This window comes from Sebastes fasciatus, chromosome 10 (assembly GCF_043250625.1).
Source record: "Sebastes fasciatus isolate fSebFas1 chromosome 10, fSebFas1.pri, whole genome shotgun sequence".
NCBI classification, from domain to species: domain Eukaryota; kingdom Metazoa; phylum Chordata; class Actinopteri; order Perciformes; family Sebastidae; genus Sebastes; species Sebastes fasciatus.
In genome coordinates this window covers 29,698,549-29,986,906 of record NC_133804.1, presented here as the reverse complement: position 1 = coordinate 29,986,906, position 288,358 = coordinate 29,698,549, and the positions used below count along the sequence as shown (strand labels likewise).

General features: G+C 40.5%; 2 protein-coding genes across 6 annotated transcripts; both read right to left on the bottom strand.

The window, feature by feature from the left end:
• Positions 1-1,805: 1,805 nt before the first annotated feature.
• LOC141775707 (ATP-binding cassette sub-family C member 5) lies at positions 1,806-33,232 on the bottom strand. 2 transcript variants are annotated; one of them, XM_074649306.1, is made up of 29 exons: positions 32,999-33,232; positions 28,118-28,300; positions 27,499-27,654; positions 23,665-23,812; positions 22,463-22,696; positions 21,953-22,126; positions 20,548-20,695; positions 19,226-19,374; positions 18,603-18,710; positions 17,608-17,961; positions 17,428-17,499; positions 17,141-17,265; positions 16,972-17,044; positions 16,316-16,519; positions 16,047-16,172; positions 15,639-15,750; positions 15,354-15,538; positions 14,805-14,951; positions 13,801-13,930; positions 13,263-13,416; positions 9,499-9,627; positions 9,180-9,366; positions 7,771-7,860; positions 7,138-7,330; positions 6,887-7,046; positions 5,183-5,261; positions 4,953-5,066; positions 4,399-4,563; positions 1,806-2,974 (listed from the first exon to the last, which is right to left on the bottom strand). In XM_074649306.1, the coding sequence occupies exons 2-29, from the start codon at positions 28,297-28,299 to the stop codon at positions 2,882-2,884; spliced, it is 4,191 nt and encodes a 1,396-aa protein (XP_074505407.1). In that variant the 5' UTR covers position 28,300; positions 32,999-33,232; the 3' UTR covers positions 1,806-2,881. The 2 variants fall into 2 exon arrangements, with proteins under 2 accessions (XP_074505407.1, XP_074505408.1); XM_074649307.1 differs by lacking the exon at positions 32,999-33,232 and adding an exon at positions 28,400-28,526.
• Positions 33,233-50,216: 16,984 nt separating this feature from the next.
• On the bottom strand, positions 50,217-259,951 carry enox2 (ecto-NOX disulfide-thiol exchanger 2). 4 transcript variants are annotated; one of them, XM_074649303.1, is made up of 18 exons: positions 259,769-259,951; positions 240,749-240,844; positions 212,449-212,538; positions 160,622-160,768; positions 118,449-118,580; positions 98,117-98,272; positions 96,370-96,435; positions 87,562-87,768; positions 84,621-84,854; positions 81,668-81,880; positions 77,440-77,546; positions 70,738-70,852; positions 67,422-67,609; positions 64,518-64,658; positions 60,273-60,329; positions 59,378-59,483; positions 55,795-55,880; positions 50,217-51,044 (listed from the first exon to the last, which is right to left on the bottom strand). In XM_074649303.1, exons 3-18 carry the CDS (start codon positions 212,480-212,482, stop codon positions 50,913-50,915), a joined length of 2,121 nt encoding a protein of 706 aa, XP_074505404.1. In that variant the 5' UTR covers positions 212,483-212,538; positions 240,749-240,844; positions 259,769-259,951; the 3' UTR covers positions 50,217-50,912. The 4 variants fall into 4 exon arrangements, with proteins under 4 accessions (XP_074505404.1, XP_074505403.1, XP_074505406.1 ...); XM_074649302.1 differs by lacking the exon at positions 212,449-212,538; XM_074649305.1 differs by lacking the exons at positions 96,370-96,435; positions 212,449-212,538.
• Between the last annotated feature and the right edge of the window lie 28,407 nt (positions 259,952-288,358).

Here is a 288,358-nt window from a genome sequence, read left to right as displayed (position 1 = left end):
ATAAAACTAAAACCTGAACTTGATTACAGAAGTATGCTCCTTTGACATTAGGATGACAAGGGGTAACACGTTGGGTCAATAAAAAGTCTAATAAAATCTTCAGGAATAGTTTCAAAGCCTGTGGTTGAATATCTAACCTACTTTTGTAAACCTGTGCAAAACAAACTGCGCGAGAGTTTCAAGTTTGTGAATGTGTAGAAAAGATTTGATGATGTTTAAACATAATTTACATTTGACACTCTAAGTAGCCTACAAAATCTGGCCCAAAATCCTAATTTATAATGTGTGTGCGTTTTTGTTAATATGCAATTTTTTCTACATATTCACAATCTTGAATTTCCCATGCAGAGTTTTTACACCATTTTCAAGCTCAAAATCTTATTTGAAGCTTATTTGAGTCAATAGACACAGTAAGAGGACACTGTTGTGCAAGTCTTAAACTTTGCTCTGGGTTGATGGGTTTATTTTCAACATGCACAGTAGTAGGGAAGACTGTATTAACAGTCAGTCGCCCCTTGAGCCCCGGGGGCACTGAGAGCTGTCAGCAGGTTTGTGCGAATTTATTTGAAAATTTGCAATGGAAAAAAAGCACAATCCGCTATATTTTCTGTTAAAAAAAATTTGTGTGTCAACATTTAGTTTCACAAGCTTGAATGAATGTGTTGAATCAAAATACCACACAGCAAAAGGTGTTTCAGCAAAGGAAAACTGTACACATTGCACAGAGAGTGGAAGGAACGGAGCCTTAACTGGGGTCCAAATGCATTAATGAAGGACTACAGTTTGTAATATCTGTAATCTTATTTGTTAAAACTCAGACTCTAAGCCAGGAAGACAGGTTGACTAACTTGAGTGATAGACAAATAAGCAGTAAAAAAAAACAAATAACAGTCAAGCCTTTACCAAACATTTTCCTCACAAACAAACATACTGTACATGCACACATCCTTGAACATACAAAGCAGGTATATCCACAAGCTTAGAAGATAAGATTATGTCATGTTGTGTAACATGTACGACCAGGGAGGTGAACCCTGGACAAGAACGGCTCTGAGCTGCTGACTGTAATACTAATAAGGTGAGGGTTGTTGTTTATCTCTCTCACACACACACATCGTGGTGTCCTTCACGTTCTGTTAATAAATCAATAAATAAGTATCCCCCTTTCACTCCTGGGCAGGTTCAAGAATTCCAACTATTTTCTACCTTGTTAAGGAATTTATGTTGTTTGCTCACAGCTGACCAGTTCCCACACAGTGCAGATATCAGCTGATATCAGCACATAGTCAGCTGGGGAACAGGTGTGTGTGTGGGCAGCAGATTAAGTGCCTTGAGCCACGAAAGGCTTTATAGGACTTTTCACATATTATGCAGTAGGGGTGTCGTGATATACAGGTATTGGCGATTAACCATGATATTTTAAAAATGAAATATTGATATCATGCGTAAATACATATTTGATAATATTGTGTAAATAATCCAGCATCTCTTGAATTATTTCCATTTTTTCCCACACACTATCCATTAGTATAATTGTTCTTTTCTACACTTTTGTACAGTTATTGTTAGACTCCACCTCCCTATACTCATATTTTTAGTGTAATTAATTTGCTATAAAAGAGACCGAATGCACAATAAACAAAGTTAAAGACTGATAGCATTATTATATATGTGTTTTTTAAATTTCCTATAGATATCTTGATCTTTTGGCCACGAAAATCGATTGATGATTGTTTAAAATCAGTTTAAAAAAGTTCCCCTTTAACATGTAGAATAGCTTTAAACAATTGGAGACCAGCATATATAAAAAATATTTTTATTGAAAAAACAAGAACCTTAATAACAAAAATCAAACATTTACAAAAAAAAGATTACAATCTTGTATCAATGCAATAGAAAGATATTGCACTCTTCATGATTGTTCAGCACATACTTGATTATAAGGCAGAAGTTTACAATCCCCAAACATCTGAGGACACATCTTATGTTGACCACTTTCAGCTTTGTTATTCATTGCACACTGTACCGGGGTTTACAACCTTAATTGCATAACACACTTTGTTCGACACCAGAATTTTACCTTGCAGGTAAAAAAACAACATTAGCGTAATATGTGCATATTTTAAACTCCAGCATTTGGATTTAGAGGAAACTTCGGCTCATTCCAAAAACACAGTACTTGCACGCAGCCTAAAAAAAAAGCATGCTTACATGGCTAACTCCATTATATGACCTGAAAGTGTTTACAGCTCTAGGCACGTATCGCTTCTGCAATAAATTACAGAAATGACTGAATATAACATTTTACTAGATGCATAAAACATAAAAAGAAAACCATTTTCAGACAGAGCCTAATAGGAATGGTTAATAATATGTGATTAATTTAATATACCTTATTGAATAATCAGTACTAACTAGTACATTCTTGCACTGTGAGGTCTTAGTTCTGTAAATAAAATGACTAAAACTAATCGGGAGTCTCACTGATCAGCTGACCTCCAGAGGAAAAGGAAGCACCACATGTCCTTCCATGTGTCCACATGAATTATAAAGTGCTATATTCAGAGGCGTAGCTCTGTTTCACTTGCAGCTAATTATTTGGCCTCCAGGAAACAACTCGGCAAAGAGCAGGAGGCTGCTATGTCTTTCTTTGCATAGTGAGATTTGATGCGTCCTTCAGAAGTGTGATCCCTGGGTCTTTGGTTTGGAAATAAACAGACATTATTACACAGAGCAGCCACAAGAGCCAGTGTAATTTCTTTTTTTACTTTCACACCACGGCAGGACTGAGTTAATTGTGGGGTTCTTATGTGCATTTTCAGGTATTCCACTGAATATTTTGTGGCGTCGCCGCTCATCCAAAGTTGAGCTCCAGTGTCTTTTATCTGCTTTGGTTTTCTGCTGCTTCTACCATGGCTCTGAATCTTGAGTTTTCATCTGCCAGCAAAGCAGCGGGACTGTCAAACTCCGAGATCTATGAGAATGAAAAGGATAAAAACAGCGATCAGTGCCAGCATATAAAATATGAAATCGGAGGGTTCAACTTGTTAATTCCATGAACTTTTGCAGAGAGAATAAAAAAATCAAGGCATATTATTTTCTCGAAGAATATTGCAACCCGAGTTATTTCCCACTGGCAGCATATGAAAAGAATTTTAATGTCTGGAAAATATGACCTCAGGCAGCTTTGTTACGCTTTGGTTTCTGTAACCAATGCTAATCGATCACTAAAAAGCTACATTACACTCAAATGTTGACGCGGCTCAAACTATAAGACTTTCTTTCTGCTATATATATAGTACAGACAGATGATATACAACAAATTAAAGGCGTGAATTAAAAGCTAAGTTGTCACAGCTACGTGATTAACACCACAGCAAACTAAGCTGCCAACCATCAAAGCTGAATATGTGCTGCTTAATGCAATCTGTCACAAGTATTACACCATTTAGGGCTATCTAATAAAAGCAAAATAATTCAACTTCATCAATGTCTGTGTAGAAACTGCCTTGCCACTGGCACCCCACTGCAGCGAGGCCAGAGAGGACGGTTACATGGCCATAAAATAGGTGTTATTTCACACCGTGAATCTCATCCATCCTGATGCATCTATCACATTTCACTCTTAGTCTACCAACACGTCCTCATCCCAACTTGTCACATACTGCAGCTTTGTCACACCCCTTGGCGTCACTTTATTTTCGGCAACAAAACCACTATAGTTAGGTTTACAGTAGGAAAGAACTACATGGTTGGGCTTAAAATTACTACTTTTCTACAGTGAAAATGACACTGAACATTGTGAACACGGGACACGAACGAACAGCTGATTGTAACATGACGCATGGGACATGAGCAGCGGTCTCCTGTATCTAAGTCTTGTGTTTGTTGGACCCATCCACTTCCCCTCCCGCCCGCCCTGTGTGTGCCTTTTCACTCTTTAAACTATGTCACCACACTCCAGGTGCATTTTCCCTGAGCGTTTACTGTTGCCGCGGATGGGTTTACATTGTAGTTAATGGTTTCATATCGACGTTAAAGGGTGCCTTGTGCGGCGGTACCGAACACTGACGTCCATGACAAAGACTCTGTATTTGACACTCTGGGAATGAGAACAGGCTGACTCGACACCGTCCTTGGATAGAGAGATAGACTCGACTTATTAACAGGGTTAAGGCGTGACACTGAAGCAGGTAATCAATTGTGTGCATTCCATGTTCACTACATGCATCAACTGTCAGCTTGAACACAGCACCGCCTAAGTAAAATGCCTCATCCAATCCATCACCTCAAAGGGAGCAGTTCAACACAGTGAATCAGGGCTGTTTCAACTCGGGAATGAGCTTCAACCAAAGGGGGCCCGTGTGGTGCAATCAGTCGCGTCGCCTCTATACACACCTGGCCGTTGTCCAGGACCATGACCCTGCTGCAGCTCATCACGGTGTTGAGGCGGTGGGCGATGATGAGGGTGGTGCAGCTGCCAAACTCACAGCGGATTGTCTCCTGGATGAGACGATCTGTCTCAGTGTCGATGGCTGCTGTCGCCTCGTCCAATATAAGTACCTAAAAATAGAAAACAAAAACAAAAAAAATCAGCTACGTTACAGAAATAACAACAAAAAAAGATGAGATAAAAAACAACAAAACTGGGGGATTACATTATCCAAACAAAGACATGGTCTTAGTGTAACATTATAGAAAATCATTAACTCAAAATTAGGAAAAACATCACACTATTATATACTGTATATGCTGCTCATGTTTATGAGATGCAGTTCTGATGCACACCACTAGGTGACAGTGTTATCCCATGCAGGAACACATGCACACTGACCATTCTATGATATGGATAATGGTGTTTTCTTATTATGAAGCTTGAGCTGCTATCATCATCCATGTCAAACAATGTTCCACATGTCAAGGTGAACTAGAGGTGTAATATAATCAAGCACCTTGCTGTTGCGCAGCAGAGCTCTGGCCACACAGAGCAGCTGCCGTTCTCCCACCGAGAAGTTCTCTCCGTTCTCCGTCACCTCTGAGTGGAGCGAGTGAGGCAGCTGGCTGATCTGAGGAAGGCCAGAGGGGTGAACAGAGGTATAAGGACGAATGTTACGGGCTTATTCTGTTCAAGTGATGCATCATTTAGCTCAATCTGACAGTGCCGAACCATGTTGTCACTTACCATCTCTTTAATATGCGTCTTCTCAAGAGCTTCCCATATCTGTGCATCAGAGTATTGATCCCACGGGTCTAAATTAGTCCTATTGGGAAAAGAAGACATAATTGACTGGATTAAACATTATGACAATTTTATATTAAAGGATAACGTCTGTATTTTTCAACCTTATTTTCACATGTTTTTGTGTCTAACTGACTAATGGGGGACAACAATTTCTGAAATTGGTTCAGTATTGAGGGAGAGCGCTGTAGATGGCAGCTGCTCACGGGCTGCAATATGGTGCTATTGGGGCAAGCTGGCATCGTAATTTACGTCCACTAAAAGTGCTTGTTTTTGCCATGACAGGCTCTGATTGTTATTATAAGTGTCTGACAATATGGTGAGAGTCTCATTCTGAAATCTGGCGAGTTGATGTGTTGCCAGAAGACAACGGTGGAATAGTGGAATACATCCACGGTGGAAAAGCAGAGTGCCAGCCGGGCAGAGTTTGTTGTGTTGGAGTACAGAAAGTGTAGCTTAGTGTTGTTATCTAAAAGATTTTCAATGTCATGGCTGAATATTTAGATAATTTAGACAACGTGGATGAGGTCTTTGAATTCGATGGCCGCCCGTATTTATTTGAGCCGGAGTATACGGAGATGTTCAGATTTCACAACGAGACTTGAGCGGGATTGGACACAATAACAAAACCGACCGGATTAAGCGAAAGGTAAGAGAACCGTTTTATTTCTCCGTAGGGTCCTTTCCATAATGTTGTCAGACACTTATAATAACAATCTGAGCATGTCTGTGGCAGAAACAAACACTTTAGTGAACTTAACGTTGCATTGACGCTGCTCACTTGCCCTTGCAGCTCGTTTTGCGGCTGTCAGTTACAGCGTTTTTCCCTCAATACTGGACCAGTTTCAAAAATTGTTGTCCCCATTAGTCACTTAGACCCAAACACATGGGAAAATAGTATTGAAAAATACCTAAGTTATCCTTTAAAACCAGAGGTACAGCACAGTAAACTGTCGATACCACACTCCTTACCCTCAGCTGACAAAGGTCAATTTTCACCTGAGACAGAGGAAATCGGCATCCGTACAGCAACTTACTGCTAGTATTTATAAATGCTGATGTTTTCTTTTTGAAACGGTCTTGCCTGTCAAATTTAGCGTATCTGTTCTTTCATTTCTTACTGCCTGGCACCATTTTTGTTTCCGTAATAATTTCCCTCTGGTGTGGCTTTACATCCACACTGATAGACACGCAGAGTCTATATAATAAGAGTCCCAGATCACTGCTGGGCTCACGCACAGCAAATAGTATCTAGTATAAATCAAACATCTTTAGAAAACCATTTCACGGCAAACAGTGGGATATGGATACGTATTCTAATAGGATCACAGATAATATATTCTGCTCTGTTTGGAAGTAAAAGACATATATTTGAGATCTAAACAGGCGGGTTGACTGAAGGCACACCACTGTTTGCAGCAGGGAGTATCCAACTATATGGGAAGGAAGTGCTATACGTATATGTAAGCACTGACTCATGTGATAGATGACCACATTGTTGCATCAGTAGACACTGAGGGATTTTCCATTAGAGCAGTTGCTTAAGAGCACATTAATGCTTGAGGGCTACGTGTTTCTCATTCATTCCCTCCGCTCAATGCATGAAACACAAAGCTTGTTAATACAAGTAATTATCATCGGGATTACCTGACTGTCCCGATGAAGAGCATGGGCTCTTGAGGAATGATGGCTAGCTTGCTTCGCAGGTCATCCAGACCAATCTGTGCAATATTGATTCCGTCAATGACGATCGAGCCTCCGGTCAGCTCCACCAGTCTGAACAGAGCGACACCCAGGGAGGACTTCCCTGCAAACGCGTACAGAAAAAGATACAGCATGAAGAGATGTGTGTACAAAAGAGATGCTGCTGGCTGGGGAATAGAACGGGTCACTCGTACCTGATCCCGTGCGGCCCACAATGCCGATGGTCTCTTCCGGCAGGATGCTGAAGGACAGCTTCTTAAGCACGAGCGGCAGATCCTCACGATAACGCATGTCCACATCCTGGAAGGTGATGTTTCCCTGCTGAGGCCAGGAGGGGGCAGGAGCATCTGCCTCGGGACTCTGTCGGGGTGCTTCACTCTCTAGACACTGAGATAAGGAACGGAGATGGAATCTGGTATTAATCTCTAAATCTCTGTGGAGGTGCAAGCGCCTGAACTGATGTGCAGAGATTTTCTCTCTATGAGCTTTTCTTTGAACTTGAGACTAGCAAAGAAAAAAAAAAAGTTGAGTTGATATTCGTATCTTTTGCCCGTTTGATGGCTGTTGTGTGAAACAAGCCCTGTCATGTGCTCTGGAGTGTGTTAAGACCTCACACTGGCTTTCTATCTGCTTCCTGCTGTGTTTATCACACATACACACACACACACGTCTGGACATGCCAACTGCCCTGAATTCAGCTGCTTTGTCATTCTGGGCTGGTCTGCGTCTGATGGTGTGATTCTAGACGGTGTGCCAGTCTATGTGACCGTGCACAATGTGCCACATAATCCACCTCCCCTCTCCCCTGCACTAATCAATGCTCTTACCTCTACATAATGATTGATCCTCTCTACTGATGTAAACCGAGCTTCGGTCTCTGTGAGCAGCCGCACGGTGAACTGAAACAAGCCGGTCAGCTGGAGGTGAGAGAAAAGCGGAGAGAGGTGGAAGGTTAATGGTTAGCACTGTCGCACCAATTACTATGAAACACTTGGTTATTTACAAGAGCTGCTCCTCGTCAACGAACGAGCAGCGAAACAATCAGAAGATTTACAACCTAATAAACAGATTTGCTGATGTGGCTCCTTCACAATTCTTAATCATGACTGTTGATTATGACATGCAGTAAATCACTAAGCATTTAAAAAATAATAAAACCATGTGGTTCCTCTAAGACAAGCTGTGGAGATACAGTTGCATGTATACAGTAGTTCTTTGATGCATCCCCCACCAAAAAGGAAAATGAGTGAGGCTGAATATGTGTATAACATGTTGGTCATTTAAAGCAAGACTATTACCCTTTTCCCACCAAAATTAGCGTGTTTATGCAGGTTTTGTAAACACGGAAAAACCTGCTGAAAAAAGAGGCGATAGACTCCTTTCCCATTGCAAGTGAAGCACATTGAGTCTACGCCTGTCTTATGTAATGTGCTCTATAAATAAAACTTGATTGATTGAGTATGCCGTGCCGTTGTACCGGCCTTTCTGGGTTTTTTTCCTGGCATGCCACGTTCAACATCACAGACGCACCAGTCGGCACTAGAGGCAGGGTTAGTAAAATGTGAAACTGTCGGCAGTTACTACTTTTTTTTTTTATATCTGCTACTTATTCAGTCTCTCTTTCAAACGGTCAAACCAGAGTTGGTGATTGTTGGAACAGTGGGAAGACTAACAAATGAATGAAGTGTGTTTTACGACGATCAGAGAGGTAAAATTACTGTTTTGTGATTGGAGTCTGGTGGCGTTGAGGAACGCATATTAATTGTATGTTTTGTACGTTAATAAATTATAATACTGGTCCAAATCCCTATTGATTTTATTTATTATATATTCACTTCAACGCACGTCACATAGCATCGCACCGGAAAAGGGGTGAAATTTAGCGTGTTTAGCTGCAGAGTCATTTGTCCCGGGAATGATTGCAGATTGTAACCTTTCATAATGAAGGCAAAGGCCAGATGTTAGGGGTTTTTTGTCCAGTGGGAAAGGAGCAAAATAAGTAACTTCTGCTGAACAGCTACCTTTGAATGCTAAACAACTGTTTTTCCCAACTACAGTTCAGCTAAATGCTATAATACTATAAAATGCCTCTCTATAGTAGCTGTAAGAAACAGAAGAGGCTTCACTTTGCCACATTTCTAATCCTGTCTAAAGCTTCAAACTACCCTCTTTTCAGCCTTTTCTAAGACTACTAGGGCTGCCAGTGTCTCCATACTACATGTGTTTGTTTACAAACCTGCACTGCGTACGATATGGCGAGGCCTGCGTAGGCTGGAGGTATCTGATTGTGCATGAAGACAATGAAAAGTGCTACACCAGTGATAAGAGAGATGCTGATGAGGTCGAGGCGAACAGCCAGCCAGCGCATAGCACAGCTGAAGAGGTAGTTGGAGGCCTGGTTGGTGTCCAGTAATTCCTGATATCTGGAAAAAGAGAGATAAAACCAGCGACCATGAGGTGTGGTATATTTACAAACCGGGGAGTAAACTGAACGAGAGATAAGATTAAATTCAAGTTTAATGATTTCCATCTGTGACAGGCACCATTGTACTCACCTTTGGAGGAAGTCGGGGCCTCTTCCGTAGGCGTGGATGGTGGAGAGTCCCTGAAGACTGCTGGTGATGTGAGAGGTGAATGGTGATTGGCTAACGTTCTCCAGGCGCTTCAACTCACGAATCAGAACCCTGGAAATAGAGAAAGATCATCTTTTACATTTACCTTCCTACTATAGATCATTTCACAGTTGTAACGATTCCAAATGTGTCCCAGTTTATCTCCTGTTGCAGTCAAGTGAATAGTTGCATCATAAGTTAGGTGTCCTAAACATTAGTATGAAACCAATAGTACGCATATTACAGTATGCAAACGCTGAACACTATGGTGGCATAAATATCCCACAATGCAATGCGGTAGTGACGACAATCAATAATGCTTCGACTTAACTGTAAGTATAAGATTTCACTTTGCTAGAAGTAATATATTTTTTAAAATTAGTTCAGATTTTGATTCTCACAAACAGACGTTTCGGTCACATGAGGTTGGCACGGGTTACCATGGTTACATGTCTCCAACTGGCATGGAGGCTCTCAGGAAGCGACGACGTAAATTGCTGCTCAGTTCTTCCGAAGAGATACATACTACTGTTTATTCACAGTATGTTGAACGATAGTACACATATTGAGTATGTAGTGCATAGTATGCGATTCCGGACGCAGCCAATGACATCAGCTGACAGGAAGTAGACATGGACCCAAGAAATATTGTGTAAATATGCAATTAAAAATAATTAAATGCAGATGTTTGCGAGATGTTAATATCATTCAGACCTCAAGCAGTTTTTCTAGTGTCTATAACTTCATAATTTGATGAGTGATTGAAAGTCCCACTGTCTTAAAATATCCATTCTTATTACAGGCAAGATATAAACTAACTCTAGAAATTCATTACAACTAAAGTTTGTTTTGATTTATAACCTTAAATGGTTGTGAAAAAAAAGTCCTTATGAGGTAAAATTGCAGGGCTGCAAAATTGGAAAGCCTCCACTCAGGTTTGCCTTATTTGAATGAAAATGGTGGGGTATTGTGTGCAAATAAGCTCCGGCATGAGGAGTAAATCTTCCAAATAAATTACATTAAATTGGAAAAAACCTCATGAGCAACACTCTACTATAAGCCACAGTAAGTACTGTACAATCCTGAATAAAGTAGTACAAGTACACACCTTTGTGAAGGTAATTGGTTTTAAGATCTAAAGTATCACATTTTTGGTTAAAGTGATATTGCTGCCATAAACCACATATATATTTAGTTAGATACCGACAAGACATTACACCTGAATGCTGAAGCACCTCTAAAGAATGAAGAAATGGAAAATGCATCAGCTCTAATGATGCAGTTGTGTGTCAGACAGGTAATGATGACACGGTGGACAGAGAGGGACACGGTCCACAGCAGCCGTTTTCCAGACAGAGCTCCGGTCGTTTCCTGCTATCTGATGCATGTGCAATATTATGAGCGCCGTCGCACAGACGGCCACACAATCAGCAGCCAGAGAGACTCGCCGTCGACGGGTCGGTGTGAGCGAGAGAGGTTTATTGACAGAGGTGGGGCGTCTTTCTACTTTTAGACACCACGACAGAATGGATGGTGCGTGTGAATTACGAGTCTCCCATGAATCATTTGGTTTTCTCATAAAAAAGCCCAGGAGAGAGAGGGAAACAACATGACACTTCTTCGCTTGGAGGCTGTGATCCAGACAAACATGTTTATGCCCTGGGCAGTTTCATTTCAGAATTCAATAAAGGCCGCTTCAGAAGTGGGTGATTTCAATGGGAGCTGCAGTTTGATGCAACATCTATACATATCCCGGGATGTCGTGACTTTGTAAGATACAGTATTTCATTCTTTTAAAGTGTTGCCGAGGGGTGCTGCTGACTACCGTTTGGTAAAAGCTGGGGGTCATCTCTTCCTCTTGGTTCAGGAGTGATTAATAATCTACAAATCAAGTGGCTCTTAAAAGATAAATGAAGATATTTTATATTATATCATAACTTTACACCAGCACAATAACCCTAACATGCAATGTCATGCTCTTCTCGATCTCTCAGATACAGGAAGCAACAAGACACCGTGGTTATTTCCCAAGATGCCAGCGAGCTGCTGTTCCCCTCAGTGGATTCGCCTTTATTGCAAAATTGCTGCAAAGCCATAAATAATGACTAAAGCAGAGTCATCAGATCATCCAGCGCGCTCTTGCAACATTTACAACCGAGCAGAACAGAAGCTGTGAAAAGTTTAATCAATGACCGGTAGCGCTCTACACACTGGCAGATAAAGATTATCGCTGCACCTCTTTCACAGTTATTTAGCCTCACTATCCTCCAATAAAAGTTACCTGTTAGAATAAGTTTGCATCACCTATTTCATAATCATTATGGACTGTGCTGCCATGTATGCTGTCGTTTGTACAATATAATAAACATAACAATACAAAGCTAATCACATTCACCACTAACAGAAAGCTCCTTTAATTGGCAGCATTTTTATGCATGAGACTGGTTTGATTTAACATTTAATCAAATCTCTCTTTGTAAAGTAAATAATGGACACTTTGCAGCTCTACAGAGATTTTTTATCCTGTTTTAGCTCAGTGTTTTTCAGCCCCACATTTACTGCATGGTTCAGTCTCATCAACCCCTTTTACAGCAGAAGCTGTCAGCAAAAACAAAAAAAACATTGTAGACTACCTGCTAGTGCTGTACCGAATGTCATTTCTTTTTACCTTCAAAGCTTCTATTGAGGTTGTTGGAGGAAGCTTTGAATGTCTGTCGTCATCTCCCGAAACCAAAAAAAATCCTTGAACAAAATCCTATATTTGAATAAAGTGATTCATCGGATTATTAGTTTGTTTTAGTTAATGCACTTTCTTTAATGAATATTACTCGTCGGTGCGTGCCTTTCTTTAATGTGCAGCAAGCGGGAGAGCAAACCGTTTTTGAAAATGTGGTTTTTGAAAGGCTAAACGCCAACAAATATGAATTGAAGCAGAATATTTCGTTAGATAAAAACATGTCGTGAATTTTTGTAAATTATTACATCTATTTTATTTTCAATACATTTTGACTTTTGGACTTCACAACGCTCTGGAGTTAAAATGTTTTGATCACACGAGTCGGAAACAATCCTACGCAGCCACCACTGGAATCAAATTCTGCAAATAGCATAATACTAATAATATTAGTGTAGCCTGATCTTTATCTGCAACTGTGCACAAATAGTCTATAAAACACAAGGAAAAGACTGTTTACAATATGAATAAAGCTTCGAAGCTTCCAACTATTCGGTACAGCCCTACTACCTGCCCTGAACCAAAGAGTAAGCAGACAAACTTAGCGACTAACTGGTGAAGGAAGTTGAACATCTGGCAGCTTAGATATTTGCCTCAGGACTAAACTGAGCTAAATGTTTTCTTTACTGTTAACAGTTGTCTGTTGGGCAGAAACATGACTCCTAACAAATGCAAATGTTGCTCTGTTTCTGCTGCCAATTGTTTGCTAACAATTTAGCCCCATTAACTTCATGAGCCAGTGTCTATCTGTCAGCATATTTAGATGTTTTTCTGCCCCTAGTGGCCAGAAATCAACTAATGTAGTTACTAGTTTCCACTTAACTCGAGCACCTGTTGCTTATTACTTACCTGCTGCTGGTAACGCTGCTCAGATTGTTCTCAGGGAGATGAAATGTAATGTGTAAACAGTCTGTTTGAATCTCAGGCTTGATGCCAATAGCAATGATAACAACAGGAGTGATGAGAGTCTGACCTGGAGACCCGGTTGACGACGCAGAGGAAGGCTCCCAGTGGCAGGATGGAGATCAGGAACCACGGGAAGACAATGCCCACCATTGCCAAGCAAAACAGCACCAGGGTCAGGTTCTGCAGCAGCATCTCAGCTTGCATGGTGAGACGCACGTCAACTGTGGAGAGGACACATATTATATATCAGTCACGCTGCGTGGTTTTGGATCTATCTACCTATCTATCTCTATATGGGAAGAAAACTTTCCCTTCGTGACTCCCTAAGTGTCTTTTAGTGTTCACAACAGAGAGAAAAATGGAGTCTAAAAAAAATATTATACTTATAAACAAAACCAACCATCCAGAAAAAAACAGCAACCCACAACCTCAACATGTCAAGCAAAGACGCCAGTGAAGTGGATAACAGAAAGGCAACACTAAGCAAAATACTCCATGTGAAACCCCCACTGTGTCTTGGCAGTACACCTTGTCAACCAGGGTGACTTCGCTGACTGAGAGCTCTCTTTGGGGAAGGTTCGCAGTCAAGACAAATCAAGTCTCACCCTCATCCATGTCTCTGGAGAAGCGGGTCAAGATACGACCCAGAGGCGTCGTATCAAAAAAGTGCATGGGGCTGAGGAGGAGCCGGCGGAACAGCTTGTCGTGGAGCACGGAGGCAGCCTTCACCGTGCACTGTCAACATAAACAAACAGCCGTGTTTGAACATGAGACCTGACACATGGAAACAAACAACTTAAGGAAACATACGGAAAGAATCGCGGAATGGATAAACAGACGGCTGGAAGGAATAATCGTCTGTCAATGTGCTCAGCCTCAAACAGGAAAACACACAATGGATAAATACAGTGGCACTCATCTGTTGCCTGCAGAGTTATAAATGCTGCTTCACCATATGCTAAGCATGTGCACAGTGGTGGGTAGTTATTTTTTTTGCCTCGTGCAAGGCAAGCTGTCATATCTTCATTTATAATGAGTTTCTGGGAGGCTGACATAAAGGTCATGACCCAGTGAGCAAGAGACATCTCACCAATAGGACAGAAATTACATGTGGCAGCAGAGAACAAATTAATTCTATTAATGGAATATTCAACACTCCCAAAGATCTCATCACAGCTAGGGGTAAAAAAAGATTAGCCATCTTTGAAAAATTAGCAATTTCAAGTGGCACACATTAACGTGGGGACCTAACCTCTGCAATGCAGTGTCAGGTTGGGTTAGCTTGAAAAAGGAGGACGCGCCTGAAGGGGAACCGACATGCATGCACACGCATCCTTCCTTTTCTCTCCGCCTCTTTGTCTCTCTTGCACACACATGCAGTTGTTGTGAAGCTGTGAGACATGGCAGCGGCGGACAGATAAATGGATTTGGCCTACAGGCTTTTTCAATTATAGCACTGGAACCACGGGAGCATGAACAAATGACAATAAAGACAATTAGGGAGGAGCAGTGCTTAACTGTGAACACCGCTACTATATCAACTTTTCATATCCCTTTCAAACGCCGCTATCGTTTTAAAGTTGGAGTGGATGTGACGGGAAGAGCTTACCTTCACAAACACCAGCCCTCTCATTGTCTTCAGCAGCAGAGCAGCTCCCATGGAGGCGACGTAAACAGTCGTATAGTACTGGATGTGAGGGTTGAGTCTCATGCTGTTCCTCGCCATCGTTTCATTCACCAAGATTAATGAGGTGTTCTGAGGGCAGATGGAGCAACAAATTACCAAGAGTGAAGAAAAAAAATCCAATTTCTCCCCCATTTCTCCCTTTTGTCTCTAATGAAACTGAGAAAAGCACACACTTTGGAATACAACGTGAAAAATGAAAATCAGTCAGTTCAATGATGTTTACCATTCCAAGCACATTTCTCAATAGCAGCCACCGCCTATTTTGCTGCACATCTGTTTCTTCACTGCTCGAGCTTGTTTTTAATTAAGTTTACTGTGGCGCCGTTACTTTTTTAATCATGCACATTCAGATTAATGCTCAGTCGGCTGCCACAACTCACCGAAGCATAGTAGTTCTTTTTCTTTTGGGAGACAAACGCACATTAAAAGGAGGCGTCTATTATAGTCGAGCAGGATCGTCTACAAACTCACCCCGCTGCCCTGTCTGATCCAGTGGCTCAGCCACCAGTTACTGAAGGCTATGCTGCCTGTGGTGGAGAGGAAGAGGAAGATGTTGATGATGAAGACTACTGGGCCCCCTGCTGCTTTGATGTAGGCGCCATACACAGACCAGGCGACCGCACCGGAGCCCTTCTCCTCAGCTTTCATCAGTCGCTCTGAATAAAAGATATTACATGTGAAACATTGTCAAGGAAATTAAAAAGCATTTAGCATTCATTCTGCATGTGGAGCACGAAAAGTGGCGGGGTCGCTCACCTCTTTTCTTGCTCTCCACCTTTGGTCCGACCTTGGCAACGTCAACAGCACTGTCACCCTTTTCTGGGCTCGCCCGCTGCTGTTTGTTTTTTAAATTCTCTTTCACCAGATTCTAAGAGACGAAACGGTGAGGAAAGAAAGCGAGCTTTGAAATCACAGCAGCTGTAACAGCAACACACTGCAAGTCATTTAAACAGAGATATCGGTGACAGAGTCTTTAGCAGCTCACCAGTAAATCAATACACGCATAAATAATGAAAGGCCATGTATGCATTAACATTTACAGCTTCTGGGCCCGCCTTTCTGGGCTCATGAATTATTCAGCTTGTAATGTTCAATGTTTTTGTGCAGTGGGGGCCAAAGATGCCTGACTCAAAAGAGCTGGCCCGCTGCCTCACGTGGCCTTACCTCCTGTTGCATGCTGTTGAATAGGCTGGCATAGTCACGCTCTTTACCCATTAGCTGAGCATGGGTGCCGTGCTCGGCAATCTGCCCGTCCTTCATCAGGATAACCTTGTCACACTCCGGCAGGTACTAGAAAATTAAAAGATAAGAAACAGAGGCAAAAATTAATCAGCTAATCATCACTAAATCAGTTATTTTGTAGGCTTTGGGAAAAATTACACATTCTGAAGGAAAATTTGGCTTCATTAGAAATGCACAGACAGGTCTCTTACCTGCAGTTGGTGGGTCACAAAGAGCACCGTCTTGCCTTTGGCGGCGCCCCTGATAGCTTTATGGAAAACGTGGGAACCCACACAAGCATCGACAGCACTGAGAGGGTCATCCAGCAGAAGTATAGGTCGCTCGCTGTAGAGGGCACGGGCCAGGCTCACTCTCTGACGTTGTCCTCCACTCAGGTTGGCTCCTCTCTCTCCGATCTAGGAAGAGGAAATAAAAAAAAACCATAAAGCTCCATAAAACTCTACTCTGGTTGTGCCAGTTACATAAATTAAAACGGCTGTACACAAGAGTAAAGAAGCCTTTTATTAGAGCTGCAACAATTAGTCGACTAATCGATCGACAGAAAAATAATTTTTCATGCAAAAATGTCAGAAAATGCTGTTTTTAGCCTCTCAAATATAGAGATTTCTCTGTTTTATATCATATTTAACTGAATATTTTAGGGGTTTTAGGGATTTAAAGACATCATCTTGGACTTTGAGAAACTGGGATGGACATTTTTCAATATTTTCTGACATTTTATAAACGAAACAATCGATTAATTTGGAAAATAATCGGCAGAATTATCAATTATGAAAATGATCATTAGTTGCAGCCTCATGTTTTATCTAAAAAATCCAATTACTAACAAGCAGATTTCGACAGATACCTCCGTCATGTCTCCATACGGGAGCTCTGCCAGATCTGGGAGAAGGCAGCAGGCTTCCAGGACGGCATCATATCTGAAGAGGAAACGATGAGAAGAAATGTTAAATTAGGGGACTGAATCTCAACCTTTATTGTTTTTCATAACATCAGTATACAGTAGCTGATCTTACTTGTCTTGGTCATACTCGTTTCCAAACAGGATGTTCTCTTTCAGTGATTCATTGAGGATCCAGGCTTGTTGAGCTACGTAAGCGAAGCCCCCGCTGACAGCTACGTTGCCCTCTAACAGGGTCATCTGCAACCAGAGAAGAAAACCAGAGGGTTGGAAGCAGAGAAAACACTTGAAACACTCCTTTTCAAATTGTGGATCGTTGCGTGGCATTGGGTGTGAATAAAAGGTTCAAAAAGAGTATTCTTCTTGTTGTTATTCATGTCTGTGCTGTCTGAACAATCTCACCTGTCCCAGTAGAGCAGACAGAAGGGAGCTCTTTCCGCTACCGACTCCTCCACAGATGCCAACCAGTGAACCCTAGAAAAGGGATAAAAAGAGTGGCATTGTGGGAATTACATGAAGCAAGCAAAGGTTTAACGCCTCGAATAAAAACATCCTTAATCCACTTATGGTAAATGTTTGTACCCTCTTAATGCGTTGGTCAATGCGGTGCAGGGTCTTGTGCAGCGGAGGTCGTATGCTCTGAGTGGAGGAGATGGTGCTTTGTGGACTCTCCTGCTCCATATTTGTGAGAAGACTTTGTGCGTTGGGAACTTCCTTGCTTGCTTTGCCGTCCTCTGTGGAAATGTACAGGCTGAGCTTCTCCCTGCGCAACACGCGCATCATCCCTCCTCGCTTCTTGGGAGGTGGGTTAGATTTCGCAGGTGGAGGAGTGCGCGCCTTTTCCCAAGCCAGCGTGGCGTCCTGAAATTCCACTGCATTGATAGGATCCTCCATTTTGACCAAAACAACCTGTCTTTCCTCCATCATGAAGAGCCTCTGCGGAGACAGACACAAAGGGTTACTTTATGCAACATAATTTGGCCACACATTGTGATGACAAACTTGACAAAAGGACAATTGACTGATGTTTTTTTCTTTTGAGCTTGAATGAAAACAAGCTCAAGGTTTCTGGTTGCTTCTGTGAAAAGCAAAAGATTGTTTAACGTACTTGTGGTTGTGCTATGTATGTTATGAAACACGTATAGCTGTGCCAATACATTACTCAGCCTTGTGCTTAAGGTACAGTCTGTCCTGTCCTTGAGTTCCTCATTACTGAATTATGTGCTGCTTTAGGGTAAAACCACAGAGTGCCTCAAGCCTTTTGGTGCATCCTTGGCGGGAACGCCTGCTTACTTAACCCTTGCTGGCTCTATGAAACCATCTCTCACCAACATGCGACATTTACCATGTGTTTGGAAAACAGTATGTCAAAAAATGTCAGTATGTTGGGTGGGCGGGTGTGTTTTAGCATTAACAGGAGCACATTTTGATTGGTAAAACCTGCTTGCCCGCTGATATAATGTTCCCACAGTCAACACATAAACTGGGCGTATTAAAGAACATACTTTCCATACCAATGTTGTGTTGCGTAAAAGCAATGTAGATGGCTCTGTGACAGACTTGTCGGTATTTCTCACCTGAAATCTTTTGACTGCGACAGCACCCTCCGACAGCGCCCTCACAGCCAATGGTGTGACTTTCAGGGAAAAGGTCATGGAGTTGAAAACTGCAACCACGGTGAAAGCCTGAGGTAGGATGAGTAGAAATGGAGACAGTTATTCGCAGAAACGTTTACCTGGGCTACACCTGACTTTAACATCTATAAATGCTCATCATAGCTAGTAGGGCTGTCCCGAATACCATTTTTTGGGCTTTGAAGCTTCGGTGAGAAATAGTCAAAGGTATTCGAAGCTTATTCCTTATGTCATGGGCTATTGGGGATTTTCTAAATTATTATTACATACTATAAAAAAAAACAACGAAGCATTCGAAAACTAATTTGGAAGTCGATTACCATGGCAACGGTCAAAGCTTTGAAGCATTCGGGTCAGCCTTAAAAGCTAGAGACTCGTCACATCAACTCAAATTGAAAAAAATATCCATTAAATGTAAAGAATCTATTTTTGTTGGTTTTATAACAAGTAAGAAATATAATTTTAACAGAATTTGATGGTTAGCAAAAACATATACCAAGCGTGTTTCCAGTGAAAACAAAAATGGGAACATGTAGTGGTGACTATAGGTTGCCGTATCTAAATACCTGAGCTGCAGTAAGGTCATAGCCCAAGGCGATGTGTAGGGTGAAAGTGCACGCGCATGCCATCACTACGACGATGGGAGCCACACCCACTGTGAGGCTCTGGACGACCCCAGCTTTCTCCAGTATCCCCCTCTCTTCTGATCGCACCTCTGTGGAGGAGATAAGAGAGAGTGAGAGAGATGATAAAGAGGCAAAGACGGGCAGAACGAGAGAGAAAATAGAGTAAAGGTTGAGTGACTCCAAAGGGAGTGAACATTCCATCAACAACGCCATAAGAGTCACTAACCACAACGCAGTGAGTGGACAGAAATAGATACAAGAGGGAGGACGAGGGCCCCGCATCCATACATGGTATGAAAGGGGCTTCAAAACCTGCTGAACCTTGATAACTGTACAAGTCTAATACCCAAATCCTTACCCCCCCCCCCCTTCCTCCATATTTGTATCTCCCAAATGCACGCTGCTAGCTGCTTTGTTCACCCAGTTCACTGGGTGCAAACACTGGAACAAAAAGCTTGTGCATCTTTAATTCAGACCCAGCAGCACTGGGTGTGTGTGTGTGTGTGTGTGTGTGTGTGTGTGAAATATGAGAACTCCCTCTTTATTCTCCACGGGATTCGCTTTGGATGTTATGTGTGTTTTTCTGCGCGGATTACAAAGCAAAAGTCACACGCCTCGGGCAAAAAACACTGTGATCATCAATTTAACAACAATAGTAATTGAAGGGAATGACACTGTAACTCTTAGGGCTCATTGGCCATTACGTTGAATGGCAATTAATTATCATTATAATAGGTAATCAAAGGACAGCAGTGAAAACGAGCCCCACCTGGCTAATTTAAAGCATGATTAAAAGTGGAAAATGATCCTTATCCACAACCTACAGCGAGGGCCTCGTGAGAAAAGGCCATCGCTAATTCATGGATAAGTGGAGCAGCCTTGACAGTCATTCAAGGTATCATAAGGCCCCCAAACACCTTGCAAATTAACCTTGAAGCCAGGGGATTCAAACTGGCCTTGATTATAGGGGATAGCACAGGGAAAGACTTAAACGGCTCAAGCTAATGAAAATGGATTTAGGGTCACGGTTATCTTGCCAGTGCACTAAGAGGATAAGCTAATTTCAGGTGATAAACTGACCGTTTACTTACTAATTTGCCACAGTGACAGGTGTTCAAATGAGGTGACCCTTTATTCTGGGGGAGTTGGGAATAAAAAGCCCAATAAAGAACTTAATTGCATGAAGTTTGCACCTTTAGAAAGCTACAAAACAATATTATGATATTGTTTTGTAGTCATTTGGGAACATGACAGCCACTCACTGTTGATATTCTGAGCAAAGGCATCCTCCCAACAATACATCTTGATGAACTTTATGCAGCCCAGGATCTCGTTCATCAGCCTCACGCGCCGGTCAGTCACCGTCACACACTTCTTGCGGAAATACGCCGTCAGTCTCGATGCGAGCATCTGTCCAGACGGGAACAGAGGAAATGATGACAAGAGGAATAAGTGGCAGGGGAGGAAATGAAAGCAGACACAATCACATTAGCCGTGCTGCAGGCCTGTCCGGGGGACCGGAGTGATAAATGCCTCTCACATCAATAGCAGGGTCTCCGGCTGTCAGCCTCCGACTTAGACGGAGTGTAATTTGAAAATAACAGCTACAAAGTTGACAGGTGATTGATAGCCAAGGAGTTATGATGCTTTTAAAAGATGCTGGTCGTACTCTTCAACGGGATGAATTAACGTAAAGATTTTACTTATGCCTTCCACTAACTAAATTTTGAAAAGTTCTCGCTCAGAAAATAATGAGTCAGCAATAAAGCATAACGTCTCTGCTGGTCATTAACTTTTGGTAAAAACTTTCAGAAATTCCTATAATGAAATTGCTTGTCGCAGCTGTAGAATGTATGATAATAACTTTTGGTAAAAACTTTTAGAAATGATTGTAATTAAACTGCTTGTCCCTGCTATAATGAGTGTGATCATTACTTGGTGTGAATTTTAAAAAGTCTGTAATTAAACTGCTTGTCCCTGCTATAATGAGTGTGATCATTACTTGGTGTGAATTTTAAAAAGTCTGTAATGAAACTATGTTCTGTCGTTGACAGCAATTTACACTATAATAAAAACGCTGACAGTTGTCTTTTGTTGTTATTAATCTAATCTAATTTGTGTGCCTGTAATAGAAATAGATTGCACAACAGCCTCAAATCTTCCTCCGTCTCACAGTTAAGCTGCGCATACGCTGTACGATTTTAGAAATGTGGTTGTGTAACTCCTACTCCTATTGTACGAGTAGATCGTTTGCGATGTAAAGCCAAAGCTCACAATTTATGTGCCCACACTGTACGTGTAAAATAGAAAAGAAAAACACGGCCGTCAGCCCCTGCGGGCTGTTCTGGCTGTTGACAGTTGTCAAATAAAGATTTGTTTGAAAGCTCCGAGGAAGGTAAAGTTTGTTTGCTGGCAGAGGTCTGTTCGGGTCACAATGCCAACAAGGCAGAAACGTGCTGCCTTGATCATCTAGGCCAACCAGTCTGCTGATACGTCTAAAAAAAGAGAAGCGCCAGCATATACGGACTCGCAGGTGGCTAGGAAGACGTGGACAGTATGGCTTGTCCATTTTGCAGAGAGAATTGGTGGCTCAAAATTCGGGTCAGAAACAGTCTACAGCCCTACAGTGTATGCCCAGCTTTACAGCTGTTGTAGCTGAAGTCGTACCATGGTAGGGTAGAAGAGGATGAAAACTGCTGACCCCAGCAGAGCAGTGGGGCCCAGGAAGTAGGCAGTGTAGGCCAGACCCAGTATTCCCACCAGGGGCCCCCCAGCCAGCAGGCAGCCCACTGACACAGCTTCATACAGCCGCTGGCCGTCACTGGAGCAGATGTTGATCAGCTGGGTAGACAGACATTCAAAAATTACATTAAAAATCTACAATGAACTAAATCTTTTCAAACACTGAAACTTCACCGCTCAGACTATAAAATCAATCTTACAAATACAGTTATTATTCCCACGTTTACTAGTTGGACAATGATTCCTCTTAAGCTGTGTAATGACTAATCTTAGACAGCCTCCCCTCCCTCAGGCTATGGGATTTGTCGAGATCGGAACAGAATTGGTGTAAGAGCAGAAATTAAATCCATCTCAATCATCTGCATGTCGTGCCCTGCAGCGAGGGCTGATTTAGTTAATTTGGAGATGAGTCCCCTCCAGGATTATATCACCTACCTCGCCCGGGCTGATGTCTTTAGTGCTGCGTAGGCGGAGGATCTTGTGGAATGCAAAAGTGAGAGCTGCCCCACGGAGGCGTGCTGCAGTGCGGTAGTTGACGGCCCACATGAGCGCCAACGACCAGGAGCGCATCAGTTCCATGAGGAAGATCCCGGCTACCAGAGAGAGGCCGTACGGCACGCAGCTCACTGAGCTCTGGGAATACTCCAGCAGAGCTCGGACCAGGAGAGCCTGGGGACAAAGACGGAGAACGAAGGTTAAGAAATAGTTACAGAACAAAAATGAGCAGAAAACAACACAGAGAAAAAGCAAAAAAACATGGAGAGAGATAAAGTGGGACAGGAGAAAAAGAGCAAGGAGATAAAGAAAGGAGAGGGTATAATTCAGGAAATGCCATAGATGGAGATAAGAAGAGCAGGGAAGAAGAATCAATTACAAATGAGAAGAGGAGAGAGAGAAGATCATAGGAGTAAAATAAGCAACTGGGAAGAATGGTTGTCAATTGAAAGGCCCGATGGGGATGGCATGAGCCAAATATGTGAAATAAGATTGTAAATTGATAAACTGCAGAAAGAATATATACAACACAGCTTTGTCAGCAAGTGTACTAAATAAATCAGACAGGAATGTGAGACACATGAGTCATTGTGTAAGAGCTAAATCCAGTTAATGCTATTAGTTGTGGGTAGAAACAAGCACGTAGTGTAGTGTACACATAACGTGACATTAAAATAAACAGCTCAGAGCAACAAGGAACAATGGGACCGACTCAGAAATATCATAACCTGGGAATTCCAAACGTAAATTACCCTTTAGTTTAAGGTGGTTATTTAACATTTCAGTCCAGTCTAAAAGGTGATTATTTGACATTTTCTGATAAGGAATGTTTATAAATATCTGCACTTTGAATCTCTCTGTGGTCTGATGCTCATCTATGGGCATTTTTTGGAGGGAAATCTAAAGCCAAAAGCGTGACTGGATACAAACCAGCTAATCTATGGCATTAATATGGGTTTCGCTATCTAAAGCTCTGTAATCTCCCAGTATGTTTTCATTTCAATTTCCACACCAGCGTGAAACGGGATCAAGCGATTTTCAGAAAATACACTTGGGACTCCTAGCCAGCGACCATGCTGAAAGGCATATTAGCCGAATCAGTGGAATATAAAAGGGAAAAGGAGGATTTGGACGGCACTCACGGGCCCGACGAAGCCAGCCACCATTGTGAGGAGGAGGGAGACGATGGCCACCAGCATGCGGGTTTGGCAGAACCTCCAGAAGACTCTTGTCAGGGATGCTCCCTCTCGCCCTCGACTCTTCAGCTCGTCGTGCCACAACGCTTCGAGTCTGGAACCGGAAACCACGATGACAAGCTTTATGAACTCACAGCTCAACCAAACATCATTACATCGCTATTGAACTTCATTTACTGAATGATGAGTCTCAACAATGAATCAAAGTAATTTGCACCACTCTCGCAATATGAATGCTATGCAAAGTGCCGTTATAGTACCAATTAACTGGAGTCAAAAGTTGGCATTTTTTAAGGCCAAAATTATCATAAGTGAGAAGAATACTTTCCTTAAATTAAGTTGATTAAAAACTGTAGCGTTGCACTTCCAATTTATCAGACTGCCCAAAAAGCACAATGGGGAATATAAACTGGCAGGCAGTTAGAAATCACAAAAGAAAAATGAAGGCAGCTCGGCTGATAATAATGTAAAGGTGACCTACAATATACAATCACGGATGATGCATCACATAATTAGACTGAGAAAGGTACGACCAAACATGTTACCAAAGATGTGCTAATGTGCTTTTATTGCTGTATAATGCCCCTTGAAGAGGGTAAAATATCTTGTTGGCCAAATGCATCACTGCTTATGAGTCTATAAAGCAGCTGCAGAAAGTAATTTACGTCCTAATGACTTTATTAAAAACGTATCAGAGATAGACAGAACATTAAACCAACTAGACTCTCACACAGCCCGATAATTACTACTTGAAGTCAAATGGCGTTGAATGTGAGAAATTACAATTAATGGCAGGCCAATAGCTGCACAGAGCGCAGCCTGAGTCACCGGTAATGAGACTTCTGTGTGAGTAACACATTTCGTGTGGCTAAATCCCATCAGTGGACAAAGAAAGGAGCAGAGACTAATGTACTGAAAGAGCAGAAAAACAAGATACATTTTTCACTTTAACATACCTGCATAATGGTAAATATTACTACACTATATATCATCATCATAATTAAAAGGTACAGTGTGTAGGATTTGGTGGCATCTAGTCGTGTGGTTGCAGATTGCAACCGACTGAGTATCCCTCCGCTCACTCCTCCCTGTTCAAGACTGCGGTAACGTGAGCCACCGAGTGTAAAACTGTGGTAACGCCGTCCGACTCGCTCAGAGATCATCCTTACTGTAATAACACTACTTTAGGAGGAGGAAGTCAGACGGCGGCTGGTGGTACCACGGTTTTGCACTCTGCGGCTCGGAGAACTACGGTGGCCTTCAGGTAACGTAAAAATGTGTTCGTGTTTGGTTTGTCCGTACTGTACTGTAGAAACATGGCGGAGCAACACGGCGGACTCCGTGAAGAGGACCCGCTCCCTATGTAGATATGAAGAGCTCATTCTAAGCTAACGAAGACACAATGATTCTTAGTTTCAAGTGATTGTACACTACTGAAGGCATTGTTATGAATTACACACTGTTCCTTTAGCACAATTTGAAAGATTTAAAAACTCAATAGCAGATCTTTAAGTGTGTGCAGCATCACGCACATAAATGGAAATGAGAGCACCGGGGCAACAGAGAGGGATCCAAAGGAGGATGGATTCGCTTTTAAACATGAACTGAACTGTTCCTAACAGCCATCGTCTCAGTTTGCCAGATGGCAAGCGAAGCTGATGTTTCGAGGGTGTGCTGGCGAGGACATCGCGTTCAAGGTTCGCACCTCACTGAGCACCAACAAGTGTCAACTCTCCCAGGGTGCTTTTTCCCATTCCTCCCCTCTCTCGCCATCATCTCTGCTTTGCGTCGGGGGTTGCGTAACTGTTCTTGCTATGTAAACACAAAATAAAGACCTTCCGTCTTCTTACGGCACTCATACACACTGTCGCCCACCCGTGCCAGTGTGATAGCTTTGTGCTCCGTTGCTGCTTCCCTTTTATGTGCTCTTTAGCGCACACAAAGCAGCAGCAGCAGCAGCACTAAACCTCCAGGCCGTGAGCCACACAGTTGTCACCAGATACAAGAGTGAACTTCCTCAAATAGTCTATACTGCCAAGTCATGGCGCCATGACTCGACAGCAGTTGAGTAATGGAAAAAGCATTGGTTTTCCTGTCAGTGAGCAGTAAACACTAAATGCCCACTAATACGATTATTGTGAGTCTTTGTTGTTCAAATCATAGAATTAGTACATCACTAGAAGGATGTGGTTTGGCAGGCAAATATCCTGGTCTGCTCCAGCCTGGCTCCAGCCAAGGACAGCTAATGAATGTGACAGCGAGACATGGTTCATCACAGGTAGAGGAGTTAATGACATAACCACCAAAGTCAGGCACTAACTCTCACTGTAATCTCTAATCCCTGCTATTCTTAGCAGCCACCCATCCCAGCACCACGTTCCTGCGTTGGTAAAGAAAGCCTGGATGTCCAGTCATCAGTTAAGTCTCACCGCACAAGGCTGAGCAAACGTACACAATCCTAGACAGTTGTTTACATGGCAGGGAATCACGTGTTTGTGCTGAGAATGCAACTTTGAACTTGTAGGGCAGAGCAAGCAAAGAAGGTTTCTCAATGTTTGTTTAGAAAAGGAAAAAAATAATCCCAGTGACTTTACAGTGTGAGAGCGAAGCAGCGTGATGTAGATCAGTTTACCTGAATACACCCAACAAGCTCAACTGGGCGTTTGGAACAAAAAACAGGACTTTTTGTTTTTACCTTAAATGGATCCTTCTTTGTTTCATAATGTGTGTCTACATTACAAAACATGACCATTTAATTTACAGGATTATAGCACCGTTTTGACTTTGCTTCAACTAGCAGTCACACTGAATATTCCACTACTGTAAATTGCACAGCAATGCATTTCCACCAAATATGAATTACCATCCAAGCAAAACAGGCAACCGCCCAGGGGCCCAAGAAGTCCCCAGTTCACTACATGTTAATTAGTAATTTGATTATTTGCAAATTAGAACGGGGATTTGCAACGCTCATATACAATATCAACTAAAGCAGGTTCTTACAGTATTAGCCTGCCTTGTAGAGGTGTCCTGACTCAAAAGATGAGTTTAATCAAGTTAGCTCAAACTAAATGAAAACACAGAAGCATTCCAGCCCTTGACTGCTAGTTGTCTGAGCTTATAATGAAGATAGATGTGCAGTCTGCTGTTTGCACTGCACGGAAAGGATAAAGCACTATTCTATACTTTTATTATTGTCAACAACAAATCACATGAAAAGATCAAAACTAACTCTACTCTGCATTAGTCTGTCTCTCAGTTTTTTTCACCTTCACCAGCCTGTCTGGGGCTCTTAGCTTCACTCCCAATGGACATAAATCTGTAAAAATGCGTCACAAATATATATGTGATTAATTTGCGATTAATCAAGGACAACCATGGGATTAATGGTGATTAAATATTTTAATTGACAGCCCTATTTGGAAGTCTATGGCACAGAGGAATAAGCTGTATCAGGCTTTGGATACGCACGCAATACTTGTTAGTAGAACCCATTCATTGTGGTAGTTTGGTGTTTACATGGGATTTGTTAAATAAGATTCGGCAGACTTATCTTTTAAAGAGGAAAAAGCAGCCTTTTCTGCTCAAAATGAGCTTGTACGTGTCTGCTTGGATCATAAATTTGACAACTCGCAAATAACAAATAACCACAAATAACCTCACCTGCAGTCAAACCCTTTTCATGGCTCAGCCTAATACTGTGTTTCAGCATCACATTTTCTGAAAACCGCAGGTCACTTTCATCAGGCAAAACCTCAGCCGGTGCCACAGCTACCTCACCTTTGGCAGTTGATCTCAGAGGCTTCGTGGCAAGACAGTCCCCACACGTCATCTATAGACAAGCTGGATGCCTTGTAGGCCTTCAGTGCCAGCGGGGAGAGCCAGTGCAGAGTCATAAATGAGAAGAGGCCGGCGTTATCGACTGGGTGCTGGTGCCTGGAATAGAGGAGAAGACATGGAAACGGTTGAGATGTTTAAAAGAGCAGGCGTACACAGAGGTGCTATGTTGGGGGGGGAGCAGGCCCACATAGGCCAGAAAGAAGAGGCGCCAGCGTCAATGAAAGGTGAATCATGCCTGCAGTGTTTGAACAGTCATTTGCACGCTCTTCACAGAAATCTGAGAGAGCAGCGAAAAAACATTCAGGGGCAGTTTATCAGTCGGCGTATGTTCAAACATGGTGCTGTCTGTCGCTGGGGGATAAGTTCCCATCCCTTATCATGGCCTCCTGCTACTGCCTAACAGTCAACACATCAAGCAGTAAACACAACAAAACGTGAACTCTTGTGTCTCTAAATAGGTATCTGTCTGTCAGTGTGTGCCAGCCTAAAACCGTCCGCCTTTATCTGTCTCACTGTCAGAGAGTCGCCACATGAACTTAAAAAACATTTTTTTGTTTACTTGTGTGTTATCCTGAAGGGCTTTAAAAGCTGCAGGCTTTGCCGGTAGCGGCCTCGTCTCCTTGGCCCCCTCTCCGACGATGCTTCCTCTTCCGATAGCTCTGGTAGCGGTGGCAGGGAGGAGAGCGGCAGGCCCTCCACCCGCCCGGCTGCTATGAGGGCATCAGAGAACATGGCAGACATTCTGGGGAGAGAACAGTAAAACTACATTAATCACAAATACATTTTGGACGTGTGACAACAGCCTGCAAATATACAACTACACATATTCACCCATTGGTACCTGGTAAAGTCACTGCAGATAAAAAAACCTCTAACTCCTACTTGTCTGGTTTTGTTATTAGCTTCTGAGAAAGCTCCGAGATCTGATTACATTTGAATACGTCAGAGATCTGCAGAGACGTAATCACGATTTTCATTATTGATTAATCTGCAGATTATCCTCTTGATTAATAAATTATTAATGTGGGCTTTGAAAGGGGCAATCCTTAAGATTTCAGTCCTGGTTGATTTAGATGATGTATTTGAGTGTAAACAACGGATTGGTGCTCAGCGTTTAGCAGACTAGAGTCTTGTTGTTCATACATGAGCTTCAAGTTTTCAGAATCGTGTGCATAGTTACAGTTTTTGTGTGTATACAATGAAGAAAAACAGCATTTTTTCCCCAGGAATGTCACCACACACACCCAGTTCACAATACTGCAAATATATAAATAGGCTATTGCAATACTTTCATCATCGGGTCATAGGCTTAATCAACATTGTGTTACCTCATTCGGCTATAAATAGACTTAACAGACATTTATGTAAATGAAAATCTTCAAGATTGCCTTTTTAAAATTAGATAAGAATATAGTGAAAAATGCCATCAGCAATGCCAAGGGGCTTGTTTTTAACTTTCTCGTCTTGTCCGACCAATAATCCAATATCCAAATATGTTAACAGCACTACTATGTAAGACAAGCAAACCAATGAGCTCAAGTTTTACTTTAAAAAAATATTTAAATGATTATTCTATAATTAGAATCGAAGCAGATTGATTAATCATTTAAGCGCTATTGGAAACTAGGGATGCACCAATTCAACTTTTTCATAGCGACCCCTGGGCTTTGGGTATCGGCTGATACGGAGTACCGATCCGATACCAGCGCTTAATTAATTAAGCTGTATGCTTCACTGTGTAGAAGTGACTGGGATCGTTATTTTATATGTTTTAAGGCAACATCAGGCTTGATTTAAACATATTTTTCTAACTTTGTAAAACAAAATATAAAAAATAAATACATAGATATAAATTGACTAAATTATTTATTATTAAAAAAATAAATCGTAAATTTTAATTTAAAAACTTGGTAAAATACCAGGAATTAATACAATTGAAGTGTAAACCTTTTAAATGCAGCAACAAATTGGTCAAAACTTAAAGAGGAATTAAAAATCCAGTATATAATGTATATAGTATGTAAACATAGAGTTGGTTTCAATAGATAGCCTCATTGTCATGACACCCGATCCAGCTATTTGAGGTAGTATTGACCCGATATCCGATATCAGTGCATCCCTATGGAAAACAACCATCATTACACAGCTGCACCAATCTGCTGCAATGCTGTGATACACAATATACAGCAGACTATTATTTCCTGATATGCTTCTGCTTTTTTTCTTGAAGAAAAACATTCCCCATCTGTCATTTCAGCCGAATTCTCAGAGGCAAAAGGAAGAATGAAACACTGTAATCTGCCTGTTCTGTCGAGCTACAGTATAAGAGAGGAGCAGCGTTTTTTTGCTGAATCACCCTCTGAGACGCAGATAGACTTGAAAAGCCACCTTGTACAGAGGTCAAGGCCCCTCTTTGGCATACAACTAAAGTGCTTATCTATTTAAAGACGACCTGCCTGCAGCCTGCATGAGCTCGGGGGCAGACATCTGAGCTGCCAGTGTGTCCGTACACACTGTTACTGATCCCTCCTATGGCAAAGCCCCGTGACAAGGTCGGCCAGGCCGCGTGCGGGGTGCAGATTGACTGAGAACGTGGTCAATGATCAGATTCAATACAGATAGAGCACAAACAGAGTTGCATAACAGACATGGATACAGCAAAGTTCTGATGAGAAACACACTGCAACAAATAGTCACTGTATAAGTGTAAAAGTGTGATGAGAACCGAACGCCGGGGCTGAGGAAAAGCATGAAAAGATGTTTTGTGTTTTCCTTCTGCAGCCTCTCCTGTGCCTTTATCATGCGAAGTTTGTCATATGGGTGTGAAACACTTCAGAGCTTTAAGGAAAGATCGCTTGCCATTCATTATAGTCAAGAACTGGGTGGAGAGGTTTGGATAGCAACAACAAACTGTCAGTAAACATGCAGCAGATCAGATGCAAATACTTCATTGTGTGGGTTTCTGTTAAGTAAGTATTACCAGACTTATCCTTTAAATAGTAACAACACACACAATTATCTTTTTCAGCATACACAGGTTTTGTTCCCCACAACAAAATTCACATTGTGCGTAGAGCTGCAGTGATTAATCGATTAGTTGTCAACTATTAAATTAATCGCCAACTATTTTGATAATCAACTTCAGTAATTTTTGGAGAAAAAAAAAATATATATCTGATTCAAGCTTCTTAAATGTGAATATTTTCCTGGTTATCTTTGAGTTTGTGGACAAAACAAGACATTTGACGATGTCATCTTGGGCTTTGGGAAACACTGATCAATATTTTTAACCATTTTCTGACATTTTATAGACCAAAACAACTAATCGATCAATCGAGAAAATAATCAACATATTAATCAACAATGAAAATAATCATTAGTTGCAGCCCTAAATGATCAGGTCAGTTTAAAACCAGTATACAATACAAGAAACTAGCTTTATGAGTACAAATAACCAGATTCTCTGATGATACAAAACCTCCCAAACAGCCTTTTCTGCTCAAAATTAGCTTGTATGTTTCCACTTGGATCATAAATTTGATAACTCAAAAATAACAAATAATAAGACAAACCCTTTTCATGTAATGTCTTTCTCCAAACCAGTGTTTCAGCATCAAATAATAGAGATTTCTGAACACTGCCGATCACTTTCATCTGCCAAACCAGTGACCGAAAATACACAGAAAAAAAAAAGGCTACCAACTGATAAAGGTCAAAACTAGAATTTGGGGCAGAGAAAGTTAATAAGTACAGCGCCCCGTATAAGCAAAGTTAAGTAAACAGAGATATGGATGTTTTGTTTCCCCATCAGTGCTTCCAAAAAAGATCAAGATTAAAATATAATCAATACTGCCTCTGTAAGCAGAGCAGTTTTGAAAACACATCACAGACATTTATTAATTTATTTCCCATAATTTCTGTCTTTAAGATGTTTTTTATAAACCAAGGGACTACTTTGTGATCGCTTTAAGTGATAAATACAACTTTTGCTCAAGTGTTCAAACTATTTTTAGCTAATATTGTCTAATTTCCTGGTTAGTTTACTTCACAATCACTTTAAATCTGCCTCATCATCATGACACAACTTCTACTACAACTACTACTATGACATTTATTAATTTATTTCCCACCATTTCTGTCTTTATAAACCAAGGGACTACTTTGTCATCACTTTAAGTGACAAATACAACTTTTTGCTCAAGTTTTCAAACTATTTTTTAGCTGATATTGTCTAATCTCCTTTCATCAAATCACTTTCAATCTGCCTCATCATCATGACACAACTTCTACTACAACTATATCAGCAGCAGCTGTGTAGTAGTGTGAAGGCTAAATTAAGTTTTAATTCACAACAAACTTACATTCAAGTCGACATTTATTAATTTATTTCCCACCATTTATGTCTCTAAGATGTTTTTTATAAACCAAGGGACTCACTTTAAGAGACAAATACAACTTTTTGCTCTAGTTTTCAAACTATTTTTAGCTAATATTGTCTAATTTCCTGGTTAGTTTACTTTAAAATCACTTTAAATTTGTCTCATTATCATGACACAACTTCTACTACAACTACTACTACAGTAGTGTGACGGTATAATAGCTAAAATTAAGTTTTAATTCATAACAAACTGACATTGAAGTGCAGTTTTGAAAACAGATTAATTTATTTCCCACCATTTCTGTCTTTAAGATGTTTTTTAATAAACCAAGGGACTACTTTGTCATCACTTTAAGTGACAAATACAACTTTTTGCTCAAGTTTTCAAACTATTTTTTAGCTAATATTGTTTAATTTTCTTCATCAAATCACTTTAAATCTGTCTCATCATCATGACACAACTTCTTGTGTAGTAGTGTGAAGGTAATGGCTAATTCACAAAAAAACTTACATTCAAGTCGACATTTATTAATTTATTTCCCACCATTTCTGTCTTTATAAACCAAGGGACTACTTTGTCATCACTTTAAGTTACAAATACAACTTTTTGTTAAAGTTTTCAAACTATTTTTTAGCTGATTTTGTCTAATTTCCTGGTTAATTTACTTCATCAAATCACTTTCAATCCGTCTCATCATCAACTCCTACTACAATTACAGATTGTCAGCAGCAGCTGTGTAGTAGTGTGAAGGTATAATGGCTAAAATAAGTTTTAATTGACAACAAACTCACATTCAAGTCGACATTTATTCATTTATTTCCCACCATTTCTGTCTTTATAAACCAAGGGACTACTTTGTCATCACTTTAATTGACAAATACAACTTTTTGCTCAAGTTTTCAAACTATTTTTAGCTGATATTGTCTAATTTCCTGGTTAATTTACTTTACAATCACTTTAATTTTGTCTCATCATCATGACACAACTTCTACTACAACTACTACTACAGCAGTGTGAAGGTATTTATGGCTAAATTAAGTTTTAATTCACAACAAACTTACATGTCAGGTCGCCCTTAGCAGCAGAACAGATCTGGTGTTTATGAGCAGGAGACGCAGAGGAGGATGTTCACCATGTTAACTTCTCTTCCACAGAGACAGACAGAGACACATGTCCTCCAGCAGCGGACCGGTCTCAGATGAAAACCCGGGGAGGAAACACGCTAGATGAGCCCGGTTGACGGCTCACGTGTCTACAGTAACGTGCTGCCGAGTCAGAGGCTCCGGTCCACCGTCACATACCGTCACACACCGTCACACAGCACGGAGCCCTACGGAGAGAGGAAATCCCGGTATCTGCGGTGACGTCGTAGCGGCTCCGCCAACCGGTGACGGCGCTCAGCGGTCGCCCTGGTAACGCGGACAATGACGCGGAAGTATGATGAGCTAGAGGTAAAGGGGGCGGGGCCACGTCAGAGTCCTGGCTTCTGATTGGCTACCATCTTTGAGACAGTTAAACACACATGCAGTAATAGATGACTGGTGTCTTTAGTGAAACAGTGTCTTTTTATTTATTTATTTTTCTCTCTTTCTTTATTTCTTTATTTCTATTTTTATATATTTCTTTCTTTTTAATTTATTTAATTATTTGTTTATTTATTTGTTTATTTTTCTTTATTTTCTCTATTTGTTTTTTCTTTCTTTAATTTATTTTTCTCTCCATTTTGTTTTATCCATATTTCATTTTATTTTATTTTGTTATGAGGAAAAGGAAGAAAAGGAAAAAAAATAAAAACTCCTCCGGTTGTTACAGCAAACAAACTATAGGGGAGACCGGGGACGGTTGTAACGGCAAACAAACTACAGGGGAGACCGGGGACGGTTGTAACAGCAAACAAACTGTAGGGGAGACCGGGGACGGTTGTAACTGCAGACAAACTATAGGGGAGACCGGGGACGGTTGTAACAGCAAACAAACTATAGGGGAGACCGGGGACGGTTGTAACAGCAAACAAACTATAGGGGAGACCGGGGACGGTTGTAACTGCAGACAAACTACAGGGGAGACCGGGGACGGTTGTAACAGCAAACAAACTATAGGGGAGATCGGGGACGGTTGTAACTGCAGACAAACTATAGGGGAGACCGGGGACGGTTGTAACACCACTTCAAGAAGGGATTACCTGACAGTCATATTATCAGTTTCATGTATGACCGCTTCCTTCCTGACCTTGCAAGTGAAATTTCATAGCTATGAAATGCAACAGTAAAGATATACATAATAAATACACTGAAAGAAGGAAAACTACTTCTAGAGGAACATTTTATACAGGGCATGGCTATGCATAAAATATATAATATAAATATATATACATTCTATATATTACCAATAATATTAAAGAAGCACACATCAAAATTTTACACAATATATATCCAGCAAATCTATGTTCCTCAACATTTTTATTTATTGAAAACCAATATAATTGTTGCAATGATGAACCAGAATCTTCTGTTATTTTTTGGACTCAAATTAAATATGATGTATTGTGTAAAACTAATAATATCAAAATTAAGTTTAAATATCATTATACATTTTGAACATGATAAACATAACTGTAAATTTATCGATTATATATGGTCAATTTTACGTACATAAATACAAAACAACAAAAGTTACCTCCAATTTCAGAAGATTTTTTAAATTAATTTAAAGAATATATAAAGACTCAACAATTTATAAACACTAAAAAAAAGTATAAATAAAACTGTCAAATGGTGAACTCTTTAAAGAAGAATAACGTATGTTCTTTTTCTTGTTTATTTATCCCAATTCTATTTTATAATTTTAAATGTAATTATTTTAATTCATAATTTGTTTCTCTGTACCATTATGTTGAATGCATGTCTGTAATGTTTGTATATTTGAAGGCTTTTTCAATAAAGATTGAAAGAAAAAAAATCATAACTATTACTTATTCTTTATTTATTTCTTGACAAGACAATCTTGGGCATTGATTTTTGCAGAACCAACATTGGCTTGCCCAAAACAAAGTGTCTCTTTCTGCTCAGATGTGTGTGCAGAATTTTATATATAATTCACTACTCAATCTAGGGCTGCAACTAATGATCATTCCCATTACTGACTAATCTATTTCCTTAATTAATCAATTAATTCTTCAGTCTATGAATCATCAGTAAACAGTGAAAAATCAGGATTTCCTAGAGCCCAACGTGATTTCATTAAATGTCTTGTTTTAAAAAAAACTACAGATATTCAATTCACTATAGAGAGAAAGACGAGGAAACACAGCACATTTGGGAACCTGCAATCATGAAATGTGGCATTTTTGCTTAAAAAAAGGACAGATTATCACAGCTGTAATTTTTTTGTTGACTTGGAGGTTTATCACTACCAATTAATCATCATTTACTTAGTGCAAATATATGTGCTGATATAACCAGCACATATACTGTACATGTGTAGAGTTATATGTCTCTCTTTTGCATCTCTATGAATGGAATATATTTAGTTTTTCAGCTGTCACAGTATTGAGAATAAACAGAATAATCTCCACCTGCAGCCCTGGTGTCCTGTCGATTTCACGACATATTAGACTAATTGTTGACTGAGACTGAGGTTAAGTTTTGCTATGACATGCTTTTATGTGTAATTTACTGTATAATTGAACATGACAGGAAATCACATGGAGGTATTTGTGACTGACAGTGTGGGTGTGCTTTTATTATATACACATCACACCAATCCCTGCCCATGCCAGTCTAAAAGTCAATTAACCTGAATGAATACTGTGTATATTCTGTCATATTCTAATAAATGTACCTCTGTGAAGCAATAATTTATCATAAATTCCAAGTGTCAACATGTCATTAAAACCCCAAAGGGCCCAGCTTTACCCTGCAGAGGACAAGGATTAGACGTTTGAAGGCCATAAATAAAAAGAAAAGGAAACACTGACAGAAGCATACAGAGGGACTTCAGATGTTGTGATAGCCTGGAATTATCAAGCTGTGCTGCTGCTGCTAATAAAAAATGCTGTGACTGTCTGGGAGACAACTGTGCTTTGTTTACTCTGTTGACAGGAGTACGGAGGAGTTAGACTGAAAAAATATCTGCCAAATAAATAGTAAAGCCTCTCTACAGTGACTTGAGGTTGTCCTCACGTAAATGATAAAGACCTTAAGCTCAGCTTGCTATACAAATAACAGCTACACTGAGACCTCCTAATGGGCCAAAGCAGTCAAGCAATGGCAATTTATAAGCCTCAGCCGTGCACAACACAACAGCGTTGGACACAAAGCTAATCCAAAACAACAATACAGCTGCAACTTAGCAACAGGCAATAATGCATCCAGCTTAGTTCACTGCACACAGGTGAGATGAGGCTTGTTTACACATTGAGCATTTTTTCATTATTGGAGGAAAGATGGTAGAGATATGGGCTTCTGTCTTCGCTGCAAACTGAGTCACAGTCAGATGGTTTGCAATAAATGATGTGCCCGACACAACTGCAGGAACGCTTTAGCTATTCACTCGTTGTTATGGGAAACTCATAATCTTTTCGAAATGCTTCCATTGTGATTCATGAACAAGACCAATTATTATAAATGTTACGGGTTGGCACCACAACAAGAGTACAGAAATCCTCATGTAAAGTGCAGCAGCAATGAACGAATGAATAAACACGGGGCGCTCGGTTCGTCTTCCACATTGCATCTGGGTGTTTGGGTGAAAGTTTCTCCCTAAGGCTCCCCCGCCAAAAGTTCCCATCTGCTTAGATGTATTATTTCTCTTCACAATTAATCTGAAAAATAAAATAAAATTATTACCACCTCTATCATTTGGATGACATCCCATGGATCTCTTAAAAATATGCAGACACAACGCTTTCATAGTCAGATGCGCAAATGTGATAAAATCGTATGGAATGTCTTTGTTCAGAGTGAAAAACAAGTCTTAAGTTATAACATATGGGCTTTTTGGCTACCTTTCTCCAACTAATGGAGAGGATCCTTATGGTCCCTCTCTGGCCTCACTCCAGCTAGCAACAGGAATCTGCTGGGAGACCTACTTCTAGTGGCAAAGTTACACAAAAAAGTATAGTAAAGATATAATAGAAGTTATTATAAGAATACAACAGCATATTAAATATGATTATCTGATATTATCATAACAAAAATCCACCCATCACTCCCTTTTCAGCATATCTCTGACATTTAGGATTTCATGTTTTACTATATTTAAGCCTGTGGTCAGTCCTGTGCTCTGAATGTTTTAGTTTTTCTGATGAAAATAGTATAAATGGGACTGAAATATGTTCATTTTGTCCACCATGTCATTGTTTTATAGCATCTTTGCAGAGTGGAACATGCAAACTTTCTTTCAAACTTTGATGAAATCACATAAATATCTACTTGATTAGACTTTGAATAAAACATAAGACTGTTTGATGAAACATGAGCGTCAAGAATTACAGGTCAAAATGTGAGTTTGGAGTAATGGTGGTGCAACACAGATTGTGTTTTAAAAGTATAATGGGTCTTCATTCAACACTGGCCTGATGGTGGCACTAGAGGGTTTTGTTGCGAGTGTACTAAAAGGTCCAGTGATGATACAGTTTTGATCATAATTGGGCAAAACAATGCAGAGAAACAGACTCACTTCCTTCTGTCTCCCTCTTTGATGCCAAATTACTTTCAATTGGATAACCCAAAATATGCTTCCTATCTCATCTGGGATGACTGATTCCACTTAGAAGAAAAGCAAAGAAAGTCTTTTAAACACATTAAAATGATGGTCACGTTGATTTGCCAAAATAAACTTGGAAAAGAAAATAGCGCAGGAAAGCAGAAAGTTACAAAGTGTTGACTGATGGTGGGCTAAAAGATGATCCCACAATGAGTACCTGCATTTCTTGAAACAAAGAACTAATGAGGAAACACACACACACACACAGCGGCGTCATGCAAGCCAAAAATTCTGGGGGGGCACAATTAGAGCGGGGGTCATGGGGATCCGTACCCAGGAAAAGAAAGAAAATAATGATGCAATTTTCTGCAATTTTCTATATTCAAAGACTTCAGGGGTGTTATTTTAATACTTCATTAAATCAGTTTTTGTATCTCCGTAATCTCCCACTTTACATCAGGGTAAACACTGTATATTTATTTAGAGATTTTCAAGTCAAGTATTTGTGCTGTTATGGTTATCGAAAATGACACTGAGTTTTACACTGCTGCCATGTTTCTTGAAAAAGATCTAAAGATGTAGATATATGGAATTCAGTGTTTTGTTAACTATAACCTGTGATAGTGGTTATAGTGGCACTGGCATAAGATTCACACAGCTCTCCTATACCAATACTAAATAGGATGCGATGCGATGCTATGACTGGCGAACCAGAAGGAAACACAACCGGATAGAGGGATGGCTACTAACTTTAGCTAGCCAACTATCTTGCAAAGCAAACTGCCTATATTTCTCAATTAAAGCTTCAACCATTCACTGTTTCTAGGCAACAACAAAAGTTGCAGCTGCTATCTCATTGGTTGCGATTTGAAAGGTCAGTGGCAACCAAGGTCAAAGCTGAAATAATCTGAACTTTGAGCGCAACGCTCGGTGGCAATTTCGAGCTCTACCCATAGGAAAATAGATAGCGATTTTACCGCTGATCATGTCTGGGCGGCTTAAGTGTGTATAACTAATTGCATTTAATTTTCACATGTTTGGAAAAAGGGATTGCTGCTCTACAACAAACCACTAACCACTTCAGCAGCTCATCATTAAGCTGTAGCCTACTATACATCTGCCAACCGATTTCATCCTGCAACTTTTGGAGGAAACAGGGAAAGAGGGTGTGTGTGACTTTTTGAGGTATGATCTATGACTTAATTAGAAGAATATGTTTCACTCTTAATATAAAATCATCATAACTACATTATCAAAACTACATATTATGACGAGGACTCCTTGGCAGAAGAGATATTCTATCTAAATGGGACCTTTCTGGTTAAATAAAGGATAAAATAATAAAAATAATAGTAATAAAATCAAATATAAAATACAATAAAAATGACTTTAACGAGCATGACGCCTCTGCACACACACCCACACACTGACTCAATTCCATCTAATCACAGGATGTGAATAGACATGTCTGATAGCTCTTATCAAGAGGAAACCATCACTGAGTGACAGCAGAGCATCTGTCCAGACTGCTGTGTGCATGAAGAATAAATACTGTCCAACCTCTACATTAATGTGTATCCGCAAAATTCACATGATGTTCATAACGCACAGCTGAAACCCTGATTCAAGTCAACAGCTTGTAGTCTAGTTTAGATTCCCTGCTGTTAACATCACTGTCATAGCAAATAACACTTCTTCAGGATGTGCAACATCTTCTGTGGACAACATCATTAGGCTAAATGTCACGTCGGAGTGGGCATGTTTAGGAGGATTAATCATATCTCCTTGAGCATTATATTAAGCTACATGCTGAAAACCTGTTTGCCATGCTTAAAGCTGCCCGAATGAAATAAAACTAAATATAATTTCAAAGAAAAACTCTTATCATACAATAATTCATGCCGCTTGGTACAGGCTTTTGTTTAAACGGGTTTATTCCATCATGAATTAATAGGTTTGATAAGAGAGACACAAGGTTACTTAAGTTACACCCAGCTGTTTCTGCATATAGTTGCTATGCTGTCAGCAAATATAAAGAGGATTTCAACAGTTTTTCAGACTCTGCCTCTACTTTTCCTGCAGTATCTGTATTCCCTATGACTTAATGCAGTGATGCAATCTCGCTGGCAGCCTTCTCTGCACCGCTGACAGACGGGGGAAAAAAAAGCAATATGTGAAATAGTGAAGAAAATCATCGACAGGGTCTCACTTTACTGAGCTGGGAAATTTGCTGGACTTCTGCAATCAATGCTCTGAATCTACACTTCGCTATCAGCCTCCTGGGACATTTAGGATAACTGCCAAGCCAGAGTTGAGTCTGGAGCACAGTACGGTCACACAACTTCTTCTTCTCTACCAGTATTACATGAAATGTGGTGGTGAGTACTGTTCAAAGTGGGCTACTAAATCATGTGATCACCTACCAGTTTTTGCACTGTATGATTGTCCACCCAGGAAAGATAAGCAAGTGCAAAGTTGTTAGTTTAAGAACAGATGAGGCAATAAACAAGTTAAAAAATTACATTTTAGAGGAGGGTTGGTGATGCAGAGGAGGTGAATGGTGCATAAGATACTTTTTTTTTTTTTTAATATACACGATTGTGTGACAAGAAATTTCCTATAATGGTGTGTGCTAGGAAACAAAAGGATAACAAAAGGGGTCGCAAAAAGCCTGTGTGAAAAAATCATTTATATAGAGATTTCACAAAATATAGAACCAAGTCTGCTAAAATGAAATACAAGACATATTAAAATAAGCTGACAGTAACAATGAGACAAGCTAAGACTCTATTTTCACATGTTTTTATGTCTAATTGACTAATATGGACAACATTTCTTTTAAATTGGTGCAGTATCGCTGTAACCGGCAGCCGCGAAACAAGCTGCAAGGACAATTGCGTGGGGTCAATCTAACGCTAAGTCCACTAAAATGAAATGTTTTTGCCACTGACAGACTCAGATTGTTATTATAAGTGTATGACAACACCCGGTTGGATATATACTTTTTTGTCCACCTGGTAGATTTCAAAATCTACCAGCCGCCACTTCCAAATTTGACCAGCATTTGGCTGGAGACCGGTGCTAGTTTCCAACCCTGAACATTGTGGAATTGTTGCCCCCACTAGTCATAAACATGGGAAAAAGGATCCAGATTGAAAAATACCGACTTTCCCCTTTAAGGCTACATGGAAACGTCTTAATAGTGTGATATAGAATAACTCCCTGTCCACTACTTTAGTAAATGTTGGGCCTAATCTTGTGAGGTCTATGGAAGCACATGATGTCTGTATAATGTGGGACTAGAGGGAGTAAAATACTGCAGTCAAATCATCTTGGGACACGTAAGTGAAAATGAGATTCTGGCTATTGTAAAGAAAAGCAGGAACAAAACATCAGCTGACTCACTAAATTACAACCGCTCAGACTCACGACCACCTACTATGGCACACTGCGCCGAGGCAGAGTCAGAGAAACCAACTCCCTCGAGTGTCCTAATTTGATGCAGCGTGAAATAAAATGTCTACTTTTCTCTGAATTTTTGCCCTTATAAAATACTGCCTTGACTTCTCAAATGATTATTTCCAGGAAACGTTAAGTATACATTTAGTAAGAAATTCAACCTGCAAGTTGCTCTTTAAAAGGCCCAGACACACCAAACCGACATCAAAGAACGGCAACGAAGGTTGACCATTGCGTCGCCTCACGTCGCCTTTGTCTTGGCCAAAAAAGCTGTACTCAAACACACCGCAAAGACTACAGCCAACGGCCAACTACCACGTACATTCTGCGACTGCGTCTGATTAAGTAACTCTCAACACCGAGAGGAGGCGATAGTCTGTATTCGTCATTCAAAAGGGAAACCGGAAGACCGAGGACGACGGATATATAAACCATATAAATATAAATTGTTATGGTACGTACATGAAATAATGCAGCGTTTGCTGACCATTTTCACACCACGCTCACTCACTATCTAGCTTCATTCCAGATGGCCATGTCGTTGTGAAAATATCCGTGTATTGGAATGAGCAGATGAGATGAAGATGAAAAATGAGAAGAGCCCTCTGTGTGCCCCCTCTTGACTTTACTCGTTGGCTTGCTTTCCTCACTTCCGTTTCTCTTCTTGTGCACTGATTCATTTAAGCTAAGGAGCCAATCAGAGTGATTTCTCTCACCGACGAGCTCCACCACCGATTCAACATGCTGAATCGGCTGAAAAACCTCCAACATGGGGCGACTAGAGCCGACGGTGTGGGGACACACTGCAAACGGCTTGGTGCGTCAAGGCCTTAAAAGCATTGGCAGACCATATGTGGTAGATCATTTCTGTTACTAGTGTTGAGAAGGGGGCAGGTAATATACATTTTGTTTCTTCTACCTGCTCATTTAAATTCATGGAATGAGTATTATGTTGTTTCAGAAGAAGTTGGAAGTGTACATTGAAGTGATTGAAAACATAAAGAAGGAAATTAAATTTGTAATTAATGGACATATTCTGAGAAAGGGCTACCTGTACACAGTATATTCTTTACAAGTGGATCTAAGGTGGGAATGATTCCTCAGTCTAAAACTCATTTACACCTGAAATCTACACAATATAGACTCGAGCGGTCGACATGGTCCTGTTACGGATACATTTTGAATTTTTCTATGTTCACCTTTGCACAGTCCTCACACAATATCTTCATACGGTCCCTCAGCATGCTGCAAACTCTGCTGTAGGGTAGACATTTCCACTATATATGGCCTATTGAGGCTGCTGTCCGAAATAAATTGCTCTCTCTGCCTCTTCTATGACAGATTGTTGAATATTGGTGTAAAATGGTGAGCCGAGAAAGAGGATCCTGCTCTGATTCTGAGAGACAAAAACAACCCCTCTACATTTACCACTGATGTTATAGCTGACTGGGAACATTTCACTGGAAATATCTCCACATGACACTGAATGCATTTGACTAGTTATCCACAGGAGTGAGAAAAATACATAGCCAAACAGCAAAATATATGCAAGGTACATTGCCAGTAGCTGTTTGTTAACAGTACTTCACACTATTCCTTCTCCCTTGATGACACCTTAAATGTTCCAGCAGATAAATGCAGAGCACAGCTTGCTTGTTTCTTTGTGGAGAGTTGTCAAATGCCATTAATATTCATAAATCAGTCAGTAGCATTGCACATTGTAATTACTTGGCATTTATTAGAATGCAGGTTTCTTGTTGTTTGCATGATGCAACTGAAGAGAGTGGTGCACATGTTGCAGGCTTTTGGGTAAATCACAAAAAAGCAGACTTCTCGCATGGAGACACATGCATTAATCATGCAGGAGGTCATCTGTCTGAATGTGTGTAACTCCACAGTTGTAATCAATGTGATGGGAGGACTGACTGAGTTTGTTCATGCCCATTTCTGGGTTCTTTTCCCCCAAATAAATGTATGGTGTTCGGTGCTACTGTGTGTAGTTTAATTTCATTTCAAGATCTATCTTTCTGTCTTTCTTTATCTCTTTTCTGCATATGTTAAATATAGTTGAGTCACAAGTTTACAGCATCATAAACAACTCAGACGCTATTGAGAATAAATTGTAAATGTTGTCACTTCACTGGAGAATGATCTTTGTTGCCAAGTAAAAAAAGTAAACCGAAGGCTACAATAAAGTGCAGTGACGTTGGCTTATAATTAGAGCTGCAACTAACAATTATGTTTTTAATTAATCAATGGATTGTTTTGTCTATAAAATGACAGACTGACAGTCCAAAACCCAAAGACATTCATCAATTATTCTCATTTGAGAAGCTGGATGCAGTTTTAAACTGTGATTCATTTTCTCTAAATTGACTAATCAATGAAATGCTTTAGCGCTCCTTTGAATGAGTAATTATAAACGTATTGAAGTTTTCATGTTGTCACACCTAATCTGAAAAAAAAAACACCACCTCCTACAATTCAGCTGCCTGCTTCATAAAAGAATATGAGCAAAGTACACATTTGTTGGTGGTTTTATACTTCCAGTTTGAGATGCTGCTGTCTCTAAATCCCTGTCAGTAACTTGGGGGAACAGAGCTCACAGGTTGACAATCAATCAGGTTTAATAAACGGTCAGTCAGGCATTGACTGAAAGCTCAGGTGCTGTCACTGTTGATTTTGCCAGAAGCTATTTTTGGGATCTTGATCAAGCTGCACAGCAACGAATCAAAAAGACATTGACTGAAGACTTAACTCTGTGGTTCATCCCGGGTAACCGCAGTTACAGAGCCTGCTCATATTTTCTTGGAATTATGTATATCGCTCATGAATTAATGATTATTAGTAATTATTATAAATGATGATTAGCATGGGCAGTAATCACTGTTAAATGATGGTAGTAAGGAGGGGATTTATATGCAAAGTGTTATGGAAATGGCCACAAAGCCACAGACGATTTAAACACGAATATTAATTTACATTGTTTTGTAAAGTTGCATTAATCATTTATTTTTTCCCACTTTAGATGTCAGAAAAAAAAAAAACATACCAGAAAGAAAAACACAGCCCTAAAATTAATCCTGAGATGGTTGCAGCCTACCTTCAACATGTGGAAGTTGATTACAAGATATGTAATCAATATTCATTTTGGGTTTCCTGCATTTTCCTGTCCTGTTAGGAACAATGACAGGAAGGATAGACACCATATATAAGGCTGTAGTTTGAGCTCAATGCAGTCTGCTAACATGCTCCTAATGACAATAGGCTCATTTCACAGCAGCTATTTTGACATGTCATTGCAGGGTAGATACAGGTGTAATTGATAAAAATAATAATTATGCTGATTTTTAGCAGCATCATCTTTAAACGTTCCCCATCACAGTGTAGCTTTAACATGCCAACATTTACTAATTGGCTACAACTAGCCTAATAATATACACCTGAGGCTATGTGGGGGAAAATGCCATTAGTTTTTCAGGTATTTGGTCATAAACCAAAGTATTATGAGTGCTAAATTAGAAGTCAGGGAGTTATGATAATTCATCTTGTGGGCAACTAAGCTATTTAATGTCAGTAATGTTACCACATTTCAAGGCAAACCATCCAATAGTTGTTGAGATATTTCACTCTGAACCAAAAGTGAGAGCTAGATGAATGCCATTCGGTAAAAAAAACTAAACAAAAATGAAAAAGGTAACTTCTAAACATCAGTATAAAGTTACAGTATGTTACAACCATTCAGAAAACATCCTCATAACTTACTAAGCTGTGAATAGCCTCTAGTGGGATCATGTCCCTTCAAACGGCTCGTAAAAACTGTAAACTTGACCTCACTTGAAAGCACCAACTTTATCACCTTATAAATCTGTTATTTGGACCGAGGGAGGAAGAATGTGACATCTAGGCTGAATGTTATCAATGGCACTTTTAAGTATATTTTGATGCTAATACTTTTGTATTTCTACTTGTCACTATTATTTGAAACTGTGCTGAATACATCTTCCAACTTTGAGCAAAACACAACAATAACATGCTTAAAATGCAGTTAAGATGTGTGAAATCAGGGCGACTTCTCATGCTCTGCGTTCTACATATTTATGCATATGAATGAACCCCATGCTGTCAACTCAATCAGCTGTTCACTTCGACCAATCTGATACCGCTACGCCCTCCGTCTACCAATCACCTCGTCGCTGTCAACATTTAAAAGTGTTCATCTCTGGGCTGCTTCCAGCTGTCATTTCAGTGCTTCCTCCTTGATACTCCCTCACCTCCCCTCCACCTCCAGCGCAGATCAGATCCAGACCCTCATTGTGATTCAGCGTCCAGGACCGGTGAGCTCATCCCACATTCTGCTCCATGTCTCTTCCATCGATCCTGAGGTGAAGATCGAACTCCAGGAAGAGCTTTCTTCATTGGACGCCAAGTCATCGCCAGGTCTTCTGTTTCTATTGTGGCTTCATGTAAATAATCATTTAGACTCTAGACTCAAAAAATGATAACCTTTCTCTTCACTTTTCTTTCAGTCTGTAATGATACTCACCTTTGGTTTAATAACTAGCAAATGATTGTGAAAATGACATAGGATCCAATGACGTATAACAAGTTTAAATACAAGGGAAGTAACCAAATTCACTGTAACTGTAGTTCAATTTAATCTCAAGGAACTCAGCAACCCTGAAGCACAAATTACTAAAGCACAATGCGAGACCAGAAAGTATTTACCACATTAACTCCAGGGTAATGTATTCTGTGAGATGACAGAAACATCATTATAACTTTGCTCTTCCTTTGTTATCTCTAGCTGTGTTTGGCCATTGGGGACAATACTCACAATTACCACGACTGATTTATAACAACATTAGAGTTTATATGATTTATGCATCAATAAGGAATAAGGAACTTTGATTTGTCAGGTATTTAATGTGTCAAAAATAGACATTCCCAACTGTTTTTCCCATAAACTGTATATACAAAGTGGACGTAGTCACCGTGACGTCACCCATTGGTTTGTGAACCGCCGTTTTGAAGCCTTGAGTTTGGCATTTTGGACGTTGCCATCTTGTTTTTTTGTGACACTAGAGGGTGGAGCTAAGTACAACCGAACACTGAATACGATATTTTTAGGCACCCAAAGTGTTACAAGTAACTTACATGAACTGAAAACACACTGAACGGGTTATTCCTGGTAGGAGTTGCTAAATGGACATCATGCTGTATTGAAGAAGACTTGAAACTAGCGATTGAGACCATAAACTCATGTTTACAATGTTTACTGAGGTAATAAATCAAATGAGAAGTAGGATCAGTTCTCATAGACTTCTATACAATCAGACTTCTTTTTGCAACCAGAGGAGTCAAGTAATGCAAGTTTAAGTTTAAGGCACTTCTGCATCGACTTCACTTCTCTGACCCGGAGGTTGCCACCTGGATTTTCCTCGATATTCCATCGTATTATGATAATATAGAATTACATACACTGAGATAGAGGATTTTATTCATATCGCCCACACACTCCTATCTCCTGTGTTTACTTCATGGTTCCTGGTTTTGTAGGCGTGAACGTCCCTTTGGGCTCAGGCACACACACAGTGCTCATGTACTCTACTAAGGCATCCCTACAGGCCTTCTGCTGTTTGCAGTTCAACAAGAACTTAATGGAAATCCTACAATGCAAACACCACATGAGGATGCTCTGCCAGCGCTTTGCTGGGCCAAACATAATAAATACTTAAAATCGGCGTCTGAGGACAGAACTGACGCTGACCCAACCACTTCTCAAACCTAAAAATAAACTTTTTCTCAAAAAAGTTTCCACTGTGCAGATAATTGCTGTCGGTGCGAAGCGATTCTTCTTTGGTAAAGGTCACTCGATTCATAACAGCGTGAAGAGTGGCCATCGCTCATTAGGAGAGAGTTTCACTATCCCGTCTAACCTGGCATGAGCTGCACTTTGCTGACATTTCAGATCAAACACACTGATCAGGCCCACTGGTTTCACCAACTAATGGGCCTGAAATACCACTGCTGGACCTAACGGCAGGAGGATCTTTGGACAAGACATTTCCTTAGACAGAACAGAATTAAACGCCAACGATTTTTTGGAAGAATCCCATGAATACATTTCCCCAAAGCACAGAGAGAGACTTCCCCCTCTTTACTGTTCCTCTCACCTGTAGGGTTTGAGTATTTGATGTGGCAGAGCCTGCTTAGTTGGTGCAAATTCCTTATGGGCATCCACTGCTGTGCTTTCCTACTTTGTATAAAGATCTACAGTATCGCAGAGAGAAGGAAGGAGAGAGACATTGAATTAAACAGCGAGATGCACTGTGTGTCATACTCCACTGAAATCCGCAGCTTAACATCCTGTGCCCAGACACCCCAGAGAGCAGTGTAAAGCAATTATTCCAACACTTGCTATTCATTCAGGCTAAAAGTGCATGCAATTCTCGGAGCATACCGAAACGCGGTAAACAAAAAACATTGTACAAAAAACATGATTTGGTACCTGCCAAGCTAATAATCCTCAAAGAAATAGAAATCTCTTTAGTTCTAGTTTTAATACTCCATAGTTTTTGGTTCCTAAGATGTCATTCCAAGTGCCTGCGGGCAAATGTTTCTGGAGCTGTGCTGCATCACGGTGCTGCAGCTCTGGCACCCTGGAAATAGGGTACATTTTAGGAGCTTTTATGCATACATAAATTAATGAGGACCGTGGAGCTTTTGTTGAGATGGAAACCCGCATGAACATGTCCCCCGGCGCTGTGGCCATACACCCGCTGTCAATGCAAATCACCCCCCCGGTGCTGGCTGACAAACTGGAGTGTGAGGTGTAGCTGCTGTTGTGCTCAATAGGAGGAGCTGTTGACTCACCACCGTCAGCTTTTTGAGCGAGTTAACATCTAGATGTGTTGTGATTCATCTGGTGACAGCCAAAAAACAGCAGCACGCTGCTCTGTGAGAAGCCAGTTTAGTCAGAGTGTCCAAACTCTTCAGCTGCAGACCTGTTGGTCCATGACCAACGTGGACGAGCACAGAAGCGATGCCCCTCTGTGTTCCTCTAATCCACTTTCCGTTGCGATTGTTTACCTTATTATGGACCACACAGCCGGCATCCTCTCACCTGCTCGCTCAGGGGACGCCCTAATCATAATTAAGTAGATGAGGATGCCTTCAGGACGCAACATGAGAGGAAAAGGTAATTAAGGGTATCTTGAGCATCATGATATCACCCTAAAGAACCTGGTTATCTCCTCAATTATACCTTAAACGTGATGGATTTATGAACTCATTCTAAGAAATCCCCCCCCAAAATGCCCTTAAATTTAAAAATCAAGGCTCAGTGTTTGCTAAAAGCTTAACATCAGCAGATGCCCAAGGGCGTCTTCAAACATCCCTCCCAGTGACTCCACAAGGTGGGAGTCGTCCTACGGCATCGTCACCGCCGGGGAGGTAAATCACACCCTTGGATAGCTTTTCGCTTGCGTACACCTTGAATGGAATTAATGAGGAGGCTCCTCGCTGCGTCGCAGCGTTGAGAAGACAACAGTGAATGGAGAGCGGCATTCACCAGGGGACTGCTGCTGGATTTAATTAGTCTGTGTTTACCTCCTTGTGCAATGCCCAGAGAATCTGATGCACAATCGCAGGCATGTTTGTGCGTGCACTCACTCACCCACAAACAGCTGTAAGAGAGATAAATTGCGAGCGCCTGCAGTCAATCAGTGCAGGAACGGCAACTCAGTTGGGAGGAAACGCAAAGGCAGAAAGCAGCTTCTGAAAGAGAAGAATGCAGCGTATTAGTGTTTTGTTTATGTCAGGAGAGAGAAACCTAATGAGTGAGAGAGGTGTGCTAGTTTGTGTCATCAGGGATGAGATCAAGTCTTGCAGCGTGGAGAGGAAGTGTAGCGATGCGCAACTTCTTCTTCTCTCAGGATCCCAAGTGCACCATCAAGCAGGAAGAAGCTGAAAAGTATGGATTTGCAGCTCCTCATCTATCAGAGACATCATCATCATAACAAATAACTGGAGGATGTGTCATAATAAGAGAGAGACAGCCCTGATCTCTGCTCTCGCACATTGCTACGACTACATATAATAAAAAAAGAATACACCAGAATTCACGCTTTCCTAATCACGCTAAACAGAAGCCTACAGACGGAGGTGGGCTGGAGGTTACATACTGTATTTAACACGCAGACAACTCCACTCCCATGACAGATAGTTTGCTTTTCACCCATGAAACCCTCTTTCCATTCAAACCAACGCCGTTAATAATGGACACACGCACACGGAAGGAAAAGCCTTGTAGGAGCTCGTAGGCAAAACGTACTCATTCCCCATCATTAATTCAGGTACGAGGAGTAGTAACGCTGACAAGTGCACGAGCGCTAATTTTTCAAACGCAATGCCCGTAGGAGACGGAGGAGGCCGACGAGAGCAAATCATGCGTAATAATAAACCTTTGTTTCTCGGAGCGACGAGGGAGGAGAGCACGCCGCCAAATAGCCCAGTGGAGGCGCATTAAGAATGCTTGACTGGGCTTTTGGGAGGAACCTCCAGTCCTGGCGGCGAGAGCTCTCTATCTGGCAAAGACGGAGAAGAAAAACTCCCCTCTGAAGAGCGTTGTATAACCACTTAATATATGGATCCAGGAAAGTAGAACACAAACACACACACACACACACACACATACTGTGGTAGCAACAGCACACAACAACTGCCTCACCAATTAAACATCATTAACATGATCCCCAAAGTGTGTTTCCCAGTAAAGTGCAGTGCTGCTGTGCGTTGCCTTTAGCCAGGCTGAGAGCCAGACTTCATTTGCTTTTGAAAGACACAAATGCCCTTATGTAAGGCACTAAAACCAGCCTTGAGTGCATCTACTCTAAGAACAGAAAAAAAGGTAGACGTCGGAAAAAAACATAATGCCCTTCAAGCAAGAATGGGCACAAACTTTAGATGTAGACCACTTGTCTTTGTGCAGGTGCATGTGTGTGTGTGTCTGTTAGTGAAGGTTGGCAGGCTGAAAGATGTTTGTACAACTGCACTACAACCACACACTTATTTCACAACCAGCCTCTCCGAGCAGATATATAAAATACAACATTTTTATATACTCAAACGTCTTTTTTATAATCAAAAATATCATCCAAGCATTTACAGTGTATTACAACAAATGATTCTATGCAACTGTTAACAGCCTTTACAGAAAATGAAGAAATATATCCATTTTTGATCTATTTTACAAACCAGGAACAGCAAAAAGAGAAGAGAGGGAGGCCGAAGGGTTGGGAGGTTTGTGTGTTCAGTGTTCAGTTAGACCCTGATAAGCCTCCCCAGTTAGCCCTGCGGTCCTGGCTCACACTGACACCGTACAGAGCCAACCGCAGGCTCAGAAAGCACAATACCCGACCCACGTGGGGCCATAACTACGTAATAATCCAGTGACTGTAGGAATCGGTGGTCTTCTTCTGTGACTCCCGGAGAGCTGTTATGTCTAAAAATATTTAGAGTTCAAGCTCATGAAGATTTTGCCACCGCGGTTTGGTGTCAACTTTCCCGTAACCATGGAGATGCTGAGTTTGTACGTCTCTGCCACCTACAGAGTCCCTGAAATGCTCATGTAACATTACCTCTTGATCAGAGATCTGTGCTCAGTCTTCTGTGTCCTTGTACAGTCCACCGTCTTTGATATTCGTGGGCTTTATACTGTGTCTTTCGCATCTCTACAGGCGTCCTCTATGTTGTCTCGTCCGCCTTGTCGTCTATTCCACGTCCCCAGAAGCGTAAGCGGGCAGAGTCCTATGTGCTCTTGATGCCCTGGAAGCCGCAGAAGTTCCAGCGTTTCTCCAGGCTGGCTCCGACGCCGGTCAGCTCCTGTCTGAAGGTGCAGGGCAGCCGAGTAAGAAGAGCCTCCACTTCACTGGTGTTAATCTGTGGAAACACACCAGCGTTAGATGAAGAACAACGTCCACAGAGACTGCACGTATACACATAGTCACTCTGGATCCCTCTCCAAGTTGCCATTTTATCTGAAAGTTTGGAAAAGTTGATTTTGTATCAAATCAAATCAAATCAAATCAAATCAAATCAAATCAATTTATTTTTGTATAGCGTCAAATCACAACAGAAGTTATCTCAAGACGCTTTATATGTAGAGCAGGTCTATGACCGTGCACCATAGTTTTGAGACCCAACAGGATCCACCAAGCGCACTGTGGCCAGGAAAAACTCCCCGATTACTGGGAAGAAACCTGGAGCAGAACCGGGCGCAGGGCGGGCGGCCATCTGCCGAGACCGGCTGGGGGGATAGATAGATAGAGTGAGAGAGAGAGAGAGAGAGATAGAGAGAGAGAGATATAGAAGCAGCCACAATAGCAGTCTAGCAGCTGTAATAACTAATACAAGTAGGGCTGATAACACAAAACCAATAGTGGTGGATGGAAAGAGTGATAATACAACTATCGGAAAGCCAGCACTGTCCAGCATCTCTCCTCAGTACGTCCATGTGTATTGGTGTGGGACGTCCCTGCGATCGATGCCCGTGCATCGATCGCAGGGACGTATGGGATCCCTTGAATTGGGATTGTATGGGATTGTAACAGGGATTGTATGAATGCCAATCAAATCTTTGAGAAACACAGACACTGCTCCGGTCTACAGTCTGTCACCAGTGACTTGCTGCTGCTGGCTGCAATGCTTCATTCAATTTTAATCATCCTTGAAGCTTGTTTTTTTGACAGAATGGACCACGATGTTTTAATGGACTTTTGAGAAATGTTGGTGGCATTAGAGATGTGAATCTTAAACTCAAGCTACTGTACACTTCCTGTGACTGTGAGCAATTAAAAAACAAATAAAACCATTGTGTTGACCGGCTGTCTGTTACAAAGGCTCCACACAAAATAGCAGCATATAACTCGAACATATCAAACTTCTGTTCTCCTGTTTTATGTATAACCTCTGTGATCAAGACGATCCCAATGTTAAGTAGGGATCAATATCAAAATATGAAGTGTTGCAGCTTCAAAAAAATGTCTGTTAAGCTCTCTTCTCGCTAAGTCACAAATGTGATTTCATTTCAAGTGCATGGTATTTTTGCCAACTATTTCGAAAATCGATTAAACAGTTTGAGTATTTTTTTAAGAAAAAAAAAGGACTAGATTCTCTGATTCCAGCATCTTAAATGTGAATATATTATGGTTTCTTTACTCCTCTATGACAGTAAACTGAATATCTTTGAGTTGTGGACAAAACAAGACATTTGAGGACGTCATCTTGGGCTTTTGGAGACACTGATCAACAGTTCTCACAATTTTCTGACATTGTGTAGATCAAACAGACCTAAATGTATGTTTAAATAAATTAGTGTTTGGAATCAGTGTGCAAGCTTTTCCAAAAGCCTTGCACCTATTCTCCTTTTTATTTTTAAAATAACACATTATTTACAAATAGCAGTGAGTAGGTCATGCTGCTATGAAAAATGCTAATTTGTTTTTGCAGTTCCAAAAAAAGGCCCTTTTTAACGAGCCCTTGCCGAGTCAACCGATGAGTTAACTCTGGACGTTGCTCATACATCCACACTTTATTCTTCTACACACTCCACACCCCCTCTCTACTCACACCTCCACTGCAATCAGAGAATCATAGTGCAAGTAAATTTATAGCCAGAGTTTGACGGCATAGCCGCCACCTGACTAAGCGTAATCTGGCTCACACCACTCGGGTGGGCCGCGGATCATCAGTCATCTGAAATCCTGAGGTGACACCGCCAAAAAACCCCACTGTAGGCGACCCACACTGTGTTGCATTAATAACTAGGATGTTGGAGCCCCGTGCTGATGTCAGGATGCATTAAGGTCCATCACGGGGAGATAGGACCGCCGTGACATCACAGACAATGGAGCCGTGTGTGGAGCCGGTAGATAAGCAGAGAGCACTGGGCTTGTTGTTGGAGAGTCTAGTCAGTGATATTGACAAAACTCTGTGGGCTGCTTGATGTGTGTAGCGAGAGAGTCGATGTGAGAACAACAGATGCACGGGCAAACTCATACGCACACAGACAGACAAGCGTGGGTGTACGCTCACATACACACAACACACGAACACACAGACACACCAGACAAAAAGCCCCAAAAGGCATGAGAGAAACACACTCTATTCTTTGCATGTGTGAGAGTGAGTCACGGCGGTGATGAGCATATTCAAAGCCACAGAGAACAGTGATTTCTCGGGGCAACCCTGCGGACGCAGAGACAACGTTTTTTGACAAATTAATTCTTGAGTAAGTTTTAAGTAGCTTGAAATTTGACGGTTACAGCCAAGATGTTTAATGTGTCTTCTGTTTGGCCGGCTGCAAAGGGAGCGGCGACATCTGCCAATTTTCTCCTGAAGGTCTCCTTGTCGGGGCGGAGAGCAGAAATGGCCATTAATCTCAGTGTTACCTGCTGGAGGTGACATTGGAAGTTGGCCTTTTGAAAGCCTTGTGTAAGTGACGGTGAAGAGCGATATTACGTCTGAAAATGCCTCCGCAGAACGATGGGGATGAAATAGCTGTGCTTCGCCAGACAGAGTGGAAAACCGAGGGTGGTGTTTGGCTTCAAATGTCAGAATGAAGGATCTAGTTTTAATATGTTCCGGCGTCGAGGGAAATCTCACAACAAGCCAGATATGGCGAGACATATAGGTATGACATTTCAGTATAGAAGAGCGAGAGAAACTGTCTCCAAAGTTTAAGTTGTCTGAAACAAAGTTTTTGAAGTATTTTGGATTCTACTTCAAAACCAAACATACATTTAGAGATCGTTTCTGATGTTGTTTGGGGTTTTTGTGTGACTGACTGTCTTTTTCTCAATGAATGTTTCCTCAGTTGTACTCAGGTCCAGAAATAGGGGTCAATACCAATACTCAAATCCAGTATGGAATCCATTTATCACATAACAATCCTTCGTCTAGACACCTTTTCTTGGCTGAGGAGGCAGAAACACTACAGTTTTTAATGAACGTTAAATTACTAGCTGCATCCTGCTGAGCTTTACGAGCTACTAACTCCAAACACCGAAGGGTAAATTAATGCTAGATGATCAGCTAGATCATTTCCCTAGAGAAGAGTCGGCACTCTGTTGGTCCCTGTTGAACAATAAAAACGCACAGTGGCGTTATGAAATGATGCGTCTTTCCACTCACAAACAATCTTTGGCTGAATATAGACACCAGCTGCAGAGAGCATATTAACCAGAGGGCAGCCAGAAATGTTCATTTTTTAGCCGTTACAGAATTAACGCCAATTATCTGCAGCTGATCTAATCTGCCACGGGTCATGTCTGTCCTTTAAACCAGCGACAGTCAGATCAAAAAAAGGCTGCAACTTTTATGTTTTCCGTTGCTCTTTGCTAATAAGAAAGGTTTGATATGAGATTCGTTAGCATTGGACCTTAATGAACCCATCCCTTGTCAGGCATCCCTCTTGCAAAAGAGATCTTTAAAGTACACAATCTATATCTATCCTATCCTGATTATTTAAACGGATACTACGACATATTGGCAGATTTAGATGAGAACATCAATACTGCTTTCCAAAATGTCAAATTATTCCTTTTAAGTGTTTCGGCCACACGTTTAAAGGGATAGTTTGGGTGTTTTGAAGTGGGGTTGTTTGAGGTACTTAACCATAGTCAGTGTATTACCTACAGTAGATGACGGTCAACATGACCCCAGTTTGGAGAAGCAGACAAGAGTTACCGCACAGAAGCAAAGCAATTCACTGCCGTGGACGGGGCCGGCAACAAAACGTATTTTAGTCACCTAAAAGAAAGGCTCACCTAAAAAAAAAATCAATATCATTTGAAGTGTACGCTATATTTAGAATATTTTCACTGATTTACCTTGCCGTGAGACAGCCCTTTCCGACAGGGAGCTGAAGCCGTTGTATCCATCTATGCTCTCGCAAAAGCCACTAGACTCCATTGAAAATAACTGTAATTTTACCTCGCAGAACACGGGGGGCTGCTGGTCTACCTCTGCCTCGATCGGTTAGTTTGTTTGTGATATTGTGTGATTCTGGTGAATCTGAACTAACCAACGTCACACTATAACACAAACAAACTACCTGATCGAGGCAGCGGTGGACCAACAACTCCTGTGTTCTGCGAGGTAAAATTACCGCTTTTGTTCAATGGAGTCTGGTTGCTTTGGCGAGAGCATAGATAACGAAACACAGACTATATAGCTGTTTCACGGCGAGGTAAATCAGCGAAAATATTCTATTTTAGCCTTTCTTTTAGGTGGCTAAAGTACGTTTTGCTGCCGGCCCCGTCCACAGCAGTACATTGCTGTGGTTCCGTATGGTAACATCTGTCTTCTTCTCGCCATCTACTGTAGGTAATATGCTGACTATGAATAAGTAGCTCACACAACCCACCTCAAAACACCCAAACTATCCCTTTAAGAACCAAAAGCGTCCATTTCAATGGAAAGGGCTGTAAAAGCATGAAGGAGCACTGCTAATGCATTGAGGGTCTGTGTCTGTACTACACAGCAGGACCCTGGCACACAACAAGCCCATATGTCAGCCCTGTAGGGGGTACTGACACAGCGTCTGTACGGGGTGCATCTAATCCAGAGTGATACCGAGGGCCGGCTCTGCTAATCTACTCCACAGTCTTGATTCATGCGTGCCTGTTACCTTGGTGTCCAAACGCTGCAGGTAGGAACAGATGTACTCGATGCTGGCTCCAAACGGGTGGACGTGCAGGAACGTCGAAATGATCCCTGAGGTAGAACAGACAACATGTTAAAAGCAGAGACACGTCACATACCTCCAGTTTCTGTCACCTGTCAAAAAGAAATGTACAATCTGCCAACGGATGTTCTCCTTCTCTCCTCTGACTGAGTCTAAGGCGAGCTTCGAGTGGCTTCTCCCAGAGTCCCAGCACTGTTAAGAGCCTCTTGTATATTGTGGCTCCAGATTAGAGGGAGTGTTTAATGACAGCTTTGATGCCGTTGTCTCTCATCAAAGCCATGCTCTCCCCCAGCTCATACAAACCATCTGCTATCAGCTCGCAGACAGGGCCAGGAGAGAGATAATCCTCCACCTCTGCTTACTAACCACCTATAGAGCATCGAGGGACCACCAGTTGAAACAAACACAGTGTTAAAGTCACGATGCTTTCCACTGGCTCCAACACTAGAGCAACAATAAAACAATCACTGGAGACTTTTAAGAGGACATTACTACTTCAAGGCTTCATTTTTTTAAGAGGACATTACTACTTCAAGGCTTCATTTTTTTAAGAGGACATTACTACTTCAAGGCTTCATTTTTTTATCACCTGCAGGAGGAAACTTCAACACAAACAACGTTGTAGCCTGGAGCTGCCAATGAACACGAGACTGACTGGGAGTCTAATGGTCCATTCAGATACAACACAAAGTAGAACATTCATGTTGATTTATTTGCATAAAATCGCCCACTGGAGCGGTTTTGATGCCTGTGTTTATTTGCCTTCAAAGAGCCAATGAACATGTTCTCCAACAGACGTTTGATGTAACTACAAGCACCCACTCTGTGTGCAGATTGCCAGAGCTCATATTTAGTCTCACATTAATTATCAATAAATTAGGGCTGTCAATCGATTCAAATATTTAATCGCGATTAATCGCATGATTGTCCATAGTTAATCGCAAATTAATCACACATTTATCTGTTCAAATGTACCTTTAAAAGGAAGATTTGTCAAGTATTTAATCCTCTTATCAACATGGGAGTGGGCAAATATGCTTTTCAATGACAGATATAGTCCAGAAACCCTCACAGGTACTGCATTTAGCATAAAAATATGCTCAACTCATAACATGGCAAACTGCAGCCCAACAGGCAACAACAGCTGTCAGTGTGTCAGTGTGCTGACTTGACTATGACTTGCCCCAAACTGCATGTGATTATCATAAAGTGGGCGTGTCTGTAAAGGGGAGACTCGTGGGTACCCATAGAACCCATTTTCATTCACATATCTTGAGGTCAGAGGTCAAGGGACCCCTTTGAAAATGGCCATGACAGTTTTTCCTCAGCAAAATTATTAGTGGCGTTAAAATAAAATTGCGTTAAGCAATTATTGCGTTAACTTTGACAGCCCTACAATAAATATTTAAAAAGACGAACATTCAAATATATTTAAAAGTCAACAGAAACTCAAACTGTGCCCTTATTTTACACCACATTTCCTCCTTTGAGTCATACAACTCAGGATAAATGCAAACTGTGACTATTAGATTTTTCTGAATCTGATGGGAATCCCAAGCTTCTGCTTTACAGTGTCAGGACAATTTGTAGCTCAACAAGGAGGCAGGTGAGCTTTCACCTTAAATTGCACCCGCTAGAGCAAATCGCTGCTTGAGTATTTCCACTGACTTTGTGCTTTGTGCTGCATCTGAAGACACCACGAGAATGTCCGCTTGAGTTTTTTACAGCACTCACACCTGCTGCTAGTTTCCAACAATGCCACGGCCATGGTAATCTGCTCGAGTGCCCGGGGAAAAACCGAGCCGTAAGCCCCTTCAGACCCCCCTTTCACACCACTCTGTGAATCTTGTATTATCCCAGCCCCTTCAAATACCCATCAAATGTAATACCTGCAGCTCCGGAAACCAACCAATACTCGTGTGCTGGAATACTTCCTGCACCCCAGGTTCACGCTGTGTTAATTACTTAATGGTATTTTTATTTAATACAAATGTATTTGTGAATATGCACCCACCTTGAGGTGTATTTAAAACGAGGGGGCTTGGGGGTCGTGGCTGCAGCAGACCATCACACAATGATGCCCACTTTATGCAGCACTGTGCTTGAAAGTAAGTTGAACCTTACTCTCGAGCTCTCTTTGTTACTCTTCATACAACTACTTCTGTCATTTTTTTTTGTGTTAAAGTGCAACACGGTGAATGCCGAGGGGAGAGCTTTCAGACAGCGAGTGGTTGCCGCCTTTATTGTTTACACAATGGCAGACGTGCCGTTGAGGTCAGCGGCGGCGAGGAGAGGGAGGGCAACCGTTCAAACGTATTTATTTATTACAAGTAGCTGCTGCAGCTAGCTGCGTGACCACGGCAACCACAGCTACAGGGAAAAGATACAGGAGCTGATTTTACTGTATCTGTACCTGAATGATACAGAAGATTATTGGAGCAACATCAGCTTCAGAATCTGATTATTTGGTCTGGAACAATAATCAACTAGTAAGCAATGTGACCCAACTAATACAGCAGCAGCTTGTAGTGCGGCGGTGGCGTTGTGCTGCTCGCAGTTTGAAAGCCCTTTAATACTCTGAGAGAGATGAGGGAGGCGGTGGGGTGCAGCCCTGAGGCAGCTTGAGTAGCAGTGTGGCCATTTGGAGCACGTATAAACACTTTGGCCTTTAGACATGAACCCTGAACGGTAATGGAATTTATTATTATTTTTTTTTATCAATTTGGTTATCGAGAATTGTGGAATTTCACTGGTATTGGTATCGACTACTACATTTCTGGTAGCGTGACATCTCTAGTTCCTACCTCTACTGAGCAGCTCATAGGTAAAAATACAGCAAAAACTAAATTTAAAGGGACTGTTTGTAACTTTTTAAGCGTATAAATGTACCGGGTCGGGACATATGCGCGCTCGTGTGTGGCCGGAACCTCTCCTCATCTGCTTGCCTGTCTGCACTCAGACAGCGCGCGCTCACTACACACTGCAGAAGAGTTAGTTTGGCTCTGAGAATATCTAGTGAATGTACAGTGGACGTTTGTGCAGAAATAAATGCTGCAGCTCCTCCAGACCAACAGAGGTTTCCCGTGTCTTGTGAAGTGACGGAGCTCCGCAGAGAGAAACGTTATCGTCTCCGACCGGGTGCCGGTGTCTTCCTGCTCACTCCGGCTGCGGGTGGAGACGACAAAGTTACTTGCTGCTGAGCACCGCTGCCTCAGCCTGTGCTGAGGCAGAAAAAGCCAACACAGTATCAGCATTGATTCATGGAGAGACCTTCGTCTGGTCAGCTAACATTACTGCCAAGCAGCTGAAATATAGAGTGATATTGTGGTTTTAGCTGACGTGTGTCGCCTCACTGTTTTGAGCGATGCTCGTTTATGTCTATGTAGAGCGAGCAAGCGCAAGCTCGACGATGACTTTCGTTGATTTCACGGCCACAGGTGTCGCTGTTAACAAGCATTTCTGAAAGTTACAAATAGTCCATTTAAGTGATATTATCGATGCAAGAGTGAGATTTGTGTCAGCGTACCAACTAGCAGCGCCTCCCTCTCGGAGTGGACAGGACTCGGTGGATTCTTCTCTGTAGGACCTTCCTTCTCCTGACTGCACGACACCACTGTTGACACTGCGACTTCCTGCACACACACACACAGTCACACAGTAGGTTACTGAAATGAATCTGCTACCAGCCGCAGTTTGACTTTGACTGACGAGAAGTAAACAAGCTTCAACTTAAGCGGATGCACGCCACGGCACACAGCAAAAAGACAAACAGGAATAAGAATGAACACATCAGAAAGTTTCACCACCGACACGTTAATACGGAGAGACAATGAGGATGAGGATAATGAGGCGAGGGAGAAGGTTTTTGCCAGCAGCTATATACTGATAAAGGGATGAAATGCATGTCACACACACACAGACACAAAAAAAGAGACGAGTGTAAGAAGAACAAATAGAGAGAGAGGGAGGGAGAGACTTGGAAGGGAAATGATCAAGCCGTTTGTTTCAGATCTTTGACAGGTGGCAGAAAAATGGCAGAGGAATAACAGAAGAGTTGTTGTCTGTTTGTTGTCCTACATAGTATTGTGTGTACTATTTTCCACTTATGGTGTGGGATGCCTGGTGGCCCTTTTCTGTTTTTAATCTATCCATAACACTCGGCGACTGTGTGGGAGCGTAGACATACGCACATGTGCGAGCCATTTTGATTTTATGACTCCTTTATTTCCTAACCCAGTTGTGTCTGGGTGATTTATTCACCGACAAATGCAGTTGCAGTGAACCGGATTGGCCCGTAATGATCTGTCATGTCAGTGGGAGAGGTTAGAGAGGAAGTCATAGGAGAGAGAGAGAAGGGAGAATGAGGACACAAAACAATATCTGGAGAGGAGCGGAGAGGGCTCAACCTTTTTTCCACTTACACTGGTTTGATTAGCGCTCTCCTCGCCGCCTCTGTCGTCTTGCGTCGACGTCTCCAGCTGCGGCACATTAGAAACATATGAGGATAAAGCCACAGAGAAACAAGCTGAGCGCTAATGTAGACAGACGAGGGGGAGCGAGGTTGCACACAGCGTGGTGTGCGAAAACAGACAAATGGAGGCATTGTTTATTTTTAGAATAATGTCCAGAAACATGCTGATTTTGAACAAACAAGGAAAGCAGAGACGCTGAACTCCGTATGGATATAATTATCTCTTTTTGAGTCAAAATTGGCACAGAACAGGCAGCTATTAAATTTGCAACAATGAAAGACTTTGTGAGTTCTGATTTCCTGGGAATATATTAGTGCAGAGATAATTACTCCATTGTTCAGACTAGTGCTTCTCAACCTTTTTTTTGGTTTCCGAGTAGACCTATACGGAGGGCTTGAGTACCCCTTCACTGTCCCCCTTCAATAGACAGGATGTCTCTTTGTTCTGTTGCCTTTGTGCAACTATCAAGAGAGGCAGAAGCCAACTTTAACCATTTATTATACTTTATTCATTTCACCGTTCTGCTCACTTGCTTTTAATTTATTTTATTTTGTAACACCTGGTGTTAAAGTGTTAAAACTGAGTCACGTCAATATCCATGTGTGGTTAAAGCCTGTGGTAGCTGGAAGGTTATTGTGACAAATACTATATTACAAAATCATAATTTCTATTTGTTCAAATCAGCGTAGCTCCTCCGCAATATTTTCACATCCTCTTGGTTGGGAACAGAGACTGTATATAAAGATGGACGACGTCACAGCTCCCCTAAAGTGAAGCCAAAACATCTGGATCGCCCCCTGGTGGCTGGCTGCAGTATAGGTCATAAAGCCTGCCTCCTCCATGTTAGCGGATGGGACATGAGCTGAACTAAAAGGTCAAAGTACACATCAAATACATTTTTCCCCAAAGTTGGTTTCTGTCATTTTAAGTAGCTCTTATAACGCTGATGTATGTTCAAGTGTTCATTTTTCTGATATGTTTGGTTTTGATTAGATATTTTGGCTTCACTTTTGTACAGTGGGAGGAAGCAGAGACGCGTCGTCCATCCTTATATACAGTCTATGGTTGGGAATCACTGGATTACACAATCAACATTAAATTTATTGACATCAATTTTGAGAGCCAATTCACTTTTTAAGTGATTTATCAATTAAAAAAAGCCAAACAGTCTGATAACAGCTTCTAAAAATATACATATTTGCGGCTTTTCTCAGTTTTATAACATTACAAATTGAGTATCTTTAGGTTCTGTTGCTTGGACAAAACAAGCAGTTTGGGATCTGGGAAACAATGCCACTGTTTTCCGACATTTTATAGACTCCAAACGAACATCAGTTCACTTGTCAGTGTATTGTAGGAGCTGTATTGCGTCCTCTGTGGCTCCGAAGGGAGCTTTCAAAAGTCTGACACAATACTTTTAAACATCGACAGTGAGTGAATAAAAAACGGCGGGTGTGGAGTTTAAAGGACATTTACCAGACGGGAAGGGTCTGATGAAAAGACGCTGTTGCATTGCATAATGGGAAGTGTAGGCATGAGCATTTTTGGAGCTTGACTCATACTAGGGACTAAATATGAGGATGTCTCAGCCTCTGCTGCTTCGAATCTGACCATTTTTTCTTCATCAACTTTACGTACTCCTTTAATCAGAAAGATAATCAACAACGTTAAATAATCCTTAGTGGCAGCACTAAAATCTAATGACAAAAGGCATTTGTTTTGATCATAATAGTTATAATATTAATGTCCCTGGTGTCAATCCAGTAACGTGACGTGTGGCGGTAGCAGGAGCTGTGATTGGACCGGTGAAGGATAACTGACGGCATGAAGAGATCTCTTCAACATGACAAATAACTCACAACAGCCGCTAATCTTCAGAGAAACGTACACCCCAAAAATTGATTTCTCTTTCTGCATTTAATGAGTCTGCCTCTTCATGATTCATGTTTGCCCACATGCAGCAGTTTAATTAGCATATTTCCCAGGGCTCACAGTTGTGGCGACACATTTCTAATCAAACTCATCACCATTAACGCACTATTGACAACTCTGTCACTCCGGCTGATGTGAAGGAAGAGACGTATTAGCGTATTACTAATTCACCTCTGCGTTATATGAAACCTGCAGTACATCTCGAAGCAAAACAGACAACACACGGAGCAGCTCCCCGCGTGGATTGAGCGCCTCTCGTTTGTATTATTACCCAATTTAATAGGCGATTGAACCTGAGGCTCATTTTAATGACAGCCCTTCCTCTCATTATACCAAGCCAGAAGGAACATTAACAAACATTAGCACTTGAATCCTGGGGAATATGGGACAACACCTGAAACATTAGTAAACATGACATGCCTAACGGAGAAAAATGGGCCTTGAAAGTTGAAATTGTTTAATAAGACTGTAGATCACGCTGTTGCACTGTATTTAGCAGCGTACTCTTGTAGTAAAACAGCTCGCCCTCTAATCAATTTAAGATGGGGTTTTGTTGGGAAAAACACGCCTCAATGTAAGCAACTCATTCAATCACATAACAAATGGGATGTTGGGATGGATGAATAATGTAGCGGGAGTCTCTCTAACTGATGATGTGGCCCCGTATAACCGCTCTGAGACGAGCACCAGTGGGGGGGGATGTATTGATAATGTCATATCTTAGTTAACGCCTCTTGGACAGTGCTGATGCGGCCCAAAGGCACAAAAAGTTCAGGAATGAGAGGAAGCGATTGGGTTGCTGGTGGTCGATGTCTCATGAAATCTCAGCTGCAGACAAATAAGGAAACAATTTGACTGCGGTCAGCCGTGCTCAATATGGTTCTAGTTAGGAAATGAATGGATTTTCTTCTGCTTCTTTTTATGTGGTTGCAGTGAGAACAGAGGAGTAGACAAAATGACAAATGGTAAAAGCATCTTGTCTGGTGGAGGAGCACACATGTGAAGGAGAATTAATTTTAATTTGTATGCAATGATGGTGGGTGTTTGTAGACATTTAAAGATGATGTGAGACTAATTTATGTGCAACACTTCTGTTATTTGACATGTTTTGTATTATTTGAACTTCTGTTACAGGACTTTCCACGACAGCAGGCTGTTGCACCGCCAGCTATGTTTTTGTTTAAATGATAGACTGTATATAAAGATGGACGACACGTCTCCACTTCCTCCCACTGTACAAAAGTGAATCCAAAATTCTTGAGATTTTGGCGTCATTTGGAGCCAGAGTCTGCGCAGTAGTGATCACGCGGGTGGAGCTGCGGTATCGAGGTCCCGCCCACACATCCACCCGAGCCATATGACAACAAAAAAAGCACCAAAACGTCACATTTGAGAAGCTTCAACTTGCAAATGTTTGATAGTTTTACTTGAAAAATGACTGAAATGACTAATCGATTATCAAAATTGTTTTCTTCCAACGGACTAATAGATTAATCAACTCATTGTTTCAGCGCCAAAGATATAGTAGCCTATAGCCAACACAGTTATTTATTAGCTTTAAGTGACACTGATGTTGTTGTTTTTAACAGGACAAACTTTGAAGGACGCTATAAACAAAGTTTACTACACACAAAGGGCCGCAAAATAGTCCCTGAAATGATTATTGGTTGAATATGTTTTCTATGAGATGCATTACTGCACAATAACAAGAGCTAAATGAAGGGAAATCATTTTTACTGAACCACTTAACACATGAAAGCTGCATTATTAACATTTTTGCAGGGAAATTAGAAATTAAAGAGTCGATTATGCTGTGCGTTACAAAAAAGAATGAATTAAGCTCCCTGGGAGGAAAATGGGAACACCAGAACACTGATTGAAGTTAGAAATCGTCTGGCTCACTGCGGTAGGTCCTTTCCCGCAGCGTTGATATCATAAAGATGCACCCGAAAATAGCTACTTTGATATAACTTCTAAACTAGTTCAAATGAATGAGTCATTCTCTCGACCCAAAACTATCACATCCAGTCCTTTTTGTTTATTGATGATTTATTTCTTCAGTATCTTTTCATGCGTTGAAACTCATCTTGAACTAATTTCTTTCTTATCAAAGTGTAAATTAGATCACTTTGGAGCAAAGAGAGAAACCCAGAAATGAACTTTCATATAAAACAACAAAGAAGACACGGTAGATTTCTTCCCCCTCTCTTCACTCTCAGGAGACCCAGCTGACACAAAATGTGTGTTTCCTGTCAAACTAACCTGCATCAGGTCTGTGTTTTGCAGGTTTTGGAGTCCTTCCTTCAGGTTCTGGACTTGGTTGCTCAGCTGCTGTTTGTCCTCCGAACTCTTCTCCAGCTCGGCCTCCCGCTGTTTTAATTCTTCCCTCATTTTTAACAGTTGCTGCAAATAAAAACAGGGAGAACAGTGAGCCACTAATGCTACTGTGAGCTAACGAAGCGTGACAATACTAACCTACTCGCCGGGCTCTGAAAGCAGAGGAACAATCAGCCGTTTGTTGGCATGTAATCCCTACATCGGTAATTAGAACTTCAGCTCAATGCAAAAAAGCAATTAAACAACGACGTGAATTATATCTTCAATAAACATTTTCTAAAAGAGAAAACAATTGTGTTAAATTCTGTCTTATTCTACTCTGTTCCAAAGCATCCAAGAGGAGTAATTTGCCAAATCCTTTGCTTGTAAAATCCCAAATTACACATAGAAGAAAAGCATCATGAGAGAATTAACGCTCATTGGGGTTTTATCCTTGCTTTGGGTGACACAGGAACCGGTGTTTGAGAAAGCCTTGATAGCCGAGCTATCTGCTAAACACAGATGGAAAGATTCACCTCCCGCTGCGTTAATTTCAACAAAACAAGAGTCCGCGACACGCGGGGGGTCTTTACAGCCAGGGGTTTTCATCTGCACGGATACACATTAAGTGCCTTTGTGTTTTCGTGCACTATAACTCACAAACGAGGAAACAGGTTGCCGGTGCATGCTGATAATATTTCATTGCAATTTGTGCGTCTGCGTGATCCAACATGTGAACCCTGGCAAGGAGAAGTATCCAATTTCAATGTCTTCCAATTCATTTAATCCGTTCACCTAATCTTTTCCTAAACACACCGTGAGAGAGACCTAAACTGGAGAAAGGTAATTTACTCTCTGAAAGCAGAAATGAACAGAGGGGCCTTAATGGATTCTCTTCTTCTTAACATGAATCGATCATAATTTCCATTACTTGTGACAGCTAGCTACTTGAGGACACTTGACAAGAGCCAGAATGAGTCAATTTAGTCGTTCTTTTAGTACTTAAAAGTTAGATTTAAGCACTTATAGGGTTGTTCTTTTTTGAAAGTGGAAAGGTTGAATCCTAAAGATTTAGTAGTTAAGAAAACAAAAGTCACACGATCTTCTTCAGCAGATGGAGTTTGCAAAAACAGAAGTGAAATCGTAGATGTTCAAATATCTATTCTTTCATTTGTTTATTGAAAGCTCCAGAAGAGCTACTACATGGACCTTCTGCCGAGATTGTTTGAACTGCAGCTAAAGATGAAGTAGATTTAAAGCTTCTTTCATGTGTTTGCACATATACATATTGTCATACACACACACATGCATCGCGGTATTTATGTTTTAAGTTTAATTCATTGATATTTGTATGTGCATCTTTAACTATCTCATAAAACTGTTGTCTTCCATGATGTATTTATTGGGTGTTTATGATGAGTGGAAACTGCTTATAGCGATCACGTCTATCCGGGTCAAACTGATTACTATAAGGGGATGATTATTATAAACGTTTTTCTTTATTTCTCATGCAGATTACCATTTAATGGTAAACAAATTGCTTCACTATTTACAGGCTAGCTGCCAATTCTTCTGCCTTTTCCCTCATCACCAAGGGCCCACTTGGGGTGAGGCTTTGCCGCTTTTTGGCTGGCTCTGCGTGCACTGTAGCGCGTGTGGTGCATGCAGACGAATGGCACCCCTCGCTCACCCGGTGAGGGGCATGAAGGGAGGGGTGGCCGCTGCTCATCTACATGTGTCGTCCGTTTTTGGGGCGGCACGGCGCCAGTTGGTTGAGGATCGGCAGAGTTTCACTTTTGGGGGCGTTATCAATCCACTTGACAAGAGAAAATTACTCTTTTTTACCGTCATGATTTCAATGTACACGCAGCACCAGCCTCAGGTAGCAGCTGGGTTACAGCGAGCCGAGGCAAAGAATCAAGGGAGTGAAGTAAAGTAACGTTTTTTTTTTATTAATGTTAACCTATCATAGTTTTAAAATGTTTTTCCGTATGTTTTCATGTATGATAAGACCCAAAATGAACACTGTAAGAAGATTACTTGATTACTATAAACAGATTATTTAAACAGCATTTGACAGCAAGTTTGTTGATCACTATAAGCCACTGCAATATATCTAACATTGCTTAATGTCAGACATTGAATGCCTGACTCTCTCCTGATAAATGTCGATGGACTGTATAATCACCAGAGAACAATGAAAATAAGGATTGCTACTGTTCTATCCCCGACAAAGTCTGATACAGTGTATGTCGTATCTTATGAATATATCAACGTGTTGTCAATAATCCAATCCAGAAACAGTTATAGCAACCACTAAAATGGGTTTTAATTTGGGAAATGAAGACTGAAGACCCACATTCAGAGGCAAACATACTGTACGATATCCAAAGCACACTTTCAAAGAAAGAAAAAAAAATCCAATACTTTTCATAATCTTTATTTGACTAAATGGTCTGAAATGGTTTTAATAGCCTTGGGTTTGTTCCAAGAAGTATCAGTCTGCTGTTGGAATCATAGCTCACAACCCTGCAATCCCAAGTAAAAACCCATTTCAGCTGAGAATAAGCTTTCCTTTTAACCAGAGTAAACCTGAAAAGATTCCATTTTAGCAGCTCTTCAGAAAAGACTAACAGCTGCTGCAGACAGCTGTACTTTTCTCACTTGTTCCTGCACAGCACTCACTGTTAAAGTGCAGGGTCATGAATAAATGACAGTCGTCTTGCATGGGAGACTCAACGGGTCAATGAGCGACCTTGTTCTTAAAAACAACCAGGTGCTTAACAGTAAGGAACAGGAGATTAAACTTAATGTTGGACAGATGATTGGAAAACGTGTGTGTTTATATACCTTCTGCATGCCCTGCAGAGCCTGCTGCAGGAAGCTGAGCTGCTGAGCGTGCGTGTTGTCCTCCTCGCTGCCCATCGGTTGGTTCTTTCCTTGTTCCTGTTTGAGCAGCTCCACCTCGTTCCTGTAGGCGTCCAGCTGGCAGCGCAGCGAGTCGTTCTCCTCCTTTAAGGCTTCTGCTTGGGAAACACCTACAGATTCATGCAGAAAGTACAGAAACACAGTATGGAATATGGGCGTTTATTATGTATAACACTGTCACTCAGTTTCACAGTGTTCATAATATTGAGACATCTGTTACACGGTGACATTTGCAATCATGATTGGATCTCTCATTGTTCACTGAGTGAGAGCGGGCAACAGAAATATTGAATAGGATTACGGGGCGATGAGCATCTTAAAATTCCAAGCGTAATGGCGAAAGAGTGGAGCTCAATTTTATTTTATGCAAATTTAAGGCATCTTGAAACACAAAATGGCAAAATGTCCTCTTAATATATGTCTGCTGCTAAATATATCTCTGCCCTTTGCTGCAGGACAGAAAAAGATCAGGCGGCTTTACAGCCCCTGAAAACCTCTAAGTATCTCTTACAGCAGAAAAAATATCCTTTAGGTACAATTCATTAAGATTTATACACTCAAAAACTCATCTAATCAGCTTCATCAGGACTATGTGGGTCTCGTTTGAGTTGACTGATATATATAGGGCCTCATGCAGGAAGCGATATAAGACATTTTTTTTTGTTCGTATCAAAAAATGTGCTCTTATTTTGTTTGTACCCATTGATTTTTTGGATTCACCAATAATTTGTTTTAGGTAAGAGAACATTTTTTCGAGTGATCGAAAGCACTTTTCTCACCAAGACAAGAAAAAAAAAATCTTGTTTTCACAGTCCACAAATTCCAAAAAATTTGAGGAACATAAAAAACTGAATGAATATCCTATAATCAAATGTAGATATTATATGTTTTAGAGAAATTAAAATGATTGGATTATTAAATTTGTGATACTATTGGTCCATTGATCCCAATTAAGACTATAAAAACCCTTGGATGATATTGCGTGGCTTACATACTGCTCTTAGATGCTTTTCAAATTTCCTGTAACACCAGCACTGATGCTCAGGAAAATGTTTACTTTGTTTGAGCTTATCTAAAAGAACCTCAATGTCACTACTGCTGAAGTTCTTCTTCTTCATTCTTACAGCCTTTTTTTGTGCCATCTCTTCAATTCTTGGGCATTTGCCAGAGTATTTTTGTCAAGAGAGTGTAGATGTTCACATTTTGGTGATTTGGAGAACTTTTGACCTCTTGTCCATTTTGGCTTTAAAGTTATCGACCACACACAAACCGCCAATTTATGATCAATTTCAACACACCTGGGTGAGAGCAGATTTGGATGGTTGAGAACGTTTCGTGCATCTGGGGTTGATTTCTCTTTTCTTAACAGAAAGCTGCACGAGGCCCGTTGTTTTTGTTTGACAAATTCAACAAGGAAGCATTCTGAATTAGCTGCTGTGATGATACACGCCTCTGACTGGCTTCTTCTACACAGCCACAGTGGCCAAACTCAAGGGTATTGGGAGAATTCGGGAGGGTCATGTGTTTATCTGTTTGAGCAAATTGAGCAATATGGTATGATATGGTTTAATGAAAAATTTGAAACGGGAATACAGAATGGGGAAAAAAAACTGTTGTTCTGTCTACTTCACAACTCCAAAATCTCAAGGCACCATGTCGTCGAGCTATCTGTGAATTGTTCTATTGATATTCACTTTGTGTCCGATAATCAAACACCTACAGTACATCAACATAGAGTACTGAGAGCGATAATCCCACAGCGTTTTGTCCAATAGCTCTCTACTGGACATTTGACCTGACCTATTGAGCAAAGAGAGGAGACAGTGGGAGTTATTATTATTTGAGACCCGCTCAGCTCCAGAGATGTCCAGTATTATCAGCTCTGCTATCCTCCTGCGGGCCTTGAGGGGAAGCTCTTTGGGAAAGTGAAATACACTGACTGGACCGGGGAGATAAGCCCCATCCTGTGTGTGCATGTGTGTATGTGTGCATGAAAGCGTGTCTGGTTAGGTTTTGTGTGGGTGTTCATGAGTGCTGCCTGCAGTCTATCATGGAGGACCGTTGGCAGTGTTAATGAACTCTCGCTGGGTGTGTGTGTGCGCGTCCACGCTGTGTTTGTGTGTACTTTTTCTCACAGCAAAATGAGGGTTTGAGGTGAGAAGAGTATCGATCTGAGAGCCTCATCAACTTGGTGTGAGAGGATGTCAACCGCTTGGCCAGATTCAGAGCAATTCCCCTTCTGTTACATAACAGGCGGCACTATCGACCCACAGACACACACACCTACCTACGGGCATACAGTCACGCATACAAGCGGTTCTTTTGCTTTTCCATTCTGTACATGAGTCAGATGCAGAGCATCGATTCACTTTTTAAGAGGCTGCAGTCATAACACAGGTGTTTTCAGCGGCGCCTGGTTGACGTGTAAACATGCCCCTTTGCTTAAAGGTTGGCGAGTAAAGTCAGCCTGTTAACACAAATACCAAGAAGCGTCACATTAACACCCGTCACCTCGGCCAATCCTGCGGCATCGAGCGAAGTGACAGGTCTGTGACAGCAATGCTAATTACTGATAGCTAAATAGCAAGGTTGCAAAAGAGAAGGGGGCTGAGCTGACGACTGCATTTACATACATTTGCATGCTGATTAGAGGAGCTGTCATATTAGCGAACGGCAGAGATCGGAGTGATTAAAAGGCAAGAGGAGAAGAGTACGTGAAGAGAGCGCAACAACGCGCAGAGAGGCACAAGTTGAGAGACGACATTACATGTGGCGGCAACGGTTACAGCATGTTGCCCTGGCGACTACTCCAGACTTATGGGTTATTGTAATGGCGGTTGAGAGATTAGGAGCGCCGTTAGTTTTTGTTGCTTCAGCAAACACAAAGAGGCTCCTTTGAGGGCGAACCAGAGGATTATGGCACTTCAGTGGCACCCTGATCTAACATTAGATGGCAGCTGGCAGATGTGGACAGATTCACACACACATATGGAGACGTGTGAAATACCAAGGTGGACTGGAGTCAACTCAGTAAGGCGTGCGCGGTGTCAGCATCTTGTCGTACTTTGAATGTGTTTTTTATTCATGTGGAGCTGTCAGGTGCTTGGGGGTTGATAACTGTCATTTCAGTCAAACACAGCTGTCTCCCTCAGTTATTTAACGCTCTCTATGTCCAACCTCTGACGATCATGATCGGTGCGTGTTGACAGAAGTGTTGAAACTGTGAATACGTGCATACCTGAGTCCTCGGAGTCCTTGCTGTCAGGGGAATCCTCCATGTCATCGTCCGACATCTCCATCTCCTCCTCTCGCCTGATGCCCATCAGCTGCTCGCTGTGCATGTTTCTGATCTCCTGCAAAACACGACCGGTACAGAGGGGCGGGTCAGAACTGCAAAAGACTTGTGATGGGTGATGCACGTTTTTAGGAGGTGCTAGTGGGAGTAGGATCATCAGTGATGCACATCATTAAATTCATTGTTTATGTTAAGCATTAGCTGTAAGGAATACTTTGATCAGTACGGAACAAAGGAGTGTAGATGAATAAAGATGAAGGATGGTCTCAGAGCCGGGGCTAAATTCCTCCTCTGGCACGGCGAGAGGGCAGATGGTAGCACAAATATAGCCAGACCCAACAGTTTTGTGCCTTGCTGTGTTCTTGTTACTTGGAGAAAAACGTTCACATTCATGCAGCTAAAAATGCATGATAAATGTGTGCGACCACAGCTCCTGTCAAACACGTCAATCACGTCAGGGGACACAGATTTAAGACGACAAAACATGAAATTTGAAATGTGCATAAACTGTTTCTAATGTGTGCTGTTGGGTTTCTTTACACCCACATCTGGAAAAGCCACAGTAGTAACAGTAAAACACCAATCTTCTCCGTTTCATTTCACCCTCACAGGCAGAATCACTAATGATTACATCCATCTGGGGACCAGTTAACCAGAAGCAGGTTTAAAATGGTTTAAAGATTAAGGTCAAACCGCTGAACTGGTTGGCGGTAAATTACACCAAAACCCCTCCAGGTCTGTGTCAAGAGAGAAGCAAAACAAATAAAATCATTGTGATGCTTCACACACAGTAGACGGTCCATGCTCAGACCAAACAATGAGAATCTGTGCTTGCATGTGTTTTTAAATTTCTTTCAGTCCCTGTTGTGAGCAGATGTTCGAGCTACAGTACAGTACACTAGTGTCTCCATTAAAACCAAGAGGTCTACTGATGGAGCAGGAGGATAGAGAGACACAGACTGATCCACCTTTTCATTCAGAGGCTTGAAAGGTCACAGGGGGAGACTACCCAGGCAAAAACGTTGCTTTTCATGCACTGGTCAGTTTTTGGGCTATTTTGCTTCCATAACATTCCAGAGAAGTGGAAAGAAAACATCCTAAAATACACATTTAGGTGTTTATTTTACTACTTTGTCTATTTGTGTCTGTAGATTTCTCCTAAATTCATCAAAAGTTTGCATTATAATGCCTCATTTGCATATTAAAACATACAATTTCAGAAAACTTGTAATACAAAAAATAAGTAATCAACTGGGGAAGTTTCATGGTGATATCTATTAGTTAATACCCCTATTCACCTGTAGTGTCTCCCCTTTAACAAGATGCTTCCCTCTCCTGCAAGGTTATGGAATGAAGTTCCATACAAAAATATCATTTTACTCACCTTGAGTAACCTCTCAGCATTGATAAAAGCCTACTACTCCCTATGATTTACTTTACAAACAAGGATATCTGGTCATCAAGTTAGTAACGTCTTAAAGAACACAAGTTGAAAAGTGTTCTCAAGTATTGAAACAAAAATGTGTACATGTACAAACAACACCAGTGGGTAGAAAATACGAGCACTCTGTGAATGAAAAATCCCCAACAACAACGGGGCTGAAAAATACTCCTAAAAAGAAGCTTCCCAGGAGTAAATAAACTTACAACCATCTGTCAGCTGACGTTATCAGCCTGAGCCCATGGCGGAGGTCAAACAGGTACTCTACACACACACAACCATCTGGTGTGTACGGAGCACACCGTGCACGCATCCACTCTGCATACACACAACATAAAAAACAGAGATAGAGGGAGGCAGCTGTTGTCTGATTCTGCCTACGAGCCGCAGCGACTCAACGCCGCCCGCTCAGTTCCCTCCATATTTCACCTGCAGGCCAGAGAATCATACTGAATATACAATATGACTGAGAGTGAAACCGGCTGCCTATTTGATGATAAACTACCCCTGAGCTGAACTGCACTTACTTACCTACGCTCTTTACTCTGGCCGGTGGCTGCCAGACCTGCACGCTGCAGCCTGTGCGATCAATGTGAGAATAAACCCGCATCGAGCCAATATTTCTGATTCTCACTCTGCGTAATGTAAAAGAATGACCAGCTGTGCTGACAGTTACTGAGAATTAGCACCCCACCTCTGCAGCTCGACGCAGCTTTTTCGACACTTTTCGCCCATTATTTTGGTTCTCTGACCTTCACACAGAATGTATGGCTCTTATTACTCCCACATATAAAACCAAAAGGCAGCCGATTCAACAGCTCAGACAAGCTGAGTGTGCTCGAACCGGCCCAGCGATAAATGACAGAGAGCTGGAGTAAACAACGAGCATCTGGCACGCCAAGAGTTTCTCTCAGCAGTTGGTGGTAACTAAACCAAACCAAACCAAACCAAAAAAAGCCAGTGAATATTGGACTTCTTCTTCTTCTACAAGTGGCCAGAAACGGGCGGGATGCTCATGTTCTTCTGCGTCTGTTGGATGTGTGAGTAGGCAACTGTTCACTGACAGTTTAACCATAAATACTTGATAAGCCCGTGGTGTATCAAGACTGTGTGTAGTGACTATAACCATACTTTAGCTGCTACTGGCTGATCTTTATTGTTTAGACATGTGCTCAGAAAAACAATATCCAAAAGTTACCAATACTTATCATTGCGTTTATTTGTCCAAAGTACTTTGTGTCCGTCACTTCCAATAAGTTTGATCCCAAAGTTAAAACACCCACAAAATGTTGTCCGAGACACGGTCAAAAACTGTTTGCTTCTTTCCTCAAATCAGCAAAACTTGTAATTACTGGCATGAACTTTAATTTCCTGTGGCCAATCTGGTGCCTGAACCAAACACCACCTAGCGCCTGGAGGCATATTACACTTAACATAAAACAAACACACGGCTCGTACACTGTGTTTTCTATGGGTATGAGTTCCTAGTCAGAAGTGGGTAGTAACAAGCTATACTTACTTAGTTACATGAACTCAAGTTGTACTTGTTAGAGTAGTTTTAATGCAGCATACTTTTTACTCTTACTTGAGTAGAATTTTAGAGAAAAATAATTATTTTTACTCCTTTACATTTGGTACATTTGTACACTTACTCAAGTAATTATTTTGATGACTACTTTTACTTCTACTTTTTTGTTTCTTTTTGCAAAGTAACATGACTTTTACTTGAATACAGTTTTTTGGCTACTCTACCCACCTCTGTTCCTTCGTGTTTAATGAAGCTTTAAACCTGATTTTTTGTTCACTTGGAGGCAAACAAGCTGCGAATACAACACTAACATATCAATACCTCAAACAGCTGGTCTGGCGAAGTTGTTGGCAAACAGTTACTTATTTCGACACATCCAGCAGATACAGATTAACACTGGAATTAATTTGGAGTCGTGTTTCTGGCCACCTGATAAAATGTACGTCCAATATTCACCCTCTTTTAGCTCTATTTTTTGCATTTGACTTCTGAGACAAAATATCTCTTTAGCCGCTAAATGCTCCACTACTTGATCTGCCGTTCGGTACTGAGCATGAAGCGTACAGTCGGCTTTTAGAGCTTTTTAGAGCCTGCTGCAGCTGGAAACAATGCTGTGCAAGTGAGAGCGGTGAGAGTGAACCAAAACAGTAAACTTTGCAAAACGATGAGCTGAGAGCAGATAAACGCTCTGTAGAGCTGAGGGGGGATTGCAGAGTCGGGTGATAATTACCTGTGAGTTTGTCATCTATGAACGGCCTCTTTCGCATACAAGTAGTGATATAAAAATATTGATTCTGGTATCTAGTGATCTAGATTTAAAGTGCTTTTAGGAAGGTTTCATTTCAACCAGTTGAGTGTGACCTCACCTATCACACACACAGACTATTCAATGGTCTGATTCTGGTCCAATTCCCTTCTGTGTATGAACTTACTTAACAGACAGCTGCAGACTCAATGTGGGCCATCGCTAAACCAAGAGCTCTGTGTCCAAATGTCTTCATCTGTCTGTTCATGTCTCACTCTGAGACACACACAGTGTACGTGGTGTCACTCTGAATGACAATAGAGTCTATTCTCACAGCTATAATAAAGTGTAAAGTAGCTGGAAGAGGAAAAACTACAAAGAATGTTTGAACCAGGATGTCATTTAAAGGATTTTTTTTCCCTGAATGGAGGATCTATATTCTGCAGTTGAGTGTCCACCCACAGTTGCATCTATGGTCATGCTGTACTCCCTGGTGTATGTATGCAGTGTGTATACAGCAACTCTACAAAGGGAGGAAGAAAGAAAAGAATGGACAGATCTGTGGAGGCCTGATGAAAACATTGTGATATCCACATAATAGATTTAATACTTCCTGCCACAGCGTATGTATAGAAGAGAGCAGAGCCCTGAGAGACCCTCAAGGTCTGAGCGAGGGAACAACAACAATAAAAAGTGGACTTCAGTGACGTCACACGACCAGGCATGTACTCAAGCATTTGCATATAGACATGCATCATCCAGCTTCCGACTTACTCATCAAGTGTGTGTTAAGAGACCTTCACAAAAGCTATTATAAGCAGAAGTTCTAACAAACAGTTGCTTTTACAGACGGCTAAAGTTTCAGATTACGATTCTGCAGCATTAAAACAACATTTTTTGCTTTACACCTACCTTTAAAAGAGACGTTTTTGTACAAGTTGACTGATGCTTCACCTTTAAATCTGTTGTTTTTTTATGCTGAGGTTCAAAGAAACTTACCAATCACACATGATCATACATTGTCCAATAGACCCAGGATTGCACCACAACTCCAGACCCTTAATTACACACAACCTCGTCATCATGCTAATTACTGTAATGCTCCATTTGGCAGAGAGGGAAAAAATAAATGGTGAGCAGATAGTAGATGACAAAAATGCTGTTAGATTTGAAAATGTATACTCTCTCAAGATGTTTCTGCTTCATTATCCACTCCAAAAAAAACCTTCGTATTTGTTGGTGCAGGGGGGGAGAAGTACAGATTTACCTACTGTATGTCCTGGACACCCTGAGAGATGGAAAACTCACCCAGTAGCTTGTATCCAATTCACGGGGGGGAGGGCAGTGGTGGAGGGAGGGGAGGAGGTTTGGACCTGGGTGTGTCTGTATCTCACACTAGCTGCAGTGAGCAGCTACCTGGGCTGCGGTCCAATAGTCTTTTTTTGCTTAGGAAGGTTCCTAACTGAGTGACCCCGAAGTATTAAGTGGCAGCCGCGATGAGAGCTGCTTGAATTCTCTAAATGCTAAGGAAAGGTTCTTCTATGCTTCCTTTCTGATCTCCTTTAGCAGAGGATACAGCGGACCATCCTTTACGCAAAGAGTATAGAAGCAAAGAGACAAAACTAGACTCAAAACGCTTACTATATTTATAATATTTTATTGTTCAACACAGGCCGTTTCTTTAGAATATGACAATAGAATAGAAATAATTTTGTTTTACTTATGTACGGCACTTTTTAGGCGGATGTTTTACTAGCGTCTGGTAGTCGCTTTCAGTCCAAAATAGCAGAAGCATAGCTCTCGTGCTGGGCGCTGATGTTGCAATGAAACGAACAATTGACTTTCACTTCTTTGCAATATACTTTCTTTGCTTTATGAAAGGGGATAATCCCGTCCCACAATTTCCTACGTGTTCATCCACCGTTGCATAGTACAAGTGCAGTCGGATTCTCTTAGCACCGCAGTTGTATTTTCCTTATGAATTCTCCTTCACATCTTTCTTTGACCTCATGACGATTTCCGTTGAGGTCAAGGAAAAGTGTTTAGGAAAAGACATCAGGATGTTATTTTTGGCTGGACCACAGAGAGCTGTCACTGAGTGATTGACTGATTAAATGAAGTTACACGATTGGTTGACTGAGTGTCGGATTTTCCTCATTGGCCGTTGCTCTTTCAAAATGAAAAGGTGAGGAACAGTCCTTTATGCAAATGAACATGTCCAGTGCGACGCGTCCGTTGGGCTCACGAAACTTGGACCAAGCTGTCAAATTAGGCGATCTAGTTCTGAAATGAAACGAGATCCAGCCGTGGCATTGCTTATTTCCCGCTTAAAATGTTTTCAGAGGTAGATTTTGGTGGATTGTTTACACGGTATAACAGAAAGTTTATGAGCAGGCCACCATGTTGTTTCCTGATTGAAACGGCGAGCAGAAAACCAATCAGGTGCATTCAACGATCGGGTACGTCGCCGCTTGAACGTCCAGTTGAGTGGAGCAGCGCGTCCCCTAGTGTCCTCGCCGGACCTGGTGGACATGTAGCGCTGGATTTAACACTATAGACATGACCACTGACTATTTGTGTAACAATTTAACCACAAATTCACAGACTGACCGTACACGGTCCAGACATATACTCGGATTTGACCGAGTCTTGTTTTGACTATTCGACCGCAGCCCCGTTCTGTATCCTGGATTCATTTAAAGTACTTACAGTAACAAGGAATCTGCTCTTTTGACTTCTCATTTCACCTATTTTTTTCCTTCTCTTGTTTGAATTTTGAGTATAATTATGTCGCCCTAATGGTAAGCATCTAACTATCAATTAAAAATAAAGAACTTCATAAAGAGGGAGACAGGCGTTGAACAAAATGGGATAAAAGGCTAATTTTCCATAAATCACGTGAACAGCAGAATGAAATCAAGGTGTACTAACCTCGGCTTGTTTGCGCCACATGTCCAGGTTCTTGCGCTGAGCTTTGGAGAAATGGTCCCATGCCTTTTGTTTGGAAGCAGCTTGGAATACAGACACAATCTGTTCAACTGTGGCAGGACGCAGGGGAAGGACCAGAGACCATCCAGAGACAGAGAGAGAGAGAGAGAGAAAGACAGAGGGCAGGTGGGAAGGAGCAGAGGAGTGAGAAAGTGGAGTCAACTAGGGACGTAAAGAACCGTGTGAGTGTGTGTTTATATGTGTTTGTTTGTGTTTATATGTGTGTGTGCAAGCGTGTGATCTACTTACCAGCTGATGCAAGTGCATCATCTCGTGGATGGCTGGTCAGATACTGTACAGTACTTCCCACACGCAAACTTAAACAACTTGAATAAATCATACATGTTTCCGACATACCTAAATTATATATGATATGCTCCTTCACATAGAATAAAGCCCTTGAACACTGCAGCGCTGATAATACTGACTTAAAGGGTAACTTTGGTATTTTTCAACCTGTATTTTTCCCATGTTTCTGTATCTAATTGACTAAGAGAGACAACAATTTCTGAAACTGGTCCAGTATTGAGAGAGAGCGCTAGAGACGGCTGCTGCAATATGGAGCTATTCGGACAAGCGTCCACTAAAAAGTGCTTGTTTTTGCCATGACAGGCTCTGATTGTTAGTATAAGTGTCTGACATTATGGAGAGTCTCGCTCAAGGAAAAGTCTCGTTCTGAAATCTGGCGAGGTGACGTGTTACCGGAAGACAACGGTGGAATAGTGGAATACATCCATGGTGGAAACGTGAGTGCCAGCCGGGCAGAGTTTCAACGTCATGGCTGAATATTTAGATGATTTCCACAATGTGGATGAGGTCTTTGAATCTGATGTCCGCCCGTATTTATTTGAGCCAGAGTATACGGATATTCAGATTTCACAACGAGACTTCTCCTTGAGCGGGACTAGGACACAATAACAAACCGACCGGATCAAGAGAAAGGTGAGAAAAAACCTCTTATTTCTCTGTAGGGTCCTTTCCATAATGCTGTCAGACACTTATAATAACAATCTGAGCCTGTCAGTGACAGAAATAAGCACTTTTAGTGAACTTAACGTTGCATTGACGCTGCTCACTTGACCTCGCAGCTCATTTGGCGGCTGCCGGTTACAGCGTTCTCCCTCAATACTGGACCAGTTAAAACATTTATTCTCCCTATTAGTCACTTAGACACAAATACATGGTCCAGGTTGAAAAATACAGAAGTTACCCTTTAACCTTCATGAGCCGGTGGCATGGCTCTACACTGACTCTTTCTCTAGAGCCACTATGAAGTTAACAATTCTGGTTTTGAGTCAAATGTCTTGCTAACTATCAGATGGATCGCTTTGAGATTTGGTGCAGATATTCATGTCCCTCTCTGGATGAATTATAATAACTTCTGTGATCTCCTGACTTTTCATCTAGAACCACCGTTTGATTTGTTAAATGTTGTTAAGGCCAAATATCTGCGACGCTAATGACATCCCCATCGGCCTCAGCTTAATACTCTATGCAGCAAATATGAGCTTGCTAACAGTCTAAATTAAGAGTGTCAAACATGATACCTGCTACATCAGCATGTTGACAGAGACCTGCTGTGTCTGCTACAGGCTCAGAGAGCTGTTAGCGTTGCTCTTTGTCTTGTTTAACATTTATTTATTTAACAGGGGACATTTTGCTAAGCAACTGGAAGATGCCAAAAATAACCTACTTTAAGCGTGCCTGTGTTGACCACTGTGCAGCTCCACTACAGCAGAGGGCTGTTGAGAATCTAGCCCAAGGACACCTTGTTAAAGTACAGTACCTTCCTGGTTTACTTCCCCCCATGCAGATGTCTCTCTTCTTCTAAAAAGAAACGGCAATTAAGCTTCAAGCCTCGGTAGTTATTAACCCCTTCAGTGCAGCTGTACCTGCAAAATGACAGTGCAGATATAGAACCGAGCTGAGCGAGCTTCATTAGGTCAGGGAGTCTTATTACGACCAGACCTTTAACTCCGAGGTTTACCACTGTTGCAGAGCTGCAACTGACGATTATTTTCATTATCGATTAATCTGCAGATTATTTAAAAATGTCTATAAAATGTCAGAAAATAGTGAAAAATTTCCATCCCAGTTTCTCAAAGTCCAAGGTGATGTCTTTAAATATCTTGTTTTGTCAGTCCAAACCCAAAGATATTCACTTTAATATGATATCAAACAGAGAAAAGCAGGTAATATCCATATTTGAGAGGCTGAAAATAGAATTTTTTAAATTTTTTACATTACAAAATGACGATTAATCAATTATCAAAATAGCTTTTCTGTCGTTCGATTAATCGACTAGTTGATTAATCGATTAGTCGACTAATCGTTGCAGCTCTACATGTGATGTGTACGATGACAGCGCTGTGTCAGATCTGATCGTAGCTGCAGTGTATTGATAAAGTCATTCCCCTCTCAGCTATCTAGTTGTCATGTGGGTGGTCAAGGAGGAGTGTATGGGTGGTCTGTGTATCCCAGAGGTCCTAATGTACACAGGGGGGGGGGGAGTCAATATGACCACCAGCTAAGTGGGCATGTGTGTGTGTGTGCTAGCAGAGTGGTGAGAGAGAGAGTGAGAACAGTGCAGGGATCAATAGCATCTTCCCAGAACGCTGTAATTTGATGGAGCAGATCGATGAGGAAGGCAGAGAAGAGAGGAAAGGGCACAGACAAGACTTTCAGGCCTGTGAGCTTATATATGCAACAACAGTAGTTACAAACTCTTTACGCTGAGGATTATCTTTAGAAAACAAAGGGACATTGTTTCTGGAAAATGCAAGATGATTTTGAGTCTTTCAAATGTTTTTTTCAAAGCTTTGAGCACCACAAATGAAATCCTCTGCACCCCTTCCATTGTATTTGTGCAGCAGGAGAAGATTGAGAAGCCAATATCTCAAAAACCGGGGCACATAAAACGAAAACTATCTGCATGGCTGGACACCATAGGGATTCAATGACAATATGTTTTTCTTTTTTTGTGTGACTTGGGTGAACTGACCTGTAAAGGTGATACACTCCATCAGAGACCGACCTACAGTGTGTGGATGAAGAGAGTTGTACCCAAGTGAAACTTGTGAAACCTCCTCAGGAGGCCAGTCTCTGTGATAGTATTAATATGATCAGCAGTGCACAAGGAGGAAGGAGAGGTCATGAATAGGAATGTGTTTGTATGATGATGAATACAAGGACATCTCTCTCTCTCTCTCTCTCTCTCTCTCTCTCTCTGTGTGTGTGTGTGTGTGTGTGTGTGTGTGTGTGGTTTATACAAATGCACCCACACATACACCTTCAAAGTGTCCTACATGTATTATTCATCTAATAAACAATGAATGGTAAGAAAACCGGGAACTTCCACTTTGCGTTGAGGGATGTTTACGTTCTATTTAACATGCATGTGGTGGGAGACGCGGAGAAAAAGTGCCGCAGGCGGTGGTGTAAGCCAGCAGCTGCACAGCCAAAGCTGTCAAAAGTGGGTAGGAGAAGTATGCTATGCCTTTGGCCTTTCATCAGCTGAAATGAGCCAAGCGTGCGTTCACTGTGTGTGTGTGTGTGTTTGGCCTCCACTGTATTCATGCAAGTGTTGGGCTACTTACTACTTTCATCTGAAAGAATAATATTCCACTTCAGTCACAGGCACCAGTGCTATTTTTTTCCTTTAATGTTTAACATATTTGTATATTTGTAGAAATAAAAAAAAAAAGGAGCGGGACGCTGAACGCCGAGTTTAGAGTGATGCAACAGCACTGTTAGGAAGGAAATAAAACTTACCTTTAAGCCATCCTCCCAAAAACAAACTAGCGTGAAACAAGATGGCTTCTACGAGGCTATAAAACTCAACAACCTTTATATCCACAATGTGTATTATATAATAATATTATACTTACTTATTCGCAGCATTAAGTACTTCAGGCACAAAAAGTCTTACAGTGTGTTTATGATGTGTGTCTGCTCCTATGATAGGGGAACTTACACCAAACCAGAAACTTGGCCAAGCATGGATTGGACTCATTCTTATCCTCCTCCTGTACTTATACTGCACAACAAGGATCAATGTATTCTAGCAGTAAACTTTAAATGCTTTGGCCTGGTGTACACTTACAGTACATGCAGTATAAACTGTTTTATACATCCGGCTGTGTACGTGTGTGATTGAGAACAGAAGACTCACATTGACCCACTATGCCGGCCAGAGCGGTCTTGAACTTGTCTTTGGCCTCCTCCACCTCCTTCTCGTGCTGACTCTTCTCGCCCGTCAGCCGGCGGATGTGGCCGTTGGACGACTGGATCATGGAGTAGAAGTTGTTGGCGTTCCTGCGGTTGACTTCCCCTCGTTCCAGCCAAGTCAGGAGAACACGCACTGCTTCGGGAAACTTGCCGTCCTCTAGTGAAACAGGTGAAGACACGCAGAAATCAAACAAAAATAGATGATTTCCAGGACACTTAAGTTGGTGAAAGCAACAGCTGACAAGCTGAAAAAGGATTACAAAACCTTCTGAAAGTGATTATACTCATAATCCACGAGAGTTAAGGCTGTAAATTGTGACCAAACAGCCCTGATTTCTGGTAGAAAACAGATATATAGAAGAACATAAAGGCAAATACAGGTAACTTTAAATTAGGACTGTCAATCGATTCAAATATCTAATCGTGATTAATCGCATGATTGTCCAAAATGAATCACAATTAATGTGCAATTAATTGCATTTACCAGTAGAAAATGTACCTTAAAGGGAGATTTGTCAATTATTTAATACTCGTATCAACATGGGAGTGGGCAAATATGATTGCTTTATGCAAATGTATGTGTATATTTATTATTGGAAATCAATTAACAACACAAAACAATGACCAATATTGTCCAGAAACAATCACAGGTACCCAAAACTGCATGCGATTATCATAAAGTGGGCATGTCCGTAAAGGGGAGACTCGTGGGTACCCATAGAAACCATTTTCATTCATGTATCTTGAGGTCAGAGGTCAAGGGACCCCTTTGAAAATGGCCAAGCTAGTATGACATGGTTGGTACCAATAGATTCCTCCGGTCTTATAGTTTCACATGATGTCAGTATCTTCACTCTAGCTTTCAAACTGAGCCCGCTACAACCTAAAAATTGTAAGTTGCGTTAATCCTTTAAAGAAATAAGTGGCGTTAAAATTAATTTTCATTAAGGCGTTAGTATCGCATTAACTTTGACAGCCCTTGTTTAAATACACACAGTATATTACCAAGCACTTTTTATTTTGATGAGTGAAAAGGAGACAGTAATGTCAGGGTTAATGCGAGCAAGGTGAAACTGAAAAAACAAAGATAAAACATAAAACCACAGTAAATTGTAGAGAACAAGGCCAGGAGAACAAAAAGACATCTGTGCTACTGGATGAAAGGAAGAAAGAGAAGAGTACATATGACAGACTGGCATTCACTCGGTAACAAAGAACAACTTCACAGACCTCGATGACACCTGAGGGGAGTAGAAAGAGATGGTCTGGGTAAAAAGTTCTTCTTGTCATCAAAAGGACAGATTGGGTTTGGAGTACAAGAATAAAACTGGCACTGAAAAGGGCTAAACTTTTCCTCTGGGTGGAAGATTGAGGGAAAAGAGTAAACCTAAATCTGCAGCAAACCAGCCAGGATGTGTGCTGCAGCAGCCCAAAGTGTTCAGAATCAAATCTTTTGGCTAAAACAACACCGTGTTAGGGTTCTTTACAGCAGGGCCTGGGGAGGGAGAGCTGAAAAAGACACTCGCAGATGGCAGAGAGGCAGAAAGTCACAGACATTCTGTTATCGGGCGACTGGAAGTGTCACCGCTCATTAGTGAAACAAGTTTATTCAGCCAGAAAGTCGACGGAAAGCTGAGAAGAGGGGGGGAAACGAGAGAGAGAGAGAGAGGAGAGGATGAGCAGGGGAGAACAGAGAGTGCGGAGAGAGGAGAGTAGACGATAAGAGAGAGGAGCATGTGCTGAGGGAAGAGTAAACTGATACACCGGGTTTAACAGCCTTTGTGTAACGTCTTTTTCAAAACAAATTCCCTGAATTTGTCGGAACATGAGAGAAGTGCTTTGTCAGTTTTACCAGCTGCAGTTTAGGACCCTTCCTGTAATGTCTTGGCAAGCTCACAAACAGACAAGCACAGGTACAGAACTACTCTTTTACCTTATTCTTATCCCTTCCTTGTCAGTTTGTTGTTTGCATGAATAATGATAGTGCCATGAATGGATCCATTTTTACTTTTGTTTGCTCATTACAACTCTTTAAAAACGGTTCATCGTTGTTTGCATGATCCTGTTGAAATCAATATAAAACAAATACCATAACAGCTAGAGCATTCATTCTTTGTGCAGTGGAAAGCCAAGGCTTCTATCGTTCGTGTCGTCATGTTAAACACTCGTGATGACGTCATTACATTATGTGTCGGTACAAAACGCAGTGACAACGAGCAGTGGCGCCAGATCCCCCCCCCCCCGGGAGATCGCTGACTACATGATCTCCCTTAAATCGATGTGAAATAAAAACCATAATAGCGAGAGCATTCATTGTTTTTGCAGCAGAAAGCTAAAAGGCTTCTGTCTTTCACGTCATCACTTTGTACGCTCTTGATGACGTCATTAGATTACGTTACGTGTGGAACGTAAAACAATATGCTTTTGCACTTGTTCTGCTCATAAAAATGTGCATTTTCTAAATAACTTTTATGGAGTTTTAAGAAATATTTTGTCCATGTTTCTACATTTAGAAATATTTTGGATAAATATGTTTTGGGTGTTTACTTAGTAACATTTTATGAAAATACATGTCTGATTTTTGTATTTTAATTTATGACACAATTTCAATACTTTTGTCAATTATTATGGTTTATTGACTTACATAACCTTTTAACTTAGGTTGGACAGATTTAAGAGATAAGAAGAATTTGAAGATCCAAGAAATTACATCATAATAAGCAAAAATACCAATTTCTAATGCAGAGTTCAAAGGGTTAACAATTAGTGCTGTATTTGTAAATGCCCTCAAGTTGATTACAGAAAATTCTACATGTGTCGAGGTTTTGCTTCTCTACTGAGCTCTGTTGCTTATGTTTGTGCTCTCACATCATGCACATATTTTATGTTTTGCCAACCTTTGATCTTGTCTCCCAGCTGGCTGCACTCGTGCTCCGAGTAGTGGACGATGGGAGGAGGCGAGGGCGGCCGGAGGCGATCCTCTTCGATCTTGCGCCGGTGCCTCTCCTCTCTGGCCAACATGCGCTGGTGACACTCCCACTCGTAGAGGTCGTCTCTGGCCTGGGCGAAGTCCACGTGGAGACGGCCGGTGTCTTTTTTGTCTGTGCTGGAGCCCAAACGGATACGGTAACCTGCGGGAGACAAAAGTGTAAAAAATTAAGAACCAAAAAGTGAGAAGAGGAAATGGAAGATGGGAAAAGTAAATATGATGGGAGAAGCAGATGGGAGAGCGGGGAATGCATCAATTAAAATGAAGTATTCTGTCTGCTCAGACAGATTTATGTGATTTACACAATGTGCTGTGCATCTTGCAGGTGCGTAAATGCCCCTAATTTTTCAAAAGATAACTTGTCTTTACTACATTTTGCTTCTTAGCCATGCTAGTGACGAGGCTCTAGTGGTAGCATGAACTTTTTGTGCAGACATTCATGTTCCCCAGAGGATGAATCCTAATGACTTTGGTGATCCCATGATTTTTCCTCTAGCGCAAGCAAAAGGTTGACATTTGTGGTCATTGTGAGCATGTTAGCACGCTGAGGTTGGCATTCAACTCAAAGCACCGCTGCCTCCGTGCAGCCTCACAGAGCCGCTAGCATGTCTGTAGCCTCTCATAAGTCTTGTTATTAGATATCTGACAGCAGAGAGAAAACAAGAAACAAAAAGGGGGGAGACAGAAAACGAGGGCGACATGTGACAAAGATCCCCTCGTCGCATTCACACTGCGGAAGTCACGGTTACGTGGTTTCCACCTTAAGACCACCGCAGCAACGCCTGAACGCCTCTTAATTTTTGACAGCTGTCAAACTTCACACTTCCCGTTCGCACCTTGCGGACACTCTTTAATTAAATATCCTACTATGTGATAATCAGTCACGTCTTACATCTTCTAGTCTGCTCACGAAAATGAAAACAGAAATTATGTGCACCACCACCACCATACATCTTTTTAATGCAAAAACGTGCCTGGAGGCGTTGATGCGAGTACAAAACGGAGCAGGAGAGTGAAAAGGTACACACATGAAGTTTACTCTATACGTTGCAGGGTTTCTTTCCATCATCTTCCACAAATTGTATTTAGACTATTCAACATTGTTGAGTTCTACCTGCCTCCCACTTCTCTCTTCATCCTCCTCAAACCTATTTCGCTTGTTGGATCCCTTCGTTTGACAAGATATACTCTAAATGTATTGTGGAGTAACAGAAGGACTGCATCCTTTAGTCAATACACAAGAGATACTTAGTGAGGCCAATTACTTCTCTAGAGGCACTGAAAGACCACAATATCCCTTCATTACTCCCTACTTCCCTCTCATCCTCACACTCTCCCTCCTTACTCAACTTCCACTAATGGCTGGTTGCGGATCTAAAGTGAAATCATGCCCATTTTGTGATTTAATTGGTTGAAATGATCAGAGAGTGTGTTGAAGTGTGAGTGTTGGGGGTACACATGTGTGAGTGTGTGCTCCAGCCGGACACAGTAATGATGCCCGATGTGATTCACTGTGAGGCCCAACACGCTCTCATCACAGGAGAAGGGAGGGGGGGGGAGCAGTGGTATGGATGCCAGTGCAAACAGGAAAAGAAATGAGTAGGAGTTCGGGGGTTTCTACTTCAGTCTGCTCTCCCTGCTTCAGGCTCCCAATCTACCACAACTTCAATATTTCATACGGAGGAGATCTCAGTGTGCTGGGGCTGCTGGAGTTTGTGTCATTGCTGGGTGACTGTGTTTGCTCAGTGTGTGTGTGTGTGTGTGTGTGTGTGTGGGTGGGGTATTATTTATGGGAAATCTACACAGCTCTGTCATCTGGCTAATATATGGACCCTCAGCTCCCACGTCTCCCTGTAAGAATAAAGGCAGACCAAATCACAGGACCTCTCATTCAAACTAATTCACACACACACACACACACACACACACACACACACACACACACACACACACACACACACACACACACACACACAGACATTTGCACACGCATGAACACACACTGAATAATGCCAGGAATACTCGGTTAAATGGGGTTTTTCCAAAGTAGGACTATACGGCCAGGGCGGAGAGATTTAAGACGTCTCTGGGCCACAGAAGCTGCTGTGAAAATGAAGATAAGATAAGAAACCATAAGCTGGTGTCACATGGTTAGTAGAGATGCTTTTTTTTTATTTGACCTAATGGTCATTTATATCTTTTGTTGTGTGAGCCTCTCGTAGTGGACCTCTTATTACTCTGTGAGTGTACCAACTGTTCTTTCCAATAGTAAACCTAACACAGTTTTGAAGAGGGTGAAAGTGTTGATTATGTGTGTTTTTTTCAGTTCAGTTTGGCTCTAAATAATACAATACACATGAACCTCGTCTACTGTTGCTATGGCGAGGAGGGCACGAATCAGAGTTGTATCGGATTCAAAATGGTTTGTCATTTCGATGCTGAATTCATCTCAAATTTACCCAGAATTCAAAAGTGAATTAATTCATTAAGTGCCTTAAACTTGCATTCTTTCTAACAGCCAGCAGGGGGCGACTCCTCTGGTTGATTGTATAGAAGTATATGAGAAAATGAGCCTACTTCTCACTTGAGTTATTACCTCAGTAAACATTGTAAACTTGAGTTTATGGTCTCAATCGCTAGTTTCAAGTCTTCTTCAATACAGCATGATGTTCATTTAGTAAATTATGGTACCATTTAGAGTCAGATAGACCATAAAGCAGGGGATGCTTCAGGGCGGGGCTACCTTGTGATTGACAGGTCACTGTTTATAATGTTTACTGAGGTATACACAGAAATATCAAACACAATAAGCACTTACACAACGAGGTTTTAGAGATACGATAGCTTACCCGACAGGAAGAGAGCCTTGTCCACAGTGAACTCTTCAGCAAATCTGATATGGCAGAAGTTTTTCTTGCTTTTGCGTATGGCGGTGATTTCGCCACACTGCCCGAAGACCTCCATGATGAGCTGCTCCGTGGCGTTCTCGGGCAGACCGCCGACAAACACCGTCTTACACCCCGGAGGGCGGTCTCTCGTGGCCGGAGGCGGGAGGTCTGTTCAACAAAGTAGGGGGAACAAATGAGAGAAAAGAACAGTTATGAATCAGCCATCACTAGGTTGAAATATTAAGACAGACAGGGTTGGAAAACAACAATCTGAATGATGAAACTGTGTGCACTTGCATTTATGTGGAGATAATACAGCTGAAATACAAACAACTCAAGGAATGATTCAGCTGTCCCAGAACACTGAAACTCGATTTTCAGTATGAATTATGTTCTTTGAGAAGCTGAAAACAATAAGTCCAATGGTAAGAACACACTGTTCTGATCGCTGCTGAAAATCTTTTTGGCAGACCTGAGGACTAGGTCTGATTTCCTGTCTGTTGTTTTAACTCAAAAAGAAATATGTATGCCTGTATGTACAGTCAATAAAAGAAAATCAAAATATAAACAATGTTGTGCTGTCTGAACAGAGAAAGAAAACTAGAAGAAACAGCTGCTCACTTGTACCTCAAATCGAAAAAAATAATATTTATTCTTACTTTAAATGCCAAAGCTTGAAAAGCACTGATTCCAACAGGTTCAACAATTAACAAAAGACCGGGTGTTTATTCTGTATAATGTATGTATAACTCGTGAGAAGAGCTTATTTGTGTGTAAATGAATGTCCCTAACCATTTTTTACTGCCATTTCAACATCACCTCATATTATCTTTAATAGGTAAACCCTTTCATAACGGCCTTTTCATTTCATTATAAATGTCATTTATATTTATTTTAGACAGAGAAAGGTTAAGAAATGTGGGGTAATTTGTAAATAATAGTAATAAGCCACAATTAAAACCCGTACTATATTCATTCATGGAGCTCACCAAGTCACTGCATGTTCTACAACACTGTCCGGCACATATTTCAGAATAAAAGCCTCATGTTAACAAATGAAGGAATTCTGTCCACAAAATTACATTTGAGGGCTTTTATTTTGAAATGAAAGCAGGAAGTGTTGATTTAAAAATAAATCTTTACTTTTTTTTCATCTCCGTAACACATTCTACAGATAGCCATCGAAACTGTAGTAATCTTGCTGGTATGATGTCAATATATTGTCAATATATCACTTTCACTTTCTGTTGTTGCTGTGAACTTAGCCAGTCATTTCAAAAAGATATACGTTTAGTAAATCACATCTTAATTTTATGCATATGTAATTAAAACATATACACATGTTAAATACTATAAATGAGACCAAATAAATGCATTCAGGTTGAGTTAACAGGCTGTTGTGTTTTTCCTCTCATCAGTAAGACAGACAGAATGAACGCTAGCCTTTGATATTAGATTTATAAGTAGGCTACAATTATCAAAACAATACGAACCATCAGGTTCCCTCATGTGTCTCTAATAGGTACTGCAGATATCAATCTTGAATAAAAGACTATGGAAGAAATTCTGCTTATTTATTTGGCCACCTGTGATTGATTGGTAAAGACTGCCTACCAGGTGTATTAATGTATTAAACATGCATAGAAGTTAAAAATATAGACGAGAATATGATGGAACTGAAAACCACCCCTTTCTACAGAAACTGAAAGATCAGCCCGTTCTCATTCTCAATGCTCTGTCACGGCCGTTGGCGTTCGATACCGCCGCACAAGGCAAACTTCTGTGGCGGTATGAGATGCACCAGGCTTTCCATTAACTACAATGTAAACCCATCCAAGGCAAGAGTAAATGCTCTGGGAAAGTTCTGTGGTGACGTAGTTTAAAGAGTGAAAGAGACACACCGAGCGGGCGGATGTGGAGGTCGATGGGTCCAACAAACACAAGGCTTTCATCCAGGAGATGGCGTTTTGTGTCCTGTGTGTTAAGTTTCACTCTCATGTTAAAGTCAGCTGTTCGTTTATGTCCCGCGTTCACAACATCCAGTCACATTTTCACTGTGAAAACGTAGTAGTTTTACGTCCAACCATGATGTTTTTTCCTAAACCAAACTAAATCGTTTTGTTGCCTAAACCTAAGCAAGTATTTTTGTTTAATTCACAACTTTAAGCACGTGTTTACCGCTACCGAAAAGTGACGCCGAAGTTTTCTGACAAGTCGTAAGTACACTATGTCACGAGTTGGGATGAGAACGGGTTGGAAAGATCTATCAAAAAATTGTAAGAAAAGACCCTCAAGACGGTAAAGAGGCACTCCAATAACTCCCATGATGAAGTATCCAATCCCTACATCATGACTGAGGAAAACAAAAGCAAACACAAAATATCCAGAAGGCTTAAATGACAAATAAATCCCCAAAAACAACCTGAGGTCTAACTCCACATCCAGGCTGAGAAGAATCAGAGCAAAGCCACACCAAAATAAAGAAGTGGGAGAAGAAAAAAATCTGTATATAACACGATCAACGACTTTGAAAAAACAGGCCACATTCTGGAGCTTGATGCTACAAAATTCAATTAAGTCATATTTTAAACATAGCACTTATGACCTAAAAAAATTATAAAGCTTAATGCATGAATAATGATAACTTGGAGCAATATGCTCAGATCGCTTTTCGTTAGATAAATGTTAATATCAAAACCATTCCATGCATGAAAATGAAATCCTTTTGGCCACAAAGTGATTGCGAATCCTCTCATGTGGAAGGTCCCCTGCATTGCAGAAATCACTTATTCAACACAGATGAGTGTTGACTGATCTAATCTCCAATAGATCAGGCTTCTCATCCATGATGAATGTGATTAGCGGGGTCTATGAAGAGTGAACCAGCTAATCAGTGGAACGCTGAGGATGCTGGATTTCCCAACTGTCTGCTAAAGAAAGGCCTCGCAATCACCGTTACAGATGCTCCCTACCGCGCCTGTACATATCGATACTCTGAGAAGAACTGGAGTTGGACTTGGTTGGATACCCGCAGTGTATCACGAGGGCCTCGCTGATAAGCAGGAAATGGATTAATTCAGATATCTCTCGGGGTTTTAGAAGTGTGATCAAAAGGATTTCCAGACTGAGCACTGGTTGGGTGCAGTAATACCCACTTTTCAAAAGCTTTCTCTCACTGACAAACAAAGAAAACAGTATAAATGGAGCGGTGGAACCACTGGTACTCAACAGAGAAGTCTGTTTTTCTATATAACAAAAGGTTGTTAAAGAAGTCCATCCAGTCTGACAGCTCTCATCCGTTACATTCAGAGCTTCAGATCTGGCCTTCAGACTCTCATGAGCCCAAACAAACAGATTTAAAAACTCCTACTACCCTCTCTATCAATAAAACCCTGTGAGGAGAAGCAAACCCATTCCAGACCCGAACTCTTTAAAAAACTTAAACTAGAATTACCGCTTCACAGTCGTCTGCCTCTGCCAACAAGTCAAGTTGTAGTTTTCATCCATGTCTGTCCAAAAATGTCATCATTTTATCCTGTTAATTTATTATAAATAAAAAAAAAATTAATTAGCATATGAATTCTTAAGTTGTGGCCAAAAGCGTGTTTTGTGAGGTCACAAAGACCTTTGACCACCAAAATCTGATCCAGTCCATCCATCCAAGTGGATGTTGGGTCAGCTGTGGCTAAGAGGTAGAGCGGGTCGCCCACCAATCGGACGGTCGGCAGTTCAATCTCCGGCTCCTCCGGTCTACGTGTCTTTGAGCAAGATACTGATTATTGTATTTAGATTAGATCCTGATAGGCCTTGCATGGCAGCCTCTGTCATCAGTGTATGAATGAGTGTGTGAACGGGTGATTGTTGACGTGGTGTAAAAGCGTTAAAAGCGGTCAGAAGACTAGAAAGGCGCTATATAAATGCAAGTCCATTTACCATTTCTGTGCCAAATTTGAAGAAAGGCTGCCCGAGATATTACGAGAACGAGATGGACGTGAGGTCACAGTGACCTTTGAGCACTTAAATCTAATAAGTTCATTCTTCAGTCCAGGTGGACGTTTGTGCCAAAATATGAAGAAATTCCCTCCAGGCGTTCCTGAGATATCACCTTCACAAGAACAACCCGAAGACATAATGCCTCCGGCCACGGCTGTCGCTGGCGCGGAGACATAAAATCTATATTTATATATATATATATATATAACTCCAACCCTTCAACTGTACCAACAACTGCTCAAGATTTGGGTAGAGAAATAAAGAATGAGATCACAACACAAACAGCAGAAATGAGGTTTCTCAGCAGGGCGGCTGCTGGTCTCATTCCACACGACGAAGTCAGGAGCTCAGCAATTTGGGAAGACATCAGTGTTGCTACTTCACATTTATGATGCCTCCTAATAGTGAGATGATAAATAAACCAACCAGCTGGAATACATATTTTACAAAAAGAAAAAATATTTATGGGATGTCGAGCAGTGGAAACATAACAATCCACAGTCAGAGTTTTCTTCTGGTTAAAAAAGATTTTTATCAGCTCACAATCCCCCTGCTGTCAGAGCTCCTTGTACTCTCACGCAGTAGTCTTTCAGTCCCGGAGTCCAAGCCAGCACTGTCCCTTTCTTTTAACTTCCTCTGCCTCTCTCTCTCTCCCTCTCTCTCTCTCACCCACACGCCACCGCATATCCCTCCCTCTGCCAACACTTTCCTTTAAATGTGACTGGGAAAGCAAAATATTGACTGCAGTTTTATTCTTTGACCTCCAGAGTTGGCGGATTAAACTAGTTTCGAGTCGAGATGGACAGAAAAAAAGTAAAAAGGTGGAGCAGAAAAAGCTTACGATAGCAAGAAAAAGCTTTGTTGGCAGACGCAACAAAGAGCTCCAAATTACCTGACCTTTATGGTCTACGAGTGTTTGATGGAGACGAAGGGGGGGAAGCAACGAGGACAGAGAAAGGAGAACAGGTGCAGTGCAGCAGTAACCTAATGTGTCAGGTTGTAAATTAAATAAAAACCGTTTTGGTTTGCAATACAAAGTTTTTGTTGGCTTCAGTTGGGTAAACAGTTTGCAGCAGTGAGATGATTCTTTCTATCCTCTCAGTCTCAGCTACCTGCTGGGCTACTGAACCCCACTGTTTAGCACATTTTATGCAAATGCACAAGATTCAGATGAACTATTCATGACTGAATTACAAGAAAAACATGATATCATACAATATATGAAAGCATTTTGTGAACAGTGATTGCATCAGGTTCACCTGCTTTTTATTTGCATAAAAATGCAGAGCAAGACAGAGAGAAGAGAGAGGGAGCAGCTTTCACAAGATCCACTGTGTGCTGCTGCCAGACAGATTTTAAAAAGTTAGTTTTTGTCCAATTTCTAACTCAATAAGTTTGTCGCTCTGAGTAATTGTGAGACGGACACTTCAAGGCCGATCATTTTAAAATGCAGACAGAGAAACTGAGGAGAGGGAGGATGCAGAGTTGAGGGTAGAAAGAAAAGAGTTTAAGAATAAAGAGGAGGGAGAGATCAGATATTGACAGGTTATGAGGAGAATGTAGAGTGTCTGAAAACGGCATTATATGATATGATGATTCTAATATTTTGATAAACTTATTTGCATATATTGAGGATCAAAATATTAGAACTAGGGCTGTCAATCGATTTAATATTTAATTTAATAATCGATTCATGATTTATCGCATGATTGTACATAGTTAATCGCACATTCTTTTTCTGTTCAAAATGTACCTTAAAGGGAGATTTGACAAGTATTTAATACTCTTATCAACATGGGAGTGGACAAATATGCTGCTTTATACAAATGTATGTATATATTTATTATTGGAAATCAATTAACAACACAAGATAATGACAGATATTGTCCAGAAACCCTCACAGGTACTGCATTTAGTATAAGAAATATGCTCAAATCATAACATGGCAAACTGCAGCCCAACAGGCAACAACAGCTGTCAGTGTGTCAGTGTGCTGACTTGACTATGACTTGCCCCCAAACTGCATGTGATTATCATAAAGTGGGCATGTCTGTAAAGGGGAGACTCGTGGGTACACATAGAACCCATTTACATTCACATATCTTGAGGTCAGAGGTCAAGGGACCCCTTTGAAAATGGCCATGCCAGTTTTTCCTTGCCAAAATTTAGCATAAATTTGCAGCGTTATTTAGCCTCCTTGGCAACAAGTTAGCATGACACAGTTGGTACCAATGGATTCTTTAGGCTTTTGTAGTTTCATATGATGCCAGTATCTTCACTCTAGCTTTAAAACTGAGCCCGATAAAACCTTCAAAATCACAAGTTGTGTTAATGCGTTAAAGAAATTGGTGGCATTAAAACGAATTTGCGTTAACGCGTTATTATCGCGTTAACTTTGACAGCCCTAATTAGAACTAATAATAAAATACAAAACACAACAAACTAGCTAAATTGCTACAGAATGTACTCCTATGTATTCCTATGTAATTATAACGTAGAGGATTTTCTAGTTTTCTGCCCACTTAGTTACTGTATGTTTTGAATCTCAGCAGACTGTATTTTGAGATTTTATGAATCATTGGCTGACTAATAAGCCGGTTGATGTGCTTTTACTCTGACATGTTCCCTTGGATAAATACAGAGGCTGCTGTAAAGCAAACACACACACAGACTGATTCTCAGTCCAGCCCCGTCCCACAGGCCTGCCGTCTGTGTGGCCACCCACTGGTCTGCTACACTAACACAGGCCATCGCCATCCATCACCTCGACTGGCTAAACACCCTTTTATAGTCCGAGGGCCTGCCACAGGGAGGAGGCTTCGGCCCTCAGAGGACTGTTATTCAGAAGATAAACTACATTTACACACACTCCAGTAAACATGTTTAGTCCATTCACGTCACACATGAACAAAGAAAAAGGGACGAACCTTCACATATGAAGATTTATCACAGAGAAACAGTCATCATTGCCTGCACCAGTAACAAACTGGGATTCCCTATCTTAGTCTATTTGTCAGTTTTTCAGTAGGGTCTTGGTTGACTGATGAATATAGATTTTTTTTAAAGTTGCTTATACCCTTTTCCCAACAAAATTAGCGCGTATATGCATGTTTTTTAAACACGGGAAAACACACTAAAAATAGGCGATAGACTAATTTCTCATTGTGAGTATGCCGTGCCGCTGCATTGGCCTTTCTGTTTTTTTTCTGGTGTGTCACATTCGACGGCACAGTGAAAATGTGACAGTGCTTACTTATTTCTTTTTCCAGTCTGTCTTTCAAACTCAAACCAGAGTTGGTGATTGTTGGAACAGTGGAAAGACTAACAAAGACTTTGGTTCGATGAAGGGTTTGTTTGGTGATGATTTTGTTTCTGTCGAGAGTGACTGAAGTGTGTTTTATGACGATCAGAGAGGTAAAATGACTGTTTTCTGACTGGAGCCTGGTGGCTTTGAGGAGAGCAGATTAATTGTATGTTTTGTACGTTAATATATCATTGTCCAAATCTCTGTTGATTTTATTCATTACATACTCACTTCAACGTGTGTCACATAGCATCGCGCCAGAAAAAGGGCAGAAATTAGCGTGTTCACCCTGGTGTCACGTTTCCATGGGAGAGGGGCTTCAGTCACTTCTTCAGGTGTTGTATTAATGTTAAACTACTGCAGTTGGGCATCCTTCTTCATTCAAGCTAAATGTACATTTGTGTACACTGCCACTATCCTCAATGCTCAAACGAATGTTTCATCTTTCCTTGAAGATAATTATAAAATATTTCACTCAGACTGAGTTCAGAAGTTTGAAAGAGCAAGAGACACAGACAGCAAGAGTTTGAAGTCCAATTTGATGATCAAAGTGAGTCTACATACAGAGTGTAACCTGTTTTCAAACGGTTTAGAAAAAAAGGTACTATACTATTTCACCTTTAGCACTAGATAGGTGAGTGAGACGAAGCGTCAGTGGAGGAGGTGAGAGAGGGGTTAAGGCTGAATGGGGAGGGTTTGATTGAGGAAAAGGGAGAATGAGGTGAGCTTGATGAGGATGCACACTGACGGTACAGGTATGCACACTGTGGAGGTAGAAGCAGGGAGGTGGGGGAGGGAGGAGGGCTGCAGGGTTGCTGCTGCTCAGCTACAGGTCAGTGAGAGGGGATGCTGCACATGGCATCAGGTTGTGCGCGTGCAGCTACAAGGTAATGACTACGTGTGATGGACAACATATATATGCAACCTCGTTGCTTGGACACCAGAGCTTCACCTGTGATATTTGCTAAAAGCCTGAATTCAGCTAGCATCAATGCTTGTTTCCCTTTTTGTTCCTCACATACTGAATAAACAAACGACCTGCTGATACCTCCCTGGTTCAGAGCAATACTTATCAATTATAAAAAACAATGGGGCTGTTGTAGCACTGATCTCACTGTATTATTCAGTAATATCACAACTCCACATGGAGGAAATTGTGTTTTTTACCTTGTACCTTGTTCATTCTTCTACGCTGACGACAAGCTAGAACGATGTTCCTACAGTAGGTGAAGTTAAACTTGTCATCAGCTTTTCCCTCGGCACCAAACTATGACAGTGACAGTTTATAATGAGCCGTAATGCACACCACATACATGCAAGCACATCTGAAAAAACTGTTTTATATGTGTGGTAAAAGAAAGAAACAAAAGAAGCTAGTTGCCAAAGTGAATGCAAGAATGTGTATTTTGTTTTGTGAAGGGATTGTAAACTCCCAAATGCTACTGCGTCGAGGAGCTTTTGTTTTAGTTCACCTTGAAGATGACTTGTAAGACTTGTTTGAATAAAGTCCCCAGGCAGAAACTGTTCTAGCAGGAAATCTGAAAAGCAAAAGGTGGGATCAATCAAAAGCACCCCCCACTACTTCTTCTCTAGCTCTGGATAATTGGAAGGTGGAGGTGAGATGAATATAACAGCTTGTGCAGCACACATCTGGTCAGATGATACAAAGTGACTTGCCCTGAAAAGTTTGTTGTGTGGATGTAAATGCACTTCATGCTGATCAAGTTAATCGTTGGGCAGGAAGAGCAGATAAACAAGTTAAGAGGAACAACACATTATTGATTGATGTTTCCCATATTGGAATACCAAGTCAGAACAACATTTTTATAAAATCATTGGTCATATATATCTAACAAAAGCATAATCACAAGTCTTAAAGGTATACATACTGACATCTGCCAAAACTACACTCATTTGACACTTCAATCTTTTTTCTTGCATCCAATACAGATCTTTTGGGTGAAGTTGTACAATGTTTAGAGCTGAAATGAAACAGTCAATCAGAAGAAAATGAAAGGCAACTTTGTTTTAAATTATCGATTAATCATTTCAGTAGTTTTTCATGCTAAAATGCTATATTATCTCTGGTTACAGCTGATTTTCTAACATAGTACAAAGAATATCTTTGGGCTTTGGACCGTTGGACTTGACAAAACAAGCCATTAAAAGACATCACCCTGACGGGGCTTTTTCACCATTTTATGACATTTTATAGACCCACTTATTAAAAAAAATAAAGCTTAAATCAGTCAGTTGTAGCCAATCCGCTACGGGAAGGCAATAGAGACAGAGCGCAATTAAGTCCCGCCCACACGAGAGGGGAAAACACTTCATCGCTCTCCATTGACTTTGTATTGCGTGAAGGTATAATACTGTCTGCTAGCAAACAACAGACAGATGCCTAAAAGCTGCTGTGTGGTGGGATACACTACCAACAGGGTAAAGAACCCCGAACTAAGATTTTATAAGCGATGAGAGATTGTTTTGTAGAAGCTAAAAAAAAGTCTCATGGAAAGAGAGGCGACCTGAAGAGAAGCACCGAGAGACAGAAGGTCATTTTGACTTGGAGGTAAGCGACAGTAATAATTACGGTACACAAATGAAATTTTTGGCGGTACGTACGTCGGAGTTTAGTGTTTACTACTGTTGCCAGGCAGCCTACTTTCATTTCCGGTACCACTCGTACCCATCTACGGAAGCCCGCGCCACGGTGTCTCGCGCGAGCATAAACAAAGCTTAACGTTACGTTAATGTCAGTTTTAGGCTAACTAACCACATTTCTGTAAGTTAATCTAAAGCATTTGACAGGATGCAACTTGTGTTATAGTTGAATGTGGATAAATCAGAAAGCTATGCAGTATTATGTTTGGAAGTGCCTTAGCTAACTACAGTAGCTTGTTACGCATAGCTAACATTAGGTTGCTAACAGCTAACTTCATCATTATCATCCATCATTATTTTAGTTTGAAATAATCCGACGTGGTTTTCAGAGTATGACGCGTTGCGCTCTGTCTCTATGAGATGTAGTTGAAAGCTTCTGAAACAACAAGTAAATTGGACCTGTTGAGAATATTTCTGTGAAGACGCTGTCTCCTAGGTCTTAATAATGTCACAAAGTGAGATGCCTTTCTTTGTGGAGTGATTCTTTCACATGGAGACGCTGGTGAAGGTGGGGGGTGGTGGCAGAAGGTGCAGGATTAGCATTACATTGTGACTCACTGGGGTTGGGGGGGAACAGGGTGCAGCTCTTGCAGTGGATGATCTCCTTGATAACCGGCATATCCTGGGAGAGGGGCCCGGGCACCATGCCGAGGCCGGGCATCATGGGATTCAGGGGGGTCATGCCAGCCATCATACCGAGGCTGGGATCAAAATCTGGAGGCGGGAGAGAAATATGAATGAGATCACTGGGACAGAAGAGAACACCTACTACAGTGACACATAAACACAGACTTGTTTCCAGCAGCTAGCCTTTGGTCGGGTTATCACTTCAGCCCGTACTGAATCTTTTAAGTTGTGTACTTTTTCCCTGTGCAATTCTTCTGTCAACACCAGTGACACACAAGCAGCCTATTCATAATGGAATACACGGCCATTCATGAATAAAACATTGCATAAACATCATGCATACTTCAAGAAGTTTCTCCTGAGTCACTCTCTCTGTCACTCCTGCTGCTTGAATGATGACCTTATAGATAATGTACACAGTTGGGTCCAGAACCGACGTAACAGAGAGGCTTTATTTACAATATTGATTTGCACAGACTGCACCTGGGAAGACATGCACACACCTACACACAAGCACAAGCATCCATAGCCACCACATGTGCTTTTAAGTGCATACGCGTCCCAGTATGGAGCTTTTTTTGAAATGGAAATGATGCTGCCATCCAGTATGTGCCTCAACATCCCCTGCAGAGGATTTGTAGTTGACAATTATGCCGCAGGGTGTGTGATGTTTACGCACCTGTTTGTGTGTGTGTGCATGCAGGAGCGCTGCTGTGCTAAAACGAATCCTTCACTGGAGATTATACACACACAGTAACATACTAGACATGTAGTAGAATTAATCTGTAGCAGAAGCTGTTATTTGCTGACTGTAAGACGACACAGTCGATGAAATCCCAGTAATGACATGCTTAAATAAACAAGCAACACAATGACAAGTAGAATCGGAAACAGCTCAGCCATAAAGTCTACCTTTACAAAGATATTAACAGAACAGTGTGGAACATTTCGTGGGATCTATCAGCAGAAATGGAATATAACATTCATAACTATGTTTTCATTAGGTTATAATCAGCTTTAACTGAGACTTTGTGTTTCGTTAGCTTAGAATGAGCCGTTTATAGCTCCGCCATGTTGCTCCGCCATGTTTCTACAGTAGCCCAGAGTGCAAAACCGTGGTACTGCCAGCTGCCATCTAACTTATGTTGCCCCTAAAGTAGTGTCATTATAGTAAGGATGGCCTCTGAGCGAGGTGAACGGCGTTACCACGGTTTTGCACTCCGCGGCTCACGTTACCGAAGTCTTGGAGAGGGATGAGAGAGCGGAATGGGTTCTAGCTGGTTGCAATCTGCAACCACAACTCTAGATGCCTCCAAATCCTACACACTACCTTTAAGGTTCAGTTTTGATCAATACTGTCAGAGTAAATTTAACTGTATGTTTATTATTGAGGCTGTATTTTGTGTTTCTAATATTCTTTCCCCCTCATAATGCAGTCCAGTACAACACCAACACTAACTATGACCTCATAAACATATACTGCAGTTGAATTTCTCTACCTGTAATTAAATCTTCACTATTTCTGTCCAACAGAGAATAGCAGCAACGATCATTATTTGGGTTCCATTACAATTTTGACTTTTCTCATCTTCAATAGCAATGCATCCAGTAAAGGAGAAATAATACAGTATACAGTATAACTGGAAACAGATACTACATTTCCTTATACTGTAAGTGATTTCCTCTAAATCCACTGCAGGAGAGAAAACGGATGAATTAAATTACACCGAGTGAAGGTGAATAAAGAAATATGCACATTACAGACGAGTCAGAATAGATCCCTGGAGCCAGAGAGGGTGTAATAAAGACGAAGGACAAAACTGAGGAAAGAGAAATAGAGGCCAGACAGAGAACAAGAAAACAGAGAAGTAGAACCAGGCGAGAACCAACACATTCTCACTCCCAACTCGTCAAATACCGCCGCTTGACCCTTGGCATCGGAGACTGTCGCACGGGGTACCCCTTTTGCTTTACTTTTGGACGGACCAGGGACGGCGTTACATGCATAGTGTCCTTTCAAAATAAACCTCCGTTTTCACAGAAAGTTAGGTTTAGGCAACACAACCACTTAGTTAGGGTTAGGAAACGGTCGTGGTTGACGTTAACTTCACTGACTAGCATCCACGTGACTCACGGGGGTGACGATATTAACAACTCATGAGACAAGCGACTCGTGACTAACGACTCATGTGACTCACGGGACTAACAATTCTAACAACTCACGTGACTAGCAACTCTCGTGACTGACGATATTAACGACTCAAGTGAGTAGCAACTCACGTGACTGACGATACTAGCGACTCACGTGACTCATGTAACTGACAATACTGGCGACTCACATGACTAACGACTCAAGGGACTGACCATACAATCAACTCACATGACTAGCGACTCACGTGACACATGTAACTGACAATACTAACGACTCACGTGACTAGCAACTCACGTGACTTAGGGGACTGACGATACAGACGAGTCACGTGATTAACAACTGACGTGAAAAAAAATAAGTCAACGTTACTTTTAGTTTGACACGGAACACCGGTCTCGTGGTTGAAACTCTTGTGTTGGTTTGACCCATCCACCCCCCCTCCAGCCAACCCTTAACGGACTCTCACGCTATTTAAACTACGTCAGTTGCTCCGACTGTCGACTAACGCTGCGAGTGGGTTCACATTGGAGTTAGTTGAAAGCCCAATTTGTTGTCCGTGCGTCGGACTCTGATACAGAGGGGATCGCCCAATCGGCGATGAGTTGGGATTGAGAACGAGTTGAAGGAACAGGTGATAAGAAGGACCCTAGCTGACAGGCGATTGATGGCTTCTTCTGTACGTTAAGGTGAAGGAAAGGAAGACGGATAGTAGGAGGGAAGATAAGAAAGGGTGGATGGAAGACGGGAGGCTGGTGCAATAACCAACCTGAATGCCAAACACTTTACATAGAAAAGAGCTGAGGAAATAAAGTATACACCGTGACTGAATTCAGTGTTGTGGGAGGTTGCAGAAGAAGAAAACATTGTAAATATATCTTGAAAATGATATTTCTGGACATTATATTCAATTTTCTGCCAAGCCAAAGATCTACTGTTCCAGTGGTAAAATTAAACAACATGCTTATGAGTTCATATGTCGTATACTGATGCAAAACAAACTAGATTTCAGCTCGCATGGAGGAAACAATCTGGTTAAATCAGGGCTCGGCTGGTGCAATTTCACTGCAGTGCTGCTCAAGTTCCCTCTGGAGTGTGTGTTGGTGCGCGTGTCTGTATTTATCCTTGTCCATTAAGACCTGAAGCAAGCATGTAGCAGAGCTGTGCGTAATAAAGGAGATTATTTACTTCTTCCTAAGGATTTCCAGCTACAGCAGAGCTCTCATCTCCGCTTTCAACAACGTAGCCCGAGGACATGTTTCATCACTAACATGTCATTATTTCCTCCCTCCTGCAGCGCTGCTCATTACAATGTATGCTGTAAGTAGATACAGATGAACATGCAGAAGAGTGCACTTCATCCAATGTATGTATTTATGCAGTTTTCTAAAGGAGTTGCTGTCATGTTCCAGTTCAGATATAAAGTCATTTTAAGTTGTTTCAGGATTTATTAGAGTACAGTTTACGTTTCATAAAAAGCACCATACGGGTAGATTTGACTGCAGCCAGTGTGAATAGTACATCCTGTAGTTTGTTTCAGAGTATAGGGGACAGGAAAAAAACACTTTCCCTGGCAAAACACAAGTGACACCACCCGATTACATTTTAGTAGCACCATCACAACAGCCAGAAGCTCCAATAAATACAATGAGGTATGATGAATCCTTTTTTTTTTATCATTTGTTTAGATGCGAAGAACTTAAAAGGACCAGCTTGTAGGTCACTCACAAACTCACACATTAAAATCTAACAGGCTGCAGATTCTCCACAAGAGGGAGCACTGCATGCCAACCAGCCAGCGCAACCTATAGAAAAGGAAAGTAATGACAGCAGGACTTAAAACCTGCATACATCTGTAGGCTAGTTGATGTCACCATGGGCTGCATCAAAACTGAAATCTGGGTGTTATATTTGATAACAAACTCAACTTTGACCAACAGGTGAAGTCAGCCGTTCAATCGTGCTTTCTGCAACTTCGTATATCTCGAATATTAGATCTTTTTTTATCTGCTAAGAACCTGGAAACTGTCATCCACGCTTGCATTACATCCCGCTTATAGACTGTAACTCACTGTATTCCTGTCTCACCCAACACAACTCCTCCAAACTACAACTATAGCTCAAAATGCTGCAGTAAGACTACTCACAACATCCAACAGAAGAGTCCACATAACGCCTATTTTAGCATCTCATACACTGGTTACCTGCACCTTTTAGAATTGATTTTGAAATGTTATTGATTCATTTTAAAGTTTGGGTTGACCCGTGATTATAACATTGACTTACTAACCCCTCACAAGCCTGAATGCAACCTGAGATCCTCCGGCAGAGGTCTGTTATTGTAATATGTGTATATATGTAACTCCTAGGTCGAGGCTAAGAACCAGAGGAGGCCGAGCCTTTGGAGTCGGGACCCCAGATCAGGCAGGCAAGTTCTGTTTCATCTTTTAAATCTCTCTTAAAAACGCACTTTTTCCAGAATTGCTTTCTCTTAATTGGTTATTCTTCTGCTTTTACTCTTGTTACTGTGTTTTAGTAATTCATACCTATATAAATAAAGTTATTATCATTATTATTATTATTATAGGTAAAGAACGTAACAGCTGGTGCAATTTTAATATTTGTGCCACAGTCAGGGGATGGATGTTAGAGTAATGTTAGCTTTTATTTTTCATTTTTTCATTTCTTTCCTAGTTTTTTTTTTTTTTCCAGGCAGTTGACCATCAAACAAGTGAGCCTAATTGTGCATTGTCTGTAGAAATAGTTAACTGTCATAGAGCTATCTGGTCCACAAAAAAAAAACGGATTTAGAGATGATTTCAGCAACACCCAAGTTCATGGTTCAAATTCTCCGAATAGGCAGAACTTAGTCAACCATCATCGCCATTCAATTTTATTTTGGTTTCTGCACGCAGAACTCCAGAAAGAAAATGGTTTAAATTACTGGTAGCTGAGTTAATAAGGTGCATTCAATGTCCCAGATATGAAGCTAACCTGGGTCACCATCTATTTTTTATTATCTCAGTAGTGTAACCATCATAGTGAAAAAAACATTAGAAAAAAAAACCTTAAAAATAAAGCCAGACTCTGGTCCAACAGTAGCATTAAAAGGAAATCAATATGATTTTAAAATCAATCCTAAATGACATCAAGTGAAGGTGGGTGTGGATGAGGTTAGTAAGCAGTAGCTGCCACACAGCACTGGACTACTCTTTGATAAATATAAAAAGGACAAGCAGCTCCATTCACCATCATCCACTGCTGTGTAATGCTACGGGGACGAGTGGGTGAGTGGGCCATCGGGGCAGCGACATCAAAGTTGTTTTATCTAACACTAGAACAAATCCAAAGGCTTCAAAGAATGTTAAAGCCACACAGACCGACCCACCGCCGCCGCCGCCCTCCACGACTGTTTCACACCAAATACAGATATAGATGCAAAGAGAAGCCTTACTTAAACATTTTGTATTTAGTCCAGCCTTATTGGCTATTGGGAAAACTAAGCTTTGTAAGTCTCTCCATTACGTGTACTGTATACAAAGCAGTAAACTATTGAAATATCTGACTTATGCAAATTTCAGCCTCTCCCGTGTGCCAAGCGTGTTGAAGAGCTACGGTGGCCAACGCCTAAACGCGAATGGCCCTCGCTAGAGCCAGTTGTTGTAAGAATAGCGTAGGTCATTTGGAGCAGAGCCAGTGCGTAGAGTGTGTAAGTACGAGGGAAGTGAGTGGTGAAGCAAGAGAGAGAGAGTGGTGGCGACAGAAGCGAGTAACGTTATCGACTCCGGCCCAAGCCGTTCTGGGCTACTGTAACATGGCGGACTCCGCGGAGAGGACTTGTTAATATTATATTCCATTTCTGCCAGTAGATCCCCCTAAATGTTACACACTGGTCCTTTAAGTAAATCATCGGAGTACCAACACTGGCTGTAATCTAGTGCGGCTAAGAAACAGTGGAAGGTTAAAGAAGTATACAGTGTGTTTCTATGGGAGCTGTGGATTCAGGCACAAACAACAGTGGGCGAAACAATATCTTCAGAATTATCTCAATTTAGTTTGAACAAATGCAGAGACGTTCTGCCTTAAATACCTCATGAATGAATAGCACTGTGGGTGTAGGTAGGTATTATCAACTGACAATAGAATGATACTGAATTGTGAATTCAAACACTGAATGGTAGCAGATACTAAATAATGAGAACATAATTGGATGCAGAACAGTTCAATAAGACCATGTTTAATTTATTCAAGCAGCAAATGGTAATTTAGAGACGGATTAGATAGCGAGAGCTGGTTCATGAAGGGGAGCTTCCACAATTGCACAAAAGGGCATGCGTGATTCCAGCAGTAAAATACCTGAGAGAAGATCGAGAGGAAATTATTCAGCAACAGTTTCCTTAATGAATTAAGTCGTAATTAAAGGAAAATAAATTGATTCCAGCTTTTCAAATATTAATATTTGGTGGTTTTCTATGACAGTAAACTGAATATTTTGGGGTTTGGTTGAACAAAACAAGAAATTAAAACACGTCACATTGGGCTCTCTGAAACTCTGATTAAGATATTGTTTTAGTATTTTCTGACATTTTTCAGAATAAACAATTAATCAAGAAAATAATCGTCGAACTGATAATAAAAACAATCATTAGTTGAAGCCCAAACTTGGTAGCAAATTTTAGCCAATGCGGAAGTGCTTTAAATTTGCGTTCTTTCTAACAGCCAAAAGGGGTGACTCCTCTGGTTGCAAAAAGAAGTCTGATTGTATAGAAGTCTATGAGAAAATGAGCCTACTTCTCACTTGATTTATTACCTCAGTAAACATTGTAAACATGAGTTTATGGTCTCAATCGCTAGTTTCAAGTCTTCTTCAATACAGCATGATGTTCATTTAGTAAATTATGGTCCCATTTCTGGGAGTTGCTCGTGTTTTTGTCCTACAACTTTAATCCTTTCAGTGTGTTTTCAGTTCATGAAAGTTAATTGTAACATTTTGGTCACCTAAAAATGTCTTATTTAGCGTTTGGTTGTACTTAGCTCCACCCTCTCATGTCACTTCTGGTTGCAAAAAACCAAGATGGTGACGGACAAAAAAACGAACTTGAGGCTTTCAAACAATAGTCCATAAACAAATGGGTGACATCATGGCGACTACGTCCACTTCTTATATACAGTGCACGGACAACAAATATTGTGAAATAATATAAATAGTCTACCATCAGACAAACCGTTTACTCCTTTAATATTACTTATTAATAATGTATTAGGCTAATGTCGCAAATCAATCTTTATGATTATATTAGATTTCAGTAGGATTTTTCCGATGTTGATGGTTGATGTTACAGTGACCACGTCCACTTCTTATATACATGTCTATGGTGGAGAACATCCACAGAAAACAAACAATTTGAAATGGTCTCCAAACTGGGGAAAAACTCTGCTTTTCACATTTTATATTTAAATTTAGACATTTTGTTTTGAATATTAAATGACCCTCTTTGGGAGGAACATTATTCTCCGGCATTAATGATGCCCATTAAAAGGTTTAACTGAGAAACAGCCTGTGCTGTACTAAGAGCCAATATGCTGTGCACTCAACAAGAGCGAGAGAGAGGAAGAGCAGGTCTCTTAGAAACTTCACAGAGAGATTCAGAGAGCACAAGTGTCCTCTTGAAAGAAGAACAACAAAAGAAACCTGGGGCCGGGTCCACCCACACACGGCCACACATCTGTCTGATCCTTTTTTTATTTATTTATTTTACCACGCTTGTCTACGAGCTCCAGTCTGAATTCTCACTCATGTTAGAAAACTGAAATTATTCACAAACATCTCCCCGCTAACGCCTCTTCCTTGTACGGCAACGCGCATGAGTGCACACATACACACGAAGTTGGCCTCGAAGACTGTTTGCACAAACTCTCCTCTACCTTCCACCTGATGTTAAACAATCTATTTCCTGGAGGTTTGTTCAAAGTAATTACATTTGGAGCTGCCCATCAATCAGGAGGCGCACAGAGAAATAAAAAAAAAACTGACATTTGATTGTGTGAAGCTCCGGGCTATTAATGCCATCCTCCTCTCCTCCTCCCCGTCTTTCTCCTCTCTGATTTCCAGGGTAAACGTCCCTTCTAGCAGTCGGCGGGTGGCGGAGGGTTTGAGGGAGGACATAAGCGGTGGCTGTGAGGCATGCTGGATAATATTCTCTAATGAGGCGAGCTAGCCACGCCACCTGTAACCCTACTAGTGGCTGAAATCTGCCTCTCTCAATCTCTGCCAGGAATCACCCCTCTTTGCATTTTTATACGAACATCTCGGACTTCATTTCCCTTTACAGGAACATTTCTCCAGCCGCAAGGACAGAATAAGAAAAACCCTCCCCTCTCCTTATTGCATTATATCTAAATAAGTATCTGCTTCCTTATGTTGCCTCCAAAAATCCGTCTTCTTTATCCGACACCTCCACAGTCAAATCTCCATAACAAATCTAGCCTTTAACAATATCTAGCCTACAATCTAATATAGCTGCCATGGATAGGAAGAACTGTCATTTCTGTCGCCCTATAACTACTGCTGTATTTCTTTTCCCCCCAGACACACTGTATATCCACCCTGTCCGCCTCCACGCAGCCAAAAAAACCTCTGGCATCGTACCAGTGCAGCTCCTGAGCAGTCAGCAGAAAGGGACACTGCGTTCAGGCAGAGGATTGGAAAACGCTTACGGCACAGGAATGACTGTCAGCCGACGTATTTCCTAATGTTAATCCAGGTGAGCTAATGTGTGAAAATGAGAGGACCCTGACTCGTATGGTCTTGTGCCCCTCTAAATTCATATGAGGTGCACGGTTTAGATAACTTCCTATGAAGCGTGACACTAAAGTTTTCATATATTCCACTGTGGTTTTTGTGTGTGTTTGTGTACAGAGGTGGAGGGGTATGTGGGGGAAGGGGTGAGGAGGAGTGGGATGCAGCAGACAAAGGGGTGGTTGTTTATTCAGGGAAGAGTCGTCTGTCCCTGGAGCCTGCTTATCTATTCTCCAGGGTGTTTGTGTGTGTTCATGCATAAGAATGTGCATCTAAATTAATTCTGATAACCTTGCAAATACATGTGTGTGGAGTGCTAAATGTTTTCCTTATGGTAGTGGTTTGTGTGGCCACCCCAATTTTTCCTTTTGTCCAATGAGCAGCTTTGAATCAAAATGTGAGGAAACCAAAATGTCTAATAAAACCCATCATTCCTGTGAATATAGACATCTATTGTTATTAGAGAGGCTTATTATTACACAGGCGTGCGGACCGGGCTGCTGTTATTGGTTAGACAAAATACACTTAACTTTCAAGGTCAGATAAAAACAAAAATGAGAAAGTCTGGTAACAGGAAAAAAACAAAAAACAAGCATTACTGCTACTTTTCACTAAGCCTGATTGAAAGGTGGTTTGGTGTTTAAGGTGAGACGCAACAGGCAAAGACATTGTTTTTCATGCACTGGTCACAAATTTTCGGGGCTATTTTGCTTCCATAACATGTCTTCTTTCAGACTACTGGAAAGAAAACATCCAAAATACACATTTAGGTGTTTATTTTATTACTTTGTCTATTTGATTTCTCCAAAATCCAAAATTCACCAAAAGTTAGCATTAGATAACGCCTCATTTGTATATCTATACATAACATTTCAGAAAACTTGTAATACAAAAAAGAATGGCCTTAATGAACGTAATCAACAGGGGAAGTTTCATGGTGTTATCTATTATTTTTTTTTGTTTTTTTTTACCTTATTCATCTGTAGTGTCTTGCAAAATGTACGGAGTTTTACGATACATATCTTTCAAGGCTAAACATTTGATTTTTTCTCAGACTATGAGCCAGAAATCTCCACAAAACTCCCCAAACTTCCCAGTTTCATTCCTATCTATATTCTGAAGGTTTTCACAGAGGGGTTTGTTCATATATCATTCATAGCCTGATTTATACAAAAATGATTTTCTAAAAACATGGCGAAACTGGATTTACTTGATGGCTGTTGACAGTATTTTCTGATTTATGAGTTACACAAAGAGATATCCAAAATTCCCTCCATAAAAACCTCCTATATGTCAACAAAGTGAAACAAAAATTTATAACCTGGCTTTATCCAATGTTCAGATTTATGTTCTGGAAATAAAACATCTAAAATACACATTTAGGTGTTTATTTTAGTACTTTGTCTATTTGCGTCTGTAGATTTCTCCTAAATTCACCAAACATTTGCATGATATAATGCCTCATTTATATATCTATACAAAAAATAATTGTCTTAATCTAAGTAATCAACTTGGGAAGTATATCTATTAGACATTTCTTTTTTCCACCCTATTCACCTGTAGTGAATTTTTAACATCTCAGATGTTTTTTTTCCTCAGACTCTGAGCCAGAAATCTCCTCCTCAGTAGTACTTGCATACACCAAACTTTCCAGTTTCATTCCTATCTATATTCTGAAGGTCTTCAACAACGGGTTTGGTCATATATCATTCATAGCCTGATTTATAGAACATTTTATTCCTGAAAACGTGGATTTTTTTTATGGCTGTTGACAGCATTTTCTGATTTATGGAGTAATACAAAGAGATATCCAACAGTCCCTCATAAAAAAACCTTTGACTCTAATATTTCAACTAAATGAAACAATAACTTTGAACCCGACTTTATCCAATGTTCAGATTTATGTTCTGGGAATTTATGCAAATCATCACATATTTGATAAGATAATACCTCATTTGCATATTTAAACATTACATTTTCAGAAAGCTTGTAATACAAAAAATAATTGTCTTAATGTGCATAATCCTCTGGGGAGGTTTCATGGTGATATCTATTAGTTTTTCACCCTACTCGTTGGGTAATGTGTAGTCAAATTTTTGGATTGGATACATTTGAATGGTCATAAGATGATTAAAGACATAAAATATATGTTTGACTTCCATTTAATTATTGTTCTTCTTCTGTGAATTGTTGGATACTTTCACCACTTCAGATCTCCAAAAAACATTCAAATAAATGGAAAAATCTCTCCTTGGGAAAGTTGGGAACCACTGAATCTTTTCATCAAAGCCAAATGTACAAGAACAGTGATACAATACAACACTGTCAAGTGTCTTATAATAAAAAAAACTATCCTGGGAGGTCTGTATTTTGAAAAGGAATATAGGAGGAGGAACTCTATAGCGTTCCATCTGGTTCTGCTTATCGTCTGGACGTGCTAGAGAGAACGCTGATGAAGTTTTGGGGAAACACTCCTGGAAAAGGATACACTCTCTCCGTCTCTGTCAGATGTCAGAGATGTAGAAACCAGATGTTGATTCCTGATGTTGCTGCTCACATTTCTGCTCCGTTTTCACAGTTCACACGATATCTGGGGTTTTACTCACTGGGTTTTGGGCTTGCTAACCATAAGACATAACTTATCCATGATGACATAAAACACATTTTGAGCATCTGAAGAATTTTGCTCATCCTTGTGTTTTGGTAAGTATTAGCCAAAAGGGTTTAATGTAGTCAGAGATGTTACTATTGGTGATCACTCAAAGAGATCCACTTGAAACCGGACTCCATCGTTTAACACTTTTAGGTTAGAAAAAAATAATCCCAAAACTAAATTCTTTCACTGTAATTTTCTCTGAGCAGAGGGGAAAAGCCCCGCTGTGACTTCTCAAGTTTTCCATAACCACAGGATCCGTCTCTGGTCTGGTCTGAGCTTCTTGTCTCAACAGTTAAACAGAGGTTCACCTTACTGTTTACGTCTCTGGGTTTCACAAACTTAAACAACCCTAATTCTATGCTCCCCACACAATCTGCAGAATAGCACCAATCATTGAAACTGACACCGATAATGCACGTTATGATCATAAAAATAAAAGCCAGAATCTCTGACTGTGTTGCTGCAGCTGTTACGATGGCAGGACTTGCAATCAACACACGACTCTGTTCCTCCAGAGATATGCCATACAGACCCTACCATGCCTGAAAACAGATTCCTTAAATCCAGTTTCCTTAAATCCAGCTGTGTTCTCACCTCACATATACCCCTTTCCCACATAAATCAGCACGTATATGCAGGGAAAACCCTCTAAAAGTAGAAGATAGACTCCTTTCCCCTTGTGAGTATGCCGTGCCGCTGCACTGGCCTTTGTTTTTTCCCCCCCTGCTGTGTCACATTCAAAGTCACAGATGTTTTATATCTGCTACTTATTCAGTCTCTCTTTCAAACTCTTAAACCAGAGCTGGTGATTGTTGAAACAGTGGAAAGACTAACAAACATGGTTTTAATGAGTTTTATTTTGTTTCTGTCGAGTTTAAAAGTGTGTTTTACGACGATCGCTGACGTAACATTACTCATGTCTGACTAGAGTCTGGTGGAGGAAAGCAGATTAATTCAATGTTTTGTACGTTAATAAATTATAATAATTGTCCAAATCCCAGTTGATTTCATTTATCATATATTCACTTCAACATGTGCCACACAGTATCGTACCGGAAAAGGGGGTAAATGAGCGTGTCCACCCGGGTGTTATGTTTCCATCATCGCCTGACTACTGTACAGTCATTTGCCCTGGGAGTGAATGCTGATTATAATCTTTCCCACTGAAGCCAAAAGCCAGATGTTAGTGGGTGTTAGTGGGTTTTTGTCCAGTGGGAAAGGAGCTATAGTTTGGGACTTGTTTGTTCCCATGACTGTTGCTCTTCTCTCCTGAGCTGTTTGGGTGAGGTGGGCCGTCTCCAACTTTCAAGCTACAACAGTTAACAACAAGGTAACTGTGACTGTCACACACATCATCCAGGCCGCACCGTCTATTGACCCTTCCCCTTAAACCCTACCCCACTAACAGTACAGTACTTGACACCTTGGACACCTTGAGACATTGTACTTAAAACTCTGGCTCATTCTATTGAACTTACTAGGAGTTGTTTTTTGGATTTCTGCTGAGTTTTGCAACTTCATATTTCTAGTTATTGGCGTTTTCCCACCTATCATGGCTTTGATGATTGCTCTCTGAGGAAGGGTGGGGTCTCTAACTTGAATCCTCCCCTGGTTTTCCCCCTTTTTTGGAGGGGGACAGCTTGGGCTGGGTCAAAATCACAAATTTCCCTCAGATGGCTTTACAATCTGTCCAAAAGACGACACCCTCTATGCTCAGATCTTCGATTCAGATGAGGAAAAACTAGGGCTGTCCTCGTCCAAAGAAGTCGACCAACACTCATAGGATTTTGTCGACTAATCGATTAGTTGATTTAATTGACAGATCTGTGAAGCTTCTCCACAAAGAATCACACAAAAGTACCACTTTAAATCATGTGTTTACCAGAGATGTGCTCATGAGTTTCTTGGAAAAAAGTCATTCAGCATGAAAAAAGCATTTAAAAAATGACTAATCGACTAAGAGGGGGCAGCCCTCCAAGACGGAGAGGCATGCAATAGACGTCATACGTTCAGAAAAGACAGAAGTAGGTAGTAACTCCGGAGAAATAGGATGACAATATTATGTAAATTAAGTACTAACATGAACAAATACTGTGGACCAGAGAAGACGTCAAACATCCTCTATACCATTTACCAAACAGTACATACACACTTGACTCATGCCTGAAGCCTGAGTCCAATCTGTCCCTCTATCTAAACACTTCACGAACACAAACATGTAATAATAACCTTCTAACATACACAGCCACTGTCCGGTCCATCTATAGAAATAAAACTGTCATCATCGGAGACATTGAGCACCGGGCTTTTGTGAGGCTGCAGATTGTTCAAGGCTCTGCCCACAGTGGTCTGTTTATCCAGCTGTCTGTCTGGATAAATCCACTTTGCTGGCGGCAGGGAAAAGACTCGGTGGTGAGAAAAAATACATTCCAGGCTCACAGTGGATGAAAAGGAGGCAAACTCTAATGTATGATGAAAGCACTTGGGCTCAGGCAGTCTCTTTCAATGAATGAGCCTGAAACTGACTCATAAAAAAACCCTCACTTACATGCAGGAAACATGTGACTGATCATACGCGTTCACAAACACACTCGAAGAGGACAAAGGGAGTGACAGTGACTTCTCCCCCCTGTTGTTTAGAGGTGAAACAAAAAGGAGACAAAGATGATGTTCAGCCATGATGGAGAATCAATAAGTAATCCACGTGGATTACTTCAAAGGCACGAGGTGCTCCGGCAACAAGTCCTGCGTGACAGAATAAGACTGTGTGACATCAGGTGTAGGAGTGAGCCTCGAAGCTTTGTGCTCACAGTGATGTCAAAGAACGTATATTATTGCCAAGAAGTGAAAGCCAATTGTTCTTTCTAATATCAGCGTGCAGCAGAAAAACTACATTTCCACCATTTTTAACAGAAAGCGACTACCGGATGGCAGTAAAACGTCCGCTGAAAAAGTGCTGTACAAAATTAAAACACAATTATTTCTCTTCCATTGTCATATTCTGACAAAATGGCATGTGTTGAATAATAAAATATTATAAATATAATAAGTGTTTTCAGTCCGAGTTTTGTCTCTTTGCTTCTAGACTCTTTGACGCTGTCGTAAAGCAAAACAGAGGTTGTGCAGATGCCATGTTTAACACAACGTACATCTAATTGTTCACATTACATCTTACATATGGATTGTCTATGATGTTTTTTCATTATGTTGTTACTCTGTACACACGACATCTATTACACGTCCCTCCTCTGTTGCTCTTCCTGACGTTTCTTCCATTTTTCCCTGTTAAATGTTTTTTTTGGGGCAGTTTTTCCTCATCCGATGAGAGGGTCATACTGTAAACGAGAGAGGGTGTTGTATCCTGTACAGCTTGTAAAGCCCTCTGAGGCAAATTGGTGATTTGCGATTTTAGGCTACACAAATAAAAAATGACTTGACTTGACTGATACAGAACTGAATAGTTTATAAAAGCTAAATTTATCAAATATTGTGGCGTTGTCGGTGGCTAATCTTGAGCCTCTTAGTCCTCACCACTTGTTGTAAACTTGAGGAAAAGAGGCAAGTAAGAGGAGAGTGCTTAAGTGGATCTCTTCCCACTTATATATATTTCTCCTGGGCTTCAACAAGTAAAGTTGGCTTGAGTGAAGTAAGAAATGCATGGGTGGAAACTCTAAGCCTGTGAGTAATATATGTTAAAATCCTTTGGAGTGTGGCAAGACGATAAAACAGCAGCACATTTGTGGGATTTACATATCACACGTCCATCCGGAGGGGAGAAAAACAAGTTTTGAATTTATTAACAATTACGTTATTGACGCATAATTACATGTCAATTGTCGGACTGGCTGCACCTCGGGGTTGACAGTACGTTCTGTTTTGAGCCCAGAGGAGTGTGTCACTGTGACTCAGAGCAGTTTAAAGTGTGTAAAGGAGCTCAGCTCTGTGAAGAGCAGATGAACAGCGTGTACTCTAATGTGGCTCCGGGTTACAGAGGCTGACTCAGCTGTAATGAGATATAAATGAGATGTTGGGGTAATTTAGGCTGGTGAGGGAGGGAAGGAAGGAGGGAGAAAGGAAGGAAGAAGAGGGAAAGGTTGGGAAACACCAGCTGTTATTCCAGGTGATCCACACAGGGGGGACCACAGCTGTCCTCTTAACCCGAGTCTCCTCCCTCTTCATCACCGTCTCCTCCCTTCATTCCTCTCTATACTTCCCCTCTGAAACTGCTTCTGATACCTGACTTATTACCCCAGTTGAGGCTCAAAGGCCCTGCTCACCCAAGGTAAACCCACATAGGGCAGTTTAGGCTCATTATTTTCGCTTGATTAGAGCTCTCCACAGGACTGTGTGGGTGTGTACACTGTGCTTGAATGACATCTACGTGACTCTGTTAGCTTGTTGCACCTGTTAGGACGGGACCAATTACACCTTTGTCTTTCTTATTAATATATCAGGTGATCAGCTGTAATTCGAGCACAGCACCACCAAGCTAAAACCTGATGCCACATTCATGTCATATCTGGTCTGCCTTTGTCAAGGTTGAAAGGAGTGATAAAGTTTGGGGTCTCCGTGTTGTTGTTTCATGAATATAGGCGCAACTCAACCAGTTCAGCACAACATGATTGGTTGATGCCTTTAGTCGCGGTGCAAGAGATCAGAAAATCGGCCTCGTTGCGAAAAAAATTATGCCTCTACGCAGTGTAATATTTGCGTTCTGTGTTAAAGTATTCATGACAAAAACAATAGTTTTAAAAAAACATATTTATGTGCAAATTAATAAAAAAAAGTCAGTTGTTAAACCCAATGTTAATGGATATCAACAGTATTTTTTTAACCCTTACACGACCAACTTTTCGGTCATAAAACTGTCTTGAGTTGTACGATGACTGAATGAATTGTGGCCATCTCTCCCATCCACCCCGTATTGACAGGTGGAAACACCTGTGTGGGTGTGCAGCGCCTTTAACCTTTTTTCACAGCAGACATTTCACCATAACAGGAAAAGCCCCGGTGTAGTTGATAAGATGAAAATCGAGTGCATGCTATTTAGGTGAGCTTGTTCCAGAGTCCCGGTATTGTGCATACTGGCTCACTGGCATGGCTTACTGGGAGACTTGATGAGAACTGAGTACAAATCTGTTTGCTTTTCCTGCAAAGACAAGTCCAAATGTCTGCTGTGAAAAAGATCTATTCTTTCCCACAAGATCAACAACCCAGTCTCTCACTCAGCTTTCTTTTTCCATTACACAAACACAGTCCGAAGCCAACTACATGCACCTGGCTTTAAGTATGACTGCAGGCCATGGAGCTGGCAGAGGGGTCTGATTAAATGTGAGAGCGGTTTATTTGACCTTTCTTACAGCAGATATTTTGACTTGCCAAACACAGGTGCGGCTAATAACATCACTAATTGCTGCGTTCGATTTTTTGGTGTGCCAGTTTCAGGGCTCTGGCGCTGCTCGTGCTGTATCACTGGCACGGCTTAATGAAACACTTAAAATGGAACAGAGCCATCATTAATGTTATTAGTTAACCCTGTGCTTTTCTCAATATGGCAAGTTAAAATATCTGCTGTAAAAAAAAGACCTAAAAGCACTGAAAATAAAGTTCAAGAGGAGGATGTTGCATACTTTATGCACATTCGTTAGGTACATTTATTCAAAGCATCTGAAACACACACTCTTGAATAGATGTGTGTGAGTGTCCAGCATCCAGTCTTCACCTCTAACATTAGGTTCACTTCCTCTGCTTCACTTTATGAGAAGTTCCTTTACCACTTCTCTCTCTCCTCAGTAGAGGCTTTTGTTTACCATTTTTGAAATATACCAGGTCTGAGTGTATGTGTGTGTGTGTGTGTGTGTGTGTGTGTTTCCCTTAATATTTCTTGAGGAGTGCATTTGGGAGACTGTTCGTCTCCAAGTGCATACACACAAACACACACACACACACACATGCATCTACACACACCAGCCTGGCATATTTCAAATATGAAAGTGCATTTCAGCTAAGAAGTGGGAAGTGATTTATAAAAGGCTTTAGGGAAAGGCTTTCTACTGAGGATAGAGAAAAGACATGGCAGAATAACTCTTGAGAGATGGAGAGTGGGAGGGTGCTGCCGAACCTAATGTTATAGATAGCAGAGCAGTCGGTGAGGCTGAATATCAGAGAGGCACATCGGGGTACAGTAGCTCAACCTTGTGCTTACAAAACGCTCATTGAGGTTGTAATAATACAGGAGAAATAATGAAATGGCATTGTATTAATCCCCGTAAACTTCTGGTTCCCAAGCAGATGCTATTAAATCAATGACAATAGCCTTTTTTTTTGTCATTGTAGCGTGCTGAGCTCAGCTCTCTAGTGTGCACACTACCGGAGATATGTGATAGAAATAGAGGAAAATATATATGCTTTTGTCTTTGTTTGACAAAAGCCCGTGTGCAGGTATTCAGACAGAGCTTGCTTGTCTGTGGATGCCATCCTAAGACTGATGATTACAGCATCACAATCCCAACTAGGTGACTCATCCTGTTTATTCCAGCATACTTTTATTAAAGATAGGGTCGACGATGTGGGAAAGCTAGGAGAATTTGAAAGTAGCATCGCCTCAGGAGCTCCGTCTAAACCCACCCCCACCACTCGGGGTTCCTTCCAAGACAACGGCCCCCCTACACACACATGCACGAGCACCGCCGCATCATAACTACTTCACAGACACAGAGCGGAGAGAGGACCTCAACTCAACAACGCTACGTCATGACAAGTAACCGCAGCAGTGCTACTGCAGGGCTGAGTTTTCTCTTCTATTCTCCAGTAAACGTGTGGCGGCGACGCGCTTTGAGTTCAGGCTGGTGCACGCCAAGGGAGTACGAGCAGGGAGGCATCTGATTGGTTCTTTCCAAGCGGACCGCGAGGCAGTGATTGGTAGACGTTTTTACAGGATTACAGCAGCTACAGATGACAACTCTTTTCCGGTGCTTTTTCAGAGCTCATCAGTAATGGATCGTTGTCGGGGTGTAAAGACCATTTCAACCAATACAACAAATAATGTCTACTGGAGAACATCGTCAACCCTGCCTTTAACTGACCAATGCAGCCACACACAAGAATCCACTTCCTTATCCTTCCAAACCACAGTAGCAGATAGATATCCTACACTCCTCAACACTAATGCAGTCAAAGACAATGCTGCTAATCAACAAACTCCACCATTCCAATCCACCCACCCACACAGTAAGAAAAAGTCCTGTTCATTCTGTAAATGACAGAATTAAAATCATTTATTTTAGATGCAAAAAAACAACCAGCCTTTGGAAACAGATCTAAGCTTTAAAAAAAAAGGAGGTTTTTGATTAATTTGAACCTTTAGGTCTTCTATTCGTTTTAAAAAAATAAATAAAAAATAAATAATCTCAACACTTCGCTGTGTCTTAAAGGGAAAAAAGCCAGAGGGGGAAAAAAGTATTGCACCCAAAATAAATCAAATTATTATGATGGGAACGGAGTACGAGCTAAAGCTGCAGCTCTGAAGTGAATACATCTACATAAAATGTTGTTGTTGCAAAATTAGATGAAAGGACATCAGAAAAATACACTAACGAATGTGGAAATATAAAAGCCTGCATAGGATGAGGTAAAACTGCTTATTAATATAAATAATAAGGTTGCCCCTGCGTATAGTCGACTAATCGGCTGTTTTGGTCTTAGTCGACCGAGATTTCTTTAATCTATTAGTCATTTATTATGCTTGTTTCATGCTGAATGACTTATTTCCAAGAAACTTATCAGCACATTTCTGGTAAACACAAGATTTAAAGTGATGCTTGTGTGATTCTTTGTGGAGAAACTCAGTTTTACAGACAGAACTGATAAGTCGACAAAATCGTATGCAACTTTCTATAACGTATCCTCATACATGATGTCTTACGAAAAGTTATTCCTCATTTTTGTAGTTTTTTCTACGAATGTCCAGCAACATGTGTCAATTTCTGCTCGTTACATGCATACAGTTTTTTCAAAATAAACTTCAGTCTTCACAGGAAACAACTTGGTCAGGTTTAGGCAACCAAACTACTTATTTACGTTTAGGAAAAGATTGTGGTTTGGGCTAAGATAACTCCGTTATAACGTGACAAAAAGATCAGCGTCGACTTCTGGTTTCACACGGGACACGAACACCGGCCTCCTAGGCAAAAGTTTGGTATTTGTTGACCCACCCATTCACTTCGACCTCCTCCCTACGCTGCGTTTGTCATTCTTTATACATCCTGGTTGACGATTTCATGGATTACATACAAACTGATTTCATGGCATATACACAAATTACAGTGCATTACTTTTTGTAGGTATAGCTACGAACAGTATAAGAGAACAGCCTGATTTCTAACATGACAAAATCAAAACTTCACGTTTCTCAACTCACAACATCTGGATGGAAATAGAGAAAGGATGCCTGTAAATAAATGCCCAATTCCAATAACGGTCAGATATAAACAGTATCTTTGCCAGTGTAATATTGAAATAAACTTTCAACACAAAGGCGTTCAACACACAAGCCTCAAACCAGAACCAAAGACGCCCTTGTGTTGAAAGTTTATTTACAGGCATGTTTACTCTGTTTCCAATCCAGATGTTGTGAGGTGAAGTTTAGACAGTGTGTTACCTGGCATGAGTTGCTGTCCAGTGAGTCCGATGGGAGGCATCCCCAGGTTGTTCATGGCTGTCGCCCAGGCGTTGGGGTCTGACAGGGGCATCGTCATCGAGTTGGAGTCCATTGTCATGTTACAAATCCCTTCTGCAGAAAGAAACAAAAAAAAGGGAGGACGGAGAGAAGAGTCAGTACCATTCCTGTCACCAATAAATCATCATGATACAGGGTCATGCCAGAAGAGGAATCGTGTTACGGTCAAGACTGAGGTGGAAGATTGCTTTCAACAGTGTGGTGCTGTCACGGCATCTCCAGCCGCCTCTCGCCTCCTCTCTATAAATCCTCCTTCAATTCTGTGTTCTGTCTGAGGGGAGAGAGGAGAGGAGAGGAGAGGAGAGCCCACTGTGACCCAGCAGTCAGCTTGACACCGTAGTGATTTCAACAACACTGTCATTAAGGATCTATTCATCCTGTTTGTTCAGTTTCTGTATCCAGGTTTAACAGCCTGGCCTCCTGACACTTCTCGAGTCCACTCAAAAATGCTGTTGCTTGACTGAGCCAACACTGTTGCACAAAGGTAGAATTCTTGCAAGCAGATTTAACAAAACAGGAATGGATTCATACATCTACACAAAATATACACCAATGAGTACTCCAGTGAAAGATCGGGGCTTTCATTTGCAAGCCAGAGTAAGAAAATAATACAGCGTAAAACAAGATTATCATGGCACTAAGCACAAATCCTGATGCTATCAGGCATTTGCCAGGCTGCTCCGCTACTAAACCTTGGGAAAAACCTCCAACTTAGCACGACAACTACACACACATCACCTCAAACTCACAACCCCAGACTCACGGTATTTTATGCCAAGTGTTGCATAATAAAGCAAACACATTTAGATCCCCGTAATAAAAAAAAAAGCCTCCAGTAAAGTAAACACGAACGCATCATACATCCACCGGCGGCTCATTCTCTCCGTCTGCAGTCTATTTCACAGCTCTAAATGCTCTTTAATTCTCTCCTCTGGTCGACCTCTTTCTCGCTGACAGACCTGTAAATTGCTGTGACTGCTGGCTGAGCCGAGCTGCCCTCTTCTCTCCTGATGCCAAAGCCAACACTACTGTTAATAATGAGAAGCGCTGCACCCTGAACACTCTTCACACCTCAGAAGGTCTGTGGCAGCGCCCACTGTGGAGGTAACACTCTGCTCTGTGTGTATAACCGTGGGTGTGTCTGTCTGCACAACAACCTGTATATTGGTATTCCTGGTGTTCAGACACAGCTGGCTTCGTGTAATAATGCTATTTGCCTCTTCGCCTCCCTCTCGGAGCTACTAATTCCAGAGCTGTCTGCTGTCACCGCGGTGGAGAGGCCTGATAAAACCGCCTGTGTGTGTTTGTCGCTGTGATAATGCCGCTGACGAGGACTTCACAGGCTTGTTAACTAACACAACCCTATTAACTGGGGACACTCTGGAGGACTTAAAAATGAAGGAGGAGAGGAGTGGTGGCGAGCTGTTTTATAGCAGTTTTATTACAGTTTACAGTACATTAAGCTGCCGTCGCTGCAGTGCTCTTGCGTACACACACTCAGGGTTTGACAGGTGATGTCCTCCATCTAACGGAGTCCTCTTGCTTGGCTAAACAAATAATGATAATTACAGTAGAGCAGCAGCAAAAATCGATATGTTGTATCATGATGTAGAATTCAGCATGGTCTGGGGTTTGTAATAATTGGAATATTGATATATATCCTGAGATAGTTACTGTAAGTGATAGACACTTATTTGAGTCTTCTAGTTCATAAAAAAATCAACACATTTTATGACGAATTATGTTGAACGTGTTTCCTAAGTGCCCGATAAGACGGAGTACGTTTTAGCAGCCTGGGGCAGCTTTTTGTAATTATTTCCAAAGAGAGTGAAGCGTTTTGCGTGCTACAGGAGCGCCTCAAGTTGAAAAAACTTCAATCGGAGCAGAAAAGCACCCGACGTCATTCGCTTTTTTTCTCATTGTGGTGACTTTTGCTGGATATGTGGAGCTACATGACTTTATCAACTGTAGCTACCTTGATCTGAACAGAAAACAGCAGAGTTTTCATTCACATATCTTGAGGTCAGAGGTCAAGGGCCAGTTTTTCCTTGCCAAAATTTAGCGTAACTTTGGAGCGTTATTTAGCGTTCTTCCCGACAAGCTTACATGATATGGTTGGTACCAATCAATTTCTTAGGTTTTTCTAGTTTTATATGACACCAGTATCTTCTCTCTGGCTTTAAGACTTAGCCCGCTACAACCTCTGAAAGATGGAAAAGCGGCCGAGCCTGCCCTCGAATTCTTAAGAGGTTAATAGATTATATGATAAAAGATCGATACTTGACGTCTGTGTATCGATACAATATTGCCACGTAAAATACTACGCCGTATCAACCACCCCCTAACTCCTACAACAAAAAATAATAATAATAAATTTGTCATCCCACTCTATCTTGGACAAATATGACTCTGACATTTAAAAAATCCATATGTCCATTTGTCCTCCCATCTAATCTACTGAATTGTGAGTGAAAACACAACAAGGCGTTGGCCTTTGATGGGAAATCATTGGAGGTCAACAGCTTTCCGAAGACATTTCAGCAGAATTAATTTATGAGGGCAGGGTTGTTATTGACTGCGAAGGCTCACATTCAAAGCTGTGTGTGTTTTGACTGGACGGGTCACAGACGTTAATGTGTACTGTAACCGTGGGTCAAGATATCTCCTCTACAGTAGCCTTCAGACCCGGCTGACAATAGTCACTCATACACCCTTCAGTTCATCCGTCTGCCCCCTGAGCTCCCATCCATTATGTACAACCTTCTTCTCTTTTTCTCTATATTGCTCATCCTGCATCGACTCAACGGCCATCTATTGTCTCATGTTTTCCCAACACACACTTTCAACCATGAATCAATTAGACTTTTCAGGCTTGCAGCTCTGGGCGTCAATCACTGAGGGCTTTTGATTTTGGTGCGGCGAGGTGACCTTGAGGGCACGAGTCAGCCTTGGCTCCCCTTAAAGGAACCATCCAATACCGTCACATCAATATATGGAGCTGAGGGGAGGAATAGCAAACAGCTGCTAAGACGAACCAACACAGGGATATACTCATGTGCAAGCACACACCCAGGCACAGATACACACAACACATAAGTTAACCTTGCCAGAGAGGAGGAAAAGCAGCCAGGGACAATACTGCCAATGAGAGAATCAATGTCGGTAAATATTTCTAACTGAAAACATGGATTAAAGAGCTCTGCTTTGCTGTTTTGAAGCCAATTGTCTGCACAGAATGAAAAGCACCTAATTGAATCCCAGCATTCACTTGTTTATTCCAAGGTCAAATGATCAGAGAAAGTTAAAATCAGGAGTGATGAAAAAACTAAAAAAGACAAATTATTTTCAGCTGTTGGCTCAATTTAACTTGAGCTCATACGGTAGATATGCCACGTCTAATTATATAAACTGAACAATCTAATCAGACCTCATGACACACAGATCCAAAAGTAGAACTCTGTAGACCCAAGATCAAGAGTGAGAAGGTTACAGTTACCAAATCAACAGACTTTTACCTCTTTCACACCAATGACCAGGGTCAGATCGAGTTTATCTGACCCACGTTCAACCCCTTCTTTTGTCAATTCAAACCAAGCCAGTCAATACGGGTTAATCCCTGGTCAATTCAGGTACGACCTGGGTCACAAGCCGGGAGCAATGCAAACCAATTGGCTCAGGTGCTGGAAATGGGCGGAGGTTTTACACATCTGATTACTGAGAGGGGATGATATGATAGTGGCATCATCAATGTGTGCAATAATGGGAAATGTCACAGAATGATGCATGTTTTGGGTTTAATATAGTACATACAGCATTTTAACCTTTGTAAACTGTTAAACTATGTTATATGTTACGTGGAGCTGTAATGTATGCAAAAACATACAGTCATCTGCTGCTTAATTTTGGACGGCAAGGAGCTCCCGCATCTCAAAGTCTTGCCACATATCCATGTCGTTCACCTCCAATGTATCTGAAAACATTCTGGCTGTCGACACACCGTTTGTTTGAGCTACGTCGACCTGTGACAATTGTGTCAAAGACTGTGCACCCCCATTTACAACCAAATAGATTTGTCCCACCCCCATGGTGCATGCCGTTCATATTGAAATCGACCCTGGTCTGACCCTGGTCCGACCTCTCGACCTGGGTCGTGAAGCCGAGTCGGTCAACGCAGGTTGACCCTTTCAGACACACAATCAACTCTGGTTGAGCCCTCGGTGTGAAAGGAGTATGATTGTGAAAATAACACCTCAATAAGCAAAATTACCAGTACTGTGGTAAAAAATTAGAAAGACACTGAGGTCATAAACTTATTCAAAATGTGATTTTAGAATATAAATCTGAGATAACTCCAAAAAGAACAGAATAAAGCCGAAATGATCAGCTGATTGTTTTGAGCAACTAATATCAATTGACAACTATTTTGATAATCTATCAGTAGATTATTTTTTAAGCAAAAATGCCAAAAATCACTGGTTCCATCTTCTCAAATGTAAATAATTTCAGTTTTTCTTCTTCTATGATATTAAATATTTGCATTTTGTACTGTTGCCAGGACAAAACAAACAATCTGAATAAGTAAAATTAGACTTTTTGGAAATTGTGATGGACATAATTTACAATTTGCAACTCTACACCAGTATCAGCATACATTTCTGCGTAGATATTCCCCGTAGCAATTAAAGCGATAGTGATTTTGATTCAGCTGGGGTTCACACCAACCCAAGGCTTTCCTGATACTCACTCTCTGCGGGCTGTGACCAGCTTTTAGCTTCCCTAAAAGGTCCCCCAGGAGGCAGATAGGAAATTAAGTCATTTTAAGGCCCATTGGCCGTAAGCCCCAACAGCAGGCAGAGAGACGCTGGGGGCCATTTAGTATAAAATGCACATGGTTTTAACAGCTAACTACAGGTTTATTACAGCCCTTAGAGAGCAAATCCAAGAGGCAGCTACAAAGATGAGGAACGGAGACAAAAAGAGAAAGAAAAGGTCGCTTTTAATAGACAGATGTGATGCTGACGAGACAAAATGACAGAGAGAAGAGTGAAGCTGAACATGGGAGCTACCTCAAATTGAACTTTGAGCAATGCAGCAATGAATAAAGCACATAGATCTGATGATAGTCATTAACACAAAGTAGGAATTGCGAAAACCTACAATTAGTGTATAATATAATGTCATCCCTGAACACAAAGTGGCAGAGCAGTTAGATGAACGTAATTAAGTTTCAATACATGTCCTCCAACCAAAATAAAAAAATAAAACAGTGCCTATACCATTTTCCATCTGTAAGGTTGTTTGAAGTGTCCGTGCTTATGCATGGAAACCACATAGAATAAAAACTGCCTTCGGTGCACAATTGCTCTCTGAGAGCGGATGCCTCTTTGACCTTAATCTTCTCCTGAACGCAGGTCTGTACGTTTGTCTGTGTGTGTTTCTGAGTAGGGATGTACGTCAGAGGAGCACCTTCAGGGTCATCTGGAAAAATACCAGGGCGTCAAATACTTTTTCACGCCCCTCGGCGTGTGATACATAACGCACCCTTTAGCGCATGAATGACATGCACCAGGCTTTAGAGTAACTACAATGTAAATGCATCCGCGTCAATATTAAACCTTTTGAGAAAGTGGTCGGGGAGTGTTGTGACGTAGTTTAAAGAGCGTGAAAACACACACTAGGGCGGGTGGGAGGTATGGTGGATGCGTCCACCTGATTCAACTGTTGTCAGGCCATTAAATAGGCGTTATCGGCTGTCTATAAGCATCATGGATGTGGGTCAGTAAGGGCCTAGTACGTTGTAAAAGTTAATGAAACATTCATTTTGAACATTTAGGCAACAAAAATACAACTTCTTTAGGTTTAACTTGGTTAAGTTTAGAGAAAAACATGGTGTTTTGGGTTCAAATAACTACATTTGAAAAGTGAAAGTGAGACTTAAGAATTGTGAACCCTAAGACAACTACACTCTGCTGGTTTCACACAAGATGCAAACCCTGGTCTCCTAGGTGAAAACTGTGTTTATGTCCCATCCATCGCCCCCGACCTTCACCCAATATGGAGTTTCACGCTGTCTATACTACAGCGCCTGACTTCTGCTTCTGCTCCGATCATAATTACTACGGTCACAAGAGGCCGCTTTCGTCTTCTTTGATTCCTTCTTTCAGTGAACGATCATGTGCATAGATGATAAAACCTAATATTGGGTGAAGTAGGCCCCTATTGACCCACATCTATGGTGCTTATAGCAACCGATAACGCCTGTATATTGGCCTGACAACAGTCTAATTGTCTGAAAAAACACAGGGCTTTCATCCAGCAGACAGCTGTTTGCGTCCCGTGTGTTACATTTGTGATGCAATGGGAGAAGAACCTATAACCATGAAGATAAGATGATGAATGCAGCAGCAGAAAACCCTGTTTAGAGGACAATTTGTACAATTTTATCTCTGATGAATTATCAAAGCCTACTCAAACTAGAGAAATGTGCTCTTAAAGATCACTATATTATTCTTCAATTACTTACGTGCCTAACATACACAAGCACAGACACACTCACACACAGTGTCTGTTTAATAATGTATGACTGCCCTTCTCTCCGCTTCTTTGATCTGTTAATTATGATAAAACTGGTAGGGGTCTGGTGATTAGTGGTGGCACAGTGAACAGTGCCCTGAGTGTAATACTACATCACATCTCATTTAGGACCAGAAAAGAAGACAACAAAGTGAAGCTGTAAAGATGACAGATGAGGCCTTAAGACAGCCGGGCCTCATGGGAGATAAAAAAAAAAAAGTAGTGGGAGAAACTCCCTCTGTATTTCTCTTTCAATCACCTCCATATATTCTGATACATAAATATGTTAATAAGAGTGGAGTTCACTGAGTTTGACAGCGAAATCCTGTAAAATGCATCTCCTGCCAAGAAGGAGACGGACGCTGACCACATGTCACACCTCATCCTGTACTCTGTTGGTTGTTACTATAACAAAACATTGCTTGCTAAGAGTTTTTATTTTTGAATGGTATTGTCTTTGACTGGTTATTACAGGTTGGTAAAAGGACAATACCAGTGGGTAACCTCTGGTTCTGAGAAGTGAAGACAATGAGGAAGTGCCTTAAACTTGCATTATTTCTAACAGCCAGCAGGGGGCGACTCCTCTGGTTGCAAAAAGAAGTCTGATTGTATAGAAGTCTATGAGAAAATGAGCCTACTTCTCACTTGATTTATTACCTCAGTAAACATTGCAAACATGAGTTTATGTTCTCAATCGCTAGTTTCAAGTCTTCTTCAATACAGCATGATGTTCATTTAGTAAATTATGGTCGCATTTAGAGTCAGATAGACCATAAAGCAGGGGATGCTTTAGGGCGTGGCTACCTTGTGATTGACAGGTCGCTACCACGGCATTGTCCGGTTGTCCGTGTTTTCGTCTTACAACTTTAACCCTTTCACAGTGTGTTTTCAGTTCATGAAAGTTAATTGTAACATTTTGGTCACCTAAAAATGTCGCAAATCAATCTTTTTGTTTATATCAGATTTTAGAATGATTTTTGATTATTTCAGTGAAGTAGACAAAAACATTCCTGTCCGGTTATTGTATCCATAAACTGTTTCTAAAGTGAACGGAGAATCTGAATGGGACAGTACCTGTGCTGCCTTTAAAAAATGTGATCATAATACTGAATCCCCGAAGACCTGCCGAAAGATGATGCAGAGACAAGGCTCCATTACAAATAAATCCATTGCAATTTGGATGGCTGGGGGTGAATCTATGTTGCCTTTGAGTCTAACCGTGGCTTTAGTCAGGTGGTGGCAGCGGAGGCTGTCAAATCAAATTACTGTCTCCAAAATTAGATTGGAAAAACTAACCTGAACCCAATCCACAGCAGAGGTGACTGAAACACTAAAAGAATAATGCATATCTCAACCCATATTATAGTCCAATCAGGTGCTCACACTCATTAAAATGGGACCATTTGCGGTACTCATGATTAAGTGCACCCTAGACAACAGCCACGGGATTCATTAACTCGTTCATGTGACCCGCAGTAACCCTCATCTGAATATGATCAATTACCTTCTTTACTAGTTCCACTTCATTAATAAAGCAATTCAAGCAGATTGCACACATATCAATGTAGATTTAGAGAAGAAGACACGTCAATCTATACCTGATTAATGAAAGCAGACCGGTCACAATCAAACTGCCAATCACCACAAAGCAATTGACAGCAATCAAACAGGAAGTCAAGCATGTAGGTTAGCATTAGCATTAGGGCTGCACCACAGTGAAGAGTCCTGATCATGCATTGAGCCATAATGAGTGACAATGTAATCTAGGGCTGTGCAACTAATCGACTTTTACGATTTTGGCCTCCAACGATTATAAAAACTAGCTAAGTGACATAAAATGATTATTCTCGCGCTCGTTTTTGTCTCGTGTTATAAATCCAGCGTACCCCCTTTCCTTTACAGCGGTGTGGTTTCAGGAGCGGTTGCTCAGGATGAGAGGATCCCCCTCGTGGGAACTCTCCCTCGCTTAATGCTTGCTGTGCCCTCTCTCCCTGCAAGAAGGGATGGAGCTCTCTGCTTCCGGTGTGACTGTCAACCAGGACGGACTGTCGTCAGTGGGGCGATATTGGCAAACCCATGTGACTCATCTTGAAACACGGACCCCATCCTGTTTACCATGCTTTGTGGGTGTATTTTATATACAACCAATGTGTTTAGCCAATGATTAAATTGTTTACAAATGCACAAAGTTCTTCACAGATCTCGCCTCTTAAATTTTGTTCTAACTTTAAAATGTATGCTACAAAATGTTCTTTCTAAACGCGTGATGTTTCAAAATCGATGAATAATCATGTTGAATAACTGTGATCTCAATATTGTAAATAATCGTGCTCATGATTTTTGCCATAAAGAGCAAACAACCTAATATAATCACATTCAAATAGTTGAATTCAGGCTCTGCAGCAACATCAGTAGAACTTTCTATCTGTGAACATGCAGATTTTCACCCACCACCACCAAAAGCTGCTCTGGCTGCTAAACATGATTTAAAAAACTCAGCCTTATAAGCATTCATCCCATCAAATCACCCACATTGAGAGGGACTGAATAATACTGCTGATGTAATAAACCAACAAATTAAAGCCGCTCTGTCATGACTCCAACAATCTTTACTCAGCAACTACAGCTAAATGCCTAATTACAATTCCCTAGATTAGTTTAAGCGCTTGGCTCGCCGAATGCTGAAGAAGCCTCTTTTAAAAAAATATTGTACGATTAGTCTCGGCTATGAAGCAAAGACTGATGCAACACTAGTGCACGCCAAGAGCTGCACAGCAATAAACCTCCTGCTGTTTTCTTTATCAATGCATTTATATATATTTGACATGCAGTGACAGAGAAACAGAGATACACTGTGGACGTCAGCATTTATCTCACCATCTTCCTGAAGACGCTGTGCAGAAGTAAACAACCTCGATTTCTATTGCCTTATCAGGAGCTATTTTTATACAAATGGAGCAGAGGCACTTGTGTTTGTGTCAATGTTGTCAAGGAGGGACATCCGTTTCTGGACACGAGCATGACTCTTTTCCTCCCTTATCGGGCTGAGAGAGGTGACAGACAGAACAGATTACTCTGATAACTGGGCGGGGGGTGGGAGGCAGAGGGATGAAAGAGGGAAGAAGAAGAGAGATCTCAAACAGAGCTGTAACCTCACCACATCAATACCATCAAAGTACTCAAAACAATGTGATGTGAGATTGTACGTGGAATCTATAATACAACAAATAGGGCATGGCTATAACGTGCCGCATGTCTGTAAAACTGATCGGTGAAGAAAATCAGTAATACCTGCCACACAACACCTTGAATACCTCAGTTAAACTGTGGCCGCATTGCGAGGATGAAGTGGAAGCAGGAAGTGTACTGCTGAGCTCGGACAATGCAAAGTGATTAGATGGTTGAAGGCACTTGGGCATCCGCTGTTGTCGATTTCACTTGTTATTCACAGATGTACTGCCTTTTAGATTCTGACGTTTTTGATTGTTTAGAATAGCTAAAATGCAAGTCTTCACCGGCAAGCAGAACCAACTCTGATCGGACCGAGTTCAGCTTGAAGAGCTGCAGACACACACACAAAAAAAACAAGGCTCCCAGTTCTGCTGCAGAATAATTGCCAGATTGGCTTTCCTGCTCCTGAGCCACAGCGGATAATGGAAAATATTCAGATACCACATATCTCCCTCTATTTGCCACAGTGATCACCACCATGTAAACAGCCTTAGGGCAGCATCCTCGCCGGTTCTACACACAGTGGGGAAGATTATGTTGATGTACGTTTTTTAATGAATGTGCATGGGATTACAGACTTATTGGGTTCATTCTTGACCAGCTATTCTGTAGCTTTTATTAAAAAGTAGCTCCGGGAGAGCTTTCTCTTGAAAAGTCCTTAAAGTGCTCAGAAAATTTAAATTTTAAAAAGAACAGTGTGTAACATTTCGGGGGATCCGTTAACATATTCATAACTATGTTTTCATTAGTGTAGAATCACCTGAAACTAAGAATCGTTAGTTTAGAATGAGCCCTTCATATCTACATAGGGAGCGGACTCTTCACGGAGTCTGTCATGTTTCTACAGTGAACCAGAACAGACAAACCAAACTCTGGATCTAGAGCAGCTATTCTCAACTACTGGGCCAAAGTCCACTGGTGGGACTCAGAGCGCCACCTAGCGGGCTGCGAAGGTACTGCCAAATAGTTATTTAACCTGAAACGTCTGCTATTCTGTCTTTCAGAGGTTGTATCGAGCTCAGTTTTAAAGCTAGAGAGAAGATACTGGCATCATATGAAACTAGATAACCTAAGGAATCCAAACCCATATGACGTAAGCTTGTCACGAAAGAGGCTAAATAACGCTCCAAACTTACGCTAAATTGAAACTGGCATTGCCATTTTCAAAGGGGTCCCTTCTCACCTCAAGATATGTGAATGAAAATGGATTCTATGGGATGCTATATTCTTGGATGCAGTGACACAAAATGGGGCGGTTTTCGAAACAAAAAAGTGATGCTGGAGACAACCCTGCACCCGTACAAGCTCCAAATCGTGTGGTGAGAAAATCTGACCTTGAATACTTTGGATTCATAATGGCAAGCAGTGATGGGTGAGGGCAAGCTGAATATTTATGTGGGTCGTTACAGCTGACAGTGGCATAACACATATTTATAGCCCAGGTTGTCATTTATTTGGGAAGATGGTTTAACAATCAGAAGTGGGCCTCAAGTTACAAAAAGTTGAGAACCCCTGCTCTAGAGAGCCTTTCACGTTATTACGATACCTGAAGGCCACCGTAGTTCTCCGACATGCTTGCGAAACTGCGGTAACTTGAGCCGCAGAGTGCAAAACCGTGGTACCGCCAGCTGCCGTCTGACTTCCGTTGCTCCTAAAGTAGTGTTATTACAGTAAGGATGGACTCTGAGCAAGACGAACTGCGTTACCACGGTTTTGCACTCTGCGGCTCACGTTACCACAGTCTTGGAAAGGGAGGAGTGAGCAGAGGGGTACTCAGTTGGTTGCAATCTGCAACCACACCACTAGATGCCGCCAAATCCTACACACTGTCCCTTTAAAATCGATTTAAAATTGGGCAAACTAACTGCTGAGGAAGATCATTTGATACAATTGTAAGCTCCAGAACAGCCACTAAATGGACCTTGTGGTGAGATTGCTTAGTGAACTATCTAAACATCCCTGTAGATAACTGAGATGCAACATCTTTCCTGTATGATGACACCAGCCTGACGCAACCAAAAAGTAAAAAACGAAGACATAACACTAAATAAAACAAGCTTATGAATAAAAGTGGACAAGTTTTTATATTAATGCTTGAAATCTTGCCTGGAGCAGATACTGAATCATTCACACAATATCATAATAATTACAACAACAGGTGTCAGGTACGGTGACAGGCAGAGCACACTGAGTTGATATTCCCCCGTGAAAAATGGATGCAAAATATTTAGATTGTTTTTTAAATTATTCCTGTCACTTTTAATGAGTTAACCAGGTGAGACAAAAACATTTAATTTCGTGTGTCGCACTTTTACCCTTGGGATTAAACACACGACAGATTAGTCTGTTGAACCTCTCAAAAGTAATCATCAATACTGGAAGCGTCCTTAACGAAGACACGACTGACATCTACACGCAGGAAAAAACGACTACATGACTAACAGGATGCAGGAGCACACTGATCTTAATGATGAAACAAAAACAGCTGCTACTAATCTGTAAGAATGATGAGCTCTAAGAGACAGGAAGTTACTTTAATGAACAAGTTTGCAGAGACGGCTGCCTGACATCCTTCTGTCCACACTGACAGCAGCGAAGATTTTGCCCAATTACAGAGAAGCTGATTATCGTCCTGTGTTTCCGTCACACCTGCAACACAGCTGGGAAATCTGTGAGACAAAAACACTAAGAATGGGAGTACTGTAGGTCTCCTTTTCATTTGTTGGCTTATTAATTTGAACATGCACAATGAGTTACTGAAGCATTATATTATATACAGCCCTATTGTCAGTTGCCGGCTTATTAATTCAAACACGCACAATGAACCAGCGAAGTACGACAAAACTGTAGCTGAAGCTTGACGTTAAATATGCTTCCACGACATAAGCAATGTTTGTGATGTGCATTTCATTCCAAATATCTATCTTACTGTATGCGTTAAAAAAAAAGAAAAAAAAAGTCCAACAGATTTCATTACTGGGCAGGAGATATGGCTTCTCATTTTAATGTGCAAATGATGCACAGCGTCTATTCCTCGGTACTGGAAGGGGGAAGATGAGTGACAGCGGAAATATCTGAAATATTTTCATGATGGCCCGAGCTGTCACATCAGTAAATACTGATTTGTGAGTAATATAATCTAATATGCAGTGCGGTACAGATGTGAGGAAACTGACTCTATTACCGCAACAACAATCTAAAGAGGAGCGAGGTAATTGGCAATTTGATCATTTAAAGTGAGCTGTGCAAAAGGAATTCAGGATTCAGGACCTGCTGATTCCTGCAGGACCTGACACGATAATTTATGTGATACACGAGTGCATAAAAACAAACCAGATGAACTACGCTTAAGCCTCCGTGCGTTTACTGTATGAGCCACCAGGGATCAATAAAGCATCCTATTACTTTTATTAGATAACATAGACGAGTCTGAAATTAGCTTCGACACAGTGAACCTCATCAGCGTTTATCTTGTGGTAGGAGGAGGAGCAAGAGGACACCGTGCATATGGAGCGCACTAAATTATGAACAGGACACGAGGGTTGCGACTCACAATTTCATTATCAATTAATCTGTCAATTGTTTACTTGATTAATCGTTCGGTCGTTAAAATGTCAGGAAATGGCTAAAAGTGCCCGTTACAATCTCAAAGACATTCAGTTTATTATCAGATAAAACAAAGAGAAAAGCAGCACATGCTCACAATTTAGAAGCTGGAACAAGGTCATGTTTAAGTGACTATTTTGGTAATCGACTAATCATTTGTCGATCTATGGACTTTTATTTTGACACTTCGGAGTTAGGGCTGCCCCCTCTTAGTCATTTTGGTCTTAGTCGACCAAGATTTCCTCCCCCTTGATTAGTCATTTTTAATGCTTTTTTCATGCTGAATGACTGACGTCCAAGAAATGTATGAGCACATCTCTGTTGAACACCAGATTTAAAGTGGTGCTTTTATGTGATTCTTTGTGGAGAAACTCAGTTTTACAGATCTGTCGATTAAATCAACTAATCGATTAGTCGACACAATCGTAGGAGTTTTAGTCGAGGACAGCCCTACCTATTTTCCTTATTTTTAAAGTGCTGTTAATATATTTCTATGCAACTAAGTGTATATTCGTATAGATTTCCTATAAAACCTTAACAGGATGAATAGCGACTCACTGTATATGTTGCACTAGCTTTACCTCCTCTCTTCTTGCTCTGGACTTCTCCAGGGAGGGTTTGCATTTTCTTTATTATTACCATTTCTACCAACTTGTTTTTTTTTAATATATTTTTCTTCGGTCTTCTTTATATATATATCTCATTATGTGAAGGTAACAAATATCCATTGCATTAAGATAAATTGTTCAGCCTAGAGGAGAGGATTTACTCTAAGCCCTTTGGGGTTTCTTACCTCTCCTGCACAATCTATATTGTTTGTTGTAATATACTTTTGTTTTTTATCAATTCCTTTGTGCTAATAAACTAAACATTCTTGTGTTTACAGAATATTTAATATTGTTGCTTTATATGTACTGTATGTCACATTCAGTTCCTTTAAAAAAATATTTTGGATATAACTTTATTCAGTTCCATGCATAAAACTGCTAATGACGATAAATATGTAGCTTGCAATGCTAGAGTGTACAGTACTGTTGTGACTATGTTGGCTAACTAGGAGCATTTAGTGACTCTTTGGATGGTATTACACAAGCACATACTACTACAGGTACAGTATGTGGGTTTATGCATGGCTATTTTATGTTGTACTATATTTTTGGGGGGTAATTTATTTTGTGAAAAGTTTTGATAGTACATTTTTTGTTTGTGCATATTATGCTCTCTTCTCCCCTGTTTTTGTTCTGGGCTTTTCAGTTTGAAGGCGCAGGGAGCATTTGTGTAACAGAGACCCTATGAATGCTTAGTCAGACCCACTACACATCTATACTTTTGGTAACATGATCAACGTGTCACCAGGAGTCCATTCACTGAGCAACTGAGGAAACTCGGCCGATCGGAAAAGGTCCGACAAGACCCGAGCCGTTTACTACGGTTTTTGAAGTAGTTGTGAAACATGATGTTGTTCCCGTTGACCAGTCTCGGTGGCGCTGTGGCCTGGACTGTGTCTGGTTTTTGTCTGTGTTTCGAAAACAGTTTTGGAGCAGATCATCAGGGTTGACAGGGATCAATGTTGACACATACCCTCGAGAGCAAGTCACAGATCACCTACTCCTAAATGGAGCCACTGGTCAGACCACAGACGCTACAACTCAAATCTGTCACTGACATTTCTTTTAGATTTTCTCTGCTTTTTTTTCAGTTTTCAAAGTGTGTAAAATGTAACTGCCCCTTAAAACAATATCAATAAATAGTCCACTAGAGTCTAACATAGCAGATGAAACTTCTACTATGGATGATACTATGGAAATTTTGTTTTGATTTGAAAACATATGGTCAGATATTGCTTTTGAACATATTATCTGTAGATAACTTCTTCACTGATGCAGCCAAATTAAAAAAAGTATTACAACTTTTATTATGTTTAATTAGAACAGTAATGGAACTGAGTCCCTCATGAGAAGTAATTGGGAAAAATTATAATAATTTCCCAGCAGTGCGGCAGCAGGGAGCAAAAACTTATATATTCTAATATGATAACTTCACGGGGTGCTAAACTTGCATATGAGATAATCTATTGAGACTTCCAACCAGAGCGAGGAATGTCATGGTACTGACTTCAGATAAACATGGAGGAGGTTAATGAAATAAGACAGCTGGGTTCATATACATGTTGTATTAATTTAACTCTCTCCCTCATTCATTATGCATTATGTGAGAACGTGACTTATCATAAGCAATTTGCATGACTCTCAGCTCTCCTGCAGCGCTCACCAAACAAATCGAAAGTATTCTCAGACGAAGCGAAACAACCAACAAGCAAAGCAGGAGACGTAGCAAGTAGAGGTAAACATCGAAAGGTAAGTGAACTCCATAAAAAGGTAAGAAAGCTGCACAAAAATAGATTAATTTTCAGCAAAAAGAGATCAACAATGCAACAGAGAATTAATTTATACCACAAAGAAAATACTACAGTATTGTGCTGCTCTCAGACAGATGCAGTAGTGCACACACAGACCAATGGAGATCTCCTTAATGAGTTCACCTCGAGGTTTAAAGTGAGAGATACGAAGCGATACGGGCAGGCATAAGGAGAAAGGACCAGAAAACAAATAAACGGCATCGAACAGGCAGCTAAAACATCGTGCAGTCAGCGTTCCTCGCCCACTATCTCATTTAAATTAGAAACCACACAAGAACAAGATGCATTACTGAAGAGCCGCTAAGGGTCCACTTCACGGGAAAGAACATTTATGCTACTTGTGCAAATCAAATATATCTCTGTGTAACTAGTCTATTTGACTAATATTCAACCTGCAGGGTTTGACAGGAAGTTTGACAGGTTTCCCTGATGCATCTAATTTTCAATTTAGTTAGTCGATGATAGACACAATCTTTAAATACATATACAAATACACATACTTAAAGGGGACATATGATGCTTATTTTCAGGTTCATACTTGCATTTTGGATTTCTACTAGAACATGTTTACATACTGTCTGTCTGAATATACCTGTATAACACTTTGTTTTAGTGCCTGTGTCTTTAAAGAGGACCTATTATGCTTTTGTGCTTCCCCCTTTCCTTTAGTGTGTTATATAGTTTTTTGTGCATGTAAAAGGTCTGCAAAGTTACACAGCTTAAAGTCTAGGCCAAAGGGAGTTACTCTCTCCCACAGAAACACTGCTCCTGAACTGCCTGAAACGCCAAATTGAAGACCTGCCTTTTATTCCGTAACGTGGTGATGTCACCAAGTAACACATTTGCATAATACCTGCCTAGCAGCTGGTTTGGCACACCCTCAAACAAAGCTAGTTAGAGCGGAGCTGGAGCGGAGTCCGAAGAGTTTGGTTCGATTGACCAATCACAACAGAGGATCAGCTGACGAATCAGAGCAGAAGAGGAGGGGGCAGGAGCTCAAACAGAGCGTCTCAGATGAAGGGTGAAAAAAGGTGCTGCAGCACAGCCGGTATAAGAAAAATAAAGGTTTTTTTTAACTTTAAAGTATGTAAATATGTTCTAGTAGAAACCCAAAATACAAGTATTCACCTGAAAATGAACATAATAGATCCTCTTTAAGCCCCCCCCCCCCCCAAAAAAGCCCAGTCTGCTTGCAAGAAAAATTTGGTGCATCTTTGCAAAGTTAGTTCTCGAGTCGTTGGTGATATATTCTACTGAGCCTGCATCGGGGAGCCAAATCTGAATGGCTTGTTGAATCACATGTTTCTGGTCTAGGCAGCCCACAAAAATCTGACTGGGTTGCCTCTTTCACAGTCTGTGGGTTGGTAGAGACTCCAGATACCCAAATGTATGTGCACAAGCACTAAAGAATGTTCCATATGCCCCCTTTAAGTGTAGGCATGAAGAAAATCCACACAGTAGTACACACGACATGTTCTGACTCAGGTCTCAGAACATAAAACACAACTGTGCATACCATGAACTGTATCTGTCTGGGTTCACATTCTGCCAGGGGCATCTGTTTAAATGTCATATTTCTCTTTCTCACTATACTCAATGAGACTATTACGACTTTGTGCAACAAGTCATTTCGGTGCTTTCTCAGTTGGCTCAGACCCCCATAATATATTTGAAATAGACTCTAATGACCAAAACACGATGCCAAGGCAACAGAGAGCAAAGACAGAGGATCAATAAAAAATCTGAGAGCTTTGCTTGCCAACTGAGGGATGGATCAGATGGTGACTTGGACGAGGAGAATAAAAGGAAAGCCTCCAGATTCAGGGAGAAAACAATGCATCAGATCCACACAGCGCCATAGTCTATTTTATAGAGCCGGTTAAATCAGCTGGGAAACTGAACAGCTGTGTGATATAATTGATCCCACATGTGATTTCAAGCACGCAAGCCCTCTCAGACTAAAAATCCTTCTCAGTGCTGAGAGGTTAGCGCTCTTCAAAACAACTTACAGATTGGCATCCTTGGATTTACTGTTTAGCCCACTGATGTGAAGTTTGATACTTCGGTGTCAGCGTTGAGATTTAGGAATCTGCTTCCACTCCTCGGGACGGCTTTCATCGGTTTTAACCTTCATAATCCAAAAATCGGCTTCATTACAAAAGGTCACAATTACGAGATGTTTCAAATTCATTTGAAATTTAAAAATTGCTGTAATCAATACAATGAGCTCCATCGTGACCTACTGCGAACTTCATTAGTACAAACCATTTTTCCTCTTTTCTTGTGTTTGCCTTTCATTGCCCTTTAATTTAATGTTCATAATTTTAAGGTTGCATACACCATTTCTCAAAACAAAAGAAGGTTATTGGCGTCAAGCGCGTTTTAATAGCTTAACCCGAGTCTTGATTTATCGTAAGGCAAACTCTTTTATAAGAGGAAGGGAAGACTTCGAGGAAAGGGAGTGTCACACAAACCTTTCCTCCGAAGATTCACAGACAGAAATCTCTAGAGTGACCAAGTGTGAAGTTCTGAGGGCCTAATTAATTTCCTCCTCAGTGCTGTCAGTCCTCATGTACTCCATTGTCCCCAGAAGATATGGAGGAGAAAAAGAAAGGATATCTATACCTGCATAAATCTATACAGTGCGGACGTACATGTATATTTTTAATCTAAAGAAATGTGAGAACATACCAGGCAGCCAGAGGAGATGCCCATCAGGTGACTGAACATTAGGACAAAGATGATGGTACAAATTAGAAAATGGAGAACACAAGCAATGTCTATTAACATGGCCTCCTGAGGGGATATGATTTTAAGAGATGAATATTGCTCCCGATTCAACTGTTATTGGGGCATTAAATTAAATTGCTCGCTATAAGCACCATAGGTGTGGGTCATTAGGGGCCTACTACACCTACTACGTTGTAGTGAAAGCGAAACTTAAAAACAACACATTCTAACATGTTGTAAAACTGAATGAAACGTTATGTTTTGAACACAAACAAAACAGCTTCTTTAGGTTTAGGCAACAAAACTACAGGTTCTTTAGGTTTAGGCAACAAAACCACTTAGTTAAGTTTAGGGAAAAACATTGTTTTTTCTGTTAAAATAACTACATTTCAAAAGTGAAAGTGAAACTTAATGCTCGTGAACACAGAGACAACTACACATTGTTGGATTCACATGGGATGCGAACCCCAGTCTGGGTGAAAGTCCTGCATTTTGTGTCCCATCCATCGCCCCCTGACCCCCACCATATGGATCTTCAGCCCGTTCTTATTCTTAGGGCGTCAAAAACTGAGGCTTTGTCACGGCCGTCGGCGTTCGGTACCGCCGCACATGGCACCCTTTAGCACAGGTATGAAACGCACCGGGCGTTCCATTAACTATAATGTAAACCCATCCGTGGCAACGCTCCGGGAAAGTGTGCCAGGAGAGTGGTGATGTATAGTTTAAAGAGCGAAAGAGACACACTGGGCGGGCGGGAGGGGAGGAGGATGGGTCCAACAAACGCAAGGCTTTCAACAAACAGGAAGTGAACCCCAGTGTCCTGGGTGAAAGCCCATCATATTGAGTTTCACGCTGTCTATACTACAGCGTCTGACTTCCACTTTTGCATAAATACTACGGTTGCTAGAGGTTGCTCTCGTCTTCTTTTATTCCTTCTTTCGATGATCGACCATTTGAAAAGATGACAAAACATACTATTGGGTGTAGCAGGGCCCTATTGACCCACATCTATGAGCCTTATAACCACTAGTAATGCCCATTTAATGGCCTGATAGTCTAACCGACTGAATATTGAAATACAATATTGTGTTTTACATTTAATACAGAATCCTTGAACCTTGCAGTTGAATAAGAGACTATGATTCAGACAGCTTGTGTCCAGTTTGTAGGAGTTTGCTGTTTAACAAGTACTCACTACACAACCAAGCCCTTGTTTAGTACAAGAGGCACAAATTGAATGTGTCTATTGATGCCTGAAGGACAGCTTGACACCCTCTAGGAGGAAAAACAGGCTGGAGAGCTTCTTTAAATCTGTTTTTCTCTCTCCTTTGAAGTTTAAACTGTCAGAACAAGAGAAAGGCCTCAGAAAAAAGCTGTGGGACTGTCATTCTTTGTTGTGGTAAAGGCACTAACAGTGCTGCAAGTCCTCATAGCTTGTTAAATTATGCCATGCTTGAAGAGAAAACATCTTTGATGGTCACGGTTAATCAACAGCTGTAAAGATCCCGAAGCAAACTGTAAAACAATTACTAGTCTATGACAGACACTGCTTTTTTTTCCTTCTCCACAATTCAGCCTCCTAAAAATAAAGTGAACGTCCACTGAATAACCTTGAAAGTATAGTCAGTTGTATGTCTTTTGATTGGGAGGCTTTCTCACATCACATTAAGTCACTTAAAATAGAATTTGTTCAAGGAGATTTAGACACATTTAAAAGAAGAAAATAAACTCACATCTAAGCCTTTACGAAATCTCACCAAAGCTACACAACTCTTAACAAGTGAAAGTCATCCACCAGGAGTTAGTGGACAGAGGCAGGGGTTACAATCTCACAATTTACAATCACCTGTTATCACATGTAGGGCTACAACCTAACAATTAGTTTTGTTTCTGATTATCTTCTCAATTGATTCATTGCTTGGTTTGTACAAATTGTTGAAGTTGACTTGTTCAAATTGCTCGTTTTGTCCGACCAACCGTCTAAGACCATAATAAAATCAGTTTACTATCATTAAAATGTCAAAGATAAACAGCAAATATTCACATTTTAGGGGCTGTAATCAGACAATCTTAAATTGGTAGGGATGTCACAATACCAGAGATTTAGCAGTTTATACCAATACCAGTGAAATGCCATGATTATTAATACATATTTGATACCATGGTAAAAAGCAAAAGTAAAACAATAAATCCCATGTACTTCAACATATACTCCTTTATTAATGTTTGCATACTGTTTTTTGTTAAAATGTTACTGTTCATAATTTCCGCTCCATTATCTATTTTATACTGCTATGAAAACATTCAATTCTTTTGTCAAACTGCTATTTCCAAGATCAAGAATGGACCGTAAAGCTTTGAACAACTCTTGTTTTCTCTTCTGATTAGCTGGTATCTCGGGAGACAAAGCAAAAGGTACTAAAACAAAGTTGTTCCTGAGATTGAGACAATATAATGGAAATATAGCAAAGACTTACAACTGACCATATAGTTTTAAATGTGCCTGCATACTGCTGGAAAGGATGCATACTCAATCTCGTGGGAACTCAAGGTTTTGTCTTCCTAACCCTGATTGGAAATGGAGAGGACCCGAGACAAATGCCTTAAACCACAGTTAAAACTCACACCACTAACGCCCACATACCCTCCCATTAGACAGTGTAGTAAGTTAGAACATGAATCAGTTTATCCACCAGGCAAAGTTTCTTGTGCATTCCAACTAAAGACAAAAGCATAATTACTTTCTCGAAATGAATCACAAAAAAATCATGCTTGTATGCTCTTGTGCATGATACAGTCAATAAGGAAGAATGGCCTGCAGTTCAAGGAGGACAGACAGAAAGTTAGGTATGGAAGGAAGTGAGGATATTAAGGGTATTGATTACACAGATATCTAGGCTAAGGACACAATAGCTCAAAAATCTCTTCATCAGCAGTTCCAGCTCAAGCCCAAGAGACTTCTGGCTACTTCTGCCAGCAAAAACATCTGCTAAATCTATGAGTATGGCCTGAAACATGACCAAATGGAATGAAATTTCCACAGAAAAAAAAAGTGGCTGGGATTTAGCCGAGTCAGCTGCACATTACTGAGTACAGAACTGGGGTACGGCAGAAAAATTAATCATCGAGACATGACAAGCCTGGTGCCCCCAGGACCTGGATAGAAGACGCTATAGGTAGATAATAAAAGAATGGGTCTATCACATGATAATGGCATATATGGGTCATAAGCACTATTGTTCCCTGTTCATGACCTCCTACATAGCCGGCTCTAATGGGGAGGGGGGGGGGGGGGGGGGGGGGGTACAACTCAGCACTATAACCAATGCATCTAATTCCAGTTAACAATAGACTCTATTCAAGTTACCTCAATAGGAAGCAGGTCGAATATTTCTTGAAGCTGGCAGTTGCTGCAGAAATTGCACTTATGGATGTAGCACTATAGCTAATGTTGGGTACTACACTTTATGGCTTCAAGCACAGACATTTGCATAACGTGCAATAAACAAGTGCATCTCCTTTTTCAATCTTTAGTATGGAAGAGGAGTGTTGCTATTAATGGCAATGCCCATTCTATCTATTTTATTTCTATTTATTTCATGTCTTAAAGACCCTGAAAAGGTGCTTTTCACTTCTTAAGGCTTTCCCTACAAAAACAAAGTGTCTATAAATGCAATGGCAACTTAGCGCTAGTCTCGTTTCCAGCCGCAGAAGGCAGCTGTTTTCAGGGAAGTAGCTCCAACACCCCACTGTGCATTACCTGCTCAGTGCCAAACCAACACAGTTAGCAAGTAGCTTGTGAACATACTGGAGCATTTAGCAGGTAAAAAGCCAGATGTTTACCTCAGGAGTTTGCAGAGACCAAAAACAGAGCTAAAAAAAGAGTGAATGTTTGGACTTAAATTCACCAGGTGGCTAGAAACACGACTCCAAATGAATGATAATGTTGCTCCACAACTGCAGGATGTGTAAATAAGCAACTGCTATATCAACTTAAAAGGTGATGATATGTCAATGTTAAGAACTTGTTTCTACTGCCCCCAAGACATTCCAATATTCTCAATCAAGAAGTGGGTGTGGTTGCATGAGATTTGATTGAAAGTGGCCTGGCGACATACGTTAACAACACACAAACACACCATTTGTTCATTTTGGCATCACATTTTGATTTAGATAGTGCTAAATGTTTGATCGATGCAGAGAAATACGTGATTCGCCTTATACCAAACTAGCCTCAATCAAACCAGTGAGAAGAGCAGAGACAGAAATATCTGATGTGGAATAAGCAACACTGTTCCAACTTTAGCAAGAAATTTCCATGAAGGACAAAACTGGTTGAGAAATTGTGTTTTTTGGGCCATTAAGCAGTATTTTTCCGGTCTAAAAGTTTGTCATAGCCAGTATGCCAAATCCCAGACTGGAATAGTATCTCTGGAAAACAAGGTTCAGGCCCTGGATTTAGCCCCGTCCGCCCACCAACTCCTGAGCTGTTGTCATTGCACCATGCTGCTGACTGCTGCTGCAGCTGACAGCATCTTATCAGCAGCTGCCAATTACAACACGGGAATCTTATCAGCAGTAGCCAATTAGAACCAGGGGAGTTGCTGTGAGGAAATGTCAACAGCTCAGTGAACTTGCCGGGGCTCTTATCTGACCACGCCTCCCCATCCAGGCAGCTTGCTTTGAGTCTTCTGTCACAGCTATGACTGCCGGTGCAATGTTGTGACAAGAAGGGCTGGAGGTACAGCGGGGTTTCAAAAGAGCAAGCCACCCAGAAAGACTTCACACTGAAAACTGCAATATTTTAGTAAGCTTTTGACAGCTGAGGACTAAAAACCCCACAAAATTCTTTCATTATTCACTTGGCACCAGCTGGGTGTGTGTTCAGACTGAATACAGAAGCTTACACAAGATATTAAAAAGTACATCAAAGATAAGTGAGAAGTGTGGAACACAATGCATCTGGTTCTTTAGAAGACAGGCTTCTCAGATTGATTACGGTGGAAGAGATGGAGAGATTACTTTTTCCTTTTCACAGCTACTTGACATGGATGACAGGTAGGATGCATTATTTCCGCTTATAAACATCTGTTCAACAATCTCAACCGAGGAATCAATGATATGCTTCTGCATCTCTTTTCGAGAGCGACTGAGGACCTGTAAGCAGTGATACACAATGCATTGTTTCTGTTTCTCTGTCTATTTATACAAAACTGATCTGATCTTTTACACAAACTGAACTTATTTAACCCCAAAGGTTACATTTCTTATCTTCAATATCTTATTGTTGCATAGAGGAGTAGTGTTTTCTTACCGTTTCACACCCAAGCACCCTAAGATGTTGCAGCCTGACATTACATATAATTGTGCTTTCACAGCTGACCTGTTTGGTTCGGTTAAAACAAACTTGGATCCGTTTGCACGGTTAGTGCGGTTCGTTTGGGCTGGTGTGAAAGCTGTCAAACAAACCCTAGTGCGGACCAAAGACCGCCTGAAAAGGTGGTGTTTGTGGTGTGAAAGCAAACAGCACTGATCATGCGCGTCCGTGCACTCCCCGACGTTTGGATTATGCGTTCGCACCAGTCATCTGGGAGCGTTAAAGTGCTGCATAACCTTCTGTCACTCACTAGAATTTGATTCCCCCACATGCGTCACGCCAAAGCTGTCCAATCAGCGAGTTACCAGTCAGTCTGTATAATGTCATGTTAACTCATGTGGTTCGTTTGTAAAAAGTCAGTGTGAACAGGAACCAAACTAGAACTAAAATGCAATAATGAATATTTTTTTCCCCCTTGGTCCGCACAAAATGAACCCAACTACAGGTGTGAAGGCACCCTTAAGATGTCTTGTTCAGTTCAACCAACAGTCCAAAACCCGATTATATCCAGTTTACACGGATATATAACAAAGAAAAGTAACAAATCTTCTCATTTGACACGCTGGAACCAGGAAATGTTTGGCATTGTTTCATTATTTGCAGAATAGTTGATTATTTTTAATTTCAGCTCCAGATAAATCCATTCAGCAACAAAAATCCTTGAACACACTTGTTTATTTGCACTCACATTAAGCCTCCGTGACACAGCAACGAACAGTATGTTCCTAATTACCCTTTTGTACACTAATCTTATGGAAGACTACGAGATCCAAAAAAGCCTTTGTATCACTGTAGAATAAATACCTTGGCTGCCACTGTTATGAAATTCAAAATCTCACTAACATGATCAATAAAAGAGTGGCAAGACAACTGAGAGGGGGATGGCGAGACATGATGCTTTTACTGTCACTGCAGTGGCTGTGAGTGTGGACAGGCACATTTCTGTCATCATCAATTGCACCGCTGGTCATGAAACTTAATGGAGACACATAACAGTATGGTCTGGCTTTTAAGACCACATCCAAGATTGAAGCAGACAGTGACCTCCACAGAGTCATGGAGCATTGAATGAATCATGGTCTGGTGCTTTCTCTAGTAAAGCTTTCAGATTGGAGGTCATTGCAGTTATTTCAATGGTTCATCTTTTCTCTAATGGCGGTATGGTTGACTAGAGCCAGGAGAGATACCGAGAGTGGCGGCAGCATGGAGCAGAACATCTGATGCCTACTGTAGTAAACCCTTCTCATACACATTCCCACTGCACATTTACAGTACGGGTTAACTGCTGACCCCCAATATCACGGCTTAAAGTGGAAGAAAGACCAACCCACGACTCTCTTTGTATTCAGCCAGAATGTGCCTTCAGGGCTCAACATGTATGCCCCTCCATCTCTGTCCATACGTTGACTGAGTCATTGGTATATCTTTATTTCTAAAGCCACTCTGGACAAACTTCCTTTAGAATACATTTGCCTGAAAGCAAAGCAAGACCCGATAATAGATGGCAGGGTGAATAGATAGACAAAAGAGAAAGAGAGGGAGTATGAAGTTGTTACAAATGTCCACTTCCCTCTTAGTGGCTTTGACAAATGGCTCAAACATTGTTCCGGTCAATGCCATTACAACAAACTTTGGAATTAAACAACCCTAATCATGTGGTGCGCTGACTCTAGATTAAACCCATTAGCCCTCCTTATACAATACAGACACCTGAGGGGGAAGTCGAGCCAAGCAGGGGGACGTCAAAAAGGCTGTTAACAAAGCCACCGCTGTGTTGATACAAACATCATCATGCTAGAATACCCTGCGGCCTCCCGCAATATATAAGAACTGACACATCAAAGAGCAGAGACTTGCTCCCACTATACAGTCTCTGAAACTGTAGTCAGATCCAGTGGGGAAATGCAGATGGTTGCTGATTTAATCAGCATGTATATCAAAAATACTGCTGTGATAAATAAGAAATCATTCAATATATTTCATCAACATGCTCCACTTGGGTTGTGTCCTTGTTGTAATTCTTTTTTACTGATGCCAGGCGAGATTTCCCATAGCTACCGTGTCACTATTGACTTCTTCATTATTCTACTTTATGTCCAAATGCATCACTGTAGGCTGCGATAATTAGGTCATCCATTTCCAACAGAGAATTCAAGTCCTGCTTCCAAAGTGTACATCGCGGGTCGAGTCCCGTGTGCACAAAGTGAAACTAGGTAAAGACGATCTTATTAACTTGAAACACTGTCGTCTTGCTCCTCAACCCACGCACAAGGACGACTTCTCTCAGGCAACAACTAGGAGAGAAGGAGGGAGATACTGAATACAAGAGAGGAGAAGGCACCAGGCAGATCCTTCTGTTAGAGAAGGGGCTTGTTAAGTACATAATTAGACTTCGGCAGCGCAGATTATATTCGTCCTTCTTACATGTCATGGACACTCATGGAGATAAAACATGCAGAATGGTAGTAGAAATAGAGACTTTCTTCTGATCCATCAGGCCTCTCAAACTGCAGACAAAACGTACCTGTATGATGTAAGTTTGAGTTTGTTTTGGCAGCTGTTGCCAGAGAGCAGTGAGATTGGTGCCCTTTAGAAAATGCCATAGAGTCAAAAAAGGTACGTCTATTAATAAAGTCCGGTCAGGTAAGTAAGTAAGTAAAGTAAAGACTCAAAAGAAATGAAAAATGAGAGACAATGAGAAAACGAAGATAAAGAGAGTGGTGCAAGAGACCTTTAAAAAGACGTTGAGTGAATTACCATAATCAATACGTCTATACTGGTACATATACAGGATATAATAGAACTGAAGAGATTAATTAATTAGTCAATCGAGCCAATTATATTAGAAATCTTAATTTTTTTTAATCATGCTTTTTATTGTTTCCTTAAGAAAAATGACTGCAATAACGTAAATCAACCTAACAAATCAGGTAATATGTATATATAATATCAGAGTAATAAAAACAAAGCATTCAAAAACAAGGGAGGAGAAAAAAGGGTTATAAAATAATAATACAAATAATAAAAAATAAATACATAAGAAATATATATAAAATACAATTAAAAATTTAAATTAAGTTTAATAAAATGATCATTATTATTGATAATAATAATAATAATAATAATAATAATAATAATAATAATAAATTCACACATCAGATTTCCAACACCTAATTATAAATCCCTGTGGTGGAAAAATAAAAATATCACTATTTCCACGTTCTCAAATGTGAGTATTTGCAGCTTTTTTAGTCTTCTATGATTGTAAAATGGAATATCTGTAAATTTTGGACAGTTTGTCTGACAAAAGAAGACAAGTCTAGACATCAGCTGAGGCTCTGGGAAATTGCAGATTAATCAATAAGTTTATAACTAGTACATTTTGTACTTAACAAGATAAAAGCAATACATTGCTGTCAAGAGTCTGTGAATGTGATGGCAGTTTTTTTTCTTATACATCCGTAAATTACTTTTTCAAGCAGTAGTATTGAAACCTCAAAAAACACATTTGACTGCTGCAAAGTCATAAAACGGAGATTAATTTTCAATATATGAGGGATCCTGCAGTGAGCAGCTGAGTAGGGTGAGGCCTCAGGTTAGCTATAGCCATTAAAATAAGTGATTGCTTTAAAAGGTTAAAGGTCATCCCAATATCCCAAGCAAGTAAGGCATCTTGTTTTCCTGACTTTTTTGGAAGCACACTGCATTTCCCCTCGACAAGAAATGTGGTGTATAAATAGAGTTCGGGCTGCTTGCTTACATGCTGTATGTGTTTCTTCAAAAAGGAGAACATGGTCAGCTACAGTGCAGCTCTCCCATGACATTTTATTGAGTCTTTTCTGAAACCTAATAAAATAGTCTAGTTTGTACTGTCTGTCAAAATGTGATCCCACTTTCTGCACCCTCTCTCGTCTTATGTTGCGTAAACCAGTATGGCTTTCAGACAGACTGCTTGGAATTATTGACATTAACAAACACTCCCTCTGTTGTGTACAGGCTGGTACCATCATGCATTAATTATAGCTGGGTCGGGTGGCACCATATGAGGAGAGCTTAACAGGCCTCCTGATGCCCAATGAGATGCAAGGATATAAAACATCACGGGCGTTTTCATCTCAAATAACTAGAAACCCTAACGTGAAGTGAAGAAATATAATCAAGTGCCCTCACGTTTCGAGCTGAGACAATTATTCTGTTTATTGATTAGACCCCATTTACACTTCCCTTACACAGACCCTTTAAACTTCCACCTCAGTAGTCGGTTTGAGAGTCTATCCAGATGTTGACAAAGTGTTAATGTGTCCTTCCTGTACTTCTCCCAGCTGTTACTACGTCAGTGAGTCACTCACAGCGTCTGCCCCCCGTGGTCTGCCCCCGTGTGATAATGGCAGCTTAAGTTACACCGACATTAGCCGTCATACTCCCTGTTGACAGCTAAATTCATCACCGGCTCCAGCAATTTCACAATCATACCGAAGGCGCAGCGAGCCGTTATAGCGTTTATTTAACCCCTGATTGGTTCTACTACTGGTTGGTCTGTGTGGGTGAGAGAGCACTGATCTGGATGAGTGTTGAGGGGAGCAGTGAGCCGATAAACCTTTTGCCTCGTAACGCCTCGTAAAATGCAATTAATCCATGTGTTTCTGTTAAAGTAGCTTATGGATGGTTGTTAGGGAACTCTAGCTAAACTGTTATTGTTGTAAATGTTCTTTTTCTTCTTGCCATTTGGCAGTTATTAAACAGCTTGAGATGCATCTACCACCAGCCTCTGGACTGGAGCCAGGGCTGACCCTAATTTCTCATGTAGCCTGGGAAACCCAAGACGGATTGTAATCAGATTTGGGATCCGCCCAACAGAAACACATACATGGGGCTACGGGTAGTTGAAGTGTAATTACAAATCACACAAAGTGTAAATGGGGCCTTTATTGATAGAAAATGGTTATTTTGATAATCAACTAATCATTTCAGTCATTATTTAAGCAAATATTCCAAACCTTCTTTGATTTCAGCTCGTCCAATGTGAGGATTTGCTGCTTTTGTTTGGCCTATGCTGTATGATAGTAAAATAAATATTGTGGGGGTTCGGACTGATGGTTTGATAAAACAAGGATTCTCATGGATCAACCTTGAGCTTTGGGAAATTAAAAACGGGCATTTTATTATTTATTTATTTTTATTCATAAATTATTATTTTTTATTATTTATTTTTCTATTTATTTATATTTTTTCTATTATTTTTTTATTATCATTATTTTATTTTATTTTTTCTTCTCCTTTGTTTTTGAGTAATTTGTTTTTAAATGTACAGTTATTATCTGTTATTATATGTACATATTATTTTATTTGTTGTAGTTTAGGTTGTCAAACGATAAAAAGAATGATTAAAAAAAACAAGCATTTTATACACAGAAAGATAAAATACTCATGTGGCTGACAGAATTCCTTGAATTAGTTTATTTTTTCTCTTCCTCCTTAATTAGAAGTGAACTTGCACAAAGCAGTTTCAATTGTGTGCCTCCATTCATTCATCAGCCCACAGTTCAGTCAGATAAATTAGGATGGTTTAAAACGGGTTAATTACTATTCACCTGATCTTTTCTGCACTACTACTCGTTCAGCGGCCTTCTCACAGAGCCATGTGAAATGAGGGGAAGAAAAAAGGTGGCAGGATGATGAAGAAGAGGAGAGGCAGAGGAGACGTTCAGCACATTGGTTTAGAGCACTAATGTGAGGCAGTGAGAGGCAGCTGGTGTGGATCAGTTAACCCGGCTGGAGGTTGAGAGAAAGAGCAGACAGGAGGACGGAGGAGGGGAGGGATGGATGGAGGGAGGGAGGGAGAGGTGTTGATAGGAGAAAAGAAGAGCTGCGGGGTCTCAGTGATGAACATGCCCCTGTGAGCATAGCGCTGGTAAAAAACAGGGAGATTCCTACAGCTTCTCACTGACGTAACTGATGTGAGGGAGAACAGACAAGAAAAATAGACAGAAAAAGCAACATGAGTATTTTCCACTGTTTCTTTTAGCCTCCCATTAAATATATTAAAAAACCTCTACTCGAGCTCCGTGTGTGTGTGCAATGGAGAGCCGAACATGTCACATCCTGTGTAATATGGTGTCATGTTATATCAGATCAACCTGCACATCTCCAATTATAGTGGAGGGAAGAAGTATTGTAATGTGGGCCCAACATCCTCCTAGTACAATTTAAATGAGTTCAAAAGCACCAGAGGTTAGATGAAACCATATTTAGCTTCATTTATAGTAGAAACAAATCTCACCCACCAAGACAATATAAATAATTCATCAGGTGATCCGACCCATCCAAGGGAGCGGTTACTCCTCTGTGTTTTGGGGCTGCGTCAGAGATGTGCAGAAATCTGACAGTCGCTGGTGGCTTTATGAAAATCACTGTAGATAAAACCTCTCAACAGCCTTTACATTTGTAATTGGACCCTCTGAGCCCCTGAAATCTAGGGCTATCGTTCTCTGTTAGAATACATGCCCTAAACTAGATCTTATTTCAACTAAAATGGGGAGAGGAGGGGTGAGATAGAGGGGAGGTACTACATATAGTGCAAGCAAATTAGGCAATGTGAATATTGAAAATCAATATAAAAGACAAGTCTTAAGAGATGATACTTCCAAAAGACAGATAATATTCATATCTTTCTGTTATTGATTTGTTTATTAATTTGATTTATAATTTGGTCATTAAAATAGCAGGATATTGTGACTGTCTTCTAGAGTCCAAGGTAACTTCATAAATTTTGTCTTGTTTTGTCTGACAAATAGGGGTGGGGGAAAAAATGTATGCAGCACAGTATCGCAATAGATACACTTTTATTATATAAACGAACGTCTTAACAAACCAACAGCCACTATTCTGTCTCTCAGAGGTTGTAGAGGGCTCTTAGAGCTAGAGTGAAAATACTGGTATCATATGAAACTAGAAAAACCTAAGAAATCCATTGGTATCAACCATGTCATGTTAGCTTGCCGGGAAGAACGCTAAATAACGCTCCAAACTTGCGCTAAATTTTGGCGAGGAAAAACTGTCATGGCCATTTTCAAAAAGGCGTCCTTTGACCTCTGACCTCAAGATATGCGAGTGAAAGCTGTATAGATGACACAGATGTTGACAAACTGCATAATTTTCAGTTGAAAGAAGGTAATATATCGCAATATATCTCAATATATCACCATACTCAGCTTAAGTATGGTGATAATATCGTATTGTGGGACCTCTGGTGATTCCCACCCCTACCGACCAATAATCAAATTAATATAACGTAAGAAGAGCCGCAAATTCTCACATTTGCGAACCTGGTACTATCAAATGGTTGCCAATCTATTTTCTTTCAATAGACTAAATCTACAACACTGTAAATGTGATTTAAAGTGGCTTTTCTAACACTGACCATCACAAAAAGACCCTTTAATATCAAACAAATCTAGTATTATTGGTAAAGTAAACTGCACACTATTCTTATTAAATACTAATTCAATCAGATTAAAAACAACAAGAACAAAAAAACAATCTAAGAAGATCACTTTTGTTGATACAACACTGCCAGTTTCTTAAACTCCAGCCTGCAGGTCGTGTCCTGATTAGAAATCAATTTAGCAAAGTTGCAGAGATAATAACCAAAAATGGATTAATGAAAAACTCAGTTAGAAGACAACTTATTCGGCCTGAGTTTCATGTCCCTGAGGCTGAAGGATGAAGAGACAAACTCATCTAAGGGCTATCTGTTTATCGTCCCTGCACTGTTGCTGCGTAGAGGTAATGAGAGGAGGGAAGCCATGTGCAAAACAACGCTGCCCACTTTGCTTTGATCAAGCAGAAAAACCAGCCAGGTTTCTGTTTGTATATTCTTTTCAGAGCTCGAGACGTCAGCTTTAGCGTGAGTCCACAGACAGAGCCGAGCAGAGCGCCTTCTGGCACCGTGAATTATTTAGATCTCATATGTTTGTAGGCTTTGCAGGATGGGGTGAAGTGGCACTAAATCCCTGACCACCGTGACGTGTGGAGGAGCATCAGGAGGGCAAGAGAGCACAACTACAAATGATGGAGGGGAGGAACAGGAAAAGGGATAAAAAGGATGAACCCCAATTTAAGTAGAGTGGATGGAAGATGAGATCTCCACTTTGACCTGAATCACAGACAACCTGGTGTGATTGAGATGATATTGCGGAATTATAACGCTACCAATAACACATCTGATGTGCTGTATTTTAGAGCTGAAACTATTGAATAAATTAAATAAACTTTTCTGATAACTGATTAATCGTTATTCATGTAAACATTTACTGGTTTTCTTAAACTTTTATGATATCAAAATGAATATCTTTGGGACAGTTGGTTTGACAAAGCCATCGATTATGATGTACAATTTTTCCCTTTTTGTTTTACATTTTATAGAGCAAACGATACATCAATTAATCAGGGAAATTAAAAATAAAAAAGACGCAGCCCTTCTGTACAGTATATAGCACTTTCCTTCGTCTTCAAAAGTTCTTATTATTGTTGGTCAATAATTAATAAAACAGTAACTGTACAGGGATTTCTCCAGTGTCACAACACATCCATCTGTTCACACAAAACATAAAACATACAGACAACCACAGCTAGCCACAGAAGATGTATTCTAAATTATGGATAAATAAAGTTAAGATTATAGACAACAATACAGAGAAAATATCTTGTAAAATGTAACAGAAAAAGTAGGGTGAGAAATAAATGAAATAGAAAATTAATAAATAGGATAAGAAAAGAAAAAATAAATAAATGAAATAAAAACAATATATTTTCTAAATTGCTACTCAGGGATTACTGTGAATGGTTTCTCAAAAAATGTCAATAAGAAGCGCCACACTTTATAAAATGTACTCTCTGTTCCCCAGGTAGTATAACACATTTTCTCTAGATTCATACAGAACATAATGTCTCCAAGTGTGACTGGGAAGGCGAGGCAGAATCCTTCCACGAGTAAAGAAGTATAAGCGTTTTCTAAATACTCAAAAATACTCAATATGCCTACATGTATGCAAGAACATATTGTTCATAGAGACGCGCAGGCAATGTGTAGTCCTCATCCCTCCCAGAGCAGCAGTACAGACAAGTGGACTGTTGTGTTCTGACTGAAGCAGAGGAATCCTAGATGAATAAAGAGAGGAAGGCCGCTCCACAGCTTGGCGTGCATTTCAATCACTATTCTCTCCCAGAGTTAAAACGTATAGTACGGTCTAGACAGACAGGCAGTGCTGCAGAAGCGTGGCTGAATGCTTGTAACCTTCACACCGCCCTACGCGCCTGCAGACGTCCCGTTTGTGAGCTAATGAGTTCATTTGAACTTCCGTCTGTCAACTCGTGTCTCCCCATCCATCAGCATCACTCTAAATCCTCTGTGTCACTGTGTGGCCTCAGCGTCACTAAGACTGACATCCAGCTGTAGATCTCCCCCCACTAACCTCCAACACATAGCAATCAGGACACACACACACACACACACACATACACACACACCTCTCTGGGACAGCCATACATCTACATGGACTGTCATCTCTGACAGCTTAAGTATCCCATTACATTATTTACCTTCCAACAGCTCTTTGCCTGCCAGTGGTGGGTCAATGACATCACATTACCGTTTTTATGCTCAATCCATTACTTCATAAAAAAAAAAGCCACAAAAAAGAAATACTGGTGCATGCAATATCGGAAACTATTATGCAAAACCTTCTCAAACCACATTCAGTTCGCTGAGGAGCAGTTTATTTCGGGGGGTTTTGGTGCTGCAGACAGGATATGGCAGTCAGACTGAAAGCCATTCATCATAAGGAGACCAAAACCCAGAGTGTGGAGGGGAATACACGCTCCCACTGGAGACCTTGAACTGACAAAATGGATTCAGAATCTCCGATACAAACCCTGACCACCGATGAAGTCGGTGAGGATTGCTTTGCTTCACGGCTCACACCAGTTAAAGTGCAGCGCTAACAAGCACATAGAAACTACTTTGAGTATTTTGTCCTCAGTCATTGAAGAAAGCATGTGTGATTTCAATTTACAGGGGAAGAGAAATATTTTTATGACTGAAACTTTCTGGGGTTTTTTTCATGCTAAAATGACGCAGCCAAATAGACTTTCAGAGCTTGAGGTTTTCCATTAAATTACTCACTTTTGAAGGGTAAAGTGGAAAAACTGAGGGCACATTCAGACCAGCAGTGGCTGGTGAGGATCTCTAACAGTAGTCGAGGCTACAGAGGCTCAAGACTTAAAGACTTCAAAACAGACGTAAATGGAGACAGCGGACGCACACGCAGTTCTGTTACATTGGGTGTCCCCATTGGAGGATGTGTTCACACCAGCCCTGTCTCCTAAAAATTACGTTCCCATACAACTAAACTTCTCAATGACTTTTGGAAGGAAGCGAGTTTTGCCGCGTATTACGTTTGTCTTTTACGTATCAGAAATAGCTTTGTAAGTCTGCAGACGGTCGCAGCAAGTGACGTAGCATAACGATGACGAGCAGAGCAGATGACGTAGAATATCGAGCAACCGTTGATGAAAGTTACGTTGAATCAAATTTTGCATTGGATAATAAGCGGGGAGGTCATACAACGGGGTATAACAAGCAAGAAAGTCCACTACTGGCGAGTGGGAGGGCAAACACCAGACTTTTCCCCAGGAGACCAGTGTTCGTTGTTGCATTTTCGTTTTGTTTTTAAGTAATTTTAAGCCAAACCATTATGATTTTTTACTAAACCTAACCCATTAGTTGTGTTGCCTGAACGTAACTAGTTTTGTTGCGTTTTCTTTTTGTTTTGTTTCAAAGTCGTAGTCATTTTAAGCCAAACCATAATGTTTTTTTTACTAAACTTAACCCAGTACTTTTGTCCTCTGAACCTAACTAAGTAGTTTTGTTGAGTTTTGTTTTGTTTTGTTTCAATTAACAACGTCAACGTGTTTAAAACTGTTTAAAACTGTTTAAAACTGGAACAGTAACCCAGCAGAAAATACATTTTCCTTCAAAACGTACTTTGGTTATACAGTTTAGTTGTATGGGAACATAATTTAGTTGGAAAAAGGGTTGGTTCACACGTGCAGTTGACACATAATACATTTCGGGATGTGCAGACCCTTGCGAACAGGAGCCAATGGCAATGATTTACATTAATATTTAACTATATCCAGTTTGATGAGTTAATCTGGTACCTGAGTTGTTAACTCAAAAGACCAAAGGTTTCTCCCCAGAATGTAAAGTGTAAAGCTCGTACTCTCACTCAGCAAACATGAATGCTAATATATAAGGATATAAACACTTACACATTAGAGAAAACTAACTTTTCATCTTAAAACAAAAAACAAAACGGCTTAAGAAAACTGACATTTGGTCCCTGATGTAAAGCATCGTATAGGAAATGTAACATGTGAAATAGATGTATTCAACAGGTCTTAAGGATTCATACGATGCTGGGATGTAATTATACGTATCCAGATAAACGTTTGCTGCTACATGTCATGTCATGATGTTTATTGCCGCTCCCTTCCTACTCAACATGTATCCTTATTTACCCCTTCTCAATTACATTAGGGTTAACCCTAACCCTAACCCTTTCTGCTTAAGAATCAATAGCATTTTATTCAACACCTCCCTCTTAGCTCCCAGTAAAGGTTAATGCACGACAGATTGGATCGGTGAGAGCACAATTCTTTTATTTGCCAAAACTACGGCCTTTTGTGATCAAATTTAATCAATTGATTTTTATGCACAGAAAAACACGAGTGGGGGGGTTTCTTTAATCCTGGCATTGGAAGTGCTTTCGACGAATCCATACACATGGCCTGAGGTTTGAAAATATGCTTCAGTTCTGACCACTACTCAATATTTTTTTTTCCAGTCAAACAACCTTGTTACAAGGGGTACTTGAAACCCATTCAGCCAAAGGCCAAACATTCTCCTTGAGAGCCATTTCATATAAATACATTTATACATATTTGCTGCTGCACAGACTCAGGCCGTTTCCAGTGGAAGCAGTCTATATGGTAAACTGTAGAAAATGTTTGTTGAAAGCTTGTTGATCAGCACAGTCTCCAAGAATGAACTCTCTTTAACAGATATGCATGTCCTCATGTCACATATGTAGGGCTGTTTTGGGTTAACGTTTGTTCTCGTATTGACCCGAAGTAAACTGCAAAAATATGTAGGATGATGGTTAAGGAGTGCTGCAGGCACAGTCCTGTGTGCAGTAAGTGAAAACACACCTCATTACCAACGTTGACAGGACCGTTGCTATCTACAGCTGTGGAGCCCCTCAGTCTCAGGCCTGCAAAACCTAAACCAGCATTAAAGGTTCTCTGTAGAGTTTTTGACCTCCAGTAGCACAATAGAGCTGTTTTTCTATGAGTGGGTCCCTGTTTTGTTCATCTTGTGCTTGCACACAAGGGCGCACACGTGGAAGATGGGATGCAAAGTCCTGCCAGGTTCAGGTTACTGTATTTGTACCCAAAGGTAGATTTAGTTTGCAGTAAAAAGACGAGTTATCCATTTTAAAAACACAGACAATAGACAAACATGATAAAAATACTCAAGGCTCCACTGATCACTAAAACTACTAAAGCACAATGAATATGAATAAATAAATAAATTAATAAATAAATAAGCGTTGCTTCTTCTGCCAATGGTTTCACAATATTCTACTGACCAACAGGTGGCAGTAAAACAGCAAAATATGCAGCGATGCGCCAACAAAGGCAGGGGAGAAGATGAGTGCTAGCAAGAAAACATGTAAACAATATTGTTTTTAAAATGCTTAAAAAAACAACAACTTTGCAAATGTTTTATGACGAAAGAAATGCAATTATGCAATCAAAAAATGTGTTAGCTCTCGAGGACACACAATGCGGTTTTGTGCATAACACACATGTATATATAACAGGGCTGTACAGTGCGACAAAATTGGTCTGTGCAATGAATGAAATTACAGTAAGTGCGATCAGAAGGAATCTAATAATGGACTAATAAATATGATAACGGATACAAAACTAACCAAATCCTCTTTCCCACCACAAATACTTGTGTAGTACACATATAGCCAGTAAGAAATGGAAACACTATAGTTTTAATATTAAGTTCAAACTTTATTTTATCTGTTTATATATTTTATTTAGGAGGTGCTGCAGCCCCCTCAGCACCCTTACTTACCACATCCATGTTATATGCATAAATAATAATAAAATTCATAAGCCTATATTTAAAACAATGTCTGTTTTTCAGTAGAGAGAATTTGAATAGTTTCAAACTACAGTGGACTTACTTGATACTTTTATACTCGTGCTATAATTTTATGGCATGTGCTACAGAACATTCAACCTCTGTAGCACCAGGGCAAAAAAAGGTTAACGTACATCTCTGAATAACTTGTTTGTTTACAAGAAAAATCCAGTTTTTCCAGATTGTATTTCTTTTTTGACATTACAGTTGTTCTCTTCATGATGCCTTTTTTTTTTTTTTTTTTTTTTAAAGTTATTTTTTTGGGGGCATTTTCCATTTTTATTGAGGACAGTGGATAGAGTCTTGAAAGGGGGGAGAGAGAGAGTGGATGCGGAAAGGGCCACAGGCCGGATTCGAACCCGGGCCGCCGCGGTCAGGACCAAGCCTTAATACATGGACGCCCGCTCTACCAACTGAGCTAACCCAGGCGCCCTTCATGATGCCTTTTAATCCTGCTCTGTCTCTATTTCGCCTTGAAAATCACACTTAACTTTGTTGTGAACTGCTTCACAAATGAAGGTTATTATTATTATTACATTAACATAACGGGCACGAGATAATGAAATCCAGCCTGTGCGGGTGCTACTAAAAACTGACATTCATATTCATTGTAAGAGGGGAAATCCTGCTTCGCAAAAAAAAAAATGAGCAGCATTTCAAAATCCCATTCTCTTCGCCACCTGCAGCTTAAACACAGCAGGACTGGAGGCGAAATGGCCATCTCTGGCTGTGCTGTTAAACTGATAAAAAAAAAAAATAACAGAGTAAGGAAGATCCTTGCAGTGTGCCTGCTGCCCCAAGGCACCACTTATTATGGATTGTTAAAAGACACATGCATACAGTGGGTGCACATAAACACAGAAAACTAAAAAGATAAAGAGCGAGGACAGTGGCCAAGTGCATCGTCTCCAACTTTACATAAAAAAGGTAGTGTTTGATAAAGACAACACGGTATAAACTATTCAGTGCTTCTATTTAAATGGGTCCAAGACAGAGGAGCACAACATGCCTTAGTAAAACAGTCACAAAATACTGGAAGTTTCCTACCAAGTGGGCATGAGTTCCAATGAAATTAATTTCTCTGGAGCTGTTTCATACTCAAACTAAATAAAAAAATATCGAGTTAGTCACAGTGAGTCTGAAGTGAGTGGACTGTATTTTGTGGCAGAGTGAGCAGAATATCAAATCGACTTCAAACGTTTCCTGTAACTGTTTACAGGAGGTGAGGGCCTCTTAATTATGCACCGGGCTGCTTGTTGTTTGGTCGTGGTGTGGAGGTTTGAAGATCATTAGTAAATAATCTATCAGCAGGGTGGCATTAAGTCTGGAATGACTCAGATTCCTCATGGGCCACATCAAACAGGCAGATTGCTTGTTGCCTTCTTAACCAATTATTGAAATAAAATGCAGCTGTGTAATGTTTAAGGAAAGTGTATGTGTGTTGCTGTGGTTGCTTTGCACACAATGCATGATGGATTATCAAGTGTAATGGCAATTGTAATGAGAAAAATCTATCCATTAGGGGTCCTTTTAACGAGACTCAATCAACATGGATGCTAATGAGTCGGCGCTCCATCAGAGAGCTGGAGGACCGGACCGAGACTGGAGAGACTGTCTGTGAATCCAAAGCTCCAGCTGTTCAAGACACTGGATTCAAGCTACAGTGTAGCAAGCAACAGAGATCTTAGTCAACTAAAACTCATATGATTCTGATGATTGAATGACAGATCTGTCAAACTGAGTTTCTCCACAAAGAATCACACAAAAGCAACACTTTAAATCTTGTGTTTACCAGAGATGTGCTGATACGTTTCTTAGAAATAAGACATTCAACATGATAAAAGCATAAAAAACAACCAATCGACTAAAGGAACCTTGGTCGACTAAGATCGAAATGACTGATTAGTTGACTAATCAACTAGGAGGGGGCAGCCCTACCTAAGCCCTACCATTTAACTATTTGTAAAATTCAGACTCATTTACACTGCAAGGAAAAACTCAAACAACAGGAAGCAGTGAATTGAACCACTATTACAACTAAAGAGAGAAAGCAAAATTTCCAAATTAAGGTTGGGGGACAGCAGAAGTCTCATTACTGACCTCCTGCATATATTCGCAGTCTGACAGTTACCGGTTTAATATCGTGGATGTAAACACGCCGTCTAATTTCCTTCGTAATCTTATTTCTCAGAGTAACCTGTGCACATGTTAATGTACTGACTAACAGCAGACACACGGGTCACAGCAGGAAGAGGAAATGCTAAGTTGCACAGTGATCACGATCATAATCAGCAAGATAAAGATATATAGAGATTTAAGGCATCTATTGTTGCAGTAGCCACTGATCTGTTGAACTCTATCAAATGAACATTTTACTGGAGAGTCACTTATCATAAACTGTCATCTGTTACTGGTGGGAAGTTCTTATTAATGAGATCTAGTATTGTCTGATTTGTATTGTTATGTTTTGTTTTTATGTGGACTGCGTGGCTTATCGTGGCTGCAAACCTAATTTCCCCCAGTGGGACAATGAAGCTGAACTGATATACGTCTAACCTTCATTCATTGTGGTCATTTCTTTGACCACTGATGTGGTTTTAGGCTGCATGGATGTGTTTTTTTTGTTTTTTTTCTCAAGCTAATACCAATACCTAACCATTCCCTCACTTCACAACGATATGATTTCACACTGCAAACAGGTGGTGTGAGAGAAAACGGCAAACATTTATTAAGGTTTGATACGACATCTCATCACGGCAGCATTTACAAACATATAAAACAATCTAAATAGCACCATTACATTTCATTTCAACTTCCTGCATTATTTAATATTATCGGGGCAGAGAGTTCTCCTCGTCACTACGTCTGCTATAAATAACTCGGAATGACCGAGACGGGGAACGCTTTTATCTTTAGACTTTCTGATGGGCTTTTATCAGAGTACACAGACACACAAACATAACTCTAATTCACTGTGACTACTGTTGCTGTCGACGCTTTTTCTGAGCTTTGAATACTGTGACAGTATGACACTGGAAGAGCATGTTAAATATTATCATCATCAATGGCAGAGAAAAACCTGCACAGTTGTACTATAACAGTAACGATATTGTGAGCACAGAGCTGTAGTGGGAAATCTGACACGTGAGAACACACAGGTCATATTTAAAGGTGCTGAATGTGAGACTGGGAGCATTTCTACTGCCTCTGCACGGCGACGGCTCGTAGCTAACAGCGCAAACAGTGAAAACTACGGTGAAAAGCCGGCCCGGCGATATCAACAAAGCACGGAGAAGCTCGGATTACAACACACACACAGAGAGTGACTTCATTCTCTGCTCAGGTGGACATTACTCCGTTATGTCTTTACATAGCAAATAGTTGTTTGCTGCTATATTAATGCTCTGGATATCATATAGGAGGACCTTTAAATTGCAATACAACACTTTCCTAATGTGTTGTTTATCATGTTTATCTCCTGTTCTGGGCTTGAATCAGCCATTCGACCTCCATGCTAAATATGCTAGCGTTGCTAACACTGCCGGAGGGACATTCTCCATCATGATTACATAGAGATATATGGATCAGTAACCTCAGTCTGATATCCGTTACGTGCATGACGTCATATCGGAGCCCGATACCTACAGTATATTGGATCGGATCGGTCCCATACCTACATACTGTACATTACTCTATGTTGTAGGGTTTTGTATCACAGTCGACTTACTGATTGAAAAGCTGAATTACGTGGTCTGGATCATTTCCCAAGGTTTGAGTGAATCTGAGTTGTATCATAAGCTGGCTGAAAACTTTTAACGCTGCAGTTTTGAAACATTAACTGAGGCTTACGACTACAATAAAACTACTAATCCTTTTTACTTCATCTAAAGTGTAAAACTGTTTAATTCACACCTGGTCTTCATGTTACATGTAATATCTCACTTGCAACATTTATAGAAATCCATCATTTGGACAGGCATTGGTTATTTGTTTGACAATCCTACACGATACATTATCCAATTATAGTTTGACATGGTCAGTGAATTGAAATGAAACTCTTATCAAGACGTGAACTCGGCCATGTGAAAATGTGAAGGAAAGATGAATTGTTGATTAAAGCGGTGTTAATGTGGAGTATTAATCCCGTCCAATTAGCACCGCCAAGAAAGCAGAGAACATGCAACAACACCTCTCTGTCTTAAGGGCCCTCTCTTCTTTCTATTACTTACAAAGCAATTAATTAGTCAGTACTTCTTTAATTCTTTAATTAGAAAGTCCTTCTTTAATTTGACACATTACCAGCCACCGACTCAATTTACTGTTTCATCACGGCACACTTTGTAACACACTTAGACACACGGACACGCTCCTCTCAGCGCATTCCTGTTTGTGTGACAGGTAAGTGTGTGTGTGTGAGAGAGCTGAAGGCGTGTGTGCGGTTTTGATTGGCTGGTAGTGTTGGCACGGTAACAGACAGTCAGGCACACAATCTCAGAGGAGCAGTTTCCTGCCGCAGCTGCCTGACCTCCAAACAGGCCAGACAACCAGAGCCTCAGGACATGGCAAGCTAATCGAAAACAACAAAGACTGAGCTAAGCCACGTTTTTTTTCCTCAATACCGCCACCAAATGATGGGATTATGCAACAATTCCCATCGCAGATATTTGATAGAAGGAGGAAGATGAAATCTTGAGGTAAAGAATCTAGCTGTTGTATCAAAGTGTTCCTGAATGAAGGGAGGAATTCTCTGTTGGGCGTTGTGGGCACTTGCATTTAAAATTTGACATGGCTGAGGGCAAAACGTCGAGGATTTGACACCACAGAGTAATCCTGCAGCAGTGACAGTGGTGCAGTAGTAGTGAGGTGGTTGTTGTCAGTACCTGGAGGCAGGCTGGCTCTCTTCCTCTTCTTGGTATTCTCGGCAGTGTTTTCCAGAGGAGGACACTCTGTCACCAGTGGCCCACTGGAGCTGGTGAACTGGAGAGGGTCGTTGTTGCTTGCTGGATCAAAGGGCAGAGCGTTGAGTCCTGGAAGACACAGACAGCAGCACAGAGAGCCACATTATACTAAATGAAGAGATGGCTCCTGACCAAAGGGGGGAAACACTGTGAAACATGAAAAAGAGAAAGTGACATGCTGTGCTTTTCATGTCCAAACCCTGTGGGCTTCATTCAGACACACATCGCGCTGCAGACCTCACAAAACACTTTTTATTTCAACGGCGCTAATGACGGTGGAACCGGTGGATTCAGGATTCAATACAATCAAATTCAATACAGGAATTCTTTAATTAAAATTCTTATATGAAAGTCTACAAAACATACATTTGCTGAAGGTCATGTGATATGAGGTTGGATGATGTTTTCTCAGTTAAAATCTATCTATAAGGAATGATATGTGAACAAAGCAGAGCTTAAACAATTTGTCGATTAATTAATTACTCAATTGACACAAACTTAAGGAAAAGATATTATAGACCAATTTGATAATCGATTGACAATTTGGTGGATCTTTGAGCAGAAATGGAATATAATAACATACCAAACACTGTCTCTAGAGAGAGCCTTTCATGCTTTTGCATTACATGAAGGCCACCGTAGTTCTCCGACACACTTGTGAAACTGCGGTAATGTAAGCCGCAGAGTGCAAAACCACAGCTGCCGTCTGATTTCCGTTGCTCCTAAAAGTAGTGTTATTATGGTAAGGATGGCCTCTGAGCAAGGCGAACGGCGTTACCACTGTTGTGCACTCGGCGACTCACGTTACCGCAGTCTTGGAAAGACAGGAATGAGCGGAGGGGTACTCAGCTGGTTGCAATCTGCAACCACACCACTAGATGTCACCAAATCCTATACACTGTACCTTTAAGTACAATATTGTGTCTTTTTAATTTTTTATATGTGTAAACAAAGAAACAAACAAGTCATTTCTTCAGAAAAAAATGCAGAAAATTGAATGGTTAAAGCTTCTCAAATGTGAGAATTGGTTCAAATGTCCTCGTCTTAGATAATAGGTGACTCAAAATCTTTGGGTTTCGGACTGTTGTCTAACAAAACAAGCAAATTTGGTGTCGTCGTCATCATGGGCTGTCGGAAATGACTGTGGGTATTTTTCATTTTCTGATGTTTTTAAAGCCCAAACAACGAATTGATTCATCAAATAATTGGGAGATTAATCCATAAAGAAGATAATCACTTGTCGCAGCCTTCGTACAAGTAAACGTCTGGCTTTGGAGAGAGTAGATGCCAGGAACTTGTAGATATTAAAATCAATTTAATAAAGTGAAGTTTTGACTCTGCAAAAGGATTTTATTTTCTGTACCATAATATTTCTGTCCTAATCCCAGACACAGACGAAACACAATGGTGCTCTAGTTGGATGACTCCTGAATCAATGTTTTGTACATGCACAGACACACCGACACATGCACCGTTTCCTTCTCTTCTAATCAAAGTCAACTTTAAAAAAGGGCCAAAAACGAACAAACTTAGTTTATATAACAAATATGGTGCAAAGACCACTAAGCATGTTTATCTGAAAGAATGCTGTAAAGAATCTAATATTCCATACCAAAACAGTACTTCCACATAAACAACATCTCATTTGAACATGGATGTAAACGTAGTTGCTCAACTGTACTGCTATACAGTATAATGAGGCCAATGTATCAGACGGTTCAGTGGAGGGAGGAGAGGTTTTCTTTAGCATTTTGATTCCGCTCACTGTTATCTTACAATAACAAAAATCAACAGTCATATGAATATAATAAACAATAAGAGCGCTTACATCCATAAGTAATGAAAACAAAAACAAGTTGAGATTGCTCCCGAGTCCTAATAAATGATAAACAACTTAACTTCTGTTATCTGCGTGATGCATCGGTTATTTCCCACTATTTAAGAGTTGTGTATTTGTTTATAATTCAGAGCAGGGTCCTGGGGAGTCTCGGTCTACAGTCATGAAAAATTCATGACACTTCTTTGTGCACAGATTTGTTTTTTATCTCTATTGCACAACAGATCAGAAGCCCCGCATTAATGTGGCTCTATCAGAGGTCCAGAGGACCCTCAACGGTTAGTATCACACTCAGACGGAGCTATAAACGTCAACAACATCATTACTAAGGATTTTAACTGCTGTCTTTGTTTTTATAAAATCTACTTTCACAAAAAATGAAGACTCTTACATTACATTCTGGAAGAATACTTTCATTAAAAGGTGTGTTTTAGTGCATTTATTGTTCCATGTAAGACAAATGTAATGTATTTATTTAGCATTACCTTTAACTAACTGGTGTTTTATTGTTCTTATGCACTCCTTTGTTTTATATCTATCTTTTACAGATTATATTGTTCTTAGCATACCTGTCCTTGCTATTTGCTGCGTCTTTTTTGTTTTTTATTTGATTATTTGGTTTTATCGCACAGTATTTGCACTTGTTATACCCGTTTCTATTTTCTTCTTTCTTCTTTTGTTGTAAAGCACTCTGAACTACACCCCCTGTATGTAAGGTGCTACATAAATAAAGTTTATTATTATTATTATTATCATTATTAGTGATTAGCCAATTAATGAGATTATATTAGATTTCCGTGTCAACTGTGTCTTTTATTTTCGTTATTTCAATCGTCAATAGCAAAGATTGATCAGCAGCTTGACAAACACAGACCATCAGACAAAGAAAGAAAAAGAAAAAGGAGATAAAGAAGACACCAGAGGGTGGAGCTAAGTACAACTGAACACTGACATTTTTAGGCAACCAAAATGTTATAATTAACTTTCATGAACTGAAAACACACTGTGAAAGGGTTAAAGATCTGACGAAAACATCGACAACGCCGTGGTAGCGACCGGTCACTCACAAGGTAGCCCCGCCCTAAAGCATCCCCTGCTTTATGGTCTATTTGACTCTAAATGGAACCATAATTTTCTAAATGAACATCATGCTGTATTGAAGAAGACTTGAAACTAGCGTTTGAGACCATAAACTCATGTTTACAATGTTTACTGAGGTAATAAATCAAGTGAGAAGTAGGCTCATTTTCTCATAGACTTCTATACAATCAGACTTCTTTTTGCAACCAGAGGAGTCGCCCCCTGCTGACTATTAGAAAGAATGCAAGTTTAAGGCACTTCCTCAATGTCCACTGAGTACCACATGATATTTCTCCAATATTTCAGTCTAATCTGTGACTAAATCTTACTAAAATATTATGGTGCTCTAATTCAAATACTGATGCTGGTACAAACTCACTTCTCCTGTTTCTATCAGACACAGTTAGATTGAGACAGAGGGGACTGTGTATTTGCTGCAGAGTCAGTCTAAATAGATCTTCTGTCTGCACTCTCACACAGACCTTACGTCGATCTCTACTCAGCACCCATCTGTCACACTTCTTCAACGATGAACGCCAATAGTGTGGTAGAGAGCGATATAAATCCATTACTCTGCCAATGTTAAGTCTGTCACCAATAAACAGCAACAGTTTACAAGAGACAGCCTTCCAGTCGATGGTATGGTAGCTGCCATGAAGAAAGGCCAAGAGGAACCATGAAGAGAGGGAAACAGTACTGAACAGTTGACAGGGAAACACCACTCAGCTTCAGCCGTGTCATTCCACTTCAAGTTCAAGGCAAAAAGTTACTTTTGCTCATAGCGCCGGCTGAGTTTGTCCAAATATTTCCCAACTCTGTCTCCTCAATGGACTTATAAGAGAATCGTACATCTAAAATGTGGTAAAAAAGGATGAATCAGGAGGAAGGAAATTTGTTGCACCCAAATGTGTGATTTAAAAGTGATGCAGAGCTACATGACTGACTGCATCCAGTACATTTTATGTGAATTTTGCCACCTTATCTTGCTCTCTAGTGATAGCGTTACTGCAGTATAAAGCTCTGAGGCGAAAGTAAAGAAAAGCATTCTGCAGATTCAGCCTCAATGAAACAGCTTTTGGCTGTACATCGTCGTTTTATCTTTGGGTTTGAGCTTTGTTTGTCAGTGTTCAGAACCAGTAATCGGACGGATGCGGCCCACAGCAGAAACATATGTTGATGTAAAACAAAGGGTGGGAACCGGAGTCTCTTTCTGTTTGAGTCTGTACTGTATATTAAGGACATCTTTGCTGGGTCATCGCCGCTGTCTGCCGTGCTACTCCTCTGTCTTTAGGCTGATGGATGGCGTGTTTAAGTATCAACATCTGGCCAGAGGGAGGAGTGATGTCAGTGACTATCACTCCCCAGAGGAGGAGGAAAATAAATACCAGGAGGCTGGGTGGAGACAGGTGGAGGAGGCGTTGGAAAAGAAGGGGCTGCAGAGTAAATGAAGGAAATGAAAATGCTGAACTAAGAGACAAACTTTATGCTCCGTGGTCTCAAGATGGGATACAAGAAATGAAAGTGACCTGATCTCACATCAAGGATGCATTAACAACACGCCCCATTAATGGTATAGTGGGCCAGGAGAAAACAGGACCATTAGAATATGCAATGAAACTCAGTGGGTCATTAAAACACCATTTAACTGCCTTGGATGTGAAGCCCAACTCCTGCATCTACACCTCTACATGGAGAAATGTGTGCTGAATATGATGTCCTCATAATATAATAACTAAGACACAATACGAACTATCTGATGTAAAACAAATGCTGTCAAACCTTTAACAACCTTAATTAATATTTGTGAATCTTAAGCTTCAGTTATACTTTCCGCAATGACAGCCGCACGGATGAGCTGACGTGGAATGGTGACAAGGAAGCGTTTGAATCCCTCATACTTGGTGCAGATTTCTCCTCGCAGCAAAGCTCCTTAAAGTTCTCCATTTTCACCGCCCATCCGTGTCCGCTAAATTAGAAAAAGTTTGATGCACGTGGGCAGGCGAAAACCTGCCGCACAGAACCCCTGCAAAGTGCCGTATATCTGATGGTGTGACGTCACTTTGGCGTTGCGGACACTCGCGATTGCGACAAGCATAAATCAAGCATTAGATAGTTGAAATTATCAGTTGATTCATTGTTTGGGTGACCGACAGAAGATTAAAAGGCAACAATTGTAATAAGTTTGATAGATCGTTTAATTTTTTAAAGCAAAAATGCCAAAATGTACTGGTTTCAACTTCTTAAATGTAATTATTTGTTGTTTTTCCTTTGTCTTTTCTGATAGCACAGTGAATACCTTTGGGTTTTGGACAAAATCAATAATTTGAGGATGTCAGACATTGACCAAATGATTAATCAATGAAATTACCAGCAGATTATTGATATGAAATCAATCGTTAGTTACAGCCCGAGGATGTTATGTTGACTGTGCTGCGTGCTATAAAAAGATTATTTTGCAGTTTTGAAGAAAACCAATAATTTGGGTTTGTGTAACCTACCAAAAATGTGTTCTATATAAATCACGTTACTGCAGTGGACATCTGAAATATGTAAGCAGTCTGGGAAATGATACACCAATTACAGGACATGGAGGTTTGCTGCAACACAGAATCATGAAATATGAGAGCCATTACATAATGACTTCATCATTTCTTTTTTAACAATGACTTCAAAGCACACTGGCAGCTGAGGGGATCAAACCTGTGATCTTTCTGTCCATCTGATCAGATCTGTTCTGCCCGAGGAAATAAGGCCGGCTGAGTCAGTGGCTTCTTTTAAATCTAAGCTCAAAACCTACTTTCATCAGGCTGCCTTCCCTCATTTCACCTGGCTTGACTTTCTATTCTGTATGTTGTTCTTTTAGCATGTTTATTTTGTTATTGCTGTGGTTTTTTTAATTGTCTTTCCGTGAAGCACTTTGTAACTTTATTTTTATAAGTGCTATATAAATAAAGATATTATTATTATTATTATTATTATTATAACAGATCACAGCTTTACCCACCGCTGTGCTTTGCTGCAATGATTCTCTCTGTAGCACGTTTGTATAATTCTCCTATAGCCCTTAATCTAACTCTGATCAGCTAATAAACCCAAAAGTGCAGTATGAATAATGCAGAGCATTAGGAAATGTGCATCAGCACAACGTTGCAGGTAAGTGCTTAAGAGGGGGGGGGAGGGTGGCCTAAGAAGTGGACTATTAATCTAAGATAGACACATACTGTATAGAGGCCATGTAGACGACTGCACGTTCATTCATCTGAACAAGGCAAAGGGCCAGATGGTGGCACACAACATTAACATATCCCCAACCTCAGAGGTAAATTTCCTTCTCTGACTATTCCACTTCATTACTAAACCACAACAAACTGCCTTTCAGCTCCACTGATTTGTATCTTCAAACAAGCAAAGTGGCCGAGCACATTCACCTATCAGGACATAATCTGGAGAGGGAGTACAGGATCGATGTTTTAATGCTAAACACCAAAAACCTCACAGGGAAGTAGTATTGTTGAGTAGTTCCCAACCGTTTTCCTTAAGCGACCCCTTTTCTATCATTGAGTAAACTGATGACCCCCGACTAAGTGGCATATTTCATTGATATTTCATATTATATTCAATGCATAACAATAACAGTATAGAACAACTGATAAACTACTACAACTAACCTAAATAAGGAACGCAATAACTGCAGGAATTCTGTGTAAAATGAGCAATTTGGAAGAATTTTGAGCAGGGGCTTTTAGGGGCTTTTAATACAATTCTCTGTCTGTATTATGTATTATTTTTTTTTACAATCATACATAATTAATAGGCTTATTGACAAATTCAGTGTTTTCTTCTCCCTGACACTTGGCCATTGTTCTATAAGCACTTTGTTTGTTTTAACTGCGTACTTTTCTAATGCAGGACGAGTGAGGGAAGAATCTGTCACTATAGTTTGTGTTCAGGTCTTTACCGTGACATTTCATTTAGTTTTCTTCACAGAAATGAATGACATCCTGAAATATAGGCCAACTGTGTATTTTTTTTAAAGAGTTGTCTTACACCCCTTAAAATCAAGAAGGCCCCACGATCCACCGTGAAGTTTTTCCGACCCCCAGGTTGGGAACCAGGACAGAATGTTCTCCAAGCTATGCATCTTCCCCTCCGTCTTGAAAAATGTCTGCTTTAAAAAAAATCAATGAGAAATAGGCTAATCACTGAGTCTTGCAGCCAAAGGAAGTTGTTAGACAGGGTAAGTAGAGCAATTAAAGCATGTTTAATTGCTCTACTTGTGGTCAAAAGACACAACACACACTAATATAAACACAAAGAGACACACGGGAGGATGCCTTCACAAATACAACTGTAGTTTTACGAGGCCATGAGCTCACAGTTGGATCTACCTGACTGGATTAATGCTATGAAAAGGAAAACATTTATTCATGATTTACTCAGATTCAGCACCGCAGAAAGGAACCGGGAGGAGAAATTCCCAGAGCCATTGTCCCATTACAAACATGAAGCCAAGAGTTGCTAGTTTTTTATTCTTTGATTATTTATTTCCTATGAAATACAGCTCCTTTCTCTCCAAACTTCAGACCAACAACAGACTTCACTGATTAGTACAGAGAATTGACCAACGGCGTAAATGTAGGCAGACAATCTTCTGGGGATAGAAAATGAATTTCATCTGAATGGTAACACTGTCCAGCCTTCTTTGTGAGGATATAATCAAATAAAACACTCTTGTTGAAATAATCTGTAATTGGTGTACAGCTCTCTTTCTGCCCAAATTTGTCAGTACACATAGTGCTGTCCAAGTAATGGCCATCCCAATTTGTCAAACTCCAAAGTGACTTCTTCAAATAGCTTGTTTTGTCCAACCGAGAGTCCGAAAGATATCCAACTTTCAATTATATAAAACAGCATATCCTCATATCTGAGAGGCTGGAAGCAGTGATTGTTACATCACTGCTTTTTTGGTATCGATCAACAAATTGTTGAAGCACTAATTCCAATAACAGTCCATCTAAATAAAGCCCATGTTAACGTTTAGGTCAGAAGGCTGACCGTGTGGACGACATGTGGTTGCGGTGGAAAGTCTTCTAGTAACGGATTAAAAAGGAATTAAGAGAGGTCACATTGTCCATCACCAATGCAATAGACATGCAGGTCACAAGTCCCATTCTGATAACATTCAAAATCGTCGCGATTACTGGAAAGCTGACTGCTATGGTGCGATGTAATGTGACAGTGACAGGCTGTAACTCTGGGTCATGTTGGGTGGCAGCTGGCAGGTTTACGAACAGGATCCCAAATTAGCTTTTAGTCACCTGAAAGGTTACTGATGGAAGTCATAAGACCTCCATTAGGTCCTGCAATAAAATGAGATATCACTCTATTCATAGCCTGGAGTGTCCATCAGGACAACAGAACATGGAGCACGAGCTTATAGCCTCCTAAAAAAAGGTAGCTGATTTAAGTTATGAGTGCCCTTAGCAGGTGTATAAACAGGGTGTCTGACTGATGTGGCTTAGCAGTGGATGGCGAGGCACGCCAAACAGCTGCGGTATTCTCATGAGGCTATTAGCCAAGCTTTTCACTTCCTGAGTATTTATAGCAAAAGACAAAGAAGAGTTAAAACAACAGGCAGCTCATACAAGTGGTGGTCACACAGGGCCAGTTACAGGACAGGTGCTCTATCCAGAAAGCTTTGCTCATTTCAACTAAGAAAATGTATGTCTTTGTTTCTGACCCTACTCTGATCCAGGGTTCCAAGTTTCTTATCAGACAATAATATATTTGGCCACAGACATTTCGTGAAGCAACCCTAATTGATTATGGCTAATATCGTTGCCACAGTGACACGGTTACCCATGGTGACCCCCTGCCCAGGGGAGGTGGTGCAAGATGCAGTTGTTAACTTTGATCGTTTCCATGGAGACCAGTCAAAAGCTGAAAGGCTGAAGATCTCTGCTGGGTGTCACCTCGGTTGTAAACAAGACAGTGGGAGAGGACATCACAGACACCACTAAACTTCAACAAGGTAGACAATTTCTCCACTATATAATGGACGTACTGTACACACACTTCAGCTCAACTCCTGATCTACAGACACTAGTCGGATGTGAGTAGGGCTGCCCCCTCGCAGTCGACTAGTCAACTCAGATTTCTTTATGCTTTTTTTCATACTGAATGACTTATTTCCAAGAAACTTATGAGCACATCTCTGGTAAACACAAGATTTAAAGTGGTCCTTTTGTGTGATTCTTTATGGATGTTTTACAGATCCGTCGATTAAATCAACGAATCGATTAGACGATGAAATTGTATGACTGTTAATCAACTAAGAATTTCTTTGGTCAAGGACAGCCCTAATTGTGGGTGTTCATTCATCTGCTGTCAAATAGCCCCAAGACAAAATTAAACACTGAGAAAATTGGAATGGACAATATTTATTACTCAAATTTCTCACTGTTTATTATGCAGAGCTTTTTGGGGTTTATGTTGCTCAGTCTTTTATGAACGTGACATGTGCATAATGTAGATATTAGCATCTCTGGACATAGTTTTTCCTCTGGCATCCAGTTAAACTCCACATTCTAACTGTAATTATTATGTAATAAATATAAAAATAACAAGAAGTGGTTCATGATAGATGCAAAGGGGATGTGACTTTAGTGTACACACACTAATGAAACAGGAACCGCTGAGACCAACGATGCCTCCCACAGGAGTCTACGACAAATGGTTCATGAGTTTATGGCCACGGTATGTGAATCAGTTTAGAAGTTATGCGCCTTTTTGTTTATATGCCACTCTCACCGCCACACCCCCTTTTGGCCAATTGGCTTGAACACAAACACACACCTTCACACCCACACACTTGACCTACACACCAAATTTCAGCCTCCTAGGGCAAAAAGTGTGGCCACCAAAGGGTTGGGAAATATTTGTGGACCGACCCGACCAACCTGTAGAACTGCTGGTCGTAGCTTAAAAAAAATGTCATAGTTTGGGGATGTAGCAGATGCTGTCAGAATTCAAAGTAAAGGAATCACAGGGAAATCAAGAGCAAAAAAAACTGCTGTGATGAATATTCTTCAACAATACTGCTACAAAAATAATAATCATCACAAGGATTCTCACTTTCAAAGACTGCTCAAATTTCAAGCTCAATTACTCCAGAAAAATGTTTTACCTGACATTTCCCAAATTAGACAAGGCTGTCGAGACGGTCCTGGGAAGTAATGAAGTGGCAAAGAGAAGGAAACACTTTTAACTCAGAAATAAATGGCAGTTTCAAAATACAAAAAGCATCCCAAGTTGTCTACTGTTACAGTGAGTTACTGCATCCCAATCAATACAGAGGTGAGAATATCCAGAATATTCAGCCTTTTTGCATCTTTAAGTAAATGTCAAAGGCACCAATCAGGGTTAATATCATGATAAGTATGCAGAAAGAATTTATGCTCTTACAGTTGGGAGCTTGGTAAAGGTTAATCTATTCCCTGATGTTGTGATGACATTTTGAAACAATGCTAGCATTGGAACATCTCATTGTGCATTTACGAATTTGCCCCTACTCTGCATGCGATATAAACTACCAATACATTGGCATATGGAGCTGGAACACTGACTGCGACATGTGAAAAGGGCAAAATATAAAATGCAAAGGGTTATTATTAATGTGAAGGGAGGGCAATTAATTTGTTTTCCGCTCCAAGGAACATTTGAATTTGTCAATATAGTCAGTGTTCACTTCTGTTGTGCTTCAAACACAACACTATAATCATGCCATGACTATTCATATCATCAGAGACAAGGGGAAAAAAATTCCTCCTCAGACCCCCTCTGTCATTCCTCCAAGCCTTGGGGAATTCACTGAAGGTTAATTTATTTAAATCTCCCATCCACTCATCGCTATTCCATTAAACTCACTAAGAATCTTTGGTTTACAGACTAATCCGCTTTCTACTGTCAAAGGCCCGTGCCCTTTTTGCATTGTAGTGAGTGAACGAGTGTGACAACACAGCGGTTGATAAGGTCATGTTAGCTCACACGTGCATGCGCAATGTCTTCTGAGAGCGATGCTTAGCGTCGGACTAATAAAGTCTACGAGGCGCTCGTGGCAGGAGGCAATAAAGTGGAAGTTCATCCCAGGAGAACCGTTCTTCTCTTCGGTCCTCGAGGCCCCAGGATGTCTAAGCTCTTACCATCTGGCCTCTCCTTTAGAAGACAGGATACTTTAATGCATGCAGTGTATGGACGCGATCAAGATATCAACAATTAGGCAGCGGTACAAAGGATATCTTGGCGATGTGGGCAATCGATGTATCATTATTACAGGATGGCATGCGTTACGATTGGCACGGACGCTCTTATGCTAATGACTTCAGGAGCGCTCACACTTCCCTTAAATAGTTGGTGGAGCTATTTGCAGTCTGTTAGAAAAACATCCAGCCTATGTCGATGTGTTGTTGTGTTCCAGAGGAATGGCTAATGAGAGGCTCGCTGGCTCCAACGTACATCAACAATGGCAAGCTGGGAGAGCCGTGTGTGTCTGAGTGTGGCCATGAGCGGCGGTGAATGGTCATCTCTAAAGCGCTTGGCTCGACAACTGACTAATACTGTTTGTCGACTCTTTGCTGAGTCAATCCCATCGGGGGATTCACTTTAAAACTAGTTTCTGAGACTTGAACATAAACTGCTGCAGTATGAAGTCGTGTCTCTCTTTGGACGACCAGCTGCTGATTTACAATAAGCAGATGATGCTCACTGAAGCTTTCCATCCTGTCACAGAACATTATTTAAAGCAAACATGGGTGATCCTTAAGGTGCAAGTCATTCCTCCTAATTAAAATGGGATTAGGTCGCAGCAGGGACTTACTGTTCTTTTAGGGCTTCAAATATATATCACCATCTTTTGTCACCGGCTGCTTGTCCATAAACCTCCACTTCATTTGACTCCACCTCTTGTTCTCTCCCATCTGTCTTCTCACACGTACGCTTCTCTTAATAATGCCTTTCTCTTCACTCTGGTGCTTAGCTGCCATCTACTTTTTGTATTTTTTTGTCTCATTTGCAGCCTGTCCTGAAATCACAACTGCTCTATAATTTGCTTCAGACCACCTATATTTTATCCTTGTGGGGGAATGGACTGGTACAGAGGACAGAAGTGATTTATGATAAGCAGCTGCTGCCATCACTGGCAGAGGCTTTTAAAAGCAGCAAGATGTATCCTGAACTCGATGTTGGCTTTTGATTTCAAGAGTCCAACTTTGTTCTTTCAATAGCAGCAGTTTCCCCGTGTATAAATGCAGCTTTTTGAGGTGTTGCATGCTATAAGGCGTCTCCAATATCTAGGCGTATTAATATTTAAAATCAGAGGAGAAAAGACAGAATAACAAATTCGACAGAAATAGGAATGGGACGATGGGAAAACACAAAACACAAATGGGTCAGTGTTTATTCTAAAATGAAAAATTTCCCTCTTGGATTAAGTATATCTGTCCATAACTTTGTGTATTGTTAATGGTGTCCTTGTTTATCACAAAGCCCCAAAAAACTCCCTTAAAACTGTGGGAAAAAGTCAAACAAGGACAATGATTTGTTTTCAGACCAGATTGAATATTAGCTGATCTATAGTACTGGATGCTTGCTAAGCTTTACACAGTCATTATCTCCACATATAATGTGACTCAAAGCACCCGGCTCTTCTCACATTTTGCATTTGAGTCATTTTCTGCCTCAATTGTCTACACTTATACTTATGCCTTCGGTGAATGTGTGTTTTAATGGGTGTTTTTAAGGATTTCTCACTTTCAATGTCGGATTGAAGACCATCATAACCCAAGGCCGTCAGCATGGCGTGCATATTTCTTCTAAAGCTGTGGTAATTACCCTTTATTTCAGTAATTACCTTCTCCAAGAGCATAAAACCAGATGAGACAAGTTTGATGTCTTTAATCTGTTAAATGGGTAACAGGTTATTGTTCAATAAAATAAAATAATATGGAAGACTGAGTCCTGAAGCCAAATTTCAGCCACATTTGCATCATTAGGCAAAATCAATTCATAGCCAGTCCAAATAAAATAATTTTCCTGACTCACAGATTTCTTTGTAAACCCCGTTTTAGTCTGGGTTTGAAAAGCATGCCCACACCTTGTCAGTACACTTCAGAGCATCCCAGAGGCTGTGCTTAGTTTCAAGGAGCGTAGATAAGAAGCCTTATTCCCTTGTGTGTCAATTAATACTTGTAAAAAGTGCTCCTTAGCTGTTTTTATTGTTTGTCTTGTGCACAAAGCTTCCTCTCTCTCTTCCCCTCTCTGAGAGGAGAATGAGTATCAGACCCCCTGAGTGACAATACAAGTGAGATCTCAGCGCTCTCGATGCAACAGCCCGTTTTCAAAAGACAACTCTTTGCCTTTGATGCTATTTCGGGATGTAGCTCCCGTACAGGTCTGAAGAGAAGAATTACACCAGATGGCTACTTGTCATTCTCCACGAGTTGGGAGCTCTGAATTCTGGTCCAGGAAGCTGAAGTCCTCACTGTGACGTCTGGTGTTGATCACGATCTACACTGCTAACAGGGACACATATGCTGCCTTGATAGCACCGCTGATTAGTAAACAAGTGAAAGGCACTCCAGTAGTTACAGCTTCTACTTCTAGACAGCTTTGGGAAAAACCCAATTTGAATCCCTGCTCAAAGGTTTACAGTTATGTATGTGACAGGTTCAACGTTAATTTTTTTTTTTATTTCACTTAGAAATCTACTTGCCCAAAGTAAATTTTTACCCCTAATCAAATTGTATAAACATTTTATTTATTAGCAGTTATCAAATAACAACAAAGACCTAAGTTATCTGTCACGTTTAATCTTTATTTAAGTATACAAATCTGGAGTTTCGCCCTCATCCTCGAATGCCATCCAACTAAACTCCTGTTTCCAGTATAATTGAAATGCTTGCTTGCGCTTCAGCTCATAAACTTTGTCTTTAGCTGGCGCTATTTTCTCGCGAGTGCCAGATCGGTACTGCGCACGTGCAACTCTCAACAGAGAGGAGACGGTAGAAAGATGACTCACTCCTTAAGCTACTTCCATCATCAGCTCTGAAAAAAACAATGTGTTTAATTCTTTTTTACCACTCGTCCAAACAGGTAAGTGAGTTGCTAGATTTACTCGCCCAAAAAGGGGCAAGTAGAGTGATCAATGATATGATGCAGGATACTACTGTTTGATTTAACTTGTCACATCTGTAAACACTTCTGTTGCAGCCATGTCAGCTGCCACTGCTTTCACTTGTGGATCTGGAATCCAAACCACGGTCTTCAGTGTGGTTTTTTGCACAAGAAACTCAGAAAACATTAGATTACATCTAAAAAAACAGAGTAACTTATAGGAAAACTATGGTTCACTACAACTTGGATTTATTTTTGTAGGTCCAGCAATCAGTTCTATCGGTTACGTATGGTCAACATTTACTCATCAAAGTAAGGGCCAGGATCTCAAAGTACAAAGACGTCGCTAAAAACGGGTCCAACTGGGCAACAAAGACTAGCAGTCCGACGATAAGGACTAGAGAAAGTACGCCGAGTTAAAGCGGCTCTCAAGTTTTCTTTTTTCAGTCTTCTCGCAACAATCCTGTCTCTTTTTGTGTGTACAACTCAGTGCAACACCACGAATGCCTTTTGGAAATACTGTGTGAATATGTGTGCTGTTATCCCCATTTGTATGGATTCATCTTGTCACAAAAAAAAAAAGAATAGTCAAAATCAATTTCAGCAGAGGCTAAGATATCCAGACTTTTAGTCCTCAATATGAGATGTGTCAAACTCCAAAAACTCTTCTAAAGCACTTCCCATGATGCAACTCATTAGCATTTTTTCCTTCGACCATCCCAGTTTGAAAGACATGGGCGTTTACCAGTTTGTAAAGCAGGCTTTCTGCGAAAGATCTGAAGTCACAAGCTCCAGTGGAGAAAATTCAGCATGATGAGTAAACTGGTCTTCATGCATGAAATCAGCAGAATATCTCTTTAATATTTAACAGAGTATAAAATGAATGGATAATGTTTCCATCGCCGCAGTTGGTGACACTGTTATGGCTTCAAAATCAACACAGAAATTCAACAGTCTTGTCTTATAAATGACAACACAAAAACATGATCCTATTTAAAATCTAAGTGTTCCATGAAGACTTGCATTTTTTGTCCCTTTTTGCCTTCACCAAAGTACAAACACGTTAAAATCTGGAGCTGCGAGTGCAAAAAAAAAAAAACATTTAGTCACACATGAGAGTGCTAATGGACCCTGTGGCAGAAAATGTCAGCACTCATTGTCGGTCTGTCTTGTCCCTTGCTGTTTTGTCACTGGAAAATGGGAGGAAATGTGTTTGTGGCAGCGAGGGGTTTTTAGTTTTGCCAGAAAGAATTAGTCAGTGAAGCGAGCTAAACTTCATTCTGTAATGACCAGAGAACGAGTCAGGAGGAATCTATTCCATAAGCCGCAGCACCGAAATTTAAGGCATAAATAAAGCAAATAGCCGAAGAGGGGGCACAAAAGCGCAAAAACAACATCTTTGTTTTACTTCGGGGAGGCTGGGAGCAGTTGGGGTCACAACAGGTTGCACTCAAGTCAAGTAAACACCCACTTAGGAACACAATGATTTATTTGATTTATTCAAATGCCTTGGGTTTCCACTGATGCATGCTAAAGCTAAGCTCTGACTCATTTAAAGAGAGAAACATAGTGACAAAGGGCAAAGTGAATCATCGTATTAATGTGACCCCTGGTGCAAGCTTCACAAGCAAAGTCTGCCACTGTAGGAAGAATAGTAATGCATCAAATGCTGGATGCTAAGTCAAATGGATACTAATGTTGTCGGGGAAGATGCACACACCATTCACATCAAAATGCCACAAAATAAGAGTTTGGCAGATCTGTAGTAGCGGGATTACCGCCAACAGTGTTTCCAAATACTCCAATCAGCAAAATAATTTATCCCAAAACAAAACTTTATTGGCTTGTGTTTTGGCAATATTCTTTCAGAATGGAGAAATATATAGTGATGATTTTTTAGTTATTGCACCAGCCAGCTTTAGTGGAGGATAAGTGGAGGAGATGCATCCTGCCAGCTGGACAGAATAATACTAAATGTGAGACAACATACATAATATATGAATATAACTTTTCAAAAGTTGACGATTCAAGTCATTAGTCGAGAAGACCATGAGTAGGCAGTCAAATCATTGCACTTTTTAGCTGTGTCATTGTACACAGAGCAATGCAGGAGCAACAGCATGGCCGGGTGTAAACTTTACAAACCAAATCTTGTCTCAAAGTGACATCCCCACAAAACTTATTTTGATGGAGGGTAATGGAAACGGAGAGCAGCGTGAGGCAGCGCGACTCGTGTCTCTTGGCTGCTCAAAAGGCTCTCGGCTCCGATGCCGACTGTCAATGAAGTTGGCTAAACTACTTTTGAACCAGACACTGTTACAACCTCTTTTACTGTCATACAGTGTGACTAAATGTTCAGATGACAACACTGTCAGCAGCAGCCAGCAGGAGAGATGCTCTGTGGTGCGTAAGGATTATATAACTGAACTATGACCTGGGCCTACACTTTTACTTTGCAGAAATCTGATGTTTTCATATCAGAGATAATGAACAAGGCATTAAGACAATGATAAAGTCTTACAGGTAAAACCGTAGACTGTATATAAGAAGTGGACGTAGTCACCGTGACGTCACCCATTGGTTTCTGGACTGCCGTTTTGAGGCCTTGAGTTCGGCTATCTGGCTTTTGCCATTTTGGTTTTTGGCTGTCGCCATCTTGTTTTTTTGCAACCAGAAGTGGCACGAGAGGGTGGAGCTAAGAACAAACAAATGCTGAATGAGACATTTCTAGGCGACCAAAAAGGTTATAATTAACTTTCGTGAACTGAAAACACACTGTGAAAGGGTTAAAAGTTGTAGGACGAAAAAACGGACAAGTCCCAGACCGGACAACGCCGTGGTAGCAACCTGTCAATCACAAGGTAGCCCCGCCCTAAAGCATCCCCTGCTTTATGGTCTATTTGACTCTAAATGGGACCATAATTTACTAAATGAACATCATGCTGTATTGAAGAAGACTTGAAACTAGCGATTGAGACCATAAACTCATGTTTACAATGTTGACTGAGGTAATAAATCAAGTGAGCAGTAGGCTCATTTTCTCATAGACTTCTATACAGTCAGACTACTTTTTTGCAACCAGAGGAGTCGCCCCCTGCTGGCTGTTAGAAAGAATGCAAGTTTAAGGCACTTCCGCATTGGCTTCACTTTTCAAACCCAGAGGTTGCCCCCTGGGTAAAAAATTGATATCTGATATAGGAGTTTAGTGTGGGGCAGCTGTTCTGCAGGTGCACGGAATTGACATTAACTGTAGGAGTGGCAGGAGAGTGAATAATATATGTCTTATATTTGTAGGTAAAGTGAATTGAAGAAAAGTAGTATGCATGAAAACCAAAACACAAAGACAAAACAAGCAATTTGAAGGGTTCTAGGAAATTGTGACGGACATTTTTCAATATTTCCTGACATCACAAAATGATAAAATGAATTGAATTCCCCTTCTTGGGATCAATACATTTGTCTGAATCTGAAGTTAAATAAAAAAATAATAAAAATAAAAGTTATACTTGGAGCCCTAATGTATACCCTGCAAAATGTGTTTTCAGAGAGTTGCATATTTATAAGTGACTGCACATACCCTTTTAATAACATTAGTTGGAAAACTCAAGTTCAAATACTGTCAGTACAAACTCATGATCTGCAGGCTGCTACTCAAGAACTGTCTTCCCATCTACCCACTGATGTTTCGATCACAGCTTTACTTTGTCAAATCTGTCCTCGCCCTGCTCATCTCCGGCGCCAACAAGCACCAGAATAGAACTCATTTTTTGTCACTCTGGCGTCTTTGTGTGGAAGCCAAATCTCCTTTTTGAAATATAAATCTTAAGTAACTGTTCTAAAAAAACTGGCAGTAAATGAAGAAAGCTTTAAGTTTGTTTTGTGTTTTAACTACCTTTGCCTTCCTTGCAGTTTGTCAAATGTCAGATCCTATATTTCCTGTCATTTATGTCTGCTGCTAATGGATACAAAGGAGTCTCCGCTTTGAGAAAAACATCTGCTACTTAAATGTTCATTGCCAAAGAAAACCACTTCTTGAATTTACTTATACTTCACAGTCATCTCATGTCCTGTCAACTATTTAGCAGTGGGTCAAAACTGGAGGGTGAACAATAAATTAATAATAACTTGAGTCAATCTCAGTTTCCTCTGACAGCAGCTATGGACAATTAAGTAGGGTCCCTGCCCCTTTTGTTGTTCCACATAGGCTATGAATACATATTTCCTCGACTAATCTTCGATTTCTCTCCTCGTTCTGACCTCGAGCAGGAACCGTGTGACACAATCATAGCATGACAGCTCTGAGTGCTCGGTTAACCATCTGCTGTCCTCTTTTGAAAATCAGTTATACATTCCCAGCTGTTTCCACATCCCATGCTATCTCACAGGGGACTAGCGTCAATAGTTTCACAAATAAATCTAACAATAATATTGCAATATCATCATCTGCAGTTTTCCACTCTGCTGTGGCTGAGTCTCCCTGATGGATACTACAGAAATAGGACAGGAAATGACCTTTCCAGACACTTAATGGCCTGGTCATGGAAGCGATCAGGACAAAGGCAATTAGTCAGTTCATAGATCACACTTTGCCAGCTATAGAGGAGGCGACCAAGCTCAGCAGAGGCCATTCAACCAACGTAATGAATAAAGAGTCCTACTTCCATTCGAAGCTGCTTATATCCATTAAGATATCTAATGCATTGCACAAATACAATGGTGGGAGAAAGCTTTCTAATATCTGAAGCGAGGTTAACAGTGCAGCACTTGCTTCATTCGATTTTTATGTTATATCTACAGCTACTGTACAATTCTTTCTTGGGTTTTGTTCAATTTTGATTGGATTAAGGGAAGTAACTCTCAGCGAGCTGAAAGAACACACGGGATGGTGAAGAACAAAATGGTAAGGAACTGTGACAAGGTGGAAGCAGAGTGATTTAAATGAGGCTGCAGTTTGGCAGCTCCATTTGTATGTTCACCACCAGAACCAACCCGGTCTCACTCCCAACTCCAGATATAACGGCAATTGGGCAGCGCCTCGAAGCATCGGATACCGATGCACGGAGGCGCCCTTTAGCAACAGTATGTGACGAACCGGGCTTTCAACTAACTCCAATGTAATCTTACTCTGTGGCGTTATTCGACGGTCGGAGCAAGTGACGTAGTATTAATAGGGTAAGAGTCCGCTAACGGCGGGTGGGAGGTTTGGCGTATGGGTCAAACCAACAAAAGACCTTCTAGTCACGTGACTCGTTGTTATCGCTAGTCAGGTGAGTCATTAGTCATTGAAGTTAATGTCAACTACGACCGTTTCCCAACCCTAACTAAGTGGTTGTGGTGCCTAAACCTAACTTCCTGTGTAAACGGAAGTTTATTTTGAAAGGACACTATGCATGTAACGAGCGTATGTTGACACGCCGTCCCTGACACGTTCAAAAGTAATGCAAGTGAGTTCGTTTCCGATACCGAGGGGCACTGACATTTTCAACACCAATATATCAGCAGACTATTTGCTTCTGCCTGTGTCCTAAAAATGTGATGAATTTCTCCAACCATAGATATTCTTCTGTAAAAATCTGTCCTGTTTAAATACTTTTTTAATTGCTCATCACTAGTAAGAGTGCACCCTCTTGCAATTGTGCTCAAGAAGTTTCAAAAACTATATTCCAAAATGTAACTACTTTGTTGTCAGCAAAGAAAAACTTGCAGGGTTGCCACAGAATAACACTTGCTCTGTGCAGAATGCATTACCATTGAAATAGGAGAGTAGGCACATCATTTTAACTGGAGTGATTCAGTGATTTCAGTCTCTCCTTCTCAATCAATTTCAATCTCCCTCTCAATCAATAGAGCACTTGTCTAACAGGAGAAGCAGTTACCAGGCACACTGTATACCCTGTACTCTTTTTCTGAAAAACTCCCATGTCTGATGTTCTTCATGTAATTCATGAATTATACATACTCGACACAAAGATGCATTCTGGTATGTGGCAGCAATGATAACGCTCCATGAGTAATTTATGGGAGGAATAAAAACAATACATTCAATCAGGCAGAACGAGCGGGAGGATTTTGGATGGAGTGCAGAGCGTATTTTTTTCAAAAGTTGCAGTGTCGCCTTGTCTCCCGCTCCAATTTCTCCAAGTTCAAAGTATGCCCGAGCATGTTTATTTCAAATCGTGTTTTTATCTAACGAAATATTTAACTCCGATCCATATTTGTTGGCATTTAGCCTTTCAAAACCAACATTTTCATTGTGGTCACTTGCAATTGCTGCACACAAAGGGAGGCTTGCAGTTATACGAGTTATATCCATTAAGAAAGTCGATTTAATAAAAAAAAAAAAAAATGACCACTTCATCAATAATTGAGGGTTTTCTTCGAGGATTTTGAAAAACTCAATAGAATCTTCAAATGTAAAAAAAAGGAAAATGACATTCGGTAGCCTAAAGCCCTAATTAAAATACAACGCACTCTTTTTTTTTTGCTTTTTTTGGAGCGAGCTTTGAGCAACTTGAGTGGAGCGGGGTGAAATCTGAGTTAAGCTTGGAGCGATATTGAGCGGAGCGGCGGCAGCTCCGTGAGCAAGTAGTGGAACTTCTCACCGCTCCACTTCGTTCACACGTCCTGATCAGAATCATTCAATAATATCACCAAGGTACAATCTATAATTATTAAATTACAGTACATTACAAATGTTGCCTCGCAATGCCAATTCCATCTGGACCGCTCCTGGTTCCTTTCTACAGTCTTGATGTAAAAAACAAATTGTGCCACATTGCCCCCTTTTTCCTATCTTCTCCAACTTTTCACTTCTGGCTATGTTTTAAAAAGGAATCATTTTAGAAAATGAATGAACAGAAAGAAAAAAGCCATCACCCAGAGAGAGTCAAATCTGTGCTAGCTGGGGATAAAGCACCAAATTTGTGAGTTCTCATTAGAAAACTGGGATGACTATGACTTTAAACTAGCACAAGAAAGGACATTAGATTACTTCAGGGATGTCAAACAGGTGCAATAGTCAAACTAATGGATCAGGATGAAAAGACTGAATACTGACTTGGACTTTAAGGGATAGACAAAATAATCTACTGACGCACTGGTGATTTGTGGAAGAATTACCGACAGATTAGCAAAGACTTTTCATTATATAGACCCGGCCTTAGTGAGACTCCAACATGGTCAGACCTCTAAATACCTTGAAGCCCTCCGGTAACCACTCAGTCCCAGAGCAGCCGGCAAACAGCCTGCGCTATTTCTGGATGATGGACCACAGCAGAACCCTAATCCTGTCTGTACTACAAGACCCAGTTCCATACCATTGGGCTGAAAACCTCAAAAGGCCAAAAGCAGATAACTAATGAATGATAGCTAGATGTCATGATGCCGCTTCATCTCTATAATGTGGATGGTAAAAGATTTGGAAAGTAGGGTTTATCATGTATGCATGATATGCTGTAAACTCGTGGAGATGTTCAAATGTGAAGTGAAAGCTGCTCCGTTTTTATTCCCTCGCGGGGAGATCCTCTAGACAAATGTAAATGGCATCTGATGATTAAAAAACTGCTGACACAACTACTAACACTTTTGATTAATTTTAGACTGGCACGCAATCCAATACGTATTAAGTAGAGAAGACAAAAAATTCGGAGATTTCCATGTGATATACTGCTGACATATGTTCCTAAGGGCTTCAGTGGGGAAGAAGACGCCCTCTAAAACTTTAACAAGATGTTCATTCTTGGCTGCGTTATTCTGGACCGGCTCCAGAGGAGTTATGATTGTCCATGCAAATGGATATGAAACTGAATTATGGAATTTTTACTGCACTAGTGCCTTTTGTGTGGTTTTATGACCACTATAAACTATGGTCTCTGTTCGCAATTGTACTGTAAGGTGAGCGGTAGGAGGCAGCAAACTGCTATGGCTCACCGACATGGGAGAGGGAAATACAGCTGGTATTTGACCTGGATCAAATAGCCTGAACCACTGGGGGTGAGCTCACTATTTCACACTTTCCACATTAAAATATTGGGATTCAGGTAGAAAATTGGAAAAGGGGCCCTTTAAAAATGGTGTGTAACTTTATAGATGCTTTTATCCCTTCATACTGTTGTACATTTTCAAATGTAAATGGTCAATCCTGATCTTGGAAACATCAATTAACAAAACAACTCCACTTAGCTTTAGATCACATCGCATGATCTTCATCAGCAGATGACAGTTTGCCAGTTTTTAAATGGAAAAATGATGATAGAAAAAAGGAATTTTAACATTTACTAATCAATGACAGCTGGAAAACCCCATCTGCTAATGAAGATAATATGATCAAAAGGTCCACACAACATCTACAACGTTTTTATTTAACGAGGGCTCTAATGTAAAAGCAATATATTTAACAGCAACAAAAATCTAAATTAGGAGCTGACGTGCAGGGTTTTCATGACTGAGCCGTCTGCCTCAGATTTCTTCCATCAGATCTGGATCGACATCCAGCCAACTCCGAACGCTGCCCAGTGCAGCATACCTTAACCAGCAACCAACCACACATACTTGAAATGAGTACTTCAAATATCTCAGCTCATTAATCATGGCGGTTAAGTAACAGAACAGTAACTAACAATATTTGTGTTCCTCAGATGATCTTGAGGGCACTTTACCCTGGTGAAGTGCCCTCCTGAGCTCTAAGCCCCGTTTAGAAATCATTCATAAGCCAATCACTGTTTTGGAGCCAGCTATCCGGGCAGTTGCTTATGTTTCTCTCTGCATGTTAATCCTCATAGCTTCTCTACTACATAAAACTCGAGGACCTGACGGGAGACTTCAGCAGCAGGCAACATGTACAAAGACAATTAAACACAACCCTAACCAACTAGTCTACCACGGGAATATCTCCCATCCCCACAGTGCTCAGTTTACCTTCAAGCAGCTCCTGCGGATGAAGTTCTCCCCAGGATCCACATTAATGTGAATTTCTGTGGCATGTCACTCACACAGAGGAACCCACTTCATCAGACAATACTAAACGCGCTCCCCACCTTGTTCTCACCCAACGAATCTCTCATTCCTAAAAATTAATTTGCAGTTAGAAAGCCATTTTCTCCTGAGTGCTGCTGAAGAGGTGTCTCCGTTTCGCCTGTTCTCCTGGTGGTGGTGTTGGCTAATGAGTCTGGTCGGGAGGCTGACGCTGACAGCTCAGCTCTTCAAAGGCCTTTGTCAAAACATTGCTCCGGGGGAGATTTGAGCAGCTAGCTGCCCACAGGAACACTTCTCTCGTTTCCTCACTACTCAGTTTACCTGCAGGCTACATGTCCAACCACTGTATGAGACAAGCCACATTCAGATTGACACTTGCCAATAACACAGGAATGAATATACATGCATATCAAATGTAATAATATCCACAATCAGAGGGAGCAGTACTAATCTAAATCCCATCTACAGTTCACAAGGACTGGGGATATTCTATATTCTTTGTGATGTCAACAATCACCATGTAACCAACCATAACTCGTATAGCCCAACGGATACTGGATTCTTTGTTAGTGTTATTTGAGTTTTTAATCTTCCAAATACTGACATCAGTATCGGCATATCTGCATAAAGCTAATATCGGCATTAGGGGTGGGACAAAATACAGATACAGGAATATATTGTATTACTTCCTCTTGCAATAAGTTATTGATTCACTGCTGCCAAATATCAATATTTGTAACATGCAGGCGCTCTAAGCGGCTGTGTTGGGGTGGCTGAAAAGAAACTAGTAAGCTACACTAGCATCTTTAGTAGGGCTGCACAAGTAATCTAAATTTGATCAAAATTGCAATATGGTCTGCTGCAATTTTCAAAATCACACAATGTGCAATATTTGTTAAAGGCAAAATGTGTGTCAAAATACCATTTTAAATGTAATATTGTCATGCTGAAGAGATGTCCCGGCTTACACTCTACAGACTTCAGAAAACATCTGTGTTTGGTTCAGATACCCACAAAAATCACACCATAATCCTTTTAATATGGTTTCAATGAAAATGAGATTAATGATGTAAAAATGATCATTCCCTCTAATATCGTAAATCATATCGCAATATCAGTCAAAATGATCTCAATCGGATATTTTTTTTCAAAATCTTTCGTCATTAGCACAGAGGTCGAGTGGCTGCTCCAAGCCCAGAACATTGGGGGGGGGGGGGGGGAATATGGAATATCAACAGCCATATCCTTTAACATGCACAGTAAAATAAATGTTTTAAATAACAATTTTAAAATACTCCTAGCGTAAACTGGGATGGATAATTTGGTGGGATTGTAATACTTGAACTTTTCAGCACGCTCATAATCCATTTAATACTTGGCTAAAACAAACAATGAAGATAAAAGTCACAATTAGGATGAGGGATAAATCCTAGCTGAGAATATACATGTCTGCTCCAGGACTCGTCACGACATCATCTGCCATTAGACGTCTGGACAGATGCCAAAACTCAAATCTTGGACCACGACACCTTGACCGAGCTCTGAATAAGGAAACAAGGGGTAAGTTGAGTAAACAAGACGAATCCCTTCCATTAACAGAAGGGCTGTGCACTGCGGAAACTCCTGCCATCCCACCATTAATTATCTGGTCTTATGGGAAGATTAGGGGAGAGAAACTAAGCCAACAGCCAGACTCCACTGAGTGGGCCTCCCCTGTTTAATTACCAAAACAGCACAAACAAATGAAGCCCCATAGATCATGCGAAGGGATAGCGACGGAGGCTATGATCTGGCTGAGCCTGTCTCCACTCATCTGTTCTTTATTTTCTCCCTCCTCACGCCATCAATCCATCCGTCTATCACTCATCACAGCAGACAGACTGGGGAATGCAGTCGCACTGTTTTCAATGGCTAATGTGATGAGAGCGGAAACAGTAAAGAAAGGGTGCGACAACAGCAAGATGGTGATGCCAGGCTTCTCATCTACTACATAAAAAAAACCTGGAACACCTGAGTTTGCGCAGCGGTGTTAAGCACGGACTGTGCCAACCATCTCAGCGGCTGTCTGGTTCTTAGTCCTCGTTCTCAGAACAGCTTTAGTTACAGCCGGAGAACTAAAGCTCCTAAAATGTGTGCTTAGATATAGAAGCATAACTTATTCATTATTATTTCACTTCTACCTTGTACTTTATTAATCCTGTCCTTTGACTTTTATCTCAACAGTAAACCACTCTGTAAGCTTTTAATGAGCAAAATATAAATAAAAGATTAGCTGAAACTGTAAGTCGATTATTAATTGATAGAAAAAAATATTCCTGATCTATTTTGAAAATCAATTAATCATTTAAGTAAAATGCCAAACATTTTCAGATTCCGGCTTCTCAAATGTGAGGATTTTCTTAGTCGTGTTTGACAGTAAACTGAATATATATTTGTGTGTGTTGAACAGTTGGTCAGATGAAACAAGCGATCTGAAGACGTCACCTTCGCCTTCAGGAAATTGTAATGGGCATCTTTTACCGTTTGTTAACATTGTATTAGTCGGACTCATCGGATGTAGACCGAGGGTAAAAGCTTGCCATTGGCCGCATCCTGTATTTCAGCCGGCATCCCCCTCCCCTTCCGCTATCTGCGCTGTTTTGCAAGGGCACCGCCGCTGCATCCTGTGCTTCGCACCGTCCAAGACGACTGTGATTGGTTTAAAGAAATATAATAGGGATGCACCGATATCGGATATCGTTCCGATACTAACACGAATAACTGGATCGGTTATCGTGACAATGTGGCCAATCTATTAAATTCCATTCTATGTTTATATACTATATACATTATAGACTGATATTTTAATTCCTGTTTAAGTTTTGACCAATTTGTTGTTGCATTTAAGTTTTGAACTGGAATTGTAATTCCTGTTAATTTTGCAGATTTGTTTTGCCAAGTTACTGATGTACGATTTATTACTTTAATAATAAATAACAATTCAATACATTTATATCTATTTATTCATTTGTCACATTTAGTTTTACAAAGTTAAGAAAGCAATATTTAAGTTAAGCCTGATGTTGCCTTACACATAAAAGAATGATCCCAGCATACACCTGATTGATTAAAGACTAGTATCGGATTGGTACCCAAAGCTCAGGTATCGCTAGCAGTATTGGGATGGAAAAAGTTGGAACGGTGCATCCCTAAACTACAAACAAGCCAGAGTGTTTTTTCCCCTATATAGATAGATAACATTGTATGTATGTATTGTATAAACCAAATGGTTAGTGAGAAAATAAATGGCAGATTAATCCATACTGAAAATAATCTTTAGTTGCAATCCTACATCTTAAAGACAATTATTACTTCCTTGCTATGAATTGTAATCTCTGAAAGCACATGTAAATATATATTTGACAGAAGCAGAGGAGGCTGATGGGGAGTTCTCTCAATTCCAACAGCACACATTTCCATACAGACAGCAAACACAAATAAAGCATCCAAGTGTGCATACATGCACACACACACACACACACACACACACACTCTATCACAACCGGCTCTCACAGTTGTTGGTGCCGACAGCTTCATTCCAACAGCGATTTGAAAATGGGATTGTCTGAACTGGGAGGTAGAGATGAGTGCTGCTGTGTCTCCCATTTTTTTTTTCCACGTTTTTGTGCAAGAGAGTGTGACTAGCATGATGCTCCGTCTGCAACAGGGAAACAAAACAATGTCCGATTCTCAAAAAGAAGTCAAACTCCACTTTAACACATCACGTTAACACCAAAGTTGTCATTTGTCACCATCACCGTGTTACCCTTACAGACCACAATAGATACAATAAAAAAATTGTCTTAGTTGCATCTTCTCAAATACTAAATAATAATAAATAATAAATGAATTGTCGTTATTAAGACAAGGAAAAGACAACGTGCAAAAATAACTGAAACTGGTGTACAGTGACATTTATCACTGCAGCTCTTGCAACTATGAATTAAAGTGGCAGTAGGCAGTATATCTTTTTGGCATTATTGGTTAAAAATTCCATAATAACCTTTCAGCATATTGTAATTCAAGTGTTCTGACAGATAACTAGACTTCTGCTCCTCCTCATGGCTCTGTTTTCAGGCTTTAGAACATCTAGCCTGTGACGGGAGACTTTGACCAATCACAGGTCATTTCATTGAGAGAGAGCGTTCCTATTGGCTGTGCTCCGGTCATGTGACGGGAACTTGGTGTTCCTTCAAGCCATCTCAACCTGATCTCAACATGGCTGCTGGGTCAAAAACGTTCTCATTTTACAGCTAAACTGTGCACTACTGGATGATTCTGAAAACATCTGAGGAGAGAAATAGGCATTAACGTAACATAATATTGATTCATATTTGATCAGCGCTGCCTAGTTTGACCGGAGTTTGCGAGTGGTTGACAGCCGGCTCTCATAGACGGCAAATGGACAGCAGACCTCAGATCAGCTCTTACTGCTTGTTTTCCTCCGGTCTGTGAAACTTTGCAGATGCCGTTAGGAGCACCGGAGGACACAGAGGAACATGATTTTTTTCAGGTTACCCGTTTCATGTACTACTGTCACGATAAGGCGACCGTTTAAAAAAAAAAAAAAACTTTTTTTAAATCATATTTGCTCCAATCTCGCCTACTTCAGCTTTAACAGAGAAAATGTACCTAAAATAAAAAGTAACACACAACTGGGAACATAACGAGGGATTTTATGGAAACAAAACAAATACTCATATAGATAGAGTATCATATATTATCCTGTTGACAATCATCTGGCTTTCTACCTTTTCAACCTCTCTGAAAGTCTTTGAGCTGACGTTACTACACCTGGTTCACTAGAAATCACCAACACATCAAGCTCTAGCTACATTAACCTGTTACATCACTGTAGCATGTTGGCTAGCTAGCCTCTGGCGACAAAACACTGCTGATGACGCAGTTTGAACTCAGCTGTCATGTCATGTTTGAAAACGTGTCATAGCCAACACGTTAAAGTCCTAATTACAGACACAGTCTGTGCAACACGGCATCATCTCCCTGATGAGATGTAAGAAAGCAGACCAAATCTTAACATTGGTCTAAAATGACCTGTAATTGGACAATGTCAAGTTTTTGCAGAGCAGACGTACGGTCATTATATTACATTTTTGAATAGTCCACTCAAGGTTAGGGGGAAATGAGAGTAGCAAATAAAAGATCCAAATTATTGACCGGCTCTCCTCCACGATATTCAGCTGCTCCACTGACCCTGAATCAAACATGCACTCTGTGGCTGCTCCAGTTAAAGTGGGTTTCTGTATCAAATCAAAGCTTATAAAAATCCATTAGTCATTCCCCCTCCTCAGTCGTTTTCTATTCATGCTCATTGTCATGGCCAATCTTTTATCTCAGGGGGAAATAATATTAAACTATAATAAGCAGATTGTCAGTGATATTCTCTTTTAAGGTAACTCTACTCCGGTGAGGAGGAATTATTAAAATAAATACATATCCACTCGCTAAGATAACAAAATTGTGAAAGTAAAAAAAAAAACGTGGACGTTATGGATATGACTATGTTTTGAACGCATTTTAAATTGATGTTATATGTAAATCTTTTTTGGATGGAGTGAGTTTAGAGACACATGCCACTTTGACGACCTTTATGTCATCTGTTTCACTCTATGCAGGGGCTGTTTAGAGTCAATATAATCACCCCTGACACCTGCCAGCGACACCCGTTTGTGACTGATTCAAGTTAATGTGATGATTTCGACACATCAACACCTTTAGAAAACATTAAAATGCTCCAGTGGCCTTCGGGAGGAGAATTTATCATTCTGCTGTTGGCCAATTTTCCCTGCTCAGGCAGTTCGGGCCTATCTGAACACATGCTGTTGATTTACTGGCATGATGACATATTGGTCATCTCACTCTAAACGCTCTTCAATAGTGTCACAGTGATACTGTATATTGCATAAACCTATTAAATAATCCTCAATAAAAGCGGTAACTTCCTTCCACCTCCGCATAGACTCAAATGAAGCAAATATGTCGATTCTGGCATTCAAAAATACATTTCAAAATCGTAGAAATAAAAAAAAAAATACATAAGTGAATCTATTTTTCTCCCACCCTAGTATTTATAACTCATGAATTTGACAAAAAATCATCTTAACGTGGAGTTGTGACTTCTATAAGTGATCCAATCCAGATCAATCCAAGGAAATGTTTAATTTGAGGCATTTGAAGCGCCCAAGAGAAACAAACAATTCTACTACAGTCTGGGGTATCCCTCCTCCCTCAGATACCTCAGTGCAGTTAACCTGATATCCAGAAGGTTCTATTGGGCCCATGAGAATGTTGTGGGACCCCTGGTTTGCCTCTTGGTGGTGCTGAGCTGAGCTTCTCTGCGTTACCCTGGAGCCTGGTCCAATTTTCTCCCAGCACAGCTTCGGTCCAGGGACCACACTAACAAGCTAAAGCTCGACGCTCGTCAGGAAGGGAAGCTTTTGGACACTCACTAGAGGCCTGAAAAAATGCAGGTTGTCAGTGCCGCCCTAAACCTGGACACAATAATTAATCTTCATATCGATCTACCTCCCTGACTTCTGTTGGGACAAGCACAGGAAGCATGACGGAGAACCTGCAGTAGGTCTCAGCACTATATGAGAGGAAGACAGGGAGAAGATTCTCCTCGGCTTTTCCTCCCACCCGGTCTCACAAACACACACACGCTCTATCATCGACCTCCCTGTGACTCAGGAGATTTTATTTGTCTACAAGGGAGAAAACAACCAAACAGGAAGAAAATAGATATGTATAGAATAAGTGGTTTAGAGGAACGAGTTCCACGTAAACCAAACCGGATGAACTGAAAGAAAATGTTTATAAGGACGCAAGGTCGAGGCTGTGAAAAAGGACAATTTCAATCAAAGAAAATAAAAATGTATTTCAGTCCATTTCACCAAAGAGCTATAACATTTGACAAGACCTTGTTTGGGACAGATCCACTCTTTATCTCTGTATTTCTCTCCACCGCTTTCCCCGAGGCAAAAAAGGAGAGTTCAGATGCTCCTCCGACTCCGTCTGCCTCCTGCACCAGTTTCTCGTTACCACCGAGCGCCCCCCTCTCTGACAAACTGCCCACCAGTCTTTGAAATATGACCCATAAAGCCCAGTGCCACTATAAACCCGGAGCCATGGCTGATTTGTGAATCCAATTACCTCCCTGTCTGTAATGGCTGTGTTCAGTGCCATGATGTGAAGTCGGCTGTTGTCAGCATATGTCCTTAAGCCCACAGCGCCCACGAGGAACGACATTCAGCATCTCGGACAGATCATCTGAATAACCATCTTGATGTATAGCAGTGCAGGGAGGTGGATGGTGCTGCGGTGATGCCAAAAACAAAAGTTTAGTTTGCTGGCACAAACACCGAGAGCGAGGTCAAAGAGCAGTTAAAGATGTATAGACCTGTACTGATTGCTGGCAGAGAGTGCTGAGAAATAATGCAGGGCAAGGTGCTGAGGGCACGGATATCCAGCCACTGATCTCAGGGACATTTGCTTTTTAGATGCTGCAACATCGACAACACATTTCTATTAAACTGAACTGTCAGGATTAAAAGCCAGTTATTTTAGTCTCAGCGGTCTGAAATAGGGCTTGATTGATAATTGGACCAGGCCGATATATAATATGCCAAAGATATGTTTGAGTTAATTCGAAGAAGTGTCGCCATGGCATAGTTTGTCCCTCAGAAAGCACTGGCAAGTTTTCCAATTTTGAAATGTCCTGCTGAAATGCCAAATCTGTATTTTGGATGTTTTCTTTCCACTAGTCTGAAAGAAGACATGTTATGGAAGCAAAACAGCCCAAAATCAAAAAATTGACAAGTTCATAAAAAACAATGTTGTTGCCTGGGGTGACTCCCCTAAAATATCAATATCAGTAACGCCTCAAAAATCATGTCTCTTTTGGTCTATACTCCTAGATGAATTTGGGGGATTTTGGGGGGCTTTATTGGATGGTTTATAGCAGAAAGCTGACAGGAAATAAGGGGAGAAAGAGAGAGAGAAGTGCAACAAAGCCCGTTGGCCACCACAGGATAAACCAGTCAGCACTTTTAGTATTACTACGATTAAACTGCAATAAAGATCCTTCTGTGTTGTTCTCAAAACATGTGTGGTTAGCATGCCTAACGGGTTGTTCACACGTGTATGCATACTCAAAAACTGGGACAGCGATAGGCTGCTATTCAATGTGAGTGGGACCGCACGCTACGGAGATTTAAAAAAAAAAGATGCCCATCGGCTCTACAGTGAGAGTCGATCGCACTCGTTTTGACTCCCCCGGAAAAGGAAGCACAGAGTTGTTTACTACTCCGCCCCACAAGAGGAGAGAAGATCACTTCCAGCACAGATACAGAACCGCAATGCCAATCAGTCTTGCCAGCTCAGACGTCACTGTTGTGTTAAAACAGTTTCAACAATGCATACCGAAAGGTAAAAGCTAGGGCTGTCAATCGATTAAAATATTTAATCGCGATTAATCGCATGATTGTCCATGATTAATTGCAATTAATTGCAAATTAGTTGCACATTTTGTATCTGTTTAAATGTACCTTAAAGGGAGATTTATAAATACTCTCTTTATAATACTCTTATCAACATGGGAGTGGGCACATGTGCTTGCTTTATGCAATTGCATTTATATATTTAATACTGGAAATCAATTAACAAGACAAAACAATGACAAATATTGTCCAGAAACCCTCACAGGTACTGCATTTAGCATAACAAATAGGCTCAAATCATAACATGGCAAAACTCGAGCCCAACAGGCAACATAATGTGATAACGTGATTATCATAAAGTGGGCATGTCTGTAAAGGGGAGACTCGTGGGTACCAATGGAACCCATTTTCATTCACATATCTGGAGGTCAGCGGTCAAGGGACCCCTTTGAAAATGGCCATGACAGTTTTTCTTGCCAAAATGTAGAGCATGAATGTTCTTTAGCCTCTTTCGCAACAAGGTAGTATGACATGGTTGGTACCAATGGATTCATTAGGTTTTGTAGTTTCATATGATACCAGTATCTTCACTCTAGCTTTAAAACTGAGTCCGCTACAACTAAATCATGTGCAGGTAAAAAAAGGTTTTAAAAAAATGTGCAATGTCCTCCGGTGTACTGAAAGTCAAGTGTCTGGGTTTTGAACATAAAATTGCTGTCCTCAATTCAACTCGCCCCTTTCATGACGCAGAGCACTCAAGTTGACACAAATGCTGACCTCAACTGGCATTCCAACGGTCCAAAATAGACAGAGCTATAATTTAAAGGAACCAAACTGAAAACTACACCCCATTCATTGGTGAAAATGTTACACTGGTGTTGTATCATCCTCCCACAAATGCTGACCTTCCATTCGTCAGAAAGAGGCAGAAAAACCAAACTAATATTGACAAGTAACATTTGCTGAGCGTCAAAAAAAAAAAAAGCCTTGCATTTATCCAGCAGCGGGGGTCTGACTTTAGCCAGGCTCAGTGCGGTAAACATGCAAGTACAGGGCTTCCTTTGAGCTCAAACACCAAACCTTTCAGAGCACTTCCAATGACATTTCAGATAGGGTTTTTTTTTCTCTCTCCGGCGCTATGAAAGCTTCTGCACAGTGGGGATCTGTGAGTGTGAGTTTGTTCATGTAAAATGGAAAGAAACACCCCAAACAAAATTCACCACAAAAAATGTGTCTTGCTAATGGAAAATTCCTGGGTTGCCCCCAACTATTCTCATTTCCTTTCCTCATAGGGCTAAGTTATCACATAAACCGATCCAGATTATGAACTTATTAGTTTTATAGACATATTCTACCAACGTACACATGAAAGCACCTTCTTTCAGTCTTTGACGGAGAGGCAAAATGCCCCCATAAGACAGGAAGCATACAGAGAACCTCTGCTACTCCATTAATAATGCATTCTTGGTTGCATTCTGTCCATCCATTCTTGTTTTCATGCTCCTTTCCCCGCCCCTCAAGCCATTCCTTCTTCCCAAAGTAAGAGCCATATAAATGGGCTCTCAGTCTCTATTACAGTAGAGTGATGGCTGCTTTCCAGACAGGCAATCTCTATGGACACCCCTGTTCTCTGGTCCAAACTGCTGAACCACGGTCTCAGCTTTCTCCATGCTGTCTATGGGGGAAATGTTCAACATATCAATGTGTGGAGGAACAGATTTCGATAGAGAGGGTCACCTCCTACACAGCCCATATATTCGGAGCGGCAAAAGTGTAATAAATGTCACAGGATTTCCTGCAATAAATTTGGGTTCCTCACAAATAAATCCACAGTAAAGCTGATGATATTTAAAGAAGAAAACCACATAACAAAATGCAACTCCTACATAAAAGTTAGATTTAGTGGATCAATTTATCATGCAGTGCTAAGGCAGGACATTTATTGTAATACAATCTCTGAAGCAGCAGTGAACACAGGTAACTTCAGAGATGTACAGCGGTAGCGTCCCACATCCCTCTGGTGATCTATCACGCCACATGCTGTGCTACTTTCAGTTGCTTCTCTTGGCACTGCCGGTGAGGGAAAAAAAAAAATGTCATCGTAAAAACAAAAACTCAGGTTCATTCTCTCTCTCGGGAATGTCACATTGCCAGGTAGGTGCAATATTTCCATGACTGTTTCACCCAGAGAGTTGTCCTTTTCTATCCCTCAGCACACTGAAGTGGGGCAGTCAAAAAGATGCAGCTATGTGTATGTCTGCAAATTAAAGTGACAGCTCTGGATTCCCTCATTACTAAAACACGAGTCCTGCAGGTTAGCCGGGTTGTTGCTCCTACATTTTTGAGTTGCAAAGGTTTGACAGTCAGTCCAATATGACCGTCAAGACTGACACCCACGTCACAGGATAGCTATAAGAACTCAGTCAAAAGTGTCTGGACTTGATGGTTGGTTTAAAAGATGTTTTGTCACATATACAGTGCTGTTCTACTTTTATAATAAAACTTCTTGGATGAGTGGCAGACCATGCTCAAGACCAAACAAGTCACTTTGAGTTAGAATGACAAGATGAGTCGGACATTTAAACGGTGACATAAATCGGTCACGTCAAAGGAAGCATACACCTACTAATTCATGAGTAAAAAAGCCCAGTGAACCCAAGATGATCTACCTTAAAGCTGCAAATTATTAGCCAAATAATTGATAAGTTGATGAGAGTAAATTAATCAGCAACTACTTTAATAATCGCTAGTCATTTTTCGAGCAAAAAATGACATCTCAAATGTAAGAATTTGCTGCTTTCTTAGCCTTACATTATAGTGAAACTGTGATGGACATTTCTTTACTGATTTCTGACGTTTTATTGACTAAACGATTAATCGTGTAAAGGAATTGGCAGGCTAGTCAATAATGAAAATAATCGTTAGTGGCAGCCCTAATCTACTTAACACTTGCCACACATTACTTAAACTGAGACATCATTAAGATATTCAATATCATATTAATGATAAAACACACAAGATGTTTGTCACCAAAAGTACTAATCAAGAAAGCAATTATTTGCCCACAGCTCAGTTCACCTGGTTTAAAAGTAATTAAAGAATTAAGTTCACACAGTTCAGATTGAGTCCAAGCTAAAGAGACAACAAAAGAGTCAAAAGAGTTTGAACAGCCTTGTAATTAAAGGGGCTGAACTGATTCAGCACACGGGGAAACTGATGATTACAATTGGATGTAAAAGTGTGTGTGTTAGGCTTGCCACAGCGGTCGGTGTCACCGGTGTTCGGGCATACACCGATTACATTACTTGCCCGATATTGATGTCTTTTCTCGTAAAATGTTCAGTGTAATCCGCAACACTGGTGTTGTCACGAGTTTATGACCCGGTGGGAAAATGTCCTGGCTGCTTTAACATATCTTTGTTAAACATGGCATATAGTCAGCGCGAAATGTAGAATACATGCCTCCAATGTGTGCTTTACCCTTCTCCAACACATGTTGGACTACAGATTACACAGAACGTAGAGACCAATGTGGAAGACTGAAGTTTTCATTATATGTTTTTGAGAGTAGATCTGAAAAATGTGGAAAAGTTGTACAGCAACTCCCTGGTGAACGGCATAATCCAGCTCCTTCAAATCGCTTCTCTATTCTGCTCTGCTCAAAGGGAACTGTCAGCAGGGTTTAACACGGCAGCCACAATCCCGTCTCACGCACACTGCTCATATACGGCAAATGCAGAATAAGGCTGATGGTTCACTTCATCTCTCATGTAGCTCCTGAACATGCTGTTTCAGAGTCCTTAGCTCCAATTTCAAGGTTCCCTGTGTGGTTGCTTATCATGAAAGTGATTAGAAATGAAGAGCTCTGTCAGTGATGTGGATGGAGCCCCAGAGTTGGTTGCCTTCAGACTGCCAAGCTCTCTTAGCTACTCAATACCAGATGGCAGGTTGAACGGCTGCCGCTGCTGCCAGCATCGCTGATCCTCACAGGTATCTTCAACACAAGCTAATATTCTTTTCTTCAAACAGAACAACATTTTAGCCTCATTTTAGCTCTGCTGTTGTTATTCAAAAGCTGAACAATTACACCCAATCGAATGGTTTTCTGGAGGGCACAAACAAGTGAGCATTAGACACAGGAATAAACAACAATCATTACCCTACATTAGGCTGCCACGGAGATTTAGGATGACTGGTGAGGCAATGAAACAATCATTATTACACAAACAGTCTTAAACATCAGCCCAACAGATGGTGTGCTGGAGAGATAGCACCACGTGAAATGGGGATAACTTGACAAAAAGCAGCCAAGCATCTTGTAAAAAAGTGTGTGAAGAAGCATCCACACCATCTTCCCATTGGGAGCTTTGTAATGAATGGATGTTGTTTCGTGATGGAGAGTTGAGGGTAAAAACTGATTTTTTCCAACAGGGTTGTCCACCAGTATGGATCATTGAGGACTTTCTCCTTTTTCCTTAACATGGATTGTAACATACCACACAAACCTTAACAGTCTCTAAGGCAACGTTTTCTTCTGAAAATAGACAAGAGCTGTGGTGAACGGAGACAAACAAAGAAGTTCCTTTGACAACAAGCACCAGCACATCACAACATTACTCATTACCAAACAGAGATGGGTTGTAGCTGTATTACAAACAATCAACTGTCAATCCACACAGAGCTGACTTTTGTAAACCACTAGTGGCCACAAGTTGCAGTATAAAAACAAGAAACGTATTGCTTAGCAGCAGCAGCAGCAGCACAACAAGATGTAGTAAAACCATCAAAATATAACTACAGAAACAAGACTATAACAAGACCATAACTTCCTCTCTGCCCTTCAATATGTGCAACACTTTTATCCATTATCCATTGTCATCAATGATGGCAAACAGAAACACTCAGGACAGCACACAGTAGGGCTTATCAAAGCTTCATAAGCCAAACAATATAACTAGATTTAGTGGGAGCAGGACTCAAGAACATGCAGTACTATCTGTAGTGACAGCTATAAAACTGTATTAGGGGAAATCCTTCTGTGGGAAAGCATTGACATCTATTTAGTGCACTTTGACATGAGCGCACAAAAGGTCTAAATGTGGCAAGTCGTCTTTTCAGTAGTGATGTAGAGACACTGCCATAAAAGGACTCAGCTGGACACCAATGTCATGAAGGTTTCACAAGCACAGCATCATTAAACTGAGTGACACCTTCCTTTGGACTGTACTGTACTGGACAAATTATGGAATATTACTAGATTAACTGATCATCCTGTTGTAGGGAAACGTATCGTATGATATCTTTTTCGTGCATTCTCCTACAAATGTCCAGCAACACATGTCAATTGCCACTTGTTACATGCATACAGTCTTTCCAAAATAAACTTATGTCTTCTTGGTTAGGTTTAGGGAACAAAACTACTTGGTTTGGTTTAGGAAAAGATCATGGTTTGAGTTCAAATAACTCAGCGTAACTTATGTTGACTTCTGGTTTCACACGGGACACGACCAGCTGTCTCCTGGGAGGTAGTCTGGTGTGTTTTTTATACTTCCTAGTTCACAATTACAGGGATTATATACGTATTGATTTCATAGGATAAATATGAATTAGAGTGCATTTCCGTAGGTATAGCTACGAACAGTGTAGGAGAACAGCCTGTGTAGGGTAATTCTGTGTCACTCTGTATCTTAGTATCTACTCAGGGAAAACAATATTTAAAACTATTGGAAGGTCTTCAGAATAACTGACTAAATAAAAGCACAAGTCAGCTAGAAATATGCAAAGTCTCTTTTACAGTTGCAGTCTTAGATTTTTTTGACAGGTATCACTGCAGTGGTGGCCATTTAATGTATGTAAATCTGCAGCACGTAATGTATTCCTTTAACCTAATCTGAATGCACTGAGAAAGTGCTTGAACAACGGAGGAGACAGACTTGCAACCCAGTTCAGTTTATAGAAACACTCATGTTGTTACAAATTAGTAAACATGTTCGATGAAGGGATTTCCTCGACCAAAGAAATTCTTAGTCGACTAACACTGATACAATTTTGTCGACTAATCGATTAGTTGATTTAATCGACAGATCTGTAAAACTGAGTTTTTGCACAAAGAATCAAACAAAAGCACCACTTGAAATCGTGTATTTACCAGAGATGTGCTCATAAGTTTCTTATTAATGTCATTCAGCATGAAAAAAGCATAAAAAATGACTAATAGACTAAAGAAATCTTAGTCGACTAAGACCAAAACAACCGATTAGTCGACTAATGGACTAAGAGGGGGGAATCCCTAGTTGGATGTAACTATTTCCAAAGGCATAACTTTCCTTGGTTTAACTAACAACCAACACACTGCCAAAGCTTTACATGTGGAATTCACACTTTTAAGTTTATGTACAAAACTCACCACATCAGTAAGCTAAAGAGCTTCCTACTGTACTGTAGCCATCTGTGAGCTCAGCTTTGAGCAGTCAGGTGAATAATACAGACGGGTCGGGCAGGCTGAGTCAGTGAACAGCTCTGGGAGTTTGTAACAAGGCTGATTGAAACGGAAGCAAACTGCGTTATATTTCCAGGTGAAGTGCTTGTGATCGCAACACAAAGACGAATAAATTAGCTGGTTGACATTGACATAATTTTTTTTCCTGGTTCTGAACATCTTATTCAAATAATCCCTGCTGGTGAGCGGGCACATATTACTTTCAGCCTTGAGAATTGATGCTCACTTCCAAATTAATAGGCACTACATTATTATGTAAATGTTGTCCAGCAGCAGGTTTACAGTCACAATGCAGCGCTTGTCAAGGCTGCAATTTATGCTTTTAAGTCCTGAGACAAACTGTGAGTATCCTCCTGTATGGGGCTATATTTTAAACCATCAAAAAAAGCATGACAGTTTCCAGTGATAACGGATTCCCCCACAATTAATTTCCACTTAGTCAGGCTCATTGAGGTAACTAGCTTCTCCAAATCTGTGGGTCATCTAGGACTCATCTTTTCACTTTGTTTTTTTACTTTTGTATTTGCCACTTTTGTTATTTTTTCCTCGACAGCTACAGCTATGAGAATCCCACTTAGCAACCACAATTCGTCACGCACCAGCCAATTAAAATCTGAGAGTTTCCAAAGCTGCCAAATCTCCTGGTATTGTACAGTAGTCTGCTCTGTATTCAGTCTTAATTTGTTCTGCAGCACTCTCATCCTATGCCAAAGAGAGCTGAAATATTTAAGCTCCTTCTCAAGCACTCTCCATGTACAACCTTTAAATCTCTCCTCTCTGACAGATCTAAGCAAAGTGCCCCCCTCCCCTCGCACCATTAAAGGCAATCTAAGGATGCTCTGCCCATTGATCAGAGAGGACTAGTGCAGCGTGGAGGTAAATGGCTGTCACAAGGCCTGATGGACCTTTTCTCTCCCAGTGGTCATAGGGAGGCACTCGGCCCCATTCACTCAATTTGATTCAAAGCGTGTTTGTGCCTCTGGAAGGGGAAGGAAATGGAGGAGAAGGGAACTGATCCGTTCTGTCTGCATAAGATAAACAACAGCGTAACAGAGAAACAAAATGCTTCCAATCAGAGGAAGACAAGGAACACATTTTCATCCTCTGGTCAGAGGCACAGAGTCATTTTTGTCCTAAACTACATTAGGGTGACCAGATCCCGACAAACCAAATGTGGGACAAAGAGTTTGTGTGGGACAATGTGGGACTCGTTACCGATGCTGAGAGGTAGTCTGTAACTTAAATAATAAACATTTCTACTCTGGCCCTTATCTTGTGACATCTCTATGCTTTGCCCGAATGCATCCATCGATCGGCACGTCTCTTTTTGAGTCACACGTTTCTTGTGAGACTCACATGAACTGTGTCGCTTCATGTCGTATTCCCTGTGTGAAATTGAAAAATAACTGGCAAAATTTCACAAAAACCTCTGAGAATCACCTTCCACCGGGTTGTTAATACTTATAAGTGGTTTCACAGTCTTTGTTATAGCTGCCCTTCCTTTTCTTTGTGGTAGTTTCCATCATATTCCGCCTAAATCTGCATAGCTTGTGACTTTTGAGGTGACTCGCAATTTTCTCTGTTGAAATGTTAACCTGCACTTGACCCACGTGTGCGCAGTTTGACAGCAAACACAGCCCCCTGCCATCTTGACAGCCATTGGGGGGCGTCTGTCCTGCAGTGGTTTGAATTTTGAAAAACTAAAGCCAATGAAAATGTGGGACATCGTCTCAATATGTGAGACGTGGGACAAGGGATAAAAATGATGTGCAGCCCCTCGTAAAGTGGGACACCCGGTCACCCTAAACTACATGTTATATATTTTGAATTATTAATCATGCACTGTGAAATTACTCTAATTACTGCAACTTTTTTTAACCTCCATTGCAAAATTAATTAAACCTTATTTTACCAAGACACCTGCAGAGCCTGCTTCTATAGGTTAAAAAGTATAAATAATAGGGCTGTGTATTGGCAAGAATCTGGCGATACGATACGTATCACGATACAGGGGTTACAATTCAATATATTGTGATTTATGTATTTATTTTTAATCAAATTTTTGGATAACTGAGTAAAAAAGTTGACTTTTTTTATGCAATCAGAACAGTAGGATCTGCATTTGCATTCATCACAGTCCCTGTAACATCCAACTTCACAGCACTACTTTGAGAGGGCACAGACACTGTGTATCTTTTCATTGAAATTAAGTATTGTCAGAGTTAATCTTTGCATGTAAACTATTAATTAAAAATCAATACAGTGTTTTGGAGAATCAATACAGTATCACAAAACATAATATTGCCATAATCAATTTTTTTAAATATTTTCTTACACCCCTAATAAATAATATAATGTGTAAAGTACAAACAAACTGGTTGCAGTATACTCACTACTTTGACAAATTAATACCATGAGACTAATCTTTGACAAGTCATTGCTTTTATGAGCTAAAAAGGAAAAGTAGCAATTAGGCTCCATAAACAAGAGAGGAAAAGCTGTGGGGACATCAGAGGTAAATTTACCATGACTATAAACAGAGCAAGTAGCCAGAATAAAAGCAGAGTAAGCAGGTTAATGTGAGAGTTCAGACAGCATCCTCCTCGCTTGATTAGATCCTGTGAAGCCCAGAGAGAGAAAATGTCCCATTTAAATCCAGCTCTTTACGCGCTGTGGTGGGAACAAATGACACAGTTGGACCAAACAACTTATATGTGAACACTAGACATGATACACAGGCCTGTATATCCACTACAATGTGACTCACCAAGCTCCATCTATTATGCTGAATCGAATATAATAGAAACCGGATTGAAAAAAGATGCATTTCAATAGCAGTAATCCGGTGGATGAAATGGATTCTGACAAACTTCCCCCATAAACAGCTGCAGTAGGCGTCTGTCAGTCAACAGAATGGTGTTTATTGTGCTGATAAAAATGCGTACAGGGAAATTATTGTGGATCATTTATCATCATAAAGCAGCAACACATCAAGTGCACACGGAAAAAAAAGCGACCGTGTGGCTGCTACAGTACGGTGGAGAGAGAGGAGGCAGCAGCACGGTTCTCCTTCTGCGGTCTCTACAGCTGGTATACGCCCGACAATTACGCACCAAACACGGCCAAGAAAAGCCCCATATCTTAGCTGGTAGAACTTGTATGAAACAATGTAGCAATGAGGCATAGAATGCGTCCAATAAGTCAGTGATACATGTGATACATTGTAGCCTGCAGCAACACAAGTAGAGCCTATTGGATAGTCGGAACCCAAATAAAAGATCTCCGCTGCACGTCTCCATAAAGATCCAAGTTGGAGCACGTACCTGTGTACTGCAACAGAAACATGGTCCACAGAAGAAGAGCTGCGAGTCCTGTCGGGTCTTCTGCTGCAGGACGAAGTGGACGAAGTAAAATCCTTGAATGGAGACCTCAGTCAGTCCGCTCCGCTCCGCACAGCTCGGCAGACTGGACTGCAATGAGAGCAGCAGCCAGTCGAAGCGGGACCTTTTAGCGACGCGCAGGCGAGCCCGCCCTCACGACGCGCTGCCCGGTTCGCTGACCGAAGCAGAAGTTCGCTTTGGCGCGCAGGCGAACAGCTTAGTCTGTGGTGCGCATTAAATATGCAGTCACTGACTATCTTCTTCTTCTGCTGAAGTGAAAGGAGAGCTGAAGCGCTGGTGAACTGTCAAAGAGAGGATGTGGTTTTCATAGAGAGAGCTGCAGCTGAGCGAACCCCCTTCGGCGAGCCACTCCAAGCGAACAGGAGGAATCACTCAACAAGCCTGAGTTGAATGCCAAATAATTTGCTTTTTTTTCCTCCTCCTTTTTGAGTCAAGATTTTTATGACATTTTCTGGAGGTGCAGCCAAGTGATAAATTCTCCCCCCTAAAAAAAAAAGCAAGATAATTTGTCCAAAAACTTTTGACAGCTGTGCTTTTAAGAAGGTGTCATTCTGCAGGCTGCCAGTTGGAGGAGGAGAAGCAAAGACATGATCAGTTCAATAGCAGTGGAGGGCTGTGATGATGAGAGGCATCCTGTCATCCCTGAGGCTCAAGATACACTTTAAAATTAATACAGGAGGAGAGTACTTGTCCAAGTTGTTGGAAGTGATTAAGGTGTTTATTAAAATAGGTGGGAGTCCACTCATTTAGTTGAAGCTGTAGTTTTTTTATAAGAGCTGTTGAGGCGAGAGACACATTTTGAGAGTTTGGGCTATTTCGCTTCCATAACATGTCTTTTTTCAGATTAAAATACACATTTAGGTGTTTATTTTGCTTCTTTGTCTATTTGCGTCTGTAGATTTCTCCTAAATTCACCAAAAGTTACCATTAGATAATGCCTCATTTGCATATTTAAACACTATATTTGAGAAAACTTGTAATACAAAAAAAAAATTGTCATTATGACAATTTTTTTTTTGTATTACAAGTTTGTGACCTGGAAGCCATGTTGAGATCAGTTGAGGAAATACCGAGCACCGCCCACCAGCCAGAGCAAACTTTCTCATTTTACAGCTAAGCAGTACACTACAAGATGTTTCTGAAAACATTTGAGGCGAGAAATAGGCATTACAGTAACAGAATATTGATTCATATTTGATCATCGCTGCCTAGTTTGTGCGTTTGGATATTCATGAGTGATTGACAGCTGCCTCTGTTGAATGAACAGTCAATAGGAACGCTCTCTCTCTCTCTCTGAAATGACCTGTGATTGGCCAAAGTCTCCCATCATGGGCTAGATTTTTTAAAGCCTGAAAACAGAGCCATGAGGAGGTACAGAAGTATCTCTCAGAACACTTGAATTACAATATGCTGAAAGGTTATTATAGAGTTTAGTGCCTACTGCAGGTTTAATAGTGACATCTGTGTGACAAGACTGTGTGACATCTAAGACCAGTACTTGTTTACCCCACTTGAAAATAGGACCCGCATCCAGCCACATTGGCTCACAGTGTGTCCATTCTGACAAAATACACTGCATCCAACTAAATATTTGTATAATCTTTGGCTCACGCTGTCAACAATAAATATGTTAAAAAATGACCGAGGCTTCTCAGGGTGTGAATACAGTCTTGGTTTGATCAACACAGCCGGAAGATTAATTACACACAGAAAAACAGCAGAGCAAACACTATTATGCTTCCGTAATTAAACACAAGCTGTGTACAGTCACGGGAAAAAAATGTGCATGAGAAGGATATATCTAATGTATGACTGCCTGTGGTCAGCTGAGATCTCATAAACACCCCTCAGTCTGGATCAGACTGGCTTCTGGAGCAGACACTGACATCACAGTCAGTCCAACTTCTAATGCTAACAGCATGACAGGTTTACCATTCATTGAAGTTGACATAAGCACTGTGCTCATTTTGGGAACATTTCACCTGATACTTTAAGGGTTTTTTCCATGAGGAAATGAAAACTTTTCCCTGAGTAATTGTTCCTTGTATTAGGAGCATGAATAGGTCAGCATTTATAGATTAGTTGTCAGTTTATTAGACATGCCTGGCTACAACGAATGCAGTCTAACACAACAGTCCTGTAATTATGAATATTATAACATTCAGTTTTTGCTTAAAATTTTTTAGAGAGGTGTTGATGCCAAGAGGTCTGACAAAGCGTCAGTATGTGACGAGTTGGGATGAGAAAGTGTTGGAAGTTGCTGTCTTGAGCTTTACATTTTCAAACTTTCCATGATTTTCAGCATATCTGGCCTCTCATCCATTGAGCACTCTTTAATTTGCTGATGAGAACCATGTGATGTAGTCGAGGGCTACAGAACAGCGACTAAATGATCCTTGAGGTGAGATTAACCAGGTTTCCATCTAAATGTAGCACAAATTTTAACTAAATTTCCAGAAAATTGACATGAGAAAATGTGAATTAATGTGCATTTTCCATCCACTAGTGTTATGCAATTATTAGGAGTTGAGTGCATTGTGATAAACAGCTCATCGTGCTAATTTTCCAGTTGGGTGCCATTAAACCATTGCAGAAGAAGAGCACAGTGATAATTAAAAGAGTGCCAGTCAAACATCAAACAGTGGGAAACAATGTAGAAAACATGATGGAAATATGGCTTTTTCAGTTAATTTCCTGTATTAATTTCAGTGTTGCTACAGTCTCCTCATCGCTCCACACAGATCTCTTTGGCTAGGTGTACTGAATAAATTGGCCACACTGACTGTGTGTGGTTTCAGAGGCAAGAGCTACGTTCAAACATGCACACGCAAGAAAAACACGCATCCCTGTACACAAGCTAAAATTGAGGTTGCGTAGTTCAGGTCAAAAGGCCTTGGATGAGTTTAGAGAATATCTTCAGGATCAAATTATTTCCTCCTCTGCTCCGCCAATAAGTCTGTTTCCACTGCCAATAATTTCAAAGGTAAATAAAAGTGTGTACCAAAGGCCAGAGTGACATTCCCTTTTCCAAAACTCAAAATTGCTCTCAATTTCCAGTCCACTGTGAAGTCAGGAGAACACTATTCTACAAACACTGGACTGATGCAAAGTGCAGTTATGACAATAACAGACTACACTGTGTCTTTCATTCATACTGTCAGTAAACACCTGCAGTGATTCTCTAAACAGCTTTGGCTGATCTAGAGAAATAAACCAGGTTTCTTCTTCTGAAAACAACAGTGTTTGCTCAATATACTGTTATTTCCTGGAAATAAAAACCTCATGTTTACAGTCAGCCACTGTTGAAGGATGATTAGGATATATATGTAATGATCGTACTTGGATTCAGCTCAAATATGAAAAGTAGACTTAAAAGATTATACCATCCGACTACCTGACAACTTCCCTCTGCAGGAACAATTGAACAAGCATCTAAACTGCCAGAGAGAACGAAAACAACTCTGGAGGAGTATCTTTTTCTCTTCTGACTAAATTATTATTAAATGTAAACTTATTGTTTCAGCTATGGTTGTTGCAAACGTTTTATATAAATACCACACTTTCAAAAACAAACTGTCCTGAAGACGAAACATAAGTGTCTTGTTATCGGGCCATTAAATAGGCGTTAGATGAGCCATAGATGTGGGTCAGTAGGGCCCTGCTAAACCCAATAGTAGGTGCTATCATTTATACACATGGTCGATAACCAAAGGGAGGTATAAAAGAAGACGACAGCGACCTCATGTTTTTCCCTAAAGTGTTTTTGTTGCGTAAACCCAAATAAGTTGTAGTTTTGTTGCCTAAACCCAAATAAGTTGTAGTTTTGTTGCCTAAACCTAAAGAAGTTGTAGTTTTGTTGCCTAAACCCAAATAAGTTGTAGTTTTGTTGCCTGGACCCAAATATGTTGTAGTTTTGTTGCCTAAACCCAAAAAGGTTGTAGTTTTGTTGCCTAAACCTAAATAAGTTGTAGTTTTGTTGCCTAAACTCAAATAAGTTGTAGTTTTATTGCCTAAACCCAAATAAGCTGTAGTTTTGTTGCCTGAACCCAAATAAGTTGTAGTTTTGTTGCCTAAACCTAAAGAAGTTGTAGTTTTGTTGCCTAAACGCAAATAAGTTGTAGTTTTGTTGCCTAAACCTAAAGAAGTTGTAGGGTTTTTTTGCCTAAACCAAAATAAGCTGTTTCGTATGTGTTCAAAATGTAATGCTAGAACGTGTTGCTTTTAAGTTTCGCTTTCACTTTTGTGCACGTCTACATTGACAACAATGGATTTGAGGGCGCATGTGTACGGCCCCTTAGGCAACCATCCCTATACCCCAAATTGTTATTCAGGCTATGATACAATGAGGATACTTGGAAAGACTTCAGAAACACGACACAATAATATGGGGACCTGTCTTCCTCTCACATTTGGACTGCATCCTAGCCTTTGAAAAATATGGAATGGACAAGCCTATTATTCATTGCTTCACATGCTCTGTGAAGTGGGTAAGGTAAAAACAAATACTGACAACACATACACACACATCAAGGTCAAATTTAAGAGACACATCAGTAGACACAAACACAGTATTATCAGCCAGTGGTTGCAAATCTATCATCTGCATTTAGGGATGAAAAAAAATGCAAAGCAACCAACTGATAGCTGGCTGTCCACCAGAAGGGACGAGAAATAAACAGATTTTTTTCAAGGCAGAATTCAATTACCCCTGTCAGCCAGTAGTAATGAGTAACAGCCAGTGCATGCTCTCATTCAATTTCAGTGTCCCTGGGGAATGATGTTTGTCTGATGTCTTGATTTTTTTTTAACAATGATGTTCTTTTCTGCGGCCTGCTTAGTGTAGCAAAACATTCAAATCAAACACTAATTTGACTCCGTGCCTCAGCAGATGAAAGCATTCTTGGTTTGCTTTTATGGTTTCGCATGAGAAGCGTGTCTGTTTGGTGACATTACGGCACTCTTTAGTCAAATAAACTGCCTGACTTAAAAGTGAGGTGAAATGAGGAATTCTGGCTGAAAGATTTCAACATATCTTAAAAAAAAAAAAAATGCATGTGAGGAGACTTCGCTGAGGCGAACGTGCTCCATGAGTCATGAGCTCATAGCGTCCAGCTCATTTCAGTTTTATATATTAGAGAAGAAATGTATATAACTGTTGACCTCCTGCTTAATGCATTTGTTTAGTTAACAGGGAAATCTCTCATATGATTAATTATTCAAATTCAATTACTGCATATTAAATTGGAGCTGGGCCTCAACTATTGTAGTAAAATGTTAACAAGGGCTCTGAGAGGCATTGCCTTCTAACCAACTACTCGTTTCAGTCAATATTTCCCTTTTCACTAAAGAACATTTATGACTATTTGTCCTGTGAGATGATGGCACTGTTTGTCTCCATCGTGTAAGTCCTGTTTTCACTTGGTACGAGTGCGCCACACTGTATCAATATGCCCTTTCCAATCAAACAAAAGGGTTCAGGTAGCTGCTCCACGAGGCCTTCAGAGAGGCAGAGAGGGTGATATTTAAAAAGGTTCTTCTCAGCGGAAAGCAGTTTAAAGTGACTGCGGTGGTATTTGGTGTCTTATATGTTGAGATCATGAATGTTTGTAGCTCAGGCACGAGTGAAAAATGTCATTAACTCCACTGCCCTATATGTGGGAAGAAAAACCAGTGCAGAAATGTGTCCTGAGGATGGGGGGACATCTCCGTCTTTGGGGTTCTTGCTAGTTATCTTTGACCTCTATCTTCCTTAATCCTTCCCTTTCTAATTACCTATCCCTTCCTCTCCTACTTACCTCACATTCCTGCCCCCTGACTGATGGTTAGCAGATGATCATCTGGACAGGAAAGGTTGAGGTGACTGCTCAGCTTAAGTCACACCTCATTAACTGGGCTTCACGGTGTCCCAGTTCACGTACTGGTGTATTCCTACTTGGATGAGTTTAATGGGTTGCGGAGGAGTGACAAGTAACTGGATCCAACGTGTTCTGAGATGCAGAACCATGTTTGCCGTAGTTTTCTTGTGAGGGGAGGGAGTTACTGTAGGTGCCTTTGTGACGGCAGCATCTGTTCTGGAAACCGGATTAGTCTAAATCCAAAAAGGAGGCCAGACCTATAACGAGAATTTTCCCTCGGCATGAATATTGATGGAAACGAGTCTCAAACGGAGCGCAAAACAACTGTTAACCCCTCTGCACTGGTGAAATGTTGTCAACAGCACTCGCTGCCCCACCATAATTCACAGCCAGAGAATCACTTGACTCAAACGCCACTCGTGCACCGCCGCCGATATAGCCACAAGAAGAGGTGATGACACAATGTGTTTGTTTGTTTTGTTCGATGTTACCACGCTGCATTCAAAATGCTGCAAGTCCTCGGGTACAAGTTTATGAGAGCAAGTGGGCACCGAGCTGCATGTTGGCAGCTGTGTTGTGCAGCAAGCTGGTTGTGATTCCTGGCACCGAATGTGCCATCAGCCTGACGCAGGCATCAAACTCCGCTGCCCCCCCAACCCCCCCAAGTCAACATTAACACAAAGACAGTCTTGTAGCCAGACTTCCAGCTCCCACCAAGAGGTCAATGAAAAAGGCTGAAGAATGTGGGATAAAGAGACTTTGGAGAGCCTAAAGTGGAAATATGATTCCCTCTGAGTTTGAAGAAACTCTTGCACATGTTCCACGAGAACAGACCATTTAGTTTTCCGCCATACATCTGCTAAATTACATGCTGACCTATACCTGCAGACATAAAAGCAGCTGTAAATCCCAAGAGTAAAAGAGCCTTGCTTGAAAACTAGTAAATGTCAAATAAGTTTTATTTTCTAGCCAAGTATTAGTCATGGGATTGGTCATCTGTCTTCTGATGACTGTAATAGTGAAATATGTAGTCATTTTGAATGCCAGATAAACAGTGACTGTAAATGTGGGTCAAAGAAGATGCCAAAATAGTCACTGTGGAATATCCTATTGTATTTGAGACAGCAGAGAAGTCTGCTTCAAACTATTGGCCCCATTTGTAACATAATAGACGTGCAAGTCCCTAAAAAAACTGAAAATAATTGTATTTTCTTTGCAAAAAACATTTTCACATGTTTCTGATACCGGATGTGATATTTTGTTAAAGCTTTTATCCATAAAAACATGAAAGCAAATGTGACATTGCCATTTTTTATGGATTTATCAATAGCATCATTTGATGCTACAAAGCAAAATGTTTCATTCTTGACATTAGAAGGAAAAAAACATTAGTTTACTAGGAATGTCACCATATCAAACCTTGAACCCAGCACCACGTATTTTAGCGAAGCGCGGGCTGAATGCATTATTACATCCCTTCTTGTTGCAGACGGTCGTGCAGTGGGGGTTAGTGTGCACAGAATTTGATTAGTTCATCCAATCCTGTGTGCACTGTGGAGACTAAAGCAAATGATCTATCAGCAAACTTTTCTTTTTGTTCATATAAACCTCACAAAGTTGGGTTTGAAAGTGAACAGAATTTGGCCTGAAGTCAGTGTTTAATTAATGAAGAAAGAGACAGAATAACTTGACATCTTCATTGTCTGATAAACTGACCTGAAACACCTTTAAACAACAACATTACTGAACAGGGGGTAGAGGAGATTGCTCGATAATTAAACCCACTGAAGGCAAATATACTGTAGAAAAGTCTGCAGTATAAAAGGTTGAAAAGAAAGAGAGAGGATACAACAGAGAGCAGACCAGACAAGCAGGAGGGAGGGAGAAAGGCCAAGTATCAGACAGAGCATTCATTATCACCTGACTGACCTGCATATTGCGCTGTGTGAGAGTAATGGGAAAGGACACACTCATCGGCCAAAGCCCAGCAAGAGAGGCGCTTTTCATTCCCCCTCTCTTTCCTCTCTCTTGAGCAATCTGTCAGTTTCTCACTTGGTTCAATTTCTATTCCCGAACAATGTACTGCAGGCTCCCATTGTTTTTGAAAATACAATAACAGCTCACAGAGACACATTAATGCCTAATGTAATGAATATTGAATAATTATGTACTGTATTGCAGTTTCTCTGAACATGATTATGTAACAGCTAATTGTCTATTTAATGAGTGCTCGTATCCCTTTTTTTCAGGATTGTGCACTTATCGTGTTAGTTACATGCAGTAGCATTAAAAAGGCAAAATAAGGCAGAGTAACAGCCTGACTGGAGAGATGATAAGACTAACTGTGCATTCCAGTACCCATACTACCATACTATTTAGCATGCCAGGAAAAGATTTAGTATGATCCAATATATAGTATATCAAATGCAATAAAAAATACCACAATGTCCTACTACATCTGGTCACATTTTGCAATATGCAAGCTGGCATGCTTTTCTGACTATTCTGACCCACAATCCTCTGTGCAGCGGATATATGAGCAAAAGGGTCAAAATTCAAGGCGCAATGTTATGACGAAGCATGTCCCAATTGCATGCATACTGCATGGAACAGTACATACTTTGTAAGGGCAGCTGTAGCACATATTAAAGTAAAAAGTATGTGATTTGGAGCGCAGTCTTCGAGTCTACAGCGGTGCTTTCAGCTAAATACCAACGTGGGTAATGCGAACATGCTCACGATAACAAAGCTAAAATGACGATGTCAAAGGTGCTAAATACGAGATTGGGAGCATTTGTATTGCCTCTGCACGGCTCTCAACATGCTCGCAGCTTATGTTGCTAACAGCGCTAAAAGTGGAAACAACGGCAACACTGCTGACAGAGCTAACAGTGTAAACCGCCATCGGTCGGGACGGCGTTAGTAGCTGTGACTGCCGTATGAGAGCAGTACAGAGCCGCCGCGGCAATGAGCTAGCCAGTGGGACACGCTCACATGCACCAAAAAGGGATGCAGCCGGCCCGGCTATGTCAACAAAGCACAGAGAAGCTCTGATTACAACACACACACACACACACACACACACACACACACAGAGGGAGAGTGACTTAATTCTCTGCTCAGGTAGAGCATGAATTACATAGCAAATAGTTGTTTGATGCTATATTGATGCTCTGGATATTGTATAGAGAACCTTTAAGCAGGTGTAATATGCATGTTCACCATCATACATTATTGTGTCACCATGCTAACATTAGCTAATTAGCACAAAACAGGAAGCACAGCTGAGGCTGACGGGGATGTCACTAGTTTTGCACGTATTTGGTCACAAATCAAAGTATTGGACAAATGGTCAGGGAATCAGGGAAGTTATTATAATTCACATGAATTCACAGTTCTTGCAAAAAAGGATGTGAATACACTCAATGAATGAATTCACGACTATGTGAGTGAGCGAGTTTCTCGATCCGTAATTTGCATCTATTAATCACACCCGAGCAATTAAAGAACAAACTCATCATTGTTGAGCTTGAGACAAAAGTCTGCAACAGTACATACTGGTTTACGACATCTCCCGCTCTGGTTTCCATGGCTTCTGTAAATGCATTGGTAAGATAGAGCCACAGAACCATTGCCAATGATCATGATGTCAGTAATGCTGCTTGGCACAAAAAAAATAATTTGGGATGAATCAAGTTTTATCTTACTTTCTGCAAACTTAAGTCTAAGTGGGTTAAATATCCCATGCTGTTCAAAGGAGTTTTGAGTTTGTTTGAGTAAATAAAAAAGTATTTTGAGGATAAAACTATCTCTAGCTGTATACTCGAAAAATACAGCTTTTTTTGGACAGTTAGCAAATTACCCAGTGCCTTCAGAATTTAATGGCAAAACAAAAGCATCTAGTTGGTGCAGTCGGTGGCCAGTAACTACCCAGCACATGTGCTTTCTCACAATTTCTCACAGGTGCTAACAAGATATGCTGTGCCAGGTAATGTACCGTCCTCTCAGGTGTGGGCGTGCTGTGAATAACTGTGTGCAAGTTGACCAATTTTGACTTGAGCTACCGGTTCACACAAGTGCCCCCACTGACATTTGGATAAAAACATCTTTGAAACGACAGCGTTCTATTCGGTTCACAACTAAATTGAGCCACCATGTGATTTTTGTCACTGCTCTCCATGTCCTGTATGAATCATATGCTCTTTAACACTTTGAATCAGAAGCCTTGACACTAATAACTGAGAGGATGTGGCAGATTTTGATGTCTGCACAAAAAGAAACCGAGTGAACGAGGCAAAGAATAAACATGAATAAAGGAGAATAATTCCAATCCAGGGAAGAGAGAGGCAAGGTTCAGAGGTTGAGGCAACTAAAAAGACGAAGATCCTCTGAGAGATACAAAATAAGACCTTTAGAAGGTGCTCTCGGGCCTCTTACCGGTGACTCGGCTTGATCTGTAGTCTTTGTACATGCTAGAGGTGCGGCGTTGTCGTGTGTGATCTCAGCTTCTCTGGTCTTGTACCAAATCTGTATTGGAAAACAAAACCAAAGATAACAAAGGTCTGATCAGTCGCTGTTTGTTCTGTTACATAAAAATGCCATAGAGTCTCTTACATCACAACCCCGCAACCCGACTTTTTCATTATGTAGACGTTCAAGGACACTGACTGAGAAAAAGGGGCCGAAATAAAAGGGCTTTGTCTTGAAAAGAGGGAGAAGACAAACAGAGGAGAATGTAATTCATCCGCTTCTCCGAGAGGCACGACCTCCCTGCTTTGTGGAGCAGAAGCTCATCCGAGCCGAAGAGGGCTCTGAGGCGCGGGAGGGTCCCATTGACTGCGCTATTAACACTCAAACTGGGTGGATCAGCATAGAGGAAATACAAAACGCTGCCAGAAGGATGCACAGAGAATTCTGTAATGCATTTCATTCCACTGAGAAAGGGCCCCGAGGGGGCCGTGATGACCAGAGTAATTGGCTTTCTCCAGCTATGATAATCTGCATCAGTCATGCCATGCCAACACACTCTCGGGCCACGGAGAAGGTCACAGTGATCCCCAAACCTCACTCCTCTCTCCGACTGCAGCCCCTGAATTCCTTTTGAAAGAACACACAGGCGAGACTTTCTGCATTCTGTGTGCCTTTTAGCATCGATACTTTTGCTTCTGACTTAAGGCTTTACACACCGGGGGCGTTTATGTGTGATTAATTCAATCAATATATTACTTAAACTTATACTTATAACTGCTGTTTTTGTCATAAATACTTTCACACAGAACTTGAATCTTAAGCGGGCGAAAAAGTGGCGTTATTTTTTTGGAACAAGGTTGATTTTCTGAGCTTCACACCACGAATAAAAACATCAACCAATCACGTTGCCGGAACGGGGTTGAGTTGCGCTGATATTTATGAAATTGCAAACTTTATTGCTCCTTTCAACCTTGACAAAAGCACTGCAGACCAGATCCACTCCTTCCGTACTTCCATTCATCAATTTTCTGCCACTTATCCACGGCCGGGTCGCGGGGGCAGCAGGCTTAGCAGGGAATTACAGAAATCCCTCTCCCCAGTGACGTTTTCCAGCTCTTCCTGGTGGACCCCGAGGTGTTTCCAGGCCAGCCGAGATATATGATCTCTCCAGCGTGTTCTGGGTCTACCCCGGGGTTCCTCTTACCAGTTGGCCGTGCCCTGAAAACCTCCGAGGGGAGGCGTCCAGGAGGGCATCCTGATCAGATGTCCGAACAACCTCAGCTGACCCCTTTCGACGTGAAGGAGCAGCGGCTCTACTCCTAGCCCTCTACTCCTTCCATACTTACCTTTCACAATAAAAGCCCTGGACATATAATATTCGCAGGCGAGTATTCTGCATTTTCAAACTGCTGTTTGGACAAAAAAGCAACTGGAATACGTCACCTTGAGCTCTGTGAATGGTGAGGGGCATTTTTCACCATTTTCTGAAACTATATGGACTTGTATAGAAAATAATCGCAGCACAATACAATGCATATTCCATAAAATGCACACACACACATACACACACACACTGGATATGTCACATAAAGTAGAACCCATCGATAATCATATCTCGTGTCGCAGCTTGAGTGCATCAGTTCTGTTACCCTCTTCCTTCCATGTCAGGCAGCGATAAGATTTTATCACTTATCGCTGCCTGACGTGTCGGTACATTTATGCTGACACAGACTGCATATGACAGGCACAATAAGATCTCAGCGCACACACAATGACATCTCGATGGCATCTTTGCAAGCTGTTATGCATGTACGCCTCTGCAACCATGCTCTTTCAAAACCTACACAATAGATGAGCAGTAAGGTATCTCTATCATCCATTAAATCATTATTGAATCGATGACAAAGGTATTCAACTTTAACTGTCAATAATTTTAAACATTTTACGGATGCATTCAGTACAAACGTATGCCGATAAAAACACAATCTGGATGGTATTATGTCTCCTCCAAAAAGTACTTGTATGGAGTAGTAAAGTTAAATGTAAAAAATGAGACAGTAAAGGTAAAACGCCCTTAAAATGTATTTTTAATGCTGTTTTGGGGTAATCTATTGTTGTGGTCACAATTTGTTATTTCTCATTACAAGTTTTAAAAATCACAGTCACAGTGATTAACTCAACAATTTGCACCTCTGTTAACATCAGATTAGCATTCAGATTAGCATACTTCTGCAACATATTTGAAGTTTGTCAAAAATCAGGTTCAAAGTCATCGTGGCCCCCTGAGTTCTGCTGCTACACATCAACAAAACTGTTTGTTACAGTTACTGTGTCTGTTGTGGTGAAAACAACTGAATAGAACAATGGCAGCTTTGCCAAAGTTCAAATTTCTACAGGCTATAATGTTCTTTTCTTTTTTTCTTTTTTACTTGTATACTGTTAGTATAATCAAATTCATTACTACGGCATCCTTGTCAACACCGCTGACCTCCAATGACCTCCTAATATGACTCAGTAGAGACGATCTGATGACATTAGATTAACCCCAGCACCACAGGATATAGGGAGGGGATGTTTATGAGTGAATGCACAATTGTTTCCCTTTTTCCACATGGTTTCAATACAGAAAACAATGCAGACTGGAATAAAAAAAAAAATGCTTGAGGGAATGGGGGAAAAGAGAATGTGATTAAAACACTGGCTTGTGTTCAGATAGGGGCTCTCGAAGCATGAATATTTTCAAAAAGGACTATAAGAAAACAAAACAAACATCACTATTCCCATAACTAGACCCCCTTTTAGCACATCAGAACCCCCTTTCAACATAATGGTCTGCTGTCTTTATTTTGCACATAATGGCTTCTCTTGTTAGGAAAATGTTGCAAAAATCACAAACAACTAATAACACTAATTATCTAATTAAACAAATACAGAGCTGCTTCTTAACCAACAAAACCAAAAATCATAACTGAGCACAAAATTATATATTAAAGCTGCAGTCGGGAACTTTGAGCAAATATGATAAAAAGTTACTTTTATAACACGGTCACTATATCATGAATGCATGAGACGGATATAAATCATGTTCTTCTGCCCCGCCCAAACCAAAACAACCAATTAAACACGAGCTGTCTCTAAAGCAGCTGTCATCCAACGGTCAAACTGTTTAGCTGTAATAGTGTGTACCGGCGGTGTGGGCGGTGCTTGGTTTTGGCTCAACTGTTTTCAATACGGCGGCCGGGTCACGGTTCACTAAAATATGTTTCGGAAAACATTTGAGGCGAGAAATAGTAACAGAATATTGATTCATATTTGATCAGCGCTGCCTAGTTTGACCGTTAGATCGGAGTTCCCGAGTGATTGACAGCCGGCTCATAGACGGCAAGGCTCCAGCTCGGCTCTGATTGGTTGTTTTCTTTCGGCCGGTGAAATCTTGTGATGCCATTAGGAGCACTGGGAGGACACAGAGGAATATCATTTTTTCAAAGATGTTCTGTCTCATGCAGTACTGTCAGGATGTAGTGGCAGCTTTCTAAAAATAACTTTTATCATATTTGCTCAAAGTTACCGACTTCAGCTCTAACTCAAATCTGTCTATCTGTAAATACAACTTAAAAGTTTAGTAGGTAAGAAAAGACCCAGAAGCATGATGCAATACTGTGATAGCTAAACTGAAAGATGAGCCAGGCAAAAGCAAAAACAATCAGACCTACAGTATTGTTACTGTATCGCCTTTAGACATTACTATACAGTAGAGTACTTGGAAACAGAATGACTCCCTTGCTGACAGGCATTTGGACCTATGGGTGGTGTTACACTGAGAGCCAGTGAATCTGCTGGAAATGTGAGCAGACCATTCACCACAGTAATGACAACCACACAAAGCGAAATCAAGGCCAACAAGAGAAAAGCACACACTCCCGCTGTGAGGGGAGGAAAAATAGGCTACTTATTCACCATCAGAGTGGCATTAGCCTAAACTTCAGAAGAATAATGGCAGCTATTTTAATTTGGGGAAAAATAAAATGACGGGGTGGGGTGAAAAGAAAATTTGTTTTTTTAAGTCCTTTGTGGGCCCAACAACAAATGGCATTCATCAATCTTAGCGCCCCCACATTTCCTATCATGTTTGTTATTACCAACATTTTTCATTTCCACACACTTACCTCTAAAGCACTTTTCTATAGTTGGGAAAAAGCCCGAGTTGCTAACTTGAGTAAATGTGTACACTAATGATTATGAATGAAGCAGAGAAGCTGAGAAGAGAGAAGTTTCACACTGGTCTTTGAAATCAGTCCCGGAAATTGTGATTCAGATCCAGCATGCTTATCAAATATGCAAGGCTTCAGAGTAAGCACAAAAGCTGGGGAGGCTGTACTCTAAACAGAGTTTTATGCAGACACACTTGCTGAGGCCATAGATGTTATTAAAATGAAACAATTGATTTTCTTTGTAGAAAATGCAACTTGAATTGTTTTGTCAAAATGAGGAAGAAGGTACAAACAATCAGCCAGAACAAGCTGCTTAAAACGACGCACAGGTTGATGATTGTTTGGTCTAATTTCTTAGTAGTCAAAGAAACATCACAGCAGCATTGTATGCACGATTGTTATTGATGACTGTTCATGTTTAACTGGTCAATCAATACACCAAATGGGCAACAACGTCAGTTTTACTGCTTCAAAATGCCGTAAGTTGTTTCTTGTACATCGCCTCCTACAGATATTCATCATTCAGACAGTGTTCCGTTAGTTTAGCCTTGTGTAACTACAGTACGTGTTTGCTTTCATATGTATTTTCACAACACCGTTCACTACATTACTCATCCTGACGAATGCACGAGGCCAGACACCTGCGTCTATCAGGGATTAGAGGATCCCCTCAGTGAAGAGAGGATTATAAGAGTCAACCGGCCCCTATGGTGATGGAGAAGGGAGATACCCCCATAATAGCCCCGATAGGTCCATTCGTCTTTTGTCTCCACAGCAGGGAAACAGCAGCTTGGGAAGGCACAAACCGAATCGCCCGCTGCAACATTTCGCAGCGTCGGATTAATCATACAAACTTCACAAGAAGCGATCGGTACTTCACAAGCAGCTCTTGTGTACCTTTTCCTTCCTGTAGCTGTCCCTCAGCCGGCGCGCTTATCTCTGTGATAAAGTACCTCATCTCCCACACAGGGGCAACAAAAAGAAGGCTAGGAGGATTTTACATTTGTCTGGAAATCATAAAATTATGTCCACAACATAAAGTAGGGTAAAAAGCACAACCAGGCAACTACAACTACTTTGCTTGCACAAAGAATACATTTTAAAATGTGCATGTGTGTGTTTGCATCCTACGGCCAAAGCACTGCAGTCTTGTCCACTTATTCACGCTCACAGCTTTGGCGAGCACTTGACGAGCTTCTTTTAAATTCCATGACATGAGAGAATCCTTTAAACCTTTACGTCGTGGTTCGGCTTAAAATAAATACGTAAACTAAGTAAAATACGTACGGAAACAACGTAACATCAGTACGGAAAACACATGACAAATGTCACTAATGTAACTTACAAAACAAAACACCTGTTTCCTGGTTTTTAAGTCCTGTGTTTGTTGGACCCATCCACCTCCCCTCCCGCCCGCCATAAGTGGTCTTTCTCACAATTTATTCTATGTCTCTAGCTCTGAGCGCAGCATATTTATGTGGATGCATTCACACTGCAGTCAGTACAGACTAAATGGCATGAAAATGACTCGCCTAAAGCAAGAAGAAGCAAGAAGAGCATTCTTATTACACGCTTTTTCCTTGCGCATTATTGTGTGGTTCACACGTCTTTTTGTACGACTTGGCTGCTATTTTAAATTGTGTGGTATTTCAAGTCAATTGTGATATTTTTGAGAAGATAATCCATGTTTGCTACTTTGGCCTCAGGGTTAGGGTTTGGGTTGGAAAAGCCTCATTCAAATCTTTTTTACTTTGGCAACCAGAACTGCCTACAGATAACATTTTAACCAACAAATGGATTATCTTCTGCATTGTTGATATCATGTGATGTCAGGCGATGAGGTACACAGTTAACTAAATGTGTACGACTAAAAATATCAAATCAAAATCTACCCCACGGATTCTTCTAAAATATTAGTCTAGATGCAAATGTTACATCCTCGAACTTGCTTTCTAAGGAACACCAAACAGTTTACAAACACTGTAAGCTGGTGTGAGCAGCACTGTAAAGTATTTAGCCTTTCCATTTTCACTTCCGTTTCTTGTTGACAACATGTGAACTGTATGATACACATTGTGTTTTACCTATATTGATTGTGCTCACGGCTTATTTTGATGCTGCAAGCAAAGGGCTGCTGCATAATAGTACAATGCTGTTTAGTAGTCATATCATTTTGTTGTGTATAACTCAGAGGTGGAAAAACTTGACAAAAAAAGGGTTAATATTAAAATTAATGATAGTATCTACTCGCTGCTATGTATCATAATTATGTGGTGGAGCAGATTTAATGTAATTTTTTTTAAAGTACGCCTGGGAATAGGGCCGAAACTCTTTGTTGCAGCACATGTGCATTAACTGTTACTAAGAAAAGCTTCTGAGAGAAACTGCACGAGGATCTGCAGTCTTTACTCTCCAAAAACGTACCGCTCATGCTTTATCATATTCAAGGACGTGAACAGAAATGTAAAACCATCAGACTATTATTATGTTTGTTGTGTTACAAACATACCTGGAGGCAGAGCTTTTTAAAGTGTTTTTGTTTGTGCTTTTCACGCTGAGAGGTAATAAACTCCATCCAACAAAGAACACAAAAGATATTTGTTTCAAACACAAGCCATGGTGCACATATTATGTCTATAACGACACAAGCTTTGCATATTAATACTAATGAAAATGTAGTAGAAATACTTCATAATAAACCTTTTAGGGTAGTTAATTTAGATTTTTTTTTTCTGATCAATAGCTGACCCTCGTTAACCGACAAGATTAGTGTGTTGCATTCAGAGGTGCTGTGTTTTTAGTGCCTAACAGGCCGCCCAGCTGCAACGATAAGCCGATGCACAAACAGGTTAAATCCATCATTTATCACCAGCTGCAGTGTATGTGCAAAACAGACAACCGAGTCTCCGGTTCACCCGTCCGAGAGAGTTGCTGTGGCAGCCACGATGCTGCGTGTATGGTTGTGGACACATGCAGCCACTTTAGTCTCCACTGCATCATTTAGTTTAGCTGCAAGGTTGTCAGCTGTGTGTGTGAGACAACATTAGGGATTGTCTGACGGACTGTGTGTGTGTGTGTGTGTGTGTGTGTGTGTGTGTGTGTGTGTGTGTGTGTGACGATGATGAATATGAAGTTATCAGTAACGTTATAGCTGTGAGCGTAGCAGTGCAGTGTGTTTACAGTTTATTTGTCAGTGAAAAAATGCTACAACTCCTCAAGACCCGAGCCAAGCTCACATGTCCCGCCAGCCACCTGCTGATTAAAGTGAAGGTGGTTAGCCGTGGCGTTAGCAACAACAACGGCTCAGACTCGCTTCTCTGAGTTTTGCTCAGCTTTTTATTGAATTTTTAATATTTCTTTTAACCATTTATCTGATCGCATGAATCGGTCAATTCTTATTGTGGGTTAGCGGTTACACAGTTAATTATTAACATCCCTAAAACCTTTTGTAACTCCATTACCAGATAGATTATTATGGTTTTATTCAGTTGTTTGGAAGCACATATGAGTAACGACAAGGAAAACAATTGCAGTTGTCAGACGTCACATGTGGGTGTGCGAATTAAATCGCTTCACTGAATAGAAGCAGCGCCATGTTTGTTGTGATGGGGTTATTGCTGTCATCCTTCCTACAATCACAATTTGCAAAACAGCGCGTACGCTACAATTAATATAATTCATATTTTGAACTATAAAAATGGTATAGTATATACTGAAAATACAGCCACAACTGTTCCCCACGCAATTACAAACATGCAATCATATGGTACATTATTTGTCTGTTAATGAGCCCCCCGCTGACATGTTGAAGAGATGACAATCTGTCAAGGCTTCCTACACAAAGGGAAACATGCTGGAGAGACATGGCAGCACCACGACGCTACAATATGTGAGGCCACGATGTTATAAATAAATCTAAAAAAACAAACACACAGAAAGAAACACTAAAGCAGTCATCTGTGCCCCGTGGGTGTATTTCTCGAAGATACGGGTTGTAGATCTTTTTTTTGTCATAAATGTTCACATCATTTCATTCAGATAGTGAACTGATCCAGAAACACTTTATATAAACAATTTTAAAAAAACAACTGATATTCACTCCATTCAGCAGTGAGTCATAAAAACAGTAGAAGTGTGTGTGTGTGCTATAAATAATCCGTATAGCATCTTAACTGACTGATGAGTTGCTTGTGTAGTCAGGTTGAAGTTTCACTGTAGGATTTTGCTTTGAACCAATCCCCCCCAAAAAATGTTAAAATATTAAAAAGAGGGCAAATAGAGGACAGACACAGAGAGAGAGCAAAGCACACATATCCACTGTTCTCCAACAAACAACGATCAAAGAGAAAGAAACTGGTTATAAGTGCATCTTCTATCGTTGAGACTTTGGATGTTGACCAGGAAAACAATTTTCCACAATGTTAACAGACGTAGCCTAGAGGACCAACACAGTAGTATTTTCTATCACCCCAAGACAGGAAACAAGCCCCTAAGTGTGAGGAAAGCAATAAAATGAGTGCATCCTCATATAACAAATTGAAATTGCATCTTAGGTTTAGGGAAACGTTCACACAAGACCTACAGCTTTGGTGTAATGGTAGTTTTAAGAGCTATACGTTGCAAAGTGAACATACTTCTTCACTGTGTGTGGAAGCTAGTGAAGCCATTCTGAAGCCTTTAGTGAATAAGAGGCCATCCCAGAGTACGAGTTCTCGCTGTCCTCAAGTATTTGTCATTTAAGCATGCAACAACAAACGGATACTACTAGTGCTGTGATTATTTTTATTCCCGATTTATCGTGTGGTCTAACAACAACCAGCCAATCACAATTTACTAGAGTCTAAGGGGATGTCATCAAATGTCTTGTTTATCAGTGAACAGTCCAAAACCCAAAGAGAATACATTTACTATGATGTTAAGACAATGAAAAGCACCAAATTATCACATCTGAGAAGCTGGAACCATCAAATGTTTGGTATCTTTGTCTTAGAAAATGACTTAATGGATAATCAAAATAGTTGCTGATTGTTTCTCTGTCGACAATCGCTGCAGCTTTAAATTACCGAGTACCGATCCGATACCGGTGTTTAATCAATAAGCTTTACACCGCACTGCGTGGAAGTGACTGGGGTCATTCTTTCATATGTAAGGCAACATCAGGCTTGATTTAAACATTGCTTTCCTAACGTTGTGAAACCAAATGTAACAAACAAGTCGAATCAATTAAAATATTTAATCAAAATTAATCGCATGATTGTCCATAGTTAATCTCAATTAATCACAAAGTAATCATAAATTTTTTATCTGTTCAAAATGTACCTTAAAGCGAGATTTGTCAAGTGTTTAATCGTGTTAACTTTGACAGCCCTAAAATAAACACAAAGATATTAATTTACAGAGTTGTTATTTACTTTTAAAATAATAAATCGTACACCAACAACCAAGTAAAAAATCTTCAAAATCCACAGGAATTGAAATTCCAGTCTATAATGTATATAGTATATAAACATAGAATTGAATTGAATAGATTGGCGCTATTGTCACCGATCCAGCTATTTGAGTCAGCATCGGCCCGATTGCATCCCTACTTTAAATACTATATTCTGTTACGGTATAAACACCAACACTGAACCATCAGTATCCTGATGTCTAGATAGTACTGTAGTCTGAGAGACCCTTCAGAGTCTCTCAGACTACAGTGAAGAACACCATTCTACATGTAACAGAATAGAGGCAATAAAGAAACTAATGACCCTAGCCAAGCCGCTTTTTATAATTTGTAAACACAGTCCTGGTCTCTGAGCCACAGAACTGTGTTAACTGACAGCCGCGGCGCTGGTTATGGGAAACAACCTCACTGACTGAACTGAAGGCAGTCTAGGGAGAAGCTTTCGACTCGTAATTTACGAGCGGGCCGGGAGCCAGTGTGTGTTGTTTAACAGCCGTAGACACGCGCTGTCTTTGCATTCATGGCCAATGAGGAGGTCGGGGAAATCATTTTTCTCCCTCTCGCTCACACGCTGAGGCACGCTGAGCTCCAGCCCAGGTTATCAATTGGTGGTGGTGCCAAAAAAAGCCCCACAGAATTTCACTCAAAAAGAGTAAAAATAAACAGGATTTGATATCAGCTGGAGAGGAACTGACACGTTTTTAGGTGGAAAGTATTACTGTGAGGATTAGTTTCCCTCTGAGGAAAAAAAAAAAAAAAGCTCAAGTGCGTGCCATTAGTTTATTATGTTAATTAGGCAAAGTCTGACAAAGAGGGAACTTAATGAGAATATTAGGAGTAAATGACTGATTACTAGACATGGCAATAAAGAGGAACAATGCTGTGTTGTTCTTAAGGTCTCTGTAATTATCTTCAGCCTCCATCCAGTAAAAGTCAAAGCTTTTATATCTTATCCTCAGAACTGTGACCTTTAACTGAGGCCATATCCTTGAAAGTTTGATAATATTCTTTATTAAAAGACATGGTACATTCACAGTTTGAATATGTGCAACTTTGTCAACGTACTCCGACGTATTCGTATGATATCTAACGAAAACGTATTCCTCATTTTTCATGCAAAACTACTTAGTCAGGTTTAGGAAAAGATTGTGGTTTGGGTTAAAATAACTACGGAAGTGGCGTAACTTAAATACGGTCTGAAAGTTACACGACAAATAAATCATCATTGACGCCTCCTTGGCGAAAGTCTGGTGTTTTTTGACCCACCCATCCACCCTGACCTCCTCCTTAAGTAGCATTTGTCTCTCAGTATACTTCCTGGATTACATATGAATTGATTTCATGGGATGAATACAAATTGCTGTACACTTTTCGTAGGTATAGCTACAAACAGTGTATGAGAACAGCCTGACTAGGTGAATGTGTAGTATTGCTGGAAAAGAGCAGAGGTGTTGAGTCCAACCAACCCTTGGTAAATAAAGGTTTAAAGAAAGCAGTCTTGCATGTAAAGGGGTAGATGGGGCTCAGCTCTCCCTGTCACAAGTACTTACATCAGGGAAGGAAGGTAGGAGGGCAGGCTAAAGCATGTGTATAGAGGGGAAAGGATGAGACAGGGAGGCCAATACTGCTACGACAGGCGTACACCCCCGTCTTTAACTCTGATGTGTCGGTTAGACCTACGCCATAAATATTTAACTCATACTCACTTGTGAGGGCAAGTCGGCAAAGAAATTTAATGATAGCTCATCTGAAGAGAAGCACATTCTACATAGTCATGATAGGAGTTGATTTATTGGAGGATTTCAGAACCTGGAAACTTTTGATGAACCCCAAACAAGCTGCCGCTCTCTGTAGCGAGGATGCCTTCATTGACCTGAGGATGGTGTTGCTTTGTGTTACAAGTAGGGCTGTCAATCGACTAAAATATTTAATACCGCATTTAATACTCATCAATGAATTCCTTAGTTTTTTTCTCGTTTCATATGATGCCAGTATCTTCACTCTAGCTTTAAAACTGAGCCCGCTACAACCTAAAAATCTCAACTTTGACAGCCCTAGTTCTACTGTGTGAGTGGGATGCTGTGAATCAGGCAGTAAAATTCATTCTTCACTGTAAAAAACATATAATGCTACTACTACACCTTAGTACAGTTTTCCCATCCTGTTAGCTCTGTCACACTTTGCTTAATTAACATTAAAGTAAGCTAAAATAGGTATAATCGTCTGTGTCCTAAATTACTTGTCATGCAATTAAAGCTGCGTGTGCAGCTGTCTCACTTTTAACAGCCTCTGTTTCTGCCTGCGCCAGCACACGGGCTGTTCCACGGCTTTTCATACTCGGCATAAAAAATAAAGAGAGAAATAAAGAGATGAAAGCAGTCCGTCGTTGATTGGTGCTTAAGTGTATGTATTTTATGTTGCAAGGATCCACAGCTTAAAAGAATATAAACGTGTCTGTCACTCATAGTAATAATGACATAATACTAGTACAAGTTGTGAGGTGGCATCCTCATTCAGCATTGTGTTCCCTCCATGCCCTGACCGGAGTGCACAGCCTTTGATTGAAAAACAGATGAGTCCGTTCTGCTCCTCAACGCAGGCTCCTCTCTTAACAGCTAATTACCTTGTCTCAACACTCGAGCCGCCTCTGATAAGAGGTAAGAGCTGCTTAGAAGTGAAGAGAAACTCTGCAGCACACTGGCACAATTAAACCTAGACATGGTTAGGTTTTTAGGATGCAGGATTAACTGGGTGGCTTTTTAAAGAAGGCTGCCGCTTACGATAATTCATCTGCTGGTTATTTTTTTAAATAAATCAATGCATCATTTAGTCTATAAAATGTCACAATAAAGAGAAAAAGACCCATCAGACGTTTGCAGGGCCCAACAAGGTGTCAAATAGACATTGAATTTACAATATCAAACAGAGAAAAGGAGCAAATCCAAACATTTTAGAAACTTGAACCAGCAAACATTTTAAAATCACATGAGGTTCACAGCATGCAATTCCAATTTATAAAAAAGATAGACAGATATTAACTCTCATTTTAGTAACATTTGCAACAGCTTCCAAGTCTTGGGAAATAAAAAAAAGGCTCAAGTTATTCCAGTTGGCTCCAGAAGTTTTGCATCTACTGAATCTTTCATGCTTAGCCCTCAATATTTCTGCTTACATAAAGATATAATGCAGGTGATTACAATGTAGTTTGACACCTGAATTCTGATGAGATCAGTCACAGTGAGAAGAAATGATAATAGGAACGACACACAAGCACGTCGCTAACTTGTGAGATGAGCTATTTAAAGCTGCTGCGATGACAATTTACCATTTACTCTGCCGCAGTCAGTCCCCTCCTCCACCAAATCCAGCTATCTACCTTGAAGCAAAGTATAAATAATTAATGGTGGGTCGCAGTGAATACCAATTCCCTCATATTGCCCAGCACCATCACCACGGCTGATTAAGCTACCTAAGGTCATTGACTTCATTGGTGGCAATGTGCCTGCAATCCTAACCAGTGGGATCAGAGTGCTGACACTGAGATTAGCCGGGAGCCTCATAGACTGACAAGCAATCCTTACAGACTGACACAATGGGCCAGGTTGTCTGCCCTCCTGTCCACATGATGACAAGATGGAGGGAATTACACATATGAGATTGAAATTTTTTAATCATGTACGGTTTAACTTCAAAAATGTCATCATTGAGGTACCACATGTGCCCAGATTTATTCAGAAAAGTTTCCTCGCTGAGCACTACTTGCAGGAGTATGAGGTGTGGATTCATGCTTTCAAAACTAGCAGTTCATCATTAAACCTGTGTCCAAGTCGGACACAAGCACACAAAGCTAATCCACAGGTTTAGCATTGCACTCCTTTACCATAGTCAGTTGGCAACCCCCGGGTCTGAAAAGTGAAGCCAATGCGGAAATACCTTAAACTTGCATTCTTTCTAACAGCCAGCAGGGGGCGACTCCTCTGGTTGCAAAAAGAAGTCTAGATTGTATAGAAGTCTATGAGAAAATGAGCCTACTTCTCACTTGATTTATTACCTCAGTAAACATTGTAAACATGAGTTTATGGTCTCAAACGCTAGTTTCAAGTCTTCTTCAATACAGCATGATGTTCATTTAGAAAAATTATGGTCCCATTTAGTTAGAAAGTGATTCTGTTCTTTTTGTACATAATGGGCTACAACCTTTGCGTGTGTCAGCATGAACTGAACACTTGGATATTCTTTAATCTGCACACCCTTTTTAGTCATTCCGCACAGACAACACACTTGGGCATTTCCCTAATTTATCAAGTGTTTAGTGCTTTATCATCAAGATTTTAAATACAGCACAGAACACTGTCAGACTGCCTTAACATTCTCTCTTGACACCAAGGAAAGGATTCTAAAATAGCGTAAATAAAATAACTACTCAGTTTTGAGTTTCTGCCGTTCATATTACCAGCGCATCAATAGACGTATTGTGTATGATCAGGCCGCATCATGCTTTAATTGTATTCCCCGACAGTAAAAGTGTTTACATACTTTCATTTGTTCGGTGTGAAGGTTCATCTTCTGATCAGTCGCTGTATTCATTTGTTTCATTCACTGTGACAGAAAGCAAAGTCCAGATGGCTTTGCTAAAATTTGTGTTACTGAAAAGTAAAATACTACTAGGGGTGTAAATCACAAGTTTCATCATCAATATACAATATTATATTGATTCTTTGGACAACGATACGATATTTGCTGACATCACAAAGTTTTCTGATCCATATCACTTTTTTATTCCACTTATTCATCTTCCTTGTCGAACTCTGGTGCTTACATTACCCACATTGCAACTCGACCTTAGACAGTTCAGTCGGAGATTTGGGTGTGTTATGCTAGTAGCGGCTGATACAGCCTGGAGCCTCTAGCCTCAAGCAGAGATGAGGAGCAGGCCACAGAGGTCTGGTAAACTCATGTCTTTCTAACTCCACAACCCTAGATATCTTTCATTTTTAAACTTGGGTCGAATTATTAATTATAGTTTACTTTGTTTCTTTTAATTGCATATAGTGCTTTGTATAGGTAGAGCCTTAGGAAAGGCGTACCCCATTTAGACTGCACCATATATTCAGGTGTGGGCCATATTGTGTTTGTGGCAAGCGGCAGAGCGAAATGTTTTTTGACCACAGTGAAGATGTTTGTTTTGAAAGATTGAACGCTGACAATTTTTCGTTGAGCAAATATATGCCATGGATTTCGGAAGTGCTTGCATCTCTTTTATTTCAATAAACCTTTTCAAACGATGGGAGTTATTGGAATTACTTGGATCACGAGTCGGACAAAAAAACCTCAGCAGCCACTAGTGGAATCTAAATCCACAACAACCTTTTACATAATGCAGTCATACTCAACAAGACCTGTAAACAGACGTTGATGTGTTATATCGGTGGAGCAATCAAAACCTGTGACTAAAGCTGTCACACTAACCTAAAAAAGACTGAAAGTCTGTGTCAGAGTCAAAGATGCTGCACTGGTTGACTTATAGCACACTACACAGAATTAAGCAGCCTATTGTCATTCCTTATGCTCTTGTTCGTGATGCCCAAAGCGATGCCGGATCAAACCATTATTGGCTAATATAGAGCAGTTTGAAAAAGCAATTAAATGTATCTATATGACTGGAGCTCATAATGAGAGGAGCTCCATTGTCCTGCAACCTGTTTCCTCCCATACTAAGCATGCTGACACTCACAAGACTGCTCATCTCTGTCTGGCCCAATTGACTGATGGATTTCCAAACTCTGCATCAGCCAAAGCTATTAAGTGGTCTGCTGGAGCAAAAATGACTTTACTGTTCCCTGAGTGCAACATCAGGCTCAGCAATTCCTGCCTCCTATTGTCTAGAGCCGCTGTGACAAAGTTAATTTCTTGCCAGACAAGCACAAATACTTATGCCGACACACACAATAAATAACAAAAAAAACAACAGAATCATCTGAATGACTCTTTTTTTTTTCTCTATTTGCTTTTTGCAGAGATGTTGGTCACATGAGGTGACCCATGCCAAATGAGTTTCTCCTCTCATGCTTAGACATTGACGAAGTAATAGACCAAAATTATATTCGAAGCCACTGTGTAATACAATAACAGACTACCCATTCACTATCTCAGCGTAAGGACTTAACACAAGGCGCGACTATTCAGGAAAGTTTAACCCAGTCTGCGTGGATAAACATCTTTTCCTCTTGGCCACACACATAAACAGAACCATTACTGTCCGTCAATAAACCATGGAAATAGAACAAGCTTTTTGCTGAAATGCTGCATGTTTTTGCATAAAAATATGGAAAAGGACTAAAAGGATGCAGACCCTACCCAACCCTGCATTATTCCTGGTTCCTGTTTGGCGATATAACCACACTTTATATTCATGGTGACAGACTGGATGGCCGAGGCATCTTGTGGCACTGTGTGATTCAAGTTTTCTTGCCATGGTTGGCCAAACAAAGAGCTGATTTCCGAGTCCTGGGTTCTGGCTGTGGCTTTATCCGACAAGGACTTGTGAAGGTGCAGTGCACATGCAATGCAGCCTAAGGACATTGCAAAAGGGAGATCTACCGGAAGAAGGCACAACTCCTTGCAAATGTAGAAAAAAAGCGCTAAAACTCTGTGCCTTAACTGTCGATATAGCTGCTTGAATTCAAGCATTCAGTACTACTGAGAGTAGAAAAAGTGATTCAGTTCTTTTTTTACATAATGGGCTACAACCTTTGCAAGTGTCAGCATGCACTGAACACTTGAATATTCTTTAGTCTGCACACCCTCTTTAGTCATTCCGCACAGACAGACAACACACTTGGGCATTTCCCTAATTTATCAAGTGTGTAGTGCTTTATCATCAAGATTTTAAATACAGCACAGAACACTGTCAGACTGCCTTCCCATTTTCTCTTGACATCAAGGAAAGGATTCTAAAATACCATAAATAAAATAACTGACTGCACTGGAGTCCCGCTGTTTATAGCTACGCACATGTTTTTATTCATAGTTCAGTATTGAGTTTTTCATATTCCACCGCATCAATAGACGTATTGTGTATGATCAGGCCGCATCGTGCTTTAATTGTATTGTGTTACTGAAAAGTAAATATTACTAGGGGTGTAAATCACAAGTTTCATCATCAACAGACAATATTATATTGATTCTTTGGATACGATATTTGCTGATATCACAAAGTTTGCCGATCGATAGGAGACGATATCATGTGCCCATTTAACACAATCAGTTACATTTATATCAACTTACAAAAAGCAACTTAAATATGATTTGACATTTTTAATGCTGGGCTCTTCAAGACAATTAAATGAAAAACAATCTATTCTTTTAAAAATAGACTGGTTGCTGGTTAAAGTCTGGTTGTGGTCAACTATACAGTTCAGGCTATTTGTCGGCGAATAAATGCTACAACTCCTCAAGTCCCAAGCGAACTTGATGCTTTTTCTCTATCTGAGAAATATGAAAAACTCTGAACTACACTCTTATTACGAAGCATGATCTGTTACATGTGCACAGTAATGTGACCATTAATCAGTTGTCAGAGTGATTCTGAGTGTGATTAGGACATTTACATAAGAGCATAAAATCGCAAGGCCTGCCATCCCAGATAAACCTCCCTCTGTTCTTCCAGCAGCCCAGCAGGCTTAATGTTTGCTGCAGGTGTCAGAGAAAATGTTCCCATAGCTATTAGACTTTAACGCTGCTGGTGACATTTTGGCACCTCTGATGGGAGACGATTGAAGTCGGGGGAAAGCGATGACGGGTGAGATGGACACGACAATACAGGGACGAGGCAGAACGACGGGGGAAAAGTTGGATTGGGATGGCCACCAAAATAACTGAAGAAAGTTATTGTATTTCTCACCAAAGTGCTGTGAAAAATATCTTCTTCACAGCATCATTAGCTCAATCAGCAGCTCAGTACATGCCAAGAAAACTCAGCCTGTTTAAACTGCATACAAACTGCACAGAGGAAGTCAAGCTTGAACAAATTGCATGTAATGATTACAGTACACCATACAAAAATGAATCCAAAAATGAAAAACAGTGGAGACAGGTTGTTTGTAACCACACAGTAATGATGCTTGTTGCCGCTGCTGCTCCAAAACTGTCACCAGGGGGAAAACCTTGTTATGCTGAATATTCAGCAGCCATACTGTTTCCAGGTGGCAAGAAATTGGATACAAGACGACATAATTGAATGCACTAACAATTTCTCTCTTTAAAAAATCATTTACAACAGCACAATAAACATTAAATATGGGTAGAAAACTGTTCAATTCTGCTTCCCTGCTTATTTGACGTGAATGACAAGCAGAGTTTTTTGTTTTTTCACAAAAAACACTGTGGAAAATTTTAAATGTGAATATAAATGAATGAATGTGGTCTTAAGAAACAAGAGCAGACCAGTAGGGCTGCAACTAATGTCATAATCTATTAATGATCCAATTATTTTCTCAAATAACCAATTAATTCAAATCATGTCTTGTTTTGTTTGACCAACAATCCAAAGCCCAAACAAATTCCACTGCCATTATGCTAAGACAATAAAAAGCAGCACATTTTTACATTTGAGAAGCTGAAACCATTAAATCTCTTCTTGAAAATGACGTATACATTTAATCAATTAAAATACATAATTAAAATAGCTAATTTTCTATCAGTCAACTAATTGATTCGTTGTTGCAGCTCTAGTTTTTAGTTCACACTAGGGCTGGGCAATATGACGAAATATATACACTGCTCAAACATAAACACTTAATCATCCCAGTATAACACCAAGTCAGCTAAACTTCAGAGATATCAATCTGTCCATTTAGGAAGCACAAGTGGTTGTGAATCACTTTCAGCTGTTTTGGTGCAAATGAAAGTGACAACAGGTGCAATGGAGAGGCAACAGCAAGACAACCCCCCAAGAAGGGAATGGTTTTGCATGTGGTGGCCACAGAAAATTGCTCTCTCCTTATCCTTCCTGACTGATTCTTCTCTAGTTTGGTTTTCTGCTAGTGTCCTTGTCACTACTTGTAGCATGAGGTGGTACCTGCAGCCCAATCAGGTTGCACAGGTAGTCCAGCTCCTCCAGGATGGCACATCCATACATGCAGGTACCACCAGAAAACATGCTATTCCGTGATATATATCGTTATCAAGATATGAAATTACCTATACCTTGATAGAAGATTTGGGCTGTAGTATAGGTGAACACAAATGATGCCCATTTTGAGCCACATTTGAATACATTTTGATTTGATTATGCCTTCCAATTATTGAAAGATCAGGTGTCTCTCATGTATAAAAGATTTTAAAGAGTATCTGTGAGGCCACCTTTTCATCAATATACAAGAACTAGCCCATCTGTGGGTGGCGAGGCCAATGGTAATGTGGGGACAAACACCCACCACACCACCTTGCCAGGCGGGGAGCAGGACACTGAACTGGCAGATTAGACCACCTGGCCCTGCCAGACTGTCAGCCTATTTATACCCAGACAATAATTTACACCAGTAGCAGAGAAACAGAGACCCAGGGTGAGGCAGCTCTGTGTGACGCTCCCATGGTGAAGAAAAAAAAAACAGCCGCTGTCTTCTTTTTTTCCCCTGTAAGGCTTTCCCAGAGGAGTGAACTAATGACAATGTCCTCCTCTGCCACGAGAGAAACTCCTCAGTGTGTCAGGGTAACACAAAGAAATGACTGTTTTAACATGACCTGGATCGTGTGTGTTTTATAAAGCGAATATACAGTATATCAGCGCTGTGGCTTTTTTCAGGTTGTGCACATTTGCAAATTGATTTGAAAGCATCTGCTTAAATATGACACTTGAGAGACATCATGATGACTACTTGGCATAAAAAAAAACTGAAATGCTTCCCAGCTGACAATAACACTGTAGCCTATATACAGTAGATGCTACACAGGGCTGCAATAGAGTGCTGCAGGGATGACGTATTTGTGTAGGCCAACCAGGAAGTTAGCATCACATGGGTTCCCTCGACAAAAACCCAATGAGATTTTTCCATTGCGTTTTGGATTATTGCAGGAAATAAACTCTGTGGCACACAAACATTTATGATACTTACACGTTTTGTTCTGCACGATAATCTCCTCAAATGACCACTTTTATGATTTTTGAAGCGTGAATGCAATCGCCAGAAGTAAAAAGCTAACGTTAGGCTATAATGCATGAGAGCGAGTATAGACAACGGGACTGTAAAGACAGGCTAGTGTTGACGTGATGACGTTTAGCAGTCTCATTTAGCCACTTGTTAGCAACCGCCTTTTTTAAGACATATAAAAGCTTCAAAAGTCACGATTGGGATATTTACTGACATATTTTATATCGTAGAACAAAACATCTCTGAAGAAAAATCTCTTAAGATTGTGTTAACCACAGACCTTATGTCAGGCATCTGACCAAAACCTATTCAAATAATCCATTGACTTCCAGACGAAGGAACCAGAAGTGCTAAAATGCTAACTCATTTCCGGGTTTCAGGATTCATTCCTGCACCACTCTATAAAGCCTTTGATTACGCTTATGTACTAGTTTGATTTGTTATGCTGGTAAAGTTGGTGTCAGACTTCACAAAATCAACTGGAATCTATAAAAAAAAAAAAACAAGCAGCAGCATTGTTTAATGGCTTAGTGTCATATCTGCTCTGCAAACTGAATTCTAAAAGTAGTAATCTTACAATGTTGCAGTAAACCACACTGCAATTAAACCAGGCAACAACTTGTTTAAATTCAAAATCCCTAAAGAGCTCTATTTTCTGCTCCTGCTGACATTTTCCCATTAGAGGCACGCTCGCGTAATAGGGTGGCACCAATATTTCATTTCAGAGAGCGTTTCACACAGTAATGAACATGTCACCAAGTGAAATTAATGTGTCACTGTGTTTAACTGATCCAATAAAAGTAAAGAATTTGAATCGCTCAGAAATTACATATCAGACCCATTATCACAGTTCATACAATGATAGTGACAGTTTATGTTGCCGCTACTCAACTTGGAGTTGTACCAATATCTAACGTCATGAACTTTGCAATCTCACTTCAAACGTTAACGCACTTTATTCTCACCCGAACTATAAAGCGCTGACTGATTGGCGTGACTGTGATATTGTGATTAAAAGAGTCAAAGTGTTACTGTATCAGCAGATTATTGAGTTGAAGTAAACAAGTGGGAAATGCTGAGCATCTTAAAACTGTGCTGTTCTGCTACGTGACTGAAAAAAACCTTTTAATGATAAAAACTGTAAACCCATTTCCATGATACAATCACGTGCGCACACTCTTGAGATTCTGGATCTGCATGCTACACACAACTTTGGGGTGTTACTTGTCTCGATTTGTATGTAAGAAAGATTTGGCGTCTCTGGAGTTTGATATCGTCAAGAAATAAATTCTCGGAGCTGCATTATTGCCAAAGGCTGCAACTTTGCACCCTGGATATTTTTACTTTCAGTTCTCCCTGCGGTGTGACCTGAAGAAGTTTAGAAAAGTTCAACATAGTTCCGTACATAGCGGGAGCGACGACCCAGAGACAACCAATCGCACTTGTTTTGATTCACTTGGGAGATGGAAGCAAAGCTCTTAGCAGCTGAGCTCTTAGCTCCAACTCAACTATGTAAAACCACCTTAAAGGGATAGCTCGGGTGTTTTGAGGTGGGGTTGTATGAGGTACTTATACATAGTCAGTGTATTATCTCTACACATTATATTCATTTTGTTTAAGCTGAACAAAACAAAGAAGTTGTTTTACAGACTATTTCTTGGCCAAGAAATATGGTTTTATCAGACACATTAAAAATGTAATTACTGAGCTTTAGAGGTGCTGGTAGGCATACAGACAAGGCTAGCTCTTTACCCCCTGCTTCTAGTCTTTATATTAAGATAAAAGTCTCCTAAATGTTGCTTCATATTTACTGTACAGACATGAGAGTGGTATTGATCTTCTCATGTAACTCTTTGCAAGAAAGCAAATAAGCATATTTCCCCAGATGCCAAACTATTCTTTTAAATGTTCACCACAAAGTTGTGAAAATTCCAGCAGAGATTGTCAGGACTTTCTTTGATTGACTGCTTCACCGTCAAGTAAGCCACAAACTCTGCATGATGAGACCAAAAAAAGTGTTGCTGATTGCTACCAATACTGAGTAAAACAACTAAAAAACACAGATACTGCATGTGCCTTCATATGTGTTGGTGTGGAAGAGAGAGCTGAAGTGTGTGTGTGTAGGTGCTTCAACAGCCATTTCAGCCTACTAGATATCCAGCCTTCTTGTTCAAAATACAAAAGGCTGGAGGCAGAGATGAGTCGAAGATATTGTAATTAGCTACCGCCATCACAAAACTGCTGCTGTGGAAAATTCTAGAGAAAAAGGCATTAGAGACTTTCATGATGTGTTCGTTGAACCAAGTGCTGTTTTTACTTTTTTAGACTGTATGACTTTGCCCACTTGTCGTATTTTGCAGTTACAATAGAGATTGGCACTAGGTAGGCAGTTGGCTCTAATGATGATAAACATAGAAGAGTTAAAGCTTGATGACCAATATGTATTAAGTTTATTTTATTTTATTATTGTTGTTGAGCAACTGTCATAAACGTTAGGCTGTATTAGCTGATGTGAAAGGGCTGTGAGTATTCTGGCAATCACATCTGTTCTGCTCTTTGTAGGCGTGAAAGGGATGTGAAAGAGAGTTTAGCACTGAGCCTGAGAAACAGGTGGAGCTAAGTGGAGCTAACTTGCTGACTGTGTGTGTGTGTGTGTGTGTGTGTGTGTGTGGGTGCGGGTGTGTTTTATAAGAGAGTCAGTGATAAAGACAGGGCCAGACAGACTGACACATGGAGCAAAAGGTGAGCGCTAATATTAGTGTGCTGCAGTGAACGGCATGTTGGTTTGGGGCGAGAGAGGTTAACAATATGAACCACAATCCTGAAAAAATGTTCTTTCTCTGTCTGTGCAACTTGGCTCTAAAATAAATCTGTGGCGGTGATAGTATAGCTGCAATTCTACTAAATTCACACTTCTTTCTTAAATGTAACATCAAATTAATCAAGAAAAAACTACTCTTGAGTGTTGGTTTGCGTGTCAGACCGTGCAGGTTAGATACAGAGATATTGTATCTGACTCCTTGAATTGGGTTAGGCAGGATCTTATCTCCATTCTTGTTTATGTTGTAAATGGATGACCGGCAATTTGTGTACACAATCTTTGGATTAAAAGGTACAGAGTGAAGGATTTGGCGGTATCTAATGGCATGGTTGCCGATCACTCCTCCCTTTCAAAGACTGCGGTAGCGTGAGCCGCCGAGTGCAAAACCGTGGTAACGCCGTTCGCCTCGTTCCAGAGGTTATCCTTACCATAGTAACACTACTTTAGGAGCAACAGAAGTCAGACGGCGGATGGCGGTACCACTGTTTTACACTCTCTGGCTCACGTTACCGCAGTTTAACAAGCGTGTCGGAGAACTACGTGGCCTTCAGGTAATGTAGAAATGTGAAAGGCTCTCTCTAGAGCCAGTGTTTGGTTTGTCCGTTCTGGGCTACTGTAGAAACATGGCCGAGCAACATGGCGCTCCCTATGTAGATATGAAGGGCTCATTCTAAGCTAACGAAAACACAACGATTCTTAGTTTCAGGAGATTATACACTAATGAAAACAAAGTTATGAATATCATACTCCATTACTGCTAATTGAACCCCCACCACCCCCGAATTGTAACACACTGTTCCATTAAATGGGATTAAATGTTACATATACTTTAAACAATTTTTTCAATTACAGAATACTTGTGCATTGATAAACTAATTAAATAAATGAGATTGATAAAAGTTGATACAAACAAAACAAGACTGAAAACCTCTATTTCTTTTCCAATTTCAGATTATCAAGATGCATTATTAATTCTCCTAAGTAAAGAATAACCATTTTAACAAAGTTATTTGTCTGTAATTCATACTGTTATAGATCCCTGATGAGAGCCTAGGGCAGTCAATGAGGCTCCAAATTCAAGACAAAAAAGTGGAGCTGTTGTTCCTTTGTTTAAAAATGTCTTATTTTGTTACAGATTATTTTAAAAGAGCACAGAGCGGTGGACCTCAACTATTAGTCCCCCTACACACACCTTAACGCATGCTTTCACCCTCTCACAGTCGAGTAGTTAAGTGTAAACCTTGCAAAACAGGCAGGAGATGGAAAGCAGCAGTAGCAAAATGCACATACTCATACTGTATGTAGCACTTGACAGAAAGTGGCTCCATCAGAATGTTAAATTAGAAATTGACAGCGATTCGTCCTGGTCTCTAAAACGTCTGCACTAGTAACTCAAATAACAGGTAATATCCTCTCCATTTTACAGACAGTAGTGTCTGAGTTGCTCTCAAATGTCAAATAGCTGTTCTCAGTAATAACCAATAAGAGGTTGACGAACATTCCTCTGGCAAGTTTCTCTGCTACTCTGAGAGTGTGTGTGTGTGTGTGTGTGTGTGTGTGTGTGTGTGTGTGTGTGTGTGTGTGTGTGTGTGTGTGTGGTCAAGTTGCTGAGTCGAGCAAGCTGCTCTCAGCAAAAATCAAAGACAACAGCACATCAGTATTTTGAATATGATTTAGATGAAAGAGAACAGAAAAAAGCTCTTATCACATCTTACGGCCGGCTCTAGTGGGTGTTTTTCGAGACAGGATGACCAGAAACTCAAAAAAATGCCTCGCAGTGACAAAAGGATTCTTACTGTGACGCAAAACTCTCGAGCGGCAGCAGAAAGAAAGTCCTTGCTCTTCTAATCCAATCTTTCACCTTGAAAGTTTTTCTTTTCCAAAAAGCTGCGGTGGCGGACATTCTTCTGTGACCACTTAAAAACCAGAGCTTTGACCCATTTGATATTAAACTAGGACATTATACTGTCTACTGAGTATCACATGGAAATCTAGCATGTGTAAAATTAGACTGAGGACTTAATCAGCAACCAGCTAATATTGGAGTTCAAGATCCCAATTTCCTCAGGCCGCAAAATGACCCTGAAGTTGTGGTAAAGACAGAGTGAGCTATAAATAATTGTAATGTGAAGAGCTAAAGAAACTTGAAATACATCTTTTGTCTGTCTAGACTTAGACAGCATGACTGACCCACAGTCCAAGAGACGGAGGAACTGCAGCTTATTCTGCAGTTTGATCAATTTTTCATTCTGGGTACGGGCACAGGATACAAATAACCTCCCAAAAATCTGAGGCTATGACTGATCATGTCAAGAGGTTTGTCAGGTAGTATTTGTTGTGATTAAGGAGAAAAGGAAATCTATTTTTATCAGGGCTGGGACGATACGCATATCTCCCGATTCGATACAATCACGATACTTGGGTGCCGATCGATATGTATTGCAATTTTTAAGTATTGTGATTATTATGATTCGTTATTATGATTTATTGGGATTTTTGTTAACTTCATTTGTCAGGCAAGTTCCCTTTGTTAACACCTTATTTTGAAAACCGGATGTAGTCACACGCGGGTACTTCCTCTAACTTCACTAAGCCCGTTGCTGGCTCTCCTGTCAGCTCCGTTCACTTCAAACATCCATGGTCAGCTCCATCGGGGCCGTTTGAATGCATTTACAGCATATACTGACATAAATGTCAGTATATGGGTGCTCTACAGTTGTAGCGTCGACCAATTTGGCCACGGAGATAAGAGTGGCGTCTGGCTTGACTGCACGTTACCACAATACGATAACGTTTCCTGTCCATGACAGAGTCAGCTTGCAGCTTTAGCTGTGATGTCTAGCTCTGCTTTTCCTGACAATGTGTGAAACCCAAATTGTTTCCATACTTTACTGGATGTGTAGTGTTTACCACTTTGGATTTTAAAATGTGAAGGTGCAGGTCGTATCCACGTGAACCCTCTGCCGTTTTCTACTTTCTCGTTTCGGCTCGCAGCGGCTGGCTGCGGATTGTTTTGGTTTTTGCAGGATACGGAACGGATACAACATCACGCTATTCAGACTACAACAATAAAAGCAGTAGATAGGCTCAAATGAAGCAGATACTGTATATCGATTCTGGCATTTCAAAATCGATTACAAAATCATAAAAAAAAAAAATCGCAATACATAGGTGAATCGATTTTTTTCCCCACCCCTAATTTATATGTACACATAGACTAATATAGTTAGGATTACGGCTGTGCAATTAATAGAATTTCAATTACAATTTGGGCTTCCAACAATTATGAAAACAAGATAAACTGCCGTTAAACTGCCGATAAAATGCCGTTTTGCAATGACGCTCTCGTTTTGCGTTGGGTTATAAATCCAGCGCACCCCTTTCCTTTACAACGGTGCACTTTCAACGTCTTAAACCACAGACCCCGTACCATTTACCAAGCTTTGTGGGTGTGACTTTTTGCTGTGCCATCACCATTCATCTATACAACCAATGTGTTTATGACTAAATGGTTTACAAGAGCACAAAGTTCTTCACAGCTCTAGCTTCTTAATTTTGCTCTCAAAGTGTACCAGATTGATGCATTTAACCTTAAAATGTAGGCTACAAAATGTTCTTTCTAAATGCGTGATGTCTATCGTGTTAAATGATCTCAATATTTACCAAAATAATCGTCATTTTTGATTTTTTGCCATACAGTAATCGTGCAGCCCTAATTAGGACATACTACAAGACACCATTCACAGTAGCTAAGTGCAATTGTCGCTCTTCATTTTAGTGCTTAATGCTGTCAAGTTCCCACTCGGCACGATTATGAATGAGAGCAACAACTCATATTAATGAGTCCTGCTTGAAACAGGTAGCAACAAGCATTGTTGACTCAAGCTCCTCTGCAAATGAGCTTGATTGTGTGTTTTGGCCGAGAACAGGAGTTGGCATTCGATGCACGGCCATTAACTGTGTAATCCTGCCAAAATGTTTATTTTTCCCTTAAAAAAAATCTCTGGTTGGTTTGGTAGATCACGGACAGGCACAGACAAAAACTTTTGAACTTCACAGGGAGATGATACATTTGAAGTTTCAGAAGCTAAATGCAAAAAACAAGCAGGAGATTCAGTTAAATGTTTGAATATGAAACCCGTCCAAATGACATATGGTCCACATTTTTACTGCGGCTCATGTACAACAGTCTATACAGTCCGTATGCAAATACAATCCATATGGACTACACTGCATGTACCACAACTCAAATGCGAACCACATGGACTCAGATGGTTGTGAGAAACTCTGCTGTATTTCAAAATTGCAGATAGGACTACACAATGAAGCAGTATTGCCTGTTCAGTTACAATTTAATTGAAATGGTCATTTAAATGACCAATCAGAGTACTCAGGGTAGATTGTTGTTCAGCAATCCAGACCATGCATTTTTAACTAGGTTGTAATTTTAAGAGATATTATGGTGATATGCTTTTAATTCCTAAATTAAAACAGAGGTTAGATAATTATGCCATGGACAGAGGAATACACTGCAGTATATTCAAATGAGCAGAGCTCTAATTTGAGCATGTGGCCCGAACGCAGGCACAGAGTCGAGTTGGGGAAAACTATTTGACATGCAGCCCACATCTCCAGTAGTTAGTAGTTCTTAGGCAACAGGCAATTAGAGGAGATACCGCCGCTGTTATCTGCTGCTGAATCTGAAGGCAGATTCCAGTATTAATAGTCTGAGAGGCGAGCAGCACCTGAGCCTCTGGGACAACAAAGAACAGTGGATATCCTGCAAGCAAAATACGTTAAGCACTGCTTTACCTCTTCGTACCATACTCTGTAGCTGCTAAAGACATTTCCACTTCCATTCAACCACTTCAAATCTTTTACAAAACATAGCAGACGTCAAATTATAGCCACATGACAGCTGTTTGTGTAGGCCCTCTTGGCTAACATCAATTTACAGGAACAAGTACTACGTTTGAAGAAAAAAACAAAAGCAAGCAAAACTTTCCCAGCAGAATGACACTCAAGATAAACTAAAAAGGACTGAAATAATTTGAACTGATACCACCCACGCAGATTTTTTTTTTTTTCACACCTGGTTTCCTGCTGAAGTTATCAGGCTAATTAACACTGTGCTTCAGAAAGGTGTTGAATTTGGAAATAATTATTGGAAATGGTAAAAATTAGAGAAAGGTAAGATGACAAAGAAGTACTGTAAAGGCAAATTGCGAATTGTTAAATTTAGCTAAACTGAACATTTTAATTGATAACAAGAACATCTCCTTACACCGAATTCACACCGGAGCAACGGCGAAGTGCAGCCTGCAGCGAGCTGCCATGCGATGTCTATGAAAAAGCTGCGCTGGCCGCTCCCGAGCTCAGCCAGCTGCAGCCGTTTGATTCTGCGGCGAAGTGCGGCCGAAATAAAAAGTTAGGAAATGTTTAACTTTGAGTGGCGAGTGCGGCCAGAGACCCTGTTCAGACCTGGCATTAACATACGTCTTGGGTGATCCAATCACAAGTGGACAGCTCTACTGTCGTTAGAGTCATGCTGATAAAACCTAAAGCGTCAAAGGAAAAATACACTGGAGTGGAGGATCACTGTCTTATTCAGATGTGAACAGGATGGATCTTGTACCTGTGTTGTTGACGTCACAGAAGAAATTCTCTGAAGTACCAGGCCACTTCTCTCTGGCACAGAGGACGTCGCAGTAGTTTGGTTTCATCTTTGATCCTGCAGAACACAAACGTAGAAAATGAAGCCCACGCTGCTAAAAGAAATTCATGGTTTTCAGTCAGCTTTAGAGCTATGGAACTAAAGCACTCACTATTAAGTCCATTTTGATATAGCACATTTCAGTTTCAGATGCTAAAGCGCAGCCCAAGGCAGCTTTCACACTGACAGCAGCACTGGTGCAAAAGCTCAAGCCTTCGTCACTGGTTTCAGTGAGACCAATGTTTTGGCTCAGCGGGGGATCCTATCTTGCGGGGATCAGGCAAAACAATTGGTTCTGGCCTCTTTAATCCCACAGCACAATGTTAGGTCATTAAACAAAACACCCAATCAAATACGTGCAAGCACACGTAAGAGGTAAAATACCTTGTGGCGTGGATTTTGTAGCATTGTACTACTACCTGGTCAGCATTGAGATGGAGGAGATATAGTTATTATTACTGCTGTGATTAACTTTCTAGAGCTGTACAATCAAAGCTCAGAGGAGTACAAGGACATAACCCACTGTCTTTGCATTTTAAACTTTCATCCTGGGCTTGTTTGGTTGTAATTCATCTTCTTTACCTGCACCCTGTGGCAACATGCTCAAACTTACACAACCCCTTGCATTGTTTGAGAAATAGTCGGTGTGAAGGGCTCTAATGCAGCACTGGATGTTGAAATGATGAGCAGACAATGTTGCTGTAATCCCAGAACATTTGAGTGAGGAAGAAAAACTCAAGAGACAGCCTACCACAGCAGACTACTGTATAAAGAGTTGTACTAAGATAAGCAAAATAAGAATCATATAACCCCGAAGAAACATTACAATCCAGGCCGCTCACTAATTAGAGCCAAAGAACAAATATAATACTCAGCTCTGTAGGCCACTAAAATACTAGGTAGAGCTATAAGAGATGGAGAACAGCACCAGATATGTAGCAGGAAGTGGATGGTTTCAGGGGATTTAAAGACAATGAAATGCATTTTTCATCTTCCTCCTTGTTGCCCCATTACAGTGATTAGATCTCCAAAGAGTGAAGCCTGGAGTTGATGTGTTTTGTACGAACAAATATAAATGGATGAATAGGTGAGCTTGTTTTGCTGAGAGAAACCAGACTGGTGTGGTGTTATTTTTTGCTCTAAACTGATAAAGATGTAGTTTCGATAGTTGTCAGATAATGAGACTGAATTGCCATTTCGTTTCACTTTATTCATTTAGCCTGACACTTTGTTCATGTTAGCTGCTTTCTTGTTTTGTTTATAGCGACCTGAACAAATCGGAAATGTTGGCAGAAATTCAGAGGTCTGGAGCAAGTTTAAATGAAGATCATTGCAAAACATTTTCCTGCTTCCTGTGAAGTTTAGGAGGTACTCATAATCAACACAATGACAATCTTTACACACAGTATTACAGGAATTGATCAAAACACTGAAAACTGAGCCATTCGACTGACCAGGGGCATATTATGGTGACTCTGCCCCCTAGCCAAATCGCTGATTACACCCATGCCCACCCACACCGTCCCCAACATCCGGCTCACACTTGCAAAGAAACCATTAACGGTAATGAGAATCGATGGGGGTGTTAAAAGTATTGGCAGTCCGGCCCAGGAGCTGCTCTCGGTTACCCTCTTTATTAGTCTGGAAAAAGAGTGCTGGTCTCTAGCCTGCCAGCTCTAAATAAGAGAGCATTGATCAGAAGGTCAGACCGGGCTGAATCTAGCCCTTTAATTGCCCGTGTCACTCCTCATTCTCGTTGCAACAGCTGTCAGTCGTCTCCCAGGTGAACCAAGGCCACCGTCACACGTGGCAGTTCACACCGAGGCAGAGGCTCGGATAGAATACAGCTTACGCAAGAGGCAGGAAATCTCAAAATCACAGTGAATTTCTTCAGTCGAGAGCAGGAAAGAAACCGACACACTTACGGTTTCTGTCAGCAAATTAGGCATTACTATTAATCCGCGTGTTGCTGTATTAGCCATCTGAATTTCTCAAATTTGGCAAAGGGTGTCCCTTCCTCAACGCAATACAGATGCCTCAATGCCTTCTTATAGATGACATTGCTAAGCTGTTCTCCCTAATGGCGCCTTCAACTGTCTGAATCCCATTTATGGACACTTAAGTAACATTAAACCACTTAGTTTGTCAATTAACATCAACTGCTGAACCTTGCAAGAACATAGATTATACAAAACATACATACTGCATATTAAAGCTGGAGAATGCATTTCCCTAATGTCATTTAAACGTTTGGCTATGTAGAGTACATAGCAAACCAGTACATTAGCAGACGACTGCAATGAAAGAGAAAAAGTCTGAGAGTAAAGAAGAGGCAGACAAGAATTGGAGAGTTTGCCAAAAGGGATTTTAGAAAACCCTCAGGTGATAAGCCTCAACTTAAATCCCACCTTAAACAAACTAGCATGAAGGGTACAGGACATGTTACATGTATGTTTTTGTCTTGCTGAAGCCTTCCTGATCAATGTCCAAGCCTGTCCCTTTGAGAGAGTTGACGAAGAAGACATCAAAATAACTTTTACATGATGAAAAATTATGAAAATGTTATAATTCATTTTGAAAAGCTCAAGGAAAGATGGATATTTTTCTTTAAATGAGAGCCAACAGCACCCAGCCTCCATGTATAGTGTGCCGGCAAAGCAGATAAATGTAATCCCTCATTAGGTCTAATTACTGTACTGGAAGGTGAATACAGACTTGCCACTTACCCCTCCCCTTTAACCTCATGAATTACAAGTTTCTTTCTTCATGCTTTTACTGAAACCATTAACTTATAAAATGTACTTACACAGGTAACAGCTCTTAGTTCAACTCTGTCTCCTACAAAATCACGTTCCCATACAACTAAACTGCATTCTCAGTCACATTTGGAGGGAAACGTATTTTCTCCCAGACTACGGTCTGGAACAAAACAAAAAACACAACAACATTACTTTGTTGGGTTTAGGCAACAAAACTACTTGGTTAGGTTTAGTAAAATAAACATGATGGTTTGGCTTAAAATGACTATGACACTGAAACAAAACCAAAAACACTTTTAGGCTACAGCCACACTAATATGTTTTCGATCTCCATCCAAACGAGTGTTTTAAGGCCGTTTCAGAATTAATCTCCGTCCATACTACCACATCTGAAAACGCAAATCACATGACCAATTCACGTACACTGGGTGTGCACGTGCCGGTGTAAACAGGAAGCAGAGCTGGACATAGCATTTTCAAAGGTCTCCGTTTCTGTCCATCAAGGCTAAAACGCAACTCTGGAGTTTTAAAACTAAAACCGGGTCAGCAGTGTTTTCAAACGTCTCCGTTTTAGGGGATCAAAAAAGGGCGGAGTAGTGTGGACGCTAGGCATAAACGTATTAAAGCAAAAACGTATTAGTGTGGATGTAGCTTTAGTTTCACACGGGAAACAAACAGCGGTCTCCTGGGGGAAAATCCTATGTTTGTTTGACCCATCCACCACCTCTCCTGCCCGCCTGTAGTGAACTTTCTCACTTGATATGCTTGTTATTATACCAAGCAACTTTCATTATCATTGTTCCATGTAACTTTCATTAATGGTTGCCCGACATACTACGTCACCTGCTCTGCTCATCGCTCTTGATGTCAAAGACAAACACAATCCGTGACAAAATACCCCCAAACGTAATTGAGAATGCAGTTTAGTTGTATGAGAACATAATTCTTAAGAGACAGGGATGTCTTAGTTTTGTGTCAAAATTATATAACTAACATTTAGTCAGCGAATTCTCCTGCTTGTATTATGAGGTTTCAGTATTAATAATATGATATTTATGAAAAACAATTGTTGGGAAGATGATGAAAGAAACATTGCAATAAAGCATTAAACTTTTTTAATGAAAATGTAGTTACTTTCATTTTCATTCACTCGGCAAATAAACATATTCATGAGAGAAGTAAAACTTTCACAGAGTTACCTGCTGAAACAAAAGGATAAACATTTCTAAAGATCTCTCTCTCTCTGATTCCAGCAGCACCGCAGCGCTCAGAGGGAGGAAAACCAGTCAAATCCTTTCACACATTAATCCAGATGTCTGGCTGCTTCAGACACAGAGAGCTCTGTCAGAATTGTATCCTGGCTTTAGAGCTGGAGTCATTTCAAATGTCTTGGCAGCTAATCAGCCGCTATCTTTCATCAAAAAGTCACAGTGACAGGGCCAAGCAAGCCTATCTTTACAAAATCTACCAGGGTAAGATTGGGTTTCAGTTGTACAGTCATTCGAAGCTTTAGTGTTTGATAGGCTTGAGAGGAATCACAAACACAAATCCAGCGTGTGGCATATGTCTGGCTGCAAGCCTGCTCCGGATTTTTTTCTGGATGTAACACGGGTAGATAAATAGGTTTCGTATGTTCTATAATCCTTCAAATAAAAGCACATTCAGATAAAACCAGGAAAGCAAGACAGACAGATGGCAACTAATCAAATCCTAAGAAACCCGGCACACAAGGGCTTAGAAATCCACGGTATCTAATTCCAGCTCCCATTAGCTTGAAATATGTAGATGTCATTCATACAGGACATGATAGCCAAGGGTAAAGTATGCAATGATGTTGTGAGCCCTTTTTTTTGCTATAATCAAAGTCCTCACAGCTCATCACTACAACTGGAGATTTGGTTCAATCACCAGAAATACAACCCATCATCAGCACCGCCTGATTAAAAGTGTGGCTTTCATCTTTTATGAAAAAATTTGGGAAAGTAACTACTCTGTCCAAAAGTGCTGGGGTCATCCTCAGATGATCAGGTAATCAATGCAAAACAAAGCCTGCATTGTTGTTCGGCTCATGAATTTGAAAAGTCGTGCATGTTTGGGGTGTGATGATGAACACTGCATTTTTCTCTCTGCGCTGGATTAAAATGAAAGCACATCCACCCCTCTACTTGTCAATGTCACTGCAGCTTCCAGACTTACCGGGGTATGAAATTAATTTACTTCACACCTTTTCGGAGACTTCACATAAGATCAACGTCCATTGAGATCTGATGGGGAGATTTACCCTAAAGCTGAAAGCTACATAGCCTAAATGACTGACCACAGGGAGAGAGGAAGGGTATTGCACTGAGGTAGTTGGACCAATTTCAACAGCAATTCAGTCTGCCTGAGGACAAAATAGGCTGTGTATAGGAGGTGAGTGTTTAGGACTAAATGGAGCCTGTTATCAAGCACTAGGCTATGCCCTGAAAGTAGAACCAATGCACTTACGTTGATCTCCGGTGTATACTGCAAGGTCATGGTGAATTTTTCATTCATCTTCTATGTTTCATGTACGTAAACCTACAGCAACTCCCATGTGGCACTTGGAGTACGAGTGAGTCCACTGCTCTATTTCTTTAAGCCTCCTGGGAAGCGCACAGCGTATGCTCCCATACTGTCATTTAAGCTAGTTTATTTTTACACCGGAAAGGTAGGCGATGTTTAAACTTGTGAAATAGATTTATTTTTAACAGCCATTTGAGTGAAGTGGAGCAGAACGTAACATAAGACCTCTGCGAAGGAGGGAGGTGACTATAATTAAGTTAGTATGCCAACTAAATGTCTTCATCTGCACATTAACTTTGCCCTCGTTTCTACCCCTGCAGTGCATGTCAAGTTGTAAATAAGAAACATCCTGCCTGTGAGTATACGCTTGGAGTGATGGAGCAGAAAAACATTCAATTAAAAAAGTCTTCATTGCCTTATAAAGGGAAATTATGGAAATTATATTCTACTTGTTTATCAGTCCTTTACCAGTATATTGTGTTATTTTAAGAATGACAACTGGCAGCAGGAAAATGGTTTCTCCTGAAAGGTAACCTGCATCTCAACATTCCTACCACAACAGCTGAAAACTAACACTCCTCTTTCAATTGATATGAGACATAACACTAGGACCTGTATTAAATATTATTTGCATCAGTTAAAGGAAAGCTGCACCGCTATGTATTCTTAATGCAAATTTCAGCAATCAAACATGTCTAAAAAGCTTTAGTAATTCAAATCAAAGCCTCCTTAAGGCTCAGTGTGCACTATGCATCTCTGTAAGAAAATATAAATATCCAGTTGAACTCAGCATTACGTGATACTGAACATTAAAGGGCTAAATGAAATATAATTAGCACAATTCAAATGCCCCCATTAAACTGATTAAAGGCAAATAAATATTTATGTGTTGTCAGGATTTCATGATGGCGACTGAAGGATTTAACCATCGGCGCAGGAAGTGGGGGTGCAACTGCAATAACTGCAATGGAAATTAAAAATATATATATATATATTATGTATGAAATGGCTGTATCCTCACTGTCCTGCATTATTGTATACTATACTTTATGTCTTGTCTGCTTGCTTTAGTATGACTTTATATATGTGAAGTGTTTTTCATTAGAAAAATTTGGCTTTTGGCTTTTTGGGCATTATTTATATGAATAATAATGGTCCAAAATGATGCAGTTTTAAGTAAAAAACCTTCAAATGTCCTTGGGTGAGGATCCCCAACTCATAGTTATTAAAAGAAAAAAATACATCCTGTGCACAAATTCATATAGATATTATTTTGCTATTAACTCTTTTCACTATTCTCTTCTCTCACATTGTTGTTTTGTGGTGGGTAGGTAGGTACTGTATGCATAACCCAAAATATACACACAAGCTTATTGATTCGCTCAGATGGCACCCTCCCACCGCCTGCCTCTTCTTATCCAGCTCCCAAATCCCCTTAAGGGTCAATAAAACATCTCATAATGAGAAATGTCACCTTTGCTCACCCGAAGTGGGACAAAAACAATTTGGTTCAGAACATGGGGAATGTTCTCAACATGGTGCCATCCACCCAGCTAAGTTTAGCAAGATAGCCTCAGGCAGGAGAGTCTAGTCAGACAGATTTAGCAGATGAAATCAAAATAACGTTGGGGCACTTTTACACAAGACACTGCAAACACTAAGAATACATTGTTATATTTAGAACAAACAAACTAACAGAGGCAAGAAACACCACAATAATATTAATAAGCAAAAGGTCAGTGGTGGGCTGTAATAGACTGACAAGTGTTTACATTCACATTAATGATGGGATTAGTGGGAGTGATCATCTTCAGGCAGTATTTAAATACCATGCAAGGTTATCATGATGAGATCCACTGATATTTAAAACATGAATGAGGAGAAAAAACAACTTATTTTTGCAGTTTTAAGCCTTCAGTTTTACTTTAAAACAATAATTAGTGCAGAAAACAACAGCTTATAAATACCAGGTGTGCCATTAATTAGGCTGACGGTGTCACAAGCCTACACTGCTTGTTTACCAAAGGAAATAATGGGACATCCTACTTCTTAATGAAGCATTTGTCATCAACAGATGTGAACCTTTTTTGAACAGTGGTGTATAAGCTTCTAAGGAGCTAAAGTTGTGTGCATAATGTTGAGAGCAGTGGGTGCGGACATCCTGTTGACGTCCTGCAAACCGTTTAGGCCAGTGACATCAGCCTAATTAATGCAACGGAGTAATTGGTTTGGTATTTATTAGCTGTTGTTTCCTGCAATAATTAGTGTCTTAACCAAAAGCTTGAAACTGCCTCTGTCCTTTTTTGGGAGTAACTCTACTCTTGTATAAGGATATCATGATTGAGTTTTTCGCCCCTACTCCCTAAATCCGAGTTAGCCCCGATTCAACATTTATATTTTCCTAAATAATACAGTTAGTGTGCTTACAGCAGACCAACATTAAAACAGTAAAAACAATTAGGGCTCCAACTTATGATTATTTTCATTAGCGAGTATTCTTCATCCTAAAGCCCAAGGAGATTCAAGCTTCAAGTTGCTTGTTTTTAGCCAACCGACAGTCCAAAACCCACAAATATTCAGTTCATTATCACATAAAACAAAGCAAATCCAAATAAGAAGTTGGAAATAGAAGATATCTGTCATTTTCCGTGAAAAATGACTTAAAGGTTCTCTATTTGACATTCAGAGGAGCATTAATATAGCAGCAAACAACTATTTGCTATGTAAAGATATAGAGTAATGTCTACCTGAGCAAAGATGAAGTCACTCTCCCTCTGTGTGAGTTGTAATTGGGCAAAAACCAAGTCGTTTTTTGCATGCAATCAAATATCTTATTTTTCCACCCATTCAAAAATGGTGTATTTTAATATGTCTGCATACTGAGGTCCCTAAACAGTCTTAGAATTGTATAAATTGGGTATCACTGTAAAGCTGAGACTCTTGTGGATCCAATGAGTCCAATTGGATTAATGTGTGATGATGTTAGTCCCCATAGGAGCCATTTCACACAGTGCCTTTTTTTCTCTAAAATTTTATACATAGGGTGGTGTGTCTTTATACTATGACAGTTTTCCTAAAATTAGATTTGAAAAAAAATGTATCTCAATATATTTTATATCAATATATTGCCTTGCTACAGTATCTCAATATATCACAATATATCGAATCGTTACCCCAGTATAATGATAAGTATCGTATCGCCAGATTCTTGCCAATACACAGCCCTAGTAAACACTGTTAGATCTGTCCGCACGGTTGCCGTTGTTTGCATTGTTAGCGCCGTTAGCACCGTTGGCTGCAAGCCAGCGGCTCAGCCGTCGCCATGTTGAGAGCCGTTGAGAGGCAATAGATATGCTCTCAATTACGCGTTTAGCACCTTTAAAGAAAATAATTATCAAAATAGTTAGCCACTTAATTTTTTGTCAATCACCCAACTGATTGATCGACAAATCCTTTCAGCTCTAAAAACAATCCAGTTCAGATAATGATATGTTTAACAGCTTAATACCTCCGCATTAAGTAAATATAACCTGTATCACAGCTTTCCATTAATGGTTTCCTCCAGTCTTGTGTATTGTGTCTGTGAAGAGCAGAGTGTTAGTCTAGGACTGCTGTAGCAGAAAGTCGTGGACAGGATTTTGACAGCCTCGCCTTCAGTATGAACAAAATATTGAAGTTCAATTTTAGTTTTTACAATAGCAGCAGTCCTCTAGAGCTGTGGTGCACCAGCAAAACGTCTGTCTAGTTTATGATTGACGTGCTCTATAAAAACACATTTTTATGCTATGCAGCAGAATTGCATGTTTTTAATTATATTGCCCTATAGATCTCGTCTATGTGCGTGTAAACCCATACCTCATTAATATTCCTAAACAAGCTTTCAGCTACTCTAACATTGCCCACTGATTATCAAGGACATGACACACACTTGATATGTGGGCTCTGAAAGCAGAGGTACTGCCCACCACTCACAGCAATTTCAAGTAATAAAAATATTGACCATATGGTGGAAAGTGGGTGTGCTGTCATTGTAATGCATTTTAATAAACTGAATTAAGACCGCAGAAGGAAACAACATATTTCTCCTTGTGTCCACAAAGATGGGATATTTTCCATATATAACTCAACTGCCGGGGCCTAAACATAAATGTGTACTGTCCACCACAGTATAAATGAGATAGTGACTGGTGGTGAATATGCACATCTATGCACATATTGCTTGCAATTGTATAGGTCAATGTCAACCTAGTCCAGCCTAATTCTGAAGTCAATTATTTTCATGAATAAAGTGTTTTCCAATTAAAAAATAGAGCTGTCACTGATTCTGAAAAGCAGCAGCTATTAATCACCTACATATGACGATTGATTTCTGTGCTCATGTAAAGCAAGTCAAGCACAGCATAAAGCACTGGCCACCACTGTTAATCTCTTTTGACAGAACAAGATCATATTTTGAACAGGCTAGCTTAGTGAAAAACTACCCAATATTTGTATGCAGCACAGGCTTTTGACTTCAAATGTAAGGTTATTGCATTTTTTATTGAAGCTTAGCAGCCACGGTCACCTTACCTAACATCCAAACTCAACTGAACCGACAGATCTGAAATGCAGTGCAGACAAATGCACTTTTAATAAGACGATGATTGCTACAGCAGTTTACTCCAATAGCATGTTGTAACAAATAAATTCTCTTTTAAATGAAAGTTGAAAGGCCTCTCTATCAGAGGAGACTCGGAGAGCCATTCATGATGTAACTTGTGCAATTTTCCAAAAAGAAATTCTTCATTTAAATAAATAAAAAAATAGTCTGGTTTACTACTAATTAAAATATGATGAAATCAAGGTCAGTTCTGGTCAGGGTGTATGTTACTTACTATGTAAGCAAACATATGAATATCATTAAATATGAATCTGACAAGGGGGACAATAACAAAGGAAGACATCATCAGTCACATGATGGGGTTCATAGCTCCAAGGTAGGCAGTCTGTATTTTGTTTATGCAGTTACAGATGATAACGTTTATAATATGGTATTGGGTTTGAAGGCCTAATTGTAGGTGTTACAGATTGTTTTGTTTTGTTTAGGTATTTGTGTTAATATGGCTAGGTGTATAAGTTTAGAAATGTGTTGTTAAAAATAGGTTAGAAATGTTATGTTTAGTATGAGTTTTAGGGGTGGACTGATCCGTCTTTTTCTCTCCCAATATCTATTCTGATACCTAAACTCAGAGTACCCATCCAATACCTGGCATATAGTCATCAATAAAACAATAATATGCATCAGTGATGCAGTGTCACTAAAAAATTAAGTTAGCGGCAGTGACTCAATGAATGAACTGTGAGGATTTAAAACTTTTCTTTGCCTTACGTCAGAATATCTTTAGATTTTGGAGTGTTTGGCAGACAAAACAAGCAATTTAATGGCATCCCTCTAGGCTTTAGGACACTGTGATCATGGGCATTTTCACTATTTCCTGGCATATTATAGACCAAATGATCAATCAAGACAATAATCATAATGTGGATTGGCCACATCCATCCAATAACTAGTTAGGTGATGGCGCTGATACTGATCCAACAAATCGAATCGGTGCATCTCGGTGGAAGGAGTTTGTAGGACATTAGCTACTGCCACTTCAGCTACCTTTCATCCCCTTTACAATTGACATTCAAAATCAGATTGCAATCACATTGTGCTTGACTACATGAAAGTACAGGTGTAAATGCACCCAAAACGCATTGAGGACGGATTATGATTAAAGCCAAACCACCTCCGGAGGTGGTAAGGGTCGCATTGTGACCACATTGAACACAAGTGAAAATGCAATTGCGTTTTCAACCCACATACAACAACTACGTGGGCAGAAATATGTACCGCTAGGGCTGTCCCGAGTACCATTTTTAGGCTCCGGAGCTTCGGTAGTAATCAACTTTTGCAAGCTCTCTCCCCCTGAACGGCGGCGTTTTGAGGCTGATGTGTCCGCGCCTCTGTGCATAATGCAGCCTTCCTCTCAGCCCTTTCAGACAGAGGAAACGGAGCTCTATGTGGACACAGGAGACACATATTAATACCAGGTGTAAATGTAATCAGGTTATATCATATCTAATCTGGATACGAGATGCATTTTAATGCCAGGTGTAAAGGGGGTCTTAGTTGTCCATAGCGTATGATCCTCGTCCCCTCCTCATATTTCTAATTCTCTCCGATGTCTCCTACAAATTAGAGCCAACCATTGTTCCCAGCTGATCAGACTTAAATTCAACAGAGAGCACAATGACATCATAACGTGTAACAATAGGCCTCCTACTCTATTATACATGTAGAAGCCCCTCAGCACTCACAGCTGTGGTGTTCATATGTCTCTGTCCTGTGCCTCCGAGTCGAGCACAGATCCATCGACAGCGCAGTAGATCAGGTAACACTGGCCTGGGTGCAGTACTTATTTGTGCAAAGCAAGGTCATGGAACCACATGGATGCTGGATCAATCAGACAGAGTAATGAAGCACAACCTGCTGACATGAGGAATATTGACACCCCTATTACATCTTGGTCCGGCAGTCCTCAACGCTGCTTAAATAAATCAGGGCCAAGTAGAAGGAGGCACGTCAACTACTGAACCTAATCCTTCACCTGATAAACAGAATACAAGAAGAGCTTAATAACCACAGCATAATGGAAACGGGGCTCTTCCTGGAAATGCCGAGCATCAAAATGTCACAGAATTAAATATCATTTTGGTAGCTGTGGCTGCAATAAAGTTCATTATCTGTGCTCAAAAGTTTCTGCTTAGTATTCAATACGTGAAAATAAAAGCTAAGATAACCTACTTATCATGATCTCATATATCATATAACTTGCTTTTTCCAAAACCAAATAAATCCAGTTTATGCACAGTAATATAACACAGAGAAATCAGCAAATGCCAGTAGCTAATTAGAGCTGCAGACGATTAGTCCAACGACAGAAAATTAATCAGCAACTATTTTCCAAGCAAAAATTATTTTTTTTCCAGCATTTCAAATGTGACGCTTTGCTGTTTTTCTTTGTAATGTATGACAACAAACTCAATATCTTGAGGTTTTGGACTTTTTGTTGAACAAAACAAACAAATTGAAATCACAGTGAACTTTCAGAAATTGTAAATACCATTTTTTTCTTTTTACTATTCTTTAATATTTCATAGACTTAAGATTAATTGCTAAAATAACTGTAAGATTAATCAATAATGAAGATAATTGTTAGCTGCAGCTCTACAGCACATGTTTGGCAATTTTGCTTGAAAAATGACTTAATCCATAATCAAAATTGTTGGTGATTCATTTTCTGTCGATTTATATATCGATTCATCAACTAGTCATTTCAGCACATTGGAGCAAAGAAAGATCTTTTGATTAAACCTTGATTAAAGATTGCATGATTGGTTGCATACTTCATTGTTATATTAAGTAATAAGCTACTTATACATCCATAGCCCAGTCATTTAATGAATCACCTGACCTCCTTGCTTTAAGTGAGTCTCAACAGCATCACAGGAAATAAATCAAATTACAAAAACTGAATTAAATATTGTAGATATTGGCCCACAGCTCTGCAGCAGATATAAATATCCATGCAGTTGCTTTGTCCTTGAATAAACAGTTTTTTAAAAACGCTTAAAGCACCTCAAGTGTCTTTTTTCCCAGCCAGATTTTGGTTGTATTTCTGACAATGGGGACTCAGAGGGGGGCCAGAACCAATGGCATCCTCCATTTTTAATCAATAGGAGGATTAACCTTTGCTGTCAGCGGCGCCTCTCATCGCAAAATGTGGAGTCAAGATTTAGGATTATACCTGTGAAGACATGCTTTAGCTCATTATTGGACTCAGATCTTCAGACCTGCATGACACCCCATATATCACTGGCATTAGGTTACCATTAATGACTCAGTAATCCTTCAAATCTCTCCAAAGAAATGCACCTCATCATGAGCCTTTCTGGAAATGAATGTATTTGCAGGGGTGTCTTCGGTAATGATCCTCCATATTTTTAGAGGCGAGCTCACCACTTTTCGTGCCCTCATCAAAGACTGGTCGTCTGAACATTTACATAAGTACCACAATGGTGATTCTTATTATTTCCATATCACTCACACAGCGCTCATAAAACTGTCTTACTGCACAGAGCAAACCACAGCACAGCACAATAATTTGACCCAAAACTAGTTTCTGCAAACGATTGATTTACTACTTGACCCCAGTGCTGAAACATTAGTTGACTGGATCGTCAGTGTTGAAGTGCCATAAAGTTGAGTTAAATGATTAATTGATTATCAAAGTGGATTCAAGTTGATCAGCTAATTCATTAAAGTGCTTCATTGTGCAGAGAGAAACAACAACAGAAAGCAGAGGACAAAGAAAATAAATAAATAAAAAACAATGTTAACAATGCACACAGAGATAACAGGGGTCATTTATCCAGTAAAAAATCCAAATTTTCTCTGGTTCCAGCTTTTCAAATATAAAAAATAGCTTGTTTTGTATCATTGTTAAATGAATATCTTTGGGTTTTGGACTGTTATATGAACAAAACAAGCAATTTGAAGAATTGACCTCAAATTTTGTAGACTTAACAATTATTCATTAAATCCAAAAGATAATCTACAATTTGATCTATATTGAAATTATTCATTAGTTCTAGAGTATTAGTTATTGTGACTATAAGTCCTATACTTTAGCCGCTACTGGCTGCTAATTGATCTGAACTGTTTTGACAATTGTGCTCGAAAAACGATATCCAAAGTTACCAATACTACCTACTACCTATACTACTAGGAAAATGTTGATATTCCCTACGGCCTCATCTTTTTCCTCTGTCACTACGCTTTTGCATTTCCTGCATTATGTTACCCACTTGCTAGCTTGCTAAATTGTTAGCCTCTGTGGCTTCCAGACGCCGACAGTAACGTTAATATTGCCGTTGCTTAGCAGCGGTGTTCTCGCGACTTAACGTCAAGCATATCGTGTACACGACTTCCCATGTTGTAAACAAAGTTGCATCGTAAGGCACCAATAGCGGGGTAAACACAAGTGTAATTGATAAAAAATGAATTATGGTCCCGTTGTATGTAGCGTGTCACAGCCATTCCAGTGAGCCAGTATGCACAATGGAACAGGGCCATAATTATTGTTATTAATTACACCTGTTTACCCTGCAATGACATGTCAAAATGGCTGCTGTGAAAAGGGCCAACATGTCAACCGCACTCTATACTTTTTCCCAGATTAAAGTTTTCCTCAACATTTATTCATTTACTATTACAGTCAAACCTGTATAACCTTGTATTGTTTGAACGTTATAACTTTAATTTACTAAAGGTGAGGTACAAAACAGGCTAGAATAGAGATAACAATCGTGTCTACCTCTTGGAGGCATCTCTCTAAAGTTCAGCCATAATGGCTGCCATGATTGGTGCAATCAACGGTTACTCTGTGCTCAAAATAACCTCCTGGAAGCTCGTGCTCTACTCAATCACATAAAATAGTTGTGACCATCACACTGTGACTACTTATTGATCCTCTTCTAGCCTCAAACTTGACGTAAAGATAAAACATTTTGACCCCACATCAGGACTAACCAGCTGTAGTATGTATAAAAGTGAAAAGGAATCATTAGCTCAACACCCTTAAGGGTCATTTAATTGCTGTTAAGGGTCATTTAATTGCTGTCTTGTAATTGCTTTTCCCCATGTTGTCCATGTATCTGTTTTTATGTTTTTTATTTTTTCCCACAATTATTATTTTAAGTTATTCATTGCTACTTAGTCATTTGTTAATACAACTAAATGTTTTTTCTTCTAATTTAATTAATTATACTATTGCGGTTTTGAGATTTTATTGTTTCAATAAATTGCATTGAAGGGAAGAAATGAAACAATACATTTAAATTTAGTATTTTATTGACAACAAAAAACAATTAACATTATCTGCAGTATACATGTGAACGACTGGATACATATAGACAGGTATTAAAACTGTATAAAAGGTTGAGCTGACTCTGCATCTAAGACCTAAACATTATATACAAGCATACATACAGTACATAAAGTGTTCACATATTAATTATGCTACAGAACTATCATCCTCATAACAATAGACACACACCAGAATGCAAACATTTATACTCCGACAGATACAGGTAGACAAAAAAAAGGCACAGCTCAAACGTTTTTTATATGGGAGCACCTTATGGATTTTGTGTGCGTGTATGTATGCGTGTGTGTGCGTGTGTGTGTGTGTGTGGCCTCCTTTGAGACCACCTCACATATACTGACCTATATTAACTGCGGCTGCATGGCACGCCGTGAAAAAAAAATGGCTTCTCACAGTAGACTTAACATAGAATTTCTTTACATTGCAAGCTGGTTCTTCAAGGTTTGTAACCTTGATTTTAGTTCACTGTGGCCCAATGTGAGAGGTACCGGTTGGATGAACTGGAATGTGAACTTCATAGACTTGGGGTAGTTGAGATGCAGTGTATATGAAAGTCCAAACAGAAGGCACATTGCTTTAGGAAGGTCTTTAATGTTGTCCATCACAACTTCTCCCTCAATGATGACCTGCAAAGAGGCTGGACTGAGATGCAGGGAAGATGCAACCGCAGCACCTTCAGGCCCAACCTGGAGGATTCCAATCTCGATGTGGCGGAATGAGTCATCATCATCAGCATCCTTCATAAACAATATAAACATAAGATCACAATCATGACATTTCTTATTTAATAGCCATCAGTAATGTTAAGCAATGTAGCCTAGTCACAAGAAAGTCACACACATGAGGGAAGGTGTGAATTGGTTATGACTGCTGGAATAGATTACACAAACACAAAATATCACCCAACTCTGGTCCTTTTAGATATATATAAGAACGTAACTGGTTACTTACAAAGCCTGCTCTGTAGAAGTCTGTGGGGTTTTCACCAAGGACAATGGGAAGCCCTCTGAGCCCCAATGTCCGAACAGCAGTTGGCTCTGTAGTCTTTTGGGGAGTAAAATGACAACACGTTACATAGCTAGAATGACAAGAAATGAATGGTTATAAGAAAGTAGAGATGCCCTGCCGATTCCGATTTTCTTTTTTAAGAACTATAATTGACAGCACTTTTTTTCACCACCGCCCCGGAACCATCCCGAAAAATTATTTTAACCGTCCCAAAGTCAGTGTACACCATCAGAAATTCTAAATGTTTTCCTTTTCCTTTGTTATTGTCATCTATAGTGGTTATTTGCATAAAAATACACAATTCAAATGATTAGGAAATAAATAAGTATTTGCTTTGATTAAAAATAATTCTTGGCATTAGCTGTGAGAAATCTAAATTGATCACACTTCTTCACATGAACCTGTAACAACAGAACATAAGAATACTTTTAGCTCAATGTTTAGCTCAATGTTTAGCTCAAAATGTTAATTATAACCAACTTAAAAAACTAATTTTCTCGTCCTTTGAAAGTCAGCTAAGTTACTGCAATAAATGTAAAACAATCACTCATGATGTAGCTAATGCTAATGCTATGGTAACCGTTAACACCATGTTGAATCAGTAACGTTACATTAGCACATCAGATATAGCTTAGCTAGCATTAGCCACATGCTAACAGTGTTACAGCTCTGCTACACCGACGGCTCGACATTACCTAACGGCCGACCTAGTTAGTATTTAGCGGTGTGTCTCACACCGGTGGTAACGTTACAAGTTAAACGTTCACGTTATAAACTGTGAACCGACAGAAAACTGTCGGCACGTTAATACTAAGCTAACTTTAGCTAACTTTAGCTAACCGGCGGTCACCGCAGCGGTCTTTTGGAAACGTTAATCAGTTTCCCCTGAAAGATATCAGACACACTCACCATTCCACCACGGTGCTTTCAAAACAAATCCACAGCTCTCTCAGAGTAGCCGGTCAGACAGCAGAGAGGACGGACTCTCTCCTCCTCGGTGTTAACGGTCCTTCTTCTTCCTTCACGCTCTGACGGAGCTCTGTAATCAGCTCACCTTGAATTTGAAACAAGCCCCTCCCCTCCCTACAGAAACCTAACATACTAAGTTATCTCTGCTTAAAACCTAACATACTAAGTTATCTCTGCTTAACATGATAACTGCACTGCAAACTTCAGCTGATTAGTGCAAAAAACGGATTTGATTTAGTAATGACACCGGTTTCTTACAAAACATGAAAGAATAAGTAATGACCACTTAAAAGTTTAATTCAAATAAAATCTGGGTTTACAGTGAAGGGGGCGGGGGGGGTGGGGGTTTCACTGCAGATGCTGAAGACTACGATATTAAATGCTAACATTACGTCAACTGCACAATTTCTTACGTTACGTTACGTCGTTATCGGACAAAATTCAGATAGTTAGACTAAATTCATGCATAACACATAACGCTTCAAATGACACTTAACAACGCGCTTTATGTTAGTGATGTTACGTGCTGTGCCGAGGCTTCGGAGCGTGTGTCGAGTAATCCAGGAAGTTTTCCGCGATGAGCGTATCGAGGCTTGTATCGTTTTAGACCAATTACGTCATTGATGACGTCCGAAGCCTCGCTGCCCGGCCGTACCGCGTGACTGGTTCAGGAAGTGGTTCAGATCTTCACTGGTTAAACCAATGCCACTTTCCAGAAGTGACACAGAACACTAATATTACCCTTCCTGCCATTATTATATTATATTACACTACACTACAATACAATTATTGACCAAAGGATTGGTTTACACACATAAGATGCATTCCTCATAAAACAATTACAGTTTATTATACATGTATGTTATATACTCATAATATACTTACTAGAAAATAGACATTATATTATATATTATATAGATATAAATGGATTACATGGTAATATATATTTTGTTCATTGTTTATAGTCATTCCCAACAGCCTTTACTGGAACAAAATACAGAATATCACTGATCACATGGTTAAGATCATATCTGCCTGTTTTACACTCTTTGACTACCAGGTGGTTTCGTGCACATGAAGCCTTGAGAAATGAACCAATTTGCTGGAAAGCTTCATGAAGCTTCAGCTCGCCATCACTACATAAAATAGTTGTGACCATCACACTGTGACTGCTACTCATTGATCCTCTTCTAGCCTCCACTTGACGTAAAGATAAAACATTGAAATGGACCATTCTGCATGATGAGTACATTTACTTTTCGTACTTTCAGTGTGATTTGATGCTAATACTTTTGCTCTTTCACTTTAAGTAAAACATGGACTACTTTTACTTGTTGTATACTCTTAAATTGTGCAAAACAAATAAACAAACAAGGGTGATTTTTACTGCAGATGCTCAGGATGACGCTATAACATGCTGACGTGACGTCAACTGCTCAATTTCTGACGTTACGTTACGTCGGCTACTTTCTAACATCACGTTATCGGACTAAAGTCAGATAGTTAAGACTAAATTCATGCCTACAAAACCCTTTAAATGACACTTAACAACGCGCTTTACATGTGGCAGAAACGTGTGTCATGTAATAAACAGTCAACCTTATTGTGACTCATTGTAAACTTCAGAGATGCTAACGGAAGTTAGCACCTGAGAAGTGAAAGAGGAAAGCAAAGAGGAAGTATTAAAGTACCTGGAGGTGAAGTCTGTCCTCTTTCATGCTCTCTGTGTCGCTGGAAGAAGTCCTGAATAATCCACACGACTCTTGTTATTAGTTTCTCTCTCTGTTGTTGTTCTTGTTGAGTAGGTAACCAGGTAACCAGGAGAAGCTTCTGGTTAGCAACGAGAGAACTGTCACACAATGGCGGAGCCAAGTACGGAAAGCGAGAGGACCGACACGTGCTGTTTGTTGACGTTTGTTCGCGTCCCCCTACAGGCGAGATAGAGAGGATGGTTTCGTTTTGGTGCTGTTGTCAAAATAACTGTACTGAACAGAGACAGAGTGAATAAACGTTCTTAGGATGAGTAATAAGTACAGTTTCCTTTGTTTTTTTCCCAAGTAAAAAACAAAGGATGAAATATATATATATTTTTTTTTTCTTTTATTATTTTTTTTATTATTGTTATTTTTAGGTATTGTTAATTTTAATACTTAGTGAATAAAGGTACTTAGGATTAGTAATAAGTACAGTTTCCTTTGTTTTTTTCCCAAATAAAAAACAAAGGAAATATATATATATTTTTTTCTTTTATTATTTTTTTTATTATTGTTAATTTTAGGTATTGTTAATTTTAATACTTAGTGAATAAAGGTACTTAGGATGAATAATAAGTACAGTTTCCTTTGTTTTTTTCCCAAGTATTTCTTCAATACAATATCATAATATATATATATATATATTTATTATTATTGTTATTTTTAGGTATTGTTAATTTTAATACTTAGTGAATAAAGGTACTTAGGATGAGTAATAAGTACAGTTTCCTTCGTTTTTTTCCCAAGTATTTCTTCAATACACTATTATAATATATTTATATACATATATATATATATATTCGAAGGTTCGAATCCGGCTTGGGGCCCTTCTGTGTGGAGTTTGCATGTTCTCCCCTTGTTAGCGTGGGTTCTCTCTGGGTACTCTGGCTTCCTCCCACAGTCCAAAGACATGCAGGTTAGGTTCATCGTTGACTCTAAATTGCCCGTAGGTGTGAGTGTGAGTGTGAATGGTTGTCTCTCTCTATGTGTCAGCCCTGCGATAGGCTGGCGACCTGTCCATGGTGTATCCCGCCTTCGCCCAATGTCAGCTGGGATCGGCTCCAGCCCCTCCGCGACCCCTAACGGGATAAGTGGTTGCAGATGATGGATGATGGATGAATATTTTTTCTTTGATGGAAGAAGTATTCAGATCCTGTACTTCCAGGATTTTTCATTAAAGAGCATGTCTTGGTTTTGAGGGTTTCTTGACATAAAGAGGAGTTTGCATAATAAAATCGTTCACATATCACACATTTTAAAACAGATTATGATTTAGTATTCTCTACCAGAATTATACATTTTATACATTAAAATACAGTTAAATCCGTGATATAGAAGGAAATTTGACAGATTTAAAAAAAGTCTCTGCTTAGTTTGGTAGGGATCAATACCACAATGTCAAAATGCTTCCTTACAAATAAAAGCCCTGAATTCAAAGTGAAATTACACATGTATAAAACATAAAATATCAATGGTTATGAATGTTGAGCTCTTGCATATATTTAGAGGACTTTGATGGATACATCCAGTTTTTTATTTCTCATCATATTTCACAGGAAAGACACTTAATCGTTTTCTTTTATTAATTATACAAAAATATACAATTTTAACCTCCTGGAGTTGGCAGCTCGCATATTTTACTTTTAACTGTTGAAGTTTTTAAAGACCCAGAAGACTAATTTGTGTCCATCTGCTGCATTTATCAGACGTCGTTATCTTCTTTTACAGCTGTCATTATTCTTCTTCTTCTTCATCTTCTGCTGATTCAAATTCAAATTAATACAAGACTATTATGTAGATGGGTTTGATGAAATTTAAAGTTGCATGAGTTTGTCCTTACAGGAGGAAGATATTCACTGAAATTGCAAATTTAAATGTTTTGCAATACAGCAAAATATGTAACGTAGAATATGTGCAGCATACTCTGCCTCATACAGTAAGCATCCAAACAAGTCTGAAGTTACTCATAGTGAAACTAAATATATAGTGACAGTGATGGGACGTAACAAAATACATTTTCTCAAGAATTGTACTTAAGTACAAGAGATACTAAAGGCCTACTTGAGTATATCCATTTTTTACTACTTTATACTTCTTTTCTGCTACATTAAGGGAAATATTGTCGGTCTACTTTTTACTCCATTAGCTAGAAACCAGCTGTAGCTACAAGTTACTTTTCATGGTAAATTTTGCGTAACAAAACAGATGATAAGTTCATAAAATACAAAATATGTAGGCTATTTTATTATTTTATTTCTTTTATTGTGTAAACCAGTATACATCCCAACCTTTCTGGCTTGTGTTGGACTCCTTATCACTTTCAGATGTCTATGAGTTGTTGGTAGCTTCACTAAAAAGTCATTTTCTCAGATATCTCAGATGGTTTTATTTTAAAACATATTCAGGGTGCAAATAGGTCAAATGAGCCATTATTTCAGTAGAAAAAAGAAAAAAAATTGAATACAAATTTGCGTAGAATAACTTTTTTTTAATATATTTATTTTTTATTTATTTATGAAAAGGGACAATTAATCAGCATTCAAACAAATGTAAATATACCTGAGTTAGCTCAGAGGCTAGTTTTCATTGCCAGTCCCTTTGCCTGATGTTATTAGGCATCCTTGAATAAAAAATAATACAATATGTACATACTACATTGGTAAAAAAAACATATAATTACGATTAATTAATAGTGATTATTATTAAACAATTATTTCCTGATGCATTCATGCACCAGCATTAACAAGCTACTAATGTTATATGTAACAATATACAGGGGCCAATACTTTTACTTTTGATACTTTGAGCACATTTTGCTGATAACACTCCTGTACTTATGGAGGAATTTGAATGCAGAGACTTTATGTGTAACGGAGTATTTTTACATATATTTATTCCACCACTGAGTTTCTGATGACAACTTTTCTCTCTAAGCCGCCGTGATAGAGCTGAGCTGAAAAGCCGGACTCTAAACATGTACTGTTTTGTGACATGTTTATCCGCGCTCCTCATTCTTCATTTTTGTTCCTGTGGCACCTTGGGCTCGGGATTTGCGAGGCTTAGTTTGTCTGCATCCTAATCTTTAACAACTAAAATAGCTCAAAGCTGATTCTTCTCACTCTCTCGCCACTTAAAGTATACGCCCCTCGCCTCGTTGCGAGATGACAGCGTTAACCACCACAGTGACTTGATTTAATCATCCAAAACGCAGAGAAATAATGGACATGTCATTTTAAAGCCTCTGATATCACTTTTTCCCCGCTTATTAAGCAAATGAGTTCATTTTGATTTCATTTTCCTCTCACTTGTAGTCCACGCCATCTCCGACTCCGTGGCTTATTGTTGCAGTTCTGATGGCTAAGCTCTCTCAGAGATGCTGGGGCATGAACAAAGCCATGATATCTAGTGAATTCTCATTACAAGGGGATTATCATATGTGCCAGCATGCATTCCACTCCCACATCATTAAGTGTTTTGGACCATTTACAGCCAATTACACCATTGCTAATGCTTTTTTTTGCGCCCACCCTTCCCCCCCCAGGCCCATGATGATATTTTCTTGACACCTCAGCATGAATCTATCTTCCTTGGTTTGTTTGCATTTGATTGGACTACCTGGTAATCACTGTTTGCTCTGTCTGCTTCTTCTGTTTGACTAGACATCAGTACCTATTACAGCTCGCAGAACTAGAAGGGAGAAGCTGGTACAGTGTAAATACTGATTTGAGAGATCTATTAATGCTTAATGAGCCATTAATATTCCCGAATGAGCGCTAATCCCAGTTAACATGTCTCTCCCAGCTGGAAGACGTATCGTTACCTGGTTCACAGCAGGTTGCCTCAATTAGACGCCTACTGCATAGCCTCAGCGGCACAGTGCAGGCCAGGAGTTCTATAATGTGGATATATTCTATGGAGCACATACTGTACAGTTTTCTTTGATATTTTCAGCTACACAAGCCAAGGTTTCCTTAAAAAGAGAAGTTAAATACCAACCAGATTTTTCATTTAGTCTCTTTCTCATGTGACAGCTGGGGGGTTTTCAGAGTGTTTGTAGGCATTTGGTGTTTGGTAAATCTTCTAAATTGAGACTTTATTTGTGGTTAAATACAAATTTGGGGATACATGAGTTTTGGTTTGTTTTTCTTTTGGGGGGATGAGACAGTCATTTCCTTTTTTTGTTGTTGAAGTTTGTGGTTATGGTTGAAATATGGTACGGTGCTTTTGTCAGCAGACTCTATCTGTGAATTTGTTGCAGCTTAAACTCTATAACTGGCAGTGAAAGTGGGTATGCTCGGGATTATATCCGTGGCTTTCTAGGATTGACTGGGTTTTTCTGGACCCAGAGGAAAGCTAGTAGTGCTAATAGCATGAAATAAATGGAATTTAACATAGTATTTGCAAAGCATTTAGATTGATGGTAGGCTATTTATTAATGCATCCGTGGTCTGTGGTCTATTGTACATCTATTTTGGAGGTCTTTTACATGAAAAAGATTGAGAATGCTCCCAAAATCCCAAAAGTGATGAATTTTCTAACTTCCATTTATGACCATCGCTCACTTTATGCTCCTCTGGGATGCAAGGCAAAAAGTTAAATAAATAAGTAAGTAAGTAAGTGAGTAAGTGAGTAAGGGATAATGTACAGCAGGCCGGTCATTGTTGTGAAATAAACCCTGACGTGATCGCACTGAAGGGGTTTATTTCACAACAATGACCTGCATGCTTGCTGTATATTATCCCACTTATTACACGGCTACTAACTTAAGAAATCAATAATTTGACACAAATATGGTCCTCCAGAGTCCAATATCAGAACTGTGCCCATAGCAACAGTCTGTTATAAAGAAATAACGGACTGTAGAACGACGTGATTGACCAATCAGAATCGAGTATTCAACAAAGCCGTGTAAAAAATAGTTATAATGGTATGCATATTTATAATATTTGTATTGTTCAACACAGACCAGTTCGGTATAGGTATTAAATATATGACAATAGAATAGAAACTACTAATCAAACAACCCCTACTATTCTGTAAATACCATATGCATCCTGTGACTATGTACATAGTGAACAGTATTTTATATTGCTTGTTGTATGTAATGTATGTACTGTTTGTATTATTGTTCAGTTGCCCGGGGCTGAAAATTAGATTTTAGCTATATCTCTATATAATGCATCAGATTTATTGAAGTTTATGTTTATTATACGTGGACCCTGTCAAATAAACTTATAAATAAATAAATATATTTCATGTTCTCTTTTAGTTTTGCCCAAACTTGGGTTGTAAGTATGCACAGTAAAGCACTCTGTGAATGTGAATATATGTTGAAATACAGGTTGCACCCCTGTTTCATAAGAAGTGACTCAGTACACAAATATTAAAAAATATTGTCGGTGACTCCAGCATGACGTGAATGGTAATATGTTTCTCTCAGCATTGAGGAAATGAAAGCTGTTTACCCAAACTGCATGAATATTTTAAGGACACACTGATTTTGGGCTAATGACGGACAGCGTGCTTTCAAACGTTTGTTAAGGAGAAGTTTTCTGTCAGCTACGGGGCTTTGATGGTGAAACATCCCAGCAGAGACATGAGAAAGGAGATTACCACCACAATATAAGCTGCTGTTGACCAGAGAAAACATGTCGTTTCTCATCAACAGTGTATGTGAGAGCATTCAATATCAGCCCTCCTGCAGGCATCCAATCTCCTTCCGCGCTGCCGTCCGTCTGTCCCTCCACCAGCCCGGTTCAACTTTTCTCATTAGATTTCCCACTCTTATGCATCCCAAGTATTTTTGAAGTGCATAGTGTGTGGAATGATGCAATGCATTCAAGTGTCAAGCCTGCACAAATCTCATTATGTCCAGGGTGATTCACATATGGAAAGTTTGGTATCCTAGCAACAGCCAATAAAAGCAGGCTTTGATTGGCTACTGCCTGTGGCCATCATAACTAAAGAGTCAACAGGGCTGCCTCTCTATGAACTGATGAGAGATAACAAGCAACCAATCACTCTCACCAAACCAGAGAAATAATAGCTTTCCTTGTCTTGAATGAGAGCAGAAGTGCGTGTAATCCCTCCTCACCAAACGGGTTGATTTTTTACTCGAGCGCTGACAAAACGGACCCAATCAGGTGTCTGAGCTGGGTGGTGATTGCTGAATTAAACCATCTGACTGTCTTTCACACTCGAGGGTCACATTCACGGATTCATCGTGTGCCGCTGCATCTCATTGTGCCGTGATTACCAGTGTTCACTGTGAAGATGATTTCATGGCAAAATTAAAAGTCCTCTGAGCCCGAGACGCCAGGGGAGCTGAATTCATATTTTACCACTTTAGTTTCCATTTGTTGGGTGTTTACACATGTGGCACTTAATTAACGGTGAGACAATAACTTTTACAAGGAAAAGCTGTAAAGAAGCCACAGCGAGAGAGAGAGAGCAAGCATAATCTGGTTATACAGTCAAATCAGCTCTGAATTGTTTGCAGTTTTCCACCTTGAAGCTGCACTAGGAGAGATGTATTTTTATATAAAATTAAACTTTTCTTCTCAGCCTAACTATTGCTAGAGAGAAGACCGTCCCCATGACGTCTAACTGACACTCCTCGAGGTGTTTACCCAGGTCAAATTCTGGTGGACGAAAAGTAACCACTCAAATATTAAAAAAGTTTAATTCATGCTCACTCCTGAAAAAGCAGAAATTGTGCAACCATTAAAAGGTTTGACTTGCCAATTAAATCTCATCCCTGTGGTATTCTCTGGTAAAAAGCCATCACACACCAGCTGGCTCGGTAAACATGTGCTTTGTGGATTTCACACTGAACTGAATTTCAGCTTTTTAAAAGTTACTTCTGGCTTCTGCTGGAGTTGCCAAAGAACAAGGTTACCGTTTACTTTACTTACATGTGACTTTAATTAATTCCATTAACATTACATTATATTTTATTCTATAAATATCTCATGTTAAATTGTTGAATATATTGTTATAATATGGCGATTAATTTAATAGTTTAAAAACAGATCGATTAATCATTGTAGCTCTATTTGCATCTGCCCTTTCTTAACTTCGTAACTTTCCTCTAAATATCAGTGGATATTTATACACACAGACATAGAAGCTAAAAACGATGCAGAGTGAGTAAATACATCAACTAGTTTGGTTTTGTTGTGTTTATCAGATCACATATTTGTTTGAAGGTCAAAGCACTTCAAAGACAAAAACACCAGAAATGTATCACAGTAAGAGACGGGGTGACTCTTCTGACTGCGTTGTATGACGGTGTAAGTTAACTTTCTTTCAGTTTACATTTGAATCAATGCTTTGAAGAACAAAAGGAAAACACGAGGCTATGTAAAGACCTAAGCCAGTTTGTTATGCTATGTCTCTATCAAAGGGAATTATTTAAGAATATAACATGAAAGTTCGCACTTGTCTTCCTTTTCTTTTTAAATTGTTCAGATATTCCGCTCTCAATGGATCACACACCCGACTACAGATTTGACACAGTAGAAGAAGAAGAACGTCTGTTCCGGTGAGCGATTTGAAACCACACCGCAGTAATTTGACACCCTGAATGAAATCATTTTCAAGTCACCAAACACATCATTAGTATCACTTGTAATTGGGCTTATTGTATAATTGGGTATTTACACAGTATATCAAGACAGATAAACATTTCTCTTTGCATTTGTTATGCATGAAGTGCACTTCATTTTAGCCAAATAATCCATATAATTAGAGATCAAAAAGGTTGAACGCTATTAGGGACTAATTTGTTTGGTTCGTTTGTTGAATAAAAACAATTATATATAATGATTTATGTAACACAAGGGCATATCATTTTAAATAAAATTCAGTGTATCATTTTAAAAGTTCATATTAGTGATGCAACAGCAGAGAGGTATTTCTTAGCTCTTTAATATCCAGCAGAGAGAGTAAAAACTATTCTGTTCGGACACAATATGATAATCAACTGCACATTTTATGGGCTGCTTTTCATGTGTTAAAGGTACTTGTAGCTGTGCACAGCCACCATGTTTCCTCAGGTGATAACCACTCCAGATAACGATTGTATTTAAATAGAAAAATGTAAATCTTTATAATTATTTTCTATCACATACACCTAACATCTGTGCCATAACTATAAATGGCTTTAATATACAGTCTGGTGCTGGGAAGGCAATAAAAAGAGTGTTACAGCAGTACTGTGTATGTATCATGCAAGATGCAGACAGATACAGCGATACTGTAAAATCAGCGATAAGAAAAGCTCTGTATAAAAGTCTCCGAACACAGAATTATAAATCCAACTGGGTCCTTAAGCAGTGTGGCAAATTGTGGATAATGTGCTGATGCTAAGCATGAGAATATAAGAATCTGAGAGCAGAGAGCTTTTCAAGATGGAACTTCCCCAAATACCCGGAAGATAAGTCTTTGATGAGGACACCAAAGCCGAGAGCTCGCACCTAGACAAAAACATGACAGATCATTACCTATGCAGCCTCCGCATTTATCTGCAAGTGTGGGCTCATGATGAGGTGAATTCCACCTACAGCGGGCTGACTTTGAAAAGATCTAGGGTATATTACGGGCTTGAATTGGTGAAATATTGGATGTCATAGATATCTGTGAAACTGAATCCAGTACTGTAGGAATGTTTTCTCTGGTTTAATTCTAAATCAGTTTGTTCGTATACTGTAGGGGATGGAGGGATTAAACCAGGACAAGTGTAATGTATGGGAGCAACTGAAATATTGATACTCAGTTCAGAAAAGATGAGATATCACTGAAAGGGGAACACCTTGAATCCTACAGGCAGAAGAGAGAAGTATTCAGATCCTTTGCTAAAGTAAAAGTACCAATACAACAATGTATAATACTGCATTCAAATTAAGTAAAGGTACATAAGTATTAGCAGCAGAATGTTTTTAAAGGTGCTCTATACGATGGCCAGAGCATTAATATGGCAGCAAACAACTATTGGTTATGTAAAGATACAGAGGAGTAATGTCTACCTGAGCAGAGAATGCAGTCACTCTCCCTCTATGTGTGTTGTATTTACAGCTTATTTGTGCTTTGTTGACATCGCCGGGCCGGCTGCGCATGTTTTTAGTTCATGTTCGTGCATGTGAACGTGCCCAGCTGGCTAGCTAATGGCCGCCGCTCTGCACTGCTCTCACACAGCGGTTACAGATGATAACTGACGGATGGCGTCGTAGCAGAAGCGTAGCACCCACCCTTTGGTTCCCCGCCAGGTAAACACTGTTAGCTCTGTCAGCACTGTTGCCTTTGTTTTCACTGTTAGCACCGTTAGCTACAAGCAATTATATGGGGTATGACACATGCGCAGTGTAACTGAAGCTGCGGTTGTGCGTTGCTTGGCTCAGTTTTGGCGATTGCGGACTGCCCATGTGTTGTACTCCGATAATATGATGCGATGATGATGAATGACCTCCTCTTTTCACCCTCCTTTGCTGTCACTGTGTCAAGAGCCGTGCAAAGGCAACAGAAATGCTCCCAATCTCGCTTTTAGTACCTTTCTGCAGAAAAATGTCCCCAGTGACTGATTTATTGATATACAATCATATTATTAGGTTGTTAATACTGATGCATCTGTGTTGTAGATGGTGGAGGTGCAACTAGTTTTGACTACTCTGCATATACAACTAGATAGTTTAGTCCAGTAGCTCCCAACCAAGGGATCACAAGATAAATCTGTGGAGTATAGGAAGATGATTAATGGAGTAAGAAAGAAAAAAAAATATGTTTATCTACACATATATGAATTCCTTGGATTACTGTTTTTTACATCAAACAAGCATGATAAGTAGCCCCAAAAAGATGCTGCTTTTTTGCAAGGGTTTTGCAAGTCAAAAAGTTTGGGAACCACAGGTTTAATCTATTACAATTGTATGCACTTTTTATGCACTTTTTATGTAAAAATCTTCCTTTGTATATTAAATAAAAGTTGTGTGTAATGTCAGGTGAAACCACAAGGAACTGGACTCAAACGTGTGACACAGAGAGAGGAGTGAGATCCAAAAAAAAAACACAGTCTATACTTGCCATTAACAGGTACGGTACACACAGGAAGTCAGTCCAGAAACAGGGAAAGGTAACCAAAAATGCTAAGCAAAGGCTGAGTCTAAATACAAAGAAGAAAAGTAGGACTACTCGAGGAAACAAGGCTGGAACGCTAACTAAGAAAAGCTAAGACAAACTGGCACAGACAACAGGGAGCACACAGACTAAATACACAATGAAAGGAGGGTGATAACGAGGAACAGGTGACAGCAGGGTAATGAGGGACAGTGAAAACAGTCAGGACGGGGCGAACGATCACATACAAGGTCAGGAAGTGAAGTATCTGAAACGAGAGACAAAGGTGAGAAGGATATACAGAAATAAAACAGGAAATAATAACTGAAAACTGGAACCAAGGAAATACCCATACTACCGTACTATTTAGTATGCCAGAAAAAGATTTAGTAAGTCCCAATACATAGTATGTCAAATGCAGTATGCCAAAAATACCAGGATGTCTTACTACAGCCAGTCGCATTTTGCAGTATGCAACCCAGTATCCTCTGTGCAGCGGATAAATGAGCAAGTGGTTCAAAGTTCAAGGCACAATGTTATGACGAAGAAGTAGTATGTCCTCATTGTTGCATGCAACAGTATGTACTATGTAAGGGCAGCTGCAGTACGTACTAAAAGTAAAAAGAAAAAGTATGCAATCTGGAACGTAGCCATAACCTTAGAGGAGAGCGGAACAAGACACAGTGGAGTATGAAGTACAACATTACCCTCTGAAATGTAGAGGAGCACAAGTATGAAGCAGCATTAAATGAAAATGATCAAATTTACTTTGGTTATTTTCCACCGCTGCCTACAGGCAATATGTGTTTTCAAATTAACGAAATGAGACAAACAAAAAATGACGATTTATAAAAACTTTCCACTGTCACCAAAAGCACAACCTTTTGTTTCATATTTATCTTCATATCTGTCTGTGCAGAGTTCTGCAGCAGCACCTGATAACTCGACATGACACACACAACAAAGGTGTTAATTTATCTCCGAGAGTGTAAAATCCTTCTCTGTGCCAGAGTTTCCATAATTCCACACCCATCACACTTCATTTTTAACACTGTCAGATAACACTAACCGCCGCCCCAGGGCCACATCTGCTCCGTGAGCGAACAAACAACACTCCCACAACAAATAATTGTCACTGAAAAATCAACCACTGGGAGATTTGCTATACAGGATGTTGCTGCGAGTGAGCAGTTCCCTCTCACAAATCACTTTGAGAAATATGTTCATTCCTGACAGACAGGACAAATCAGATTATAGCTTGCTATATCATACTCTATATTGGATATCTGTGTAGAACAAAACATATTGGTAAACTCGTTTTCTGGGGCTATACTTGTTTTATGGTATGGCACCCTCAGCGCACAAACATTTTCATCTTTCATAGCGCTGTGCTCTGTGTTCAACCCCGTCTCCCGGAGACTGTGTTTATATATTACTAATTTAACACAGCAAACACGTTTAGAGAAAAATGTAATACTGCCCCAATTAAGATTCTATCAACACTGAGGACACATTTTTAATGAAGGTATCTGCCGAGTCACAATCTGTATATTCACTAACAATGTATTTCATTTATTTTTAATACAATTTCTGCTTTTATATCTGCCTCTAAGCAAATGAAGCAGTTTTTTTTATGTTTAGAAACTCAAAGCACTTCAAGGTTAAAGGTTCCCTGTGGAGTTTTTGACCATTAGTAGCTCTACGGATGTTTTTATGAGTGGGTTTTGTTGCGCACGAGGGCGCACACATGAGGATGAGTATGAGGGTGACACAGTACACAATCCTGCCAATAGTTTCACATTATTGCACTGATTTGTAGGTGGTGGAAACATGCCAAGCAACGCAGAAGTGTGTAAGCAAATGCAGGAAAGAAGAAGAATGGTAGCAAGTAAACAATGCAGGTTTCACGACGATCCAAAAATCAGCTTTGCAAATGTTTTATGAGGAAGAAAATGCATTCCACAATTAAACACGCAATGCATTTTGGTAGAGAAATACGGAATGTAAAAATAAAATGTTTACAAGAAAACTACACAGGGCACCTTTAATGGAAAGATCATCGAAAAAAGTCAGCTTTGACTTGAAGCATGATACAGTTTACTATGATAACATTTAACCAAAATCTCTTCCTAACGTTTTGTTCGGCTTTTGTTGCCTAAACCTAACCACAGGCAGGACTCAGGGTGTGACCTCCTGTCTCTGTTATCAAAGTCCTGCACTTAATATACGCCCATCATCCACCCTGAACACCTCACTATGACTTTCACCTGATACAAGAACGTTGCACTGATGCCGCAATTCCCCTTCATGGTATGGCACGGCTCTACTGAACTTGACTTGCTTTTTTTGTTTTTCCATTAGCAAAAGTTGTGGATAGTAACTGGTACTTTTTTTGGTACCACCAAGCGTGCTGAGACGATACTAGAAGGTGGAATTAAAACACTGCAGACCACCGATTGGTCGGAGACAATCATTACTAGCGAGACACGGAACGTCCTGCACAAACCCACCGTTTTGTAAATAGCTAAACTACCATCAATAGCGACTGAAAAGTTTTTATTCGCATGCAACTATGAAGCACCAACCCGGTATCACGTGAGTACTTAAAGCATGTAATAGACCCGCCTGTCCACCAGAGAATAACGCGTCAGCGTCACGTTTTGCCTCAACAGGGTGTGAATATTACATGCGTGTAAGAAGGTGCAGCACCAGCAGGCGGCAACAAAACCCCTTAGTTAGGTTTAGAAAAAACGTCATGTTTGGCGTTAAAATAAGTACGTAAACTAAGTACAATACATACGGCACACAAGTACGGAAAACACGTCACAAAGGTCACTAAAAAATGCGTAACTTAAAAAAAACGGCGTACAAATTGACACGGCAAAAGCAAGAGCGGTTCTTATTGCACGCTTTTGCCTTGCGTATTATCACGTCATTCATATGCCTTTTCGTGAGACAAAGTGCTGACATTCCTCTGTTTGGTTGCTGGTGAAAGGATTCAGCGAGTGTGGTGTTGAAGATGATGTTATGGAAGTTTTAATGTGGCGTCGCTACGGCGATCAGCTGAGAATCCCTATCCACAGTGGAAAACAAAATAGAGAAAAGGACCATTCATTAAAAATGAGTTGAGTCGAGTAGAGCCAAACAATGTGGTAGAAATGAAGCATTTACCTGAAAAATTATTTACCCACAATCTTAAGCAAGAAAGCAATTATATTTTTCAATTTCAATTTGAACCTCAGAGCAGAAATTTCCAAGCAGGAATTCATGGAAACAAAGTAGTTTTTGTAATTGATAAAAGATGGGACATACTGAAAGAAATGTAATCTTGCTAAGACCTTGAAAAGTTAGAAGGCCAGTGTGGGTTGTTTGGTCGTTGAAACATTTATCTATACTATAAACGATTGGATTCGTGTAAGGTCGGTGACCGCAGGACGTTGATGCAGTGGTGGTGTCCAAATCTGTCAGTGTCAGCAGGCTGTGCTTCATTAATCTGTCTGATTGATCCTGCATATGTGGTTGCATGACCTTCCATTGCACCGTGAGACTGCACCCATGTCATTGTCATCCGATCTGCCTTTTATTATTGACAACAAACAAAATGGATCTATACAGTATGTGGGTTTCATGTGCTCGTTTGTGTGGATATTAAGGGGTAAAGGCCTTAAAATGTTGGCTCAAACTGTTAAGTAATAATCATTAATAATAATCATCCTGATAAATGGGCCTGTTAATGTGTTTCACTATATGATTCCCAAGATGTAAAAAATTACTCGACTTTGTTAAAAAGATTCAATCCACCTGGGTAAACTTACAGTTTAGTAAATTCAGTAATATCTTAATATGAGTTTTATTCGTCCTCTGTTTCACCCCTCCTCTTAACAGCTTGGCACACATTTAAATTGGTCCTACTGGCAGAAATAAAGTGCATTTGCTTAGCTTTTCATTTAACCGATGAAAAAAAAGAAAAACTCCAGTACAGCTGATAACTCATCTATTTTCCCCCCAAACTCTGTTCAAAGCCATTACAAAAATCACTTCCTCTGCAAAACCAGAATATAAACCAACACTGAAAGACTGAATAAACAATCTAATCTTACAATCACTGCCTCTGGATTACAGATAAACCCCTCTCTCGTTTATTAAGCCCTGTGATCATATACTGATACAATAAAATGTGGAACAAGTGAATTTAGCAACATGATGACTTTATGATTCTGTCTCACAAAGCAAGTTTTCTGTGTTGATACTGGAGTAAAGAGACAGAAGAAAAATCTGACAGAAGAGGCCTTTATCCTGAACATGTTTGCATAACTTCTTCAACGTACAGATCTAGCTGCTTTGCTTTGCATCATGCAGTAGACTGAGGCTGTGAGCAGAGGATCAGCAAAGTCGACTGTTGTCCGTATAGTGCAGCTGCCCGAAGAAATCAATGTCAGTTACTTATGTGTGATGGAGAGGCTTTTAAGCATGCACAACACTGTTGTTGGTGCAGTACCGTAGAACTGGGTGTATTAGCAGAATTGATGCATTCGATTCTACATCTTATTCCTAAAGTATAGTAGATACAGTTTGTCAGAAATGTCATAGTAACTCACATGCAGTGATATAAACTCTGCAAAAATTGACTTCACTTCCCATTAATTACATAGTATGTGGCATAGTTTGAAAGTTTGGGAAATGTGCTAGGCGTTCTTGCTGAGAGTTAGATGAGAAGATTGATACCAGTAGATATGATGCTAGTTAGCTTAGCTTAGCATAATGACTGGAAACAGGGGGAAACAACTAGCCTAGCTCTGTCCAAAGGTAACAAAATGCACTTGCGAGCACCTCCAAAGCACACAAAGTTACACATTATATCTCATTTCTTTAATCTGCACAGAAACAGAAATGTAAAACTGAAGTTTGTTTTTTATGGGAGGGGGGGGGGCAGTTGTTATCTGAACTATTCCTTGGCCTGGTGCAGTGAATCTCTCCTGGTGACATCCAAGCCAAGATAGTTTAGCATGTTACCTACGGTGACCACAAGTTGTTTGTCCAGGATTGTCCCGGTTTCAAGCTGGGTGTCCCAAATCCCAACAAATATCTGTAAAACACCAAATTGTTCCGGTTTTTCACCACAATTAAAATAATAATAACGATAATATTTACTAATAATACTTGTTTTCAGCACTTACATAGACATCTATCATGTTTTGTCCCACTCATTATCACCTAACCCAATATAAAAACAATGCACCACACGTCTGAATTCCACACTGGTCTGTCTGTGTCATTCAATCATCTTATTTGATAATTCTACGATCAGCATTTTACATGCGCTAATACACTAAGCCCTGAAATAATTGTCCCCCATCTTGATGAGCCATGGTGTGTGCATAAGCACATATATAAGCACATGCATGAACGTGCAACCCTACACTTAAGGGTCCCGGCTGCTGGCTGTCGCTTCATATTTAGTGAGAGTGGTATCGAGCTTTTCATCTATCTCTCAGTAAGAAAGCTAATAAGCCAGTTCCCAAAATGTCAAACTATTGCTTGTTAAACAAACAGTTTTAATTGTTGAGCAGTGTGTTGTGTGTGTGTAGGCCTGGAGCGGAGGTAATAATATGGGCTTTGCACTGAAGCACCATCAGAGGCATTTCAGAGCTGCAATGCACACTGAGCACAACAAGCAGCGGATCTGAGGTAGTTCAGACACCTGGTTAGGATGCCCCCGAGCACCTTCCTCTTGGACGCATTTCAAGCACAAATTAATGGGAAGAGACCAGCCAGGTAGGAGACCGGGGGCAGACCGGGACATGCTGGAGGGGTTACGTCTCCATTTGAGGTCCCCCAGGGAGAGGTGGAGGGAGCCTGGCGGGGCAGAGGAGGCCTGAACTGCTGCAAACTGCAACCCTGACTGGGATAATAAGCACTCAGAAGATGGATTGATGGATGGGGGATTGTTCCGTCGCTGTTGCTGTGTGTTGGCTCTGTGTTCCAATTACGTGTAATGCGTAGGTGAGCGGGGTTTATGGGGTTAATATTATAATAATAGGTTCTCTGTCCAATCCTGCACAATATGAGCACAGAGTTGAGTCAACCTTTCTCTGACACCGTCTCAACAAAAAGAGAACATTATAAGCTTACAGGATAAGGCGGACTTTATTTTTGTCAGCAAAATTCCATGAAAAGACCAAAACCAACAGTGTATTAGTCAGCCTCTCAATACTCCCCAAACGGTGGCACTCAGCCCCGAGCCCATTCATTCTGACTGAAGATATAAATCTTTAAAAACGGGTCATGAAAAGGTAGTTTTATCTTTAAAGTCTGACATTACTCAAACTGAAGTGAATAGTGCATTTGTTGGGGACTATTTTCAGAGGCAGATAAAAAAAAAAAAACTAATTTTATCCACATACTGAGTATTTACAGCAGCAGGGTGGTGTGTGTGGGACAGATTCATAATAAATTATCATTCCCAGGGCACCAAATATTTTCACGGCCATCGGCGTGCGATACGGCACCCCTTTAGCACCAGAATGAGACACACCGGGCTTTCCATTAACTATAATGTAAATCATCCGTGGCAACAGTAAATGCTCCGAGAAAGTGCGCCAGGAGTGTGGTGACATAGTTTGGAATGGAATATAATATTAATAAGTATTTTTTCTTTCGTGTATAATCACCTGTAAATAAGAATCGTTGTGTTTTCGTTACCTTAGAATGAGTCGTTTATATCTACATAGGGAGCGGGTCCCCTTTGCACCGCCATGTTTCTACAGTACCCCAAAACGGACAAACCAAACACTGTTAACTTGTCCTGCTTGGGCCGGAGTCGATAAAGTTACTCACTGCCGCTCTCTCTCTCTTGCTTCACCATTCACTTCCCACGTACACACACACTCTATGCACTGGCTCTGCTCAAATTGGCTCTAGAGAGGGCCATTCGCGTTTTTGCGTCGGGGACCGTAGTTCTTCTACACGCTTGGCACACGGGAGAGGCTTCAGCTGCAACCTCAGCGCTAGATACCACCAGATCCTACACAGTGCTTCTTTATGCCCAATCATGTAGTTTTTGTTTCCTAAACCTAACTACCGGTAAGTGGTTTTGATGCCTAAATCTAAAGTGATGCCAAGGGGCGTGACAAAGCTTCAATATGTGACGAGTTGGGATGAGAACGTGTTGAAATAAACTAGTGTGTGTGTTCAACACATTCTCAACTCGTCAAATACTGCCGCTTGGTCAGCGCCCCTCAGCATCGGCGACCGACACAATGGGTACCCCTCTTACATTTAAGCAACACAACCACTTTGTTAGGGTCGTGGTTAAAAATAACATGACAAAATAAGTCAACGTTACTTTTAGTTTCACACGGAACACGAACAGCGGACTCCTGGTTGAAAGTCTGGTGTTTGTTTGACCCATCTAACAAACCCTCCGACTTGCCCTGAATGGACTCTCACGCAATACTACGTCAGTTGCACCGACCGTCGAATAACGTCATGGGTTGGTTTACATTGGAGTTCGTTGAAAGCCTGGGTCGTCGAATTATGTCACTAAAGCGTGCCTCCATGCGTCGGTTTCCGATGCCGTGGGGTACTGACCAAACGGCGGTATTTTTTACGAGTTGGGAAGAGAACGGGTTGGTGTGGTCATGGTAATGATGGAACATGTCACCCTGTGCAATGGTGTGGCTCACTGATGTGTCTTTACTACTTTTGAATATCAGACTTTATTCACAACACTTAGAATAGAATATCACCAGGCTGTTTTCTCAAAAGAGGTATTTTCAATTCATGAATATTGTACTGGTGTGTAAGATACGTCCACCTCCTGTAATAACCTTTTATTCATGTTTATTGTGTCTCAGGGGTTGCTGCTAATAAAATCTGGCATTATGTATATAATCTATCTGGCTTGATGTTTTATTTGGAGATCTATTCAACACTTCTTTGGACAAAAAGCACACACTGTAATGGTGTAGTGTGTTATTTTTGAGGGTGTATGTTTTGTGTGTGTCTTAGTCAATGTTATTGATATAGTTTATTTTCATAGTGCCTATTTCTATATTTGCTGCCCGCTGTTTCATTTCTCCTCCAGGTTTATTATACCAGGCTGGGTTCAGAGATTTGTCAAAGCTGACCTCAGAAGAGCAACGTTTCCACCGCCGTAGGCTGTATACACAAAACTCAGCCCCGCAGACGGCATCTGAACGGCAAAAGACATTAGTCCCATTTATTACCCATCCCGGCCAAAATTGTTTTTGTCCTTCACAGTGAGGGTTCGGCAGCATTTCCAATTACCAAAGACACTGTGTTGAACCTCAAGGGCATGGGCATGATGAGAAAAGATGTAGATGTGAGGAGGTTCCATTCGGTTCAATCAATATGCTTTTTATAGGCCGTTCTTGTCTGTCAGAGGAACATCAGCGTCTTCACCCTCCGCAAAAACATCACAGACACAGGCTGAATCATGACACGATATCTGTGGATCACAGCACTTGTTTTATCGCCGAGATATGTTCACGGCACAGGTTTCCATTTCTGCAACTTCAAAATCTTGTTTGATTTTCTAGCCTCCGATCTATTTCAGTTTGAAAGTGTAATATACTGGTCTGTGACAGCCACTCAGCCCTATTAATGGAGCTCTGTATAGGAGGGTGAAACCTGGCGCAGGAGATATGAGCATCTCGCTCTAATTGGTATCCCACTGGTTATTATGGATGCCTTTCGATTGGGTGATGGAGCGTTGGCTAATTGCGTTGGAAGGTAGAGCTCTGACACTGGTGAGACAGACAAAGAACCCAAGTGAATCTGGATAAATGCATGTGTGCTGGGATGAAATAAGAAGCGAAAATATCAAAGTTTTACAGAGTTTGACAAGTATTTTCTGCATCATTCTACAGAAATAAGATTCAATAGAAACACAAACATAAGTAGAATAGGCCGTAATTACCAAGGGTTTTCAGAGACATTGTGGCCCCCTTGTGCTCCACCCACTACCCCCATTTTGGTCTTTATGTACACAGGTTTTCAACACAAATATCTGTATATGAACCATGCCGATAGGTAATTTAAAAATACATATTACGATACTGCAACATAAAAAGAATAAAAATATTATTTTTTATTCATCATCTTACTGCTATTTGGGGGCTTTTGGGGGACCTAAACAGGAAGTATACTGTTGCCATGAAGTCAGTGAGTTAGCTAGATAGCTGCAGCATTAGGCCGTCTACACATGATTAGCAGTAAAACCGCTCTGCACCAGGCTGTGTCATCGTGTTCCTATGGGGAGAGCGGTGACACCCAACTAGGCAGAAGCACTATACCCTTGGCATGAGACACAGCTCGAAATCACACACAAAGTTCAAACTATTTCAACTTTGACATTGGTTGCCGCCGACCTTTCGAAACGCAACCAATGAGATAACATCTGCAACTGTTGTTATTGCCTAGAAACAGTGAATGGCGTTCCTTGCGCTCTTTTTGGGGAGATATTTTACCTGCTGCCTCTGCAAGTCTCTGCACCCTACCTCGCGATGATTTCATTTTATATTTGTTTATCTAGTACTGCTTTTTTATTTAAAGGACCAGTGTGTATGATTTAAGGTGAACTATTAGCAGAAATGGAATATAATATTGATAATAATGTTATCATTAGTGTATAATCAGCTGAAACTAAGAGTCGCTGTGTTTTCTTTAGCTCATATGAGCCCTTCATATATACATAGTGATTGGGTCCTCTTCACGGAGTCCGCCATGTTTCTACAGTAGCCCAGAAACCAAATACTGGCTCTAGAAAGAGCCTTTTGCAGTTCTCCAACACGCTTGGAAAGGAGGGGTGAACAGAAGGGTATTCAGTTGGTTGCGATCTGCACCGCTAGATGCCACTAAATCCTACACACTGTACCTTTAAAGCTAAGAAGTTACAGTAGATCAGTGTTTGGCATGCACACAAGGTTGAATCCAACATCACTAATATTTTATCAAGAAGTGTGACAGGATAATCAGCTCGCTGCAGTGGAAGGTTTAAGAACCATATGTTCCATACCATATTAACGTTTCCTCACCCAGGTTTTTTAGCCACCATGATGGAAATATGTTGACATATTTAAATCACACCCATCTGCTCTTTTCATGACATCCAGGTTTTGCTTCACTTGACGACACATGCAAACCAGCCAAAAGTTACACAGTGATGACAAACTGAAGACGTATGTCACGCTCACATTATGCACTACGTAATTATGAGCAGCTGAGTGGGAAAACCATTCACGTCAATCTCCTAGTTGTTCTTCTGAGATGGAGATATTGGGATTTTCTGACAAGTACAATACTTTCCATTTGGTATAAAGACTGTGGTGGCAAAATGGCTGCAGAGCCAGTTAACTCCCATCTAAATAAAAAAGGAGCTATATTCTGCTTGTATCTATCAATCATAATCATAAAATAAGACAAAACTAGTACAAATAGATATCATGAGAAGACAAAAGAACACAAAGTATTGCTATAAAAGATGGACTGTAATGCACCATTAAAAGCAAGTCTATGAAAATAGTGGAAGGGAGTAGATCGCCTCGAGTCCTCATTTCAAAACTAGCCCTGATTGCAAAAACCTGGTGACCACTAGAGCAGACCAGCAGGACCCTGCCTGAGGACAAATGATTGTGCACTCCCTCATAAGGGATTAACATGTCTGCAACAGAGCCTGCAGACAACCTTTAACTGCGCATTAAAGGTGATACCATCAGTCCAAAAAACCAACAGATAAGAAATCCCATTTTATAAGCCACAGAAGGAACCTAAACTCCAGCAAAGCCAGTAAATAACACCTCTGATAAAGGGGGAAAGAGCTCTTTTAATAGACATGTGCGGTGAATTAGAGAACTCATTACCAAATGCTTTACGAGTTAGGATGAGAGCTATTAAATATTTTCACATTATGACCCATAACGAGTATATTGAGTCCATATTGATGCTAAAAAGTCAAATCATTATGAAAAAGTAGTAAAAAGGGAGGCCAAGGCTATATCATCAACAACTGAAGATATATACCAAGTAGTATACTGAAACAGTATAACATTTTTTAACACATCATAGACTCTAATGGCAGCAGCCTGTCTTTAGATCATCTGATGAATTGCTGTGTTGAAGCTCATTTGTAGCATTTCACAGTGGGAAAGTGCCAAAATTAAGGACACTCAAAGATGACAGTGTGCCTACTAAATTGGTTTGCTTTTTATGTTTGCTGTTGGTTGGCACTAATGTTCCCTGATGCACTGTACCAAATGAAATACAGGAGCTGCTCACAGCTGGAAAAAATTAAAACTTAAAATGCAGATGGTGTTGTGACAGCTCCAAAAAGAAAACTAAATAAGACTAAATCATCGGGAAAACATTTATCTTCAGTGTAATTGTCAGTCTTGAATAATATCACGTTAGAACAAAATGCTAACATACATCGATGTATCTTGTCATAATTAAAAAAACAATATTAGGCCATTGTTGCTTGGTGTTCCAGGCTGTATTCTGTCGTACCAGCTTTTTCTCCTAGAAATGAGGTTCACATACAACTAACTTGCAACACTAAATACACTTTGAAGCAAAGTAATGATGACCGAAATGTTGTTAAGTCACAAAAATGTTGATACTGAACGTATCAGTTCACTGACAATTTATTTCATTTGTTTTCAAAATATCTGAATTTCCAGTACAACATCCCCTCATAGTAACTACTCTTCTGCATTATTACACTTTTTTATGGTTATATTGAGGCTCTGGCAGCACTTGGTTAAGGTTAGGGAAAGACTGTGATCTTGTTTGATACAGAAAAAGTGGGCAGTGAAATTGGTGGTTGAAAGCCCTGTGTTTGTTGGACCCACATCCACCTCGCTCTCACTTTTTATTCCACGTCACTAGCTCTGAGCTTAGCAAATTTACACGGATGCGTTTACATTGCACTCAACACAGACTACATGGAGTACAAATGACACTCCAAAAGCAAGAACGACGTTCTTATTGCCATGTCATTCATACACCATTTAGTGCTACAAGTAGTGACATCCTTTAAGGGATAACTTTGTGTTGGTGAATAAATGCTACAACCCTCAAGACCAAAGCCAAGTTCCTGTGTCTTGTTTGCCATCTGCTGATTATGGTGAAAAGGGTTATCCCCGAAGTTAAGCTGCTAACACATGACCAGCTGTAAGTAAAATCGCTCTGCGCTGCCTGTGCCATTGTTTTCCTATATGCTGTATATTACTATAGGGAGGGCGTGGTGTCGCCTGACAAAGTCGGACCACTACCTTTGGTGTGGCGCACAGCTCGCAACTGCGCTCAAAGTTCAAATTATTTCAACTTTAACCTCGGCTGCTGCTGAACTTTCAAAGCGCAACCAGTGAGAACAGCTGCAACTGTAAATGGCGATCGTTGCGCTCTTTTTGGTGACATAAACCTGCTGATTCTGCAAGGCTCTGCGCCCGACCTCGCGGTGAGCAAAGAGCAAATTTCTCATCATGTGAAGGCAGCTTAAGCGTCATCTTCAGCCCAGGAAAATGTTTTATTGACCCAGCTATCCACCCCCGACCCTTCATGTCACTTGAATGTAACTGTTGCCGCAAGGCATTTTCTGAAACGACTGATGCTTTGTTTGTTTTTTATTTTGCACAGGACAATTGTGCCTATTTCAGAGCACTCAGACAAAGGAACGCTGTAGTGAGATATAAACAAAACGAAGCAAATACATAAATATATAATTGAATGTTTTTCTAAGCAAAAACATTTTGGCATGATCATGTTCCCTGACAAAGCTAAAGCCAGAGTTTGTTTTGATCCTCGGCTTCCTGCTGCTGCTGGCATCAGCACAACACGCACACACACTAGTAGCATTATGCATCTCGATGACACAGTAGACACATCTGATTCTACTGAACCCTACATCTACTTTCCCACAATGTTTCCTTGTGGAGTGCGAGGTTCTCTGCTGAGTTTGCTGCAGGCAGCCACACATGTCATAAGTCCTCCCATCAGAGCTGAATGGCCACTGATTTAAGATGAAGTCTGAGGAGAGGTGTGAAGTAAATGCATTTCATACACCAGTAAGCCTGAAAACTCAGTTCTGACTGAGCAGTCACTCTGATTGAGGTTGACATGTGGGTAACAGCGCTATGCTAATCCTGCACAGCAAAAAGGCGTGTCGCTGTGTAATGCACACCCGTACATGTTTGAATTCACTGAACAGGGATGTTCATGAGTTGAGACATTGTAGCCCACTTTCCTTTACCGATCACCAGTTGTCGAACTAAAGTGCCGTGAGCTGTTTAACTCAGTTACTCCTCACCATAACCCTGCAACTTCCTGGCCTCATATTTCTCACACAGACAGCTGGTCAATGTCGGTGCTGATTGTATTTTTGCTGCCGGGATTGAGCCATCAGTGGCAGCGGTGATGAAGCGCGAGCGGTTTGATATAAACCAGTGAAAGTGACAAGGAGATCATTGCTGGTTCTTACCTTGGTCAATCTCACCGGTCATAAATAACCTGAAGCGCATCCTCTCAGCTAAAGCTAATGGGATGTCTGCCGCATCAGGAGGGATCTGCCACAATCTTTAAACATGATTACTCTGTCACTTTGGGTGCAGTGGAGGGATTGTTTTAGAGCTGACACCGTCTTATACTGGTGTTGTTTTAGTCTTTTATGTATCATCATCACATGGTCAGACCTGTAGGTTTCTTTAGATGGGTGGTGCAGATGGTGCCCATCCACCCCCACTGGTTCAACATCTGGTTTTTAATTACTCATTAAGCAAAATCATCAAAATATATGTTTTGACCCCCTTATGGTCTGATGTGAACACAATCCAGGTGCTGTGTAACATATTTCATTTACTGGTTACACTGTACAATATGGTACACTAAATACATAATAGTTACCGAGGAAGAAGTAATTAATATATATATAGTATAGTAAATAATACGTTGTTGAGAGCAAACTGATTTGTTAATTATCAGTAAATCTGTGTTCTGACCACTTCATGAATTCCTGTTCAACTCTTAATAAGATGCTAAATGGCACCAACAATCAAACAAAACCCATGAAACAAGGCCCTGCACACTCACACAGGTGTTTTCAATTACTCTGGCTGATTTGACCTCTAGTCAGGCTAAAGGCCTTTACACACACACACCTGGGGTGCGACAAATAAATGACATGAAAATGCGAAATACTCAAAGCTATGGAAATTTGCGACAGTTGATCCTGCTGACCCAGAGCATCTGGCAGTCTGTTTGAGGTAAGCTACTGTAATCTATTTTATTGAGTTGCCTTGAAATGCTCTAAGTGAGTTTGAGTTCCCTCTGGTAAACAGTTACGCAGTGTATTATGTCTAGGGCTTTTATTGTGAAAGGTAAGAACGGAAGGAGTTGCTCTGGTCTGCGCTAGTTGAAAGAGAGAGTCATAAAGGTTGCCGTCTTGGTTCGGACTACGTAGCATCTGTGTTGTTGTAAACCATAATGTACATATTGAATATATCCATTCTGCACAACATGATTGGTTGATGCCTTTATTCATGGGGCGAAAGGTCAGAAAAATCGTCCTCGCTCCAAAAAAAATGTATGCCGCTTTTTCGCTGCATAGTATTTGCGTTCTGTGTGAAAGTATTCATGACAAAAACAACAGCTCGAAAAAAATATATTAATGTGCAAATTAATTGAAAAAAGACAACAACAAAAAAATTTGACACTTAGTGTTTTGTGTCACAAAACTCTACGGACCAATAAGAATCGTGAGATGGCAAGTTGACCCGCCCACACGTGCAACAAAATCAGCATCAGTCTGAGAGAGACGTCAATCAAACCCAGTTTGAACACACAGCTCCAAGAAGAGGTCTAATCAGGCAACACAAGTGAAAACACCTGTGTGGGTGGAGTATGTGTGTGTGCGTGTATGTGTGTGTGTGTCTGAGCTTACAAGGTTTCTGGTTATATAATGTCTTGTTATCTCTTCATTCATTTGAAGTCAGATTTTAATTTGAAGTATTCAGGATTTTGTCTGCCTTATAAAACCTTTTTTACAGCAGGCATTTTATATAACAGGAAAAGCTCCAAGTGCAATTAATAAGATTAATAATGACTAAATTCCATTTAAATTGGCCATTTCCAGGCTGTGTCTGAAATCACTTCCCATTTACTATATCTGGCACTTTATTTTACATTTGATTAGATTGTCGTAATTCTGAGCACAATATGAGTTCACTATGTAGTGCCCTCAAATAAGCGCTGGTATTATGTTAATAAACCTTTTTTATAGAGGAGATTAGGCTCGTTCGAGATGAGCCAGGCCTGCGCAGAATCGGTCGCTGGGCAATGCATTAGATTTGTGTCCGACTTGATGCCGACTTGCTCTGACGTCATGCACACGTGGTCAACGATAACCTCACGAGATCGAGGCGACCGCAGTTTTTAGAGCCAGGCGCCGCAGTTGCTCTCCACCGACTGCAAGACCCAGGGCATTATGGGAAACGCCTGGCTGTCGCCTGATCAAAGAGCTGACTGGCTCTTAGCTTTGACAGCAAACACCACGTGTTGTATTAAGTCACAACGTTCTGTGTTTGTATTGTAATAGTTAACAAACACATCTTGTGTGGTTGATAATGATAATTATTATAATAATGAAGGTTATATATATATATAGCACTTATCAAAGTGCTTTACAATGCAGAACAATAAAAATAATAGATGATAGAATCCAATGCCAGATACACGCACATTTCCACATATATTTACAAACAAATATAAATAAATCCCAACGTGGTCTGAAAACTACAAGTGGCCTACAGATCGGATCTAACTTTTTCTGTGACTTCCTGTAAATTCAGTGAAGGCTGCTGGAAACGGCTGGAAACTGTCCGACTTGACCGCAGCTTTTTGTCACCGCCCCCTGCTGCTGCTGCCGCCTGATCTCGTCTACTTTCCAGGCGAGGCGCAGCTCATCTCGAACGAGCCTGTTTTGACATGCCACAGGAGGAAAAGCACAGGTGTATGTTATGAAAGTAATTCATCGTTAAGGTCATTAGTAACACCTGAGCTTTCCCAAGTCAAAATGAATGCTGTGACGAAGGCCTATAGTTAGCTGATACTTTTTGCATACTGTAAGCCCATTTTGACTAAACAGCCTATTAGAAATGAGTAATAAAGAGCAATACAGACAAAATTCAGTGAAGCAATAAAAGTGTTTGTGTTAAAGCAATAACCTATGCTTCAGAATAAAGTTATAATTTTGGGTAGTGTACAAAAAAAGCTTGTTCTGGTATCCACATTCAAACATTTCCATCGGACATTCTGCAGGGATGAGTAACTGATCCATAACATATTTGTTTTATTTACCAGCTAGCTTCAGCTGTGACCTCCAGAAAATAGAGTGAAAACTCTCTGATACAGTTAGTTTATAACTGATAAAACATCTCCAGTTTGCTTTCACAGAACATTTCAAAACAGGTGTTTGTTGAAGTCTGCCTTCAAAATATCAATGTTAAATTATGCAGAACTCATGTCGGCTAATGTGTTGGTTTAAACTCCCCATTTGTTCACGTTTGACACTCTGTCTAAGCTTTCAAAGACAATCAGGACAGAAAAAAATCATCCTCCGCGGTATCAAGAGACGGAGTTCAGGATGATCATCCGGCGAGGCATCTGAATTCCATATTGCTCCGATCCTCATTTCAGTCAGCGTGACTCAGATAAGCAAAGGCTCAGAGGGGGGCTTGTGAAATGTCAGGGAATGACAATGAGGCTTTTGAAATTGCAGCCAGCCATCTGGATTAATGTGCAGAAGGATTCGACCTGTTTTCCTCCCCTCTTCGACGGAGCCGCGTCGAGACGGAGAGACTGACACATCGCTGACTGTCATCTGCCTCTCGTCCGCTGTGAAAAGGTGGAACATGTGTGTCTGTCATGACCGACAGGACACCCTCTGTGTAAACACTGAGTCACCTGATGAAGCTGGGAGGACATTAGACACAGCTGAGTGTCCCTCAGGCCGATAGCCCGGCATGCTAACAGCCCCCCTGCAGAGAGAAGCAGAGACACAAGACAGAAACACTGGAATGACAATAGAGGATCAATGGGACACACACTGTCTAGGTTATGTATGCATGCACAGTGTTCATCAAGTTGACAGGGTCATTACTGACGCTTCAGTTGCTTTGTTTTGAGCAATGCAAATGAAGTTTTATTATTTTTTTCAATTACCTTTGCTGTCAAAGTTACCACTAGTACCTGTCAAGTTTTTGATTTTCGCATGGCACATGTACGGCTTACAATAATGACGGGGGCAGATTTAACACTCAAAAGTCTTAGTAATTTTTTTAAACAATGCATCCTTGATTTCAGACAGAGGTAGACAAAAGCAGGCTTCTCATTCCTAGCTGGCAACTGTTCATTTTTGTCGGCTGTAATGACAACTGACGCTGGCGGATTGGCTGAGCTGTAGTTAGGGGGTCAGATATGTGCCCGTGTTAAAATCTGTCTTTAACTGAGATATCGCGCTAACAATATCTGATAACAGACAGACAGTCTGGCTAGTACTCCTTGCCTTCGTTGGTTGGGTTGGTAAGGTTTAGGCATGAGGTGTGATTGGTTAGAGTTAGAGTAAAAATATCAGGGTAAGCCAATCAGAGGCAGAGTAGGGCGGGTCATGCCTTTGCCATAGTAGGACGAAAAATGATTGACATGATTGTGCATAATAATTAGCCATGTGCTTCTGTTTGTTGTATTTTCGGAGCAATGGGCCTTCAGAACAATGGCTGTTTGTTTTTGGGATAACAGGCTGTCAGACAAATGGGCTTTCGGTCCAATGGGACATTTTTTTGGAGCGATGGCGTCATGGCACCAGAGGAACTGATCCAAGGCAACATAGGACTGAGGGAACATATGGTGCCTTCAAATGAAACTCGTGAGCTCGTGTTTACAACATGGGAAGTCGTGTACACGATATGCTCGGCGTTCAAGTGGTTTAGTCATGAGAACACCGCTGCTAAACAACGGCAGTATTAACGTTACTGTCGGCTGCATATCCCAGGCAAAAAGCCTGAAATCAAGGAACCCATATGTTTAAAAAGTTACAAAACATTTTGACTGAACGCTTCACTGTAAGCTTCATACATGCAGTGTGAGAATGGAAAGCGTGACTGGTGTTTTATGACTTTATTTGTCTTCCTCCAAAGCATCTTTTTAAATCTTTTACCAGCCATGAAGAGCAGTACTGTCCATTTCCTACGCCCTCCTTCAACTGTATCCTAAACTTTAGCTTAGCAATGAACTGTCCATGATTGCTCCTGACCTCAGTTACCAGGAGCGTAATTGACAGAAGAAGGAGTGAAAACATGGAGTGAATTGGACAGTTGAATCCAATCTGGTCTGACCTTCTGATCA

Coding starts and splice junctions, on each gene's coding strand:
- enox2 (XM_074649302.1), bottom strand. CDS start 240,836: ATGAAACCAAACTACTGCGACGTCCTCTGTGCCAGAGAGAAGTGGCCT. Junction 118,581..160,621: donor GAGAGCCAGCCTGCCTCCAG/GTACTGACAACA, acceptor TTCTTTCTGCAG/AAGGGATTTGTAACATGACA. Junction 81,881..84,620: donor GCTGGGAGACAAGATCAAAG/GTTGGCAAAACA, acceptor CTGTTTCACTAG/AGGACGGCAAGTTTCCCGAA.
- LOC141775707 (XM_074649306.1), bottom strand. CDS start 28,299: ATGTCTGCCATGTTCTCTGATGCCCTCATAGCAGCCGGGCGGGTGGAG. Junction 7,047..7,137: donor TGTGGGCCGCACGGGATCAG/GTACGAGTGACC, acceptor ACGCGTTTGCAG/GGAAGTCCTCCCTGGGTGTC. Junction 4,564..4,952: donor CTCTGCTGCGCAACAGCAAG/GTGCTTGATTAT, acceptor TTCTATTTTTAG/GTACTTATATTGGACGAGGC.